Genomic DNA, 275,332 nt, shown 5'->3' with positions numbered 1-275,332 from the left:
TGAGAGAAAAGTGAAAAGATCTGTGAGTCCCTGACTGCTTCATACTTCTTGGCTCTAGCTCCTCAGGAAGTTCAAGTTCCATGAGTCTTTTAATGAACTATCTTATTTTGCGTAAACTGGTTACAAATAGAATATTCTCACTTGCATGGAGTGCTTCACTAAAATGCCAGGGGAAAGAGTTTCAAAATGAGAAAACACCTCACATTCATGTTCTCCACAAAGATGTAAATAGATGTTTTATCTGTGAAATGAAAATAAGTTAATTGAATGGACATGGAAAAATACGTTAGTTGAGAAAAGAAATGTTGCAAAAGTCACATTTAAATTACAGAAAATTGAATTAATTTAACAGGAGTTTGGAAGTTTCCTAGAAATGAAATTATAGGATCACAGAATGTGACTATTTTTAAGACTTTTGATTCTGTTTCAAAATTGCTGTAAAGATTGGAACTGATTTTCATTTCCATGAAACAATATGAGAATGTTTATTTCACCCTACTCTAACACTGAGCATGGCTTTAAACTTTTGCTAATTCTGAATTTGTTTTGTCTTTTCTATAAACTACAAGTTCTTATTTGTCTGTTCTTGCAGAAAATTTTTATGTTTATGATTTCACAAATTTTTAATAAAATGACAAAAACACATAAAGATCACAAATGATGCATGTACAGCCCAATGAATATTCACAAGATGACCTCACCCATGGAACCAGCACTAAGATCAAGAAATAGAATGTACTAAGACCCCAGGAATTCTCTCATGTGCCTGTCCAGTTACTACCGCATCCCCCAAAGGTATACGCTCTCCTAAACCTATAGGTTAATTTCACTTGTTTCTAAATCTTACTCAATGAATCATGCAGTAAGTGTCTGGCTTTTCCCACTGAACATTATGTTTCAGAGCTTCATATATATTTTCCATGCAGCTGTAATTCATGCATTCTTACTAATATACAGTGTTTGCTGATATGAAATGGCACAATTAGTTATTTATTTTCCTGCAGGTGGACATTGAGTTGTTTTTATTAGTTGACTATTATGGATGGTGATGCCTTGAAATATTTATGGTTGTAAATTTACTAACTTTTTCTTTGAAGTTTCTTTCACAGCATCTATGCTTCAAAACTTTTTTGGGAATTATAAACAAATTCACCTATATTATTCCAGTCATTCAAAATGATTTTATATTAAACATTTAGCATTAAATACATGTGGAATTAGTTTAGTGAATGATGTGTTATAAACACAAGTATTTTTTTCACCGAAATTCTTACATGATTAAACTGTTATATAATTAATGTATTTTTTTAAAGATTTTATTGGGAAAGGGGAGCAGTACTTTATTGGGGAACAGTGTGTACTTCCAGGACTTTTCTCCAAGTCAAGTTGTTGTCCTTTCAGTCTTAGTTGTGGAGGGTGCAGCTCAGCTCCAGGTCCAGTTCCCATTGCTAGTTGCAGGGGGCACAGCCCACCATCCCTTCCGGGAGTCGAACCGGCAACCTTGTGGTTGAGAGGACGCACTCCAACCAACTGAGCCATTTGGAAGCTCAGCGGCAGCTCAGCTCAAGGTGCCGTGTTCAAACTTAGTTGCAGGGAGCGCTGCGCACCATCCCTTCTGGTAGTCGATGAATTGAAATGGCAACCTTGTGGTTGAGAGCCCATTGGCCAAAGTGGGAATCAAAGTGGCAGCCTTCAGAGTTAGGAGCATGGAGCTCTAACCGCCTGAGCCACCGGGCTGGCCCAATTAATGTATTTTAGATTTTTCTATCTTTAGTGTCAATTTTGTAATCTGATACATTATTAAACAGATGTATGTTCTGACATGTGTGTTCTCTATTTATGTCGACATTTACATTGATATTAAACCAAATAATTAAAATTTAATTACAATAATAAAAGCATTTTTAATGTTTCCTTGATACTATATTTAATTCTAGATTTAAAAATTACACAGTGCAGAAAACTCAGGATATTTGCAATTCACATTACATGCTTCCTGTTTTTCACTTCTTAATACAGGCTATCAATGCAGACTACCTCGAAAATCATTTTACTTTTTGAAATTTCAGTGTTCATCAAACTCATGGCAACTAATCTAAGCATATTTTACTCATTATTTTATTGCTAAAGTTTTATAATTAATATTTGCATGAGAACAAATTAATATGTATATTAAAATATGCCCTCTAGTTAAGTAGAGTTTTATAGAATTCTTTTACATTGATTCTACTCCTTATTTACATCCCAGATGAACTTCAAGGGAAAATCTTTCATCTTCCTTTGGAATATTCTGTCAAATCTTTCACTTTGCTCCACTGTCAAGTAATTTTTCCAGTCCCCGATGACACCTGGAGGGATAAGCAAACAATCAACTCCTGGGTGAGTAAGTAACAATACCAGAGCAAAACTTCCCTTCAACCCGCTTTAATCCCTCCTTCAAGCCAATCTAAATATCTGTTAGTTTTCTGTCATGTTAGATACTTCACTTTTCCTTATATAGAAATCAGCTAAGAAACAAAACAACACTTCCAAATTCCACTTTCCTTATCCACCTACTTGCATCAACTTCTACCATTAAATTGTAACCATTATTGAGAAGGAAAAACAAAAGTAAAATATATGACTAGATTTGAATTTTTATACATAGTTTACTAAATGCCAGGCACTGTACTTGGCAAAGTATATCTAAAATGTAATATAATCCTTAACACAACCTTACAATATCAGTATTTCTTCATTTTTAAAATGGAAAAAAAATGAGACCCAAAGATTTTTTAAGTATTGAACCCAAGGTCACAGAGGGTGCTCTGAGCTGCCATCGCTTGGGTTTTACTTCATCGAAGTTTGAAACTATCATTAAGCTGGTTTTTTAATGAAGATTTGGCACTTTTGGCTATCAAATTTTCTTGTTTAAACATTATTATCAGCATGTTAACAAGCTACTATGGGCATGAGAATTGCTTTATATTTCATACAGTTGAATACTAAGAAGTCAAAGTTGATAATAAATGGGACAAAAGAAGAAACAACTTTTTAAAAATGGCAATCTGAAGAGCAATTTCAACAAGGTCTTCATAATTAAGAATAAATGTCTATCATCAAAATGCTAAGTTATGAAAAATTTAGAGAATAAATATGAATAAAATAGGAAAGTATAAATTATGTTTTATAAAAAGCATGTTTAAAGGTCAAATTTAAAAATTTTTGAACTTATGAACTATCAGGAGAACAATATATTCATTCTTAACAAATCCTGGCAAGTCATAAAAGCACAATAAAAATTTTTTTCATGTTGTTGAATAATTGAATTCATAGCACAATTGGTGAATCTTCTTTTTACAATGAAGTAATCTGACACATGAGGAAATAACTATAATCCAAATCCCCTCTCCCATAACAAAATGCATATGGAGTTTACTTACAAAATGTTCTAAGAGAAAGGAAAACAAAATTGGAGTTGTCCTAGTCACATATGCATATATCCATCACCTTCAGGTGAGACTCCATAAAAAATTATTAAGAGTAGGGTCATATATACTAGAAGGTAGGAACCTAATATTGATTAATCAGTTTCAAGTGTCAGGCTCAGTACTAAACAACTGTTCAGTTTTCAGGGCCATTTTCAGTTAGGATCTTTGGTTTTCTCTAAGGCCCAAAGCATAGTACGTGGAAAGACATGTTAGGAGCACTCCTTAATCGCTGTACAGGCCAAGGAATCAAGGGAACTCTAAACACTTTTACTCTCATAAACCACTGAGCATCACCTTTGCGCAGAAAATGTCCATCATTTCTTCTTGTCCCAATTACATTACGTAGAACGTCATCATAGTTTGCATTTGGATCAGACTTCATGTTCTTGAATGTAGCCTGCTTCACAACAGCTTCCACGTCCTCTTCACTCAGTTCTTTCTCAAGAAAATGGCTGATTTTAAGCACAGAACTTCTGAGGTCCTGAAAGAATTGCGGGCATGAGAAACTCTTCAGCTTATAAGGAACACATGAGTTAAAGCCCAACATCTTTATTACATTTTGGAAAACTGAAGGTGGTTGGACTTACTGTAAGTCTAAAGTTTGACAAGGCTATATTACTTCCCGATTCTTCCTATGAAAATGAGTGCTCTGGTTGTCAGCTTTGGTAGAGCTTCCTACTGTTTGATTTTATAACGATAGCGCATTAATTTATTTAACCAACGCTTTTAGAATATCTCATGTTTCTGAAACTGTGATAAGCTTCAGAGAAGTTTAAGAGAACAATAATAAGTTATCTATGCATGTTTAAGTTCATAACTTCATGTGGGAAAGAGTAAAACAGGTAATTAAATAAATGGAAGCAAGAAAGAAAAGCCCCGTTCTAGGTGACATCTACCAAACATTTAAAGAAGAATTAACACCAATCCTACTGAAGCTCTTCCAAAAACATCAACAAGGAGGAAATACTTCCAAACTCATTCTACAAGGCCAGCATTACCCTGATACTAATGCCAGACAAAAACACTACAGGAAAAGAAAACTAAAGACAAATATCACCTTTGAAAGGTAAGATGCAAAACTCCTTAACAAAGTAATGGCAAAACACCTAGAGTCATTTCTCCTTCCAACACCATATATTTGACCCTCTTCTACCACCCTGTCTCCTCCCTTACCTTCTGGTAACCACTAAACTGTTGTCTGTGTCTATGAGTTTCTGTTTCTTTGTTTGTTTGTCTTGTTCCTCTGTTGCTTTCAGTTTTATATTCACATATGAGAGATATATACATGATATTTTATAGAAATGTACACTTGAATCCTATGTAATTATACTCACCATTGTCACACCAATAGATTTAATTAAGATAAATAAAAAAAAATAAAAAATAGATTTCCCACCCCCGTCCCCCCAAAAAACTTACTAGCAAAAAAATTAAACAACATATTAGAAGGAGCATACCCCATGATCAAGTGGGATTTACTCCTGGAATGGAAAGATTTTCAACATGTGAAATTAATTTATATAATACAACATTTACAGAATCAAAGGGAAAGAAACCACAAGATCATCTTAAATAATGCAGAAAAAGCATTTGACAATATCCGTCACATTTTCATGACAGAAACATGCAAAAAACCAAGAACAGAAAAAAGAAAAAAAATAACTTCCTCTGCATAAATAGGCCATATAAGAAATACCTACTTGTTTATATCATAGTCAATGATGAAAGACTGTAAAACTTTGCAATACGATTGGGAGTAAGGCAAGGATTCACATTCTTGCCACTTGTATTCAACATAACACAGGAAGTGCTAGCCAGAGAAGTGAGGCAAGAAAAATAAATAAAAGGCATTCAAATTCAAAGGAAGAAGTAACATTATCTGTGTTCACATAAAACATGATGTTTTACATAGAAAACCCTAAAGATTCCACCAACAATTGGTAGAACCAATAAACAAATAATGCCAAGTTGCAGGATATAAAACGAACACTCCAAAATCACTTGTCTGTCTTCATAGTAACAATCAAGAATCCCAAAAGAAAATAAGAAAACAATTCCATTTACAAAGACATACAAAAATGAACTCGAAATGGATGAGACTTACACGTAAGAGCTAAAATGATTACATTCTTAGAAGAAAACATAGGAGAGTAAGTTTAATGACATTTGATTTGGCAAAAATTTCTTAATTATGACAACAAAAGCACACAGGCAAAAATGGAAAAAAAAGATAAAATGGACTACATCAAAATTAAATTCTTCTGTGATCGAGGTACACAGATAACAGATTATAAAACCAACTCATGGAATGCCATGAACTTTCTAATATACACTTTAAAAACCATAATTTGTAATTTCCCATTTTATTTCTATTTATCCACTAAATTTTTCATAACTTATCACTTTGATGATGGACATTTATTTTTAATTGTTGAAAATCTTACTGATATTCCTGTTTTAAATCATATATCTGATAAGGGGTCAGATCCAATGTACCTACGAAATACAACTCAAAAATAAACAAAAAAACACAAGAAATTGTCAAATCTCTTCAATAGATATTTCTGCATACAAGATATATAAAAGGTCAATAAAAACATGAATAATACTCAAACTCACCAATCATTAAGGAAATACAAATAAAAAACCACAGGGAGATACTACTTCACACCTATTAGGATGGCTATTAATAAAAAATAAGTAAGAAGTGGTCATGAGGATGTGGAGAAATTGGAATCCATGTGCACAACTAACGGGAATATAAAATTGTGGAGTATGAATGGTGCCTTACGAAGGTGGTTCCTTAAAAGAATTAAAGTAGAATTACCAAAACCCTGCCAACTATCCCTTCCCTAATTATAAACCATGCCCTCCACCCACAAATAACTTTTATCCTTATTTTTATAATAACAATATCTCTGCTTTTATTTATTTATTTTTTTAGATGTAAATATGGATCTCTAAAAGTATAGCAATTCCTGCTCTATTCCAACTACATACTGCAGGATACCTGAGACAGTAAAGTAGTAAATGATTCTTTATCGTCACTATGTACCAAGGGATATAACCTCCAAATCAGTGGGAAATGTGCAAACTCTTCTGAGATAAACTATGTGGACTTTGGGTGTTTCTGAAACAATGACCACGGGAGAACCAGACATAAACAGTATTAGGTAAAACTGCCAACATAGTTCCAAGGAAAGTAGCAGACAATGGAAGACCTCAACATCGACACCAACATTGATGAACACCTAACTGCTTGAGAAAATTGGGATCTTTTTCTACAAAGAGCTTTAAAGCAGAAAATCCCACATTGACTAAGGTCTATCTTCCCTGACAAGGGAAGTTGAAAGAATATTCTCTTCCTATTATATAGTTGAAAAAAATTGTTTTTTGAAAGTTTGGTGAAAAACCTAGATAAAAAAATACATGAACAATGGGCTACTTGGTGGAAAGCAAGAGAAAAGTGGTACCTGGTGATAGTATATTGGTGACAGAACAAATGTTCAAGAGATTTTGCATAGTTTACTCTGTGGTCTCTTTGTCCTAATTGTCACTAAATTTATTGTTTATTAATGCTTTTGTTGTGAGCACATTCTTGCGGAGGAATTAAAAAATGAAACTAGCGAAGGAATCAGGTTTGTAATTTGGGATGACTCTGGTTGAAGAATAAAGAGTAAATGGAGACTAGGTGAGGTGGGAGCTACGGAGACCAATTAGGAAGGTTGTTGTGGAAACGAAACGAAAGATGAAGATGAGCCTCACTAGGGAAGGCGTAATGTGGACTGAATTAAGTTGTCTAAATTTTCAGACAGAATTAGCATGACTTGTTGAATGAATAAGGAAATGAAGTACGGGGTGAAGCAGGGGTTAAGTATGAAGCCTGGTTTCTGATTTAGGTCACTTGAATTACAGGGCATTTCCTGGGAGAAGCAGCAGATTTTGCTGAGAGGTGATAAATTGTTTTTTGGACATGACATGATTGAAATCCAAATATTAGGAATAAAAGTTGGTATACTGAAAGATAGTTAACAACATACGTACATGTGCCTTGACTGGTGATATACATTTGTGTCACCAACTCATACCGCAACCCACCCCAACCTCATTTACTATACCTCATACTATATTTCACGTCACTAGATTTAATGGACAATTAAACTCTCTTTTTACTTGACTTCTCAGCAGACTTAAATATCTTTAAAAGATCTTAAGATCTTTCTTAACACACCCGCTTGACTTCTATGTCACCACAAATTCCTCCTTTCCTTTCTACCTCTCACTGTTCAGTTCTGTTTCTTTGGTGAGCCCATCCTCTCTACCCAAGCTTTGTACCTTAAGGTCTCCCAGTAATAGATCCTTGTTCCCCTTTACTCACCTCCTCTGCTTCTTTCCTCCTCTCATTTTCCTTCCTCCCTCTTGCTGTGCCCCTCTCTCTTCTCACTCTCAATTTTATCCATGTTCATAGTTTCAGTTATATTTTATACAGTGATGATGCCTGAGTTAATATCATTGATATTTTAGCCCAAGACTCTTTGGGCTTCAGACCTGTGTGTTCCACTTACTTCCAAATATATTTATTAGAGTACTTCTAAGTCACCTTAAATTCCATATGACAAAAACAACCTCATAACCTTCTACCGCAAGCCCTTCCTGCTTCAGTGTTCCCTAAGTACCTTCACGAATAATACAATTATCTACACAGATATATGAACAAGAAATACAGGAGGTGTCCTACACATCGGTCTTTCTCATTTTTTTTCTATATACAATCCCTTTCCTTTTTCATCTCCTAAATATCTTAAAACTCTGCATTCTTTCCAGTCTCAGTGATACTATTCTAATCGAAAGCATCATTGATTGTCAGCGGATTAGCGTACTGGTCTTTGAATAGTTTGCCTATCTTTACTATTATCACACTGCAAAACATTAATAGGAATGATATTCTAAAAATACTAATTCTATCATATTGCTGGTCTTCTGGTAACTCTTGAAAGGCTCCTTATTGCTTTTAAGATTAAAGAAATCACTGCCATTAACATCGTCTACAGACGCTGCACAGTCTGGCTCCTACACACCTCTCTAGCTTCATCTTTCCTCATTTCCACCTTGCTCTTTAACGTCTTCCTTCAGTTCTTCAAAGATGCCACACACTTTACTGCATCAGGCCATTTGCACATTGTCTTTTATTGGCTTAGCATTCCCTTTTACCTCACTTGTTTTATTTACTCATTTATTAGCTTAAAGTTATCATGTTATTTTTTCCAGTAATAATTGCCTATTACTTTTAACTATACCAGATCTCCTTATTTCATATACTGATATGTACCTGTACTTTTTAAAATAACACTTGTCATAGTTTTCAATTATATATACCTATTTTGTGAATACTTCTGTTCCCTCCTGGATTATAAATTATATAAATAGTGGTTTCAATCCTCTTTGTTTCATGATTTAGTGTCTGTCACATAGTAGGCATTTAATAATTTTGACTAAATGAATGAATAAATTATGTAGTAGTGAATCAACATATTAATCAGAGATCACAAAACACTGAACTTCACATGTGTTTTGTGCGGGTTACACAATGTATTAAGACAACTTTGATTGGATGCAAGCATGTAAATATGTGATTTCACATGAAAGCTACATTTCAAGATTCTCTTAAAATATTGGAAGAACTAGCATCACAGGGCCCACAATCACCTCTGGCTAATTAGCCTTATCTTAATGGCTTCTCACCCCAGTGTTTCCGGTGACCTTTCTCTTTTTTAAGCTCCAGATGTATGAGTTTGCCTTTATTGCTACAGATGCTACATGAAAAGGAACCACAAAAGATAACCATGCAGAGTGACAAGAGAGCCCGAGGAAGACCAGTAAGTAAGGGATGAGCAGGAAATTAGAAAGCCTTAAAGCAGCCTGAGAAGTCGTTAGGCAGCAACCTACTAGCAAAATGAGGTTCTTAAAGCTAAGATAAAAAAGGGTTTCAAAGAAATAATTTTAAAAAATAACCTTCTCTTACCAGTTTCATTTCCTCATACATCATGAACAGAATATTGAAGTCGTGTCTGTACTTGTACCAGTTTCTGATGTGATCAAACCAAAGGCTTCCTACCACTGTGGGAAAAGTTAATACGTAACAAGGTTAAAGATGTTGCACTTAGTGAACAGCAGACTATAGACTTCCTTTTCTGTTCTGGAATCCTCAGAAAAATAAATCAAACTCGTACCACTGGACATCTACGTTACCTTTTAAAAATGGTGTTTTGGGAACAATGACATGATTTTAATGGAAACCTGCCTTTCCTACGTATGTAGGAAAGTAGCAATAAAGAAATAAGAAGCCCAAAGAACTAACTTGGAAGATTTCTTTCTGGCAATCCTCTTACTTTTCTTCCTTCTTCTACTTAAAAACATGTCTTTATTTCTCCTTTTATTGTCTATTTTAAGATCTCTGGAGAGCAACTTCAGCTATCGATATTCAGATGGAAACTGAGTATAATCTTCTAAATGAGTGACAGCACCAATTCCACATTCCACAAGGTTCTTGCATCAATTTATCCCCTTCAGCATTAAAATGAAAATGCCACCATTGTCAGATAAGGCCTACCATAAGTCCATACAGAACACAAAAACTACACGCACTTTGAACATACACTGTTCTGGAACGCATGGATCTAAATAGTTTGAATTGTTAGACTATTGTAGCTCTCTTATGATATGGTCAAAATATTTCTTAAACAATATGTTTTTGCATATAATCCCCAGAGTGGTCCTGGTGAGAATAAGAAAGCCACTGGGTAGCAAATCAAACTGACAGAATAGTAACATTTATGTGCATTCCAGCTTCTAACATTACTCTGTCCGTCTCCCTAAGATATGTTCCTTAAGTTTGAGAATTTGGCTAAATGGCAGCATTGACTCATAAACATGTTGCTTATGTAAATAAATTCATGGTTACCTTTTCCATCTAGAAACTTTTCCAAAAACACTTCCATATTATCTGTAGCTTGCATTGCAACGATCAAATTTGAAAAATGAAAGTATGAGGTCAAAACATCCTTGGGGTTTCTGTAGATGTAAATAATCTGCAGGGGGAACAGTAAAACAGTTTTAATAATTCTTGGTTTTTAGAATATCTACATAATGTTTCATTATATGTAATTAGTTGTTTCATCCAGCCTACTATTTGTGAAAATTTGAATTATGCCCAATTTTTGCCATTACAAAGATGCTGAAATAAATTTCATTCACATCACATTTCACATGTACAAATATAAAGACTAACTTCTAATAGTGAAATTATTTATTTGTAAGGTTGATTAATATGGTAAATTACCTTGCACTGAAGCTGTTTCAATTTACTCTGTGCGGACATTAAATAATAATTGATACACAACCAAATAGCATTGGAGATCAGTGAAAAAGGAAATACTATAAAACAATGTTAGCAAACAATTATCCATATAGGAAAAAAAAGGAAATAGAATTCAACCTCATACATCACATCATACACAAAAAAATTTATAAATGGATTGAGGATTTCAGTATGAAGTAAAACTTTCAAATATTAATAAGTAAAGAATATATTCTCAGTCTTGGAGAAGAAAAGGATTTCCTAAACAGAAAAAAAAAACAAAAAACCTTTTTTTAATAAGAACTGATTAGAATTCAACTACATTAAAATTTTAAGAATGCTGTTCTTCAAAATATACCATAAAAGGGACGGCTGGCTGGTTCAGTTGGTTAGAGCGTGACAGCTAGAAACAAGGTTGCTGGTTCAATTCCCGAATGGGATGGTGGGCTGAGCCCCCTGCAACTAAGATAGAAAATAGCAACTGGACTTGGAGCTGAGCTGCGTCCTCCACAACTATATTGAAGGACAACTACTTGGAGCTGATGGGCCTTGAAATAACACACTGTCTCCCAATATTCCCCAATAAAATTTATTAAATTTATCTAGATAGATAGATAGATAGATAGATAGATAGATAGATAGATAGATATGGATAGATATAGATATATATATACCATAAAATTACAAAAAGTAATACACACGAGAGAAGCAACACATATCACCAATAATTGAATAGCATCCAGAATATGTATAAAACAATAAGAAGAAGCCGAACAACAAAATGAAAATTTCGCAGAACGAGAATAATTATGGGCAACAATAAACATACCAACAAGTCCTTAATCTCATTATTGATTAGGGAAATACATACTCAAATCAGTTTGAGATACCATTTTATAATTAATGGATATTAAAAAGGCTGATAAAAAACTTTCTAGGAGAAAAATAAAAACTCATATATTGTTGATTTTAGCATAAACAGATACAACTGCTGTTTTAAAAAATAACATCATTTTATAAAGTTGAACACTTCTGAACTTTTTGACTTTGCAATTCTATTTTTGGCCATACACTCTAGGGAAGCTCATATAGGTGTGCACCAGAAGACACTCTCAAGAATATTCATAGCACCATATATTATAATAATAACATATTGGCATAACCTGATTATTCAGTGAAGGGACATCATAGATCTGATAGATAGAATAACGTACACAACTTGAAAAATCATACAGCAGTGGAAAATCATATTTGAAATCTGGAACAAACAAAGGCATATGGCAAAACCCCAGGAAAAAAGAAAACAAGTGACAATATCAAGTTAAGTAAAATTTAAGGCCAAAGGATTTCATAGGACAACATAAAATTGATTTGCAATGACCAATAGAACAGAAATTTTAGTATACTGAGCAACATATTAGAATACCTTAAATGACACAAATTCTATTAAGTCTGTAAAGATTTTGATATAGCAACCATCATAGTGGAAGATTTATTCTCAGTTACCTTTTACATAAGGATAAAAGAATTAACAAAATAAATTGGCACAATCATTTAACAAAGTTTATTTTATATGTGCGTGCGTGTTACCCCACACAGAGAATACACACCATTTTCTCATGTAGTCACGGGACATATTAAAAATATTGACCATGTAATTGACCATAAAACTTCTTAATGAATTTCAAGAATTAGCACTCATATACACCATTACTTGACAATAGTACATACTAATACTTTTTTCTTTATAACAGCAGTCGCTAACTAGAAAAAACAATAGTGAAAAAAATTAAAATTCGAATAAGCCAAAAAAAGGGAAATTCAGGGAAAAATGTGTATGAAGCATACAAAGAATAACAGCATATTTGATGGACATGAAAGTAGACCTGATAAATAAAGAGCAATAGAATGATGCTGAAATGAATGTTGCAATATTGCAATTTTAATGTTTGTCCCAGGATTAATCTCAATATGTTTAATCAATTCCAATCAACAGCTGAAAATCATTGGGGGAATGAACATATCAAAAAATAAATTTGGTGGGGCTTTGTTATCAGTTACGATATTTAAAACAGTGAAGAACTCCCACATGTTAATTTTTGGAATGAAGAATCTAGAATCAGAAGAAGGGATGATAGAAACTTACTATATCAAAATATAGACTTTAAAATAATAGGGGAAGAGTAAATGCTTAAAGAAGTTATATTGGATCAACTGGCAACTACCTCACCTTTCCTCCAGCGAATATTATGCAATAGTCATATTTCAAATCACACACAGTATCAGATATAACTTATAATTAAATGTAAAAAATAAAAACACACAGTTAATTAGAAAAAACCTGGAGAGCATTTGCATAATCATTTTCATGGGGAAGCATTTTCTTAGCAACACCTAGTACTAGAATCTAGGAAGGAAAGATTGATAGATTGGTTCTATAAAATTAAAATCGATTATATAAAATTAAAATTCAAAAATCTTTAAAGGTAAACTATTGACAGGAAAAATATTTGTCCCACATAAATACTTCTACAAAACAGTAAATAAAAGACAAGCTAAAGAAAATTGGGCAAAAAATCAGGATATTTCAAGAGCTAGACATCTATAAAAAGACGCTAAAGTGACTAAAACCAAAAGGGCTGCAAATTTTTCAAGAATGAGATGTTTTTAACTTGCACACTAGCAAAGATTGATAATTCCAATCACTGGTACAGTGTGAGCAAAAAACATTCTTACATACTATTTGAACAAGTGTAAGTTAATACATTATACAAGGCAAGCAGCTAATATTTATCAACTCTTAAAATAATTGGACACTTTAACCTGAAAAGTCCACTTTTAGGGAAACATTTCACTGATAAAAAGAGTTTAAAGATCTATAAGATGTTTATTGCAATGTGATACATACATATGCTGCAACCTACCTGTCCATCAATACACGTTCAATATTGTACAACCATACAATAAAATTCTACTAAACCATTAAAAAGAACAGAATTTTATGTGCTGATATAAAGGAATTTCTATTGTACATTATAAATACACTGCATGCAATGTATGCTGTGCCTAAAGTTACGTATATACTTATAATTCCATATATATTTATGGATTATAATTCCATATATATTTATGGATTCCAATTTTCATGCGTAAAACAATATCATAAAAATTGTAATAACAACATTTAAAAGAATGTGGATAAGTCAAGCTGGAAAAAAATATTTGAAGAAAGTATTTTTGTTTGTGCCAAAGGTCCATAAGCTATTTCTATGACATACCTTAGCTTTTTTGCTCTTGAGACCTTTCGGTACTAAATAATATGGGAGGTGGGTAGCAAAGAGGCGAGGGGATGGTCTCGCAAGAAAGTCCATTTTGTTTAAGTTGTATTCGAGGAAGGGAACTCTGTGAATCGTTTTCACAATTTCAGTTCTGCTACGATGTCCCTCAAAGTATATCAAGCTTAATATCTGCTGAGCCCAGATGGTACCTGTAAAAATAAATAATTTTTTTAAATTCTGAATTAATTTTCTATAAAAAAAGATGTCAATAATGAATCCATATATCTCAACATCATTTGGAGCTTTCTTTTTTCTTTAACCATTCTAAGTATACCAAGGAAATTTGTCTAACTTTTTTGTTTGTAGTTTGCATTACAATGAGTAAAGACAAAGTCAAATGCTCTTAGTTGTTCTTTTACTTGGAAAGAGCTGTGGTTGTTCTGATTCCATGCTAGCAGCAATTGAGATTAATCCTTCACCTCTTTCTGTTTCCTGTATTCGTGTTCAGTTCCATTCCTCTGATTTTCTGTGGCTACCTTTGTTTCTCATTCCTTTCTCTCCCCTCTTAAAGCCTTATCTTGTAAAAGTACAGACAGACAAGTTAAGATCTGAAGTCCCCTTCCCATCCCCCCATACCTCAAATTTTTAAAAACTGTAGCCTAGGTTTTCTCACACACTCTTGAATGAAAGTACTGATAGCAGGCATTCTTGTCTTATACTTGATTTTAAATGTGATATTTTAAATGTTGCACTATTGCATATGATGTCTGTGTTAGTTTTGGGTAAATACTGTTCATGAAGTTAAAGAAGTTAATTTTCCCACTAGTTTGTTAATAGTTTCCACTATGAATATGTGCTGATTTTATTAAATGCTTGCTCTGCATCTATTGAGATGATAACCAGGCTTCTCTTACACTCCTGTAATGTGGGTGAACTGCACTAATATATTTTTAAACCAATCATGGCTCGAAAGAAACCCACCTTGTATTTTTTTTTAACATTGCTAGATTTCTTTTGCTTATACTTGGTTTAGGATTTTTACATCTATGTTCTTGAAAATACAATCGACGTTCTAAAAGGATGTGAGATGTCAACAATCTTGTAATTGTTATGACTCAACTGCTGAAAGACATAGTAGATTTGATAAAATTTATGGCCACTCCTGGGGACAGTTCCTAATCTCTTCTCCAAGATGAGTAAAAGCCCAGGAGCCTGGACTGAACACTGATGTTTGGTGTCCCAAACACTTGGGCTAAATTAAAGGTAAAAGAAAAACTCTCATGGGCTGCAGTGTTTCACCTTAAATGAAGCGAATAAAAAACAGATGCCACCAACATCAATGGGAGGGAAAAACAAAATACCAATATCAGATGTGCTGATAAATTTTGCATAATAGAAGAATTCAGAGAAAAAACATTTCATTACTAATTTGGGGAAAGTAAATGAGGTCCTTAATTTCAAAGTAGATGGTGAAAGGGAGGGACTGGAGTATTTTCGTGAAAATCAGAAATAAGCTTTTTTTGTATTGACTTACACTCCAGTGTATCTTTGAGAAACATTAACCAATTTGTACACGTTGCTTTAGGAGCACCAATCACCCTGTTCCAATATTTAAATATTTAACAAGTCAGCTTTTTTTTCTGAATATAAAGCTTAAAGTCAATTAGTTAAAAATTATGTCACTTTATAGGGAAATACAAAACAGTTAGAGTAATTGAAAAGCTTAATAGGAATTAATTCGAACTGAGATGTGCTATTAACAAAAATCCTACTTATAAAGATTTGAGATTTATTTAACTTTCTTTCTAATCCTAGGTGGTTGTCTAAATGTAGACTGGGCTACTGTTTCATCTGGGAAAGGGCACATTTGTACACGTGTGTTATCAAACCAGAGTGAAGACTGATGCAGGTGGCCCACTCCTCACACTTACCAGATTTGGGATATGTAGCTATGAAGACATCATCATCTCTAATTTCAAAATCTTCTAGATTTTCTAGAAAGTCAACATCAACTAAAGGTAAATCAAAATTATAGCCTTTAAAGTTTAATAAGTATTGGTCTGTGTTGTCCATAATTATTCACCTACAAGTAAAAACAGATTAAATTATTTTCAAGTTCTTAGTATTTTATAATAATGACGAACACTTACTGACTGCTCAATATGTGCCAAGCGCCTTTTATATTGTGTATATGTATTAACTCAGACCATACTGAACAGCTTACATATATGTCATTTAATCTTCACAGCAACCTAATGTTGCCAGAGGTATTATTATTTTAAAGATGAGGAAACTAAGATACTAAAAAGTTAAACAGCTTTTCCTAAAACCCCATGATGGAGACATTATCATGACTCCAAACATACAGCTGAGGAAAATGTGGCACAGGAGGTTCAGCAAATTGTTGAAGGTTGCCCAGGTAGCAGACCCGGCAGGATTTGATGCCAGATGATTTCACCTCAGTGTCTGTGCTTTCAAATATTTTACATTTACTTAATACAGTTTCTTAGCATTTCCTATTTTTAGTTTTCACTTTCTTTTTCATTGTTATACAAATAGGAACTTCTTCAATGAATTTACCTTTTATTTCTATCTCTCTATTTTTATTTTTTTCTGAAACAGAAATAATCTGTTTTCTCTGAAAGAAATTTCTAAGGCTTTCGGATGTGTACGCTATTTCATATGAATTCTGGAATGTGCTCTGCATAGTAATACCAGTGGTTTTATTTTGGAGATAATGCCCCAATATCTATTGTATGGATATTATTATATTTTCCAATTGAATTTTTATCAGAATCCTAAATAAATCTAAATAAGACAGTCAAAATAAAACTAGGAAGCAAATAGTCTAAAGATGTACCTGTTCAAAAATTGGACCTGCCAAATATTTTATTATCTCCACCTGAGAAATCTATTCTTGAACGTGAAATAGATGAGGGAATCCCAGAAGTTCTAATACCATTAAGTTTAGAACCAATATGTATTTCAGTTATTATATTTTTAAAAATTTCTTGCACACTAAGAAAATGAGTTTGTTAAAAGTTGCAGATATGGCTTTGTCTAAATTGCATGTGAAGAACGTTTAATTCCCTTACAAACAATCTAAATCACCTGACCAATAGAGGAAAATCAGAGGTTAGAATTTTGCTGAGTAAGAGTAGAAAATCACTTGCATTAGCTCATCTAGTTTTCTGGTGATTCTAATAGAATCAGCAGACAATGCTACCCATCCTACCCCCACAGACAGCACCTTTTACAGAAATTCTTGATGCAGAGAAAAGAAGAGTGTTAGCAGCCCTCAAAACCATTCTGAAATCACTCCTTTTTGCTACTTATTATCTTTAGTCTACTTTGGACAGTCTCAGCAGAGAGAGGAATTTAAGCTGTCTTGTCACAGAAACAGGGAAAGAGTGCAGTGTGAGATGAATTCATGGATCTCGGCATTGGCCAGTCATACACTGTTGGCATCTCCTTCATACATACAGGAGAAAGTGAGTGTATAAAAGCAAAAGGAAGTCATGTCTTTCCCTCTTATTCTTGCACTGAAGTCCAAAAGAAAAGGAGGAAAGACAGAAAATTGAGGAGAAAAAAACACATTGTGTGCTGAAGAGAGAGACTTGAAAGAGGATCCAAGGCTCCCCTTTAGCTACTTACTGTTCGCAGGTCAACCAATGAAGCAAAATCCACTCTGATATCATTTATAGATGACAGGGAATGACGTGTTGTTGCTGAGAAATAAATACTCCCTACAGAGTTTGTCTTGACCAATGAGTAGCATTCTAGAAAACCAGCAGATGGGTCAGTTTGGATAAATAAATTAGGTAAGAATTTGTTGATATTAGGAAATAAATATCTGATTGCTCCAGAAAAAGCAAATGATTCAAAATTTGCAGGGATACTAAAGAGAACAGCATGTTTCCAGTAGTTATATTTACTTAACTTTGGAAACTATACAACAAACAAGAAGGTATATTTGAAAGCTACTGCAACATCTTCCTTGGGCATGAAGGATGGTTAGTAAAATCTTTTATACTTACCTCAGAAGATTGGTGTTCCTTCTTCAGGTTTTTACTTGAACCATCTTATGTAAAACTGGCAATGGCTATGGGAGGTTCAAAGAACCTTATAAACTCAGAAGAGTATTTAAATTCCTTTTGCAAAATGTCCAGGGTTGTCTATGATGTCCTTCCACTCCTGTTTTCTTTTCTTTTTTAAGTAGTCATTACAGAAGATTGATCCCATCTTTTTTGCTTTCTCCAATAACTGAAATATATCTCAGACCTGATCTAACATCTCCCTTAGACATTTCTCCCATTCTTTAATCATCTGTTACCTACATCAGCTGCTCTTTGGTGATGATTCTCAGGTTTCCACTAAACACAGTTTGATCCTAGGGGAGATTTTTAATCTTTGTAATGTAAAAATGTTCACCGGTAAGTAAATACAGTTTAAGCTGGGGGTCATTTGAGCTTGTAAATGCTTAGCCCATCTCTTGTTTCATGTCCTTTTTCTAAACAAAGGAATAATACATTTTGTGAGATGTCATAGCCTGATAAGTAAAAATTAATGAAAGCAGACTACTTCTTAAAATGAATAACTCGGCCAAGAATTTCTGATTCCATAATACAAATTTTCATTGAACTAAATGCTCTAGGAGACTTTTGAGATCCTTGAGAACTTTTCCCTGTTCTCCCTGGCTAGACCACTCTGCAGGAACTGAACTGCATCTGTGACCGCAGGAATTGTTTTAGCTCCTCCTTTCCATACCAAACAATGACATGCTACATCTAGCAATTAAAAATATTGCAAACATTTTTGTTTCCCTGGAACTGTCAATGCTTAGTGAAATTTTGGTGATAATCTGAATATCCAATGGGACAAGAAGCAATCAAAAGGTGAATAAAGAAGAATAAATTTAAAACAAATGAAAATCTAAATGTAACATATATTACATGATGCAACAAAAGCAGTTCTAAAGTAAACTTTATAACATAAACACATATATTAGGAAATTGGAAAGAGCTCAAAAATACTTTACACCACAAGGAACTAGATAAAGAAGATAAACTTAAGCCAAAAGTTAAGAAATGGAAGAAAGCAAACAATAAAGAATCAGAGTGGAAATAATGACATAGTGACCAAAAAACAGTAGAATAGAACAACCAAGTTAAGAGTTGGTCCCTCAACAAGATAAACACAATTGAAAACTTTATCTGGAGTGACTGAGAATAAAAGACACAAACAAAGAAACAAACAAACAAAGAAATAGAAATGAAAATGCAGACATTACAAATGCTACTACAGAAATACACAGGATCATGATAGTCTACTATAATAAGAACCATTATATGACAATAAAAAACAAACCTAGAAGAAATTGGTACATCTAGCAACACACAACCTTATTAAGGCTGAATCAGGAAGAAACAGAAAATCAGAACACACCAATAAAGAGTAAAGAGATGAAATCAGTAATCAAAAACCTACTAACACAGATAAACCCATGACCAGATGCCATCACTGGTGAAGTATACCAAAATTTTTTTTAAAAAGCAGGATTAACAGTAATTCTCCTCAAACTCTTCCAAAAAGTTGAGGAGGGAATACTTCTAAACTCATTCTACAATGACAACATTACCCAGATTAGCAAACAAATTGAAGAACACATTGAAAGTTTTATACTCCATGACCAAGTGGAATTTGGGAAGTGAAAAAATGGTACAATGAAAACCACAAGACTTTACTGAGAGAAATCAAAGATACAAACAAATGGGAAGATGTCCTGTAGTTGTGGATCAGATGAATTAATGTCATTGAAATGCCTATACTACCCAAAGACATCTAGCAATTCCACCCAATCCACATCAAAACTCCACAGGCATTCTTCACAGAAATAGAAGAAACAATCCTAAAACTTGTGTTTCGGTAGTTTGTCTGTAATATGCCTAGGTGTAGATCTATTCATGTTTATCCTGCTGTTTGCTGAGCTTCATGGCTGTGTAAATTAATGGTTTTCAGCAAATTTAGAAAGTTTTTAGACACAATTTCTTCAAATACTTTTCCCTGCCTTTTTATCTTTCCTCTTCCTTATTATTAGAACGCTTACTGTTTTCCACATGTCTTTGAGGATCTGTTCAGTGTTTCATTCTTTTGTCTGTCTGTTCTTCAGGTTGGATGGTCTCTATTGAACTATCTTCATGTTCCCTGGTTCTTCCTCCAGATAGTGACTCAGGAAATAGAATGTATTTTTAATAGCGCTTTGGTTTTATATAAAGGCATAATGTATGCAATGAATATTGAGAATTTGGAGGAGTTACAATTCTCCCACCCATCACCTGATGGGGAGGATATGGGTATAAGACAAAGGAAGAGGTGAGAACTGTGGGCATTGGGGACAAAGTTCTCCCTGACTGTCACGTGTATGTTCAGGACTAGGGATTATGTAGTAAATAAGAACCACTTAAGCTTCATGTGAAGAGCAGCCTTGGGGCCTAATCTCAGATCAATGAATTACTAATTACATGGCGGGTTATTTAACCTTCCTATTTCTCAGTTTCCACAACTGTAAAATATTGGAAATTAAAATATACTTTAGTGCCAGGTACACAATTGTAAACACAGCTGTTCTTGGAATCTGTTCCCATTACTACTAATTCTAACCCATGTGTCCAAATTTTATTACACTAAATTAGAACAACTTTCTAATTTGATACCTTATATTGTTCACTTTCTCTTACTTGTCTAATTTATATTCATTGCAATGGTTGTAAAATAATTTTGGGTTTAAGCTTTAATTTCTTTGAGGGCAGGGACTAGTATTGTCTCCATATAAGTTCAGCATCTAGTATAGAATAAATAGTCAGTAAACACTTTGTTCAGGCCCCTTGTGTTCATAATCACAAGAAGGATGGACTCAACAAGATGCAGATATTTCTGTTGGGTTGTTTACTGTTCTCCTTTGTTAAAATAAATGTGTGGAGTATAACATATCATCACCTCTTTTTCTGAATAGCTCACCGATATCTCTGTCAATTCACTACTTCTGTCTCATAGAGAAGGCTGCCTGCATCTATTGAGATGGTCACATGTAATTTTTATCTTTCATGTTATTGATGTGATATGTTACATTTAATTATTTGTGTACATTGAACCATCTTTGCATCCCAGGGATAAATCCCACTTGGTCATGCTGTATAAACATTTTAATGTGTTCTTGAATTTGTTTTCCAAATCTGAGTAATGCTCTCATTGTAGAATGAGTTTAGAAGTATTCTCTCCTCCTTAATTTTTTGGAAGCGTTTCAGGAGAATTGCTGTTGATCTTTTTTAAAAAAAATATTGCTAGACTTCACTAGTGAAGCCAACTGGTCCTGGGTTTTTCTGCATTAGTAGGTATCTGATTGCTGATTTACTCATTATTGGTATGTCCTGATTTTCTATTTCTTCCTGATTCAGACTTGATAGGTTGCGTGTTGCTAGATGTACGGATTTCTTCTAGATTATGTACTTTGTTGTCATATGATTGTTCTTATTACAGTAGACTTTCCTGATCCTGTGTATTTCGGTAGTAGCATTGTAATGTCTCCTCTTTCATTTCTGAGTTTTTGTTCGTTTGTTTGTTTGTTTTTCTTGAGTTGTCTCTCTTATTCTCAGTCAGTCTAGCTAAAGTTTTGTCAAGTTTGTTGACATTTTGAGGAACTAACTTTTAGCTTTGTTGCTGTGTTCTACTGTTTTTTGGTCTCTATTTCATTTATTTCCACTCATCTTTATTATTTGCTTTCTTCCTTTTCTTCACTTTTGGATTAAGTTTTTCTCCTTTTCTAGTTCCTTGGGATGTAAAGTTTTTTGTGTGGTTGTTTGTTTTTACTTGAGATCTTTCTAATTTCTTAATATGTGCGCTCATTTTTATAATGTTTTCTCTAGAACTGCTTTTGCTGCATCATGTAAGATAAGACATATTTCCATTTTCATTAGTTTTGGATAATTTTTTCTTCTCTATTAACCTTTGATTTTTTTTTTTGTCCCATTGGATATTCAGAAGTTTCTACAAATTTTAAATCTTCTCACTTACTTAGTTTCACACCATTGATATCAGAAAACTGGTATGATTTCAATATTCTTAAATTTGCTAAGATTTGTTTTGTGTCTTATCACATGCTCTATCTTGGGCTATGTTTTGTGTGCTCTGGGAGAATATACTCTGCTGCTGTGGAGTGGCATTTTCTATATATGTCTCTTAAATTTCTTTGTTCTCAAATATGATTCAATCTCAATGTTTCCTTGTTGTTTTTCTGTCTGGAAGACCTATCCATTGTTAGTTATTTATTTGTTTGTTGGTTGGTTTATTTAACTAGTTTCATGTGCACAAAACACTGTAATAGTTAGACATTTATCACTTATATCCCTCACAAAGTGATAACCCACCTCCCCCAAATTACTACCCCTCTGACAGTGTTCATAGTTTGGTATTGAAGTCCCTGTTGTTATAGTGTAGTGTAGTTGACAATTAAGGTCGAGAACTTGCCACCATGCAATTACAGTGGCAGCACTGTACAAAGAGCTCGGTAAGGTTTCATAACTTTGATATATTCGTTTCTGACAGCTATGTTCCTGTCAACGTCGGTGGTGTCTTGCTGAGTGGCGTTCATTATTGTCGTTGTTTATTTTTGTTTGCTGTAGGAAAAGATCTGAACTTGAAACAGAGCAATTAAATTTCTTGTTAAACATGGCAAAAGTAGAAGTGATTCAGGGACATGTTAGTCCAAGTTTATGGGGATAAGGCAATGAAGAAAATAGCAGTGTACAAATGGATTAAACTTTTTCTGATGGGAGAAAATGCATCACTGTAGAAGAAAGTTCAGAGCGGCCAGTAGTGAGAAGAAGTGATAAAAACACTGCAAAAATTCATAGAACTCTGTGTCACAATAGAGCTACTGCCGATTTATGTTTCCCTTTTTGCATGGCACTTCTTTAAGCTCTGACAGAGAAGTTGGTGTGCCCAGCGACATTCTTTATTTCCCATCATATACTATAGTTCTGTGTGTATGTCTCTGTGTATGTGTAGACGTATATGTCTCGTACATAGTATATTATATATACATGAAATTATATACACAGAATATATACCTAGTATATACATGTATATAATATACTATGTGTAATGCATAGTACATTATATATACTATGTATGCATGTAATATACATATACGTACATAGTATAGTATGTAGTTTGTGTAAAATTCCCTAAATCTTCAGAGATTGGTGTCAAGAGAGGGGGCCCCACTTCTTCTATGTAGTCAGACTCTTTTTTTCTTCTTTTTCTTCATCATCCTCTTCTTCCTCCTCACTTTTTGTACGGGGTTGAATCAAGTACAGTGACCCTGAGTATGAATATTGCAAGATGAGGACCTTGAAATACCAGAATATTCATTTGGATTGAAGCAATTGATGCACAAGGTTCCACTGTGTGGAAATTTAATCATCTATTCATTCAACATACATTTATCAAGTGTTATTTTGATCTAGATATTTTTCAAGCAAAAGAGTGTACTGTTTATTTCAAGAATTTGCCAAGTATTTGAAACTACACAACATTGATATTTTTAAAACCAGCAGTTCATGAGTAAAACAAAAGGTAATAATGCATTTTACTAATTTTTTAATAATTTATATATAAGAGTTAAGGAACTACTATTGTTATTAATAAAAACAACATTATTAATAACATTAATAATTTCTGATCTAACTAACTTTTGTCTAGAGATCTTTAAGAATATATCATATATAGGTCAAAATGTAATGAAGGTTTTCTACCTGGAGATGACTCAGTATAGCTGAATGATTAAGGAGATGGACTCTGGATCCATTTTGACTGTTCATATCTGTCCCTGTTGCTTATTAGCCACATTCCTTTTTTCCCATTTCCTAAATGCTTTGCCTCAATTTCCTCATCTGTAAACTAAGGATATTAGTTTTCCACACAGTTATTAGGGTTAAATGAGGTAATACATATAAAGTACTCTTAAGAGCACTTGGCAGAATATGTGCTATACAACTGTTATTTAGCGCTGTTTGCTTGTTTCTGTTTTTATTATAGTCTGACTGTTCTCGGCATAAAATCTCCATGTATTATAGAAATAGAATAAAAGAACTGTTCCCCAAATTAATGCATTCATCTATATTTAGTGATAAAAAATAATTTCACAACACACATGAATCTAAATCCTTACATAATTGTCAAATAATCAATAGAAACAATTTGATTTTTGTTTGAAAATAAAAACCTGAAGATCCCAGGTCAATACTACTTGGCAATTATATAGTATTTGGCAATTAAATAGTACTTGGCAAGTATATAAAACTGTGTTTTTACTTGATTTTTTAACGGTATCTTTCTCTGTCTAGAGTCTGAAGATCTTTGTTTTGCATATATGTGTGTATTAGGACAGGTTACTTAGTTGAAATCAGGCAGTTAGAGACTCCTTTGCAGACTGAGCAAAAACAGAACTAAAACAGAACACAAGACAACCATACCAGGACAAAAATATCATCAATCATACTCTGGGAAAGATAGGTTTGTTTCAAAGGACTGCCCCAAGCTGAGCAGCAGAGCGAGTCTGGGAAACATTGTATCCATAGGCACCCACATCCCAACATCCCCCTTCCAGGTTGAAATAACCGTATATAAACATAATTTTTTGCTTAGCTTGTGGGCACCCAAGCGTAGGGTACTCCCTCCAGCACAGGAGCTGTAACTCTTTGCTCACTATAACAAACTCTCTTCCTGTGCCACTCTTTGTGTCTCCCTGGTCCGTGTATCCATTCTTGGGCTCCACAAGACTACAACCCTGACATTCACTAAGCTATATCCTTCATCATTTGGGGGCTCGTCCAGGATCTCGGAGAGGTAAATATTATCTGTGCTTGTAAGTTCCCACTTACAGGCATTCATTATTTTTGTCTCTTTCTCCTGTCACACAAATATTGGGCCTCAGTCAGCCAGTTAAAAGTAAACAGCACAGCTGTCAACCTTAAGACTCAGGGCAAGCTTTGCAGAAAGGCTCTGGTCAATCACCTCTGGCTCTGAACCAGAGGAACATTGGCCATAGTCCAATTGCCTTTCCACTTGCCTTCTCTCTTGTGAGGAGGGAAGCCCAAAGATGGTGCAAGGTTCGGGTGAATGGCTCTTGGCAGTAATTCAAGTGCTCTTTCCGTGGATACTGGAGCACAAGGGGGAGCCAAGGTTCGGCGCCCGAGATTTTTCAAGGTCTGATAGTTTAATTTTAGTTGAGGGGTGAAGGGCAAGTGGTGCTTAGTGGAGGCACAATGCATTTGTAGGTTTGTGTGTGTGTGTGTGTGTGTGTGTGTGTGTGTGTGTGGTAGAGAGGGGGAGGGAGGGTCCTTGGGAATCTTGAGGTGACAATGAGACTCCAGTGAGCAGTCAGGAGAGGCCAAGACACACACTTAAAAGACAAAGGTGTATCATCTGTACCAACAAACCTCTGGAAATTTTGGAGAATAAACAAGGAAGCTCTGATGTTTGCTCTTCCCCTCAAGGAATCTGCCAGAAGAGCAGCAGAATATTACCTTCATGGAGAAGGCAATGCAGTTTATCCTATATAAATAAGACTGTTCATGAGTTACCGGTTTTCTAATAATTGAAATTCAAATTAATCCTACCACTATATTTGCATAGCATAATCAATATTTATTTGTAATATAAATGTGAATTCATTTTGCAATATTTAAGGTCATGACTACGACGATTAATTCATGTTAAGCAATCTCCAACCTGAAGAAGGTCTAGATGATGGCACCATATCTGGCCTTGAATATAAACTAAGTGATTAGCTATTGATGTTAATTGGTTCTTTATCTCTGTTGGTTTATTTTAAAATAAACAAACTAATACCTGTTATTTGAAACTTTACAGTTGACATGACTTCCAATTAGCAGCATGCTGGTGATAAATTCTAACTTGATGAAGAACATACTTACCTCCCCCCACACCCAACTGGGTGGGAAAAGCACAGAACCCTTCAATAATTTGATAAGAGCTGTGGACCTTTACTCTTCCCAAAATACACATGGGTGCACACATGCAAACTGTTCCATGTAATTTCTGCTGATTTGGGTACCTCTTGAAGTCAGTTTCTCCAGGTTAGAACTCTTGGAATAGACTAAAATATGAAATGAAAGATAAACTAGAATTATACAGTTTTTTAAAAAGTGGTGCAAGAGTTGAAGGGATTGTATTTTTCCCCTACATGGTTCTTTTCTCTCCTCCCTTGCAGCTGGCATGATAGGATGGAGGCTATTTTCTTGGGCTGACAAGCTAGAGCAGGGTGGTAGCACCAGGAGAAAGGAAACATGAAGGAACATACCTAGCGCTTGCTTATGTCTCCACTTTAGGAGATAAGAGCAACTGAAAGGAACAACCTAAGAAAATGTCATTATTTCTGTTTCATTTTTAGCCCAAAGCACTATCTAGGCTTAGACTCTTGTAATCCTAAAGTTGCTTCTCATCGACTGTAGAATAAGGACCAAGTTCTCAGCCTACTTACCTTCCCAACTTCATCTTAAACCACTCACCCCTCTCTTTCTGCAATCTAGTCACCCTGACTTTTCTTTCATTTTCTCAAATGCTCCATGTTCCTTTCTACCTCAGAGCACTCTCATGTTTCCTCTGCCTGAAATGTTTTCCCCTGTTCTTTCTGTTAGTTCTTTTCCTTAGGAAACGCTTCCCTGATTTCATAGATGATCTCAGTTTCCCTTATTATAATACTCAGTACTTTTCATTCTTAGGGTTGATCACAATTTGTCATTGTATCCAGCTATTAGTGAGTTTTACCTCCTGGAGCTTTATTAGGCCTTGTCTGTAAAATCAGAGAAAATACCCTACCTACTTTTGGCAGGAGGAGGGAGAACAGTAAGTATTTTAAAAAAACTCCCAGAGTTCTCTCTTGTGCTTAACAAGGAAACTATTTTACAAGAGCCTAAGCAATTTGTACTAGGGTTGGTTTAGGATTTTACTAAAGCCTAACTAACCTGAGGGTAGATACTCAAATCCAGTCCCCTCTGGCCTTCCTGTAATACTAAGGTTGGAGAGGGGGAAGGAAGCAGAGAAGCTCTTGTGTCTCACTGGGGGGATACAGAACATACAAAAGACTGAGATCTAATCATAGGACTATGGAATGCTTCCCTTCTCCCCAAATAAATCACAACTCATATTATCCCTCTTCATTTACGACACTTTGATAGATCTCAAACTTGTATTTAGATATTTATAAATTTCTCTCATTAACTATGAATCTTGGTAAATAATATAGTACCTATGGGAAGACCACCAAACTGTTTTGTTGTTGTTGTTGTTTTTTGCATCTTGGTTACATTTTGTTTATACTAAGGATAACACACTTGAAAGTATTTTTCTTCTCCTGTATGAATTGCCAGTATTCTTTTTCAGAAAATACCCTCTTTATCTTTCATAAATTGAAATCTATATTCCTTATCTATAGCACTTCAGAAAGTATTTCTTTTTATAGGATGATACCATTTACTCTAGAAAACACTACAGTTTTATCAATTGTCACGTTTAATCTGGAGCCACAGCCTTAACTGCAAACATATCTCACATTCAGTCCTTTTCTCTAGATCCTTTCTTCACCTGTATCACAGCCAGATTTACTGTGAAACTAATGAGACTTAAGCTTCAGGGCCCCACCCTTGTACAGGCCCCTTGCAATGTCTTGCACTTAATTTCAAATTTATAATTATTTTTTTTTTAATGAGACCCCTCCAAATTATATAAGGTTTAGCCTCCTGGATCTGCCCTATTCCTTTATAGGACTCAAGAGGAGAAGCTCATACACATGAAGACCAACCTAGTGTGCCGATTTGAACTGAGATTATAACTTTACAGATTAGGAGAAATTTCTCCTGGGTGACCAACTCCCCATGTTAGCTTTAAGTGAAAGGATGCAATTCACTTGTGGCTTTAATGAATTTTAAGTGCAGTCTTTGCAGGACCCTATTTTACAGTGAGAAACTAACACTTTGGGGAACATCTGTGTGCCATGTTGATGATATAAAATACTTTATTTGATCCTTACTGAAACCCAAACAATAGGAATTATAGTCTCAAACTCTATCTCAGAGTACTGAGAAAATTGGTCCAAGGTTATACTGCAGGAAAGTTTGCATTTGGGATTTAAAACCAGTTCTGTCTGACTCTCAAGCTCATGGGGCCTCACACAACACAAATGTAGTGCTCGTTTTATTTTTCCGACACTGATATGTGACTTTACCAAGATCGTCCACAGAATATAAAGGTACAGATAAGTATGGGGGGTAAAATACTCAAAACTTTTTCAAATAAATCACTTAGTAATATGAAATTAGACGTACTGCATTTTTCCATATGCCTTAAGACAAAACATCAATGAGGAGTATTGAAAAGAAATGTTCAGCTAAATAGGGTGGGAGAGGCAACATTTTGTTCTACAGAATATCTTTACTTCCCCATACAATTAATATTGCTAGTCTCCACATTCACGTGGAAAAATTTGTCAGGGGTTTTGGTCAGGGCCAAGAAAATAAAAATCTAGCACGTCTTAGCTTCCTGTTTCTAATTCAGGGTCTCAGCTCACCCTCCCCACACAAGAACGCAGGATATGGTGAGGCCATAAAGGGACACCAACGGAGCCATCGTTAGGGGGTTCATACCACTATATTCTCGCTGGCGGCTGGATTGGAGATACAGGAAGCAGGATCCACACGATCCATAATCCGCCGTCATCTCTTCCTCCCACCAACCAACCAAACCCCTGTGTAGCCACGGCAGGTACATTAGTGGCTAATGCTAACCGGTAACAGCTGATAGCCACCCAGCCACAGCAGATGGCCATCTGATTACAGCTGACGGCCATCTACTAACCGAGCCAGCACCTATCCACGGGAGTCCAAAAGCTGGAAACTGCTCTGTGGGACTCTGTCCCCACACTGTTTGTCTAATTATCACCTCAATTAACATCTGGGTATGGATATTTTAAATCTTTCCATAGTTTTGCCTAGTATCTGCCAAAGTGCAGAATTCCCTAATCTTAGGCATAGATTTCCATAGCTTCTGCCAAATGCCCGCTCTGCTCAGCCCCATCTGGGGATCTTCTCCTGGCTGCGGTGGGGACCAGTCACCACAGTCCAGAAGGTCTTGGTATGAGTAGCCCTGGCAGCCTGGATGTGCTCTGCAGGCAATGAGCAGGTGGTACAACCCGGGCAGAAACACCAGGGGACAACAATCCGAATGGTGCATCCCTGGCTGGACCCGACTTTACTGGTGTAACCTGCCAGCAGGAGGCAGCCTATGACAGTGAGAAAAGCACAGATTGAAAACCACATGGTGACACAGGCAATGACATCATGAGGAATCTTAGCAGGACTTTTCTTAAACTTTAGTAAGTGAGATCTCACCGCACCAGGGCAGCCTTTCCATTTAAAGCTAGCCTTAGCACGTCAAGTTTCCTTCAGACGGTTACGGTGTCCATCTCCAGTGCTGTAAAGAATTGAGAATTTCACTTTGCTACTGGGGATTCCAGCAGCCACGTTGGTACATGTGGGCACCGGTTGTGAGAGTCGGCCTGCGGGTCCTCCTGTCCTGCTCCCCACATAAGAACGCAGGATATGGTTAGGCCAAAAAGGAACACCCACGGAGCCATAGGTAGGGGAGTCATACCACTATAATCTCACTGGAGGCCGGATCCACACAATCTGCAACCTGCTGTCCGCTCCTCTGCCTGCCAAACAACCGACTCACCAACCAACACAGCCCCGGCAGCTACATCAGTGGCCAATTGGCCAACTGGTCACAGCTGACGGCCATCCACCACCCAAGCCAGCACCCCTCCACGCGATGCTGAGAGCCTGGAAACTGCTCTCTGGGACTCTGTCCCCACAGGCCCATAACCCACAGAGTGGTTCAGGAACTCGCCAACTGCTGCACAGTGGGCAGAGGCCACAAGGCCCCCGTGCCCACACAACTGCTCTGACTCAGAGATGTGGAGGGTTGCCTCAGTATCTCTTACTCACCTGCCTCTCACTAATTAACTTTCTGGGAGACTGCCTTGCTTTTGTGGAATCCCCCTATTATCAGGCCAAGTTGAGATTACTTACGTAGTTTGATGGTATAGTGTTATTTGTTATTTCCTTAGGCCAGTTCTAATAAACCCGCAGCTTTCTTAAACATTAAAATTTTAGATTGAATAGATTAGATTACATGTATTCCATTTCATTCAATCCATTCATAGAATTCCTTTTTTTCTAAAATTTCATAGTCACCTCTCATTCTTGCCTCTCTCGTCTTCCATTGGCCTAACGAGCAGCACAATACCTAATCTGATCAGCCTCAAATGGCCGATTAAGAGGAGAGGAGAAGATTTGAGTACTGGAATCCAACCTGGGTTAAGTGCTGGCTCTGCTTCTTATTAACTGTGAGCGTGGTCAAAGTGCATATCCAGAAGCCTGGTCCTTCCACAAAATGGGCATTGTAACGTGCACTACATGAGATTACTATGAAAACTTGAGCATTGCTTTAAACTTTTGCGAAATCTGAATTTGTTTTGTCTTTTCTATAAACTACAAGTTCTTGTTTCTCTGTTCTTGCAGAAAATTTTTATGTTTATGATTTCACAAATTTTTAATAAAATGACAAAAACACATAAAGATCACAAATGATGCATGTACAGCCCAATGAATATTCACAAAGTGACCTCACCCATGGAACCAGCACTAAGATCAAGAAACAGAATGTACTAAGACCCCAGGAATTCTCTCATGTGCCTGTCCAGTTACTACAGCATCCCCCAAAGGTATACACTCTCCTAAACCTAGAGATTAATTTTACCTGTTTCTAAATCTTACTCAATGAATCATGCAGTAAGTGTCTGGCTTTTCCCACTGAACATTATGTTTCAGAGCTTCATATATATTTTCCATGCAGCTGTAATTCATGCATTCTTACTAGTATACAGTGTTTGCTTATATGAAATGGCACAATTATTTATTTTCCTGCAGGTGGACATTGAGTTGTTTTTATTAGTTGACTATTATGGATGGTGATGCCTTGAAATATTTATGGTTGTAAATTTACTAACTTTTTCTTTGAAGTTTTTTTCACTGCTTTTATGCTTCGAATCTTTTTTGGGAATTATAAACAAATTCACCTATATTATTTCAGTATTCAAAATGATTTTATATTAAACATTTAGAATCAAATACATGTGGAATTAGTTTAGTGAGTGATGTGTTATAAACACAACTATTTTTTTCACCGAAATTCTTACATGATTGAACTGTTAGATAATTAATGTATTTTTTTTAATGATTTTATTGGGGAAGGGGAGCAGTACTTTATTGGGGAACAGTGTGTACTTCCAGGACTTTTTTCCAAGTCAAGTTGTTGTGCTTTCAGTCTTAGTTGTGGAGGGTGCAGCTCAGCTCCAGGTCCAGTTCCCATTGCTAGTTGCAGGGGTCACAGCCCACCATCCCTTGCGGGAGTCGAACCGGCAACCTTGTGGTTGAGAGGACGCACTCCAACCAACTGAGCCATTTGGAAGCTCAGCGGCAGCTCAGCTCAAGGTGCCGTGTTCAAACTTAGTTGCAGGGAGCGCTGCCCACCATTCCTTCTGGTAGTCGATGAATTGAAATGGCAACCTTGTGGTTGAGAGCCCATTGGCCAAAGTGGGAATCAAAGTGGCAGCCTTCAGAGTTAGGAGCATGGAGCTCTAACCGCCTGAGCCACCGGGCTGGCCCAATTAATGTATTTTAGATTTTTCTATCTTTAGTGTCAATTTTGTAATCTGATACATTATTAAACAGATGTATGTTCTGACATATGTGTTCTCTATTTATGTCGACATTTACATTGATATTAAACCAAATAATTAAAATTTAATTACAATAATAAAAGCATTTTTAATGTTTCCTTGATACTATATTTAATTCTAGATTTAAAAATTACACAGTGCAAAAAACTCAGGACATTTGCAATTCACATTACATGCTTCCTGTTTTTCACTTCTTAATACAGGCTATCAATGCAGACTATCTCAAAAATCATTTTACTTTTTGAAATTTCATAGTGTTTATCAAACTCATAGCAACTAATCTAAGCACAGTTTACTCATTATTTTATTGCTAAAGTTTTATAATTAATATTTGCATGAGAACAAATTAATATGTATATTAAAATATGCCCTCTAGTTAAGTAGAGTTTTACAGAATTCATTTACATTGATTCTGCTCCTTATTTACATCCCAGATGAACTTCAAGGGAAAATCTTTCATCTTCCTTTGGAATATTCTGTCAAATCTTTCACTTTGCTCCACTGTCAAGTAATTTTTCCAGTCTCCGATGACACCTGGAGGGATAAGCACACAATCAGCTCCTGGGTGAGTAAGTAACAATACCAGAGCAAAACTTCCCTTCAACCCGCTTTAATCCCTCCTTCAAGCCAATCTAAATATCTGTTAGTTTTCTGTCATGTTAGATACTTCACTTTTCCTTGTATAGAAATCAGCTAAGAAACAAAACAACACTTCGAAATTCCACTTTCCTTATCCACCTACTTGCATCAACTTCTACCATTAAATTATAACCATTATTGAGAAGGAAAAACAAAAGTAAAATATATGACTAGATTTGAATTTTTATACATAGTTTACTAAATGCCAGGCACTGTACTTGGCAAAGTATATCTAAAATGTAATATAATCCTTAACACAACCTTACAATATCAGTATTTCTTCATTTTTAAAATGGAAAAAAAAAATGAGACCCAAAGATTTTTTAAGTATTGAACCCAAGGTCACAGAGGGTGCTCTGAGCTGCCATCGCTTGGGTTTTACTTCATCGAAGTTTGAAACTATCATTAAGCTGATCTTTTAATGAAGATTTGGCACTTTTAGCTATCAAATTTTCTTGTTTAAACATTATCGGCATGTTAAGAAGCTATTATGGGCATGAGAATTGCTTTGTATTTCATACAGTTGAATACGAAGAAGTCAAAGTTGATAATAAATGGGACAAAAGAAGAAACAATTTTTTAAAAATGGCAATGTGAAGAGCAATTGCAACAAGGTCTTCATAATTAAGAGTAAATGTCTATCATCAAAATGCTAAGTTATGAAAAATTTAGAGCATAAATATGAATAAAATAGGAAAGCATAAATTATGTTTTATAAAAAGCATGTTTAAAAGGTCAAATTTTAAAAATTTTGAACTTAAGGACTATCTGGAGAACAATATATTCATTCTTAACAAATCCTGGCAAGTCATAAAAGCACAATAAAATTTTCTTCATGTTGTTGAATAATTGAATTCATAGCACAATTGGTGAATCTACTTTTTACAATGAAGAAATCTGACACATGAGGAAATAACTATAATCCAAACCCCCTCATACTCCCATAACAAAATACATATGGAGTTTACTTACAGAATGTTCTAAGAGAAAGGAAAACAAAAATTGGAGTTGTCCTAGTCACATATGCATATATCCATCACCTTCAGGTGAGACTCCATAAAAAATTATTAAGAGTAGGGTCATATATACTAGAAGGTAGGAACCTAATATTGATTAATCAGTTTCAAGTGTCAGGCTCAGTACTAAACAACTGTTCAGTTTTCAGGGATACTTTTCAGGGCCATTTTCAGTTAGGATCTTTGGTTTTCTCTAAGGCCCAAAGGATAGTATTTGGAAAGACATGTTAGGAGCACTCCTTAATCGCTGTACAGGCCAAGGAATCAAGGGAACTCTAAACACTTTTACTCTCATAAACCACTGAGCATCACCTTTGCGCAGAAAATGTCCATCATTTCTTCTTGTCCCAATTACATTACGTAGAACGTCATCATAGTTTGCATTTGGATCAGACTTCATGTTCTTGAATGTAGCCTGCTTCACAACAGCTTCCACGTCCTCTTCACTCAGTTCTTTCTCAAGAAAATGGCTGATTTTAAGCACAGAACTTCTGAGGTCCTGAAAGAATTGCGGGCATGAGAAACTCTTCAGCTTATAAGGAACACATGACTTAAAGCCCAACATCTTTATTACATTTTGGAAAACTGAAGGTGGTTGGACTTACTGTAAGTCTAAAGTTTGACAAGGCTATATTACTTCCCGATTCTTCCTATGAAAATGAGTGCTCTGGTTGTCAGCTTTGGTAGAGCTTCCTACTGTTTGATGATATAAGGAACTCTCATTAATTTATTTAACCAACACTTTTATGATATCTCATATGTTTCTGAAACTGTGATAAGCTTCAGAGAAGTATAAGAGAACAATAATAAGTTATCTATGAATGTTTAAATTCATAACTTCATGTGGGAAAGAGTAAAGCAAGTAATTAAATAAATGGAAGCAAGAAAGAAAAGCCCCGTTCTAGGCGGCATCACTGGTGACTTCTACCACACATTTAAAGAAGAATTAACACCAATCCTACTGAAACTCTTCCAAAAACATCAACGAGGAGGAAATACTTCCAAACTCATTCTACAAGGCCAGCATTACCCTGATACTAAAGCCAGACAAAACCACTACAGGAAAAGAAAACTAAAGACAAATATCACCTTTGAAAGGTAAGATGCAAAACTCCTCAACAAAGTAATGGCAAAAACCTAGAGTCATTTCTCCTTCCAACACCATATATTTGACCCTCTTCTACCACCCTGTCTCCTCCCTTACCTTCTGGTAACCACTAAACTATTGTCTGTGTCTATGAGTTTTTGTTTCTTTGTTTGTTTGTCTTGTTCCTCTGTTGCTTTCAGTTTTATATTCACATATGAGAGATATATACATGATATTTTATAGAAATGTACACTTGAATCCTATGTAATTATACTCACAATTGTCACACCAATAGTTTTAATTAAAATAAATAAAAATAAAAAAATAAAAAATAGATTTCCCACCCCTGTCCCCCCAAAAAAATTACCAGCAAAAAAATTAAACAACATATTAGAAGGAGCATACTCCATGATCAAGTGGGATTTACTCCTGGGATGGAAAGATGTTTCAACATGTGAAATTAATTAATATAATACAACATTTACAGAATGAAAGGAAAGAAACCACATGATCATTTTAAATGATGCAGAAAAAGCATTTGACAATATCCATCACATTTTCATGACAGAAACACTCAAAAAACCAAGAACAGAAAAAAGAAAAAGAAAACAGCCTCTGCATAAATAGACCATATAAGAAATACCTACTTGTTTATATCATAGTCAATGATGAAAGACTGTAAATCTTTGCAATACGATTGGGAATAAGGCAAGGATTCGCATTCTTGCCTCTTGTATTCAACATAACACAGGAAGTGCTAGCCAGAGAAGTGAGGCAAGAAAAATAAATAAAAGGCATCCAAATTCAAAGGAAGAAGTAACATTATCTGTGTTCACATACAACATGATGTTTTACACAGAAAACCCTAAAGATTCCACCAACAATTGGTAGAACCAATAAACAAATAATGCCAAGTTGCAGGATAGAAAACGAACACTCCAAAATCACTTGCCTGTCTTCATAGTAACAATGAAGATTCCCAAAAGAAAATAAGAAAACAATTCCATTTACAAAGACATACAAAAATGAACTCAAAATGGATGAGACTTACACGTAAGAGCTAAAATGATTACATTCTTAGAAGAAAACATAGGAGAGTAAGTTTAATGACATTTGATTTGGCAATAATTTCTTAATTATGACAACAAAAGCACAGGCAAAAATGGAAAAAAAAGATAAAATGGGCTACATCAAAATTAAAATCTTCTGTGATCAAGTACATAAAACAGTATAAAAGCAACTCATGGAATGCCATGAACTTTCTAATATACACTTTAAAAACCATAATTTGTAATTTCCTATTTTATTTCTATTTATCCACTAAATTTTTCATAACTTATCACTTTGATGATGGACACTTATTTTTAATTATTGAAAATCTTATTGATATTCCTGTTTTAAATCATATATCTGATAAGGGGTCATATCCAATGTACCTACGAACTACAACTCAAAAATAAACAAAAAAACACAATTAAGAAATTGTCAAATCTCTTCAGTAGATATTTCTGCATACAAGATATATAAAAGGTCAATAAAACATGAATAATACTCAAACTCACCAATCATTAAGGAAATACAAATAAAAAAACCACAGGGAGATACTACTTCACACCTATTAGGATGGCGATTAATAAAAAATAAGTAAGAAGTGGTCACGAGGATGTGGAGAAATTGGAATCCATGTGCACAACTAACGGGAATATAAAATTGTGGAGTATGAATGGTTCCTTACGAAGGTGGTTCCTTAAAAAAATTAGGGTAGAATTACCAAAACCCTACCAAACATCCCTTCCCTAATTATAAACCATGCCCTCCACCCACAAATAACTTTTATCCTTATTTTTATAATAACAATATCTCTGCTTTTATTTATTTTTTTAGATGTAAATATGAATCTCTAAGCGGTATAGCAATTCCTGCTCTATTCCAACTACATACTGCAGGATACCTGAGATAGTAAAGTAGTAAATGATTCTTTATCGTCACTATGTACCAAGGGATATAACCTCCAAATCAGTGGGAAATGTGCAAACTCCTCTGATAAACTATGTGGACTTTGGGTGTTTCTGAAACAATGAGCACTGGAGAACCAGACATAAACAGTATTAGGTAAAACTGCCAACATATTTCCAAGGAAAGTAGCAGACAATGGAAGACCTCAACATCGACACCAACATTGATGAACACCTAACTGCTTGAGAAAATTGGGATCTTTTTCTACAAAGAGCTTTAAAGCAGAAAATCCCACATTGACTAAGGTCTATCTTCCCTGACAAGGGAAGTTGAAAGAATATTCTCTTCCTATTATATAGTTGAAAAAAATTGTTTTTTGAAAGTTTGGTGAAAAACCTAGATAAAAAAATACATGAACAATGGGCTACTTGGTGGAAAGCAAGAGAAAAGTGGTACCTGGTGATAGTATATTGGTGACAGAACAAATGTTCAAGAGATTTTGCATAGTTTACTCTGTGGTCTCTTTGTCCTAATTGTCACTAAATTTATTGTTTATTAATGCTTTTGTTGTGAGCACATTCTTGCGGAGGAATTAAAAAATGAAACTAGGGAAGGAATCAGGTTTGTAATTTGGGATGACTCTGGTTGAAGAATAAAGAGTAAATGGAGACTAGGTGAGGTGGGAGCTACGGAGACCAATTAGGAAGGTTGTTGTGGAAACAAAACGAAAGATGAAGATGAGCCTCACTAGGGAAGGCGTAATGTGGACTGAATTAAGTTGTCTAAATTTTCAGACAGAATTAGCATGACTTGTTGAATGAATAAGGAAATGAAGTACGGGGTGAAGCAGGGGTTAAGTATGAAGCCTGGTTTCTGATTTAGGTCACTTGAATTACAGGGCATTTCCTGGGAGAAGCAGCAGATTTTGCTGAGAGGTGATAAATTGTTTTTTGGACATGACATGATTGAAATCCAAATATTAGGAATAAAAGTTGGTATACTGAAAGATAGTTAACAACATACGTACATGTGCCTTGACTGGTGATATACATTTGTGTCACCAACTCATACCGCAACCCACCCCAACCTCATTTACTATACCTCATACTATATTTCACGTCACTAGATTTAATGGACAATTAAACTCTCTTTTTACTTGACTTCTCAGCAGACTTAAATATCTTTAAAAGATCTTAAGATCTTTCTTAACACACCCGCTTGACTTCTATGTCACCACAAATTCCTCCTTTCCTTTCTACCTCTCACTGTTCAGTTCTGTTTCTTTGGTGAGCCCATCCTCTCTACCCAAACTTTGTATCTTAAGGTCTCCCAGTAATAGATCCTTGTTCCCCTTTACTCACCTCCTCTGCTTCTTTCCTCCTCTCATTTTCCTTCCTCCCTCTTGCTGTGCCCCTCTCTCTTCTCACTCTCAATTTTATCCATGTTCATAGTTTCAGTTATATTTTATACAGTGATGATGCCTGAGTTAATATCATTGATATTTTAGCCCAAGACTCTTTGGGCTTCAGACCTGTGTGTTCCACTTACTTCCAAATATATTTATTAGAGTACTTCTAAGTCACCTTAAATTCCATATGACAAAAACAACCTCATAACCTTCTACCGCGAGCCCTTCCTGCTTCAGTGTTCCCTAAGTACCTTCACGAATAATACAATTATCTACACAGATATATGAACAAGAAATACAGGAGGTGTCCTACACATCAGTCTTTCTCATTTTTTTCTATATACAATCCCTTTCCTTTTTCATCTCCTAAATATCTTAAAACTCTGCATTCTTTCCAGTCTCAGTGATACTATTCTAATCGAAAGCATCATCGATTGTCAGCAGATTAGCATACTGGTCTTTGAATAGTTTGCCTATATTTATTATTATCACACTGCAAAACATTAATGGGAATGATATTCTAAAAATACGAATTCTATCATATTGCTGGCCTTCTTATAACTCTTGAAAGTCTCCTTATTGCTTTTAAGGTTAAAGAAATCACTGCCATTAACATTGTCTACAGACGCTGCACAGTCTGGCTCCTACACACCTCTCTAGCTTCATCTTTCCTCATTTCCACCTTGCTCTTTAACTTCTTCCTTCAGTTCTTCAAAGATGCCACACACATTACTGCATCAGGCCATTTGCACATTGTCTTTTCTTGGCTTAGCATTCCCTTTTACCTCACTTGCTTTATTTACTCATTTATTAGCTTAAAGTTATCATGTTATTTTTTCTAGTAATAATTGCCTATTACTTTTAACTATACCAGATCCCCTCATTTCATATACTGATATGTACCTGTACTTTTTAAAATAACACTTGTCATAGTTTTCAATTATATATACCTACTTTGTGAATACTTATGTTCCCTCCTGGATTATAAATTATATAAATAGTGGTTTCAATCCTCTTTGTTTCATGATTTAGTGTCTGTCACATAGTAGGCATTTAATAATTTTGACTAAATGAATGAATAAATTATGTAGTAGTGAATCAACATATTAATCAGAGATCACAAAACACTGAACTTCACATGTGTTTTGTGCGGGTTACACAATGTATTAAGACAACTTTGATTGGATGCAAGCATGTAAATATGTGATTTCACATGAAAGCTACATTTCAAGATTCTCTTAAAATATTGGAAGAACTAGCATCACAGGGCCCACAATCACCTCTGGCTAATTAGCCTTCTTTTAATGGCTTCTCACCCCAGTGTTTCCCGGTGACCTTTCTCTTTTTTAAGCTCCAGATGTATGAGTTTGCCTTTATTGCTACAGATGGTTACATGAAAAGGAACCACAAAAGATGACCATGTAGAGTGACAAGAGAGCCCAAGGAAGACCAGTAATTAAGGGATGAGCAGGAAATTAGAAAGCCTTAAAGCAGCCTGAGAAGTCGTTAGGCAGCAACCTACTAGCAAAATGAGGTTCTTTAAAGCTAAGATAAAAAAGCGCTGCAAAGAAATAATTTTAAAGAATAACCTTCTCCTCTTACCAGTTTCATTTCCTCATACATCATGAACAGAATATTGAAGTCGTGTCTGTACTTGTACCAGTTTCTGATGTGATCAAACCAAAGGCTTCCTACCACTGTGGGAAAAGTTAATACGTAACAAGGTTAAAGATGTTGCACTTAGTGAACAGCAGACTATAGACTTCCTTTTCTGTTCTGGAATCCTCAGAAAAATAAATCAAACTCGTACCACTGGACATCTACGTTACCTTTTAAAAATGGTGTTTTGGGAACAATGACATGATTAATGGAAACCTGCCTTTCCTGCGAATGTAGGAAAGTAGCAATTAAGAAATAAGAAGCCCAAAGAACTAACTTGGAAGATTTCTTTCTGGGAGGCCCTTTACTTTTCCTCCTTCTTATACTTGAAAACATGTCTTTATTTCTCCTTTCATTATCTGTTTTAAGATCTCCAGAGAGCAACTTCAGCTATTGACATTGAGATGAAACTGAGTATAATCTTCTAAATGAGTAACAGCACCAATTCCATATTCCACAAGTTTTTTGAATCAATTTATCCTCCTCAGCATTAAAATGAAAATTCCACTGTTGTCAGATAAGGCCTACCATAAGTCCACGACAGAACACAAAAACTACACGCACTTTGAACATTTGCTGTTCTGGAATGCATGGATCTAAATAGTTTGAATTGTTAGACTACTGTAGCTCTCTTATGATGTGGTCAAAATATTTCTTAAACAATATGCTTTTGCATACAATCCCCAGAGTGGTCCTGGTGAGAATAAGAAAGCCACTGGTAGCAAATTAAACTGACAGAATAGTAACATTTATGTGCATTCCAGCTCATAAAATATGTCTATCCATATTACTCTGTCCATCACCCTAAAATACGTTCCCTAAGTTTGAGAATTTGGCTAAACGGCAAAATTGACTCATAAACATGTCGCTTGTATAATAAATTCATGGTTACCTTTTCCATCCAGAAACTTTTCCAAAAACACTTCCATGTTATCTGTAGCTTGCATTGCAACGATCAAATTTGAAAAATGAAAGTATGAGGTCAAAACATCCTTGGGGTTTCTGTAGATGTAAATAATCTGCAGGTGGAGTAGTAAAACAGTTTTAATAATTCTTGGTTTTTAGAATATCTACATAATGTTTCATTATATGAATGCATAATCAGTCGTTTCATCCAGCCCACTATTTGTGAAAATTTGAATTATGCCCAATTTTTGCCATTACAAAGATGCTGAAATAAATAACTTTATTCACATCACATTTCACACGTACAAATATAAAGACTAACTTCTAATAGTGAAATTATTTATTTGTAAGGTTGATTAATATGGTAAATTACCTTGCACTGAAGCTGTTTCAATTTACTCTGTGTGGACATTAAACAATAATTGATATACAACCAAATAGCATTGGAGATCAGTGAAAAAGGAAATACTATTAAACAGACAATGTTTACGAACAATTATCCATATAGGAAAAAAAAAGGAAATAGAATTCTACCTCATACCTCACATCACACACAAAAAATTTATAAATGGATTGAGGATTTCAGTATGAAGTAAAACTTTCAAATATTAATAAATAAAGAATATATTCTCAGTCTTGGAGAAGAAAAGGATTTCCTAAACAGAAGAAAAACCAAACCTTTTTTTAATAAGAACTGATTAGAATTCAACTACATTAAAATTTTAAGAATGCTGTTCTTCAAAATATACCATAAAAGGGACGGCTGGCTGGTTCAGTTGGTTAGAGCGCGACTCTCAGAAATAAGGTTGCTGGTTCAATTCCCGAATGGGATGGTGGGCTGAGCCCCCTGCAACTAAGATAGAAAATAGCAACTGGACTTGGAGCTGAGCTGCGTCCTCCACAACTATATTGAAGGACAACTACTTGGAGCTGATGGGCCTTGGAGAAACACACTGTCTCCCAATATTCCCCAATAAAATTTATTAAATTTATATATAGATAGATAGATAGATAGATAGATAGATAGATAGATAGATACGGATAGATATAGATAGATAGATATATATACCATAAAATTACAAAAAGTAATACACACGAGAGAAGCAACACATATCACCAATAATTGAAAAGCATCCAGAATATGTATAAAACAATAAGAAAAAGCCGAACAACAAAATGAAAATTTCGCAGAACGAGAATAATTATGGGCAACAATAAACATACCAATAAGTGCTTAATCTCATTATTAATTAGGGAAATACATACTCAAATCAGTTTGAGATACCATTTTATAATTAATGGATATTAAAAAGGCTGATAAAAAACTTTCTAGGAGAAAAATAAAAACTCATACATTGCTGATTTCAGCATAAACAGATACAACTGCTGTTTTAAAAAATAACATCATTTTATAAAGTTGAACACTTCTGAACTTTTTGACTTTGCAATTCTATTTTTGGCCATACACTCTAGGGAAGCTCATATAGGTGTGCACCAGAAGACACTCTCAAGAATATTCATAGCACCATATATTATAATAATAACATATTGGCATAACCTGATTATTCAGTGAAGGGACATCATAGATCTGATAGATAGAATAACGTACACAACTTGAAAAAGCATACAGCAGTGGAAAATCATATTTGAAATCTGGAACAAACAAAGGCATATGGCAAAACCCCAGGAAAAAAGAAAACAAGTGACAATATCAAGTTAAGTAAAATTTAAGGCCAAAGGATTTCACAGGACAACATAAAATTTATTTGCAATGACCAATAGAACAGAAATTTTAGTATACTGAGCAACATATTAGAATACCTTAAATAACACAAATTCTATTAAGTCTGTAAAGATTTTGATATAGCAACCATCATAGTGGAAGATTTATTCTCAGTTACCTTTTACATAAGGATAAAAGAATTAACAAAATAAATCAATCATTTAACAAAGTTTATTTTATATGTGTGTGTGTGTTACCCCACACAGAGAATATACACCATTTTCTCATGTAGTCATGGGACATATTAAAAATATTGACCATGTAATTGACCATAAAACTTCTTAATGAATTCCAAGAATTAGCACTCATATACACCATTACTTGACGATAGTACATACTAATACTTTTTTTCTTTATAACAGCAGTCGCTAACTAGAAAAAACAATAGTGAAAAAAATTAAAATTCGAATTAGCCAAAAAAACTGGAAATTCAGGGAAAAATGTGTATGAAGCATACAAAGAATAACAGCATATTTGATGGACATGAAAGTAAACCTGATAAATAAAGAGCAATAGAATGATGCTGAAACGAATGTTGCAATATTGCAATTTTAATGTTTGTCCCAGGATTAATCTCTATATGTTTAATCAATAGCAATCAACAGCTAAAAATCATTGGGGGAATGAACGTATCAAAAAATAAATTTGGTGGGACTTTGTTATCAGTTACGATATTTAAAACAGTGAAGAACTCCCACATATTAATTTTTGGAATGAAGAGTCTAGAATCAGAAGAAGGGATGATAGAAACTTACTATATCAAAATATAGACTTTAAAATAATAGGGGAAGAGTAAATGCTGAAACAAGTTATATTGGATCATCTGGCAACTACCTCACCTTTCCTCCAACAAATATTATGCAATAGTCATATTTCAAATCACACGCAGTATCAGATATAACTTATAATTAAACGTAAAAAATAAAAACACACAGTTAATTAGAAAAAACCTGGAGAGCATTTGCATAATCTTTTTGATGGGGAAGTGTTTTCTTAGCAACATCAAGTACTAGAATCTAGGAAGGAAAGATTGATAGATTAGTTCTATAAAATTAAAATTGGTTATATAAAATTAAAATTCAACAATCTTTAAAGGTAAACTATTGACAGGAAAAATATTTGTCCCACATAATACTTCTACAAAACAGTAAATAAAAGACGAGCTAAAGAAAATTGGGCAAAGAATCAGGATATTTCAAGGGCTAGACATATATATAAAAAGACGCTAAAGTGACTAAAACCAAAAGGGCTGCAAATTTCTCAAGAATGAGATGTTTTTAACTTGCACACTAGCAAAGATTGATAATTCCAATCACTGGTACAGTGTGAGCAAAAAACATTCTTACATACTATTTGAACAAGTGTAAGTTAATACATTATAGAAGGCAAGCACCTAATATTTATCAACCCTTAAAATAATTGGACACTTTAACCCGAAAAGTCCACTTTAGGGAACATTTCACTGATCAAAAGAGTTTAAAGATCTATAAGATGTTTATCGCAATGTGATACATACATATGCTGCAACCTACCTGTCCATCAATACACGTTCAATATTGTACAACCATACAATAAAATTCTACTAAACCGTTAAAAAGAACAGAATTTTATGTGCTGATATAAAGGAATTTCTATTGACATTATAAATACACTGCATGCAATGTGTGCTGTGCCTAAAGTTACGTATATACTTATAATTCCATATATATTTATGGATTATAATTCCATATATATTTATGGATTCCAATTTTCATGCGTAAAACAATATCATAAAAATTGTAATAACAACATTTAAAAGAATGTGGATAAGTGGAGCTGGAAAAAAATATTTGAAGAAAGTATTTTTGTTTGTGCCAAAGGTCCATAAGCTATTTCTATGACATACCTTAGCTTTTTTGCTCTTGAGACCTTTCGGTACTAAATAATATGGGAGGTGGGTAGCAAAGAGGCGAGGGGATGGTCTCGCAAGAAAGTCCATTTTGTTTAAGTTGTATTCAAGGAAGGGAACTCTGCGAATCGTTTTCACAATTTCAGTTCTGCTACGATGTCCCTCAAAGAATATCAAGCTTAATATCTGCTGAGCCCAGATGGTACCTGTAAAAATAAATAATTTTTTTAAATTCTGAATTAATTTTCTATAAAAAAGGATGTCAATAATGAATCCATGTATCTCAACATCATTTGGAGCTTTCTTTTTTCTTTAACCATTCTAAGTATACCAAGGAAATTTGTCTAACTTTTTTGTTTGTAGTTTGCATTACAATGAGTAAAGACAAAATCAAATGCTCTTAGTTGTTCTTTTACTTGGAAAGAGCTGTGGTTGCTCTGATTCCATGCTAGCAGCAATTCAGATTAATCCTTCACCTCTTTCTGTTTCCTGTATTTGTGTTCAGTTCCATTCCTCTGATTTTCTGTGGCTACCGTTGTATCTCATTCCTTAGTCTCCTTTCTTAAAGCCTTATCTTGTAGAAGTACAGACAGACAAAGTAAGAGCTGAAGTTCACTTCCCATCCCCCATAACCCATTTTTTAAAAACTGTGTAGCCTCGGTTTTCTCACACACTCTTGAATGAAAGTACTGATAGTAGGCATTCTTGTCTTGTACTTGATTTTAAATGTGATATTTTAAATGTTACACTATTGCATATGATGTCTGTGTTAGTTTTGGGTAAATACTGTTCATGAAGTTAAAGAAGTTAATTTTCCTAGTTTGTTAATAGTTTCCACTATGAATATGTGCTGATTTTATTAAATGCTTGCTCTGCATCTATTGAGATGATAACTAGGCTTATCTTACACTCCTGTAATGTGGGTGAACTGCACTAACATATTTTTAAACCAATCATGGCTCGAAAGAAACCCACCTTGTATTTTTGTTTAACATTGCTAGATTTCTTTTGCTTATACTTGGTTTAGGATTTCTACATCTATGTTCATGAATATACAATCGACGTTCTAAAAGGATGTGAGATGTCAACAATCTTGTAATTGTTATGACTCGACTGCTGAAAGACATAGTAGATTTGATAAAATTTATGGCCACTCCTGGGGACAGTTCCTAGTCTCCTCTCCAAGATGAGTAAGAGCCCAGGAACCTGGACTGAGCACTGATGTTTGGTGTCCCAAACACTTGGGCTAGATTAAGGGTAAAGGAAAGACTCTCATGGGCTGCAGTGCTTCACCTTAAATGAAGCGAATAAAGAACAGATGCCACCAACATCAATGGGAGGGAAAAACAAAATACCAATATCAGATGTGCTGATAAATTTTGCAGAATAGAAGGATTCAGGGAAAAAACATTTCATTACTAATTTGGGGAAAGTAAATGAGGTCCTTAATTTCAAAGTAGATGGTGAAAGGGAGGGACTGGAGTATTTTCGTGAAAATCAGAAATAAGTTTTTTGTATTGACTTACACTCTAGTGTATCTTTGAGAAACATTAACCACTTTGTACACGTTGCTTCAGGAACACCAATCACCCTGTTACAATATTTAAAAAGTCAGCTTTTTTTTTTTTCTGAATATAAAGTTTAAGGTCAATTAGTTAAAAATTATGTCATTATTATAGGGAAATACAAAACAGTTAGAGTAACTGAAAAGCTTAATAGGAATTAATTCTAACTGAGATGTGCTATTAACAAAAATCCTACTGGGTTTTTAAATATATTTTCTTTCATTCTCAGAAAAAGTCAATAGGTCAGCATTTACTAAATATCTGCTCTTGGCTCAATATATGGATTCTTCATATGTACCATCAGAAATGACAACATTTGCATTTCAAATACATATAAAGATTTGAGATTTATTTAACTTTCTTTCTAGTCCTAGGTGGTTGTCTAAATGTAGACTGGGCTACTGTTTCGTCTGGGAAAAGTGTACATTTGTACACGTGTATTATCAAACCAGAGTGAAGACTGATGCAGGTGGCCCACTCCTCACACTTACCAGATTTGGGATATGTAACTATGAAGACATCATCATCTCTAATTTCAAAATCTTCTAGATTTTCTAGAAAGTCAACATCAACGACAGGTAAATCAAAATTATAGCCTTTAAAGTTTAATAAGTATTGGTCTGTGTTGTCCATACTTATTCACCTACAAGTAAAAACAGATTAAATTATTTTCAAGTTCTTAGTATTTTATAATAATGACAAACACTTACTGACTGCTCAATATGTGCCAAGCGCCTTTTAAATGGTGTATATGTATTAACTCAGACCATACTGAACAGCTTACATATATGTCATTTAATCTTCACAGCAACCTAATGTTGCCAGAGGTATTATTATTATTTTAAAGATGAGGAAACTAAGATACTAAAAAGTTAAACAGCGTTTCCTAAAACCCCATGATGGAGACATTATCATGACTCCAAACATACAGCTGAGGAAAATGTGGCACAGGAGGTTCAGCAAATTGTTGAAGGTTGCCCAGGTAGCAGACCCGGCAGGATTTGATGCCAGATGATTTCACCTCAGTGTCTGTGCTTTCAAATATTTTACATTTACTTAATACAGTTTCTTAGCATTTCCTATTTTTAGTTTTCACTTTCTTTTTCATTGTTATACAAATAGGAACTTCTTCAATGAATTTACCTTTTATTTCTATCTCTCTATTTTTATTTTTTTCTGAAACAGAAATAATCTGTTTTCTCTGAAAGAAATTTCTAAGGCTTTGGGATGTGTACGCTATTTCATATGAATTCTGGAATGTGCTCTGCATAGTAATACCAGTGGTTTTATTTTGGAGATACTGCCCCAATATCTATTGTATGGATATTATTATATTTTCCAATTGAATTTTTATCAGAATCCTAAATAAATCTAAATAAGACAGTCAAAATAAAACTAGGAAGCAAATAGTCTAAAGATGTACCTGTTCAAAAATTGGACCTGCCAAATATTTTATTATCTCCACCTGAGAAATCTATTCTTGAACGTGAAATAGATGAGGGAATCCCAGAAGTTCTAATACCATTAAGTTTAGAACCAATATGTATTTCAGTTATTATATTTTTAAAAATTTCTGTGCACACTAAGAAAATGAATTTGCTAAAAGTTGCAGATATGGCTTTGTCTAAATTGCATGTCAAAAACGTTTAATTCCCTTACAAACAATCTAAATCATCTGACCAATAGAGGAAAATCAGAGGTTAGAATTTTGCTCAGTAAGAGTAGAAAATCACTTGCATTAGCTCATCTAGTTTTCTGGTGATTCTAATAGAATCACCAGACAATGCTACCCATCCTACCCCCACAGACAGCACCTTTTACAGAAATTCTTGATGCAGAGAAAAGAAGAGTGTTAGCAGCCCTCAAAACCATTCTGAAATCACTCCTTTTTGCTACTTATTATCTTTAGTCTACTTTGGACAGTCTCAGCAGAGAGAGGAATTTAAGCTGTCTAGTCACAGAAACAGGGAAAGAGTGCAGTGTGAGATGAATTCATGGATCTCGGCATTGGCCAGTCATATGTTGTTTGCATCTCTTTAAGACATTTAGGAGAAATTGATTATGTAAAAGAGAAACGAACTCATGTTTTCCCCTCTTATTCTTGCACTGCAGTCCAAAAGAAAAGAAGAAAAGACAGAAAATTGAGGAGAAAAAACACATTGTGTGCTGAAGAGAGAGAGACTTACAAGAGGATCCAAGGCTCCCCTTTAGCTACTTACTGTTCGTAGGTCAACCGATGAAGCAAAATCCACTCTGATATCATTTATAGATGACAGGGAATGATGTGTTGTTGCTGAGAAATAAATACTCCCTACAGAATTTGTCTTGACCAATGAGTAGTATTCTTGAAAATCAGCAGATGGCTCAGTTTGGATAAATAAATTAGGTAAGAGTTTGTTGATATTAGGAAATAAATATCTGATTGCTCCAGGAAAAGCAAAGGATTCAAAATTTGTTGCGATATTAAAGAAAACAGCATGTTTCCAGTAGTCATATTTACTTAACTTTGGAAACTATACAACAAACAAGAAGGTATATTTGAAAGCTACTGCAACATCTTCCTTGGGCATGAAGGATGGTTAGTAAAATCTTTTATACTTACCTCAGAAGATTGGTGTTCCTTCTTCAGGTTTTTATTTGAACCATCCTATGTAAAACTGGCAATGGCTATGGGAGGTTCAAAGGGCCTTATAAACTCAGAAGAGTATTTAAATTCCTTTTCCAAAATGTCCAGGGTTGTCTATGATGTCCTTCCACTCCTGTTTTCTTTTCTTTTTTAAGTAGACATTACAGAAGATTGATCCCATCTTTTTTGCTTTCTCCAATAACTGAAATATATCTCAGACCTGATCTAACATCTCCCTTAGACATTTCTCCCATTCTTCAATCATCTGTTACCTATATCAGCTGCTCTTTGGTAATGATTCTCAGGTTTCCACTAAACCCAGTTTGACCCTAGGGGAGATTTTTAATCCTTGTACAAATGTTCACTGGTAAGTAAATACAGTTTAAGCTGAGGGTAGATTAGGCTTGTAAATGCTTAACCTATCTCTTGTTTCATGTCATTTTTCTATGCAAAGCAATAATCTCTTTTGTGAGATGTCATAGCCTGATAAGTAAAAATTAATGAAAGCAGACTACTTCTTAAAATGAATAACTCGCCAAGAGTTTCTGATTCCATAATACAAATTTTCATTGAACTAAATGATCTAGGGGACTTTTGAGATCCTTGAGAGCTTTTCCCTGTTCTCCCTGGCTAGACCACTCTGCAGTAACTGAACTGCATCTGTGACTGAAGGAATTGTTTTAGCTCCTCCTTTCCATACCAAACAATGACATGCTACATCTAGCAATTAAAAATATTGCAAAAATTTTTGTTTCCCTGGAACTGTCAATGCTTAGTGAAATTTTGGTGATAATCTGAATATCCAATGGGACAAGAAGCAATCAAAAGGTGAATAAAGAAGAATAAATTTAAACAAATGAAAATCGAAATGTATCATATATTACATGATGCAACAAAAGCAGTTCTAAAGTAAACTTTATAACATAAACACATATATTAAGAAATTGGAAAGAGCTCAAAAATACTTTACACCACAAGGAACTAGATAAAGAAGAACAACTTAAGCCAAAAATTAAGAAATGGAAAAAAGCAAACAATAAAGAATCAGAGTGGAAATAAAGGACATAGTGACCAAAAAACAGTAGAATAGAACAACCAAGTTAAGAGTTGGTCCCTCAACAAGATAAACACAATTGAAAACTTTATCTGGAGTGACTGAGAATAAAAGACACAAACAAAGAAACAAACAAACAAAGAAATAGAAATGAAAATGCAGACATTACAAATGCTACTACAGAAATACACAGGATCATGATAGTCTACTATAATAAGAACCATTATATGACAATAAAAAACAAACCTAGAAGAAATTGTTACATCTAGCAACACACAACCTTATTAAGGCTGAATCAGGAAGAAACAGAAAATCAGAACACACCAATAAAGAGTAAAGAGACGAAATCAGTAATCAAAAACCTACTACTAACACAGATAAACCCATGACCAGATGCCATCACTGGTGAAGTATACCAAAATTTTTTTTAAAGGAAGGTCAACAGCAATTCTCCTCAAACCCTTCCAAAAAGTTAAGGAGGAGGAAATACTTCTAAACTAATTGTACAATGACAACATTACCCAGATTTGCGAAACAAATTCAAGAACACATTGAAAGTTTTATACTCCATGACCAAGTGGAATTTGGGAAGTGAAAAAAACTGTACAATGAAAACCACAAGACTTTACTGAGAGAAATCAAAGATACAAACAAATGGGAAGATGTCCTGTAGTTGTGGATCAGATGAATTAATGTCATTGAAATGCCTATACTACCCAAAGACATCTAGCAATTCCACCCAATCCACATCAAAACTCCACAGGCATTCTTCACAGAAATAGAAGAAACAATCCTAAAACTTGTGTTTCGGTAGTTTGTCTGTAATATGCCTAGGTGTAGATCTATTCATGTTTATCCTGCTGTTTGCTGAGCTTCATGGCTGTGTAAATTAATGGTTTTCAGCAAATTTAGAAAGTTTTTAGACATGATTTCTTCAAATACTTTTCCCTGCCTTTTTATCTTTCCTCTTCCTTATTATTAGTACGCTTACTGTTTTCCACATGTCTTTGAGGATCTGTTCAGTGTTTCATTCTTTTGTCTGTCTGTTCATCAGATTGGATGATCTCTGTGGAACTATCTTCATGTTCCCTGGTTCTTCCTCCAGATCAAACTAGTTGAGATCTTCTAGTGACTCAGGAAATAGAATGTATTTTTAATAGGTACTGTGGTTTTATATAAAGGCATAATATGTGCAATGAATATTAATTGAGAATTTGGAGGAGTTACAATTCTCCCACCCATCACCTGATGGGGAGGATATGGGTATAAGACAAAGGAAGAGGTGAGAACTGTGGGCATTGGGGACAAAGTTCTCCCTGACTGTCACGTGTATGTTCAGGACTAGGGATTATGTAGTAAATAAGAACCACTTAAGCTTCATGTGAAGAACAGCCTTGGTGCCTAATCTCAGATCAATGAATGACTAATTACATGGCAGGTTATTTAACCTTCCTATTTCTCAGTTTCCACAACTGTAAAATATTGGAAATATTGTGTACTAGGTACACAATTGTAAAGATAGCTTTTCTTGGAATCCGTTCCCACTACTAATTTTAATTCTTATGTCCAAATTTTATTACAATAAATTAGAACAACTTTCTAATTTGATGCCTTATATTGTTCACTTTCTCTTACTTATCTAATTTACATTCATTGCAATGGTTGCAAAATAATTTTGGGTGTAGGCTTTAATTGCCTTGAGGTCATGGACTAGTATTGTTTCCATATAAGTTCAGGATCTAGTACAGAATAAATAGTAAACACTTTGCTCAGGCTCCTTGTGTTCATGATCACAAGAAGGATGGACTCAATAAATGCAAATATTCCTGTTGGGCTGTTTACTGTTCTCCTTTGTTAAAATAAATGTGTGGAGTATAACATATCATCACTTCTTTTTCTGAATAGCTCACCTATACCTCTATCAATTCACTATTTCTGTCTCATAGAGAAGGCTGCCTGCATCTATTGAGATGGTCACATGTAATTTTTATCATTCATTTTATTGGTGTTTTATATTACATTTAATTGTTTGTGTACGTTGAACCATCATTGCATCCCATGGACAAATCCCACTTGGTCATGCTGTATAAACATTTTAATGTGGTCTTGAATTTTTTTTGCAAATCTGGGTAATGCTATCATTGTAGAATGAGTTTAGAAGTATTCTCTCCTCATTAACTTTTTGGAAGAGTTTGAAAGGCATTGTTGGTTATCCTTTAAAAAAAAAAAAAAAAAATTGGCAGACTTCACCCATGAAGCCATCTGGTCCTGGGTTTTTCTGTGTTAGTACATTTTTGCTTACTGATTGAATCTCTTTACTCTTTATTGGTGAGTTCAGATTTTCTATTTCTTCCTTATTCAGTCTTGATAGGTTGTGTGTTGCTAGATGTACTGATTTCTTCCAGGTTATGTACTTTGTTGTCATATGATTGTTATTATAGTAGTCTCTCATGATCCTGTGTATTTCTGTAGTAGCATTTGTAATGTCTCCTCTTTCATTTCTATTTGTTTCTTTGTTTTCTATTTGTTTGTTTGTTTGTTTGTTTGAGTCTTCTCTCTTATTCTCAGTCAGACTAGCTAAAGCGTTGTCAATTTTGTTTATCTTTTTGAGGGACCAACTCTTAGTTTCATTGTTCTGTTCTATGGTTTTTTGGTCTCTATTTCATTTATTTCCATTTTGATCTTTATTATTTGCTTTCTTTCATTTCTTAACTTTTGGCTTAAGGTATTCTTCTTTTTCTAGTTCCTTGGAATGTGAAGTTGTTTTTTTTCTTGAGATCTTTCTAATTTCTTAATATAAGTGTTTGTTGTTAAAATGTCTCCTCTAGAACTGCCTTTGTTGTATCATGTAAGATATATTTCCATTTTCATTTGTTTTTAGATCATTTGTTCTTCTTTATTCACCTTTTTATTTTTTTGTCCCATTGAATATTCAGAAGTTTCTCCATGTTTGTAGATCTTCTCACTTTCCTCTTGATTTCTAGTTTCATACCATTGTGATCAGAAAGTTGGTATGATTTCAATATTCTTAAATTTGTTAAGACTTGTTTTGTGTTCTATCATATGCTCTATCTTGGAGAATGTGTTGTGTGCTCTGGGAGAATGTATTCTGCTGCTGTTGAATGGAATTTTCTATATATGTCTCTTAAGTTTCTTTGTTCTCAAGTATGATCCAATCTCAATGTTTCCTTGTTGTTTTTCTGTCTAGATGACCTATCTGTTGTTGATAGTTAGGTATTGATGTCCTTTAACCTTTATGCTATAATTGTTTAATACTCTATTCTAAAATAGTTTTCTAACTCTGAATATCTATGTATCACTTTTATCAGAGTTCTGTGTACTTTGTTTTTTTGTGTCACTAATTAGTATCTTTCCATTTCAGCATGAATAACTCCTTTCAGCATTTCTTTCAAGGTGGGTCAAGTGGTTGTGAACTTCCTAAGCTTCCGTTTGTCTGAAAAAGCCTTTATTTCTTCTTCATATATGAAGGATATCTTTGCTGGATTGAGTATTCTTGGGTGGCAATTTAAATCTTTCAATACTTTGAATATGTTATTCCACTCTGTCCTGGCCTATAAAGTTTCTGCTGAAAAATCCACTGATAGCCTAATGGGGATTCCTTTACAGGTTACTTAATTTTTCTCTTTAGCTGACTTTAAAATTCTTTATCATTGATTTTGACAGTGTCATTATAATGTGTCTTGGAAAAGGGCTTTTTGCATTGAGGTAATAAGGTGCTTAGTTTTGCAGACTTGTATGTCTAGCTCCTTCTCCAAGTTTGGGGCTTTCTCAGCTGTTATTTCCTTAAACAAACTCTCTTCTCCCTTCTCGTTTTCGTCTGATTCTGGAATACCCAATAGTCTTATATTGGCTTTCTTAATATAGTCTGATAAATCTCATATGGTTTCCTCACATTTTAAAAACCTTAGTTCTTCTTCCCCACCCACTGGAATCTAAGAATTTAGATTTTCTGACAAAGCTTTGATTGTAGGAGTTTGTGGAGCTTTGGGTAACCACAATGGTCTTGAAGCTCCTCTAGATTAGACTGATCTCAGACAAAATCCTGACCTCCCAGGTAGGATTCTCTTTCTCTTCTAATATGACTAATCTTTTTGTACAGAAAAACAGGCCCCTGTAATTTTTCCTTAGAAACTGGCCTTAGATTCTCTGTCTAATTTGTCCTGCATCCCTACTTTTTCCAGGATTTTCTCTGAGCTCAATCCAATCTAGAGGACCTTAAGGACGTTGTGGTTGCCCACAGCTCCATAAAATCCTACAATCAAAATTTTGTCAGTGAAGCTCTGGTTACAGTATATGGTATAATCCCCCTTCAGCCCATCTTTGAAACATCTATAAAGTCTGAATACAAAAATAAAAAAAAGAAAGAAAAAAACCAATCCCACAATTAGCTAAAGAGACAAAATTTAAAGATGTGGACAAGATGGAGGATAAGTTTTCCTGTTTTATTGTTTGTTTTTGATCTTTGCCCTAAAGCCAGGCTCAGTGGTAGAATAGTGGCAGCTAAAAATGCAATAGACTCTTTAACCACTAGATGGCACCCGTGAACACAGCATTTTCGAAACAACGTAGGCATTTTGGCTGATAGATGGCAATAGCGTCCTTTTCAAGAGGTTTGACATTTAATTCATTTACAAATTCACTAGAACAAGCAGTCTGAGGAATACACCCTGTGCTTAGCAAAAGGAACTCACTCTATAGGAACAAAAAATTTCTTATGGAATGGTAATAATGTATTTGCATCATATGGTAAATCAGAATTAAATTCACATAGATCTCATTTCTCCCATTTACAAACACAACACAAGGTTGGGCATGTGCTTATTTTTGCTCATTTTTTCATCATAAATATATGGAATAATAAAAAAGAAAGAAACTAATCTAACTTTCTCCAACACAACACTGCTATTATCCTTTTTAGTCACTTAATATTCTTGAAGTAAAACTGTAAGACCTACCTGATTTCCATATTCACAGGTGTTTGCAAGTATTCTCTATGCTTATCCATTAGCTAAAGGGTTTGTTCCCTAGAAGCTGCCTTATAGTACTGATTAAAATTTAAGCGAAGGCTTCAAATTATATTGTCTCATTTAATCCTCCTACAACCCAGTAAAAGGTTTACACTCTATGACTCAGCAGTATGTGGGGGGGAAAAAGATTATTTATTATTTTCTATAACCAATCTTATCTTATTCTCAAATCCTCCTTCCCATTATTAAAAAAAAAAAATTAAACCTACAGATTAAAGAGCACATACCTGTTTGACTGTTAAGCAGCGACTTGAATGTATTTAATGACAATTGAAACTTCCTATCAGAGCTGTTTCTCCCCTCTCAACAGATCTGCCCTCTCATTCCTCCTTCCCAAAGGGCATATGACAGGGTTTAAGAAGCTTAGTGTCCACATATTGGTGGAGGGAGGTTCTTCTAATCTGGAATATCTTCTCTCTTCTTGAGCTTTGCAAACCTCCCCTAAGATGTGTCTCGTTCCACATCCAGTTGATGTCTGTTGCATGAAACTGGCAGCTACTGGTGGTGACTGAGAGCCTTGCTTTGCCTAAGGCCTCAAGTTCTTCCCACTCAGGAGCCTCCTTAAGCCTCACCCCAGGTCTTAGCACTTCTTCATCTGTTACATGAGCTCAGTGGAACTTCTTTATATTGTGGAAAAAGTCCTAGACCTTATACCACCACCTTTCCCCCCACCCCCCACAATACTCTTTGTCTATTAAAGTAGTTATATGGGTTTTTCAGTCACAAATGTCCAGAGGAGTATTAGAAATATTCTAATTCAGGATTCAGAACAGTTTTTAATGTTGTGGGACTGTCTTCACACCAGAAAATACCCAGAATCTCTGGTTTCCACGCACCCTGATAAACTGTGACAACCAAAAATACTGCAACCCATTTCCAACCCCATTCAGAACCATTTCCCCAGCACCACTTGCAGGCTGTGGATAGCCACGGGCTCTAGTCAAGACCCGTCCCGCCAACTCTACCCTCAGCGGGTTCTGCACCATTGCTGTTCTGCCATTGGGTCAAAATGCTGCTTTAATTTAAAATTAAAATTAAATTAAAGCAGGCTGTCATTTGATGCTGCAAATGACATTATGAAATGACAAAGGTGGATATCCACTTCAATATCTGCAGGAAATGTATAAAATTTAAGAGTTTAAAAAATCATGGGTGAGGGGGAGGTGGAATCATCACTGACACTTCAAAGTCAAGTCGTCATTGACTTCATTGTTTTTCTTATCCTTACTTGAACTGCTCTTTTAGATTCTTATGCATCTGCTGATGAGCGTCAAAGATCTTTCCTTAGGAAAAGCAAAATCTCAGTGTAACACAAACATTTAGACTTCTCTCTGCATAGAAGTGCTGAACATGTTAAGTAGTCAAAATGTTCATACTACCCAAAGCAATGCATAGATTCAATGCAATCCCTATCAAAATACCAATGGCAATTTTCACAGAACTAGAATAATCCTAACATTTATATGGAACCACAAAAGACTCCGCATAGCCATGGCAATCCTGAGAAATAAGAACAGTGGGAGGTATCATCCTACCTGATATCAAATTATACTACAAATCTATACTACACAAAACAGGATGGTACTGGCATAAAAACAGACACATAGATCAATGGAACAGAATAAAGACCCCAAAAATCTATGCCTATGTGGTTATTTATCTAGACAAAGGAAACAAGAATTTACATTGGGCTAAAAATAGTCTATTTAATAAATGGTGCTGGGGAAACAGGACAGATGCATGCAAAAAATGAAACTGGACCACCTCCTTACACCATATACAATAAACTCAAAATGGATTAGTGCCTTAAATGTAAGACCTGAAACCATAAACTCCTAATAGAAAGTATAAGAAATAAACTCTCAGACATTAACCTTAGTAATATGTTTATTGATATATCCTCTTGGGCAAAGGAAACAAAAGAAAAAATAAACAAATGGGACTACATCAAACTAAAAACCTTTTCACAGCAAAGGAAACCATCAACAAAACAGAAAGACATCCTACTGAATGGGAGAAAGTATTTGCCAATGATACATCTGATAATGGGTTAATATCCAAAATTTATTTAAATAACTCATACAACTCAATACTAAAAAAACAAACAACCCAACTAAAAAATGGGCAGAGGAGATGAAGAGACATACAGATGGCCAACATATGAAAAGATGCTCAACGTCACTGATCATCAGAGTAATGCAAATAAAAACCACAGTGAGATAGATACCACCTCACTCCTGTCAGAATGGCTATCATCAATAAATCAACAAAAAACAAGTGTTGGCAAGGATGTGGAGAAAAGGGAATCCTTATGCACTGTTGGTGGGATTGCAAATTGGTGCAGCCACTATGGAAAACAGTATGGAAGCTCCTCAGAAAATTAAAAATAGAACTACCATATGACCCAGCAATTCCATTTCTGGGTATTTATCCAAAGAAATCCAAAACACCAATTCGAAAAATATATGCACAGCATGTTCACTGCAGCACTATTCACAATAGCCAATATATGGAAACAACTGAAATGCCCATCAGTAGATGATTGGATAAAGAAGATGTGGTACATTTATACAATGGAATATTACTCTGCCATAAAAAAGAATGAAATCTTACCATTTACAACATGGATGGACCTACAGGATATTACGCTGAATGAAATAAGTCAGACTGAGAAAGACAAATACCATATGATCTCACTTATATGTGGAATATAAATAACAGAACAAAATAGAAATAGACTCAGAGATATACAGAAAAAACTGATAGCTGCTAGATGGGAGCGGGTGGGGGAAGAAGGTGAAGGGATTAGGAAGTACAAATTGTTACTCACAAGGTTGTCATAGGGATGTGAAATACAGTATTGGAAATATAATCAATAATGTTGTAAATATTACATACGGTGTCAGATGGGTACTAGATTTATCGGGGGATCACTAGATTGTGTAGATGCTGACCACTGCTCTGTACACCTGAAATTGATGTAGAATAATATTGTCAACTATAATTATACATGTGTATACATACATATATATATATATATATATATATACATAGTTATGGTAGGTAAAATATAGCATAGGTAATGTAGTCAATGGTATTATAATAGCTATATATGAAGTAGACTTGTGGGGATTATTACTTTGTGAGGGTTGCATATGTTTAATCATGTTTTCAACACTTGAAACTAAAAAATAAGAAATGCTAAACATGGCTGCCATTCCCTTTCACTGGTCTGAGATGAAGTCTATGAAAAGTATTAAATTCCTCAATGATAGCTTTGTCTTCAAGTATTTGATTTTAATCATAAGGTCTGACTGCAAAAATAAATGTGCGATTAATATTGCTGTGTTTATGCGTATGGGAGACGTACTTTTAAATGGAGCCAGCTATTTGCAATAGCACAAATCATTTCTCATTGTCGTTAAGATTCCATCCTGCAAAATTGCAGTGACTGGATAACAACTTGGATGAAGCTTGGGTCCTACCTGGAATCCCCGTCAATCATTCCAAATTATTCTGAATGTCTCGTAAGTGCACAGATGTGAATGTGGTTCTCTTGTTGACAGTGTCCAACACCAAGAATTCAGACCCCTTCACGATGGGTAATTAGAAACCAGGGGAACATCACAACACATGACTCCACAACAGTAGGACCGTGGTTCTTCATCAGGAGTGGGCACTACAGTCCCGAGTCACTAGCATGAGATTTCACTGTTTTAAAATTCAGACTGAGGCTCAGTGTTTATTAACCTCAACTGAGAAGGGCCTAAAGTGCACCCCTTGTAACAATTCCACAGATGGTACTACCACAGGACTAAAGTCCACTTTCTCCTGACTATAATATGGGCTTCTGGTTTTGTTAAGACTTCAATTTATCATGCCTGAAGGCTAGAATGCACAAGGTTTAATGTTCTAATCACCTCAGTCTTGTAATACTCTAGACAAATGACAACACTTAGAATCCGAAAACCACCACAGAAGTTCTGAGTTATTCCAGTTCCTTGTATAAAAACCACACCTGAGCAACAGTAGCAGCCTATATTCATGTCTGGAGTGACAGGCAGGTCTCTCTCCAACATTATATGATTTTAATTATTTTTCCTGCTTCCTACCAATAAGAGGAATTGAACATCTTATATTTGAAACATTAAGGTCAGTTTATTAAGTTCAATGATGAAAGGCATCAGAAGAATATTCTCCTGAAAATTATTTTTTCTTAGAAAAAAAGAAAGGAACATCAACACCCTCTCAGCATAGCCACAGATGCTGTGGCAGTCGCGCCTCTCTGCAGACGGGACAGTCCATTAGTCAGTCAAGTCACTCTCTGGCTCAGCAGGACTGTAGTCTGGATCGTCCTCATCATCCTCCAGCTCCAAGTCATCCATTTCCTGGAACAAAGACTCATCCACTTCCACATTGTTTCCAGCTGCAAAAGACAAGATTTCACTTTTAGTTCTCCAGTAAGGAATCAAAGACACAACTACTGGCAGCACCAAGCAGAAACTTCTACCTGTGCGTGGGAGGTGCAAGTGATGAAACCCTAACTGCTGCAAATTATACCGACAATGGTCTGTTGGTTAGCAGAGACTCACACATTTTAAGAACAACTTCATGCTTCCAGTTCCTAGTCTAAAAAATCCAGTTATTAAAAAGCCTTGTAGAATGAATTATTTATGATGTGGCATGTGGTAAGCTGAAGACAATGATGATATGTCCTGATTGTACAAAGTTGACTACCACTGACCATGGCCCCATACCAGAACACAATAGTGGCAGACATGTACATCATTAAAGCTCAGCTGTACTTGTTATTTAAGTGATAGATTTAACTTGATCTTCACTGTCACCCAGTTCCCCTCATAACCAATCGTATGCCTTTCCAAGATGCCCAGTTATCTAAGCCCTGGCAGGCACAATACCCGGGCTTTGCGTTAAACATCTTCACTCTTCCTTCAGTTTGTCTGCAATACATAAAGGTAGGATATTACAGTACTCTTAATTTCACCCAAAATTGTTCAGCTTCCTCCCCAGACTCTAGCCCACTGACATTCAACTCAATGAAAATGAGTCTTGCTTCACACGTATGAGCAGTTCAGTAATAAAATACAATTTTCCAAGTCCAGGCCAAAAAATGATTGGCTCTGCTGAGAGAGGTAGTGAAGGCTTCACAGAGCAGATGACCTCTGAAATATCTTTAGGATAAATTTGAATCCACCGAGAAGAAAGGGGGACAGAATGAAGTAATTCTAGGTAGAACTATATGCAAAGGCCGAGAGAAAAGCTAAGATCTTGAGTACTTCTAATCGGAACACAAGATTGTTGAAGAAAAACATCTGGAGATAACACAGATAAAGACTAGACTGAAGAACTGCGTGGGTCAACCTTGTCCTCTAAGCAGTAGACAACCATCGAAGGATTTTAAGGAGAGAAAAGTCATAATTAAATCAGGGTTTGGAAACACCACCACAGAGGTGGTGGCTATAGAGTAGGTAAGGTCACTAGAAAGAGGAAGAGACTGATACAGGGAGACAATTTAAGAACCTACCACAAAAGTCCAGGTGAAAAATGACAAATCTTCAAATCAGGAGGAAAGAGTTGAGAAGATATTTCAGTGGCAGACGCAACAGACAGTCTTTGGTAAGTTATTGGATATAAGGAGATACCTGATGCACTAGCATAGAGAAGTCAAGAACGAGTGAAGATAGTAAAACTTCTAAAGTGCAAGAGAGAGTGAAACAAAGTTTTCTGGATCTAGAATTTCTCATCAAAATAGGAGGTTAAATGAGCCCTTAAAGTGAGAAGGAGATAGATGAGGACATCCTTGCTGGTTTTTGTTTGTTTTGAGACTATGAAAATCTTGGAGCCAGAACACAGTAAGACACACTTAAAAAATGTGGAATGTCGGTAAGGGCACAGCTAAGGTTAAGAAGCATGATGTAACAGCGGCCACATCAACACTGCTTCTTAGCATTCTCCAGCAGATAGTCCCGGGACAAGGCTGAAAGGCCAGATGCTAGAGGATCCCCAACTGGCAACACGGGCATGACAGAAGGCTAACAAATGACGTGCAGAATTCTACGAGTATGTAGGGCGCTACTGAAGGTGCGACAGTATGAAGCACAGTTTAAGAAACAGATGTATGCCATAAGCTCCGTGAGGGCAGGGAATTTTTCTAAGCTGTTCTCTGTTGTATCCTCAATGGCCAGGGGAGTGCTTGGCTTATAGTAGCAGAGGTACAATAAATACTTGTGGATGGATGGACGGATAATCCATACACGGAAGTCTGAAAGAGGGCACAGTTAGAATAAAAAGGAGAAGAAAGAAAACATAAGGAACTAGATGCCCCAAAGAGAGCAAGAGTGGTATGAAAAGTAAGATTTTGTGTTAGTGGGCAAGGGGAGTTCCAGATCTCAGGTTTTTATAAAGTTCTATGACACACCATGGAATATAGTTTCCATAGATGTATGATACTAGAAATCTGAAGAAAACAGATCACCTAAGTCACAATAGCTTGGTTTACTAGTTGTGAGAGGGTAATGTGACCACAATTGTTTATCTATTGCTATCTTCGATTTTGCTTCAGTTTATCAGAAAACTTTAAAGAATACATTGCTATAGTTCAATGTATAAATTGATCAAACATTACAATTTATCCTTCAAAATGTATTTCTTTACACCCTTGGGAGGAAAGATTTACATTAAATTATCACTCTGATTTTCATGGTTTAATATAAGAAACAATATGTACAGATGGAATTCTATTATCTTACCATCCTCCAAGAATTGGATATCAGATGTGTCAAGATTATGATCTGTTTCAAATAGCTGTTTCCCTAAAAAAAAGAAAAATGTTTAATTTGAACAGCATGGTTTCCCCCATCTTCTCTACAACCCTTTAAAAAGTATAAAAACCCAAGAAAAGAAGTCTGAAAATCTGTTTTACTGTGAATTTCAAGAAATTTTTGAACTCAGCTAAAAGGCATATGAAATGCATTTGCATTAAAATAGACCAAGTGACAACCCAATCTGCCTTAAGAGTCCTAGAAAAACAAATGGATTTGATTCTGTCACTTCTAAGGCTTATGATCCTGAAAGTCATGGTAGCTGTATCTTAAAATCTATCCACTGCGATATTCAGATCAAAGATAATCCATAAATATGCATTCCAATTACGTGCGAAGATACATCATCAAGTAGAAAATGCTTTCTCTTTCTGTCATACATGCCTAAGTATATTATTTTCTCATAGAAATCTGTCCAAATGATTCTCTTGCTATATAAGAAGCAACGCAGAAAAGTTTGGGGGGAACAGATAGGGGAGTCATACCACTTAATTTATTTTTTCCTGCTTGTTCTTCTTCTTTCATTCGTTTCTTTTTAATTTCCAAGAGTTCTGCATCAAACTTGGCCTTCCAACTTAAGAAATTTTCAATTGTAACAGGAGTGCCATGAAATAATTGCTTAGAAAATAAAAAAGACACGTCACCAGATAAATGAGACAACAGTTTAAAAAATAAAGCCCAATGATCTAGGTAAAACACAGAAAAGCTTTTTCAAGTTTTGAAATATTTAATGTGATTTTTGCCTGCACTGGCTACTCTCACTAGTTTTAGGCATTTTGCTCTGGACAAGTCCATTTTTTATTTTTATTACACAAATCAAAGATAATATGCAACGTATTTCCATTGCTACTCACCCTTAAGAAGAAAATTGTTGCTGTCAGTATTAATGTTTTCAACACGCATCAATTTACAACACTAGTATGTAGCTTATCTTTTCACTTCATTTCAGACTCTGAGGTTTTCTTTACCTTAGTAAATACAGCCATGTGCTACATAATAATGTCTGGTCAACGACAGACCGCCTATAAGATGGCGGTCCTATAAGATTACAATGGAATGGGAAAATTCCTCTCGCCTAGTGATGTTGTAGCTGCCCTAACAACACAGGGCAATGTGTTACTTGTGTGTTTGTGGTGATGCTGGTGTAAGCAAACACACTGTGCTACTAGTCGTATAAAAATACAGCACATACAATTATGTACAGTACACACTTGATGATGATAATAAACAACTATGTTACTGGCTTATGTGCTTACTAGATACTGTCCCATTTATCATTATTTTATAACATATTCTTTCTACTCATAAAAATAAAAAAGTTTGCTATAACACAGTGTGCCATGTTTCACTGGCAGCAACCTCATACATCTCATGTTTACTGCATCTCTTGATTACATCATTTGCTCTTATGCTTGATTTAATCTCATGTTATTTTATAAATTTAGTGTAGCCTGCGTGCGCAGTGTTTATAAAGTCTACGGTAGTGACAGTGATGTCTTAGGCCTTCACATTCACTCCCCACTCACTCACTGACTCACCCAGAGCAACTTCCAGTCCTGCATGCTCCAGTCACAGTAAGTGTCCCACACAGGTAGATTTTTTATCTTTTATACCATATTTTTATTGTACCTTCCCTATGTTTACATACACAAATACTGTACACACAAACTGCATTACGACTGCCTGCAGTATTAGTACAGTAACACGGTGTAGAGGCTTGCAGCCCAGGCGCAACAGGCCATACCGTAAGTGCCCAGGCGTGTGGCAGGCTAGACTATCTCTAGGTTTGTGTAAGTGGACTCATGATGTTCACACAATGATGAAATCACCTAATGATGCATTTCTTAGAACATTTATCGGTTAAGCTATGCCTAACTATATTTAAAAATTCTGGTGAGGGCTTTATAATTCCAAACTATATACCATAAGTGAAATAATTTATATTTCTTGATCTTACCTGCATGAACTTTACTAAACCTTATTAACTGATTATTAATCATTACTTGTGCTATGCAACCAAGTAAAAGAGGGACTTCTAAAATTTTTCTTAGTAAAAGCTTTACTAAAATTTACTTTTGTTTATTTTTATTACTTCCAAAAAAATTAATGAAATTTCAAAAAAACAAAACAACCAAAAAAACCAGGCTTAAGGAATAGCGAAATAAAACATAGCTTTTAATATACCTTTTCGGCTTCTTCTGCTTCTTTTTCTTTTTGTTTCTTTTCTTCTTCTCTTCTAGTTTTTATTTGATCTACTATTTCATTTAATTTTTCTTGCACAGCTGTCACTAAAGTAAAGATCATCACCATTCCAAGGTTTTCCTCTGCCTATGTAACAACAACAAAAACAAGGTTGTAGTGAAAAGCACACTTCTCAGAAAAAATTAAAACAACTAACCAATAAAAAAATGTTTCAGCATAATAACTGAACTCCATACATTTATAATATGATTACTAATTCAGTTACACGCTGTAAGTTCTGACATTGGATTAAGTGATCATTTAAGAATTGAGCATTATATATAAATAACAATTCTTAACTTTAAAACGTTATGTAATTTGCTATGTCCAACCTAAAACAGGTATTTCAGTAAATTCTGTTTAATAATTATAAATGTAGGTAGAATTCAGAAAACCTTTCCTACAGTTGCTAGTAACATCAGTTCTCTAGCATGTTTTCATTATTTTAGTTCCTTCTGGGTACTTTAAGAGTTGTGACAATGAACTTAACTTTGAGGCTAAAGTGATTTTCTAACATAATACAATAATAAAAAATGTAGGTACTTTTGTGATTTATCTTTATCTACCATTTTTTCTTTTGATTTGAAATGGTTTAAAACAAAATATAAAAGCATCTCTGTCTCATGAAAAGGATATAATTCAAAAGCTATTTGGAACTTATTCATTTGAAGGCAGAATAAACTAAAACAAGATTATCTTGTTTATCTACAGAAATAAGATACATTTCCAAGGAAGCAGACAAAAAAAAAAAATATATCCAAAATACGCTAGCCAGAATCTCTGTCCTAGAAGAGATTTCCAAGCATTCCTTTGACAGGGCTCTCCTCAGCAGCACTCGAGTGGGTATTTCATCCCCTGGGCCCTCCATGGGTACTAGGGTTCAAGCTAGCTCCTGTAATCCTCTTCAGTGGAGCTTCTCTGTAGTGTTTCCATGCTAACCAGCCTAAATGTGACTCTAAACAAACCTCTCTCCTGAGTGCCAAACCCATATGAAAACTGCCCACTGGACAGTGACTTGGATGTCCCACAGGAACCTCAACACGGAAACCATCATCTTCTCCACAAAACCTATACCTAAGTTCTCCATCTCAGAGAATCACACTATCATCCACCCAACTGGAACATTCCCATCCCATCCCAGGCCCGATCACTGTCTTTTATCTGATTTACCCAGAGCAACCTCCAATCCTGCAAGCTCCATTCTTGTAAGTACCCTAACAGGTATATTTTTTAACTTTTATACTGTATTTTTATTGTATGTTTCCTATGTTTAGATACACAAATACTGTATATACAAACTGTGTTACAACTGCCTGTAGTATTTAGTACAGTAACAGCCTTAGATATCTAATTCTTAGATATCATTTAAGTTCACCTACTGTTCTCCATTAACACTGTCATCAGGACACCATCATCTTCAACTTGGAATATTACAAGAACTCCCTAACTGCTCTTCTTAAAATACTCTGGTCTTGTCACCCTTGATATCAACTTTTCTGACCATTCAACACACACACACAAAACCCCTCATAGCTTCCCAAAACAATCAGGAATGAGAGCATACTTTTTAAACAGTTTAGAAGACCCTTTAGGAATGAACATCTTTAATTCCATCACATATAACCACCGACCTCAAATTCTAAGCTCAAGTAATTTAGTATGACTAGAAGTTCTTAAAGGAAATAATGATCTCTTCTCTCTCACTTTCATTCCTCTTAACAGCTTATTCATCTACCCTGAAATTCTTCTACTCCCTTTACTGCCTGGCAAACTCTTTCTTCAGGTCTCAGCTTCCTCTTGGAAGCTTCTCCCGTGCCTCACCCATCATAACATTTTTCACACAGAATAATGATATTCAATTTGCTAGTCTGTATTCCTCACCAGAGTATATAAAATCTGTGAGAGGGGGGATGGTGTCTGTCTTGGTCACTTAATGCTTGATACATTTCAAAAATAAATCCCAGTAGGATCTCTTTTTAAAAAGTGAAGTATTCCAATAGGAAAGCCAAGCAAGTCATTCATGTGGAAACTATATAACTAGAAGTCATATGAAAAGATATCCACATTACTATATAATTAAAGAATTTCAAATTATGAATATAGTATTTTCATCTTTGTCATCGTTTTCTTTCTAAATCAAACTATCTAGTGTTAGCAAATGTGGGCAGACACCTTCAAAGGCTATAGTGAGATCCTAACTTGGCACAACCATTTTGAAGGTCAATTTGAAATGTGTACGAAATTAAGTATGCATACCGTTTAAGCTACGTACTTCTAACACCGGACTAGTACACTCATCAGTAATTAATTCTTTAAATTAAAAAAAAATATATTTGATTGTCTACAGTGTGCCAGGTATTAGAGATTCAATGCAGACTCTGCGGTAAGGATTTGCAAATAGTGATACATAAGAATGTTCAAAGAATTATATAGCAAAACAGGCAAAAATGAGAAATAATTTGAAGTTGTTTCAGAAAGGATATGTGTAATTACACATACTTACAGTGACATTTTATGCAGTTACTAAAAATAATGATTCACATGTTTACTAAAATGGAAAGATGCCCACTCCTATATTGTTATGTGAAAAAAAGATGTTATAAAACATGATGTATTGATCTAACTAGGGGTGAAAGAGAGGGACTCTGAATATAAGCATAAGAAAAACAGTCTGGAACTATATCACATCAAAATGTTAATAGGCAGTTTTACCTGATTGGTGAGATTAAGAGTAATCTTTATTTTCTTCTTCATTATTTCCTGATTTCTCTGAGTATTTTGTAACATGAATTTATATTTTGATAATTAAAAATTAATACAACTATTTTGAGAGAAAAAAATACAAATATTCCCTCAATACATCTGATCTCATGTAAGAATTAGAAAGAAATTAAAACTTTCTTTTGGAAAGGAAGGAGTTTGAGTATGAATAAAATATAAAATGCATAGAAAAAAATCGCTCAGATCAAATAACATATTAAATATATGACTGACTGAATATAGCACATTGTCTCAGGTTCTCTGCAATGTTTTTAAAGGAAGCATTTTATGCCAAATGATAATAGAATTAATATAATTTCATACTGGGTAACAGAGTGAACAGGGCTCAGGATCAGCTTGATATATATCTTCTTTCACTCTCCATTCTCTAATAGGTCCAGGTATTTTTAAAATATCAGCATTCAAAAAACCAATAGACCTTAAAATATACAAGTTATATTTAAAGTAGAGACATGCTTCCTGTCAATTCTTCTTAGAACAAACAAACAAAACTAGGACTTCTGATTTTAAGGTGGTGAAGATTTTACTTGACCTCCCTACATCCTACTCTGAAGAACCCATGGAAACTCTCTACCCAAGCAAGAGACAGATTTAAATACCCAGACTGTGGGTAGCCCATCCCACCACAGAACTGGCCAAATAAAAACTTTCCAATGCCCATGTTTATTTCCACATAACCTCCCCTCTTAGAGGAGTCACACACCATCATTGCTGTTTGTAAGTTTAGGGAAGAGAGACAGGGAAAAAAACAATCACCAGTTCTCTTCCCAGATTGTAGGCCACTAGCCTGCAGCAGGTCAGAGGCTGGAAGTTTTCATTTTGTTTAGTTAGAATTTTTAACTGCACAGGGGACTGGCTAGTCTGAGAACCAAATCGAAGCTGTATTTATAGTTCAAAGTACCTACCAGACTGCTTATCATCTAAAAGTCATGGGGCTGACTGAGATTCAAACAGGGGTACAGGGACAACTTATCTTACTCAAAGTTTAAAGGTACAGTGGGAAACAAAAATAAAGATGCTTTGTGAATACATATATACGAGTATACACTATATATATATATATATATATATATATATATATATATATATATATATATATATATAATTCTGCTTGTTCATATACTACTGATATATATTTAATAGCATTTTCTGACTCTTGAAATTAATGTATAATACTTAAGGCTAATAAAATAATGCGATTACAAAAGTTATTTCCTTACCTGTAGTGCTAATAATTTTAAAATGCCTGAGACATCATTATCTTCTAGATTTTCCTGGGAGAATATTTCATAAAGGGGGGCTTCATCTGGGTATTTTTCACTGTATGTAAACTTGAGAGTAGTCTGGACAGCTAAAGACACAAGATAAGAGTTTGATATGAATTCCTTAAAATGTAAAGTATGGAGAAGTCCACATCTTGGTTGAATCAGTAATTAATTTACAATGTGTCAATGAAAAGTAGCACAGCAGGTTTTGCAGCAAACAAAAACAAGGTTACTACGAGACCAGACAGAAAATCACTAATATGAACAACACATACCACAAAGAAAAGTGAAAATCATGGGAATACCAAAAATCACTTCTAACACATGAAATACATTTACTACTTATTGGTATTCTACCATATTGCATGTCTGAGAAAGAGGATGGATACAAGCCACTCATTAAAAAACCCTCCTTAAGATGAACAAAAGGTACCAGATATAATAGAAAAAGTACTGTCTGAGGCTCATTTTCAGGCCTCTACTAGACAGAGTTCCCAGTGCAGATCTGGCTATAGTACTGGAGTCTATGTTTCTGTCTGTACAATGACAGCAGAGGACTGATAAGGGGTTGCTGAATGACACGGTTTTGAATTGGACACTTTGAGATGTTGTCTGAGAAACTTTAAACTTGACTCATCTACATATTCCCACTCACTCTTTTGGCCTGTGCCAATTGACAGATCTCACACTTGTCTCACTATTGGAGTGAGATTCTTATAGGCAGGCACATCAGTACAAGGTATCGCCCTGCAGCCCAGCCTAGTGAATTCTCAGTTCCACTAAGTAATTTGCGACTAAGCTGACATAATACACATTTTCTGTTAAAACTTATTAGCCATGATGATCCTTTGTCTAGATTTCGCCTTTCTTAAATAATTAAAATTCACATTTTAATTATTAAAACCTCCTGATTTGGATGATTTTAACTCAAATCTAGATTTCTCTTAAAATGTGCCGCTGGTTTGCTATTTTGTTTTAATTTTTGTGTAGGATGTCAACACAGTATTTTTATGAGTCAATGGATGTAAGAAAGATTAAGTGTTAGGTCAGTAAGAAATACCGTATCTTTTGGCATTTTTCTTTTTTTCTTAACATGTTTCTAATTTTATTGCTAAAAAAAGAAACTTTAAAAAAAATATTATTCATTCTACTATAGGATGTAATACATATTCATTATAGATATTCATAAAAATTTAGGAATACACCAAGATAAAAATAAAATCAATAATAATCCTATTATCAGGAAACGATCACTGTTACCATTTTAGTATATTTAAAGTATTTTTAAAAGGATACTTTAAAGTATCCTTCTATGCATATATTTACATTTTAAACAAAATGTAAAAAGTTGTTCATTTTTTTCAGATCATACATATATATATACCTATATGTAAATATTATCTATGTATAATATACTGTATGTAAATAACTGTATCCAGCATTCTTTTAATTCAGATTTCAGTATTATTTCTACGCTAACCTCATTTTCAGTTATATAAGCCAGATTTAGAGTTATCAAGTGATACCACTAAAATTGGTATCACATGGCAGAATTTTAGTTGACTAGCTTAACAGGGAAAAAAATCCTTGGGATTAACATCAACTTACATAATGGTTTTATCAAATTACAATATTAACTGAACTGGACTAAAGGTAGAGATGAACTTCAGATATTCCCCACCGAACATCTGCCAAGTTTAAATTAATTTATTAGTTTTATAGATGCTTTATTTCAATTTGCGTATGTTTTAGTTCTATAGTTGTATAATAGTGGTTTTACCTGGTTTTATACAAATATATTTATATAACAGTAGGATATCCATCTCAAAGAGAGAGAGAAAAAAACATGCAGATGTTTATCCAGCCTAATTTATAACAGCAAAAGTCTAGTAAACAACCTAAATGTCCAAAGACAAAAAATAGTCATGGAAAAATAACAATCACTCAATGGAATACCACACAATCACTGAAATGTGTGTGCATGCAAAGTCTTTTTTTGACCAAAAATCTGTTATCCTTTCTCCATCTGGGGTATTGTTGTGTTTCTGCCTCACTTTAAAAAACTAAGCTTACTGTGTCAGAATATATCTTGTTGACTTCCTCTCTATTTCTCTGTAAGTCATGTTTACATCATACTACCAACTAGAACCACACAACACTTAAACTAGATTCTTACCAGTACTTTAGCACCTGCAACGCCCAGCACAGAATGGCTGCAGAATGAGTAAAATTCCTGAGAGGTTTAGAAAAACCACAAGTATTTTTAATTAGACTTACTTTCATCATTTTCTCCAGCCTCAGATGTCACAGTAATGGTGAAGCTGTGTGGATTTTTTGATAATACTGCAAGAAAATATACACAGAGGTTAAGTTATTAAGAAGCTTCCTAAGGTAGATGCTTTTCCTTATTAGCAAAATATCACTACCCAGTCGGGGAAACTGATCCCCTAGCCTGAATTTCCATTTCCACAAATACAAACGGAACAGAACATTCAAATGATAAAGCACATACATCAATTTTCTATTTAATCTTGGGATGTCTGTAATCTGGAAAGAAATACCTATAGTAGATACCCTCCTGTAGATTTATCAAATCAATTAAAATACTTAAGTAATTTACCTTTTAATTCAAAATTTCCACCTACCGTGTTTCCCCAAAAATAAGACCTAGCCGGACCATCAGCTCTAATGCGTCTTTAGAAGCAAAAATTAGTATAAGACCCGGTCTTACTTTACTGTAAGTATTATATAATATAATACCCGGTCTTATACTAATTTTTGCTCCAAAAGACGCATTAGAGCTGATGGTCCGGCTAGGTCTTATTTTCGGCGAAACAGGGTATATAACGAAAACTACATTCTAAAAAATTCCCAAATGGAGTGACAAAAGAGTTTGATGTTTATTAGAAACTATATTAATATATAAATACTCAGTATCATCACTAATTTTTATACTTATATGTTCTGAAATATAACTCAGAATCTCCAGGACAAATAGTAAATATTAATTTGTTAGTTTGTATCTTCTAGCTCTCTCTCTCCCCCACATCATCTCTAGAACCAAACTTTATTCTTTCACAAATTATTGAGCCTCTGCCTTCTTTCATGGAATTACAAAACTGGCCATATAGCCAAACATCAAATTGCTTACAATCTGTTAAGTAAAACAAGGCACATAAATCAATAATTACATAAATAAGAAAGCTTTATATACCATTTTACACCCTGATGTCTATCTGATACTATATATCTGTTTATTATCTATTTCCCAAGAATACTATAAAAACTCTATGAGTGCGCCTAGATCAGTGCCTGGCAGTATCTAGAAACTCAGTAAATTTTGGCTCAATGAAAGAGATAAACTAATGGAATAAAAGAAGAAAAACAAAAACAAATCTTGCATTCAGAACCATTAGAAGAAGAAACAAGGAAAATTCAAGACACCCATGATAGCTGCTGTGCCTCACTCTGGGCCTGGAAAGCATCAGCCCCTATCAAGGTTTGTAGCAGCTCAGTAGCCTCTTCTCGAAATGAAAGAGCCAGGGGATCTCTGAAGAAGTCACTGTGGAAAGTACTCAGATTCTCCTACTCTGGAACTTCTGAGGCCTTCATAAATATTCATTATCAATAAAATTTTCAAGACAGATGACTTCATTTTAATTGACGTTTAAAAGTACTTGAAGCAATAATGAACACCTATGATTACTAGGAAAGTGTTTGTCGAAAAGATAAAAGACTCACTGGACTCATTTTAATAGGCCTCAGGCAAGCCAGCCCATGCTGAAAAAGTCCTTGAAAGGAAATTATAATAAAGTTTTTACAATATGATTGGCTCTACCTATGAAAATAAAGTTGAAAGCTTAGTTGTGGACAGTGACAGGTTTTTAGTGGGTTTTGTTTTTTTAGCAGCAGCAATATGGTCAGCATTGTATTTCCAAACACAGGAAGGTAAATCTAGCAACAGGGCATAAAACGGAAGGAGAGAAATGACACTGAGGGCAGGATAAAACTAGACAGCTATTGAAATCATCCCAGCAAAGTAAATGAGGTTCTGAACTAGGTTGGCAGTGATGGAAATAGCAGGGAACACGGTGATGAATGACATTCTGAATTTATAGGCAGAGGATGGCGGTGTCACTAACAAAAACAAGAAATACAAAATAAAAATTAAATATGACTTATTTGAAGGACACAGGACAGTTTCAGTTAGAAGTACTGAGTATGCAATCAGAAATGAGCAAATGGAGCTAAAGAGAGCTAGGCTTGAATTTAATCTGGGATCATCCACAGAGAGCTGATAGCTGAAGCCATTAGACTAAATGAGATCACTAGAGAGAAAGCAGAGAGAAATAAGGACCAACACCAGTTTTGTAAGGAATCTTAAATTTGGGGAAAAGTAAGAGGAGGAAAAAGTGCCAGAGATTAAAAGCTTTTTTTTGCAGCAGCCATGCCTAAAATGCTAAAAACACTCAAGAAAAACCTATTTTATTTGTAAAGCCACCCACCCAACTATTGAGATCCAAGTCTGCCTGGCAGCGTCTACAATGTGCACCTACAATGTGTGCGTGTCTATGTACCTATGTGGGGAGAAAATGGGTGCTGAACCCTTGGCCTGTAGGAACATATGGTAAATTCCTAACAACTTACGTGAATGCCTAACAAGGCCCTCTGTGATCTGGCCCCTGCTTACTTGTCAGGTCTCATTTTCCATGACTCACTTCTCACTTCGTTCTAGCAATACCAAGCCACTTGTCCTGTGAACACGTTTTGCTCTCTCAGAGTCATGCTCCGCACATGCTGTGCCCCTTCCCCACGTCTCATGCGTAACTCATCACTCCTCAATTCTCCAAAACAACTCAGACCCTCCCCTCTCCTTATGCTCCAACTGCATCCTATACACACTTCCATGAAAGAGTCATCACACTGTTATAAATTACTTATGTGATGTCTTTTGCCAATAGACTGAGCTTCTAACAATCATACATGGCAAATATTTGGTAAATGAGGACATGGGGATGCTAGCAAGAACATCACTGAACTGCCTGACCTTGGGGGCCAGACAGAATAAGGAGGCAAGATAAACAAGAAAGAAGCTGATAAACTATCAAACCATGAGAGGCATGTTAAGTAAAAGCATGGGAATGAAACAACTGTAGGGCTACAGAGTTTATGGACAGAAAGAGGAAGTTTAGAGATCAAAATTTTGACGATGGCATGTCCAAGGTGTGGCTATGGCCCCATGCAATTGAAGAAAAGGGAAATCAAAACCGTTTGTTGATAAAGACAAGGAATTATGAAGTCATATTAGAAGAATCAGCAATGAATACGGCAAATTTCTAGTCAAGAGTATCTACATTGTTTAACAGTTACAAAGTATTTACATTACATATTCCTCATTAAACAGACATGGAAAATAAGGAAGAGAGAAGTAATGTGATTTGTCTAAGGACATAGAGCTAATAATACTCATTATACCAAGCAGCCATTAGGGAAAAAATTGTGCACCAGGAACAACAAAGGATGCTGAAAAACGATGTCAATATCCCTCAAGATCCACTTTCCCCTTCTTCCAGTTATACGATTTTTAACTGAGCATATTGACCACCCAGAATACAGACTACATTTCCCAGACTCTTCCCCAGTTAGGTCTCACCAAATGATTGAGTTCCAGCAAATGAGATGGAAGCAAATAAAGTCCTTTAACAGTTTCCCGGGAATTTCCTTAAGAAATGCTGTCTTTTACTTTTTTTTTTCCCCATCATTCCTTAAGCTATCCTACTGTATGGAAAAGGAATGTTGCCAGCATGACCAAGAGAGAGAGCCTACATCTTAGAGGTGACAGAAAACTAAGAAGTCTGGGTCTCTCAGGAGTTCTGGGACTAAAAACTACACAACTACCTTTTATGCACAAGAGCAATAAACTTTCACATTTTTAAAACCACTGTTATTTGAGGTTTTCTGCCACAGCTGAATCTAATTAAAAAATAAATGTGTTTATACACATACACACACACATACACACACACACCATGGAAAGGGATTATATCACAAAGCTTGGAGGTGACTAAAATAGGGATGGAAGTGTATTCATTGCACTTGTAAAGATGAATGATTCCTGACTTTTGATGAAGGACTAATCCAATTCCAATGCATTACTACTGATTTGGGGTAAGCAGAGGAAACATCGGCCTTCGCTAAAAACATTAGATTTCCATCATTGTAAGTGGATCAAATACTTTTCAGAACAAAACTAAGGTTGTTGGGCTTAGTGGAAAGAACCAGTGGAGGGGCAGAAGTGTTAGGTGCTATAGGGGCAGATGAGGGTGAACTGGACAGAATTAAGGATTTTGTCAAGAACACAGACAACGGAGGTAGAAGCTGAAAGGTATACTAAGGGGACACACAAATGACATTAAGGTTTTTACAAAGAACCAGACAGCTCATATTAAAATAAGTCCCTCTGATTTTTAGGAAGTGTCTATCTTAGAAAAACGGCTTTTGCAAGATGATTTCTGCCCCATCGCTAAGATGCAATTATAAATGTTAAATGCTCATGGCTCTACTTAGAGGTGATACAGGATTATGTACTGCTCTTTGTAAGACCAAGCAGAATTAAGGGAACTTGACTTTTGGTTAGCCAGAAGCCAACCAATTTGTTCCAATAAAACTCCCCATAAGCAGAGATTTTGATACAGAAGAGGAAGTAACCAAATTCTACTACCTCAGTAGGACCCTGTCAAGAGAAGCACTACTAAAGGAGAATGTGTTATCAGGAGAGTCCATTATATTTTGGAAGACTAGTTGTTAGGAGGATTGAATCAATGTGCAATCAAGCTACAGAATAGGCAAAAAAAAGAAACTGTATTATGATTTCTTAAATTCACAACAAGTGCAATACTGGATCAACAGTTCCTTGCAAATATCAACCAATCAATTCTGAGGTTAGGCTAGGTCTACGTGGCTAGGACCACGGGCTGGCTGGACGGTGCCCCTCCAGCATGCACAAAGGAGTCACGACGTGCTAACAAAGGCTTCTCTGTCAAGCACTCAGTCATCTACTTAAAAAATAGTCATCTACTTCCTTCATCAACAGCACTGAGCATTTACCAAATCTAATATGAAAAAATCTAATATTACACGTGATTTAAAATGTAGTCAGAAAATGACCAATTCGTGTTCCTTTGCAAACTGAAACACGCAAGCTCTCTTTCTTAAACCTGGTACGAAAAAAAGTATGAAATCATCAACACAAAGGAAGGCTATAAAAACCTTGCAAATCCTTAAGATTTCAAAAGATCAAACATGGAAACATTTTATTCCAAAGTCCAATGCCTTTTCCCTGAGATGTTTCATAAAGAACATGGTAAGGAGGAGTAAGGCAAAGTTCTTGAAGAACTATAAATCACGACATCTCAATTTATTTATTGCAAAGCTGGTAGGAATGCTGATAGGAATTAGAGACAGATGGGCTCAGCTAATCCTGCAGAATACTTGCATGCATCACAGACTCATAAATTATCTTTTATTACCCTGGCTCAGAATCTTCAAGCACTTTTGCATCTGACAAGAATTGTACATACTAAACTGCCGTGTTTCCCCGAAAATAAGACCGGGTCTTACATTAATTTTTGCTCCAAAAGACGCATTAGGGCTTATGTTCAGGGGATGTCATCCTGAAAAATCATGCTGGGGCTTACTTTCCAGTTAGGTCTTATTTTTGGGGAAACACGCTATATCAGAGCCTAGTAATTTGAAAGAATCGTAAGATTGTTTTAAGGTCAAAAATGTACCACTTTTACAAAAGCTTATATGCACACTAATTAATGAGGGATACCTTATGTTCCAAGACAAGAAAAGCACATCTTATGCTTTCTTATCTCTGCCTACGCAGTATTCATGCCTATTACATTTCCAATGTACTAGAAATGACCATACGTCACAATTAAGAATATATCCAACAAATGACCGACCCTCTATTCTATTTTATTTAGACATTGATATATAAGGATAGAGAAGGGAGCTAGACTCCATACACACTCACCCAGTTAATGACACTCTCAAACCCCTCTTCACTCATCCCCTTAATATCCTCACAGCACAGCTGTACTGCTGGTGAAAGAGAACATGAACAGGACTGGAGCTATACAGGGATAGCTGAGAGGCATCTGCCTGTTGGCAAAGCAGAACAAAATATGCTACCATTGCAAGCAGTGGTCAAAAGTTGGAGCTAAGAAAACTACACTAAACAATGAATGGGAGAGGAGTTAAGAGTTAATGAGTTAACATACCTGACACTCTGAATTCTGACAATGATGGACAACACTCAAAGAAAGGGATAGGGAACATAAATCACACAAATCTAGGTTATACTAGTTCTTATTGGCTTTTTTTTAAATCACTTTTCAAAAACGGAGTGTAATGTGGGAGAAGCCACATTGATATGGTTATCTCGCTGCATTTTCAGAATCACCTGAAGCACTGCTTAATACATACAGGATGCTCTTCCTTTAAAATACAGCTAACGAACTTCTCAACAATATTTTTCATTAGCCTAACCCGCAAACCAATCCTCTGCTGCCCCTCATCCCAGCTGGAACTAGATCCCAAGTCCCACGTCTGAAGGTTAATGAACAGGAAAGGAGTTTCAGACCTAACTGACTCTTAGTAGTCCTGCCACTAACTTGCTGGCCCACCCAAAGCAAGCCCCTTCCCTTTCCTGAGCCTCCATTACCTTGCTTGCAGCAAGAGTAGAGGCTAGATGATGTCTAATATCCCTTCAAGTCTAACAACCTGTGAATTTATAGTGGAACTGAATTTTGGGCCACATCATTCATTGGGCATTCAGCAAAATGCCAAAATATAAGAGAAAAGAAAAGAAAAACGACAAACTTCAGGGACAAAGCTACTCTCAAACTGATTCTGGGTAACGCTGAGAACAGCACTCTGAGTCCCATAAGCTTAGAAACAACATCGTAAGAAAAACAGCTCCTACCCGAATAAAACGTGAAAACCGACACCTTTGTAGCTGTGGAAAGATTACTTCCACTTGGGATATCTGTTTTCGTGTTACTTCATTAAACCTCAGGTTGCTGTAAGTTATACAGAAACCACAGTTCCCCCGACTACTCAATTCGAGGCCTGACTCTCCAGGGACCTCGCCAGCCTCGCCCGGACTTTTAAGATTTCAGGGACGAGCGGAGAACGGGAAACCGCCGTGGAGTTACTCGTAAGTGCCTGAATGCTTCGGGAGAACTTGACAGAGTGGTGGGCGAGGTGGCCTTGCTGTCCCCTGCTCCATCCTGGCCTGGGAGACCGAGGGCCGCGGCGGCTCCGACCCATCCCACTCCACCCCAGGGCGGCTGCCGGGCCGCGGCCGCGGAAGTACCACCTGTGAAGGAGTCGGGGTAGATGGACTCCAGAGCCTCCAGCTCGTTGCGCTGCTCCTCGCCGTAATCTGTCATCGTGGCCCTCGCTGCTGCCCATGGATCGCCCAGACACCCAGGCGGCGCGCTGTAGCTGGGACCGCGGCCGCGCCGGGAGAGCTGGCAGCGGCCGGGCGGGCGCAGGCGCAGAGTCCCCGGCGGCGAGGCCCGGGCCCAAAGCCAGGCCCGGCCTGCTGAGCAACAGGCTCGCGCCGGCCTCCGCTGGCTCCCTAATTCCGCGTTTGACTGGTTGTGCCTGGCCAGCGGAACACTGAGTAGCCGCCTATCCCGCGCCCGCTCGGGATTTGTGGGGATGGTGAAGGCGCTCGGTCTGGCGTTCGTCACGGACACCTAGAGCGGGATCCTGGGCTTTGCAGAGCCTGAGCCGGAGAAGCCCCACAGCGCGGCTTCCTCGATCGATAGGTCGGGGCTGAAAGACGGCCTCGCGTGCCGGCGCGGGACGGTGCCGCTGGGGGAGACACTCCGGGCGCTTCCGCGAACTTCGTCGTTTCCGGTTTCCGGTTTGCGACCCTGTGGCCTGGTGGGGCGGACAGGCGCACAGCCTAGTGTCGGCTAATGGTGGAGGCGGGTGACTTCTACGCTTCTGCAACCTGCGAGGTGCTTGGCGTCCCCCGGGAATTGGGCGAGCAGGCGAGAGCAGTGTAGAGTCCAGTGAGCAGAAGCTCTGCTAGTGCGTCCCACGCGTCCCGAAATGTGGGCCCAACTGCTGAATGGCCAGCCCAAGTGAATCCGGGGAGAAATCGACTGGAAATCCGCAGATCTGGGTTCTAGATTCAGATCTCACGGCTTCTGAATTTATAAAATGAACGTGGCTGGACATAGATTTAAAGATGTATGCTATTGCGTGTCTCTGAATTGATGTAGAGGGGTGTAGATTTCGGTAACAGTTTTGATAAGCAATGTAAAAGTAACAATACTTAAAACTGCTCAGAACCTTTGATTTGGGAGAATGAAACTGAGGAATATGCTTAAAATGCATATATACATCTGTCATCTCCCAGTTCATCGCATCAGTTACAAAGAAAAATTTCAAAGAACCACAATGGCAAAAGCTAAGCAAATGGCTAAATAAGCGTGTTACGCTTACGAGAATAATCTTAAAGAACTATTTATGTTTATAATAAAGGAACATTTGTACGTTAAGTCAAAAGAAGTGGGAAAATGTAAGAAAATAATCCAACATTAAAAGATTTTTCACACATTTTTGTATTTTCCTTTGTTTTGTTATCGTATTAAAGCTGGTTTCACTTGTGTAGTGGGGGAAACAGTTTTTAAATAACAAGCTCCCTAATGATGAGGCTCTGAAGTTTTCTCTTTAATCATCCTAAAATGATGATGTTCCCATGGAACAGAGGCATCTTGATATTTTATTGAGAAGTATTGCTTACTTATAGCAGAGAAATACATTAAAATATTCAGGTACACTTGGGTACTGATCCCATGTATTACATACTAAGGGGTTGATTTGGGGCATTCTTTTAACTTTCAGAAGAAAAGCAGGAACTCTCCTGAACATGGTGAGAATCAAATAAAATACAGGAAGTAACTTTGCAAATGTAAGGTGCTTATTTTTCTGGATATCTTCAGTTCAGAGAAATTAATGGTTTGTAATTGGGGAAAGAGCTCCTGGGCAAAGGGAACAGTCAGTGCAAAGGTCCTAAGCTGAGATTCCACTTGCTGGTGCACAGTGAACTGGTTGGGAGTGAGGGTGGGTTGCAGATCACTTAGGATCTTTGGAGGATTTAAATGGAAGAGTGACAATCTGATTCCACTAATGTAGGAAGACCACTCTTGCTACTGAGTGCAAATATACTTAAGGGGCACAAAGTCTGAAAGGATGGAGACCAATTAGGAGGCTATGGCGGTAATCTAAGCAAAAGACAATGAAGACGACCAGAACTGTCCTGATGAAAGTGGTGAGGTAGTGATCAAATTCTGGGTATATTTGGAAGGCAGAGCTGTCAGGATTTGATGTAGGTTGTGAGAGAGGTGTCAAAGATGATTTTTTGGCTAGAAGAACTGGAAAGATGGAGTTCTTTTTACCTAAATGACAGGTGAGGAATATAGAATAAGTTTGGCAAGGAAGTTGCTAACACCTTTAAATAAGCTTTGGATCAAAGAAAAAAATCAAGTAAAAAAGTTTTTTAAAAAAATTTCCTAAGTGGTAATAACAGCCTATCAAGATAGATGCAACAAACCAACCAATTTAAGGTTTATATTAGAAAAAGGCTAATACTGATAAGTTTTAATCTACTAAATGTAGTGCCCCTTTACCTTCTTATTAACAGATTTTGGGTGAAATATCCTTTTTAAAACCTGTTGTATATTCACTGTAAAGCATATTTCAGAATATATGAGAGTGTTTTGTTGTTTTCTTGTTTTTTAATACTGGAGCAGACTCCCTAAGAGTCCAGCGCTAATGCAATCAAGAGAACACACCGAAAATCTTTGTCACACCTACATGGGCATCATTAAACAATTTTTAGTTGATCTCTAATTTCATTTTGACAGCGACAGAGACACTTTACAGAACACGGGGCATTCCAGCCAGAAGTGCCAACATCCCCTAACCCACGGGGTGTTGCAGTGCTTTGCTCAGTGCGCAGCACGGGTGGTAACCCCCGCGCAGAGTGAACACCCGCTCAGGCTGCACGCCTCTGACCCGGCAGTCCGCTGGGTTGGTGTGTCAGCTATGTGCTCCGAGGCTTACAACGCTCCCTCATATCGCTGTCCTTCCTCTCTGGCCTCTGATCGAGTGAAAACGTTGTGCTCTCCCAAGATGGTCAAGCACATCCCCTGCAAGTGAATGGGACCACTGGTCTGGCTCCTCCCACAGGCGCCTGGCCTGGCCGCCCAGCTGGTGGCGATGTGTGGAAGTCTGGGTGCAGCCAGAAAGGAAAGGTTCGGAGAGCGTCGGGAAGGGAGGAAACTGGCCCACGCGGCGGGTCCCAGAAAATTCCGAGAATGAGCTCAAAATGCAGAACAGCAGGCACCGGCTGCTGACATTACTGAATTGCATAGTAAATTTTATTCTAGCTCTGCCAGTAGTTACTGGATGTTTTTTGCTTTGGATCTATTAAATCATTATCAAAGATGCTTATTTTGCAGGCAGTTTTCTCAAATTCAAATTATCTCAAAGTGAAAGAATGGCAGACAGGCATAAATTTATTAAGAAAAGGCCAATTACTCTTGATTTATGAATTTATATAATCAATAAAGCACATAGATCCAGATTAGTCTTTCCATTTGGCATTTGTTTTCCCACATATCCAATGGAATATGTCTACATTATAAAGTAGTTTATAATACATAGAGTTCTGTTGATATCACTAACTGGCAACTACAGAAGAAAAATAAGTTAAAATATTTTTGATTTGTAGTTTAGGCTGAAACATCTATAAAAACATGTAAAGTACATATCCAGTTGTTCTTTCTGCACTTTAGAACACATTGTGACAGTGTGTTTTATACATATTTATGAAATATTATATTACAGATATATTTATTTATTTAAATATAAGAGCAACAGTCTTGCTTAGGGCGGAGAATCAGTGCATATAGAATCACAATACTTGCCCTAGAAATTACCTTGAAGAGGTCTTAATCCAGAGGGTGTCAGTCACGACAGGTTTGTGGGTTCATAAGCTCCTAAAATGTATTGGCATGTGTATTAATTTACTATTGCCACTCTAACAAATTACCACAAATGTAGTGGCTTAAAACAATTTTATTATTGTAGAGTTCGGTAAGAACAGTATACATTTCTTACTGTATCTGACAAGTCTCAGTGGGTTATAGTCAAGGTGTCAGCAGGGCTGTGTTCCTTCTGGAGGCTCTAGTGGAGAATCCATTTCCTTGATTTTTCCAGTGTTTAGAGGCTGCCTGTATTGACTCCACCTTCAGAGCCAACAATTGCTAATTTCTCTGGCATCACTCTGACACTCCTCTTCTGTTGCCACTTTGCCTTCTCTCTGACTCGGATTCCTCCTGTGACCCTCTTATAAGGACCCTTATATCAGGCCCACCAGGATAATATCTCCATCTCAAGATCTTCAACTTGATTACATTTGCAATGTCTCTTTCGCATATAAATTATAAAGCAACATTCACAAATTCTGGAGATCAGAACAAGAACATCTTTGGGGAGGCCATAATTTAGCCTACCACAGTATGCGAACTCTGAGGTATGTGAGCCTGTGTCTGAGTGTGTGCGTGCACAGTTTTTCTGGATATTTTCTCAAAATAGCTTTCCTTAGAATGGTTCTTCAAAGGGGTCCATGATTCAAAACAGTCAATCAGTCCCACAATTTTATCACCTTCCCCCATCTCTTGTAAAGGAAAATTAAAGTCCCAGAGAGATTGACTTCTATAAGACCATATGAATGATGAGAGAGTGTGATTTCCTGACTCTCATTTTGACCGTTCATAACTATGGCCTATTGAAAATAAATCAACAGATTATAGTGGCAGTCTGCCACAACCTGAGTAAGAAAGAGACTCTCTAAGCTTCCTTGGCAATCTTACAGTAAGTCTGTGACTAATAGAATCAGTGCTTCTGGATGTTGGGTCGCTCATGTCCAAAGTTACGCCTTAGTGAGAGTGAACATGTGACTTTACTAAGAAGCACAGTGCCTTGAAGTTGAGCCTTTATATATGCATGGACAGTGGAAGTGGAGAAAGAGGGACTCGGATGTGATATGACATCTTATTGTTGGAACTCAGGATGTTTTAGTTATTCATTGACAGGAGTAGGGGGAGAGTCCTCCTAACACCTGCAAGGACTACAGTCTGCCTCCTGTTGCTGTATTGCCTCTAGTGCTGTAGAGTGCAGGGTCAGACACCAGACTACCAGGGCTGGATTCCAGTATCAACACTTATACATATGGGACCTTTTGCGAATTGCTTGACTACTATGTATCTCAGTTACCTCCTCAGTAAAATGGGGAAACTTATTTTATTGGGGTCAGATAGACCTGTATTTCAATTGTGAACCAATATTCACCAGTTAACTAATAAAATAATTATATCAATGAGAAAGCATTTTACTTGTATAGGACTTTACACAAAATTCCTTCACATTCTGTATGTTATTTTAATGTCATTTCAGAAATCTATTTTATAATATGTGAATCTGCTTACCAGTTTGTCATAAGGAGGAAGTGGGATCACTTGTTTAAAGTAGCTGGCATACAGTAAACACCATACATATTACTTTTATACTATTATCACTACAGGTGGGTGCAGCCACCTGTCTGAACCACTGAGGGGCAGCAGAGGAAACAATACCATTTCTTACTGAAGTTCTGGTGTACTGAGATTAGAATTTAATCGTACTTGGTGGTTAGTACAGAAAAATAATTCAGATCAAGGGTAATGTAATTTGTTCCTCTGGAAATACCATCCATTGCTCTTTGGTCCAGAGGTCACAGTCACAGATTTGTGCTGCATAGCTCAAGGAGCCAGCTGTATAGCTGTCCATTCCGATGACAGCCTGCCAGTATCTGTTCTTTCGTGACCAGTGCTAAATTTTGGTAGACTTATTTAGAAGCTAACATCGTATTTTTATACCGTATATTCTGAGGTACCAAATAGGTACCTAGTCTTGCAGCTGGAAGGCCTTTGATTGGCCATGATATTTCAAAGTTTTAAGGTTAATGTGATTTCCTTTTGTGCTAAAAATAGAATGCAAGAAAACATTTGTAAAATCAGATTGCTGTTTTGTATTACAACAATGCATTATAATTTTTTAAAAACGGAATTGGAGATTGAGAACAGAGAAAGGAGACAAAGAAGATGAAGAGTATAAGTATGACTCTGCAATTCAAAAACATAAAGAAAGCTCAGTAAAACATCTCTAAACATTGGGGTTGTATTTGTCTTCTGGAAAGGCAGTAACTTAGATTGTGGTGGGGGAAGGGAACTGACAAACTTCAAGTTAAGAAATGAATAAGTCTGTATGTATGCCAAGCCACAGCATTTGATGTAATAGTCAAAAGCTTTTGGTAGCAAAATATAGAGTAGTATTAGAACATAATTGATTTTAATTATATGTTTTAAAATCACATAAATCCATTAAGCATGAATAGGAGGAAATACAATGTTTTCAATGGAAAAATTTTGTCTAACTGGCTACGGAACAAAAGAATGCTCTGGACAAAAAAATAAATTAAAAAAGACTGGGAATTTAACTTATTTAATTTGAAATGGATATATAAACTTAAATCTCAAAGATGTGTACCATCCTTTAAATGTTCACATACGCGGTACTAAACCCTTTAAAGCCATGTGGAGGAACCAAAGAATACTTTCAATCTTTCTACCACAAAGCTACAGTGGAAGATCATGATTAAGTGGTTCAAAATATAAATTGTAGATTTCATATTCTGAAAGAATTGGATGTAGAAAGGGCTTCCGAATCTAGTGGAAAGAAAGTTTCCTGATGTTAGCATATAAACAACTCTTATCTTCTTTCCAATGATGTATTACTTTAACTTCATACACTCTTTGATTTTGCTGTTAACTGAAAATCTTACTGATTTATTGTGGTATATTCCCTGAAAACTAATGGAACAATTCTGAGTGTGCTGTAAAGTGTTTGTTTAGCTCATGTGTCCCAATACAGAGGAATTTCAAAAATTCTCAGATAAATAGAGCTATAGAATTTTAGAGCTGGAGGAGACCATAGAGAACAAAGTGGATGTGACCTTCTATATTTATATGGTTCTTTTATACCAGCGCCAAACAGGGACCTAGTTACCTTCCATACTTATTTCAATTTTTCAAAGATCCCTCTTATAATATCATATCAATACTGTATGTATAGTTAGGTGACAAAGTGTAATAACTTTCCTTGGCCACTTATAAGTGTTTTATAAAACATCAGTACATTAACATTCTTTTAAAGGTGGAATGCCTGAAAATGTCTTCAGAGAATGCTCTGAATCAAATTCAAGGATATTTTTCTTCCAGTAGGAATAATCTTGGCTTATTACCATTCTAGAAGATTGTATACATATTGACATGTGTACATATAAATGTAAAAATCTTATTAGATTTAGAAGGGACATGAAGAATTTATTTGTTCATTTTCCTGCCTTCTAGCAGGTAAGATCTCATTATCCCTATTTTATAGATGAAAACATTGAGTCCCAGATAGACTAATTGACTTGCCCAATAAGTAAGGGGTGGGGGACAGTTCTCCTGCCCTAGCAAAGTATGACACTATATGACTCTTATTGGTTAAAAAAAATAAAATTAAATTAATTTTTTATGTGTTTCTATTAAGTTTGAGAGACCATAATTTCACACAAAATACACTCTTTATGCCATGATTGTGTAAAAGTAGATTACCAAGTAATGATTACATTTTAGATACTCAAGTTCTCAGGTCTCCTTGAAAGTGAATCTTGAAAGTCAGCTTGACTATTGGCAGTTGGTCCATTGCTCAGTAAGCAACCATTCTTTTTGTTTAAAAGTAAATAAAGCCCTCATTTTGTTTATTTTGCCCAATGAACCAGTTGCTTATGTGAATGTGTCAAAAATCAGGCCCAAGACATTACATGTATATCAGAAATAATCAAGATAACTTAGAAAATTGTCAAATATTAGATGAGCAAAGTCACGCAGAAAAAAATTCAGGCAGCTCTCACCTTTCGGAGTTCTAGATAATGGATATGCAAATACAGGTTGTAGTCTTACTTCCCCAAGTGGATTTTGAGTTAAAGGTGCAATTTGATATTAAAAAGTTACAGATGGTATCTCTGCAGTGGAGCACAGTGGGGAAGCATTCTAGAATAAACTTTATATGCCGTAGCTATAAAAATGCCCCTAGTGCGGAGGTGCTACAAATAACATTTATGATACTAATGATGATACAATAATGCATCATCTTTCTCTGGTTATGGCAGGATGGCTCAAGAATTTCTTCCATGGGCTTCTCCCTTACATGTTACCAGGCTTTTTATTCTGGTTTCTAAGAGGTCAGAGAGGTAAGATTGGAGAAAGAGGAGGAAGCAGTGAAAAGTTCTTGGATATTATACATCGGTGGAAAAAAAAAGAAAGAAAGAAAACCAGAAATTAGAGACAGGGAAAATGTGATATAAGACATGGAATGCGAAGACGAAGGGAGAAAGTAACATTTATTAGCACTTATTTTATGAAAGGCATTATGCTGAGCACTTTGCTTATATCATCACATTTAATCCTCACAACAGTTCTACAAGGTACTTACTATGTGCAGATAACAACAAGGCACTTATAGTATTAATTTTTGCACAGCTACTAAGTAATAGAACCAAGATTCAAATTTTGATATGACTCCAAAGTCCATTGTTTTGATTAGACCAATATAGGCATTACCAGAGCATCAATGAAACTTCAAAAAGAGAGATTGGCACAATTATCAGACAAATTGATTTGGGAAATAGCATTTTGGATGGACTTGCATAAACAACTATTAGGAAAAGGTGAAGAGGTTACATTGAAACTTCATCATAAACATAAACTGTTAAACAACCTGAACCGTGAAAGGTGCTACAATCAAGGTTTTAATTCAATGCCTTCTGATTTGCTTTCCTCTTTCTCCTCCTCCACCCTATCTCCAAGGAAGCTATAGTGACCTTGCAAGTCATCACCCATGCAGAGAAGACAGGGTGCTGAAATGTCTTTCCAGTCCTGACACGAAGGAATATGAATGTGTTTGACATCTTCATTTCCAGGAATGAAGCCAAATAGTTTCTTTATGCGCTCCATGATAAGAAAGCGTGAGTGTTGTTCTGCAGCTTGTTCAAAGAGCTCTCTCTCATTGTGAAGGTAGTTGGTCCAGTAGCAATGTTGCAGAGTGGTGAGGGGAGAGCAGCACCTGGCCAAACAGCAGGAGACTAGAGCAATGATGGTTGCCAAGGTGATCAAAATCCAGCCCAGCATCTTCACATAATTATTTAAAAGAAAAACAGAAAACATCAATACATTGAGAAACAGCCATCGTAGGAGGGATTCCTACAAAACTGAGAACTAAACTGTGGATAAGATACTCGTTTTTCTAGTTTTTAACGTATTAATAAGGTGCTGATCATTTAGCATGGATATAAGTGTGAGGGAGGGTGTAGACCCAGCCATTAAACTTGGTTTTTGAATTACAAAGAATTTTTACCAGTCAACTTGCAATGGATTCTAAGTGCTGTCCTTGCAGTGGCAGACGCTATAACCCACCAATTACCCTTGCATAAGGTACACAAACTATGTCCTTTGCTTTTAGCTCAACCTTTTCAACCATCAGGTAGAGGCCCATGCATTCTCTGGGGGCTTAATAAATATTTGATAATGATGGTGATGAAAATGATGATATGATAGATAATAATGGTAGCCTTCTAAGGCATCTTCAATGATGTGCCAACAAGTATTCATTGATGTATCTTCCTGAGTTGCTCTTTTATTTTTGGTAACCAAAGAAGAAAGTCAGTGAGCAGATTCTTATGTCCCTAAATGTAAAGAACCTTACTATTTTCCTTTTCATTTCCCTCCTCCTTCAAATAGTCATTTGCTGACTGGTTTTATGACTTGTTTTGAAATACACTTTGAAAGAAAAATGAACTAGATTTTATTTACAACTATTTAGTTTCCACCATTAAAGACTGATATGAATGGCTGTTTTCTACTCTCACAATCCTTTTTTCCTTTTAATTATTCTTTTTACCAATATTTAGCTGTTGTTATGGAAAGTGAGAGACACAAATTCCATACATTTAGGGAAGCCAGCAGTAGGTAGCCATAGTCTGGGAGGGGAAGGTCTCTTCCACAGTTTGTGATTTACGAACAGGCCTGGAATTACCCATGTGTGTACAGCTGGATAGTGCACTTTATGGAAGCTAAAACCTACAAAATGATACTCATCACAAACTTAATAGAAGCCAGCATGGTGGAGGAAAGGCCATCTCAGATGCCCATTAATTCAACTTAATCAACTGTCATTTATTGAGCCCTAGGTTGACTTCCCACCATGCATGGTGCTTGGTTATGGTGATTCAGATGTGAATAATTTAAGATATATTCAATCTTTTCAGAGTCTTTAATCCTAAAGAGGAAGACAAAATAGCAAGCCAAGAAATAAAATAAAATATGGTAGTTTTTATATGAATTAACACAGGTTGGGAGGAAGCACAATGGAAGAGAAATGAACTTGTTTAAAAGAGAGGGGTATCAAGGAATCCATCCCTGAGGAGGTGATGCCCAGACTTAAATTATTAAAGAGAAGTTCACCAGATCTGAGAAGTTGAGGAGAGTTCTAGTAAGAGAAGAAGACAGAAAAATAAGAGTGTGAAGAGTTGGGAAGACCTCCAGAAGTTTGGATTCACAGGGTCATAGGAGTCATGTGGAAAATTAGTCAAGGGCCAGATACTGAAGGATCTAGTATGTCATGGCAATAATTTGAATTTGTACTTAGGCTGGTAGGAAATCATTGAGGGATGTAATATGGGGCATGTGGGGAAGGCTCATCACAATTTGTATTTAAGACAGATAATTTTGGTCTGAGTTTAGAAGGCAAATTGAAATGGAGTGCAACTATAGTCAGGAAGATATTTTAGAATGAAGAAGGGATTCGAAGAAGGGTAGAGAAGGGATTCGAACTTAATATGTTCCGTGGTCACCCCTGAATAATTCAACTGAAAGAGAGCATGTATTCCTCAAATGAGATTGACATTCAAGACAGTTGCAGAAGTGGCCTGGTGAAATGGAAACAGCATGATCTTTGAATATCTTTATCAGCTATTAGCTATTAGCTCTATGAACTTATGAAAGTTCAATAAACTCTTTGAGCTTTTGTTTCTTCATCTGTAAAATTGGGTTGATTATACTTGTTCTTAAGGTCATGAGGATTAGAGTTAAGATATAAAATGTTTATGCACTATATGATGAGCATCTCAATAAATATTAGTTTTGTTGTTACTAAATCAAAAAATCCACTGGCTGAGGGCACTCAGAGCTGTAAAACCATCTTTTCACAGAAGCCTGTATACCATTAAATAAGACATTTTATTTTGACCACAAGAAAATCTTATCATTGTGTATTACCTCTTAGCTTTCCTTAAGCAAGAACATTTTTGAAAGTAAAAATTGCCCCATTGATTGTTTGACATTTCAATTATATTCATATAGCTCCTCTACCTGAGCTTTAGGGCCAGTATAAAAAGGTTGAGACAAAGCCTATCTTAATGGCATTTCCAATTTTGCCTAAACTAGGCTATATGCAACACTTCAGCATTCTGTTCATTGATAGCAATTGTTTTCAACTAAGTATCATTGGCACTTCTAAATTTTAGTAACTAAAAAGTAATAGGGCAAAAAAAAATGTCTTTGCAATAAGTAGTATAAAAATAATATTTTACTGTATTACAGTGGTTTGAAAATGTGTTTTTTCCCCAAATCCCTTGGAAAAATGGATGAAAGTAAATGACTCTTCCTTTACTAACAAAAATGTACTTTTACATTTTTTATATTTAACCTATAAGTGCATTAGGTTCAGGCCTTCCTGCCACTTCACCCCACCCCTCACATAAACCTGTCTAAGGACACTTAGACAGGTTTAAAATCATCATTGAAATTTATTTTTAATTACCATTAAGCTTCCTGTAATTTTAGATGATATTATAATATATAAGAATGCATATTTTTAAAAATGCATACTTAGAATATATATGTAGCATGATGAAATGTAGTAATATAGTAATAATTTTAATAACAATACCTAAAATGCATTGGTTTTATAGATTCAGATTCTGGACACAGTACTGAGCACTTTAGATATATTTGCTCATTTACTCCTCATACCAACCCTATGTGGTAGATCCTATAAATGTCCCCATTTTACAGCTGAGAAAAGTAAAGCATGCATAAGTTATATAACTCACTTAAAATTTTGCAGGTTAATAAATGGCAAAGTTAGCCTCAAACCCAGGTCTGCTGGCTCCAAAGCCCAGCATCTTAACTGTATTTATATAGTCACTCAGTAGACATCAGTTTGATAAATGGCATCTAGTTTGTGTTCTATAATCGGACAATCTGAGAAGCAGTAGGAATGTGAGTGGTTTCCAGTGACTGTAGTTAATAAGGGATAGGATAACAGAACAAAATCAAGAACTTACTTGTGACTGGTATCTGTGCCGAAGAGTTACTTCATCTCTTACGAGGGTCACATCAGATGGAGTTGATTTGCGACATGGAAATCCAGCTATGATCTCTTCCCGTTTGCTGGCAGTGACATTGTCAAATACTGGGTAATGGTCCACAGATGCAAATTCACTTGCTGCACATTCGTAGTAGGTGCCTGTTAGCAGGGTTGTCGCCAGCCATGTCAATGGAGCAACGAGTGCCCTCCCTGTGATGCTGAAGAACCTAAGGCAAGCCAGCTTGCGCTCCAGGGGGCTGATTCTCCGCTGTGGACGGGCACAGCTGCAGCAGTATTCACTGGTAATTGTCCACATGTGGCTTCTCAGAGCATAGCCAGCAACCAGAAGGATCAAGGCAGGAAGGACTAGAAAAGCAGAGCCGTAATAGACGTTTTTCCCAACCTGACAGGGACATCTGAATGCAAAAGAGGAGAACAGTTGTTGCCCACCAATAGTCAAAGCACCAATTAAAGAATTGATAAATGTTCCACTTCTCTGCAGAGAAGATACCATACTGTTGCGGGTTGGGCCCATCGTTGGGAAGCTCCTTCACAAATCAGCTTGTAACCCTTTCTGATCATTAGACTCCTTCAGGTATAACCATTTTATGAGCTCTTACTGGTTTAACTGGTTGTGTCAGTTGACCCAACATCCTTACATGTTTAAAGGATTCTAGCATCTTTCCTTGTGTACCTTGGGAATCCCGAGCTAATAAATGCGCTTCAGATTACAGCTGGAAGAAATTGAAGGAGAGATTCATGTGGTATGAGTGATGGGGAAAACTTGTTCAGTGCATCTCCCCACTCAAAAGAGGATGGCTTGCTTGCAAAGCAGATAGCTGCCATCGTCCCATGTGCTGCTTTGGGTGACACAAAATGCTCAGCACCAGCAAACGAAACATTGGAAGCAAAACAGAGACCATTCTTACCTTTGTACTAGTCCAGGATTTGGTTACTATGAAATTATGGCATAAAGAATAATGGAAATTATCAGAAACTGGAGTGTATCTGGAGTGTCTATGACCCAAGAGCTCTGCCAGAAGATCCCAAAAGCTTTCCCAAAAGAGATGAACAAGTCTTGGATACCCCTAAAGCCCAATCACAACAAAAGCGTTCTAACTTTGCATAAAAAAATCTTTGTATTGACAGAATCTAATATAATAATGTGTTGCTTTATAAGTTAAGTTGCAAATTTGTTTATAAGATATGTTTTTGTTATATGAACATATGATGTTTAGATATTAAAGTTATATATCTATAAAGAAGAAATAAAATGATCAAATATATTTTGTGTAACTTCTATATAAAAGGCATTGGATTAGGCTTGGCTGGGCTTATAAAAAGTGAATAAAATATAAATTTTTGTTCTCAAATAAACTCTCAACCGGACATGTTTAAATACATAATTAGTGAATTGACACATAATGCTGAGGAAGTCATCCAAAGTGCGCACAAAAAGACAAAGAAACAAAGTATTTTAAAAACCAATTAAAGAAAATAGAAGACAAAATTAAGCAACTCCATGATAATCTAATAGGAGTTCCAGAAGAAAAAAAATGAAGGAATAGGCAGAGAAACAATATTTGAAGAGAAGTAACTGAGAATTTTGCAGAATCAAAGATCGTTCTCACATCAGAAGAGCGTTAGATGTTATGAGCAACGCAGATAAAGATAAATCCACATATAGACACATCATAATAAAACTGCAGAGCCTGAAAAATAAAGAGATATTCTTAAAAGCTACCAGAAAGAAGAGATACAAAACCTGCAAAAGAATGACAATAGACTGACAAGAGATTTCTTATCAGTAACAATAGAGACTTGAAGATAGTATCTTCAGAGTGCTTAGTACCAGTTAAACTATCATTCAAGACAGAACAAAATAAAGATGTATTAGACTAAGGGAATTTACTACTCACAAAACCTCATTAAAAGGAGTATTAAAGAGTGTATTTCAATAAGGAGAAAAATGAACTCTGAGGAAAGACATGGGAGTTAAAAACAATGATAAATACAAATATGATTTTTAAAAGATATTCTTTTATTTATTAGAAATACTACTTTTTAATTTAAAAGATCCAACTAAGGCAGTACATGGTTATAATAAGATATCACTACTAAAATGCCTAAAATTAAAGACTGACTGACTATACCATATGTTGGTGAGGATTGTGGCGTAACTGGAACTCGCACACCCTGATGGTGGGAATGTATAATGGAACAACCACTTTGGAAAATTGTCAGTTTCTTTAAAAGTTAACTATACATCCACCATACAATACATTCATTTATCTCCTAAGTATTTACTCGAGAGAAATGGAAGCATATGTCCAAATGAAAACTTGTACATGAATGTCCATTGCAGTTTTATTTATAATACCTGCAAAATGGAAACAACATAAATATCCAGCAACAGGTGAGTAGATCAACAAATTGATATATCTCCATATAATGGAATACTAACCAGCAAGACAAAAGGAATAAACTATTGATACACACAATAAAAAGAATGAATTCAAAATAATTTCTTGATTCAAAGAATTTCAGCAAAGGAGTACACATATGTGTGACTATACAAAATTCTTTAAAAATGTAAATTAATATACACTAACAGAAAATAGAACCGTGTTTGTCTATGGAATGGAGGCAGAGAAATGAGAAGAGAGAGATAGCAAGGGGCATCAAAAAACTTTTGGGCATTGAATCAATTTGTACCAGAGGATTTTAATTTATGGAGGTGACTGAGAGGCTAATGCCATTGAAAGAAGAATTTATTGCTTACATTTACCAAGAGAAAGGGGCATGCCAAGACCACACAGCGCCACACGCAGATGCACCAGGTTTGGTCAGGAGGCAGAAAGGCAGAGAGGAAAGCGTAGGCCAGAGCTTTTACTGGGATTTCTGTGGAAAAGGCAAGACAGGGCAGGGAACCAGCTTTTTGACTGGCTAGTTTAAACAATTCTGGCAGGCTTTGGAGCATAGGGGCTGATGCTACATGTCTGGTAACTGCGTCTGGATTGAACTAGAGCAGGGGAAATACTGGTTTGGTGTGTGAGAGCTGAGCAGGTAGTTCAGAGTATGGGCTCTGTATTGCAAGGGAGATGTAAACTACTTTGGCTGTTAGTGTGAAATGCCTGTTACTAATGGATGCCATGTAGGCAAAGAATCCAAGATAACACAGTTAAAATAGATGGAAATGTTAATTATATTGATTGATTTGATGGTTTCAGGGGTATGTAAATATGTCAAAACTCATCAAATTATAAATCAATTATCTCAATAAAACAGTAAAAATTTTAGGTATAATTATTAAATAATAGAAATACAGTGCATAAATTATTCAAAAAGCAGAGAAAATAAAAGGAAAGATCGACAGGAAAAGAGATAATAAACAAAGGGGAAAGGATGGCAAAAACACAAAAGAATGGTAGAAATAAGACCAAACACGTCAATAACCACAAAAAAATTTTTGAATAGCTGACAATTACTAGGTGCTTACTACATGTCAGGCACTGTTTTAAGAGCTTTGTCTTATTTAATTCCCACAATAACCCTATGATGAGCTACTAATGTTATCCTCAGCTTGTTTAATGATGAGAACACTGAGGTATGGAGAGATTAAGGGAGTTTCACGTGATCACACAGAGATGAGTGGAAGAGCCAGGATTAAGACCCAAGTGGTCTGGAACATGCTCTTACCCCCACACCAGAGCTGGAGTAAACTCATCTACAAAGTGATTAAAAAACAGACTCATGCTACTTACAAATGACACGCCTAAAACTAGACTACACAAAGCTTGAAAAATAAAGGTATTGAAATATAGATCACTGGGAATAATATTAATACAAGCAAAACTGAACTGAAGGCAAAAAGCATCAAAAAAGCTAATTTTGAACACTGTCATAAGGAACAATGCATTATGAAATACGACAATCATCAACTTGTATATCTGTGACTGCATAACTTTAAAATATAGAAAGCAAGAACTGATAAAATTACAAGGAGAAATTCTTATAATCATAGAGCAAAGTTTTTAACATATCTTTATCAGAAATGATTGGTCAATAAACATTAGAAAGGGTATAAAAGATGGGGAGAACAAAATTATTAGGCTGGTGCAAAAGTAATTGCAGTTTTTGTAATTGTTTTTAACCTTTTAAACCGCAATAACTTTTGCACCAACCTAGAAAGCTTTGTCTAAGATACATATAGTATCCCATACCCTAAAAATAGAGAATGAACATTTATATAAGTTCCCAATAAATCATTTGACAACACATACTGATCATGTACAAGATCACAAGAGAAATTTCAGCATTAATGTCCAATAACAAGGAAACAGATTTAAAAACCATGGTAATAAAATAGGGGTTGGTAATCTGTGGTTCAGGGACCAAACTGACTTACTGCCTGTTTTATATGACTTTTGACCTAAAAATAGGTTTTACATATTATTAAAATGATTTAAAATAAAAAAACATATTTGTGACATGAAAATTACATGAAATTTAAATCTCAGTGTTTATAAATATTTATTGGTGTGATATATAGATGATGTATTGAAGAATTATACATTTGAAACCTATGTAATTTTACTAACCATTGTCACCCCAATAAATTTAATAAATAAATACATATGTATTTATTTACTTATTGGTAAATATCCATGCCTATTGCTGAGATGTCTACAGTTGCTTGCTTTCCCACCATAGCAGCAGAGTTGAGTAGTTGTAACAGTCTGTACGGCCATAAATCCTAAAATATTAACTATTCAGCCCTCTACAGAAAAAGTTTTCTGACGTCAGCTAGAGCTGTGAAAATAACTACAGTGAAAGCTATGGATATGTATAAATCTTAAAAATAACTTTGAAGGGAAAATACAAGTTGTAGGATACATGCAATATGATACATTATGTAAAGTTTTAAAACAAAATATTACGTATTCTTTATGTTTGCTAACATGCACTATTTTAAAACATGCATAGGAATGATAAATATCAAATTCTGGGTAGTAGGCCACTGAGGAGGAAAGCATGGGATTAAGGAGGGCACAGGATATTCCAGCTGTTATCAGGACTATGTTATTCCTTAAAACAAAGCCTGAAGTATATAGGCAACTGTTGAAAGATGTAATGACTTCATGTGTGGTACTAGTGTGTAACTTATCAAATGATTGTGAATGATTACATCTATGAGCAATCAGTTTTCTTTTGAATTTGTAGCCAAATGGTCTCCTTGTAAAACATAGCTCGCTGTTGCCTATCTAGCCAACATATAAAATGTCTGCTGCTTCAAGAGGGACCCACCAGCTCATTCACTTAGTGCACGCGGGCACAGGGGTAAGGGAGATCAGGTCTGACAGCTACAGCTGTCCTCAGGGGGTGCCAAGCAAATCAACAAGTTTTATGTAAAATCTGGTTAAATTAAACACCAAAAGCAGCCTTAAATAGAAAAAGAAGTTGCAAAAATTTAACAAGCTCCTGGACAGATGTTATGGTAGCTCAGAGTGGCTTTGCCTTGTCTAGAGTTTGCGGATGATCTCAGATGGTAATCATTTGGCTGACAGGACAGTAGATATCCTTCTCTTTTAGTATCTCCCCAAGTCTCCACTCAGCTGCCCAGGTACTTCCCAAAGGAACAGTATAGGGGAGTGGCCCAGCTCACCATTTACTTGGGTTGGTTTGACACTGCAGATGCAATGAGAGTAAAGAAAGGATATTTCCAATCCCAGCTCCGAATTCAGTCCTAGGCCACCGAAAGAACTCTTAATAAAAGAGGAAAAACTTTTCTTCTGCATTATTTTTAAATGACTCTTCTCTCTAATTTGCTACCAAGGCAGACATCATAGGTCATCTACATGTTTGAAACAACCTCTGTGCTTTCTTCTATTTAAGTGAAGTGTGGTTTTACATAAAAAGAAGGAGCCTGTGGACCACAAGAGTCGCGTGGATCCTAAGAGCTGCTGAGGGCAACTGAATTTCACAGTGTGCAAACCGGCAAACCAGTGTCCCAGAGCCAGTGCCTACAGCTGTGCTTGTGCACACTGCTCTTACACAGCAGCGCCAGACAGGGACTCCTTCCTTAAGCCTTACGGTCCTGGCTTCAGGGCCAAGGAGAAGGGGAGACCTATCAGACTGGAGGAAGAGCTGGCTTTTCCCAATGTACCCATGATGTCCTGGATTCTCACAATGGCTCTGACGTTACCACACCACAGTCATTAGAGTTTAGTAAAACTGATTGCTGTACCATCTCTCCCCTCCCATTAAGTCCACAGGCCTTTTCCATGTTTTTCTCAGGGACCTCGCATCCAGAGTCCAGAATTGTCTCAAACTGGGCCTAGCAATGATGTAGGTAGGATCTGCCGGCAGTTTCTGGGTGTGGGCCAGGATCGTGTCTCGTGTAGCCAAGGAATGGACACACGGATAGAGAGAGGCAAAAAGTTGTAAAGGAAGATAGTTTATTAGAGGCAGGAAAAGAGATTGCAGCTCCTGAGCAGGAGGGGGTACCCCAAACTGGGAAGCCCAGGGACCTTCCCTTGCCTGCTTATGGAGGGGGGCTGGAGCCTTTTAATGGAATTCATCTATTAGGTTTGTCCTGTTTGACTAGGCTGAAGGGATTAACAAACCCATTCCTATCTATCAGATCTGCTCCTTTGTCTGGCCAAAAGGGATTGAGATAATTCATTAACCTCAAGGCACATTCTCATATCTCTGTCCTGGAGTGAAGGAGACATTCCAGAATCTGGAGTTTCAAGATATGGCTGCTTTTCTGTTTATTCCACCAGGGACCTTCCTGTCTACCTAGCAACACACTAATTAACCTGTCTCAGCAGCCTTAGCAGCTTTTGTGAATCTACCTGTAAAATATCTTGCTGTAACATTACAGTGTGTGCAGAAAAATAATTTTTTTTTTTTGGAGGCAGCAAATTTAGCCCAAATGCCTTTGTTGCCTCCTTTCCAGCTAAATTGGAACAAATTTCTTAACCTTTCTGACTTTTAGTTTCCTAGTTTACAACACGGTAATGATGACAGTACTGACTACTTCACAGATCGTAGTTGAATTAAAATGACATAAAGAAAGTGGAAACCATGTCGTAAACTGTAAAGTTTATATAAATATAAAGTGCTATTAATTTGCTACAGAAAAGCCCCCCATCTTCTACAATACAGCAAAACTAATTTTCCTGAGAATGGTGTCATAGAACATAGGCATTAATGGAAATAACTTAAATATTGTAGAATTCCATTCAGCTGCAAAAATAATCTATAATAATTAGTATTTATATCGTGCATTATAATGTAGTTTATAGCACACATTATCTCTTTGATACTCACAATTATTCAGTGAGGTGGGTATTATTATTGCCGTTTCACAGATGTGGAAACTGAGCCAGAGAGCAATAAAATGGCTTGCCTAAGTCACACAGCCAGAACTGCAGCTTAGCCTGAGCCTCCCAGATCCTCCTAGGCTCTTTCAACTACACCACACTCTTCTTCAAAGTCGTCAGTAGTCTGTCACTTTATAGCAAGAATTTTCCAGAACACATAGGCCTAATTGACTCAAGCTGTAAGAAGTAAGAAATTACTTTCTTAAATTGAGTTTTATGCTTCTATTTCTGGAAACATTTTGATCTTCCACACCCTGCAGTTGTCAAGATGAGAGGGTTTCTTGTTTTAACTTTAAACATCTATACTTCTGCATAAATAATAGAGCTTTCAATAGCTAACATCTCAGGTATGTACTATCAAAAGAAAGCTAAGGGCTCGCTTTCTCTGCCAGCCAGAATCATTATATATTATTAAACTGTAGAACACCCATTTTGAGCAACAGTTTTATAAGCAAATATCAGCACCTGATTCTATTACTCCTTCAAGTTGCTGTTTATGAAAAATAAGTTACCAAGTAAATTTGAGTTTTGTAATCACACAAGATTGGGGGGGGGGGGTCTGCGATGCCCCAGTATTTGGGGGATAATGTAATGTCCATTAGAGTTGTTGATTAGGTCTGAACCCAGGATTTAGTGCCTATGGATTGCTGATCCTGCCTTGAATTCACACAACAATCAATACAAAGACTGAATAATGCCAACATTTAGATCCATCTTGGATTGTGAAGGTTTCTGTATGTGATTTTAAAACAATGCCTTGGCATGAGAACAAAACACCACTCTCATACTCCCTTGGGCTAAAGAATTTTCCATAGCTGGTGCTTCTGGTCTGATTTCCCACTCTCGGCTTTTAAGCCTGTAGATTACAACTCATCCTCGCAGGCAGTATTTATTTGATGTGTGGCTGGTACGTGGCTACAGCACAGTCCTGTTTATGATTGTACTCTCCAGTCCGCAAAGAGCAAAAGCAGGAGAGTGAAAAAGTAGCACTTGTGTCTCAAAGCAAGAAGGGACTTGCACAAACAAAACAAAGCCAAAGAAAAGAAATCGAAGATCACAGTCTTCATTTCAAGCACTATGTCTCGCCCTGCACACAGAAGACCAGAATACCAAAAAATAGTAAGATCTTTTTATAAATATATTTTCAAAGACATTTGTTTCTAGGTCAGAAAAAATGTTTTCTTAAGTGATTTCTGATTTATTTTGAAAGGTGACGTTTTAAGTAGAGTTTTTCAGTAGAACAAGGGAGCATTTAGTGGATTATAAATGACACCTCTGGGAATAATTACAATGATCTCTTACATACTGTAACAGAGTAATCAATTCTTTTTTTTTTTAGAATAATGAATTCTTAATACATATTTCAGCGTCTTCTTTTCTGACTAATTATATTTACAAAAGTGTCAAAATTTTTCTTGTCTTGACAGAAAATATGAAAAGCTTAAGCAATTCTTTGTATTTCATACTTGTGTTATAATTTGTTGTATTTCATACTTCATGAAATAGGAAATAAAATGTATAGAAAATAGTGGATTATATAGTAAATTAAATAGGAATAGGTCATCAAAAACTCGGTATTAAAAGATTGCCTTTAAAACTATATTTCCTAGTCTTAAATGTAAGTGGTTATTATTGTAATTTGGTATGTGCTGCTATCTTTTCTACATATTCCAAGTTTAGAGTTATTTTTAAAACTTAATTATTTGCAGATTAAATGTGGATATTCTTCTTTAATCTTAATCCTTTTATTATAGTTTTAGGCATTCAGAAGTTGCAGATGTAAAAACTCATCATTAAGTTTAAAGCTTTGTTAATTATTTCAGGAAACTGATGGGCATTGCATAAAATTAAGTAATTTCAGTCATGGATACTTAAAATTGTATGACTAACCCATGCACATCCCCGTTGGAAATGCCTGCAGATACCGTTTCTGGCATTCCGGGATCTTGATTTATTTTTATGTGGGGCTCTCAAATGCTAATAAAATATTGTACACAGTTCATATTATACCTAGATCAGTTGATAAAAACACCTAATATATCCCAAAAGCCCTGAAATAATGGTGTTTTATTTTTCATATATGGAAATTATTGTTTTAAAAACTGATAAAGTTATGTTGACTTTTTTGTGATCAGAAAATGTCATTATTTCAGCTTGGCCTTAATTATAAATAGGCACAATGCTGAGACTCGAGCATAGAGGGATGGTATAATTTTCTGTCCTTTTCAAATTCTTTTGTTTTACTGCTAGTGATAAAACCATGTTATCATTCCCTGTCTCTTTCTTTCTTTTTCACCTTTGTTTATGTTTATGCTGCAGCATTGAAACATAGCAGTAATTTATCTTTGGCAATGGTTCCTTATATGTTAGGCAGATATTTCATGTCTAAATTACAGTCATTTCTTGTGACTTATGATTAGGTTCTTAAAATAAGAACAGAATTAAAATTGAATACATCATGACCCTTTCGTGATTTAACAACATTTTGTTCAAATCACTTATTTTACGTTCCTTATTTTCTAGTAGAAATATTAACGTACTTATTATTTTTTTATACCTGAATTGTATATGTTAGTGCCCTCAATGTGATATCAATTAACATACATAAAGTATATTCTACATACATTTATGACATTTTGATTTATATTTTTCAACATAAACTATGTCTACATGTGCTGTATAATATTTAGATTCCAACCAGTTAAAACTTATTTAGTGATAACAAATATTCTACTTCACAAAAAAATAATTGGTCATGATATAAACCCATACAAAAGGGAGTGCACACAGGTGGTTATGGGCCAATTTTGGAAGTATTTGGATCAAAATTACATAACATTTTATAGAAGCCACTTCATTGAATAAACAATTTTATTGGTTTCTTGAGCCATTTCTGCCCATGATTAAAAAAAAGAAATGGAATACATATTATCAGGCCTTATCTTCTCCTCCATGGTTTTCTATCTAAGCTATCTGGGCCTAGAAGTAAGGATACCTCCTCTAGTGTGGAATCTACATTTGACCTTTCATGAAAATACAAGATTATGCACAAAATAAGATTATTTTCAACAGTGGTACTCCTTCCCACCTCCCTCTCTCACCCACTTTTACTCCAAACAGTGGCTTCTTTTGTGCACCTCAGAGATAATTGCTATGTGAGAGTGGGGCCTACAATCTCAGACTCCATCTTGGCTCTGCCAATTGCTAGCTAGTTAGACAAGTCACTCAGTTCTCCTGAGGCCTCATTCCCTCCTCTGTAGAAGTGAGAGCATTGGAATACATTATCTCTAACATCCCCTTTCCGTTTTTAGATAGTGTTCAGTAGTAGACATAAAACAGAGAGACTTTTAGAAATGGATTGATTGAGCTTTGTGTTTTCTGTTTCCCATATTTTCAACCTATCTATGCTAAACCAAACCTAAATTATCCTCAGTTTTGACTTTAATTCACCCTGAAAATAAGATATATTTTTGGAGATCTATAAGGAAAGTGAAAAATATCCTTTTTTCTCTAAGTATAAAGAAAAAAATCATAAATTTGTTGCTATAGTTGGGTTTATCCTGATGGTCTTCTTGGCAGATCTGGAACCCATTTAGGATTGTGCAGACTCATAAGAAGTCTCACCCAGTTATTCTTCCAACCAAACACATGGGCAGTTATACCAAAGGACATTCTAGAACAACAGGAATTTATATTAGCAATTAGTTTTTTTTTTTTTAATTTTCTCCGTGAAAATATGTTGCCAGTTATATAATATATAAGCAAATGCATAGAAATATGTTCTCATGTTAAGAAATTAATTTTATTTCACGGCTTGTTTTCCCCCCAGGAATGTATCCAAATATGGGTGTAATTTGTTGTCAATAGTGAAAATTGTTGCAATAATTAGTAGGAGGTTGGAAAAAAATGAACAGATGACCTGGAAGGCTGTTTTTAACTAGAAAGTTTTGTAAATAAAGATAGAGTAGTATATTGTTTATAACTTTGCCTGTAATGTAAAACCATCTATTTTTCTCCAGAACAAAGACCTCTTTGTCCTCACCTATGGAGCTCTTGTTGCCCAACTGTGTAAGGATTATGAAAAAGATGAAGATGTGAATAAATATTTAGATAAAATGTAAGTAGAAGCCTTTCATTCTTGTAGAGTGTGTACATTGTTTCTTAAACTCCTCTGCATTTTGTCTACCTCTAACGACTTCTTCTATTTCAATAAATAACATAAAGCTAAATATACTTTCTTACAGCTGCCATTTGGGTAGTCATAAAGCATAAAGTAGTAGGAAGAAACTTTTTCCATGAATATCAAGCATGGAATGTTTTCTTTTGAGTTAGAAATCATTTCTTTGTTAGGATGTGGTAGAACTGAAATCTTTTTTTTTTTTAAATATGATGTATTATCAAATTTGCTTCTATTCAAGTCTTTTGTTTTAACATTATTCCTTGCAGTATAAATACATGCTTACATAAGCATAGACCATCTATGGAAGGATATGCAAAAATTACTAATGGCAGTTGCCTGAGAGAACTGGGAGATGAGGGATTATGGGTAGAAGGGAAATTTACTTTTTCTTATGTAGTGTTTTTATTGTTTGGACACTTTTACCATTACTATGCTTTACTTAAAATACATACTAAATAGAGGAACCCACTTCTTCCTTTTAAAATAAAGTGTATCTTCATTAATGGAAATTCCTTCTGTACAAATTCAGCCTTTAATCAGAATAATTATATGATCATCAGATTATTGCCCAATAATAAAATATCTGCCAATATTTTTTGAACCTTTTAACTATGGATCCTGAAAAGGATTCTAACAGGGCAATGACTACTTAGAAGATTTAGTTAGACAGGTTGAATGGGAAATTAAGCCTCATTGAACATTTTAGAGCTTTTTAAAAGGGTTCGTTATATTTTCAGTTGGCATACAGGAAAAACAAAACAAAACATAAAGAAAGCTTGAAAGAATTTTTTTCTCCCAAACCCTTGGTTTTCTCCCTTTCTATATGCTTATCCTTTTTCAATTGAAAAATTCTTTTTCATTGTCTTGTATTTATTTATTTCGATCCACGTACTTTAAAAAAGTTTTTTTTATTTCCTCTTAATTAGTCAGGAGCACTTCCTCAGTTAAACTGTCTGTAAAAGTGGGAGCTGTTTAAGATATTTTACACTTAAGTCATACTTAAACATGTGATATATAGAGGATGCCAAAAAATGTATATACATTTTAAGAAAGGAAAAAACTATTAAAACTGTACTACTCGATATGTACCGATAACAAAAGATGAATACAAGTCACATTTGACTTGTGCAATTACAAGAGGTGCTCAAAGTGGTTACCATCAGCTTACAGACACTTCTGATTACGGTGAACTACTGCTTGAGCAACACTGACCAAAGTGTCCACTTGTATACATTTTTGTGGCACCCCCAGTATAGCATTTCCAGAAGTTACATCATTTTATTTAGCTTATGTTAAATGTGCATTGTTTTGTGGAACATTGGTAGAAAATGAGGATATTTATTTATTTGACTAAAAATATACCTCTGGTTAGATACTACTTGAATGCCCATTTTAACAAATACAAGTGAAATATTAGTTAAAGAATAATTTTGAGAGGCTTCAGAAAGGACTTGCCTTAAGAAAAACCATAATTCACATTTAGGTTTCTTTAATAGCTTCTGCTAAGAGCGTCTTACATTTTTAATTTGATATATAAATATACAAAATATCTTTTTGCAGAAACCTACCCTTTGACCAAAGCAAGATATATATGCTGACTGACCATAACATTTTGGCTTACCATCACTGTTCCCGGTGGCCCAGCTTGTGCATGTGTATAAAAATGAGAAAACACTGGAAACATTTTTAAAATCCTGATAACAACTTTATTTCTGTAAAGTATACGTTGTGCTTTTTAAAAGTCTTTTCAGTGTGAACTTCCTAACTAGAATCACAAAACATTTTTTCTTGAAAGACAAGTTAGCTAAACTGAATGTTGCTATCCACTCAGAATTATACATAGGATATCTCATAGATTTAGTGAATTCATGAGCACTCTGCCATCAAATCAGTCTTCCTCAATCTCCAAGTCACCAAATATCTCCCCCCACTTTTTAGACCCTATGCAGTAAATATTGCCTCTACAAACTCTGGTATTTTGATCTTGTTGGGCCTTCTGTTGCTCCATTCAAATCATTTCACTTGTTTGTGTACATGTGGCTGTGGAATTAAAAGATCAATTTTGAGTCAGTGGTTTGGCAAAAGCAGCCTTACTCTTTTTATTTCCACTGTTAGGTCATTTATCCTCAACTAGATTGAAAATTCTTAGGTTTACCTTGTTGAGGGTGTCTGCTCAGCCATTTTAGCTGCATACTCAGTTGCATGATCACATCTCAACAAAATGCTTTCCGAATTGTACTTCAGGTACTATGTACTCAAGCTATTCACTATGCGGTGGAGCTAATCCAAATATCTTTTCTCAAGTCCCAGAGATTCAGTTTCCCTGGAATGAAAAATGAATTTTCTGAACTTGGCTTTTTCTCTGTTCACTGACATTCAGAGTTCTGGCTGCTGAAATCTGCACTGGCAACAAAAATTGATTTCTCTATTCCCTTCTTCCTCTCCTTCCAGATCCTATCCCAGACATGCCTACACTCCTACCATGATAACTATGCTAAGAGAGGAATGAGCATCCGGTACCACACCTATAGCAGGCAACAAGTTAGCTAGATTCTCATTCTGTTTCTGTCAACAGCTAAAGATGAGAAAGATAGCTGCTAATGAGAAACATTAGGCTACAAACACCAACCAACTTTCTTTACCTTTAGCTTACACTGTCAAGTTTGGGCCAGCCCTGACTCCTCAAATTCCTTTGCTTGTAAACTGGTTAATATTTCCTGAATGTGTTGCTCTCTTTTTCTGTGGTCTGTGGGACAAAGAAGGAGCCCACTGCCAAATAGCCATTTGACTTGTCACATTTGGTTTAGTTTGTTATCCACTTGTGCAAGTGCTAAATAGATGAATCCGTTCTTCAGCATTGATAAACTTCACTAATTACTCAAATATAATTTTCAGACCACAATCTTTCATCCACAGGGGATATGGTATTGGAACACGGCTGGTGGAAGACTTTTTGGCTCGAGCTTGTGTGAGAAGATGCCATAGTTACTCAGAAATTATAGACATAATTGCTCAGGTAAATGCATTTTCTTTTTCTTTTCTTTCTTTCTTCCTTTTTTTTCTCTCTCTCTCTTTTTTTTTTAGCTCTGTCAATATGTTTTGAAAATCTTTGATTCATCCTGAGTTTGGTGGTTTTCTGCTCTGCCTGAACAGGTTCCATCCATCCATTATTAGGTGCTAACAGAGGGGATTCTGATTTAAAAAGCACTTTATTTTAGCACAGAGATAAAGCTATTGTGAACAGAAATAAATGCTTCTAGGCATTTAAGCATCTATCGATTTTCCTGACCAAATGGTATGTGTGGAGTATATGTCCCACACTGGGAAAAATGTTTTCAGTAGGTAAACAAAGGGGAGTGTAATAAGGCAGGCTTATAACATGCATGCCCCAAACCAACTTCTGTATGTAAAATCATTTTCAGCAGGTGGAAGGAGGTTACTTTTGGCTGCCTCAGAGAATATTGTTGTAGCCATTTCATTTCCGGAGCAATGTTTTCCCAAGAGAAAAACATTTCCCATCAATGTACACGTATGTCCTCTAAGAACTTTCACAGCCCTGATATATGAGAGACAACTTGGAATCATCTGGGACTAGCTCAGATTCCTTAGATATAAAATGAGATTGGGAAATGCATCCTTAGCCAGAATTCTTTTAATCTGCAGGCCTATGGTTACTAACCTAGTGTTGTTCATTTGTGGGAGACGTTGAACGTATGCATGCATATGAGATATTTATAAGGTCCAGATATGCTGCCTCCAGGTTCTCATAACTGACTAATTAAATCAGTCTCGTTCTTCTTTTCTCTCGTGATCCTTAATATTGTTATACATTGCCGTACTGATTCTTCACATTAATGGCAATAATCATTCTACACAGTGCTTTGTGGTTCTAAACACAGTTTTACGTAGTTTTTGCCTTTCATCTTTTCAGTATCCCCGGGAATTACGCAAGGTAGGAGTTGTTATCTCCAATTTCCAAATAAGAAAACTGAGTCCCAGAAAGAATATGATAAAAATTACATTCCAGTGTATGAGAAAGAAAATTTATACATTAAAAAACACCTAAATGAAAGATTTTTCCACTTACTGTTATTATTACTTTCATTATTTCATGACTTATGAATCATGCAGTTGAAGTTGAAATCTAAGTCTTCAAGTCCTAGTGCAGTTTACCACACTAATTAACTGGTTAAAATATTTTTTCTTTCCATATTTGCAGAATATAACTGAGATCTAGAAGCATCAGTTTGAAAAATGAAATATTTTTTCACTAAACCAGTTCTATGTGCAATACTACAAGAATACTAGCTCTTTTAATGGAAAGTAAATATTCAAAATATATACATATAGATTGTTGTGTCTATTTCTGTAAAAAGTGCCCTTGGGATTTTGATGGGGATTATATTGAATCTATAGATTGCTTTGGGTAGTATAGACATTTTAATAATATTAAGTCTCCCAATCCATGACCGTGGGATGTCATTCCATTTGTTGTTGTCTTATTTAATTTATTTCATCAATGTTTGATAGTTTTTAGTACACAAATCTTTCACCTCCCTAGTTAAATTAATTCCTAGGTATTTTATCCTTTTTTAGTGCTATTGTAAGTAAGATTGTTTTCTTAATTTCTTTTTTGGATAGGTCGTTGTTAGTATGCAGAAATACAACTGATTTTTGTTTGCTGATTTTGTATCCTGCAACTTTTCTGAAATCATTTCTTAGTTACAACACCTTTGTGTGTGTGTGTGTGTGTGTGTGTGTGTGTAGAGTCTTTAGGGTTTTCCACCTATAAGATCATATGATCTTCAAAAAGATAGAATTTTACATCTTTCTTTCCAATATTGATTCCTTTTTTTTTTTCTTGGCTAATTGCTCCGGCTAGACTTCCAGTATTATGTTCAGTAGAAGTGGTAAAAGTCGGCATCCTTACATTGTTCTTGATCTTAGAGGAAAAGCTTTCAATTTTTCATCATTGAGTATGGCTTGGGAAAACTGGATATCCACATACAAAAGAATGGAATTGAATCTTACACTATACACAAAAATAATCTCAAGATGGATGCAACATTCCTTTTTATCAATGAAGAGAATATTTTGTCACCCTCACCCTTATTTTGTGCAGAAGGGATATCTCCTGGTCTTTATATTTTCCTTCAAAGGCCTGATTTCCTCTCTCTTAATCATTTTTACTTCTCCAGCAAAATGTTCTTTTACGTGTGGGAATGATGTCACCCAATTGAGGAGCATTTTAACAGAGACGAAGGGTCAGACTTTAGTTATGTACTCACCCACTGATGCTTTGCTTATAATTAGTACCTTTTATTAAAAGGTTTGGCCTTTGCCAGCATTATCTCATTAATCTTTGTAAACTCTCCTCAGAGGAAGCAGGTGTCAAATATTACAGTCAGTTTTATAGAGAAGTGGGCAAGGTCAGAGGAAGTTTACCATGGTTACATGCTGCCCACAGAGCATAGCAGGGTCAAGAATAGAACCAATGGTTGTGACTTTTGTTTGGCTGCCCTCTCAGACCATGTACTTATACCAAACACCACCATCATCCTTCTCCATACTTAGCACCTATTTACCATGGCTTCCAGAACTCATTGTCTCTGTCCTGATTCCAAGAAGGAAAGAGAGGGAAGAATGCATTTGAAGAGACTTGACTAGATGAAGAAACCTATGTGCAGATGAGTGAAGTGAGTACTCTTAAGAAATAGTTAATGAAAGACTACACATAGGAACAAGTCTCCTGACCTCGTGCTCTACTCTATACTCCTCTGCCTCTGAGAAAGGACCATTATGTAACTCCAGATACTAATAACATCCCCCTCTCTCTTGTTTTCCTCACTTGGACTTTTCCAAAGGGAAGGTGACTGTGTCACTAAGCTTCTGACAATTTTGACAGGCTTTCGATCTCAAATTACGCCATCTAGTGGTATGAAAAGAAATCCCATGACAGGCCAAATCATTTATCAAAAAAATCTTCAGTCAGTCTTATGTTTTGTATAAAAAGGAGATGACAGGTCTCAAAGTACAACAAATTTTAAATAAGACATATAATTTATAAAAATTCTGTTATAATGTGGTATTGAAAAATTTTAGTAACATAGAGTTTTTCTGAAGAAAAGGTAAAAGTAATTCCCACCTATTATCTATTTTTCCCTTACAATAGGCTTGTGAAGTAAAGAGAACATCTATTATTAGTCCCATTTTACCAATGATGTAATTAAGACTTAGACGACATCACCATGGACAAATAGTAAGAAAAGCCATCTTAGAATTTATTTCTTCTGACCTGATTCCAGTGCTTTTTCAAAAAAAATAATTGTTTCCTTAAAAATACACCTTTGAAGATTTCCTATTGTGATCACTGTTTTGAGAAAAATGGAAATGTGGAATTTGCAGTAGAGTTACCTTAGCTAACTTTAGTTGTAATAATGAAAAGTTAGAGAGTTTAACTGTAACTTAACAGGCATAAATCTCAGTTTATTATAAGAGCAAGTAGAATATACAATCATACCTCTCTCTGGTCTAAGGTCTAAAAAACACATTTTTAGTTACACAAAAAATGTATTTCATGGTTTCCAAACATATTTATGATAAATTTTTATTATTAGGAGAAGCTAATTAAAGATAAACTTGATCATTTAAATTAAGATGATCATAAAGGTCAGGCTTGACAAGAAATATAATGTTGCCTTTTAAAAGTAATTTAAACACAAGGAGCTCTGATCATCATCAGATTCTGAGCAATAGTCTAACCAAATCCAATATAGTAGAGATTAAAAGATAGGAGTCGTCATCCTGCTGAACCACCTTCCCACTGTGTGACCCCGAGCAAGTCATTTAGCCTGGCTGAACCTCAGTTTCCATATTTGTCAGATGAGACCTTGCAGTTACAGTCCTTCTGATTTTCAGGTATTGCTTTCTCTGGCTAAAATCTGGACACAGAATTATAATTATAAATAGCTGAGTGGCCTGGGTGTAGCTTCCAAAGCCTCCCTCAGAGCATCCATACCTTCTAGTTACTTGCAGAGTTAATGAGTGCTTGGCCTAGCACAAACTCTGTTCATCAAAGCTGGGAAAGCTTCTTATTGTCAGGACAATGTTACTATGATAGTTGTTCTGAGAGGTATAGAGGGAATTTAACATTTTTTCAGTATAAACATCACATCATTGGTATTGTCACAGTAGGATGAAATTTTGCAATAGAGAAAAACATGATATAAAACATACTAAAAACATAAAAATACTTTTGATGAGAGACAACCAAGATGGCACAGTAGGTAAATGCTGTGTTTACCTTCTCTTCACAACCATATCAAAATTATGACTAATCTACAAAAATAACCATTATCAAGAATCACCTAAAATCAAGTTGAACTGAAGCCTTTCAACTAAGAACGCACAATAGTCACCTCCAGGTGGGTAGGAAGGGCAGAGACATGGACCGGGCCGGTCCCACACCCATGCGTGACCATTAAAGGTCGGGAGTGATATTCCATCTGTGGGGTTGCACCCCACCCCTCAGAGGAGCGAGAGGTCCCAGCCGCACCCCAGCCCAGGGTTCCAGTGCTGGGGAGAGAAGTCTCCATAATTACTGGTTGTGAAAACCAGTGGAGGTTGGGACTGAGTGAGACTGAGTACAGCTGCCCTCACAGGCGCTCCTCTTAAAGGGACTGCATGTGGACTTATTCACCAATGGAATCACTCGCTCTGAGCTCCAGCGCTGAGACAGCAGCTGGAGAAGCGGCTGGGACATATGGTGGGGAACTGAGTTGTCTGGCTGGGGATGGGGGCTGGAGAGGAGGCTTTCTCCTGGACAGGAGAGCTGGTGGAAGCCATTATTTCTTTGCTGAGCCCTCCCCATGCCTCACTTGCTGACACAGGTGGCCACCATATCTGAGTCTCAGCTGTACGTTCGCCACACCCTGGTAATTTAAGACACTGCCCCGCCCAACTTTTGGGCACATCCAGTGGCTTTCTTGGGCAGACCACTTGCCTTGGCTCAAGCTGCAGACTTTCCTAGGGTCTCTCAAAGGTTTACCGAACCCAGACAAGCAGCATCTGGCTTGAGCATGTCCTGTAGCTCTGGCTGAGCAGCCCTAAGCTGTCACTAGTGGCAGCTGGCCTTGGTTCATGGCTTGGCCTCTTAAGATGCTTCCAAGCACAGCACAGGTGGCAGACATCTGCGGATTTCTTTGTGGCTTGTGCTGGCTGGCCCAGTTGGGGCACACACTGGTTGTGGCTGAACTTGACCTACAGTGGTTCCCCTCCAAGGTAGTCCTGCGGCTGGTGCTCCCAGTGGCCAGCTTCAAAACTAGCCAGAGCATTACCCAGCTGCCTCCAAGTACAACACACCCAAGGGGCAGAATAGGCAGGCACCAGAGTCCTGCTGAGGCAGATCCTGTTCTGTAAGATCAGCCCCTGCACAACACTTCCACTGTAGTCAAGGCCAGTCTTCACAACCAGTGAGCCCAAGGGTCAGTCCCTCCCACTGATGTGCTATTATCAACCAAGGCTCAAATACTAGAGGAGGGCACACACAACCCACACAAGGGAGACACCTGAAGTGCACGGTTCAGGTGAACAGAAAGACTGCTCCACTTAACCCCATAGCACACATACTACATAAGGCCACTCTACTAAGACTGGAAGACATAGCAGCCCTACGTAATACATAGAAACAAACACAGGGAGACAGCCAAAATAGGGAGACAAAGAAACATGTCCCAAATAAAAGAATAGAACAAAGCTTCAGAAGAAGAGCTAAGTGAGATGAAGATAAGCAATCTATCACATGCAGAGTTCCAAACACTGTTTATAAGGATGCTCACTGATCTCCGGGAGAACTTCAAGAGAGAGATAGGAAGCATAAAGATGGAGATGGAAACCATGAAAAAGAACCAGTCAGAAATAAAGGATACAGTAACAGAAATGAAGGCTATGTTACAGGGAATCAACAGTGGATTATTTGAAGCAGAGAATCCAACCAGCGATGTAGAACATAAGGTAACAGAAAACACCCAACTGGAACAGCAAAAAGAAAAAAGAATCCAAAAAATTGAGGCGAGTTTAAGGGGCCCTGGCACAATATCAAGTGTACCAACATTCACATTATAGGGGTACCAGAAGGAGAAGAGAGAGAGCAAGGAATTGAAAACCTATTTGAAGAAATAATGAAAAAAAACTTCCCTAACCTGGTAAAGGAAATAGGCATACAAGCCCAGGAAACAAAGAGTCCCAAATAAGATAAACCCAAAGAAGCCAACACTAAGATACATCATAATTAAAATGCCAATGATTAAAGACAAAGAGAGAATCTTAACAGCATCAAGAGATAAGCAGTTACCTACAAGGGAGTGCCCAAAGGTCTGGCAACTGATTTCTCAACAGAAACTTCGCAGGCAAGGAGTGGCAGGAAATATCCCAAGTGATGAAAAGCAGTGACATATTAATACACCCAAGATTATTCTGCCCAGCAAAGCTGTCATTTAGAATTGAAGGACAGACAAGGAGCTTCTCAGATAAGAAAAAGCTGAAGGAGTTCATCACCACCAAACCAGTATTACAGAGAATCCTAGAGGGACTTCTTTAAGACGGGAGGCGGGTTAATGATGGGGGAAAGGGGAAGGGATTAAGAAGTACAAATTGACTGTTACACAATAGTCATGGGGATGTAGGGTACAGCATAAGGAATATAGGCAATAATATTGTAATAACTAGGTATGGTGCCAGATAGGTACTAGATCTATCAGTGTGATAGAGGGGAATGGGGTTGGGGGCAGGGTGGAAAAAGTGAAGGTATTAAGAAATACAAATTGGTAGTGAATACAGTTTGGGGAATATAACCAACAATGTAATAGACTGTGTCACATGTGCTATAAACCTGAAGCTGAAGTAGAATAATACTGAATGTCAACTATAACTAAATATATAGGTATATATAGTCACGTGATGTGAAGTAAACATAGGGAAGATAGTCAATGGTATTGTAGTAGCTATGTAAGTTGTCAAAAGGGTAGTAGCTTGGGGGGGTGGGTTATCACTTTATGAGGGGCTTAAATGTCTAACTATTATGTTGCTTTGTATACCTGAAACTAATAATAAATAAATACATAACTAACTAACTAAATAAATACTTTTAAAACTTGAAATTCTGATCTTTAGTTCAAAAAATTGGAACCCAATATACTGTACTTGTTGGAAATTCTGGAAAGCAAAAATGAGATCTTTTCCTTTTAATAGTATAAATTAAAATTTTACTTTAAATAATGTGAGCAATGATGTTTTGGTGAGTGATATAAAATCAATGAAATAACTGAAAGGAAATGTTCATAAGAGGCAATATAAATAAAGATGAATAAAGCAGGGAAGGGAATCTAAATTGTGGGTGTTGTAAACATAAATTCTAGGGCAAAATATTTAGAAATATAATCCAGAGAGGAGTCTAAATGGAAGAGAATTTTTTTTTTTACTCGATGCATCATTTTTATTTCAATAAAGGGGTCCATTTAAGATTAGAGCTTAATCTCCACAGAAGAATTCCACCAAATCATACTGGTTATATATATATATATAACCAGTTTTTATTCTGTTTCTGATCTGAATACACAAAATTGCCATGGCTGAATCTATACAAGTTATTCAAATACCTTGAAGCCTAAAACTCCTGAGTCACTTTAGAGTGGTGGCAGGTCCATGGCCATGGAATTGCAATCTCCATACAGATTTGTACTCAGAAGCACTGACTACATTCAAATCCGACTTTGTTAGACATTTTCAGAAGGATGTGCCTGCCTTGGAGTTTTTCCAAGTGAGGGCCCAGTCAAGAGACAGAAACCACGTTATCATTTCAACAAGGTAGGTTTAATATAAAAAATTATTAACTATTTATAGGCGAATAACTACTAGGAAAGAAAAAACATGCTAAAGAATCCCCTAGTGCTGAGAGAGACTTCCCAAAGAAGGAACACATTTTGAAGGGGGCCCTCTTCCCAAGGCTAGGGTTCAAATGTCTTTGGAGAAGGTGTGCTTTTAGACCGTGGAAGGTAGACAAAGCCTTTGGGTTCCCAGACTAAGACTAGTGAGCAGGAAATTATGGATCAGAACTAATAAGCAAGAACCCACCCCCCTCACTGGAATATAAGTGGGCTGAGGCGGCCCCCTTTGAGGGAACCATTGTCTAGAACTAGCAAGCTGGAAAATGAGTGCCACTGGTTATCCCATGCACTGCCAGTCATTTCCAGCATGAGCAAATCAAGAAAACATACACCACAGCTAGGAAAAGAAGTCCCTTCCTCTTGCTCTACTTCTACGGAACCTCTTGCTGGCAAAGGAGAAGTGTTTGCAAGATCTAGCTCCAGCTTTACAAGCAAGATAATGAAGAGTGCGTTTGGAGATGAGAAGCAATAATCTAACAACCAGCACTAAAGGCCTGAGCCATTGTGATTGTTGCTAACATTTTTATGGCCTTTTTTCCTTTTTTTTTTTTTTTTTAACTTTGGTGGCCTCATGTTTGACTCTACCCAAACTGCTTGCCCACACTGGAACAAATCTCACCTCTACTTGTATCTCTAGCTGACTGTCATAAGGAAGATGTGACAAAGGAAGCCAAATTCTTTTCTTACCAGGGTGGTGTCAACTTCCTGCAACTGAAGATGCAAAATAGACTGAAGAGCACAATTTTCAATGTGCAAACTTTTCTTCTGGAATAGGCTTTCTGTTAAACACTGAAATTCTTTAAAATACAGTCACTGCCTCTTTTTCTACTAATGTCTTTATAGCCAAATTTATGTTCTCTCTCTCCCATGACTATTAAATCGATTATCTCTATTTTTATTACTGTTGGAAGTGCTACTAAATGACATTATGGCCAAGAACTCCAGAATATAGCCGGCTGGCCAATATCTTGTGCTTTCTTCCTTGGAATTCCAAGGAAGTGAGGTGCAAGGCACAATAGCAGATTGGCACTTAAACTACCACCAGTAAAAGATGTATTGAGAACTTGGGGCTTAGTCTTATAGTCTGTGTAATGGTGTTATAGGCTGTAAATTGACCAGGTTCACTTTCTGAAAAGTTCATAGATCTTAATGTGAAACTTAGTTTGTGTTGTAGGAGATAGGAATTACAGTGTCAAGATGAATAAAAGAACATGACAGAACAAGCTTGGAAAGGTGAGGGAATTCTTGATTAACCTTACTCAGAATATCTCTATTATGAAATAGAACAATATAAGTCTGAATTTTAGTTTGATGTTTTAATCAGTCTGTGAAATACAATTTTATTGTGTTTTGTGCCTGTTGATCTTCCAAGAATTTACTGGTGACCAGCTTCTTTTGTATATATTTCTATTCTCCATCTAAATAGAGCAAACATGTTTTACGAAGAATGAAAATAACAGTTTTCTCAGGTTATGGTAATACACATACACTTTGTTTCATTTGATACTTGATTGTATTATCCAGTGAAGTTATCTTTTATTTCGGGGAAATTTCACTTCCCATCATGTCTGTAAGCTTTTCAAAGGGAGGGAAAATTCTAGGTATTCTTAGGGTTTGACCCACTGTGCCATGGCAAACCAGAACATTGTAGACATTCGTTAAATATTGTTGTAGTGAATTCAGAAAATAATAGATCTTATCACACACATCAACATACTGTTGCTCTTCCTATTCTTTCCAGAAGAGGGCAGTAGTCCACGTTCATTTCCAAATGAAAGACTCCTACCTCTTCCCCTCCCAATACTTGCACAAGTTCCCTTATTTCAAGCAACATTTACTATATCGAAAATCCAAAAGTGTCTGGTTACTCACAATAATACATCCTCAATAACAAGATTTGAACTGCAATAGAATCCTGGACAGGAAGACAGCTGATTCTTATTAAATAATAGTGAACTAACTCATCTTTATAATTTTATTGAAATCTTTTGTTTTTCCATTATTTATATGATTGTAGAAAGTGCTACACTGAGGTCAATTGTGATTACAAAATGCAAGCATTAAATAGGTAATCAAATCATTAGATATTACATTTCCCTAAACTTGAATATATTTCTCCCAGTTTATTATAAGGGTAAATAGAAAATACAATTATGCGTCTCTCTTATGTAAGATCTAAAAAAAAATCTCCTTAGTTACACAAACATATATTTCATGGTTTCCAGTTACGATAAAAGTTTTATTAAGATTAGCTAATTAGAGATATAGTAATCATTTAAATAAATCACTTCCATTATTATGGAAAATATTTGAAATGCATCCTAAAATTCATCATGGAGGCAAATTGTGTTAGGTAGACTCCTTTAGGTTGCTAGCCTTTGGGTTATGCCAGGTTGTAGAGGTTGATCATAAGGATATTCTGGGACACAAGCGCTAAGGCCTCATGGAAGAACAGAAATTGGAAAAAATCCTTCAGTCCATCTTGTCATCTCAGGAGCAGACATATGTGATTCCCTACTTCAGTCCTCCACCATTTTGGTGACTCAACTATTCTCTGCTTATTTTGCTCTTGCAGCTACTTACTAACGGCTTTCTATTCTTTTTCTTGTCTCTACCTCAGTGCTTCTGCTGCCTCTCAGTTCTTGCCTTATGGCTTGTGCTTATTCTCTTTTTTTGGGGGGGTGGTAGCTTTTATTTTCTGCCTAATCACCCAAAACTTTGGCTTTTTCTGTGTGTCTCATATTTAAAGTTCCAAAAAGAGAGTCTCTATCTAAAACCTGTCCAGTCAATCAGTAGCCCTCTATTGGGTAGAGTTTTCATGCTAGGCCAGTAGCCAAACTATGGACGGACTGTGCTCTCAAATCCCCATCTTAGTCCATTAACTGTGGCCACAACAGCAGGACAATGAGACACAGAACTTGACCATCATAGGACACCATGAAGGAGGGGGGTTTGGGTATGAAAAACATTCTGAGATTTTCCAAAACAGGGCAAATTGTCACAGAATTTGTTTTTTCTGTCTGGAAAATTAGTAACAGTAATTTATGAATGTTACTTGACCTGAGTCCCCTCCTCGCGTTATTCATCTTACTGACTGATGCTGGTGTTTGTTTTCCTTTGTTTCAGAGGCTAGAACTCCTGGATAGAATAGTGTAGCAGGCTCCATTTCACATGCTAACTATAAATCATTGAAGTAGAAAGAATTGTCTTTGCTATGCATTTTGCAGATAATAATCAAGTAAGCAAATCTTTCAAAAGATAAAATGAAATGTTTTCCTCAGGAAGCATTTCAAGGGAAACCACACTGTTAGTTGAAAGTAAATATTCTGAACTGTTAGCAGGAGTAGGACAGACATTTCTCAGAACAGTAAACTCAGAGAGACGCTTTGGTAGAAGGGAGAGAGCCAAATTCTCCTAGGAGAAATGATGTTGCAGTACAATAGACAGTATTAGGTTTTCTTTTGATTTTCTCAGAAAAGTTTGCTCTGGTTCTCTAATCCTATGGGGCTTATGCTTTTGATTCTCTTTTTCTAAATCTTTTTTAGTCCTTTCTCTTGGCATTCTGTGTTTTTTCAAAGAATGCTACCTGATTTTTTATGTGAGTAGGAAACCTGCCCAGGTGAAATGAACTTGAACCAGCCATTCAAGTCAGAGACATCAGCATATCTTAAGTTATTTTTCTTTCTTTAAAAACAAAACAAACAGCTTTGTTCCTTATGTTTCAATAGTTTGTTTTCCTTCCTTTTTTTTTCCTGATTATATTTGGCTTCTTTCATTTTCCAAACAACATACATTTTAGAAAGAAATACTTTCTCTGAAAAAAAAATCACCATATTTCACGGTTCTGGGTATAAGCCTAAATGTAATGCACCCAGTACAATGCAACACTTGAATTATGTTGACAGCATAAGTCTATGCACAAAACAGGAGGCTCTCTCCCCCACCCCCTCCGCCCCGTTCTTTAAATGAATCTTCCTTCCAAGCAAACTCCCCCACACATCCCACCCTCTTACACCCAACTCATTTTAAGGGGTAGACTAAGAAATGAAGCCTCAATGAAAAAAAAAAAGGGGGGGGGGAGACCTGAAACCTTTTGATTACTAGGCAATCCTTGCCCTGTGTTAAAATCTCTCACTGACGTGGAGGACTGGTTTGGGCTGATGATCCTCTCAAAAGGTGATGCGTTCATGCTGCTTTCACATCATTAGGGCTGGGAGCATGTCACTGCCATGCCCAGCTGACAGCATCACCAGATGATAATGTGCCCTGGTTCCACCTTCTGCCTTCTGGGACATAGAGAGGAGGCTCTGTGCTGCCCCCACAGATACTAAAGAACGGCAACGTCCATTTGGCTCAAATCTACTCCATCTCAGACAACTCAATGCTTTGTCCAAGATAATCTGCCAGGAAATCCCTACAGGGCAGGGTGAGCAGTGGGGAGAGGGTCCAAGGTGGCTACCACTTATTTCATATACATCAAACAGCCCCCAGTTGTGACTGTGCTAGTTACAGAGATCCCCCAATCCTAAAATATTTAGGTATTTTGCCACTGTTGTATACGAGAATAATTTGTAAATAAATGCTTGAGAATTTAGCCATTATTATATGTGCCTCCCACTCCGACCAAAAAAATTGAAGTGGGAAACTGAGGTACTAAAAGGGTGGGGTCCTCAGAGTTTAGGTTGCATTTGGGAGCCAGACATTCCTTACCATGTGAGTCCTGCAAGGAACTGAAAAGGTGCAAGTGAAAGACTCAGCAGGGTCTCAGAAGACCTTTAAATGCAGGTTGACAACCAACAGAGTGGCAACTGGTGACCAGGTCACAGAGAGCAGTTCTCAGCGCAGAGGAGGCAGGAGTGGACACAAGGGTTAAAGCACCATACTTGAGTGATTCTCAACATCTTCCTGGAATGACTGCTTCCGTTAATCCCTCAACTGAACAATGGAAGCCAATCAGATTAAGCCTAAAATAGAACACGCTTCTTTGCTATTAATCACTATTTTCAAAGATTAACCCTCAAGTTAGTGGTAGGAGCTCACTGATTATTTTTCCACTTCTTCCAACACATGATATTAAAATAAATGGGAGCCCTTGATAAGCAGAGATTGAATTCCGTGGAAGTCACAGCACACCACACAGCATTCCAGAGAAGGCTGGCATCACAGCTGAATGTCAGGCCAGTTTCCTACTTAGTAGCACTTTTTTTTTTTTTAAGGAGGGAATAAGAGAGTGGAAAAATTAAAAAGAAAGAAAAATCTTTTATAGTTACAAAATTCTCAATATTTAAAAAATGATGACTATTCACAGCAAAAGCAATTCATAAAATATTCTGAAAACTCACCATTTAGGCCAGAAATATGGCAGACGAATTATTAAAAATAAGAAACTTGTTTAAACAAACATAACCATTTAGTCTTAATTCTCCCCTCTGAGTGGGCAAGAACTGCCTTACATAAACACCCACACTCTTGAACTATTCCCCTTTGTACCTCTGGGTGGGGTGAAAGAAGAAAAGCGTAGGAAGTTTTCTTTTGTGGAAAAGTGTATATGCATAGCACAAGGTCTATGGATTTTGCAGACTGATTGGGTCTAACCCAACAGATCACATCAATTACTTACGGCAGAGTTCCACTATGAAGGCAAGTCACCTGCAGGAAAATTACCCTCAAACTTTTATTGTGACTACATTTGCGTAACATTATTTTTCCCCTCGCCCCAGACAAGTATCTCTTAAGGTTCAAGTCTCAGTTAATTCTACAAGTCATCTCCCCTTACTCTTGAATGTTCACCTTTCACTTCCGTTTGTGATCAGGACTTATAGGATATCTGGCATTACATTAGGCATCTTATCTTCTTGATGCTATTACCAAAGATGTTCCAGGGGAAAGTTTTCAATCCTCCAGATATCGCAGCACATGAAAATCTGGTGTAAAATTTATATAATTGCTCTTAACCAATGTTATCTCAATAAATCTAATTTTTAAAAAAAGAAGTGGATAGAGAAAATTTTTACAAAATCTAGTCTACCCTAATTTTCCATTGGAGATTCTTGGTTTTGTTTCTATTTCTTAACTTATTTGGATGAAACTTATGAGAGACTGACTTACAAAACAAATCTAAGTGTCTAGATTTGTTGAAAAAAGAACATCCAGCCTATAAAAAAGTTTTAAAAGAGTTTATTTACGCCAAATTTTGAGGACATGCCCAGAAACAAAATCCCAATAGATTGAGAACATGCTCCAGAAAATGGCAGTTTTGCAGCTTATTTTATACATTAGAATCAAAGGAGAAAACTTTTGGAAGGTGCATGGAATCCACTGGTGATAGATTAAGGAGGTGGGAGAAAGCAAAGTGGGACTATCTCTAAGACAGGATAAAAAGGAAAATGGAGAAATACATACTTCTTTTACATTGGTGGGGAGAGGATAATTAATTAAGATTTACAGTACATAGAGATGGTATCCAGGGGACAAGATAACAGGGAAGGGTTCTGTGGCCTCATGCTCTGGTCTTGTGCTCTGGTGCCTGCAGTTGGGCCTTCAAGGGGCAGGAAAAGAAAATTACTCTGACATGTCAAAGGTATGTTGTCCTAGATGCATGAGAATGGTGTAGAGCCCACTGAAGGTCAAGGTTGACCTTTGCTAAGGAAGCTGTAGGCCTGGGATGTGACTACCCGCCATGGTCTGCCCAGTTAGGAATTTATAATTAAACCATCCTATGGTCACTGAGCTTGTGAGCCCTGCCATGTGGCCCCCTGAGCTTGTCAGGCTTACTATATAGCCCCCTTTTAACTCACAGATTGAAAATATCAATAGCTTTGGGAGTATTTCATTAATATAATTTTTTAAAACAAAATTCCTTACCAGGAGATGAAAACTATTGAGGGAATACTTTGGTAAACAAAATCCCAAAGGCTAAAGCAAGAACTATCTGGGCCTAAGGATTCAGAGAAACACCAGGAAAGGCCATCCAAACTCTGGGTCATCCTTGCTTGGTGTCATTCTTAGTTCATGTCAGAAGTGTAGTTTTGTCCAGACTTGGCCTGACTTCTCTGTGATTTCTCCAGGGTAACGGTTATTAATTCTTATTGTTCCATTGAGTCACCTAGAGCCTTCCTAAAATAAAAATCGTGATGCCCAGATCTTACTTTTAACCAATTAAATACTGTTCTCTGAAAATAGGGCTCAATACAAGAACTTTTAAAATACTCTCCAAGTGATCTTAGTGGGCATCCACTGTTTTAGAGCAAGGGTTTTGAAAACTGTGTCCTTGGCACTCTAGGTTGATTGATGTAGAGGCAAGGTGACATGTGAAGATATAAAAATGTAAGTTTGGGGACTGCTCTAAATCTTTTATGAACTTTCTATTGCTGAAAATTCCTTATCAATAGTCATTTTGATCAAAGGAAATAAAGTAAGAAGTTGACCTAATTGATATAGTGAACTAGAAGCATAGTTTGAGCATAACTACCCCAAATGTCTAGAAACCCAAGGTGGAAAAGCTATGCAGGATGGGAAAGAAGCCAGGGGGTCCAGACAAAGGCCAGGCCAGGAAATTTGGAGATCGACATCCATTCCCAGAAGAACACCAAGAAGCCAGTTGACTGGTAACTCATGTGCTACTGACTGTCAGATTCAGGACAACAGAGTTGAAAGAAACTCGGAGATATACCAATCTAACACTCTGACTTAAAACAATGAGGAAAAATGCTTTTGATGGCTAGGTGAGTATCTGACGATACACCAACATGATGAAACATTTTATGTGGTGAAAGTTAAGACTCATATAAATTCAAGTCCAAATTTTTTTTTAGGTTCCATCTCTCACCTGTGGCTTAACCTTAATGTTTTTGAACTTTAGTGCTATTCATAAAAATAAAAACAGTAATGTCTCCTTCTCAGTATACTTGTGAATTTTAAATATAAACCATATGTAAAGTATCCAGCACATAGTAGGTTGTCATAAACATCAATTCTGCCTCTCCTCCTTAGTGGAAGAGCAAAATTTAGAATATGATCTGTCTTATAGCTAGACAACTGTTCTTCCTGTATAACTCAATTTTAAAAAACAACTGAACATTGAAAATATTATTTGAAGCTGCCTAAAAGCAGGTTTCCTTCCAGACTCAAATATAACATTTTATATTTGTAATAAGTATGTTCTAACTCCCCAGAGGGATTAAACTAACCTAATTCTCTTTGATCAAAATCCTACTCAAAAAAAAATAAATCCAAAGCCACTGGCATTTGCCTTGCCTACCAGTAATGTAGGCTCCTGCTGGGGTTACCCTTCGTGCTCCGGCTCCAGCCTCAGCAGCTCAGCTTGCTCTTTGGCCTCTCCTGACATCTCACTGGGTCTCAGTACACATTCTGGGCTTCACTAAGCCTTAGTCAGAAGCCACTGCTAGAAATGATTAGAGCTGGAGTCAGAACCTTCCTTGTGTCAGCTCCTCAGGGCAGTCTAGGCTCCCTTGGGAACTTTGAGCAATGACGGGATTGGGTTGAATATGTGATGACAATCAAGGCAGCAACCACATAAAGAGGAACAATTTTCATCCTTGAAGCTGCCACATAAGAGGTGCATATACAGATCCACTGCTCCTTGCTATTTACCTCACAGGTGAGAAGCTGCAAATGTCAAAAAGTCAAGTATGGATTCTGTTCTGGTTGCATGGAGGGCAAAAGGAAAAGAAAGGGTAGGAAGAGGTGAAACAAGTTACTACATAATTAACGAAGTGTTTTAAAATTATTATTAAATTAGTGAAATTCCAATAGGAACATAGTAGTGGTTTAGTTCTAAACCCCAAACCGTAAGGTTTCTTGATAATCATATAGAAGAAAAAAAAAAAGGTGTGTATGGGGGGGGTGGGTGGAGGGATGGGAATGATTCCCTATTTCATGTTCTTGAAACAAAATAAAATGTTTTCAATTTAAAGATAAAGATAAAGAATGCTGTGAGAATATAGACAAAAACATCATGTTAGTAATAAATCATGATGTCATTGGATTTTCCCCTAGCAACATTCAATGACAAAAGACAATGGAGTAACCCTTAAAATATACTCAAGTAGAGAAAGTGTGAAACAGCTAAGCTGCCCTTCGAGTATAGAACAGGCCAACAATTTGAATATGTAAGAATTAAGGGACTACTATTCCAGAGAACCTTTACTGAGAATGATACTAGAGGATAATCTCCAGGCATGTGGGAGTTGACTGACAAACTTCAGCAAAATAACCGAGGCAAGTATATAATTTGTTTTATTCCATAACTATTATGAAATTTTTCAAACATATGCAAATGTAAAGAGAATATGTAACAAATCCCATGTACCTACTATTCAGCTTTAGTAAGTACCAATATTTGCCACTCTCATTTCATCTTTTAGCTCTCCTTTTTTGTGCTGAAATTATTTTAAAGATAATTCTAGACATGGTTAATTCACATATAAATATTTCAATATGCATCTGTAACCAATCAATACTTTTTCAAAAACATACACCATCATGCTATTATCATATGTAACAAAAGGAATAATTCCCTAAAATCGTCTCATACCCATTTAATAGTCATTCATATTTTCTTAAATACTTCGAAGTTGTCTTGTTACATACAGCTCATTGTTTGAAACAGGATGCCAATAAGGTACACAGGCTGCTTCTGGTTGTTATGTCTCTTCTGTCTCTTTTATTCTCCTTTTTTTTATGCCATTGTGGAAAACTGGATCATATGTGAAATAGAATGTAGTATACGAAGCATGACAATTAAATTCGTGAAATTATTACAACGATGTTGCTAAGCATTTTTTGATTTCAGAGGGATCATTCATTTTTAATTTGTACCAACTGGACAAAACAGTTAATCAAGTTTACTACTTGGAAGTGATGAAAAGGCTGCATGAAAATTTAGACAACCTGAAATTTCGCCAACAATTCATGGCTCTTGCATCACAACAATGCACTAGCTCACACAGCATTGTCTGTGAGGGAGTTTTTAGCCAGTAAACAAATAACTGTATTGGAACACCCTCCCTACTTATCTGATCTGGACCCCAATGACTTCTTTCTTTACCCAAAGACAAAGGAAATATTGAAAGGAAGACATTTTGATGACATTCAGGATATCAAGGGTAATATGACAACAACTTTGATGGCCATTCCAGGAAGAGTTCCAAAATTATTTTGAAGGGTGGACTAGGTGCTTGCGTCGGGGCATAGCTTCCCAAGGGGAGTACTTTGAAGGTGACCATAGTGATATTCAGCAGTGAGGTATGTAGCACTTTTTCTAGGATAAGTTCACGAACTTAATTGTTCTACGTCGTATTCTACATTTACTTGGTTCCTTTCTCATATTGTTAATTCACTTATTTTCTTTTGCCCATATTTCCTGTAAACTAGTAAAATCTAAATACTAGATTAGATTCAGGTTTAATTTTTTTGAAAAGACTATTTCACAGATGGTACTGTGTATTTACTCTTGCTTTGCATCACATTGGCAGGCACATAATATCCAGTTGTCCCATTTTTAGGGATGTTTAGATGAATGGTTTCAAGTTGTATGGTCCTTACCCCATCATGGTTTCACCTAGTTTAGAATTCATTATTTACTGTCTGGATCCATTATGTCATTAGGGGTTGCAAAATGGTTGTTTTCTAACTCTGAAAAGCTTTACAAAGAATAAAAGAAGAATCAGTAAAGCAGAGAGGTATAAAATTGATATGTGTAATGCAATAATAGCATTCTTATGTACTCCAATAACATCACTAGAAGACAGAGATTCAAGGGGAATTAAATATATATGTATATATATGTATGCATATGCACATATATTATATATCATATATGTATTTCAACTAATGCGGATATACTACATAGTAGAACACAAAATTTGCATTTTTTCTGATAAACATAGAACTGCAAAACGACTGTACACCAGCACTGCTTTGGACAGTTTCCCAGACCTCTAGTCAGAGCCAACTCACCCATCAGCACAATAGGGACTGTCCCTAAGGCCCATCGTGTTTTTAATTTCTTTTAAAATCAGAAGAAAATAAATTAACTTGGGATTGAAAACAATGGTTTAATACATAATTTTAATACATTTGTCTTTATATTATACAGTGTGTGTGTGTGTATGTGTGTATTTCTTCATGTAGAAAGGGGTCCAAGAAGGCAAAAGTGCCTAGAGCCCACAAAAGTCATAATACAGTCCTGCCTGCAGGGACATACGTTCATTGAACATTAAAAACATGTGAAAAGTTCTGAATTTTAGGCATTATATCCTTCCAATGTATTATTTTTGAGAACTGATGTCTTCAGAGTCTAAGGAAATGAATTTCAGATGGTAGAATTTCATATATCCTTGAAAGGCAGGAGGATAGGTTTACAGGACAAGGTTTTCTGCTGACTACACTGCAGATCCCACTGTGTATAGAGCCGACTGTGAACTATCTGGCTCACTCCCAAGTCACCACGTCAGCCCCCAGATGCCATGACCAGTATGTACATAGAGTGGCAGACCTTCTTGCACGAGTCTTGCTGTGGAATCATAAAATGTTAGAATTTGAAGACACTGAGCCCAACCCCCAACCAATGCAAGAGCACCTTTGTTGCCATCCTTGACCAGTCACACGGCATCAGTATGAGCACATCTTGACACTGTCTGCACCTGAATGCAGCAAAGCTGCTTCCCTTTGTGTTATTGTCTTATAAAGGAACACTAAATGCAAGAAAAAAGAGATACCCAGGTTGCTGTGGATTCAGTAGGAAGATGTCAGAATGAGTGTATCCCTGGACACCGTGAGTCAGTGATGGCAGATGAGCTACCCATTGTGGGCAGTATCCATGAGAACCATTGTGGTCTCTTCGTCCTCAGGGCTAAGTTCCAGACCATCTTCTACCACCCTATGAAGGCTGCTGTAGTGTTGCTGGCTTTGGTTGAAAGAATGTAGCTCCGAAGCAGCCTCCCAAGCAGCAAAAGTAGGCATGGGGAAGACATCTGGCCTCTTGTTTTCAAAAAAGCATTTCAGATTTCTCTCACTCAGCTTGTTTGCATAGTCCAGAAATGTATTTTCCAACTGCTTCTTCTCCTTTTGTGTATACGTCTTCCAAAAACTCAGCTGAAGGTAGCTAACTTTAGATTGACAGCGAGCATAACAAAGGGTGAGCAGAGAGAAAAAAGATGCTGAACAAATCAGGAACCATCCTAAAATCTTAGAAAGAAAGAAATATTGAGGACATGTCAAAGCAAAGCCACTTCTCAGGGAGCTGAGGTGATATTATTGGGAAGTGTACGGCTAAATTACTACAACAGTCATTGCCATATTTTACTTGAAATTCTCCATCTTAATTTTTTGACAACACTTTCCTAACAGTCAAAATAAAGTGTGAGTTTACTTAATTATTCTCTATCTGATCCATCATTGCTTGTATGCAAAGAAATAACCAGAAGGCAAGCAAATTAGAAAAAATCAAAAAGTACAGATTATCCAAGAATCAGATAAATCAAAACCTCAAGTAGTATTAACGATTAGAGGAAAGACTTCTGTGCATGGGTAAATGTGATCATTTGAGCAAACGAGCAATTCCTTAGCCAGGTGTTTTCAGGCATTGATAAATGCATAGATGTGGCTAGTGACTGATTTTTCCCATGTTCTATTGTTTGCAGGGACAGCAGCCCTCTCTAAGAGAAATACTACTCATTATCTATGATAAAGCGAGACAGACATAACACAATAAGGAAACTGAAACTATAAGAATTGAAAGGCTGCATCAAAGCTAAGAAAAAAATTGCAGTCATTCCAAACCTTCAGGATTATTGGTTCTGAATCTTGATAATCAGAAAAAACAAATTTTTCTGTGAATATGAACTGGTTCAGTTGGCTGTTTTTTTCCTGAATATTAAAAACAGAAGTCTGTATAACTTATCTTAGAAATTTTTTGTTGTTGTTCTAATTATATGTTTCACAATTGGAATTAATTTCATATTTGGGCAACTAGCAGAATTCTTTTCAAAGTTTCTCTTGACATTTCAGTGAAATGACCCTTAGTATTTCTCAGCAAATGGGCCTATTTGAAAATAGAAACCAAAAAAATCTGCAAACAGACCCGTTCAGACAGCAACAGAACCACAAATTAGCTCCAATGCTTTAAACCAGTGGTTCCCACACTCTGGCTCAGACCAGAGAGTCAGTGTAAAGGTCTCAGACTCCACACGAATGCCAACTCTGGATTGGCACTAGTTGGGTTTACATCTGAACTTTTCCCTTACTATGGGTATGCTCTGTGCCTCAGTTTCCTCAATTGTAAAATGGGGTTACCTAGTTCAGAGGGTGATTTGGGGCATTAAAATGAAATGATGTAGACATACACGTGCATTCAGTAAGTTATTATCACATGCAGCTATTTTTTTTTTTGAAGCTATTTTTCAAATGTACACGTGTGTACATGAAAGCATTACTGAACTCATGGTATCTTTCTGTCAATGAATGAGGCACAGCTTCCATCCCGTGAAAGTCCTTACATTTGCCTGAAATCATTTGTGGTTGGCTGCCTCAGGACTGCCTTTGTGCTTCATCCTCTCCCGTCCTCCTTCCCCAGCCGGGCCTCCTGTGTGAGTCAATTCTGCTTGAGTTCTAAGCTATTTGATCAGCTTCAGACTCCCCCTCCTCCCATTGCATGACCTGAGTACCACCTCGCTCTCACCTGCGTGCTGAGCACTGAGCCCTCTTTTGTTCTTCCCCAATTCACAGTACCCAGAGTGTAACTAGGCACGGGGGATGCTCCCACCCCAACCCTCAATAGTGTCCCATTCTGCCTGAGTCTCTTCCCTTAAACCCTGGCAGTTTCCTCATGAATTTAGAACACTTACTGTACCAGCAGCTTTATGCCCGTTTATGTCCATTATCTCTATACCTTTCAGCAACCCTCTGAGGTAGGTGTTATTACCCCCAACTAGAGAAAATCGGGGCTCAGAGAGGTCAAACCATTAGTTCTTGGTCACATAGCTACTAAGTGATCGAGTCAGGACTCAAACCCAAGACTAGTCAACTCCAAGGCCAAGTTCTTTCCACTGCTATTCTCTACCTTCCTTAAAAATAGAGTGCCACCCAGCTGGATGTCTTGTTATGTGCCCCACCCATGGGACACTTTTTCCACCCCCACCCACATACCCAACTATTAGTCTGGACTGTTTGTTGCTCCGGCCTGTGTGAACCACTGCGGTGAGCACCTGCTGTTGATACAGCTCTTCTTGTTCACATCCCTCATGCATCCTCCCCCAGGAATCAGCCCCAGGTCCTTCTCATTCTGCTGAAAAGTAAACAGGTCAGTGTGCCCAGGCTACGCTATGACAGTGTGTGCGTGATTTCCTTATGTTTGTGTTTAGAGAAGAAAAGCTAACACAGTGATGAGTGTTTGGATCTGGCACTAATTTAATGGAGCCTGGTGCCTGGGGACATAAATCAAAAATCACTCATTGTGTCGTAACATTGGTAATTAATACCTTCCTTCAACAAAAGAAGGAAGACATCTGGGAGCCTGGCATGTTTTTATCTAGGGTGCGCTTTATGCATTAAAGAAAAAACTTTGGGGTATTTTTAGGCCTATCGGTTTATGAAAAGTATATGACTATACTGCCAACCAGCTTTGGAATATATGATTTTAAAAACAGACTTTTCTTAACGTGCTGCTGTAAAGACAAGTCCTTGTTGAAAAAGTAAAATTATACTATTTTCAGTGCATTTATTCAGAAACAAATAGCATTCCTGATCAATTGTGGATCTGCTTATCTACTCTAATTCCTTGTTTTGGTTTGGGGAATGCAATTCCTACTACTCACAAGAAGGAATTCGGTCTTTTCCTGAGGCCAGGGCAAGGCTTCACATCTGGATTTGTGCTCATGCACCTGGAAGGCTGACAGGCTACTTCCTTACGTCAGTTAGGTAAAGCTATGATTTCCTTCTGTTAAATAAAGCAATGCCCCAAATCCTGAGCTTCTAAAGTAATGTAACAACTTCTTTACCTGTACAGCACAAAGAGCATAGGACGTAACCTCCCTAGAGAATATGATCACTTTTCACTGAAGCCTACTTAAAGATTGCCAAATCCTACTTTATATGGGAAACTCTTCTGAATCCTGACAATATTTATATAGAGAGATAGCAGTTGCCAAAAATCATTTAAGGGAATTTCTATATTAATTATATTACATGCAACTTTGCAAAGTATTAGCTCGTTTGAGTCAGCTATATTTTAAAAGATGAATGCTATGTGTGTGTGTTTTTCTTTTTCTGAGAAATCAGTTTGAAAATAAATCATTGATACAAGACAGTAATTTTTAATTACAGCTCTGCCCTTAACACTCAATTATGAGTTAGTGTTATGCATTATTTATAAAGTCAACCCCGACAGATTGTTTTAAAGTACTTAAATATTTACCTACACATAACCCAGAGGACATTTTCTTTTCAGAAATGGAAAAGACACTTCAATCAGAAATTTCACTGAGCCACCCAACCTCTAAAAAGCTTTTGCTGAGATTGTCTTAAGACTGCATCATGTTCCAATTTCCATTTCGTATCAAAATGTCCTAGCAGGATTCAGACTCAGCCCTGGATGAAAGGAGAACAGAGAGAATATTGCAAACTGGGAGAAAAAGGAGAGTTTGTCCTTTTTTACCTGAGACTGGGCTTGCAGGGACAGTTTCAGTTCTTCATTGTCTGTGGGTGTCATGCTGGTTTTGCCACATGATATTTTGTAAAGTTCTTCCCAGCATTCTTTGGGCTTGCCCTTGCAAATCCATTTCAGGAGGTTTGAACTGTTTGTCCCACTCATGGCACATTCATAAAAAGTCCCATTGAGCAAAGCCACAGACAGCCACATCACTGGAGCCACCAATGAACTCAGAATGATCTGGACAAACACATAACAGAAGCGGCCTCTGGGCAAGGTTTTCCTGGGATTCCTGCAGCAGCCTGTGAAGAGTCTCCATGTCCTGTTGTTCACAAAGAATCCCAGGATCAGTAACACCCAGGCAGGAGCAAAAAGGAAAACCAGCCCGTAGACCACATTCTCAGTGCTGCAGGGGCACTTAAACGCCACGAGTGAAAAGAGACGCTCACTTCCCATGGTCAGCAGAGCCATGAAGCTGTAGCCAATAACAGTTTTCTGGTTAATGACGAATTTTAAAATCCCCTGAAAAGCATCCATGTTGGAGATAAAGAGGGAAAATGCTTTGCCCTTATTGATCGGCAGAGAAGCTGTGGCCGTGGCGGACGGTGGAAACAGGCTCTTCCTCAGGCAGTTCCGACAGATGAGGAAACAATGTCATTCCCTAGGAATGACTCTTTCCCAATCATGTTTAGATAATGCCTCCTACTGGTGGGTGTTGGGCCGTGAGACTAGAGCCCAAATACTGAGAATTAGAGTTAACTCCAAGTGCATAGCCTCCATTTTAATGTTATTTCCGTGCTGCTTGGTTTGAGAATTTGAAAGAAGTTCTCACTCAAACAAAGAATAGTCTAGGAATTTTCCAACCAGAGGAATCAACATTAGCAGAAATGGATTTCAGCCAATTGGTTGGTAGCCAAATCAGTCTCCAAGCCTGGAGTTTTATGATTTTTTTCTTTTCTCTTGCTCCTTGACTTAAGATCTGGGAGATTCATTTTACATCCTTTTAAGCTGGCTTGTGTCAGAGACTTCAACCAAGTTTTAGGATTTGGGCTATTTGAAATTCATATGGAAAAGTTTAGGGAGTATTTGCATGTTGAATAAAAGACAAAATGAGACGAGTCCTCATCATTTCTTTCCTAGGCTGTCATAGTAACCTCTCGATTGGTGTCTCTGTCTTTCACTTCATGACCACCCTGCTCACAATCCTAAATCCATCCTCCATGCTGACATGAAGGAGATTCCTCTAAACCTTAAAATTTCCTCAGAAATTTAATTCTGCCTGAGCTTATTCATGGTTTGGGCCTCCCCACTGCCACAAGTTTATAAATGTTAACCTCATGAAGTTTATCATGGTGTTTCATGCCCATGACAGGTTCCCTCTACCCAGAATATCACCACCAGTGCCCCTCCCCACTTTGTTCACCCGAAAAAATCTCATTCAATATTCATGAACAGGGTAGAAGTTTCTTCCTCCGCAATTATTTCCAGGATTGCTTCCTAATGCATAACATTGTACCTGTAGGACTTATTATACCATTGCACTTATTTGTTTAATATCTGTAGCACTTTTTTGAATACCAGCTATTATAAAACAGGAACTACATTTTATCAACTTTTGTATTCTGGGTCTAAACATGGTGTCAAACACAGAATGCATGCTCATTCAACAATTTTTTTTCAAATAGTTATTGAACTCCCACTGTGTGCCAGGTATTGTGCTAGAGTACTCACTGAGGAATGAATGAATGAATGAATGAATGAACGTTTCAGTACTTCTAATTAGAAATAATTTAAGGAAATTGTTTCCATTTCTCTCCTACACTGGTGTTAATTTTAAAATTAAATGAATTACGGCACTTAAAAGTGACAACATATCATGCTGACAAATTTCCATTAATAAATGTCAAATTCCAGGACTGTGCATTTTGTGAAAAGAAAGTTCCTTGAACTAGGAGTCAAGCAACTGCTATAGTATAGCCTTGGCTATGTCATTTTGCTTCTCTGCTTCCCAGTTTACTTTCCTCCATTTCTACATTGTAAAATCTTTGAAGTCCTGTAAAGCAGGAGACTTTTTTGAGAAGTTACTTTATGACTCATTTATGTGTCTCCCACCACTACTGCTTGCTCCTTCTCAGAGACTTGTCATCCTCTGTGATATGACTCTCTCCACTTCCCAAAACACACCCTTGGGTCTAATCTTCCCATAATATCGTCTGTTCTATCACATTTGGATTGTGTCCTGGGTACCTTCTAATTCAAGATCTTATCTTTTACTAGGGCTTAATGTGACAAATATACTAATGTGTTGTTGATATTTTAATTTCCCACCCTCCTAAAAGATATTTATTTTTGGGGAAAAAAATTTTGGAAATAATGCTTAAACTGTTTCATAAGCCATACTGTTTCCATAGAAAACTAGCCCCTTAAGATGTTCCATAAAAATAGAAGTGTTTTCAGACTTGCACAAGTCCTAGGGTCAGACATTTCCAAGCTAAGCGTGAACCCAGACTTCATAAGAACGGATTCCATGTACTTAACCATTGTGCTGTACTGCCTGAGAGAGGGCATTTGGGGGCCCTATTCGTAGATATTTGTTCTAGACAGTTTTAGTAATTTTTCCCCCTCTTTGTTAGGTTGCTTTCAAGATGTATTTGGGAATTACACCCACTGTGACCTGTAACAATTCAAGCAGAAATGAATTTTCCCTGATTCTAGACAAGAACCCTCTGGTGGAGTTCGTGGAAGAGCTCCCTCCTGGGCGATCTGCTCTGTGCTACTGCAATTTACTCTGTGGGATTATCAGAGGTGCCCTGGAAATGGTAAAGCACAAACTTCATTTTGCTGGGATTATTCGTTATCTAGTGCTGGGTAACAAATTACCCCAGAATATAGCAGTTTAAAACAAACAAACAAAAAATGTTTATTATCTCACCGTTTCTAAGGATCAGAAGTCTGATCCTTGGCTGGGTGGTTGTGGCTCTGGCTGAGAGCTTTTCACAGCTTAATACACATGCAGTCAAGCTCCTGGTCAGGGCTGCAAGTCTCTGAAGACTCAGCTGAGGCTAGAGAATCCCCCTCCAAGTTCACTCACATAGCCTCAGTGCCTAGCTGCAGTTGGCTAAAGGCTTCATGAAGTTCATGGCCACATAGGCTTATCTGTAGATCTAATCACAACAGGTGTTGCCAGCCCTGGGACAAAGTGGGCAGGGACTACCCGAGGGTGAGAATAACAGGAGGCAGGGATCATTGCATGCCATTTTGGAGATTGGCTTCCACACCTGAATTATTTATTGATTTAACTAAGGTGATTATTAGCATCTGCTGAGAGTTAGGCACTAGACTTACAAAGATGAACAAGACACAGTTGCTGCCCTTCCGGAATCTTCTGTTCTGTAGAGAAATCAGATGTGTAAAGAAGTGTGACTAAGGGTTATGGTAATACCTGGGTTGGTTTGGGTGAGGGGGCACGGAAGACTTCCTAGAGAAACTCTGATCTGGCATTGAAGGATTAGATAGGCGTTAGGTGAAGGCCATGGGGTAAAGGGAGCAGGGGAAATAATATTCCAAGTAAAATAATATTCCAGCATGTCCAAAGGCACAAAAAGAATATGTCACTCTTTTTTTCAGTATGATTGACATGTACATTGAAAAAGGCATTGTCATGAGAAAGATTTAAATTCTTTACAGAGCCCTGATTAAAAAGGGGGCAGGGATTCATATGATAAGTTGGGAATTTAGATTTTTATATTGAAAACCGCAGCAATACATTACGGGTTTATAAACGGGCAATGATATTTTGAAATTTGTGTCTTAGGAATTTCACTCCTTTGTCAACAAAATGAAAGTATCCTGGAGGGGGCAGTGCTGGAGGGGGGGGAGAGAGCAGTTAGGAAGTTGATGATGGTAACCTCAAGAAAAAAAGAAAAAACAGAAAATCCCTGACATAAGAAGTGGATAGGAAAAGATCAATCTGAGCAACATTAAGAAGGCAGAACAGATTTACAACTCGGTTATCAGTTGACTGAAAGGAGCAAGACTGGGAAAAAAGATTCAGGAATTATTTTCAGGTTCCTGAGCAATCTATAGGGATGGTTGTACTATTAATCAAGAAAGCAAAACCAGGAGAAGTACATTTGGGTTTGGGAAAGACAACATAGAGTTCAGTTTGGAAGCTGCTGGTATTGCGGTGTCTAATACACACACGATGGTATCTGCTAAGCAGTTGTTACACATGTCTGGAAGTACAGGGAAATGTGAACTGAAGAGGCACTGGAACTCTGAAAGAATGTTTAGAGAGAGTGTAAAGAGAAAAAGAAGTCACAGGTGGAACCCTAGTAAGCAACAAAACGCAATGAGGAAGTTAAACAGAGAATATAAAGGCACTAAAGGATACCTAGAAGGAGCAACCGAGAAGAAGACAATCAATCCATCAAAGACTAATGAGCCAACAGCAGCTTAGGCAGAGGTAATAATCAACAGTCTCATTTTCCCAAAAGCTCAGCTATTTAGAATAGTGGGACCAGACAGTAGCCAAAGGCTAGACATGTGTTGACCAACCAATAATGAGGCATGCATATAATTTTTAATTATTTGTGCAAGTTAGGGGAACGGTATAGTAACAGGTAATCCAAATGAGTAAAACAATAGAAATAATGTTTATTCACACAGATTGTCCATGCTTCTACCCTACCACTTTTTTAATGCTTGCTCTGCAATCAATGGCCATGAAATCAAGAAAGGAGAAGGATGGAGTTCTGGGAATTTATAGGATGAACCATAAAACAAAGTCAAAAATAGGATAACGAAGTCTCCATCTTGCACGGATAACAATTGATTGTATATGCTGAATGACAAATCGGTATCAGGCTTCATGTGGCCCCAAATATCCAAATAGTTTCAATGTAGTCTCCTTGTTATTTTAGTTGATATTATGTTAAATTTTGACAAAGACAAAAAGGATCTTATAGGAAAAAATGAGGATGAGTCTATCTTCAATATTTCAAAGTTGGGTGGTGGGCATCACAAAGGCATGGTTTTTGCACCCTGTATGAGCCAGATAACTTAGCACACTAAGGTCTATGGTTTAATAAATCCAGGCTGGGTGGTCAAGGAATTCTTAATGTGAGAGGGGAGTGAGTCAGATAAAATTCAATAAATATTAATTAATTGCCTACTAGACCCGGGATTTTCCACTGATTATTTGCTTTTATTAGGTACATTCCTTTTTTATCTTATTCACCCTGATGACTTAAAATAGCTGAACAGTATTCTATTGTGGGTAGGTCAGCAATAACCAGTTGTTCTTACACGAATACATTTCAATGAATAGAGAAGTAAACCCTAAGGACTGACTTCAATGTCTGGGAAATGGGATATGCTTTACAGAGGAAAAGAAGGCCTGGGTATCAAATATTCATATTTATAATTTCAATCTTTAATTTTATATTCATAATTTATTTAGTTGATGTTTTTTTCAAAACTCTCAAAGCCATAAGTGATTGCTAAATGTTGTTAGGACAAATGATGATGCTATTTAGCGAATGACAGAATGACTTACGGCAAGTGAGTTGGAGAGGAATTGTTTATGAATTCATTTATCCTTGGAGGTTCTGCTTGCAAGGTACATTGGGTCAAAGCTATCTTTGAGTGGGAATTTGTGTTCTTCTTGAGATGGATCCAGAGTTCAGCCTTGTGAGCAAAACTTGGCATGGGCCCACATCTCTGGGCTGGCCATAGAGCCATCCAAGTTGGGCCTGGTCTGGACCACCCTTTCCTTTTCAGACTCACATCACAGAGCTGACACATAGCCAGGCCATCTGGAGGACACACAGTAAAGGGCCCTTCACCCATAGAGCAAGCTCTTTTTTATCATTCCACAAGGAAAGTCAGCTTCTTATGGGGTAAATAAAGCTGAAAAAAGAGGCAGAAAAATGTAGCCAGTTTTTTACCCTGAATGATGCAGACCTGTTTTTTTTTTCTCTTCTTTCCTAGGTTCATTTGGCTGCTGATGTTACATTCTTGCAAGACAGACTAAAAGGCGACAGTGTGACAGAAATAGGAATAACATTTCTGAAAAAGCTAGATGAGAAAAAATACAGACGGAAAAAATGAAGAATAGCATGCAGAATGCCCCAGGCTGGCTAATTGAGCTAAACATATGTAGCCATTGAAATTTTGAATGCTTAATAGCATGGGCTTTAAAAGGCTTATAAATCTGCCAGAAATGTAAAGTGCAGGGCACTAGTATACAAAGCTATTTTTTTTTCCTTTTGCTTATAAATCACACATTTGCAATTTCATGTCAAGATTTCTATTACAAATAACTCCTTATAAGATAGCAAGCATGAATTCCACCTATTACGTAGTCTAGCCTAAGAGGTCTAGTCATTTCATTTATTTATGGTAACAGAAAAAAAGTGTCACCTATGTAAGTGATGTATTTATCTCTTCTCAATGGAAAAGTGGATGAAATAATACAACATAGAGTTCACTATATTTAGTTTCTAGATACTGTACATTGCATTCTCTATAGAAACAGTTCTATTTGTAGCAATCTTCCATATATTTGAAAAACTATAGATGTGATTTTTCTCATATATTGGCTTGGCATACTGCTTCATCCTCCTGAAGCTATTCTTGATTTGTAATCATCAAGGCAAGATATTTATTTGGATGCCAGTTCTGAAACATTTAAAAACAAGATTTGATTTTAATTCATTTAATTTATTTAATTTTTAGGTAGCTGGCATTCACCAACTTTTTTTTCCTTTGCTCATGAAATATTGGTGATGGTGAGGCCAGAAAATCTCTAAAATGAGAGGTGAATAATGTTCTTTGAGAATACTGTCTTACCTCAAAGCTTATTCAGTTAGAATTTTTACTGCCATTTTATCCCCTAAAAACTTCACAAAGTATATTTTGTCCGTGACCAGAACATATTTAAAATTCAGAATGTCCTGGATGAAATAAACAATATTCTTCGCCAGACCATCAGCATACAAGGGCAACCTATATGGCAGTCCAGAATCTACTGGATTCTGCAGGGAACTCAAATTAAAAGTTACAGTTAGTAACACCACCGGTTAAAATGGGTGTAAGTGACATGGTAGAGATAGACCTCAACTAGGACTCAGGAGCCTCAAGATACAGTCCTGTTTCTAGTGGCTTCAGCCGATGCTGACTAGTGACTGATCCTGGGTAAGACATAATACCTATCTAAGGTGTATAATCGCTCTCTCTCTCTTTGTAAAATGAGTGGATAGGATATGATAACTATCTATAATTATAAATGCGTTTAAATGACATCAATAACAGCTGAAATTCCACATTTTTAGACTTTAAGAGACTACAGGAAATTGTTTGTTCCCCACCTACTCTACTGTCTCTTTAAAAGGACGTTGACGTAGGTATTAAGGACAAAATAGGACCACTGGGACAGGTGTAGCATCAATGGAAGGAACTTTAAACCAGTTCCACACAAGACCAGTAATAGAATCTGGAAACTTGATCAATGCAGAGATTTTTATTATCTTGGAAAAGCTAAAGGGGAAGAAAGGTTTGGAACAGAGAGATAGTTTAGAGCTTTCCATTGACCTCACCAAATTGTTACTTAAGCTGTTTCCTGAGGAGGCTTGCCTATTGCCTATTTAAAGTTGCCAGGAATCAGAAATACGTCCCTCAGCAGCCCATACACTTATTTATTGTCTTCTCAAATCTCTCCAGTTCATCTATTAGTTATTACAAGCCTGGATCTCTTTAGCAGTTGAAATGGGCTATGTGAATAAGTGGAAAGTTCCTTCTTATCCCTGTTTATGAAGGACCAAGTATCTTCTTGCAACTCCTTTACTTCCTCTTTTATTCCCTCTTCCATATCCTTTATTTTAATTATGCTTCATGTAATGAACATTTGTTGGTTACTTATACCTTTCTGCCTCCTGACAGAATGGCAATTTTCCGTTCAGGAGCCCACCATTTCTTTATTAGGCAACCTACCCACTTCAGGGGAAGTCATCCCCTGCTCCATGCTATCACCTGGACACAGAGTCTCATTCTCTGTTTAAAACCAGCCTCTTGCCAGCTGGCTCTAAGCCAGTCAGGACATGGCATGCCCCAGACCACCATCATCGCTGCTAACATAGGGAGGGGGACAAAGATGACTGGATTGAAGAGAAGAAATCCTGCGTTTTACATGAACCAATAAATGCACTGTATTCTTTAAGAGAGTAGATTGGGTTTCTGTTATGGTAATGCAATAAAGTTCATTGCATGATAAATATGTAATAGATAATTTGCAATGTATCGGAGAATACCAAAGAGAATAAACTGTTTATTATTATATTTTTCACATGGTTGAATACTCAATGAAATAGAATTTGGATTCGCAGTAGCTCTCATACTCACAGAGAGGAAAGGGTTATAGGAAGGAGAAAATAGAAAAACTGCATTATAGTTTGCAGCACGCAAACTATACCAGCACACAAGTCCCAGAAAAGATTCTCTAGGGAGAAGGCATTTTATATGAGGGCAGTGGAAGCTCTTTTAAAACAAAACAAAACCTTATAGATTTCCCATCTTTGCTTCAACTATTTCCACTGGAAACTTAAATCACATCAGGAGTCACTTGAGAAGTCCAAAGTCAGAACAATCCTCTAATGTTTGGAGCCTCCCAGTGGCCTAAATCTTTCAAGCCAGCAGGCTGTATTTAGTGACTCGCTATGTCAGTGTAGTATGTGAATCACATAGATTTCAATGACTTAAAAGAGGAATTGATTATTCCCAATGACCTGTACACGCCAAATAATATAAACACCTGGAAATGCTGCTTTCTTGGTTTTAGATTCTATTAAGATTTTTATCAGGTGCTAGGCACATTAATTTTGTGGTATGTCACTTAATTTTCACAACAATCTGAGATACTAAGTTGGTAATAGTCCGGGGCTACATATGAATCTACGAAGGAGCTAAATTTGCCAGCACTTCAAGTGCATTAAGATGCGGAGCTGGTGAGTAAAGGCAGCTGTCAACCGCTCCTGGGTGTCTAGTTTGGGAGGCTGAGTGAGGGACCACAGGAAGTGGAGCCAGATTAGGAAATAAGCTAATACATTTTGAATATTTTGAGTTTAAGGAAACTTTGAAACATCTAAACAACAGTAGGAGCTCAGAAGAGAGATCTGAACTGAAGATGGACTTTGGAGTCATTAGTATATGGGTAATAGTGCAGGTAGTGGGTGTCATGGCAAAATCTGGGGTAAGCACAGACTTGAGAAAAATATAGGAGCAAAGGTAGAATCTCAAGAAAAATCACATTCAAAAGCCATTCAGGAAAGAAGAGCACAAGTGAGGCCAAATTTTCAGTCAGCATTGTAGATGGGAGAAACTGGTTACACTGAAACCAAGAGTGTTTCAAGGAGAACACAGTGGTTAAAAGTACTGGATGCCGCAGAAAAGCCAAGAAAGTTAGGCCAGAAAGGGATGTTGGGTTTGATAAGGAGAAGGTCTTTGCCTCAGGAGTTACAGAACAAGATGGAGGCCGCAGCCTCATTGTGTTGGATTGAAGAGGCAACAGGAGGTGAGATATGGTGTATAGATGATTCTTGGAAATTAACTGTAAATGGAAAGAGACATAGGATAGTCAGCACAAAGTTAAACTGTTTACTCTTTTATTTTTACTTTTTAAGAACACAAGCATTTGAAAATATAGGAGAGATGGAATGATTAATGAAGCTACGTTGTAAGGAGATGTAAGAGGGTGGGATCCAGCTTTTAAGAGAAAGATTTGATTCTGAACTATGTAAAGATTTCCTTTTCCCCTGAGAAAAGAGTGATGAAGGTGAGAGTGGGCATAGACGGGAATGGGATTGAAGGTTTAGGAAGGACCTTGCTAGAACTCATGACTCTTGGCTCAGTCTTCCCTCAAAGCAAGATTCAATGTCTGTGTGGAGATGGAGGTGGGCAGAGACTGGGTAAGGCTATCTTCTGCTGTAGGCCACCTCTCATACTCTCTGCTATCACACCCAGATGTATAAAACACCCCAGCCTTCGGGTTGAACAATCATACACATGCCTAGAGAGAAAATACACATGAACTTTGCTTTCCCTGTGCTCCAACACAACATGGCAGAGCAGGGGGTAATATTCTGACTGGATGCACTTCCTTGAGACCACAGGAATCACAAGCAGGACTTCCTCTGTCTCTGAAGGAGATAGGGAGATTTGGCTGTTGGTTCTTTTAGGGAGCTTTCCCATGCAGTGAATCGATTGTGGCTACGAAGCTGCCCCAGGTACTCCTGCATCCTGAAACTGCTCATGGTTCACAAATAGAAATGACTACTGAAGAAAACCACAGACAGCCACATACCTGGACTGCGAAAACTTGTAGGGAGATTTTCCCAAGGTTGTAAAAGAAGTAGCATTGCTCCCCTTTGGGAAAGACTTTCCAAGTGTTTGCACAGAATCCTGTGGAAAGCTGACAAATGCCACTGTTGAGAAAAACATTCCCAGGAAAGGCAGCACAAAAGCTGGAGCCAATAAATAAAAGTGTCCACAGACATAATTTTCACTTCTCCAGAGATAACTAAAAATCGACAGATGGAGGAAAATCCCCACCCCACTGTCAATAGTCCCTAAATATTGTCTGGAAGAGACCCATGTCTAAATAATGTATCCTTCAACCTTCCTGAGGTGAAAAATTGCCCTATTAAACTTTTCTGAGTCCCTGCTGGGTAAAGTCCCTCATGAGGGTATCAAACCAAAATGAATGAATAGGGGGAAAGGAGCCCTGAAACTAGTTGCTCTAGTTTAGACAGCTCAAAGGGCAATTTTTTGCCAAGAATTTAACTTCTCCAGGTCCAACAGTTGATTAAGATGGTATTTCTATGCATGGAACGAGCCAGCTATCTCTTGGCAAAGACTTGTACTCTATAAAGTTAAATGTAGTTGAACATAATTGAACTAATTCTGAACAATATACCTTGTAGCTACCTTTTAGAGGTAGAAATATTTGTGGCAAATTTGGCTTGGAGGCAGAGAGACAAACTACTCAGAAAGTTTTTTCTAGTTCTATGATGGTAGGCTTTAAGCAAAAGCTATAAAGATAAAATCTTACATGTAAGACCAAACTTGGTCTTGCAGTTTATCTGAAGTATTCTACTTTTCTAAATTAATGAAGGTCCTGAGACAGGGAAGCTGGACAATGATGTCATGAGGACGAACCCAGGGAAGAGCAAATAGAATAAATAAGTGTTAATACCTGGGATTGTTTATTCTTATAGAGACACAGGCATGTTCTAGTACTCACTACCTCTTTAAGGACATTATCACTTACCCCTCTCTCCTTCTTCTTGGCTCCTTCTCATAAGCCTAAAAGTATGATTAAGTCCCTGTCATCCTAGAAAAAAAAAGCCATTCTCCTGACACTGCTTCCCTGACTGGCCACCAATGCATCCCTCATCCTTCACTGACAAACTGTAAGAAAACATGACATAGCAGATAGAATGTTCTATAGACTGAATGTCTCCCCCTAAATTTCATATGTTGAAGCCCTGATCCTCAGTATGATAGTATTTGAAGGTGGAACCTTTGGTAGGTGATTAGGGTTAGATTAGGTCACGAGGGTGGGGCCCTAATGATGGCATTAATGTTCTTAGAAGGAGAGAAAGAGATACAAGAGCTTTCTCCCTTTGCCCTGTGGGGGTACAACAGGGCGGCCATCTACAAACCAGACAATGAAGCGGCTATCACCTTGATCTTGGCCTTCCCAGACTCCAGAACTGTGAGAAATAAATGATTTAAGCCATCAAGACCATGGAATTTTGTTACAGCAGCCCAAACTGACGAAGACAGCGTGCCAGGTTTGAAACTGGACAATCCTATGTAAAAATGCTCACCTTAAATTTTTCCATAGTGATTCTTCTCCTGTACTTCAGTCGTCTTATTAATTCTAAATCTCCTTCATTCCCCTCCACTTCCTCTACCTTCCAAATATTTTGATACACGCAGGCTCCATGGTTGGCTCTTTTCTTAAGGCAGACATTCCACCTGGATAGTGAGTGTAACCCTCACACAGAAAACCTCTCCTCTCCACCCTCTTCACCCATCTGCTCCTATTACGTACTTGTCACTCAATCTACATGTCCCAGAAGCACATATTTGGGTATAAACTCAACTCTATTTTCTCTCATCCCCTGCTAAATCTCTTTTCATCCAATATTTCATTACCTAGTTAATGACCCCATTGTCAAAACTAAAAACCTATTACCTTTTCACTTCTTCCTCTTTCTTACTATTTACATCTAGTCTGTCACCAAGTTCTTCTAATTCTACATCCTAAACTCCTCTTGATCTTTCTGTTCCCCTTAGTTCAGCGGCTCATCTGTACTGCTTCCTGACTGGTTTCCCACCTCTAGTTTCCACTTCCATTTCACTCTCCACTTCCATTTCACTCGAATTAAATGATTTCTAGAAAATGCAAAGTAGAGAGTGGTACAACTGCACTGCAAACCTCTCAGAGGTTTTTCCACCTACAGGATGTAATGTTAGAACATTATACTCCTTATCCACCAAGTGAAATCCAACTCATCAACCTCCTGCATATGTCACTTACTCAATGAAGACCATCCTAACTGAACCATCTCTGCACCCCACCTCTGGACTAAGTGAGTTGCCCCCTAATCTCTGGTTTCTTTAGTACCTTTTATTAGGTTGGTGCAAAAGTAATTGCGGTTTAAAAGGTTAAAAATAATTGCAAAAACCGCAATTACTTTTGCACTAACCTAATACCAATTCCTACCTTATATGCTGAGTATTTTCCTACATATCTTTCCTCCCAGTTTATCTATGAATTACTCTTTGGCAAAGAGCACATCGTATTTACAAGTATCTTTGTATTTGCAGAACCTGGCACAGTCCTTGACACTCAATCAATACCAGATAGTATTTTCTGAGTGGCATATATACAAAATGAATGAATGAATGAGATGATAACCTACAGGTCTAATTGGCCAATCTCGGAAGATTATTTGCCATTTTATGTTATTCATTTGGCCTTCTATTGTTAATGTCAAGCTTTTAAAACAATATTCTCTAAAATGCCAATATAAAGCACATGGAATGTGCCCTTAATATAGACTCCTTTGGTCATGAGGATATCTAGGATGTCTCAACTGATTGTGCACAGCACCATGAACTTTGCTTTGCTCAAGGTGGGGATTAAGCTGGAGATCATAACTTTACTGAATATTTGGTCTGCCCCTTAATTTTCTGGAGTGGCCAGAGTTTTCATGACAAATAAGGTAAAAGATCATTATTTTACATGTCCTTTGGTTTCTTCAGTGGATCATTTTCTTCAATGCATATTGTTTAAAATTAAAAACCATGTGGACTATAGCAAAGATATGGAAACAACCGAAATGCCCATCGGTAGATGACTGGATTAAGAAACTGCGGTACATTTATACAATGGAGTATTACTCGGCCATAAAGAAGAAAGAAATCTTACCATTTGCAACAATATGGACGGACCTAGAGAACATTATGTTAAGTGAAATAAGTCAGACAGAGAAAGACAAATACCATATGATCTCACTTATATAGGGAATCTAAAGAAAAGAATAAATGAATGAACTAATCAGAAACAGTCTCAGAGACATAGAGGAAAAACTGAGGGCTGCTAGATGGGAGGTAGGTAGGGATAAGGGGGAAGGTGAGGGGATTAGAAAGCACAAGATTGCCACCGCAATATGAAAGTCAATTTGGGGAATGTAATCAATAATGTTGTAAAGATTTTGTAGGGTATCCGATGGACACTTGTCTCATTAGGGAGACCACCTCAGGGATGATGTAGATGCCTGATCGCTGCACTGTACACCTGAAGCTGAAGCTGAACAATAATGAAAGTCATCTACAATTATATATATATATGCAAGAAGTGGAGTACAGCATTAGGAATAGAGACAGTGGAAATATAATGGCTGTTTGTGATGTCAGAGGGGTAGTAGATGGGGGAGGGGGCTTATCACTATGAGGGATATAAACGATAAATGTCTAACTATTACATTGTTTTGTACACCTGAAACTGAAAAAAAGAAAGAAAAAAGAAAAAAAAAACATGTGGACTGTAATACTACAAGTAGGTACATGATCAAAGATAATTTATTTACCCTCATAGGTAGATTGAATGTATCTTAAAAGAACCACAGTAGGGCTGGCCCGGTGGCTCAGGCGGTTGGAGCTCTGTACTCCTAACTCCGAAGGCTGCTGGTTCAATTCCCACATGAGCCAGTGGGCTCTCAACCACAAGGTTGCCAGTTTGATTCCTCGAGTCCTGCAAGGGATGGTGGGCAGTGCCCCCTGCAACTAAGATTGAGCATGGCACCTTGAACTGTGCTGCCGCTGAGCTCCCGGATGGCTTAGTTGTTTGGAGCACATCCTCTCAACCACAAGGTTGCCGGTTCAACTCCCGCAAGGGATGGTGGACTGCACCCCCTGCAACTAGCAACGGCAACTGGACCTGGAGCTGAGCTGCGCCCTCCACAACTAAGACTGAAAGGACAACAACTTGAAGCTGAATGGTACCATCCACAACTAAGACTGAAAGGACAACAACTTGACTTGGAAAAAAGTTCTGGAAGTACACACTGTTCCCCAATAAAGTCCTGTTCCCCTTCCCCTATAAAAAAAAAAAAGAACCACAGTAGAAGTGCTTATTATATCCCCAAGTCTCACTGAATAACAACCCAGTTTCCTAAATGTCCCTTGAATCAATATCCTGTTTTCCCTACACACTGCAACGGCCTTAGTTTTCATCCTTACCACCACCAACAATGGCTTTTTCTTCTTGCTCTCCCTGAAAATCAACTACCATTTTGTTAGTTATGCAATGTGTGATAATGGTATTGTGGTTATTTAGGATGTTATCATTTTTTAAAGATATATATTAAAAATTTTGGAAAAAGATAACATATTTATATTTCTGTTTAAATTAATTCACAAAAAAGAATAATCAAATATGGCAAAATATTAAATGTACATATGCACAAGACTATTCAGTTGTACTAACTAAAGAATAAAAACCAAATGTCTGTCAATTGAGGACTGATTGAATAAACTATAGCATATCCACAAAATGGAGTACTATACTGCTATAAAAAATAAATAAGTAATAGCTATTGTATAGCATGGTGACCTCTAGGATATATTGCTAAGTAAAAAAAGGAAGGTAGAGAAAAGTGTGCATAGTAAACTAAAATTTATCTAAGAAATATGGGTTACAAACATATTTTTAAATGGAAGACTTAATTGAGAACATTTTTTAAAAGGTTACCTACCTAATATATGTACATTCATGGGTACATGTGCATGTGTGCATAAAATGTATGTATCATGTGTGATATATTACATAATATATATTAATATATAGTACATATTATATATACTATTATATTCATGTCTATTTGGAATTACTGTTTATCTTATTGATATTTGCCCATTTGCCCATATATATATGTATGTATATATGTATATACATACATATAGCATTCTTTAACTTAACCAGACAAATCTGCCTAACCATAGACAACTATTTGGACTCAGACAGCTATGTCTTTCCTTTGGAACAGTAAAATCACTTACCTACCTTTTAAAAAAAATGTGTGAGGGAGAAAACAGTATGGAAGCAACAAGGATAAAACCTAGGCTTCTCAAAATAGTTCTTGTTTGAATGATATAACTTTGTAGCCATGCAATCACTTTACAGAATAATTAAACATTTTAAATTAAAAGCAATTCTTCACAGATTAAAGCAAAATTAAATAAATAAACCTAACTGCATATTGAGTTAGTGGTATAAAATATAGAGGAGAACCAATTCAAGTGATTTTAAACACAGTAATTTGATTCTACAACTTTAGGGGGATATACCCTAAGGACAAAAAGGAACAGCGGAGAATACAAAATAAAAAATCTGAAACTTCTTTCAGTAATCAAATTGTTTATGGTACTGTTGGTATTATTATTTTGGATGTGTATTGTGGTATAAAGAAAAACAGTAATCAAGTTGGTGTTGTTAAGACCTGGGATTTTTGGCATAAGAAAAAGAAGATTAAAAAGGCCTGTTCAATAAAGTTAAAATTAACTTTAAAGAACCTTGTTGTCCAGATTTGGACTGGAAATTATATGAATCTATGATTCACATCTTCTTAAAAATCCAAATATGACACCAAAAGCACCGGCAATGAAAGAAAAAAATAGATAAATTATACTACATCAAAATTAAAATCTTATATGCATCAAAGGACAAAATTAGCAGAGTGAAAAGGCAATCCATGGGATAGGAGAAAATATTTGTGAATCATATATCTGATAGGAGATTAATGTCCAGAATACATAAAAAATATACAAATGTCCAATAAGTACATGAAAAGATGCTTGACATCACAATCATTAGGGAGATGCAAATAGAAACCATAATGAGATACCACCTCACACCCATTAGGATGGCTATTATTAAAAAACAAAAACAAAAACAAAAAAAAAAACAGAAAATAACGAGTATTGGCAAGGATGCAGAGAAATTAGAACCCTTGTGCCCTGCTGGTGGGAAGGTAAAATGGTGCAGTGACATTTACACTATGGTATAAATAGTATGGTGATTCCTCAAAAAATTAAAAATAGAACTACCATATGATCCAGCAATTCCACTTCTGGGTATCTATCGAAAAGAATCATAAGTAGGATCTCAGAGGCATATTTGTATACCGATGACCATAGCAGCATTATTCACAATAGAAATAACCTAACTATCATACCATCAGAAGATGAATGGATAAACAAAATGTGGTATATACTTATAATGGAATATTATTCAGCCTTAAAAAAGGAAGGAAATTCTGTCATATGCTACAACATAGATGCACCTTGAAGACATTATGCTAAGCTTAATAAGCCAATCACAAGACAAATATTGTATCATTCCACTTATATGAGGTACCTAGACTAGTCAAGTGCACAGAGACAGAAAATAGAATGGTGGTCATGAGGGTCTGAGGGGAGAGGAGAATGGGAGTCATTCTTTAATGGGTACAGTTTCAGTTTTGCAAGATGAAGAGAGTTCTGGAGATGGATGGTGGTGATGGTTACACAACAATGTGAAGTACTTAATACTACTGAATTGTACACTTAAAAATGGTAAGCTGGTAAATTTTATATTATGTGTACTTTACCACATTTAAAATTTTTTTAAATAATGAATCAAATGACTATAATAGAGAATTGATTTAAATGACATTTAAGAGACTGAAATCTTACAGTATATGGACTTTATTTGAATCCCAATTCAAAAATGTAATACCTTTATGAGAGATATGGGAATTTAAGTACTGACTGTATATTTGATATTGAGAAATTGTTATTTCTTAGATGTGATGATTATGTTAGGTTTTTTGGTTAGTTTTTGTTTTATTATTTTAATTAAGACTTTATTGAAAGGTACAGAGCTTTCCCATATACCCCTGCCTTCATAAATTCATAGCCTCCCCCCATAGTCAATATTCCCACCAGACAGGTACATTTGTTACAATTGATAAACCTACACTGAAACATGAGAATCACCAGAGCCCATAGTTTACATTATGGTTCACTCTTGGTGTTGTACATTCTATTTTGTTTGTTTGTTTTTCGTATTTTCCAACTTAATCTTTGACGTATGTATATTCTGTAATAAAAACAACACATTTTAACATCACTTTAAAAGATCGAGGACATTTATAAAACAGGTAGCTTCTAGATAAGAGTTTTTAAAATATTTTTATTTTTCAATTACAGATGAATTCAATATTATATTAATTTCAGGTGTATAGCATAGTGGTTAGACATTTATATAACTTACAAAGTGATCCCCCTGATAAGTCTAGTACCCATCTGACACCATACATAATTATTACAATATTATTCACTATATTCCCTATGCTGTATTTTACATCCCCGTGACTACTATTTTGTAACTGCCAATGTACTCATTCTATTTCTTTTCAAACTATCCTTTCCTTTTGAGATATACGAGTCATACACTTATATATTAGTATTAGATGAAATTATATGATATTCAGATATGTCACAAAATAATCTAGGAATGATGGAAGTGTTTTGAAGCATAGATAGAATTGGTAAATAGTTAATAATTGTTGAAACTGACTTATGGGTACATGAGACTTCATTATATTATTTTCTCTACTTCTGTTTATTCTTGAAACTTTTCATAATAAACACTTTTCAAAAAATGTTAAGAAGTTTTAAATTTATGTCTATAGCACTTCATCATAGTATTTTATTTTTCTATAAGTATATATAATTTTCATAATATCAAGTAAAAATAGTCCTTCACCAGGATGATCCATCTATATCTGATGATATTACTGATTTCTGTACTGCCTCTCCATTGTCTACAGGGTGAAGTGTAAGTGAAGTGCTCTTCCCCTGCTTGTGTAGCTGGTAAACAATTCTTCCAAAAACCTCTTCAGGGCTCATGTTCTCTAAAACCTTCTCACATCACCTCTCTTCCACTCCTTCATCAATTTATACCTTGCCTCATTCCATAAATATTTGAGGCAGCTCCCAGGCAAATTATCACTAGACTATTTCTCTGACATGTACACACACTAATCTTCATACAAATCCAAGTGCATTATAATTATTTGATTACAGGTCTGCTCCCCACCACACACTAGACTATGATATGTAACGAATGCTTGATAAAAATTTATGAAATAAAGCTGGCACCTGTTTAAAATTTTTTGAGTGACATTGCAAAGAGAAGGGAAAGCCAAAATGAAGAAAATCTATTAAATAACTGGAATAGTGTTTTTCATCCTTTAAATCAATAGAGAAAACAAAATAGTCACCAGAACTGATTAAAGTGATCACTAGAGATTTTGTCCCATCTCAGGACACAAAAAGATTCTTCTCAAAGAGCAGATTATTACGGCTCCAGTCATAGGATCATTTTTTTTTTAATTAGTTTCAGGTGCACAAGACAAAGCAAAACTTAGACGTTTCTCATTTATATCCCTCACACTGTGTGAACCCCCCTCCCCCCATCCACTATCCCTGGGGGTTTGAAAATTAATTTGGGGAACATACAGAGGGATCATTTTGAATAAGATCAGAAAACACTGGAAGATATTTAGTAGAAATTAATGTCATGTAGATATGCCTCTCTATAGGTGTAAGGACCATATTTTGGGTACCCCTGGAAGAGAATTTGGCATTGCAAAAGATGTAAAGTACCAATTAGTAATGGTAACATTTACAGATTATCTCTGTACATTTTAGTAATTATTTCTCTTTTCTTTTTAATTTACTTTTTAAAAATGTGTTCATGCAAATAGTTTAGAGTCAAATGAGAGTGTAAATAATCTCCCTAGCTTTCCTCCTTGACCTCTACCACCTCTGCCTTCTATCACTTCCTGTTTCACACGAGCATCTCCTTTCTACTCTTATAACCATTTTTTTTTTTTACATTTCCTGAAATACCATACATAATATGCTTATATAGCTCTTTTTTGATTTTTCACTTTGAGGCATGATTTTTAAATTCCCACACAAGAAACATGAGACTCTCTCACACAGCTGCCATCCTAACCACAGACATAGGCAAACTTCTTGATTCTCATTCTTCCTAGTATAGTGTAATTGGGGTTAGATCAATAGTCAGGGTTACACTACAATGACTGTGTAAACATTATTGACCACTCGACCATATATGATAATAAGAGTAGATTTCCTTTCCTCCACAACTTTTGGCTTTCCCTAAAGTTAATAATAGAATAGATTTTTACATTTTCATAACTTTATTCTTTTTTTTTTACTTTTCTTTTTATTTTAAGTGTGTTTATCCAGGGCCCATCACCTCTAAGTCAAGCAGTTGTTTCAATCTAGTTGTGGAGGGTACAGCTCACAATGGCCCATGTGGGGATCGAACCAGCACCACACTCTAACCAACTGGGCTAACCTGCCGCCCTTAGCTTTCTGTATTCTTAGATCACTAATCCCCAAACTCTTTCCCCACTTGCATAAATCTCTCAATATTTTCAAACAAATTAAGTTTTCTATTAATTTATCTTCTTAAAGAAGTCTTTCCCAAGCCTTTTGATGTTGATTTACTGCTTAGCTATTGCAGTGGGAAAAAGAAAAACTGACTCAAATTTATAAGATTTGGATGTTGCTGAGAACTTTGATGCAGGAAGAAGAGGATGCTCACCAACCAGTAGTTGGGCAAATACAAATCCCAGTTCCTTAACCTATCAAAATTAGTTCATTTTACCCAAGAGTGCAGTGTAAAAGTCTCACCAAAATGTCTCTTGGCCAGCAGGAGAAGAGGAGCCTGGGACACTCAAGTAGAGAAAATAAGATGCCATGTCATTCAGCATCACAGGGGAGGATGGACCTTATAGTTATAAATTAGCAAATTTCAAAAGGCTATGTATCAGTTACCTTTTGCTATGTAACAAAGCACCTCTTAACTTAGTGGCTTATAACAACAATTTATTATCTCACAGTTTCTGTAGGTAAAGAATTTAGGAAGAGCTTAGCTGGCTGCTTGTGGTTCAGGATATCTCTCAAGGCTGTAATCAGAATGTCAGTCGAGTCAGATGCAGTCATGTGAAGGCTTGACTAAAGCTGGAAGATTTAACTCCAAGACAGGCCACTCATGTGACTATCAGCGGGAAGTTTTAGTTTCTCACCACATGGGCCTCTCCAGTGGCTGCTTGATTGACTTCACAACCTGACAGTTGAATTCCATCAGAGAGAGTAATGGGGGGATGGGGGGTGAAGAGAGAGAGAGAGAGAGAGAGAGAGAGAGAGAGAGAGAGAGAAAGGATGCAGCAATACCTTTTATGACCTAGGGTCTGAAGATGCATTATCATCACTTCCACTTTTTTTCTGTTCATTAGAAATGAGTCAATAAGTCCAGCATACAATCAAGAGAGGGAATTTATCTTTTGAAGGGAGGAATTTCAAAGAATCTGTAGACGTGTTTTAAAACCACCACACACTATTTGAAAGAGGTCACAGTGATTTTTCCAGTAAAATATTAAGAACTCATAATTTTGTTAAAATTTTAACTTTCTTCTTTCCTAAACTTTGATCAACCTGTATCAGGCTAATCTTATGGAGAGCTGAACTATCATTTTTCTCTTTTCCTTTCATCATCATCTTACAGAGTCCCTTCTCCCCGATAGTCTATGGGATCCTTTGTTTCCTTGATCCTATGACTTTGTTGGTGTACTCCCTCTTCTGGAAGAGTTCCTACTTTAGTAGCTTTCTGACAGTGAAAAGGAGATAAAGTTTGTGAAGACATGATTATCCAGCTTCCATTTGTTTTCAGAAGTTCAATGACATTTGATTTTTGCTTCTCTCTGGAAAACTTGGTCTGTTCTTTCTCTGAAAAATCTCCTTTTCCCCAGTGTTCCCACATCGCACCCTGATGCATCTCACTGCGGACCTGCATTCTTCTACTGAGCCGATCACCCGATGGAGCTCGTCAGATAGAAGTCTGTGCTGTTCATTTTAGGGAAAACATATTGAATGTTTTTTTATGATTTCTTATTCTAGTCTACCCATTTTCTCTTTCTTCTGGGTCTCATTTGTAGGATGTCATATCTCCTAGACTAGCCACCTAATTTTCTTTACTTTTCTCTCTTTTCTATCTTTATCTTCTCTCTTTATCTTAATACTTCACTTCCTGGGAAATTTCCCCAAGTTTATTATCTAATCCTTCTGTTGCATTTTTAATTTCTGCTATCATGTTACTAATTTCCAAGAATTCTTTTGTCCTCTAAACGTCTTTAACCTCATCCTAGTTATTCCATACATGTAAGGTCTCCTATTTTATCTCTAAAATCATGAAAAGTAATGTTTTTTTTTTCCTTAAAAGCACACTGCTTCTGTTTCCTCCAAGTAATTTTGTTTGTTTGGCTTTTGTCTTTCATACATTTCTCAAATCTCTGGAGCTCCTTAGTTATCCACTTATGTTATAAAATATGAACTTTGGTGGAGCTTGTAGATTATGCGCTTCAACATAGGATGATTAGTTGGGGAATTTAAACATGACTCTCAAAATGTATCATTTTATTGAAGTCTCCTTTCTTAGATAGTCAGATTTGTTAGATATGGCTCTTCTGACCTAGTGCCTGGAGAACACAGGCCTGAAGTCCAGCATTCTGGGAACCAGGTTGGGGAGCAAGACTGAGGAAATAAAAATTCTTCGTATACATTTTAACTTAATTCCCATTTGTTTAATATACCACGTTTCCCCGAAAATAAGACCTAGCCAGACTATCAGCTCTACTGCATCTTTTGGAGCAAAAATTAATATAAGACCCGGTATTATATTATATTATATTATATTATATTATATTATATTATATTATATTATATTATATTACATTAAAGACATGGTCTTCTATTATAGTAAAATAAAACCGGGTCTTATATTAATTTTTGCTCCAAAAGACACATTAGAGCTGATGATCTGGCTAGGTCTTATTTTTGGGAAAACACGGTAGTATCCCTGCCTTCAAGTAGCCTAGTGTCCCTCAGTTAAGAAATCTTTTGGAAAACTGCATCTAGAGATTACAACTCCCATCTTTTGTTAGGGGACGGAGAAGTAGTTGTCCAGATACTTGGAATGGAGACACAAATCTAAGGGACCAATTCTTAAAGAAACTATCAACCAATCCAGATTTTAGCCTCACCTCCAGCCCCACTTCCAGAGGTGGCTGGTGCTGCTAATTCCTGAGAACCCATCCTTTTTTTCCCCTACAAATTCCATGGTACAATTTATATTGCTTCTTATCTTTCTCCAGTTCTGGCCTAGAATTCAGATTTCTCAGGTCTGTTAGGCCAATTACCACTTACAATCTGCTTTTCAGCTTCTAAAGATTGTGTTGCTTTTTCCAATCCTGTTATTTGCTCTATGACATTCAAAAGACTTCTTTGCTTTTGTTTTATTGTGGTTGAATATGTACTTTCAAACCAACAATTTAAACCAGAAGTACTTCTTTCGGTTGTCCTTCACTGCCAGTAGCCCTATTTACCAAGCATTATTTTTAATAAGTGTAAATTGTTGAATCTCAAAATGTAGTAGGAATATAAAAGATCTGAAATAAAGATTCAGATTTTATGAAAATAAAATATATTATAGAGAGAGCTTCACTAGACATCTGCAGGGAGATTTAAGCAGCTTCTAGCTAGGATAATTGTGCTTATGAGGCTGGAAAGATTGAGGAATTCTGTTGGTATGAACAGTGTCAAGCAGTTTTAAAGTTAAAAAATGTGGAATCATTAAAGTTAGTCTTCTTAGATTGCATATGAATTGGATAGGAACAGTTGTCTCATCGAGAAAGCTTGAACAGAGCTGGGAGCTAAGAAAGGGGTTAGGAGTGTTTTGATTTTTAAGAGGAAAAACATCTGTTTTTTATTTTGATGCTCTACCCTTTCTCCAAGTGCTTTTAAGTGTCTTTAAAGATGCCTACACTTATGATTAGCTGGTCTCCATGAAATAAATTATGATTTAATGAATCCTCTATGTATCTATCTATTTGCTTGGCCATTGAAATAAGTCGCCCCATAGTTAGACCATGTCTCAGCCTTGAGTTTATTCAAGTTGCTATTTTTGGATAGACTATGTGATTTAAGAATATTGTGAAGTAAGCCAAACAACCATTAATTTTCCATCTGCCTCTAATTATCTGAATTACTGTTTCCCAAATTGTGTTTTTTGGAACATTAATAACCCAAGTTGATAGTGGGTACTCCATGAAAAAAAAAGTGTTGTCTTTTAAATTTTATTTCTTTTCTATCATAATAAAAATATTAAATATGGTTATATAATTGTTTTTCTTATGCTATAATCTACCTTTAAGAAATGGAGTGTCACAAACCAAAGACCAACATATATGAACACATGGTTTTCAAGTCTGAGAATGATAATGTAATTACCAAAATGCAGCCTCTGGTTGTTGATATTTTTTTTCCCTATGGTTATGTGCCTTGTTTCTTAAAATTTCAAGAAATATTTGCAATACTGAAAATTTTTTCTTAATAAAATAATAAAATGTTTAATTTTTCTCATTTGTTTTTATCAACTTGTCTTATCTCACTTGTTGTTTTGTGGCATTTGAATAATAATCCTTTCTTTTTAAGTCTTCAAAAGCCTGAAGTCATGCTGGAAAGAGAAAACATATAGTTTTAATATGATACAGAGAGGTATGTGACCAAGTGCTACATGAGTTTGAGAGGTGAAGTCATAAGAACTGAGCGGAGAAAGACATTACTGTGGACTGATGTAGTTGGGGAAGGCATTGAGGAGAAAGTACGATTGAGATGGGGCTTAAAAGATAGAAAATATGTGTTGGGAGGCAGTCCTCCATGAGTCTCTTATGCTCTTATATGTCTTACTAGTATGCCAGAATGCAAAGCTCTGACTGCTTTCTACCCAGGCCATTTTTCAGGGTTGGTTTTGCAGCAAACAACATTGAGAGATGAAGTAAGCTCCCTTTTGTGTAACGATCAGGCTTGATTACTACTTCCTATAAAATGGTGGTGCCCCAAGCTCAGTGTTCTTTCTAGGAATGCAATCTGCTGTGGGTGCAGGTCTCCATCTTAGCCTTCTGTGTTTTACCCTTGGCGGCAAGGGGAACCAATGCAAAAATGATGCTCACGTTCTTTAATCTGCTGTGATTAATATAGTTTTTTGTCTTTGACCCAGAAATTTCATCTTTTCTGTCAGCTTCCGTGATACAGTAATACGTTATCTGTTACCATGTTTCCCCGAAAATAAGACCTAGCTGGACCATCAGCTCTAATGCACCTTTTGGAGCAAAAATTAATATAAGACCCAGTCTTATTTTACTATAATATAAGACCGGGTCTTTAATATAATATAATATAGTATAATATAATATAATATAGTATAGTATAGTATAGTATAGTATAGTATAGTACAGTACAGTACAGTACAGTACAATATAATATAATATAATATAATATAACATAATATAATATATAAAATACCGGGTCTTATATTAATTTTTGCTCCAAAAGATGTATTATAGCTGTTGGTCTGGCTAGGTCTTATTTTCGGGGAAACACGGTAGCTTATAAGTAGGGTAAAATCAAATTCCAGACAAGACATTAGGGTAATGGCAGAAAACAGAATCAACTGAGTGGTGAGGTGCAACTGAGCCTGCTTGTTTCATGCTGGTCAATGGGCATGGCATAACGGTCAGAAGGCCTGATTAAGTCAGAGGTAATATATTAGGGAATATTGAAAAATAAGAGTAGCCATTTGGGATGGAGGTGGGCGGCAGGTAGATTTTAAAGGCTTTGAACAGCAGTGCTATGAACTGAATATTTGTGTCCCCTCAAAATTCATGTTGAAACCTAATTCCGAGTGGGACAGTGTTTGGAGGTGGGGCCTTTATAAGGTGATTAGGTCATGAGGATGTAGCCCTCATGAATGGCATAAGTGCCCTTTTAAAAGACTCTTCACAGAGGTCTCTCATTCCTTCTGCTGTGTGAAGTTACAGTAAATAGACAGCTGTCTATGAACCATAAAACAGGTTCTCCCCAGACAGTGAATCTGCCAGTGCCTTGATCTTGGACTTCCCATTCTCAAGAACAGTGAGAAATAAATTTTTGTTGTTTATAAGCCACCCAGTCTATGGCATTTTGCTATAGCAGCCCAAACAGACTAAGACAGACAGGTAAAGAAATGTATAATAGATCTGTTTACTAAGCAACAATATTAAGCACTGGGCATACAGTGGGGAACAAAATCAGACAGTCTGTTTCTAATCATGTGAAAATAAAATTTCCCTATCTCCTAAATTCAAGAAAGGAATTGGGACATAGAAAGAGCCACAGACTCAAGCCTTGAATAAGAAACTACTAGAACCAAATTGAAACCTGTCCCAGTTGACCATTAACAACTTTGCTTCAGTAACCATGATGCTAAAAGTCAACCAATCAGTGATAATCTCACACTTCTGAAAGTCAGCCAATCAGTTACTCCAATAACTGTACTTCCATGCTTAAAATTCTGCCAATTCTCCCTTCAAAAAGTCCACAAATTCTTGAAATCTACCACTTTCTCAAACCCTCTGTAAGATCAGCAAATTTCTTTGTTTAAGGAGCCTGTGCCCTACAAGCACAGTTCTGTTTTGCTTAGCAAACAATACACTTAGCTCCTTTTTTCAGAAATTGAGTGGTAACCTCTTTCTTACATGGAGCTTAGAGTCTAGATTTGATAGGACAAATAGTAGGGATCTCTCAATCAGGGTGACAGAATCAGTGTTAGGTAAAATTAATTATGCAATTACAGGAATGAGAGATTGGAAGAAGGAGGAACTACAGACAGGTAAACCAAGTAAAAGACTATTGCAATAATCTAGAATCAGGGGAGACAGACTCTGGGAAACTAGAAACTCATCTCAGCACCTTACACCTGACCCCCGAGACAAAGTGATTCAGTGCGTTAAACCAGCGCTAAATGTAAGTGACTGACTCTAGGAAAAAGCAAATTGTTGAGGAAAGGAGACAAAGGAGAAGGAAGCACCTAAGAGCTTTAAATATAGGAAGGAGTTGATTTGTTTTGATCCACAATGTCAAAGCAAAATATTTATGTCCACAAATGCCATTCAGTACCTGAAAAAGGATCACCAGACACTGCAAATATGCTGGGAAGACTTTTGAAAGAGTTAGTTTTCCATAGAAATATTGGTTTGAATTAGATAGATTCTTAAACTGCCACCATGTTTTAAAAAGTCCTACACATACTGAATGAATCATCACATTGAAAAATACAATCACCATGCTCCCCAAAAGAGGATGAATTCAAGAAAAGAGCACTCTAGAGGGATGAGCTATTGTGGAAAAACCCTGAAATGGCATCCCAGAGAGAATCCTTTAGGACTTGTTGCTAATTACCATGTTCCAAAGCAACATTGTTTAGTAGGAAAGTACTAGGACAGGCCTTTATTGGGTGGCTTTGGGTAGCCTGTGAGTTTATGAGATTATACTTTCAGTAAACTTGACTTTTCAATCTCTCCCTGATGAGTGGAATCTAACTTATTCTCAAGGCTTAGCTAAAACATTTCTTTTTATAATGAAAATTTCTCCAAAAATCCTAGGGAGAATTTGTTTTCTCTTTTCTCAAAACATTTTGCTTACATTTCTATTACAGTATATTTTATTCTTATTTCTATTGTGGTTAACTGTTTAGTTATTTGCCTACAAACTTCTTAAGAGAACAGATTACATGTTATTTCTCTACTTTTTCTTCAATCCATTCAAACTACTGCCTTACAACAATAACAACAAATTTTGTTTATTGAGCATTTTCTAGGCACTATCTCATTTAATCTTTCCAAAAATCATCTGGGTAAGTAATATGATTGTTCTACATTTTGTAGATGCTGAAATTTAGATTTGGAGAGATGTTTAAGGTCACATCCTTAGTAGAGGCTCAGCTAGGACATGAATATTTGTGTCCGCTGCCCCCCATTCATATATTGAAACCTAATCTCTAATTGATGGAATCTGGAGGTGGGGCCTTTGGGAGGCTTTGCTCTCATGAATGGGATTAATATCCTGATAAAAGAGACTCCAGAGAGCTCTCTTGCCCCTTCCATCATGTGAAGACACCGCAAGAAAATGGCCATTTATGAAAAGGAAATGGGCCCTCACCAGACACCGAATCTGCTGGTACCTTAATATTGGACTTCTAGCCTCCAGAACTGTGAGAAATAAGTTTCTGTAGTTCATAAGCCACACAGTAAATAGTACTTTGTCTCCAGTGACTGAGTTCTTAATCATGGTATTATAAAACTCCCACATATAGTAGGTATTCTCAATATATGTTTGGATGTTTCTTCTTGAATGACTGAAAGTGAATGTATTAAGAAGTTCATGGTGAACATGAGGGAATTACTTAAATGGAGCCCAAAATTTGACATGGAGAATCTCTGAAAAGTGAGCTATAGAGTTTTAAAAGCAATCTGTAACTATTGGATATATAAGTTCATTTCTGACCATTATCAATAATCTTATCAAATCAAGTTTTCTAGAGTAATATTCTCCTAGCAAAACTGACTATAAAAATGTATGCAAGGCACCAAAAGAGAACTCATGTACACACACACACACACACACACACACACACACACACACACTTCCCATCTGATTTTAATTCCACAGTAACAAAGTCCATTAGGTCTTAGGCGTCATTTCCCTAATTGCAGGGCTATGGACATCTATAGTCTAAAAGGGAGCATTACTTCCTTTTTTTTATCAGCAAATTCTTGCCTTCTGTTGATTATCCCAGGGTATCCAATGGGCTGATTCAGTCATCAGATAATTTAGGTGTTTTAGGGAATGTGTGAGGTGGTTATTCAGTGCATTCAGAGCAAAAACCAAACTCCTTACAATGGCCCAAATGCTTTATATGATCTGTCTTCCACCCCCTTACCTCTCTGACCTCATGGCCTACCTTTGTCCCCTAGCTCACATCTCAGGCCACCCTTTCAAGTCTCTCTGCTCAAAGGTTACATCTCAATGAGGGTAATAGTTCTTTAACTTCCAGCATTTCTAATGCCTCTTAGAGTATTCTCATTTTTTTTACAGTATTCTTTTTCTCCTTACATACCCAATTATTTACTTCTTTATATATAACGCTTACTGTCTATTATCTCTCTCTCTCTCTCCTTAGAATGTAAACTCTACAAGGTCAGGGTCTTTGCTGTTGGTTCACTGATGTACCTAAACACCTAAAATATGCCCAGAACATAGCAGGCACTCAATAAAGATTTGTTGGTTTAACTGAATTAAATAATGAAATCTTATGAATCAACAGGGAAAAGACCAACAATCTCCATATAAAAAATGGCAAAATGCTTGACTAGGTATTTCATAAAAGAGGACATCCAAGTGGCTAGTAAACATATAAAAAGCTGTGGAAAAGCCTTTACCAGTCAGGGAAATGCCAATTAAAACCTCAGTGAAAAACACCACTACATATTCACCAGAGTGACAAAAAGTAAGTAATTGGAAATAACAAGTGTTACACAGATAAGAAGCATTGGGAAGTCTCACAGTAGTGTAAAGCAGCACGACCATTATGGCAATTATTCAACATTATCTAACAAACTAGAATTTGTACATGTCCTTGTGTTACCATCTATTCCAAAGAACACACCCTGAACAAACACTCATCCATATCTACCAGATACAAATACGTGAATGTTCACTCCAGCACTGCTCATAAGAATCAGAAACTGAGAACAACCCAAGTGTCCATCAGCAGATAAATGGATAACTAGATTATTATAGATGGCATATTCATGCAGTGGAATATTACACAGCAATTAAAATAAGTAAGTTGTTCTAGACATAATCTTCCAAACAAAAACAAACATAAAAGCAGATAATAAGAGGAAATCTAAGATGGTGGAGTAGATAAACACCATGTCTGCTTCCATCCATGAACACATGAAAATTGCAACTAAATTACAGAAAAATCAACCTGGAGAACCATCTGAAGTCTGGGTGAACAGGAGTTTTATAACTAAGGATATAAAGAAGAAGCCACGTCAAGACTCGTAGGAGGGGCAGAGAGGCGAACCAGGCTGGTCCCACACCTTTGGCGGTTGAAAACAGGGAGGAATACGTCAGCCGCGCAGGTTACCCCCGGGAGAGTGAAGAACTTCAGGCCCACTCCAGGTTCCCCAGCCGAGAGTACTAGTGCCAGGAAGAAGAGTCCCCCACAACTTCTGGCTGTGAAAAACAGTGGGGATTCCAACCATCCAGGTGGTACAGAAGGCTGTGGGAAACCCAGGTGTCCTTTTAAACAGCCCGCACACAGACTCACTCGTTCATAGTCACTCACCTTGGGCTCCAGTGGAGGGTCCGTGACTTGGGTGGCATCAGAGGCATATGGGGAGCAGACTGAGGTGTGTTGCCTTGAGGCCAGGGCTAGAAGATAGTCGCTATTTTCCCTCTGTGGGGTCATTCTCCCAACAGCTGAGCAGGCGGCCGCCATCTTTAATGCGCTGACTCCGCCTCCCACGTTTATGGCCAAATCTGAATCTGATTGGTCTGGTGAGTTCTGGGGCTCCACCCTGCTGACTACAAAAGTAAGGAAATGATCGCTTCCCACTTCTAGGTAAAAAGAGTTGAGATTGTGAAGAGGCACCGTGGGCATGGGGTTTTGGGGATACTGGAAATATACTATCTCTTTTCCCTCTGTGGTGATCCTATAGATGTTTGCTTTGTCACTATTTTTTAAATTGTACATAAGTGTTTCATATACTCTTTTCTATGTTTGATATCTCACAATTTTAAAAATGATAATAAATTACCTAATCTTGTAGAATTTTTCTTTCATTTGGAAATTTTTAATGCTCTGCTCTTTGTGGCAAAGGATCTTGACAGACCATGTCCTTTCTTTGATACAGGTATCTTTCCTTAGATAAGAATGCAATATAATAAATTTCATAGCCCTTACATTGCAATTCACAACAGGTGTTTCATAAGTTGGTAATGAAGAAGAGAGAAAATAAGATCAACTAATGGTTTAGTGCTCAGGGCAGGCCCAGTGATTGACACATGGTAGGCACTCAGTGGGAGTTTCTTGCTGACAAAATAGACAGTGGTTGCTGCTGCTGGGACTGACTCAGACAGGGAGTATTTCTCCATCTCTTGTCTTTGGAAGGGTTATTTACAATAGGCCACCTGGTAGATAAGATGCAAGATGTTGTGAGACTTAGGCGTTCCAAGATGTTTTTCAGCCAAAGAAATTTGTGTACATGGCTAACTCTATTTTTGAATGCTTCCCTCAGGACTTGCTTCTTTAATCAGTTCATAGACTATATTTCTGTCCATGGCTTTGGATGGAGCAAAGAAACCATGCATAAACTTATGCTCTGTAAATTGTATCATCTTACCAGTACTCAATACATTGTAGAATCATCTCTTAGAACAATATGATTGTTTATCAACAAATATTAATATTAGATGCTCTGTCTGAGTCTTTTCCAAGCTTACGGCTTTAGGGCAGTGTAAAGCCAGGGTGTTTATGAAGACTCATTTGGCGAGCCAGCAAATACTACATGGAGTGTAGAAATAAATGCTCCTTGAGTCCAAGATGTGGCATGTTTGCGGCCAGGTTAAGATGAGTAGTGTGTACTATCAAACAGCAGTGACATATTCCCATCATGACATAATTGTGCTGTGTCTTGATCTCACTGTGGTTGTTCAAAATGGTTTTAGCTATCAATAGTTGCCAAGTTTCTGAATGAGATGAAAAATATTGGGGCCACTAGGACATCTTTATCGTCTCTGCTTACAAGGGCACATGGGCTAAAAAGGGAAAAAAACTGTAATAAAAGCAGCCAAATAGCCACTTTGAACCTCATGATCCAGAGAGGTCAGCTTCCCAGCTTCAGTTCTGCTTTTGTTGACATGTAACCTTGGACTAGTAGTGTAAGCTCTCTAATCTTCAGTTCCTCACTTGTGTGAGTGATGTGCTTCATGGGTATCCTACATGGGTATACACATGAAAATGAAAGGAAGTGAAAGATGCAAAACTGTTTTGTTGAATATAAAATCCTACACCAGTGTAAGGGTCCTTTTTAATCTTTGCTAATGACACAGTTAATATTTATTACTCATTACCAAAAAATCCAAAGATCAGATGTGTGTGAGGTTTAAAAACAAATCCCCTCCCCCATTTATTAGTCTCCAGAATTGACCACGTTTGACAATTTGGTGTTTATCTTTATATACTTTATGAATATATGTGTATAGTTGTGTGTGTAATTTTTTAACAAAAAAGGGATCATATCTATACTGATCGGTAGAATACTATGCAGTAATTTTTTTGTGAGGTAAATTGTCATATACGTGCATGGAACAATTATATTTTATGTGAAAAAGTTGCAGAACTACATTTATAATATTTGTGTAGACACAGAGTATATGACTTCCTCTGGAAAGACTATATTACAAAGGAATGACATCAACAATGTCAGAATAAAAGGTAGACCAGAGCAAAAAAGTATTGGAAGGGAAAAATATGCAAAAGAAATTGGGAAATAAAATAAAGGAAGCAAAAATGAAAGCAGTCACGATATGATTTTCAAAAGTATTCATTAGGGAATAGAAAAACACTGACAATGAAGTTTCTGCTATGAGCTTTCTTGTTATATATGACTCTCAATAACAGGACATTCAGCCCTGCTGACTAGTTCTTTTTAATGACCCTGTGATAGAAGCTGGCACAAGAGTCTGCCAAGAGAGGAAAGAGGGCTAATCAGTGCTCAATTGTTTTACAGTTTAAAGTTTTCATATCTCATTTTTTAAATGCACAAAATAGCCATAAATTTGTAGGATGGGCAGGAATGACAATCTAATGTCCCCTGAAAATTCAATCCTCGCGTCATCAAGCAACAGAATTTATCGGTAGATATCGTTGTTCCCAACAAATCCTTGCATCATCTCCATCAACAAATTCTATCTCTGTCTATAATCAAAATCAACCTTGAAGCTATCTCCGTTTTTCTATCTTCATCACCACCAACCCAGTTCAAGTTCACTCCTGCCTATTTCCACTGCTGTGGCCTCCTGATTATAGTCTCTCCATTTCCACCTTGGCTCTCCCTCTTCCCCCTTCCATTCCTTTTTCTACAAGAAAAGCAGATCAATCTTTCTAAAGTGCTCCGAGGATGAAAACCGAAATCTTTTGCATGACTTCAAGGGGCTCCACCATCTGTCCCTTGCTCATTTTTTCCCACTTACCTTTAAGGCTTCCAGTTCTGCTAAGATATTTCTCATCTCAGTCTTTGCACATACTGTTCCTGCAAACTGAAATGCTCTTCTCCTACTTTACAGACTTCAGTTTCTCACAGACTTTCCCAGTTCCCTCTTCCCCTAATCTAAATCAACTCACAATTTATAGGTCGATATTTATTTGTATGGTATTGGTTTTATCTGACTTCTCCATTTGTTGAGTCTGTGTAATGACTATATAGAGGTTTGTAATACTATCCTCTGTACTTCTGTGCATACTTGAAATTTACCATAATAAACAGCTTTTAAAATTTCCCTCTGATCTGACAAACTGAGAACAACAATTATTGCCTGAAATTACCATAAACTCAGTTTTCAATTTTGCATTTTAAAAAGTTTACTTTCCTTTTCATGATGAATTTTTGTATTTTTGTTTAGTAATTACATTAGAGACATAAAATATCAGTATTTTAAAACTCCAAACAAGGAAGGTATTGCCTGCAAGAAAGTCAACCTGAAATTAACAACAGATAATCTAAAAGAAAGGTCTGAAATTCAATTGTTCTTTCACTGTCTTTGCCACTGAAGTCTTTTAATTTGAAAATCAGCATTATTATTCAGTGAAAAGGACCCTAGAATAGAGATATAAAACTGCTGATCTAGTTACAGTTTGTCACTTTGAGTGAATCATTTAACCTCACTTCTTTTTTTAAATAATTAATATAATAAAGAGGTAAAGTTCTAAATTTTTATTTCAGATCTAAAATTCCATGTCTCCACACTTGGGAAGACCAAAAGATGAAAGCCATCATAAACAATCCTAATGCTTATTTTTTTTAATGAAGCAAAAACTCAAAAGAAATTTTTTTCTATTCATTCATAAGGGCACGTCACTAGTCATACCAGATGCATCTACAAAGTCAAGAGCAGGAATCACTGTATCTCCTGAAGCAGATCTGATACTATCATTCTTATCTTTTCTGTTAACATATTTGTGCAACATGCTGTAGTACGGTTCCTTCGGATTGAAAGTATATACTGAGGAAATCTGCTGCCACTCTTTCATGCTTGGGGTTTTGGATTCCTTTGGATTCGAGGACTCAAAGAAACATTTAACATTCTCTTTTGCCAATTTGTTTGCATGCTCTGTGGCTTCTCTTTTGAAGATCTGTTGCTCCTGTTCCAAATAGATTTTCCAAAATTTCAGCTGCAGAAAACTAACTGGAGACAGGCATCGGGCGACAGATGTAAAAATCAGAAGGAAGATGATAACAGCTGCTATCAGGACCCAGCCCAGTACCTAAGAAAACACAACAAAATACTAATCTAGTCACCTGTTTCACAAAAAATGTTAAGATCCTCAGATCAAGTTTGAACTACTCAGCAGTCATGATGATGAACAAGCAACAGTTTTAGGTCTTAATCACTTAAGAAAAAGGAGTAGCAGTAACTTCCCAAGCCCCTCAGTAAGTCTGCTGGCTTAGCAAGTCAGTTATATTCCAAGTCACGTCAAGGGGCCAGGGAGATACTTATATATCACTCCACTAGAACTCAAGACGTGGAATTTTGGCAAATCTAATGAACAAGCATTCATTTTCAAGAACCTCTGAGTTTTATATGCCCGGAAGCAGTGTAGGGTGTTGGCTTTAGAGCCAGGAAGACTCATTTTATTGTAACAATTCTTCTGCCTTGCTCTGGCTGGGCAAACAACTTGACGTAGGAGGTAAAGGGTCTAGCGCCGTGTCTGGCCCAGAGTAGGTGCCTGCGACTATATGAGTGCCTTCCCTCTTTCTCATTCAGTTTATTTAAATATTTGCTGCCGGCTCATTAGAAGGAAGAAGCCATTCTAATTTGTCTTCGGTGTCACTTATCTGGTACACGGGCACCAATTTCTACTTCACCCGGTCCGCCCCGCAGAAGCCCGCCTCTCACCGCTCCTCCCCCAGCGTCCTACGCCAGCACCTCACCTGCGACTGGGCCCTGAGCTCCTTCCGGAGGTCCGGCCCTTCGGGAGCGCTGCCCTTGCATGGCACCAGGGGCAGCTGGGCGGCACAGGCGGAGTCACCCCCGGGGCACAAACACCGCACCAGGATGTCGCTTCCACTAGCAGCGCACTCATAGAAGTTGCCCCCGAGTAGCGCCACGGCCAGCCAGGTGAGGGGCGCGACCGCGGCCATCCCGCTGAGCTGTGCACACACCAGGACTCCGCGCCGGCAGGAGCCGCAGCTCGAGCGGGTGCCTGGGGCGCAGCAGCCGGTCAGCAGTCGCCACGTGCGGGCGTTTAGCGCGTAGCCCAGGAGAAAGAGTCCCATCGCGGGTACCAGCAGGAATACCAGGCCATAGGACAGGTTCCAGGTGGCGCTGCAGGGACACTGGAACACTGCGGTGGAGAAGATGCGCTCCCCGCTCGCGGTCAGCAAGGTCACCAGGCCATAGCCCAGAGCGTTGCGATGCTTGAGGTGCAGGTCCAGCACCGCTTGAAACTTCTCCATGGGCCTCCTTCCCCAAGGCGCTGCGGACGCTTCTGCCTCGCCCATGCCCTGCGCCTCGAATGGTTTGGGTGGGCTGGGGTCTGAAGCTTTCAACCGTCTGTCAGGAAACCGCTTTCAAAAAGAGAAGTTTTCTCTGGCCTTACGACCTTTCGCTTTCTTATTTCAACCAAACAAGCCCTGGTTGACAAACCCAAGCACACATGCCATTAACCACCCCTTTCCACAGGCTGCTCCGCAGGTGACCTTTCTCCACCATTTCAGGAAGGCTGACTGAGGACACACTCCGTTCTATTGTAACCTCGGATTCCACCCAGCTGACAACCAACTAGGGGACTTTCTTTACCCTTCCTGCCCCAATGCAGTTGCAACAATACTTTTTACTTGGGCTAACTGGGGAAAATACCAGATTTTCCTCTATTGCAGCCACTCCAAGCTCCTAAGCCGACTCCCAGTCAGACCAAACAGTTAAAAAGAAATTGATCATTTACAGGAAACATTATTCAAGGACAAATTTCTGGTTTCTCTTTAATAAGCTAATTCACAAGAAAGCCCAGTTCAAGTTCTAGTACCTCCATGATGTCCTGTCCCCTTCCTGTCCCCCTTTGGACAGAACCTCTGGTGTCATTCACCCTGACTGTTTTCTTCTCTGCCTGCTCTCCCACAGACTAAGGACATTAGACTAAATATATCATATTGAGTTCTACCTCTTTGTTCTTCCTCCCAGATATGTCCTGACAGTGTCAGTACCTGGAGGAGTGTCAAATTCTTTCTCAGTGATCGTCAGGTTGATCACTGTGGGGGAGGGGGTACATGGTTCTTCATAAATACTATTGGAACCAAAAACCTTTCAAACTGCAGCTACATCTAACAAGCATGTTGTTTCTTCCTCCCAACTTTAGTTTTCTCAAAGCACATTGCTTTGACACAAACTGTAACCGCTTCTGTGAAACTGAGCCTTACTCTGTGTGGTTCCAGAGGTGAGATGTACTTGAAAGAAGAGGGCCTTTGAAGTTAGGTGCAGTGTGTGTGTGATAAGTTAGCCCCATAAGACTCAGCATTCTCATTAGTAAAAGCAGGATAATAGTTAATAGTGCTCACAATTCAAGACTGTTGAGACGAGTAAATTGAGTCGCGTATGTCAAGCAACTTTACATACAGGGTGTGCCCATTAAATGAATACTCAATGTGAGGGATTACCTCTTACATTGCAACTCTGGGAATCGATAACAAACAACTGTTGCACATAATTTAAGAATCCAAATGAATGCTCAGCTGTAGACCAAAGGTTTTATTCAGTGACTCAGTGATTCTCTACTACCTTAAAAGAATTGGTGTGCCCTTAGCTGTCCACCTTACAGCACAAAGGGTGTCAGGATATGGAGTCTGGGTGGGCAGGTCACAGTGAACCAGTTGCTGTTGGCACCCATCCACTAGGTTTGCTTTATTTATTTGGGGGGAAAAGTAGCTTATGGAACCGAGTGAATTGTGAGAGCAGGGGCAAGAAATGTACTATTCTTTTCTTAGTTCAACTTAACCTCTTTGCTGCTTCCCACCACCAGTGCCTGACATAAGACTACCATTCCATAGCATTTGGGTGAATAGCTATGCTCACTGTGTGAGTCTTCAGAAGCGTGCCCAGATCAGGTCCTTACTGTCATACAGGACAGTTGGGCCCTGTTCTCTGAGATTAGACCAGGTCCTGCCAGACTCCCTAAAAACTTGCAGCAAAGTTGCGTGTTTGAGGCGGATCGCTTGTGCTCTATCATCTCTGTAAATTCTACATCTCCAAAATAGAAAAATCTTTCTTCCCTTGTCCCTCATGGGACTCTGCTCTTCTTACTACTAGAGTCTTCTTCACCCCCGTCTCATACTCTTCTAAGATGTTTCCTCCCCCTCCACACTTTCCATATACCATCATGAATAAATCCCACTATATCCACAACATTTCTGCAGATGGCTTTATCCAAATGTCCCTTAACTGTAACCTAATGTTATCTTTCCATTCTATCCTCTTGAGTGAGGTTTATTTATTCTCCCACATTTCTCAAAGCAAGAGGAAGGGCTGGCATTCTCCCATTGCTATGTCCAAACCTGGGCTTTCCCACTATTTTCTAATGGTTTGTTCTCCCCTGAGGAGGCTCAAGCTATTCAGCACGACCTCCGCCTCCACCTCACTCCTGCCATCTCTTAATTCTCTCTGCATTTATTAAGACTTTTGTATTTGGCGACAGCCTTCCTTTTCTCCCTAAACCCTGTTATTTAGTCAAGGATTTGGTTTTAAATATTTTTAGTTATAGAAACTTTTATCTTATCAGTCCCCTGTCCTGAATGGAGTAATTCCTTTTTAGCCAATTTATTAATTTGTTCATTCAATCATGCATTTCAATGTTTATACGCTAGGTACCTATTAAAGTACCTGGGATAATTAGATGATACAACAGGAACAAGAAAAACAGACACCTTGCTTTCATTGAGTTTACATTATAGTGGAGAAGATATAGATAATTGGGGGGAGGGGTCCTCAAGGTCGTGCAGATAATTATAATGGAATCATGTGGAGTGTCCTGAGAAAGTCTCTATGAGAAGACATTTAAGCAGAAATTTGAATGACCAAGGCTCTGGGGTGCCAAGGAGCTTGGTATTCTGTGGTTGGAAAGAAAGCCAGGGTGATGGGGGTATTGAGGTTTAGGAGGAAGGTGGCACATCATGAGGGCAGCACTACAGGTAGGAGGTCAGGTTGAGGGGCTTTATAGACCAGAGTATGTAGTTTACAATCCTGCCCCTGAAACTCATTACAGACTGACCTGCATCCTGACCTATTTATTATCCTGTTATATTGTGTCTCCAATCAGTACATCCTGGGGTTGCCACCACTGTGTTCCCCCCGTCATGGATCTGCCAGACACCAGTGATCATTCTGTCCTTATTACAGGTTCCTATAGCCATGAAAGTCTGGGTTCTGCCTGCCAGCCTGAATTTTCTCCCAGAACATGCAGCTGAGTCTAGGACCCTGCCATCTACCCCCACCACCTCTGGAACAGTGGCTGGTTCTATTTCTGGGTCTATTGAAGATCACCCAGCCCTTTATACCCAGCCTTGCTCTGAGAGGACGTGGCTCAGAAGTTCAACCCTTACTGGAAATATAGTAACTTAGTGGAAATATACTAATGGTGAGGAGAGGATTCAAGAATTTTCTCCTAGTGTAGACTAGATAATATTTGAAAGACCTTTACACTTTTTGAAAATCTATAACTGAACACCAATTTACTTCAGCTTTTAGGAAATGAGTGAGAGATTCTCATGTTAAGCACATTAGAAAACCAGTGGTTACGGGTTTTTTTTTGTTTTAACTGCAGTCCTTTGTTTCTCCACACTATCATTGTCAGGAATCACAAAACATTTCTTAGATAAGAAAGAAATGAAACTCTTGAAAGGAAGTTCACGTTCATACTGTGAATCTGAAAGTTCTGTGCAGTCATGTTCAAGGAAGCTAGCTCTCAAGCATTGTTCTCTGGAGCTCTCATGAGAACTCAGAATAATGGGATGGCCTGGTTGGAATATGACCGCTAGATCTTAGCACGGTGTCAATCCTGCCCTCAAGAGCCACCCATGAGAGTAAAATCAAATTAAGGCTCATGTATCTTTTAAGTATCCACCGTGTGCAAGACACAACTGTAGATGTCAAAATTAACAAGTACATTTAGAAAGTCTGACACTCTTAATCTTAAAAAATACCTTTCTGCATGTTACAATTTGTAGATACATTGTTTATATTAGGTAATATATTTGAAAATCTGGAACCTATTGTTATCTTAAGATTTTTGAATGACTAGACAGTTCTTCCTATGGAAGTATAAACAAAAAGAAAAAAGATCAAACCTTTTTTTGCTTGGCACAGGAGTGTCATTTGTTAAATGGAAACCCTACCATATTTCAAATGCCAACCTTGTGACAAACTGTAGCTAGGTCTATCCAGAGAGAAACAGAGCGACACCAGGGACAAGATAGGGCTGTGGACAGGTTTCAGGTACAGCTGAAGGCCACCTGGCCACCCACTGCAACCCACTTTCATCAGAGTCACCAAGCCACAGTGGGGGATCGGGGGCTGCCGGCCTTGGCAGAGCAGGGACTCTCCCACAACTTCCTTCCTGCCCCGCTCAGATCGTTTACTCAGTAGAGTCGTCTGGTATGTAGCACTCATCTTCCCCACTACCTAGCGTGTTTCCCCACTATCTTCCCATACCCACACATACCTGAGTTCCTTAAGGGAGGGGTTTTCTTTTTACTTTAACTGTAGACAGCAACCAAAGGGAAATAACTATTTTTCTATAATTTTTATTAGATTCTTTAAAGAGGTTTCACTTTCTTTCTTGGAAGCAAGCAATGGACTAAGCCTGAATAGGTTTCGTGGACACCAGACTGAGAGCTTGACTGTCTGTGACTCTACTTTGGCCTTTGACCTCCTCCAGGAGTGTCAGGCACCTGCAGTACTTACCTCATTAAGTTCATTTAAGTGTGGCTATTAATCACTCTTCTGGCTCTTCTCCTAACTCAGTGACTATTCACCTCAGTCTCCCTGCCAGGCTCCTCCTCCTCCTAACCATTAACACTGGTAGTCATTAACATTCAATCCTTACCCCACACACTTCCTAAGTAATCTCATTTTGGAGGCACCACTGACTAGATGTGTGACATTGGGCAAACTAATTGACCTCTCTGTGCCTCAGTTCTCTCATCTATAAAAAGAAAATAATAATGTTTTCTGCCTCATTTGGGTGGTTGTGAAAATTAAATGAGTCGATACATATAACATTCTTAGAATAGTGCCTGGCACATAGTAAATGCTCAAAAAGTGTCGGTTTTCATTATTCTCCTTTCCCATAGCTTTGACAACCAACTGTATGTTACCATTTCCACATCTTCATTTCCTAAGTTCTAGATAGACACTTCTGATTGCAGAGCCAGTATTTCCATTTGTGCGTCCAGCAGTCACCTCAAACCCAAAATAGAACTCATTTTACCCTAAAACTTATTTCTCCCACAGAAATTTTAAGTCAGTTAAGGATATTAGTCTTTCAAGCTGAAAAACTCAGTGTCAGCTGTGGGTGCCACTCCATTTTCTGTGCAGCTTGGTCTGTCTCAGGACTGTCCCTCATATCGGACCTCTCCACTTTGCTATCACTGACCAGACCCTTCATGCTTCACCCCACTCTAGTTTACACCACACAATCCTATCAGAGTTAATTTCCTGAAAAAGGAATCTGAATATGCGCTAGAAACTGTTATTCACAGGTGAACAGGATACAGGGTACAAAAGCTCATAGCATTATAGTTTGTATTAGGCAACAGCTGGTTTAAAAAAAATCAAAAAACAAATATCCAATAATAGCAGACAAGATAAACTGAAATATGCAAACGAGAATACTATACAGCAATGAAAATAAATAAATGCTGCTACAGTAACAAGTGATAACAAAGATGAGTTAAAAACACAATGTTGCGTAATAGAAATCAAACACAAATGATTCCATTCAGAACGAGTCTAGAAAGAGCCAAAACTAAACTTTATTTTCTGAGGATGTAACAAAACTATAAAGAAAACCACAGTAGTGATTAAGAAACACTAAGACAGTGGGCTTGAATGGGATTATGCTTGGAGTAGGGAGAAGTGGGGTGTTCACAATATTCTATTTCTATGCCAGGGTGAGGGTTACAGAAGTCTCTGCTTTATGATTTTGCTTCGTTCAGTATATTTGTTTTAGTTTTCTGGCTGTGGGTTACATTTCTCAGCTCATAAGCAGGAAAAAAAAAGAAATCCAATTACATTATTTTCCAGTTGAAAACCTCCAGTGCTCCCAATTGTCAAAAACACAAGTTTTATACTCCTTATGTTGTCACAGAAGCTCTTCCTAGTCTAGCTCCACCCATCTCAGCCTCACTCCCACGCACCCCAGTTTCCAACAGCACTGAACCCCCCACACACACACAGTACCTGAACTCATATCATGGTCTTCTTCCTCAATTCTATGTCTTCTCACTTGCTCTTAACGCTGCCTTGAATGACATATCTCTGCTCTTCACCTGACAAACTGCTCTCTTCCTTTTATACTCAGCCCGATATCATTTTTTCACTGAAGTTATCTTAAAATCTCCAAGCAGAGTTAGTGTTTCTGTTTCATTGCTCCCACACCATTAAAAAAAAATAAATAATGCTGCAGTAGTTCTTAAAGTATCTATTGCAACATTCCTTCCCAGAGTTCTGTCTTCCCTGCCAATCCGGGAGCTCCCAGAGAGCCAGGACTTCTTGTTCATCACGGCACCCCTCAGTAAAGTCAGCCGTTCCCTTTCCTCAACTCTCTTCTCAAACTGAGGTAGGCCTCACTAGATTGCATATTAGCGTTATCTCCTTTCAAAGCTGTTTCAACTGAGGTCATTCAATTTTTGTGAAAATTAAAGTGAGATAGTTTAAAGAACCCAGCACAGTATTTAGAATATTTTAGTTTCACAACTACATTTTATAAAAGATTTTTTTAACAGTGGTGACTAGGAAATGTACTAGAGGGCGCTAATTCACCGCCATAATAGGCTATTGTGCTCTATGGGGCGTTAACACTTAACTTGCTCACCTAACTGGTATCCAAAGAAAAGAATCAGATATTTACCGTAGTAAACATAATATCAGCCATCTTTGTTCAATGAAATGAATTAATATAGTTCAAACATTTAAGTCTATAACTCACTTGAAAATATTTTGGGGAAGAACAATCCAACAGCCAGATTGATGGCATTATAAACTTGTTTTCATCCCTGTTTATTCCCCAACCGAGTGTTGGCCCAACTAGCAGTGGAAAAGTCAAAGCAGGCAATGTTTATTTAGATGATACCCTTACCTGCCCTAGCAAGGTGTTTCCCTAACTGTAAAATGGGAGGGGTAGACTATATTATCTTCAGGGTCCCTTTCAACTCTAACATTCTAAAATACACAATTCTAGTTCTAGAAAAGAACAGGCATGATCTCCAAAAATACAAACAAGTAAGAACAAAATTTAGTCAAAAGTGAAAACAAAGATTTTAAAATATCTGCCAAAACAGGGGGAAATAAATCCAAAACTGCAGTTCCATTTTTTTTCCTTTCATATAATGCTGGTGCTTCAAAAGCAATGTGAGTGACAAGTGATTGACTACCTGAAAGATGCATTAACTGTGAAATATTTTCTAGCCTCTTCGATATCTCCATGCCTGTTAATAATTATTTCAGCCAAATGTTTGTCTTCTTTAGGAGGAGGTAATAAAGTAGGCTTATTTTATATAAAGTATTAGCCAGCCAGTTGAAAGCATTATAGTTTTACAATGACTTCATTCATTTCAATCATCTGAAAAACCACAAACATTTTATGAGTAAAGAGCAAAGTCTGGAGAACAACACTAAATTCAGAGGTGGATATGAAGAAATTAGTAAATAATTTGTTTTTATGTTTATGAAGTTCTACTATGAAAGAATCAAAGCGACTCAAAGTTTGGGTACAAGATGAGACTGCAAACAGAAAGTAGAAGTCTGGTATTTGTACTGATGATGTATCTTGTGCTCTCTGTAAGCCATGCTGCAGGATTCTAAACTATGACAAATACTTGTAGTAATTTCTAAAATATGAGATGTCCTTCAATCTATCTTATTTTAAAAATCTTTGACAAAAAACATTTTTGCTTACTCTTTTTGGTTTTACAGGATTAACGGTAAAACATTGTAGTGAGACTTTAATAGTTTCAATAATTTTATGGTCATCACTCAATAATTTAAGTGATTATAATGTGGCATTTTGAACACTCCAAATAATTAAAAACAAATATCAAAACATTGTTTTATTTTGAGCTTCATGCAATAGCCCATAATAATTACTGGCTGTGTGTTTTATGGTCACATTTCTTAACTTCTCTGAACCTAGCTTCCTAATTTATAAGATGGGGCTGTAGCTAGTATCTTCCTTATGGAATTGGTATGCAAATGTGTGCAATGCTCTCGAACTCTATTTGGCCTCAGTAATATGGGTATTATTATCATTGCTATCCAGTATGCTGTAACATAAAAATGGTGTAAACATGGACTGAGCCATGTTTTCATGAATTTTAGCACATTTTATAAAATAAGCCTAGCATGTGGGCTCTTTACATCCTATTTTAACAACAAAACTTGTTTTACAGAATTATCAAATAGTCTTTCATTCCCTACTTCTTCCTCTGGCATCCAAATTACTTTTTTACACTAAAAAAAATGACCACTCCTTAGCAGTGAATTCACAAAGGTGAATCATCTGTAAGGCTCTTAAATATCCACTAGGCAACACAGAAATTCTCGTTAGAAATAGAGAAAAAAGTGTATAACTTATATGAGATACTCCCTTTGCCAGTCTTTTTCAGGAAACCCCGTGTACTCTGAGGTGCCACGGTGTGACTCGGCGTGTGTAGAGGTGTGGCTGCCAGGCCAGCTCAATAACCAACCCCCTCAGCCACACTGTCCGCCCACATCGCTTGCACCCAGACCGTATTGTCCTAGTATGTTCTCTAGGAAGTCAGCTGTGCTGGTGAGGCCTTGCTTGCTGGATTGCACAATGTTAGGAACTCAGAAGGCATTCTCACGGGCAACTGCTGAAGCTTAGCAACCGTCTGTTGATGCCTGTGGTTTACAACATCCCACACAAACGGGGTGTTATTGTAAGTGGTGCTTTGGCATCTGGGCTTTCCATCCCACTTGGGACCATCACGTGTATTAGCAATAACAGCTATATAGCAGCTGCACGTGTATCTTGTGAACGTCTATCTTTCTGATGTACCCTGTGGTGGAGCTTGAATTTTAGGGCCACCACAGCCCAGGGTGGCAATGTTGAAACAGCTCCAGGGTCCAGCAGGAGCATCACAGCTATGTGGGAGGTTAGTGATGTTATTAGTTCGGTGTAAGAGCTGGAGGTCTGTATGTGATGGTCTTTGAGGACCACCATCTTCTGTGCTCTGTTCATTTATTGTCAATCATCAAGTCTGTTTTGAATAAGACATTTGTGCCAGTCACTGTGTAAGAACCAAGTATACATAAGGAGTGAGAGATAAAATCCCTGCCCTCAAGGAGTGTAGTCTAGTGGGGGAGACAGATGGAGCAGCGGTTTTTAGGATCTTTTTAAGTGTGAGCTACCTGAGGGAAGTATTCAGTAATAGTGATGTTTTAATATGTTACTGCAGTTTATATGTCAACTTTGACTTTGAAAAAAGTTCTGTGGATTCATCTTTCAAAATAATCACATTTACCTCTTTTCAGTTCTTTTTGTATCAAGAACAGAGCTTTAATATATACAGTGCTCTAAGAATTCTCCTCAAAACTCTAATAAATGACATGGACCCATCCTGTCAGTAAAACAAATTCCTTAGAGAGTGGGGTGAAGGAGCTAAGAAATCGAGATTATCTGCACAAGAAGTAAATAAATAGGATTTTCTTATATTTTAGGAGCCGTCTCTTGTCCAGGACAAAATTAAAAAGTGGTAAACAACAAATGCTGAAAAGTAGAAATAGGGAAAACTGACAAGATGTTCTCCTCACACAGAAAGCTATCCTGTATTACTATTTCTTTGAAAGAAAAAGAAGGTGCCTAAACCAGTGAAAACTTATTCAGAAAACAATTCCTAATACATACTAAAGTCATTTTTCATTGTTTAATTTGGAAAGTGCTGGGCTGACTGAAATGCTTTTAGAAGCTGTTGCTTGAAGAAATTCTACTTTAAACCAAAGCCTCAAAATCCCATCCCAAATCATGAGTGTTTCCTTTGGGATTCACCACTAAAATCATATGATCCTCCCATGACAAAGACTTCCCAATAACTAATTTCTGGAGACATGCAGAAAAAGCAGCACTTTTACTTTTTCCATTTAAAAGGGAATCCAAATGCCTGGGATAATCAGAAGAATGCTCATACAATTGGCACTATTCTCAAAAATTAAATGGAGGGTGAAAAGGGAGACATCCTCTCCACCCCCTTCTAACTTTCCAGTCTTGTTTTCTACCACCATCCATTACACACCTTGCACTCTCGGCCACACCAGTCTAGGTGAAGCCCCTGAAACAGGCAGGCTGAAAAGAGAAATGGCAGGAAGATTTGAATAATTTCCTAAATGTATTCAGGGAAAGTCAGGTAATTGGGACAGAGCCATGGCAGGCAACCATGTTCTTTTACAGCTAGTGGGACTCAGAGACACAGACATTCTGAGGGCCCATTGGTTTATCATCTTTTGACCAAAATTCCTTCAAAATATACATTCCTTTGGTTATTGGTTTTACCTGTGAGCTGAGTCTTAAATATTCCCTCTCTAGACTTAGTTAAGGAGCTGATTATCTCCTACTTAGACTATGGAAATAGCCTCCTAATCTCCTTCCCATTGGGTCCATCCTGTATGTTGAAGTTAAAGTTGTCTTTCTAAAATGCAAATCTGATTATTTAAGAAGAAAAATCTTGGGCTGGTCCGGTGGCTCAGGCGGTTAGAGCTCCAGGCTCCTGACTCCGAAGGCTGCCAGTTTGATTCCCACATGGGCCAGTGGGCTCTCAACCACAAGGTTGCCAGTTTGATTCCTCGAGTCCCACAAGAGACGGTGGGCTCTGCCCCCTGCAACTAAGATTGAACATGGCACCTTGAGCTGAGCTGCCTCCCAGATGGCTCAGTTGGTTGGAGCGCGGGCTCTCAACTGGTGGGTTGCGCCCCCCGCAACTAGCAACGGCAACTGGACCTGGAGCTGAGCTGCGCCCTCCACAACTAAGACTGAAAGGACAACAACTTGAAGCTGAACGGCACCCTCCACAACTAAGATTGAAAGGATAACAACTTGACTTGGAAAAGAGTCCTGGAAGTACACACTGTTCCCCAATAAAGTCCTGTTCCCCTTCCCCAATAAAATCTTTAAAAAAATAAAAATGAAAAATAAAGAAGAAAAATCTTTCAATAGCTCTCCATTGTTGGCAGTGACTTCCAATTAGAGGGAAATCCTCCTTTAGAATGTATGGAAAATGGAGGCATATCAGCACCACCTCAAGGATTTTTCAAAACCACACCACACACACACACACACACACACACACACACACACACACACAGAGATACACAACATCACCATATCATCTCCCCTCACTCAAATCCCTTTTGCTTCCTCCACATAGATCACCCGATAAAAATCACTGCTGTGCTGGCTCAGTAATGGGTATTTTTTGTACCCCTCAGTTATGCTGAGGCATGAAAAATGTGAGGAGCCCTCACTCCAGAATACAGTCCCAATTCCTTAGCATGCCATACAAACTCCTGCACAATATACTCCCTGTTTTCCTTTCCAGTCTCACCTTCAGCCATTCCTCATTACATGCCCTGGGAGCCAACCACACCAATCTGGGTGAGTTTTTGGACGAGACTTGGTTTTTCATACTGGTTTCTTTATGCGATTCCATTACTCAGAATGCATTTCTCCTCTTACACAGCTAGAGTGTTTCCATTTAACCTAAGAAGGCACTAACAATTGTATCTTCTGATGGAATCCACTTATGTGTCTCCTCTTGGATGTTTAGAAAGTATACAAGCTCCTGGACTCAACCTCCCCATACTTGTTCCTCCTGCAGCCTGCCACATCTCAGTTAATCGCAATTCCATTCTTTCAGCTGACTTCCCACCTCAGAACCCAAGTCTGCTGCAACCTGTGAGGGCATGTATGATCAGATCTTGCTTGCACCATTCTCTTCTCTCCTACTCTGCACTGGCCTCCTAGTCCTGAAACACACCAAACATATACTGCCCTCTAGGCTTTGTAACTGCTGTTCTGCCTGGAATTCTCTTCTCATAGGTGTCTCCATAGTTCATACCTTCATTTCTTTCAAGTCCCTGTTCATATAGCATCACGTTTGAAAGCACTTTTTATACAATAGCATTTTATAAATACTGAATACTGACTTAACCAAAAATGATGCTAGTTCTGTTAGAAGGTTGGGGATGAATAAAATCAGTATGAAGACAGAATAAGACAGCTAAATCCTCTCCTTCAGAGGGAGGAAGTTTTAGACCTTATCATAAACAAGGATATAATGGATACAACAGCTAAGATTATCAGAAATTGGTTACTTCTGGGAAGCACGAATCAAAACTGAGAAGGGATTGGGCAGATTTTTTAAAATACAAGCCTTCTAGCACTATTTTATTTTTTCAATTATGTGTGTTTGCAATTTATACAAAAAAAAAAATAAAAAAAATGCACAACCCAAACCAAAAAATAAACCCCCAAAAGAAAGAGGGAAACTATACAGCCAAGGAAAAGAAAAGTCATTATGCAACTTTGACTTTTATTTTTCACATGCTGACTACATGTCTTGTTTAACAGTTTGAACCTGTCTATTAAAATAGATGACCAAGAATTAAACATTTAGACCATGTAATAGAATGTATGATGTCTCTATCATTTCCTCAAAACTGTCAGTACTTCACTGACATTACATAGGATAAAGCAAATATCTAGCTGAATGAAACATTGCTGGAACAATATCACCTTTGCCAGTAAGGTAAATAAGTCGCACAAACTGACCTCTTCTCAACATGAACATAAAGAGGCGAGAATCAAGCCAATGGACTTTGCCAATGGAAATAAGCAGAGCTAAGCACAGGGCAGGGAGTGGGAGAGAGGAGAGCTCCCTCTGCTGAAGTCTGTTTCCTCCTCTGCAGATTTTGGAGGCTCCATCAGATTATCATCTCAAGTTTCTTTTTTTAGCATGAAACTTCAAGTTAGACCCTCACACACCTCCTAACCCCTTTTATTTCCTGTAATCGATGACACAGATGACCATATGTCCTAGTTTTCCTAGAAGAGTCTTGGTTTATATCTGTTATTTGCTCCTCCTTTAACTCTCAAAAGCGCCCAGCTTGAAAGATAAAATTACATGGCCCTCCTACCCAGGACCATATCCACTTTAATCTTGTTTCATATTTCTAAGGAAAAAGAGGAATTTATTTTTAACTTACAAATGTAACATTTTATAACTCGCTTTCTCTTAATAATTTGGAGAAATTTCTGAGCTCTTTGTGGGTGGTTTGTGAACTATCAAGACTTTTAAAAAAACAGAGTAAATGATAATGTAAATTTTTCTTTTTACAAACATACTGAGTGTGCATAATATTGTTAAAACTATTTTCTAGTTACCTTAGAACACTGGATACTTCTTAAAAATTATGACTAAAATACTGTGGAAGAATTCAATATTCTAAGCAATGCAATAAATTTTAATTATTAAAACAGTCCCAGAATAAGGTCTTATATGTGACTTTATTATCAATTATGGCTATGATCTCAAAAGAATGTTTTCTCAGCAGATAATAGGTCACATACATCATCACGGCTGTTCATTAGCTAATCAGTTACTGTAAATAGGGGCATATGTCCCTTCCACTGCTCAGACAAGCTCTGTATGCCAATGATTCCCAAATTTTCGTTAAGGCTGGGACTGAAAGTCCTGCCAATCCCCTGAACAACAGCTCACATATAATTCCATGAACTTGAAGCACTCCTTTCATAGTGAGTAGTGCTGAGATTCCATAGTTGATTACTCAGTTACAAGGGAGATTAAACATTGCTTCATTTTCTGGAAGATACAAAGAATCCCTTAGTTTTAACCAAATATGCACTACCCTTGATATAAAACATGTCTCTGTATGAAGAGCAGTGATTTGTTTCAGGTTTTTTTTTTTTTTTTTTTTGCTTAACCACTTAAATCACTGTCTGTGGAAACTTCTTTTTAAGTGAAATATATACGAGGTCATTGAAAGGGAAAAAATCCATTTAATTAATTTTCTTTTAAAGATACACGATTGCCATATTTTTAGAAATTACTTTGAAACTGAGCTAACGTATTAGAGTGGTCATGCTATGGTGACTAATTTACTGTCTGCTCTAACCTAACGCAAACAAAAGGAAAGCTGGACTTGGCACTTATTTGTACTTTTCATCTCTATTAGAAAGTACGCCTGAATGTTTGGATCTGAGATCAAGTTTGCTTGGTAGCCTCAAAGGGCAATTTTCCTTTTTTTTCAAAATTTGCTTTTGATCATTTCAGACAATTCATCCTTTTGAATGAGAAAGAGTAGAAGAGAGGAATGTCGAATGAGGTTAAGTAAACGGAGAATCTGTCACATAAAGCAAGTTTAAATCCCAGTAACAGCATCCATGCAGGACAAACGGAAGCATTATTCTTTTGAAAACATTATTCTTTTAAACAGTGTGTAATGACATCCTCCCTAGAGACTTTTTCCATGAAAGAAAAAAAATACTTCCTCAGAAGTCATTTTCTAGATTCCAAGTATAATGAGTGAAGCACAGTTAAAAGTCAAACTTATGTTTTCTTTATGTAAGAAGGTTCAAAATTAGAACGGCAAAATGTGCTCCTAAGAGTTTCTCCATGTTCTTGTTTTCTGTAACATACTGGTATTTCCATGAACAAAAAGATGTAAAAAGAGAAGATTGCCCTTATGACTTTAGACCTATAAGTCAGCAAATGTATCCTTACGGTAAAATTGGAGCCAAAGATATTTTGTTTTTAAGAGAGAAATACAGAAGACTCAAATATGCTGAATGTAAGATAATTTACTCTTCAGTTCCTTTGACCACTTTCTTATGCTGAAGTATGAACTGTGGAATATGTTGCCAGCACTCTGTGCTGCTCTTAACTCCTGTGGACTTGATTGCAGATAAGTAAGAAAATTTTACGTTTTCACAAGTTTAGTATTCCTCCCAGACACTGCCAAATCTCTCCAGAAGTGACATACTCCCTTACCCATTATGGTGACAAGGATGAGATAACATTGGTTGTAACACCCTACTCACTTTGGAGGCTACAGGTGAGATTTGGGGACATCTGAAAAGCCAGCAAAAGAATATAAATTAAGTGAGGGAGATCCAAGATAGTGAAGTAGAGAAACACGGTGCCTGAGCCCTTCTGTGAACACATTAAAATTACAACTAGATTACAGAATAATCAACCTGCAGAATCATCTGAAGTCTAGCAGAATGGAAGTCCTATAACTGAAAATATAAAGCCACATTGAGACTGGTAGTAGGTGCAGAGACGCGGAATGAGCCCCAAACCTGTGTGGTGGTTGAAAATCAGGAGGGATAGCTTGGCTGTGGAGGTTCCCCCAAAGGAGGGAGGGACCTGAGCTCCACACCAGACTCCCCACCCCAGAGTACTAGTGCCAGGAAGAGGAGCCCCTACAGCAACTGGCTGTGAAAAACCATTGGGTGGGATGAAAAACTGCAGGAAACCCAGACAGCCTCTTAAATGGCCCACACACAGGCTCACTTGCTCACAGGCACTCACCTTAGGATCTGGTGGAGGGACAGCGACTTGGAGGTGTTGGAGGCATAGGAGGAGCAGACTGAGGTGTGTGGCTGCAGGTCAAGGGCTGGATGTCAGTTGCCATTTTTCCTGTGTGGGGTCCTCTTATGCTGCAGGGCAGGCAGCTACCATCTTTAATGTGCTGAGCCCGCCCCTGACAATTACAGCCAAATCTGAATCTGATTGGTCTGGTGCGCTCCACTGCTCCACCCTGCTGACTCACTGGGTTCCCACCCTACTCATTTGCCCCAACACCCAATGCACTTTCTCCAGGAGCAGCCAGTCCCACCCATATTGCACTCTTTCTTGGAAAACTATCAGAGTCTGACAGGCCCCAGGCTCATGGCGACTGGCCTTGGTATGCTCTGAGACTTTTGCTGAATAGCGCCAGGCACTGCCATCAAACCAGAATTTACATTAACCTGGTGACCACAACTGTCACCCACTCTAATGACTCCGAGACCCTGCCTCACCCAACTTGCAGACCACACAAGGCTCTATCAGCAGCTAAACCTTAAGGGAGCCAGTAGGTGGCAGCAGGCCTCAGGGTGTCCTGGGTTTCTGCAGAACTACCTCAGGCCTGGTACTGGTGGCAGATGTCCTTGGTTTGTAGTGTGGCCTCGCCCATGCGCCTCCAGGTTTAGCACAGGCAGTGAACAACCGTGTATCACTTTGTAGCTCCTACCAGGTAGTGCCCAAACAGTCACAGGCAGTGGGTAGTGACCTGGGCCTGCACCAGAGCCCTTCTCAAAAGTCCCGAGAACCAACATACTTGGAGGTTGGCTTCAGACCACAGCAGAACACTGCCAAACTAGCCCCATAAGTGGCACTCCCAAAGGGCGGCCTCGACAGGCACCAGAGCCTACTGGGGTGAATCCCACTCACTGGGGTAAGCCATTCACAAAGCAGCCCATAAGCAGTGGATGTTGCTAAATCCCACAGCCAATCAGCCTGAGGACCAATGCCACCCACTGATATGCCAATAGTAATCAAGGCTCAACTATAACAGGAGGGCACACACAATCCACATAAATGACACACCTGGAGCACGGGGAGAAGGTGACCAGGGGGACTCCGTAACTGGGCTCCACAGGGCACCTACTACATAAGGATACTAGGTGAAGACCTGGAGACATAGCAGGGGTAGCAATACTTATAACAGACAAAAAAGACTTTAAAACAAAGGATGTATGAAGAGACAGTGAAGGACCCAGCAATCCCACTTCTGGGTATTTATCTGAAGAAACCCAAAATGCTACTTGGAGATGTGTGCATCCATATGTTCATTGCAGCATTGTTTACAATGGCCAAGATGTGGAGTGAACCTGGATGTCTGTCAAGGAAAGAATGGATAATGAGGGTATATATATATACAATGAAATATTGCTCAGCCATGGAAGGGAATGGGTTCTTGCCATCTCCAGTGGCATGGATGGACCTGGAGAATATTGTGCTGAGTGGAATATCAGACAGAGTAAGACAGATGCAACATGATTTTGCTTATATGTGGAATCTTAAGAACAAAATTAACAAACAAAACAAACTCATAGATACAGAAAACATTGTGATGGTTGCTAGATGGGAGAAGGTTTGGGGGTATGGGTGAAAAAAGGGGAAGGGATTAAGCAGTATAAATTGTTGTTACAAAGTAGTTATGGCAATGTAGGGTACAGCATAAGGAACAGAGTCAATAATACTGTGATAACTATGTATAGTGTCAGATGGGTACTAAATTTGTTGGGGTGATAGGAGGGATTTAAGGGGTGAAAAAGGTGAAGGGATTAATAAATACAAATTGGTACTTACAAAATAGTCATTGGGAGGTAAAGTACAGCATAGGGAATATAGTCAACAATATGGCAACAACTACATATAATGCCAGATGGGTACTAGACTAGTCAGGGGGATCATTTCTTTAATTATATAAATGTCTGACCACTATGCTGCACACCTGAAATTACTATAAAATAATACTGAATGTGAACTGTAATTGAAAAATTTAAAAAGGGAAGCAAAAGGGGAATAAGAGGTTCATATTTCCAGGTAAAAAACAAATAATGGGGTATAATGTAAAGCATGGGGAATATAGTCAATAATATTGTGATAGCATAGTACAGTGTCAGATGGTTGCTGGACTTATTGTGATTGCTTCTTTAGGTATATAAATGTTGAATAACTACGGTGTACCCCTGAAACTAATATACTGTGTTTTCCCAAAAATAAGACCTAGCCGGACAATCAGCTCTGTGTCTTTTGGAGCAAAAATTAATATAAGATGCGGTATTATACTAATTATATTACATTATATTATATTACATTACGTTATATTATATTATAAAGACCTGGTCTTATATTATAGTAAAATGAGACAGCATCTTATATTAATTTTTGCTCCAAAAGACACATTAGAGCTGATTGTCCGGCTAGGTCTTATTTTCAGGGAAACATGGTAATATTGTGCATGAGTTATATTTTTAATAAAAATCTTTAAAAAAATAAAGTTTAGTATTACTCAAATATCAGAAGTTGGCTTTTGTTTTAAATATTTAAAATTGATTAAACAGGTAAATAAACAGAGAAATTACTTCTTTCAATTCAAATACTATATAAGTTTAATTAATGTATGTCCAAATAAACATCTCTTCAAAGTTTTCAAAATTGTTGCATACATGTTGAATGTAATGAGACAAAGAAGACAGACACTATAGAAAAATCACAATTAGATGTTTATTTAGCAAAATAAATTTAAAGAAACTTTTCTATTAAAAAACATAATCATATCCAAATTTTAACTCCCCCATTCTTCTTTGGTATTGAAATCAATGTTCAAGATATAAAATACGTTATTTTGAAGTTTAGTCATTGGGTCTATAACAGTTTACAATAGAAAGAAAACAGAAAATTAAGTTACCTGTAATGGTTTTATTTGTTGAACAACCAATGGATGCATAAAAGCAATCAGTTATGTGTGTGCAGAGTTCAACATCAAGGAAATATTCATTCATAGATACATATTTTCTAATGGAAATATATTTTAAGCTTTTAATGCTTTTCTGCCATCATTTTACTATGTTATCTGAACAGTAATCCAATATGCAGGTGCTGTTATTCACTTAACTAATGAACTACTCTCCAAGGAGGCTGATACCACCATACCAGGACTTAGCAACATTTATTTTCAACAGGACTACACCATTAAAAAAAAAAAAAAAGTCTGTATTTCTCAGAATTGTGTGCTTCAGTCTTCTCATAAAACAGTATCTGGAGATTGCTAATAGCATTAAATTAACATGAATATTTTCAAATTCTATCTAAGTCTTTTTTGTTTCTCGTAAGAAAAAATATTATAAAACCAGACATTTTGTTTCTTGTAGGAGTAGCATTATGTGGACCGCTAAATTAGCCATCCCAAACACTTCCAGAAACACCATGTGACAACCGAGCTACTCTTACTCCTTTGATAAATTCTTTGTGTGTGCCAATGCTGATTCCTCCATGTCCTTGCCTTCTTGTGTGAAGATATCTTCCCCTTAATTTGTTAAAATGAATCTGAGAAAAAAATCCAATAACAAACTAGGGCAGTAATATATATATATATTTTTTGGCATAGATTTATGACCACAAACTATCAAGCAATTGATAGGTTCAGTGCTAACACTGTGATTGGGAACAAGAAGAGTACAACCATAATAAAACACAGCTATCTATTAGGAGGACTGCATAAAGACATCTTTGGCCATGTAGGCTCTGGGCCCTCTGGAAATAAGTCAGTTGCATTGCCAACATGACAAAGAAAATAGCGATGTTCAGAATCAGGAACAGTCTGGTATACGAAGCAGATAATGATGGGGCTTTGCTGCCAGTAGTTGTCACCATCCGTGCTTGTCCAAACCGGCCTTTCATCAAGCCATTATTTTTGTGTTTCTCATATGTTATATCTGCAAAATCTAAAAGGTCTTTCATTTCTTCATCTTCATCGATGGGCAGTTCTTTCTGTGCCAAAATCTGAGCTTTCTGTCGAATCTTTTTTTCATTGACTTCAATTTGTGCAAAAATATCAGGGACGGCATCCACAAATTTATAGCGTTTGCCTACCCTTCGGTTTTTCTTTGACTTGCTTTGCTGCTGTTGTTGCTGTGATATGGCGAAGATCCTGTCGATGGCCTCCTCAGTCTGTCTCTTATCTGAAAATCTCAGCAGCCGCTCAGCAGTCTTCCTGAAGCTAGCTGTGTTCCGGACTCGGGACAGGATCTGCTTCTCCAGCAGCTGGAACACTGGCTTAAAATGCTGCAGGTTCTTCTCCACAGCAGCTGCGTAGTCCTTCACCTCAGGGACAGTGGTGCTCCTGATGGCTGAACTCCGGTCAAACAGAATTTTCTGACGATCTGCAATGACCTGTGCAAAGGCGGACTGTCCTGTGGTCTCCCCTGTCCAGAGGTAAATGGCGTAGGCGTGCCGGCTGGTGGCTATGAACACATCCAGTTGTTGAGAGTCCCCATGGATGCTAAAGCTCTGAACATCTACGGATGGCCCTATGAAGAGGTAAGCTGCCCTGGTGATGGGACTTCGGAGGTGCATGGTGACATTCACATAGTTTGTCCCATTGTAGGGATAGCCACGAGGGTATGTCACTGAAGCAAAGGTGGCTTTCTCACTGTAGCCAGTATCATCCATCCAGTACATTTTATAGAGGCCATCTCGCTGCCTGATGAAAGCCCCATGGACCCCATCAACCACGGTCTCCTCAAAAGGGAAATCCACATTGTGGAAGAAGCTTGCTGCTGTCTCCAAAGGGCTCTCCTCTCCCAGATGTATTTCATCCACCAGGAGGAGAAGCTGTGGATGCAGGAGGATCAGATTCCTCTGAACATTCTTCAGATTGAGATGGGGGTTATAAGCTCCCACACCTTCTCCTCGGATGAAAACCACCCCATTTTTCTCCCCTGCTGCAACCACTCTCCCTTGACAGCTCGCTGCTACATCGTGCTTGTATTTAGACCATTTTGATGAGCAATCTTCTGTGACCTGACCCTCCCACGGAGAAAAGCAGCTCTTTGACACAGCTGGGGAAAACATCAAAACATTGTTGAAGAACGTGTATTTTGGCCCGTAGAGAGCCTCAGTAATGAAAGGCACACCATTGGGAGCAAAAGTAAATGAGTTTTGATCAGGATGCTCATGGCCTGCATTAAAATTTCTCCATCCTTTGATCCAATCTTTGTATTTGTTTCTGTGGACAATGTCATATATTGCACGTCCCCCAAGTTTTCCTGACTTGAAGGAAAGAAAAGACCTATTGATTTCTGCAGGCAATGCACTTCCGTAAGTCACGACACCCCAGTCTTCAAAATAATGCAATGTAGGGGTGCCAAAATCTGGAGGAGGAACCGATTTCAAGCTGGCATCATACCTGAAAGAATTAAAAATTAATTCGTTTTCTGGTGGGAGTGAAAATACCACATCAGAACTGCGATGCCACACTTGGTAATGCAGCTGGAAGAAAATAACACCAAAGCTACCCAGGGCACTGGCAGTGTAGACTGTATTAGGGACATTTCTGGGACGTTTCTGAGAACACCCACGGACGTTCAGCATGCGCAGGGGGACACCCTTGGTGAAAGCGAGACGAAGTATCTTTACATGTGATTCTTGGGTCTGAATCTGAAATGATTGCTGCTGCTAACCACTAGAAGAACCTTCTTCACGCAATGATGTCGGAGCTGCCATCCCAATGACTGGGGCTCACAGAATTAAGCACTTCATCTAAACTTCTGGATAAGGGGCTTCGAGTCTAGACTCTAGCAAGCCTTGAGTTAGAATGAAATATGTTCTGCAACACACGGTATTATTAAAATTTGGTAGAGTACTTTTTGCCCTCCAACAACATTAATTTAAATAGACTTGAACTTCACGTATTAGATTAAATTTATGCCAATATATCACATCTAAGAATATGAACAGATGAAATTCAGGAAACTTATTAATACTGAAGGATTTCTAATTGAAGGCTACCACTGCCTAGCCCATATCCAAAGGTTTTGTTTTAATCTGCAGACGATGTCATGCATTTTGGACAATAAATTACCTCTTTTTATTTATGATAATTTTATCAAAGTCATATAGAAATTAACGTTAAACTTCCACAGTGATTAAGAACACAGGTTTTTGATTCAGAAAGGCCACAAAAATAATAATAAACATGATCGCTGGCTTTGAGGATTTGAGGTAACAGCCTTGACAGGCTCCTATGATCTCCTGTTCAGAGGAAGAAAGGCAGACATGTATTATTAGCTCTTAGATACTTTTTCCTGAAGTTAATCAATCACCTATGGTGGAGTTAATCTTACTGGTGTTTGATTTTGGCTGTTTTGTCTGTTGTTCTAGAGTCTCAGTTTCAGGACATCAGAAATTATGTCTCTACCTAGGTCTAGCACAACAATGTTGGCTTAATTTTGTGATTTAACAAATCCAGATACAAACTGAATTTGCCATCCTTCTCTCAGTTTTTGGTCAGTTTGCACATTCCTATAAGGCAGATTTTAAACCAAGTTAGACTTAGCATTAATCTGACTCCTATAGTCAGCTTTATAGACCTCTCTATGCTACTTATATATTGTTAAAGATTATTAAATAATGACTATTAAATAATGATTTCATACCCCTAAAAGGAGTCGAGAATGGTTGCATTTTCATTTATATTTAGTTCATCTGTGCATATAGTTTATAAAAATGCTGGCTAAACTATACACAGTTATTCTTTTCTAATGTTATTTTCCTCGTGTTTAAATTTTTAAAAGATAATGAAGAGAAATAATCAAACCACAGAAGCTTATTTTGGAGTTGAATGCAAATTTCAAAAGGCTAAAAAGACATCAGAGATTAATGATTAACTAGCTCCCTGTAATTTTTATTTTAATTTATTGAATGCCAACAGTATATTTGGCAGTACTTTAAAAAGGAGACCCTGGCTTCTCTTTCTGGGCTTAAAAGATTAAGGCAAAAAAAATTACATAGTTCTTTCATTATCAAAGTGAAACTGTCAAATACTGTCAAATACTTTTGAATAGTTTTGAAAATTTAGTAACAGTTTTGCAATTAGAAGATTATAATGTTCCATTTACCAAAACAAGATAAAATATTTTACTACCTTAATTTTTTTTTTGGTGCGATTATCAGAATAACCCAGTCTAAATTTTGTGGTTTTCTCTTTGTATGATTTCAAAAATGATATAAATCAAAACATATATATCTATGAAATAGTGTGAACCTAGGACATCTCTAATATAAGAAAACCAAAAACTGCAAACAGTAATTAGGTCTTGAATGCAAGCAAATGTTTCTAACAGCGTTTCAAACACTGTGACATGAATTAAAGTTGCAAGTACTTAGGTGACATAAAGAAAAAGTTTTTAAAAGTGCTTTAGATTAGTTTTTTTTTTAATGCAAATAACTAGCGTACTGTATCCCTCTGTACAATTTCTTTTTAAAACCAGTCCAACGTGTCATACCAGAGAAATTCAGTGTGAAGAGTACACCAGCGCTGCCCTTTGGATGGTGTCCCTGGACCTTCCACCACACGGTTCTTTCTGATTTGGTCAGCCAGCCAGTTACCACTGCCATTACGCATGACAAATTTATCCAGGAACACTAACTGGCTTTCTGGACCATAAAACCAGTTGTAATTTGAGTCTGCAATAGCCACCGTTCTTTGAAACCCTGGGGGAAGAAGTTTGACAGTATTAAGATAAGTTTAAAACTGCACGCTCCCAATAAAGGTCTAAACAATGATTTTTAATCATGTCTGCAAATTAGAATCAATTGTGCATCCTGGATAAAAACTAACAAATAAAACCACAATGCTCATGCTCCTGGGACCAATTAATCAGAATCCCTCCGAATGTCTTCCACAAATCTTGTGTGCAACTTTGTATTTGCTGTGTGTCAACTTGTCAATGGTGATGGAAATGCCACTACCATTAACACTTAGACACACTGCCCACCTTTCTCCTTTCCCAACGTCCATCTATGTGAATTATATTCGCATAGGTACATACACTATCGTCTTGTATATGGTGAGTTCCTGAACCAAAAATGAGCGCCAGCTTCCTACCAACCCATCCACATCCCACGCCAAGACAATAACATAAGATGTTTCAATTTGGCCTCCAATAATATGGAAGTTATAAGGTTTGGGGGACAAACTGAGTTTCTATAGGAAGAAAACAATTCCCACAGAAGATCCTGCCAGTATGTATTGCTGGAAGTCAAAGAAAAGAGAGAAAATGCAAAGCTAATACTGGAACAGGTTAGAAACATAAAAGCAGGTAAGACTGAATGGGCTCCAAGCATTCTTGAAAAAGAATGGGAGAAAACTCTGGGACAGACAGGAATAATCACTACTAGAACAGCCACTGTAGAGCAAAAAAGAGACATGTTGAAAAGAGACTGACTTAACACAGAATCCCTTCTAAATGTTAGCATGACTGTACTTCCGTGATTTACACGTAATGTTTTTGCTTCTACCAGTTTAGTGAAGGCTCTTCCAAGTAAATCTTATTATAAAATGTGATTTTCTGAATCTTCTACTAGTCTGTGAGTTCCCTGAAAACAGGTATGTTTTATTCCCCTTTGAATCCCCTGCCTAGAACAGTGACTGGCACACAGATGTTCAATAAAAGCCTGTTGAATTAACTGACACAAATATTTGAATCCTTCTCCTACAGGTGTTCATACTGTGTTTTCCACCAGCTTAGGAAGTAGCCACATACACAGCTCACAGCAGACCCAAGCCCTGCTGTTGTGGGCTGTTAGATCTCAGCTCAAATTACAAAGCATGGAGACCACTTAAAGGTCCCTTCTCTAGATGGCCTTTGTTTATCACGATGAACTATAATACAGGTCTCTCCTGCATGTCTAAGAACGAGGAATAAAACAATGGGGTCTGAATGTAAGTGTCTAAACTAAATCTTAGTATGGTTCTTTGGCTCCGCAGTATTTTTTTGAAAACTAATCCAATAATCCAATGGATTGGAGATTCTATCCAATCCATGTGTATACAACCAGAGCAAAAAGATTTAAATAACAAATTCTTAACTGTAGATCTAGAATGATCATCTAAAAATTGAACTTCACTGGGGGAAATCCTGATGAAAATCTATCTCCTAAACTCCTTGTAACACATTAGTCCTGCTTAGAAATAAGGAGAATTACAAGGTGCTCCTAGAAATAAATAAATTCTTAAATCATATATATCTTTTTTTGAGAGCTAGTTCTCTTAGACTAAGGTACACAGCAACAAGATATTAGCTTTACAGCAATTCATTTCTTGGTTAGTTTTCCATATTTTTACACTATTTATTTCAATAAAATATTTAAAGAAAATACTAAATCTCCAACTTAAAACATGTAGGTGCGAGCTTTCATTTTGAATCATGCCTATACAGTTTAGATGAAAAAATTATAAACTAAAATCCAAACATCAGGGATCACACAAAAAGGAAAATTAACATGTAATCATAAATGCTGATATTCTGTTCAGAATCATGAAAATTAATTTGTAGATGTGCCTAAGTTTTACATATACAAAAATAAAAGTCCTCTGGAGGCTACAAATTACATTTGATCCATTATGCTCCAAATTTTACAGTACCTAAATCACAAATCCTCACGTTAACTTCCATGATGTTCTGGCTATATAACTCTTAAAGTGAATTTGACTGATTTTTTTTTTTTTTAAATCCCGTTAACCACAACATGGCTAAAACCCCACATGTCTCTAGCCCATTGTCATAACCAAGAAAAATTACAACAGTTAATGTTGTCCCACTTGTGATACCTCACTATACCTGGCAGGATGGTTCTGTACATAAATGCAAAATGTTGTTTCAGCCATGGATGGCCAAAGTGGTTGATGTCAAAATGCCTCTGCACCAGGAACATATACTGGAAGAGTGATCTGGTGGTGTAGCTGCCATACGCAACCCCTTCATAGAGGGAGCCATCCGTCACCTCTCGGAGCAAGACCAGAGACTTCTCCATGATGGTCAGAACTTGTTTGGTCCACAAGTAGGCTTCTTGAAGATATCCTGAAGGATGAAAACATGTAGAAACAATGACTCAGGTTGTAATAAAACATAAACAAAATATGTGGCCAAATAAAACCCTCGGACTTATCTGAGCAGTTTATATTACAAAGCTGCATTTTGTACAACTCTCCCTTATCAACATTATAAATAACATCCTGCATTTAATCCAGGTTTGCGATGGGTCCATGATGTAAGTTAAGACGTTCTTGAATATAGGTCATTTATTAAATGAAGATAAACTTTTAAATGAATATCAGACATTTTCCAATCTTTAATATACTGAAACCACATCACATCTAAGATTATGAATTGCACATAAGTTTATGTCTGCAGGAAAAGATCTGTATATTGGTACTTTTAATTCAATTTTCCTAAAAACTGCTATTTGAAAATAGGTTTTGAAGTTTATTACTTTACAAAACTTTCACCACTATTTAATAGGATTTGTAATACGCTGCAAATATTATAAAGTCTAAATGAGCAGTCTTCAATTTGTGCTGTCATTAGGAGACAGTTTCTCATCCTTCTTGTGCTTTTCCGTTCCTTAGGATCTGAAAAAGCAGCACAGTGGGGGAAAGAGACCATTGGAGGGCAATCTAAGGGCGAAAAAAATCAACTGGGAGTCCAGAATCTGCCAGAAATGAGCTACATAATTTTGTTCAAGCACGTCTTCAACCTGTCACATCCTTCAATTTCCCCAACTGAAAATTAAAGGTCTAAAATCTTACAAAAAAAAAAAAAAAAAAAAAATCAACTCAGAAATGCTGGCTTTCTATAATTCTTGCAAGACTAGCATTTAGGTAACAATAACAACTCCTCATATTTCTTTAACATTTGTAATTTACACAGCACTGAACATAATCTTACTTAATCCTTTAACAACCCAATTATGCATTATAACTCCAAAATTACAGAAAGGTTGACTTGTTCAAGACCTCTGGCACAGAACTAAAAATGAACAGGACTTTTGATCTGAACCCAGGTCTTAAGATTTAACGTTTGTTTTGTCTGCCTGTATTTAACACACAACCTGGGAATAAAATTAAGTTCACTGCTCCAAATGTGGGTGGAGTCTTATCGCTTCATTCCCACAGATGTGTGTGATCATCAGTGCTGAACACTCTACCAGGACCTACTAGGTGTGGGGGCTTCCAGAGGCCCAGGTACCACCGTTCCCAGCCTAAATTCAAGGTCCTAGGATAAGGAAATCCTGGGTCCCATCTCCTGAGGCCAACACCGTTCTCAGGCTTGGCTGTGCAGAGGTGACTGTTCATTGTTCCCTGGATCCACTTCCAATGTAGCTCCGCACCTGACATGGCAGTCTTCTGGATAGTTTGCAATTTCCATTCCCTAACTGTTAGGGCTTAAAATTCCAACCATTTTCATCTTTCTCCTCTCTGTATCGTCCATCCGTAACCAGACACCAATGTGACTGATGCTTAAAATCAAGCCTGTTACTCACTGCTCCCTGGATATGTTACCTCATTTTTCTTATTTTTCCTTACAACAACCCTGGTCAAGAGATATGAGACAATCTCTGCCAACATACTTTGTAAACTTCAAATCTGTCAATATGCTGTACTGATGTTAATGATGTTATTTTCCCACAATCCATCACCTTACCTGGAATGGCCTTCATTATTTTCACTTACCATACCCTATCCATCCTTGAACGTCCCATGAACATCCTCAAACTCACTTAAAGAACACTGTTCTTTTGAATTCAAAGTCAATGCACTCGCATGGTATAGAACTGTAACTTCATGATACCTCATGTCATTCCCTAGTGCTATTATAACTATTAGGCAATCATTTAAACATTTCACATTTGTCTTCTTTCCAACTGATTTGTAAACTGCTTATATGTGATCCTGTGGCCCGTGCACCAAGCCTTAGATGGGATTAGCAGAACAGACAGAAAATTCTAATTCTCCCACTTTTGAGATTTTATGTGAGTCCAGTGGGAACTACAGGTGTGCTCTAAGCCACCTCAGTCAGTATCTATAATGCTGGTCTGGAGGACATAAAATTACGGAAACAGCCTGGCCAAAGCAGCTCCTAAAGTTAGTGAGTATGCCAAGAAAGCGGGAACTGTAAGCCTAATTATTAATTAAGGTGTCTAGGACCAGAGATTTCACCCCCTTTCCTATAAATGTGTGCCTTGCTTATGTAGGGGCTCCAGGACTGTATCTCAGAGCAACCTATAACTTTCATCAGAAAATAAATGCATATGAAAACTCCAGTCAGAGGAGAAGTAAAATTTTGATCCAATCTGAACCTTGGGATTAAATTTTGTTTTTGTGAGCGTAGGAGGCAAAGGGACCCAGGATGAAAATTCACCCTCTTAATTAAGCTTTCCTTAAATTATGTACTATGAAGTGAATTTCTATTCCAAGAGAGGCAACCACATATAGTGAAAAGAGATTGAACTTTTGAGTTTGGCCAGAAGTAGATCCAAACCCCAGCTACCTTACGTGGTTGATATGAGACTTAAATATGGATAAGAATAATCACATGTCATATGCTCAATTAATGTTAGTTTCTTTTCCTCTAAGATCTAATAAAAAATGATAGTTGCTTGATGTGACAAGGGAGGAAACTAATCTTGAGGGAAAATCTGATGTTGGATAATCTGTAAAATGCTTATTTATCCTAGAGGGGATATAATCAAAAGTTAAATTCTTTTAGATTTGCCAGCTCCAAGTATCTATTTAATATCCTAATAATTCACTATGATCTTAGAGCTGCTTTTCTTAAATACAATCATATGTAGTCATTTACAGACTTTCACAGGAGTTGTAATTAAGTCAAAATTGCAAGAACAAAGAAAATGTAATATTGGCAATTATGTTATCTATTCAGGCAAAGTCGCTATATGATCCACAAAAGTCACTCCCAAATTTGACCTAAATGATCTCTAATTCTTTAGAGAGCAGTGGTGTACTGATACACATTTGTGTACAATGACAATTCATTTCAAATAATAAATCACTGTTTAGCTTTTAAAAACTCCATTTATCCAGGCTGACTGTCTTCATTGTCAAAATTCTCTGGAAAAATGAACACTGACCAATTCTCCTGTGCTGTAAGAATATGGCTTGGGACAATCAGAAGCCATAATTAAATAACCTGCAAGCTAATATAACTATCAGAAATGAGAAGAGAGATGTCTCGAAATTCTCTACGAGATGCCGTAGGTATTGCCTCATCTCATAGGCTTAGTTGGGATCCAAGTATGAACATGACTAAGACTGGTTAGGAAAATGCCTGGGTCACAGCATGGCAGCTATGACTCATGTCAGCTTGGGCATCCCTTAGCTGTGTCCACACGCACCTTGGTTCATCAGAACTAGGCTTCCTGTGAGCAAAGCCATGCAGTTGGTGGGCTGATGATTGTGCAGGTATTGAAACCCCCATCCTCTCCTGTATGACGTTTCATACATATATCCCGAGGCATTGGCAATCACTTCAAGAAACTTCTCCTGTTGTGTCTTGCTCAGGTAGTTGTACAAGAAGTCATAGGCAGTGGCAAAGCCAACCAGGGAGTGAGCGAGCGGAACTTCATCCCAGGGAGCATCTTTCACCAACCTGCAAAGGAAAACACGCCATGCCAATGAGTACAGCAAGGCTCACGGCTTTCATCACACCGGTTAAATGTCTATCACTCAGACTAAAGGACACAATTGAAGATATAATCCAAGAGGTTCAAGAACACGGAATCAACTTCCCTCCACATTAGCCATATACATCAAGTGTGGCTAATGTGAAAATTACAGAGGTAACACTTTTCTCTCTCAGGCTTCTGGCAACATCGAGGTGGTGAGAATTTTTACTTTTAGTTTTTCACTCTTGATGAGAGGTAGTGGGATATGTTCAAAGAGACCTAAAGCACCTAACACGCAGTAGCAAGGCAAAATTCTCTGGTGCACCATCTATCTAGCACTCTCTGTCCCCTTCTTACCTGAGTAAGAGGTTCTCAGTTCTGTTCTCATGGCCGCCTTACTAAAACAGTCGAACATGTATATCCCATCTTATTTCCCAAAGGCTGGCCCAGGTGAAGGTAGCATGATCTATAGTTTGTGACCTCTCAATCTGGACAGGCCCACGTGGTCAACGGCTTAAACGCTGTACAAGTGAGTGAAATGAACTGATTCTATTTCTACATCTCATTCTTCTCAGAAAATGAACTGCAATGCTTTTAAGGTCCTTTGAGTATCTTCCAGAAAGTCTGACTACTGATCTGTGAAGCATTACACTGTCAGTTTCCAGGAAGCCAAATTTCTGCTTGACTTGCTATATTATTGAGCAAGCATTTTAATAGGGTGTGGCCTGCATTAAACAGGAAGCTAACAAGGATCTTTCACAATCACCATTCTATGGAATTATCCAGAAAACCCTCCCCATCTGTTCAGGATGTATTTGAATAATATCTAAGAGGGAAACAAATGAAGAGTGTGCAGTTCTTGTGGGAGGTGGAAGAAAGCTCTCAGGGATTAGACTAAAGCTTAACATTTCTATGCCCATAAGCCTCTTTTGGCAATCTAGTGAAGCCTGAGCCTCTTTCTCAGTATGTTTTAAAATTCCTAAGATAAAATATGTAGGGATACAAAAAAAATCTATTACTTTGAAATACAACTGTCAATACAGATATTTTTAAAAATTGTGATGCATGTGCTTCTTTATTAAGGCATTAAATAAGATTTAACAGCACGGATAGTAACTAACATAATTTATAAGTAGTGACGAGCACAAGCAATAATTTGAGATATCTACAATAACTCTAATGTGATATGAAAATACCTGTGATGTCTATCTGCGACAGAGTTAAGGCTCTCACAATGTCACTGTAGTTGGTTACCTATATTCAGCATTTGGAGGAAATGCTCATTTCGGTTAGAGTTAGTAAAAATTAAGATGCAACATTTCCCCCAAACCCCAGGTTAAGAATACTTAAAAATGGTCGAGAGACTACTTCTTTTATACTATGTCCTTCCATTAAGAATTTATATTAAATAAGTGATCTTGGTGAGGCCTTCTCTGGTCGCCCTGTCAGAATTTCAGCATCACTCCCCAACCCGCAATCTCTCACTTCCCTTCCGTTTTGTCTTCTTAGCGTGTGTGCGTGTGTGTGTGTGTGTGTGTGTGTGTGTGTGTGCCGGTGTGTGCACTAGATGTATATGTATCCCCTACTGGAATTTAAGTTCTGTAAGGGCACGATTTCTTTTTTTCCCTCTGTTGTATTCACTTTTGAATCCCCAATCCTATAATGGTTTCTGGAATACAGCAGATTCTCGATAAGCACTTTTGGAAAGAAAGGAAAAAAGGAACAAGCTTATAGAACTAGGCCACACAATGAATATGCAATCATTATGAAATTGGTAATTTGGATGAATCTCTTGGTATTTCATAATGATGTCAGTGTTTGGTTAGCTGTGCTAGTGACACAGCCTGGTGCTAAAGTGGCAAAGGTAGATGAGTTTCTTAACCATTTGGTCACCCACAAAGCTGCCTTGCCAGTCCGCTTGCCAGTGTGTGTACTGTTTGTAAACAGAGTGTGAAGAGTATGAATTACTTCCCTACCTCCAGGAAAAACAACAACTCATACTGTAAGTTGACTGTGAGGGAGTTAGGAACACAGTCTTCACTGATTTATGGTGACTGGTGAGCCAGGATGAGAACCAAGTCATTTGTTTCCCAGCTCTGTGACTTCGCACCATATCACATTGCATCTATACATGAAAGCATATACACCTAGCCATGAGAGAGGTGACATCAACACACTGCTACCATCTACTGAACCCTGTCGTCTGATTAACCAATGAACTTATTTTTAGAGATAAAAGAACATTTAATATAATTCGCATCCTTCAGGTAATATTACTAGGCAATTTCTGTGAAAATTTCCAAGCTTCCACATAGTTGCTTATTCCAAACAGTTTTAAATTCAACAAAATACTAGCATACTGATTTAAAAAAACACACAAAACTTTATGGTACTATCAAGTTCATCACTATATTGTTATGAAACATGACCTGTAATAGCTTTATTTCTAAAAGGTTACTTAAATGCTTTACCAATACTATTACCCACCCTCAAATACAAAGTGCATGGAAGAGAGCATATTTTACTCTCATGGAAACCAAAGGAAATTTGCTTTCAGCCCATGGATGACAACAAAAAAACTATCTTATATAACGTGATCCTGATCAGTGGTTAATCAATTTACTGGAAAGGCTGGTTAAGTGGGGAATCAGTAAAAAAAGACACAAGTATTAATTTTTGAATTTTATTTCAGTTTAAAATACCTGTATGTACATACATCCACCAATCATTTGAAGGTGAGCTAAACAGCTTTTCTTTGAAGATGGGTCTACAGATTGGAGTTTCATTGCTCCGTCCTGCAGATAACATATCATCACAATTTCTAGCTTTATTCTCTTTATAATATAGAAGAAATTAAAGATAACTTGAAAGATTGTAGAATCCTTCCAGATTTTTTAGGAGTCTTCCCCTGAACTTTTACAAATTTCACCCAGCGATAATTTACATCAACATTATGACAGCAATATTTTACAGTAAGTCGTTCCAAAGCATTTAAGTTGGTTTTAGAAACATTCTTTTACTTTTGAACTCACACTTATTCTATTTATATAATAGTATTAAAATTGTATAATTATAGGTATTAGTAAAACTGGCACATAACTCTACTAGTGGGAAGAGAAATGAATGGACATAGAGACGGGCGGACCGGCCCTGACATGCCCCCCAGCTTTCTGAGAGCTGCTGCCAGGTTACACAAGGATCGGAGGTTAATTTCACTGGCAAGTCAGTAAAGAGGAGGTTAATTAGGAAAACTTTTACTGTATTTCATTTTTTTTTATAAACTATACTTTCTCCCCTTGGAGAGATGTTCTTAAAGTAAGGTCCATGGACCCCTGGGATCTCCAAGACTCTTTTAGGGGATTCCAAGTAAAAATTATTTTCAGAATAATATAAAGATGGTATATGTTGATAGTTGCACTTGTCATCCAAAAGCAATAATGGCTAAATGCTGGCACCTTAGCAAGAATCCAGGCAGGGGCACCAAACTGCTCTAGTAATCCTTGTATGATTCTGTACTGCTGCCATTTACTCTAAGCTAAAAAACAAAGGCCATGTTCATTGAAGTATATCCTTCATAAAGTGGTAACAATTATTAATTTTATAAAATTCCAGCCCCTTGAGCGCATGTCTCTTCAATATTCTGTGTGATGAAATGGGAAATATGTAAAAAGCACAATGGCTACCAAAGTGCAGTAACAGTCACTAAGAAAAGAAATTGTGTAGAGTTAAGAGTTAAAACTAGCTGCTTTTTTTCAAGAAACATCATTTTTACATGGAAAAAAATGACTAATTGACAAACTATGGTCATTTAGACTTGGGTATTTAAGTGGAAGTTTTCTTGAAAATGAACAGGAAGCCTTCTAGTTCAAGGAAAACTGAGTCTTAGTTGTCAATGACAAAATTTGAACTTTCAAGCGAAAATAAGAATTTTGGAAAGTGTGTATCTGCTACCCTAAGCTTTAGAGCTTACAAATATATAGTTATATAAAAGCAACACACTCCTAAATAACTCATGGGTCAAATAAAAAAATCATAAGCAAAATTATAAATGACTACAAATGATAATAAAAATACAACATGTCTGAATTTGTGAGATGCAGCCTACACAGTCCTTAGAGGAAATGTTATGGCACTGCAAGTTTTACATCAGAAAAGAAAAAGGTATAAAATAAATGTTCTAAGTTTCCACCTTAAGAAGCTATAAAAAGAAGAAAAACTTAAATCCAATGTTAACAGTAGAAAACAAATAATACAGACAAGACAAAAACATATGAAACACAAAACAGTCAATAAGAGAAAATCAACAAAGGCAAAATTGGTTCTCTGAAAATACAAATAATAGTTGAATCCAGGAATTGAGTATGTAAGTAGATATTAACTATATATAATCCTAAACTTCTATGTATGTTTGAAATTTTTCAAATTAAAAAGTTCAGGAAAAAAATGACAATTTATAAATGTTGGCTCAGAAACAGATATAATAATTGTATGTAATTTTATACATTTATTTATCTTCTAAAATTCAATATAAATTTTATAACATGTAACATTAAAAACATGCCATCTATTTCGAACATAACATGATACATAAAGGGTAAGTAAGTACTCTAGGACCAAGAGTACAAATCTAAAGATTCTGCCATCAAGGTTTGTCCAAAGAAAAGGATTAGCTAAATTGTTACCAACCGTATAGTATACTGACGCCATGGCACACCCTCCTCCCGCCAGAGTGGACAATTAGTTAATTAGAACTTGTGGTAGGCAGAATAACAGTCCCCTCCAAGATGTCCACATCCTAATTCCTAGAATCTATGAATATATTACCTTCCATGGCAAAAGGGACTTTGTAGACGTGATTAAATTTAGGACCTTGTGGGATGGCATATCCTAGATTATCTTGGTGAACCCAATCTAATTACATGGGTCCTGAAAAGCAGAGTTTTTCCTGGCTGTGGTCAGAGGAAAAGGTAACTACAGTGGAAAAATCAGAGAGATGCAACGTTGCTGGCTTTGAATATGGAGCAAGACAAAAACAAAGGAATGTATGTGGCCTCTAAAAGCTGGAAAAAGTCCAGGAAAGTCTAGAGCTCCCAGAAAGGAATGCAGTCCTAACACCTTAATTTTAGTCCAATGAAACCCATATTAGACTTCTAATCTACAGAAATGTAAGGTAAGACTGTGTGTGCTGTTTAAGTCACTAAGTTCGTAGTAATTTGTTACAGCAACAATAGGAAACTAATATAAAACCCCACTGTCACAAATGACTACCAGAGATTTAAGGCAATTCCATAATAGAAAAGAACAAAATGATAAATGCACCAAATTAGCAAAATGATAAAAACAAACCATGCAGGTAGAAAAAAATTCAAAACAAAAAGAAGCTCTTGAAAATGAAAAACAAAATAGCAGGAAGACAAGCTCAATAGAAAGGCTGAAGGAAAGTTGAAGAAATATCAAGAAAGCAGGGAAACGAGACAAAGAAAACAGGAAAGAAAAGAAAATTAGAGGGTTGGCCCAACAGGTTGAACATCAGAATAAGAGAATCAAAACAGAAAACAAAGAAAAACAAAGGGGAAGAAATCAAATATATCAAGAAAATTTCTAGAACTACAGGGCATGAATTTCCAGTCTCCCTCCAACAAGTGCACAAGATATGAATGAAAACAGACCCATCTCAAATCAAACCAAGGCACATGATCCCACAATTTCCTAACAGTGGTGATAGAAAAGACTTTAAAATCTATAGAGAAAAATCAGATTTCACTCAAAGCATCAAGAATCAAAGTGGGATCAGACATCGCAACAGAACATTAGCAGCAAGAAGACAACAAAACAATGCCTCTTAAACTCAAAGAGAGAATTTTCAGACTATAATTCCAAACCCAGACAAAGCGATCGTTTAGGCACGGGGCTGACGAATAAATACGTGTAGACATCCAAGGCTGCAAAATTTACTTCTCTTGAATACTTTCTCAGGAAACCAGTGGAGAATTTCTCCACCCAAATTAGGCTACATGTCAAAAAAGAAGACAACATGAGATTCATGGCAGGGCATCTGAGAGAGAAAAGGAGAACAAGTCAACAGCTGTACAGCAGATCTAGATGACAGTAAGTCACATGGCTCCGGCAGTTATTTCTTCAAGATGAATTGTTAGGAATAAGGTCTTATTAAGAATGTCTTGTGTGAATGAACTGAGAGAAGATTTACATAACTGAGTAAGTCTGTCTGGTAATTAGTGATAAATCTATAGGAAACTACGCAAATAAAACAAGAAAGCTGTTATTAATCCTAGAGAAAGCAAAAAGTTGTATGCAAATTGAAAGGGATCATTAAACATATGATATGGTTTAGTTGTCAATAGCTTTTGCCTTGTTAAAATATGCCAAGACAGTATCCATCTAACTAAAACTACGACATATCTATATTGGAAGGATGGAGGGATAAGAGAAGGTACTTGTTGGTGGTAGATGGTATATGTGAGAGAGAGATGAGTGATCCATCCACATGCCATGGAACGCCAATGGTTGCCTACAACCACCCAAAGCTAGGACAGTGGCATGGGACAGCTTCTCCTCGGAGCCCCCAGAGAGAACCAACCCCACTAACACCTTGATTTCAGACTTCTAGCCTCCAGAACTGTAGTGAATTGATTTCTGTTTGTTTTCACCTGCCATCACTGCCGTCTTCCTGCTGCTGCCTGAACACTCCCATTTATTATCAAGAGCAATCCCCTAACATTCTGACAACACAAAATGAAAAAGGGCAAATAATTACCTGTGATATAAAGTTTAAAAAGTGAGAGACACTTTAACAATGGCAAAAACTGTACTCAAATTGCTAACTCTTGCCACCCTAATGGTAGGAATATATCAAAACCCAAACGAAGTGGGTCTTCAGGTGCTAGGATACACATGAAATAGTATTTTACTTTTTCTCATGGCTCGATAAGGTTAGCATTTACCCAAGATGCCCACTTTCTAACACTTGATCAAAATTTTTCTCTTTTATAATTTGCTTTTTAAAGGTTTTGCTAAAGTTTCCTTTTTAAAACAGTGAATGAACTGCGTGGCTGATTTTATTCTAGGCTCCAATAGGAAATAATGTACTGAAGAATTTATTCCACTCAGCCCTGGAAACCTGAAATGTAGTCATTAATCCCTGGCGTGCTCTTTTTCCTAATGAAAAAAAGATGCTTCATAATATATTTTAGGAACAAATACTCTAAACACTCACTAGAAATATGGAATAAAGAGGCCACCTCAAAGAGTGCAGTAGTTCTTTCCCTGGAGAGCTTCAAGAGCGGGGATACTGAGAAGGGATTCTCTGAAAAGGAATCACGTGTTTATCAGAATGCTAGGCAGAATTTTCCAATTATAAATCACAAGCTAGTGATAGATTGTGGAATGAATAGAATGGGTTACATCATATTTTTAGTGGAATTTAGTGGGATGGAAGAGAACAGAGAATAGTAGACTACAAAGCATGACTCAAATGCAAAAGCTGATTTGTGCAACTTTTACTTACATATCTACATATGTAGAGTTCAAGTTATGTGAACATTGGGTTGTAATGTCAACTGTTTCTTACTGTGGGTCACAGTCAAAAAAGGCTTAAAAACCACTGTCTAAGAGAAGGAAAAGGTGACACCAAACAAGCAGCCCCTCAGACGCATCCTGCAGGCAGTGGCCATGGGGGTCCAGGTTCCGTGCGTGCAGCTGAGTTCAGTCCTGGCCCTCCCAAAGCACTTTCCAGCAGAGAGGGGGTCTGGAGCCAGCACTGAGGGAAATCCCCTTGTGAGATCATCAGGACAGAACCCAGAACACCAGAGAAGTTCAGAATGTTCGAAGTAGAGGGCAGTGTGACAGAGGCAGATGTGAAACACTAAATGAGCCCAGGCAGTCAAGGCAGGAAGAAAAAAATCATTTATCACTGTGTGGAAAAACAACAATAAAACATCTCTTGTCGCCAGAAACAATTCTGTTTGGCTTTGAAGCCATTTACATTCCAGAGAAAGAATGAAAAAATGCCTATGAACAGCACCCTATACCAATAATGTTTATTTTATTTCATGTCCTGGGGACACAGTTTCAAAGAATACTTCTTAAAAAGTAATTTGGCGATGAAGTGGAAAAAGCCAGTATAGGATTTTTCTTTGAATCATAAAAAATGTGCAGATGTACTATCTCATATGTTACCACAAAACAATGAATGAAAACACTAAATTTAAGTTATGAGTCAAACTTGAGAGCTATATTCAACATGCCAGGACATTAAACACTTTCCAAAATTTTCGAACTAGAGTGATCTATGTCATATTGAAAATAAAAGTAGACCACACTCCAAAGGCTGAATGTAATCATGTTCTCTCCATCTTCTCTGACCAAGTGACAGGCCATGACAGAAAAGCAAAGGCCAAAGATTCACACTGGCTTCCGTAATACTTTAAAATCCTTCCCTAGTCAACAGGTTCTCTAAAGAGGGGAAAATAGTAAACTCCATGTGGTTTTTCAAAATTATGGTCAATAGTTTTAAGGCGGGAAGAATACTGAAGTTTTTGCAGGATGTGTGGATTTATTCTTATCTCTTCCTTCCCCAGATTTTTTTCTTGTCATAGTGAATACACTGTAAATAAATCACAGAAATGAACTAAAATGTACTCACAAAATTGTTAAAAGCCCAAGTTGCTATCCACACTTCATCAATAATTTTGTTTTTCTTTTTATAACTTCAGGAGAAATAGTATAATTCACTTAAAGTTGATGCCTTTTTTTTTTGGAGCACTGTCTGCACAATGTTTCATTTTGGCTCCAGAAAATGATTTGAGGACACCCACGTGGCTGGAATGCTCTGCTACCACCTTGCCTTTCATTCTTCTGGTTGTTATTCATTTATTTATTATGGCAGGCCCACTTTAATTAAATCTAACCTTTGAACTTTCCTTCTACATTTTTTTTATCAACAGAAACTATGTTGTACTTGAAAGCCTATTTTGTATTGAATAAACTCTTTTTTCTTTGGGTGACAACATTTTTTTTAAATCACAATACACTATCGGCAAACAGGAAGTAGGTAAAAATAATGCTTGAGAGAGATGAACTTGACGTCTCCTCTTAGATCCACAGGCACTTCAAACTCAGTAAACCCAAAACCAAAAGCTTTATTAGCATTTCCCAACAGCTCCAAGCTTTACAATTTCACTGAAAGGTCCCACCACCCTGTCAGCATTCTATAGAGATATTTCTCATCCTCTTTGTCCTCAAATACAATTGTCAAGTTTTACACATGCTAATTCTTAAAACTTTCTGGAAACCATCATTTCTTTCCATTCTCAGAACCCCAGATCCAGACTGGGAGAAGTTGCACAGGTCGGAAGGGCCCAGTTCTGCTAGGAAGGACCCAATTCTGCTATAGATAAATTGTAACAAAAATAAAGGGATGGAGAGGAAACTGCACATAAAAAAGGACTTTTAAAAGACATTCTTTTAAATGAGCAAGAAAAAAACTTGTGTCTAGGGACGCACGCTTGAATGAACTATAAAGAAATCCAGGGATGTGATGACTAGAATTTAGGGTAATGTTTTTGGGGACAGAGAGGACTGTCAATGGGATGGGGCCCATGGAGGGGCTTCTCTGGGGGGGTGGGGGGGGCTGGAAATTTCTATTTTTTGATTTGTGCTGTAGTTACCAGGGCACTTGCTTTAGTTGCTTTATTAAGCTACACATTCGTCCGGATGGTGTTCTATTTCACTTCGCAATGAAAAGTTAAAAAGAAAACTCCCTCACACAAATCTGATCACATTACTGATCTGATCAAGCCCTTCAATGGTCTCATCATGCTTGTAAGGAAAAGTTCAAGCTCCTTCACGTGGTGGACAAGGCCTTGTAGCATCTGGGTCTCTATTCAAGCCTCAAAGTTTGCTAATTTCCTTCCTACCTTCAATTTTCAGTTCCTCAAAAGCACTCTGCTTTCTTATGTCACAGTCTCTGAACATCAGTCAGTCCTGCTTGGAACAATCAAACACGTTCTCTTCCCCTGTCACTGATTCCTTTCTATTTGTCCTTCAGGTCCCAGCAGGAAAGCCTTCCCCGATGCCCCAGCGTTGGGTGAAGTCTTCCCATCACACCCCGTACTTTCCCTATCATAACATGTCTCATCTGCATTAATACTGTCTATTAGTTTATATCTTCCAGACAACAACAACTTAAGGCAAGGGGTATAACTTGTCCTTAAATTCCTGTATCTCCCAATACCTACCACAATGCACAGAACAGAACAAAGACACAATAAACTTACAGAAAAACATCTGCATATATTTATTATAAGTGAAAATTGCCTTCATCAGCATCAATTTACAAGAACACAAAACATAAACGAATAGTTAAAGCTAACTCATTATGCCAAGTACTTCTTTCATTAACTCATTTAATCCTCTAACCAATACTATGAGGTATTATATTTATTACCAATTTACAGGAGACTGAGCCGTCACAGGCACTAAGCCACACCGTTCATAAACGGGACGAGTACACAGGCAGCCTGGCTCCACAGTCCTTGCCTTTAATTCCAATAAAGTATCACCTCCCACCACCTAATATTACTACCATTCCTTTCAAAGATTGAAGTAGGTAGCTTTAAAGTCAAAAATCCCAAGCTTTTATTGAGGTTATCTGATAGGGAGCTTTCATGAACATGACAGACATGTTTAGATGCTGGATGCCTCGGGAGGAGAGAATACCAGGTGTAGGAGGGGCGCTTCCACGAGCAGGTAACCTGAGACTCTGGTAAACCAGACCAAGACGTCAAATCCTGACATACCTCCTCCGGGCCTCCAACTGGGCCAAAGGTACAATATCTCTGTGATTACACACTGACAACAGGTAGGTGTTCAGAGCGAAAGAGAGGCCAGACAAATATGAGCACACAGAGCACAAGGCATCAAATCAGATTCGAAGCTGTATTCAGATGCAGGGCTTCTGCTCGTGGTAAGCTAAGACTCTCAATCAAAATAAGGTCATGTATTCATTCAGTGTAAGTTATTAGTGTCTTTGGGGTAACTTGAACATATCTGGCTCTCAGGACTCAATGGTAAGACATGAGGACGGTGCTACCCTCAATAAGCTTATGTGGAGTTGGGGGACAAACAAATAAACTAAATAAGCCAGTGAGGAAGGCAAACAAATAAACCAAGAATTACAGTACAGGTGAAACAGCCTGTAAGAGTTCTGCATGGGTTCCTCGGCATATTTGAATCGCACTGGCCAAGGCGCACTGGCCAAGAAGTTAGACCCCAGGAGGTTTCTAGAAAGAAAGGTTTCTTTGGGGTTGCATCTTGACGACATACACTCTTGATCAGAGAACCAGATAAGTAATCCAGTTACTACTGCAAACCAATGAGTCACATGAAAAATATAAATTATGGGAACTGAGAGGCGTAAGAGGCTAGAGAAAATGTTATGGAGGAAGAAGTTAAATTGGATGCTGAAGTCTGGATAAGGTTGAAGGGAAAAGAGGAAGAAAAGGGATGGATAAGTCTGGGATCCCTGGAAGCAGAAAGGCCAGCTCAGGGCTGGTCTGTAAACGTATTGCCATCAGACTCAGGGCAGAGTTGAAAATGCCTTGGCCATAAAAAAGAATGAAATCTTAGTACCATTTGCAATGACATGGCTGGACCTAGAGAGTATTATGCTAAGTGAAATAAGTCAGACTAAGAAAGACACATACCGTATGATTTCACTTATATGTGCAATCTGAAAAACAAAATAAATGAACAAACAAAACAGAAACAGACTCATAAGTACAAAGAATAAACTGATGGTTGCCAGGTGGGAGGGGCGTTGGGAGCAGGGTGAAAAAGGTGAAGGGATTAAGAAGTACAAATTGGCAGTTACAAAACAGTCAGTGAGATGTAAAATATAGCACAGGGAATATAGTCAATAATATTGTACTAACTGTATGGTGTCAGGTGGGTACCAGACTTATCAAGGGCATCACTTCGTAAGTTATATAAATGTCTAACCACTATGCCGTACACCTGAAATTAATTATAATATTGAATGTTAACTGTAATTGAAAAAAATAAATGCCAATACATGTGGTTCAAATGGACACTGGGGAGATGTACATCAATGCCTGTCAGTGAAAAGCCTAAAACATTAAAATCACAAAATTCTAGGGGAAAAAAATGACTCCAAAAATCTGTAAGCTCTTTATGGGGACATGTTTTACAGAGATGATGACAACAGGCTAATCTTTTTTTTATCACCTAATGATACTTTTCCTGAAGAGCTCACCCACATTCAAAAGTGCAACAACCAACAATAGCAAAATGCATTCATAGAGCAGCAAGAGTGAAGAACAGAAAAAAGGGCAGGGAGGAGAAAAAGGGGAGAATAAAGAGGAGGGAGGGTGACACCAAAAGATGTAAAAAAGTGAACTATATTTTCTCTCCCACAAACCTACTGTGTCCTATATTCCCTATCTCATCTGTGGCATCACTGTGCAGCCATACACCCACGACAAAAACTACCATTTTTTACATTTCCCTTTCCTTTACTATCTGCATCTCAGAATCACACAGGAGGCTTGTTACAAGGGCAGGTTCTTTGGCTTACTCTAAGAGATGGTGATTCATTGAGTCTGGGTAGGACCTAGGAATCTGTCTTTTTAAGATTACGTATATGATTCCGATGAAAGAATCATACTTTGAGAAACAGTGTCTCATATCCAACCAATTTCGGTGTAGATTTTCTGTCCTAAAAGTCTCTTAAATTCATTCCATCTTCTCGCCACCCTCACTATCTTCATTGTGGTTTCCATCTCCTTCCTAGACTAATACCATAAGCTTCTACCTAGTTCCCTTCCTCCTGATTCCTCCCCTCCAAGCCATTCCATACACAAAGCTTCCAAACCACAGGCTTATGTGGGATAAGTCACGATCTGGTCCCTGTGTCTCCTCCTGCTGTCCTGTGCCAGTATGTTGACTGGAAAGGAAAAGGGAAGATGGATGACAGTCTGTCTTAAGCATGGCTAAAACATGTTCCCTTAACGGACATGGCAGAAGGAGATGATGAAGTCATCTGAAGCCATTCTGAAGACAGATAAGGTAAGATGAACCACCTAGCTTTATGAGACTCCATGGTCATGCTCATGCCATTATCACTCTCTAGTAGTTATCTATATGGTTTTAGTAAGAACTTAATGTCTGCAAAACCCTGTTCTTAAGTGGTGTTAAAACTAAACAGTCATTTCACTTCATAGATAAAGCCAACTTTAAAGAAATGATTATGAAGCATTATTGAAATAGAATACAGATATATACATAGCACCTTGCCAACTAACATTTTCCCCCAAGACATGGGACAAAGGAAGCATAAAATTTAAACATCATGCTTGGCAAGATTTTAATATTAGAAAAATGTAAGAGCCAAACTGTACACACTTTGTGGAACTTAATACATTCACGCATATGAGGTGAAGGGCACTGACTTAGAACCCCACCCAAAGAGGGAGGACGCCTCTGGCCTAAGTACAGCTTCCTCACACAACTCTGACAGCGCGCGCTGCGTTTAAAAGGCAACAAATGACACCAGAAGGGTAGGAGGTAGGAGACAGTGAGTCACTCATGGAGATGAGTTACAGCCCTACCCATACTGAATCTTAGAGTCAAACAACAAACAGATCCCACAAAGAAAATTAACTTTGGATTTCTTTTCAATTGTGTATTATTATAGCTTTCGTAGAATACCTTCAATTTGTTGTTAGAAAGAAGCATTATTGGAGAATATAATCAATAATGTTGTAAAGATTTTGTAGGGTATCTGATGGACACTTGTCTTATTAGGGAGACCACCTCAGGGATGATGTAGATGCCTGATCACTGCACTGTACACCTGAAGCTGAAGCTGAAAAATAATGAATGTCAACTATAATTTAATATGTATATAGTCACAGGATGTGGAGTATAGCATAAGGAATAGAGTCAGTGGAATTTTAACAGCTATATACGATGTCAGAGGGGTAGTAGATTGGGGGAGGGGGTTATCACTTTGTGAGGGGTATAAATGCCTAACTATTACATTGTTTTGTACACCTGAAACTAAAAAAAAATTTTAAATGTGACAAAAAATTAAAAATTAAAGAAGCATTATTAAAATCACTTTATCCTCACTTGCATTTGAAATGAAGCAGTCTGCTTGTTATATATTGAACAATCACACTGAGATACTCAGCTAAACTACACCGCTGACTTCACCTCTCCCTTAGCAACTTTTCACGTTTCCTCCTACCACAGGTCACCTGACCTCCATCTTTGGCCCATGTCTTTATTTGGAATGATGCTGGCAACAACCTGCTTATTAAGTGGCATTCAAGAAGGGAATTCCCAAAGGCAGGGTTCCTAAAACGTGTGTTTCTGTAAACTTTAAAGAATCTGGTCATCAGAAAAAGCCTTGTAGTCACCAGTAATAATAGCCTTTCATAGAATATGAAGCAAGATAAAGGGAGATAACTTTCTTTAGATCACAGAATGAATGAAACAAAGAAAGAGCGGCAGAAAGAAGGAGCAGAAGAACAAATGGAAAGAAAAATAAGAACGAGAATAAGCCAGGGAAGTTGGGAGCCAGGTTTTCTGAGAGCCCAGCATTTGTTTCCCTGAATCCAATGGATTCCAGGTGCATTCTGGGAAAAGCCTCCTAGTCTTTGCCACAATAGGGTCCTAAGAGGAAACCCTGATCTTTTCACTCGATGCTGTAGCTCCACATGTTAGCGCCCAGCTACATTCTCCCCACTTCTGATTCCCAGCCTTAGCGTGCAATTTAGAAGAGTGAAAAGCCTGCAAAACAGCTGTAGGGAACTGCATTTGGAGGCCAGCAGGCCATGCTGAGAAAGACAGGCACACTCTTCCTTTTGGAATGTGCGGGAATGAAACTAACTGATGGGTTCATTTCAACATGCCAGAGGTTTTTCTTTTTTTTCTCTCTCTCTATTTTATTTTATTTTGCAAATATATCTTCAGATGTCACTCTCCAGAAGTTTGCAATTCACAGGTAAGAATTTAATACGCAGTCTGCTGTGAATAAAAATATAATTACTTCTCTGTCCGAAAGTTCAACTTTCTTTGTTTCCCTCCCTAGTCCTGATTTCCTGTAGCTCACTGGCTCCAATGCAAGAGTGAAGTAATTTCTTTCCTCTGTGATTTATTTTCTGACGACAAGTAAGCAAAAATACCATAAAGAAAAGGGGAAAGAATGATTCACAATGACTACTTCTCAAAAATACAATTCTATAGTGACAGAGTAGGTAAAACGAAGTACTGTGCATCAAGAAACTTAAGAATAAAGCTGCATGTTCCTACATATTTCTGTGTCATAGTAAACTTTTTAGTAAAACTATGTGCCAGGAACATAATGCTAAGAGCTTTACACGCATTATCTCATTTAATCCTTGGAACAACCTTACATGGAAAGAACCATCCTCATTTAACAGATGCAGAAACTGAGGTTTACAGAAGTTAAGGACTTGCCAAAGGACGCCTGGCTAATAAAATGGCCGAGTCAAGATGCAAGTACACACCGTGCCTTCAAAAACCACTATGCTAGGTCTGTTCCCCGGGTTTCCGATGCTTACACTGAAGTCCCCAAAAGCGTGCTGCTTGGAAATGCACACGGGATAACTACACGCTCTAAACTAGAGCTCGAACAACAAATCCTTTCTGCTACAATCCTATCTTAAATCTCTTTTAAATGCATTCACCTCTTCATATTATTAACTAAAATATGGTCAACCTAATTGCCTCTTTCTTAAGTGATTCAGGATCTGTAGTGTTTTCCAATAATCATTTGAGTGAGTTTTGTTGGTTTGGTTTTAGTTATAGAAGATCACTGTAAGAACTTGCCGAGGGGTGTAATGCCAAGCTCATCACAACTCATCTACCAAGACCTACGCTGAGATACACAGCGTATAGGGAGGCTGCCTGACAGATATGCAGCTATTTCATTTTTCTGCATATGCAAAATTCTACTGAAGGATTAAGCTAGACTAAGACAAAAAGTGGTCTCAGGCTAAACCATATGTTCATCCCCTCCACCTCCAATCTGGCTTTAGGGAACTTTATTTTGGAGGTGCTCTATCCAAGGATGTTATAGTATTCATTCATTCATTCATTCATTCATTCATTCATTCATTCAACAGAAATCTCCTTGATGTGGGGAGATACACACAAGCATAACAGACATGGTCCTGCCCTCAGTCTTGTCTGGTGTAGAAAGAACAGCACTGTGCAACTCATATATGCACTGTAAGGATGTTCCTGAGACTATTGCGAAGGTTCTTCACAAAAACCCTACGAGAAATTTCTGATCCTTGGGTCAAAAATAGTAGCTGTTGATCCAAGATCTATTTTTAATCCCATGGACACTGTATACTTGAAAACTATCTGAGCCTACTTTCTTTGCTGCTAAAAAATTCAGGGCCCACTTGTGGCCTCCTCGCGGTATGTAAGATGCATTTCAGCAACTGTCTCGTTCCCAGTCTGGTTGATGTCCCTAATCTTTTTCTCCCCTCTTTTCTTTCTCAGCTACTTCAAATTTGAATCTTGTATTTCATGCTTCCTTAGTCTTTTGAGGTAAAGGCACAGTAGAAATAAGTATAAAAAAGTAAGTAAAAATATACTTACATGTTAAAATTTTAGGAAAGTGGAGTAATAATATGTGCTGACTTCAAAAACTCAGCCTAGAAATTGACTTTATGGAAACGCCTCTTAAATCTCTACTAAGAACCATTTTTACTATTTTTGTACCTTAAGGTTTAAGTTCTTCGGGGGGGGGGGGGGGACTGGTGAAAGATGTTTAGTTATCTAGAGTCCAATTGTGCTCTTTTTCTTAACTATATAAGAATTGAATACACAAAGCAACCATTTATAAATGAGAATACCCCCATGTGCCAATTGGCATTCAGAGAACTTGTTCCAGTGACTAGGTGATATTGTATAAAAAATGAATTCACTTTAACTGCAATAAAATGCATTTTCTATTCTTACCAGCCCTAGATTTATGATCTTAGCTCATTAAACATTCTTAAAGTGGTTGCATACTAAATTCTAATCAAGCTTTTACATAACACAGAGCCAACTGCAAACCAAAACCTAGCTCTCATTTGGAAGATGAGATCTATAGGGAAAAAAAAAGGCTTAATTAAAAATCAAAGACTTTGTTTTATTTGTTGTGCTAAAAATAATTTCCCATTTTATACGTATAGGTTAAAATAATATCATTTTAAATTTATTTTTTAGAACTAAAGTTAAGAACAAGCTTAAATTACTCTGTTATTTTTATGGTTATGAAGAACATATGAGCATTAGCAGAAGGCAGAAAAAAGGAGAGATAGTTTCTAAGATGGGATGTGGGCATCTCTGCAAAAGCAGATAGATAAGAACATAGATAAGTCTCATCTTCGCCAAAAACCATCATCATTATCAATCTATCTGGTTTCCTTTCAACTTCGTAGTGCATTATATCAGATGGAGAAGATCAGTACAATCAGAGATATTTTCCATTTACCTTCTCTCTTACAATGGCCAAAGAAGAGTCTTAAATAAGTAAATCTATAGATGAGATCTTTCAGCTCTTTATTTACAAAACAATCACACGAACTGAACCACACCAATCAATCTGTATTCACGTATATCTCAGATGTACATGTTTCTAATACCTGACAAAAGACATGTCATTGTTACTTGCCCCTAAGCCTTCTTCAGTGCTGTTAACATCAGATTGTTAGATGCATAAAAGAGGGGGCCCAAGGAAGCATCACTGAAAGTTTTAATGGAACAAAGCCAAAAGGAAAATTTTACGAGTTTTAAACAGATGTTCTAGTTTTGAGAGCAATTTGAACAAAAATGAGTAAAATCTCCATATAAATTCCAAACAAATATTATTTCCTTAGAGCCTACATACACCAAATTATAAACCAAACAGAGTCTAAGTGCTCAGTAACTAACAGTAATAATTATCATTATTGCCATTATTCTTATTTATTGAAGGCTTATATGGGACAGGAACTGTGCTTAGCACTTTACATTGTCTCCTTTAATCCTCCTAACAACTCTATGAGGTGGATACTGCTGTGACTGTCACTTTATAAATCAGGACACTAAGGCTCAAATTAAGTATTAATAAATTAGTCTGAAGTAACACAGCTGAAGAGTGGGGAGCTGGGATTCAAACCCAGGCAGTGTGACTGCAGAGCCAGCACTTTCCTACTGCACGAGAGTGTAGCATGATACGAGCCTCTAAGTCACGAATGAAAACTTAACTTAGGTGCAAATTTTAAAATTATCGGGCTATTTCTTCATCTTTGAATCTCCAGCACCCAGGACAGTGTATGACATACAACAGATGCTCAATAAATGTTTTTGATTGAATAAGTCAACGAACACAATTTAGTCATTGGTTTTCAAAAGAGTAGAAATGTTTTTCAAGGAAAATGGCAAATGTATTCAGCCTGATGATGCCATTATACAAAGCTTTTATTAAATTTCAAAATACTAATTATTGATTAATAACTGATCTTTTATAAGTAAGTGCTAGTCTTTTTTTCTCTGAAACCAAATATAGGTGAACTCTCTATCCTAAGACAATGACAACACCTACAATATACTTCTTTGTATATAGTGGGGACATGATTTAGTTGATTTAAACAAAGATAGGTGAACTATATAAACATTTAACAGTATTATAAGTTGTCAAAAAGTGATTATGTTCAACTACAAATTTAAATGAAAATTTAAGTCTAGGGATTAGGTGTGATAGCTTTTAGAAAGTTAAAATATCCATAAAATCATTAAAAAAGCATACCCTCGTTAGTAACAGTACTTGCCAAGAGAAAATGTTCCAGTAACTCAAATTTTTATGCTAGGATCACTTCTGGAACTATAAACTAGATGTAAAGATAAATTCTCAACTCCGGACCTTCAGTTTCTAGAAGGTCAAGTGAAGAAAGTTAACTGTTTAGCTCTAGTAAGTCACAGGTTGGCTTTTAGGTTACTGGATAACAGCATAGAGTTATACCTATTTTTATCGGTACTACTATGAATAAAGAACTAGTCCTCTAGTAAATTTCTACACATATCCAATAACCTGAAGAAATGATGTGAAAATTATCACTTTTACTTGAAGTTATTTATTCTCCTTTCATCACGAGTCTAGTCCTCTCTAATAATAGCATTCATTCAAGTTGATATTTATATGCCTGAATGTTTTATACCATAATAATAAAATTGCACTAGTCTTGTGCAATTCTCTTAATGTTATTGTACTTGTATTTAAAAAAAGCTCCATTAATAAATGGTATTTCCCGAGTAATCTATTCTTTTATGAGGTCAAATAGATGGCTTTTTCAGTAACTATCTCTCTGGAATATTTTCATCAGCATCTTAATCTGTCAAATTTCACTAGGTATTTTAAAAAAGGGGGGGGCAGGGGTTAAAAGAAGAAATATCCTTATAAGACAACCAAGGTTTTTTTCTAAATAAATATGGTTGCCATTTTTAACTAATTGCACATGCCAAGTATTATAACATCTGATATTATAATCTGGTAGTTGCAATATTAAATAAATTTTCAGACATCTCTTGTTTTCTTTCTCATGTCAAGACTAGAATAAGATCAATTAATTACTACTGAAACTACAGCATACATGGCTCAGCTGTATGAAACAAAATAAAAACGGTTCTTTTCAACCTAAAATATTGCAAGCTTCAAAATGACGATACATACCTAATCAGCATTAAAAACCAGCTCTGATATGGATTTACTGTTAACTCTTCCATAATCCTTTTTTATTAAGAAATTCTAGAAAATCCTTCAAAGATTTTGGCAGAAATTTAGGGATAAATTTACATATTGGCAGAAATTTAGGGATAAATTTCTTTATCATATTGGCAGAATTCAGGAAGCTTGGAAACTATCATTCTTCACCTCAATGAAATCTAAGATGTAATTCCTGCAAAATGTAATTCATCACAGCATTAAATGCATTCACTGATTTTTCTAAACATTTAAAAATGAACTCTCTCCAGCCCTACGACAAGTAGCAGCTTATGTAATTTTAAAAGAATATTTCATATAGTTAATAATGTTTTAGTGCAACTGAACCATGAATATGTATTAAAACACAGTTTAAATAAGAATACCCAGAGTCTCTAATTTAATCAATTCATCCATCCATCCATCCATCCATCCATCCGTCCATCCATCCATATCTTTTTGGAAGCAGGTAGATGCATTAATTATAAACAAATAATATAAAGTTAAGCTAATAAAAAAGAGACAGGAAGTATGTTCTCTTCTTGAGCTTTTGAAAGTAACTTATTACATGAAAAGAATTCCTCACATAAACTACAACACTGATTTTCCTACACGTTTCGGCAATTTGCTGGTAATTTGATAAACTCTTGTTCATAAAATGCAAGTTAATCTCATCACGTTTACTTTTAGCTCCTAATTGTCATAAAATGCAAATAAATCTTAATTTCCTGCTGACAAAAAGTTTTAACCACTTGGGGGAGGCGGGCATCAATCACAACCTAAGGCTAGATGATGGTCATATATGCTTGTTAAACAAGGCGGAAAGAATTCTCACCAATCAAAATGGTACTATTTACTCAATTCAACAAATTATTTTTTCTTCGGTTAGATTGCATCTAAATATTTTCCTTCTAACTTTAAACATGGAAGTTACTAGGTCTTTTCAAACTATGGACCATTCATAAGCCACTGGCAAGAGAAATAGCAAGTAACCCCTCCCCTTCACACACACACACACACACACACACACACACACACACACACCAAGTATGTAAAAAATCTGGCTTCTATGAGTTCATCAGAATATGAGTACGTTTCTTTAAATTGCAGAGTTAATACAGTAAGAAGAAAAAGACAAAAATCTACCAACTAGGCTGCGCTGCCATCCTCTCCATGTAGTCTTTGGCCAGGTCTCGGGCTTCAATGTTCTCCGGGTACAGCACACAGAACATTGCCAAGGCACCCAAATTGTTGCCGTAAATTTCGTTCCAGCGGGCACTGTACTCCTTGGGATCCCAGGGCGGGAGGTACTCCAAGGGGCTGGACAGCATGGTGTGCACGGCCTCGGTCAGCCGGGCGGCAATGTGCTCATGTGAGCTGGCGGCCCTGAGCTGGAGCTCTGCCACCTCGACCCGGGAGAAGTACAGCATTGGGTGGCTGTCATAGTTGGCATTGGTGAAGGGAATCATGACTTCTGGGTTCTCGTCGGTGATATAGGCTGACACAAAGCAAAATAAATATATGAAAAACACACTGGGAGCCCCCCGTGTGTGAGTCCTCATCGTGACATCAGATCTCCAAATCTCCAAGGCAGCCAAACCATCTTTGAAAGATCCTACAGGAGGAAAAAACAAAAGAGAAAGATGTGTGAACCAAGGGAATATGGCAAAGTTGAAACATATGGTAGGTAGTGACCTCACTTACTAGGAAAAGGTCTAAATATTGAAAAAATGAAGCATCTGAATTTAGTTGTTTTTTTTTAATACAACAAAATCTGAACTAGGAAGAAACGCAGTGAAACCTAGTAATTTAAAATTAATTAGTCAATTAAGCATGATACGTGAGACATGTATTCACTGTGGAAAACAGAACTTTGGACTTGGGAAAACGGTATACAATATTTGTGTTAAGTAGGGAAGAAAACTCTCCTCGACATTCTTCTCACATTTTCTCACACAAAAAATGTTAGGTTTTATGGTATTTTTTAATGTGAAAACCACAATAACCAAAAGCTGGTGGTTAGATGTCATCTGGGAATGTGAATAAATGTTAGGAAAAAACAGAAAATCCTGTTTTTCTTTTCTTTCTTTTTTTTTTTTTTTTTTATGGAGGGCGCAGCTCAGTGGCCCATGCGGAGATCGAACCAGCAACCTTGGTGTTGTCAGCACCTAGCTTTAACCAACTGAATTAACGGGCCACCCCCAGTCTTATCTTTCTTAACACAGCCTTCCTTCACTCTAACTTCTCCCCACTTCTACATTCTGAACCAGGGGTTAGGATCAATCCACCTATAAGCATGTAAGCAGACAACATATTGTGAGTTAACTATCCTCTTTTTGTCAACAGAAGAAGGTGGGGACAGAGAAGACAAAGCAGGGAACACAGCTGCCAGGCCTGTGCATTGCCTGGGCTAACAGAAGCAAGCATGCAGTGAAAGACCAGACACAAAGCTGCTGGCACTAGAAACTGACGTGCCTTCATTCAGAAAATAAAATCCCAGAATCAAAAGGCTAAAATAACATGTGTGCATTTTCCCCTTCTTATTTCAAACTACTGTCTACTTTTTCATTTTGCAAATGGGATTTTGGTGTCATTCAGTAAGTCAGACAGTTAAACCAAGCTCACATATTTTCTTAACTACTTAACTTTCTTAGAAGTCCTTTTTTTTAGTGGCAGCTTTGCTCACAGGTTAAAAGAACGTCTTTCAAATGTAGAAACATTAAAAAAAAACACCCTCAGCTTAGTCCTAGTCTACATCTCACATCTGGGATAAAGCAGGCATAAAAATCCCCTAGAGGGAAAGTTAGGGAATTCTTAAAATTCTTCAGAGGGGAAAGGTTATAGAAAGCAGACCAGAAAAAGACAGTTTTATGTAAATAATGAACAGTAGTTTTCAATTATTAAAGGGAGAAACTGGTGAAGAAAAATCAACCTCCACAGCTGAACACAAATTATTTTTCCAAGGAAAAACTGCCGCATCACATTCAGAAGAAAGAAAACTAAGGATTTAACACACATTGAGGCTCAATCCAGATTTTCAACTTGCTGTATCTCTGAGAGAGGCAATATGGCATGATTTGTGAATGCTGCCATAAATTGTAGTATTCTTTATATTTCTGAATGTGCTTTAGATTATATATAAGATATATGGAATCAATGGCAGAAGTTTTGTAAAGCATTTTAGGTTTACTTCAGGAGTAGAACTTACAGTGAATAAAAAAAGTTAGTATAGCCATGCTAAATTATATAAAATAGAAATAAATCTTGGACTCTGCCCATATTATGTCTAGCACCCAAAGCTTCAAGGAGGCGGGCTGGATCCTTCAAGGTCAGAGACCTGGCCAAAAGAAACAACATTTTGTGGTTATGTCTGAGCAGGGGTGTGGTCTCTGGCAACACAGAGAGATGGCTGGGTCTGAAGTAATGCTCAGTTCCTACTGCCTCTCCCCACAGGGCTGTATTTCTTGCTCTTTCAGAGAACAATCACGCTAATAAAATTTTTTTAAAAGCTTGTATGTATTAAATCCCCAAAAGTCTAAGATTGGATGTAGCCATCAGTACAATTGACATTGTGGGGGTTCTAGGTATCTAGGGTGAGGATGGGTTGGAAGTTCCTCCTTTAACTGACCCCTACATGCATAGAAATGAAGATTTCTCCACGATTGGTTTTTGACTGTGTAGCTCAAGTCCTGGGTAGTATGGGGTAGCTTGGGTTGTGGGGGGATAGGTAAGAAGCTATGTAGAGACCAGAGAGTCTCCATCTCAGATTCTGTACAAAGGTGGTTAAGGCTGACTTGTTTACATTCTCTTTCTCCTCCCTTATGCATACCATCCCCCTATCCAGGCCCAGAGTCACTGAGACAGTCAGGGCTGTTTCAGAGGGTCCCTCACAATTCAGGACTCGCACTGTGAGCCCACCCACTTCTGCCATACTGCTTCCCGTTATGTAGGACGTGCCTGAGTATATTTAAACATGAAGAGTTGCTCCGGAAGCACAGAACCTCATTAAGATGTTGTTTTGGGAATGATGCCATCTCAATATGCCAACTGTTATTGAAGGTTCCCTAGTTATTACTTCAAATTCATATGAGGGTGTCAGGGCAGCAAGGCTGTTGAGTTAACGCACATGCAAAACATTAATTCTTGTTAGAAAACCATGTGGGCCCATGCAGAACCCACAGAAATTCTGCAGAATGATCATCTACGAAGACTGCCTAGGGAGAGAAAAGCCACAGCATTTACAGTGGCACAAATTTATGTGTTGCCTCCCTTGTATCACACTCAATATAACCAGCTCCGACTGCTTTCCCAGCTATGAAGCCTTTGTTGATCTACCCAAAGACCTCATTTCTCCTGTATCTGGTGCATAGCTGTACTGCATTAGACTGCGTCGGCCGTTTACATGCCCTGCCTCACAGAAGGTAGGACCATAGCTTCCTCTTCCCTTCATGAGGCTTCACATTGTACCTGACATATAAATGGCAGCTCATGAATGCCGGCTGAACTGAACTAACTCTTGAACTCAGGAGCCGGTAGGTATCATCACTAAAATGAGCAAGGAGAAACCTTATTCCCCCTTATTTGAAATCAAAGCAAGTTTAGAATTTTTCAGAACAAAATTCTGCTAGAAAACTAATGGAGAAAAATATAAGGCCTAGAAACTCCCATAGCCTATAAACTATTCAGTAGTTTTCAAAAAGAAAAAGGAAAAATATTAAACTTAAAGTCTAATCCAAACATGCTTTAGGTTGATATCAGGAAACCTAATTCCCTTTTATCATCTTAAGTTTTTCTAGAAAATTCTACCAAAAAGCCCCTATTTCCAGTCTAGGTTTTCCCCCTTTAACCTCTAACCTCAGAATTCTGTGGACCATTCTGTAAAGAGAACAGCTAAAATCAGACAAAAGGAGCATTTCTCAAGATAATTTTAGGTGGACTGCAAACGGACAGATTTTATGCTAATTTTATGTACTTATTTCAATGTTCATTAGGAAAAACTTTAACACATCAACAGATATATAAAGTACCTGTTTAAAATACATTTAAGTTTAAAAGTTTAACAATAACAAAAGTAAGTGGATAAGGCAAAATTTGTTGAAGAAGGTGGTGCCTGAATGGCTCAACTTTGAAAATGTTGAGTGAAACAATGGCCATTAAAGGCTAGTGAGTTTACCAGAATGACCAACTCGGACGCCTAGTGAGTTTACCAGAATGGCCAACTTGACTCCGGCTACAGAGAGAGAGAGAGAGAGAGAGAGAGAGAGAGACACACACACTTTGGACAAATTATTCTGTACTGTTCGATGTCCGTGGATGACCTCTCAAGGCATTCCCCTCTAGTTCACTGTTGCAAACACAGCACAGCACTGTGAACTCACTTAAATCTTTAAGTTGCAGTGCAACTTCAAGAGCATGGCATTTTCAACATGGCAAAATCACCGCTACCCTCAGCAGTTGCCTCTAATAATACGGTTTACCCGATATAATTCAATTCTCAGGATGTTTCTGAAAGACTCTACTGGGCCTCATTTCCCCTAAAAGTCTTTCCTCTTCTCCACTCCGAGTATAATACACTAGCTTTCCTAATCCGGTTTTCTTTCCCCTTCTTTTGTATTATTCTACACAGCTCAAAGAGCAAAATATTCCCAAATTTTGACCTAATCAATGAATACAATATAGTTCTTTAAGAATTAACCTGTCACTACAAGATAATACAGATAGCAATTTGACCATCTTTCTGCCTGTATGCCCTACATATATCTGCAGCACTCCTAGTTTGGCATTTTGCTTGGGCCAAGCCAAAGGATATAAAAAGTATTTAACAAGATGCTTGAATTCTAATTATCCTAAGTAGGTCCTCACACAGCAACAATAAGCAAACAATTATTTTGCTTTAATTCTGATTCCAACAATCCACTGCAGCTATTATGATTGCTGACACACAGAGAAATTTTGTGTGAAATGCTTTTCAAATATTTGATCTTTGACTTTACAGAGGCAAAACAGTATTAAAATTTACTGTACACTGTTATTCTAATAGTATCTTAGAGTAAAGACACAAAACAGTATTAAAGTATTTACTGTACATTGTTATTCTAATAGTATCTTAGAGTAAACTTCAGAGGCTGAACTAGAACTCAAATCTCCTAAATCCTAAACCAATGTTCTTTCTTTTGAGCACACTTTTAACAACACTCAGCATTAAAGGTTCCACTTCTGCCATCATTACACAAAGAAAGCACAGAAAGAGTACGCTGAAAACGAAGAGTTGAAAACTAGATTAGTACACATCAAGTTTCCAAAATGAAGTGAGTTTCCAAATAGTCTGGGACTGTTTATAAATGAAACACATGGTAGTACAGAAATTATTCCAATTCGTCTGGCGTTAGAAAATATTTTTTAAAAAATAATTTTAAAAACATAGACAGTATAAGGATGGAAGAGAGAAATCACCCTGCAGAAAGTAAAACATATCCCAAATTAAGCTGGATTAAAGACCCTCTTCTGTGCCACATCTAAAGCGCTGGCATTGTAATTAACATCGTGTGTGTGTGTGTGTGTGTGTGTGTGTGGCGTGGGGCAGACATGAGGGTAATCCCAGCTCTGCTGTCTACTAGGTTTGATCAACTGACTTCTGTCCTCAAAATCTCCATCCTCTCATCCATAAAATGGTCCCAACTTCCTGGGGCGATTAAATATGTGATGCACTTAGCATAGAACCTGACATGAAGAGCTCCATGAATAGTTGTTATTTTTAATAAAAGGGAAGATGTTTCAGACACGCAAGATTACATTAACTTATCCATAAAATATTTTATTTGAAGAAACTAAATATCATAAGCAAAAGAATGAGAACCAGAGATATTGTCTAGGGCAAGGTCATGCCACTTCTTAGAAACAGTTGAAATTAGAAAACAATACTCCTGACTCTTTAACATACCGTGTTTCCCCGAAAATAAGACCTAGCCGGACAATCATCTCTAATACGTCTTTTGGAGCAAAAAGTAATATAAGACCAGGTATAACATAATATATAATATAATATAATACCTGGTCTTATATTAATTTTTGCTCCAAAAGACGCATTAGAGATGATTGCCCGACTAGTTCTCATTTTCAAGGAAACATGATATCAATCATAGTAAGCTCAACATTCACTAGAAAGGAAAGCACATGACCCTTGAAAGTTTTCAAGTATTTGTTGAAGGTTTTGCCCCCAAAGAAAAGAATAACAACTGAATAAACTATTATCTGAGTTTGATTGCTTCCCAAGCCATTGATTCTTGGTGTAAAAAGGGTGACTGCTTCTTATGTACATCTTCCATATTCTTTCAAAAGAAAGGCCAAGTGATATATGGGCTTGGAAATACAATCTCTGGCTGGGGAGCTGTTTCCTAGTAACAAATTTATATTATGGAAGGGATACATGATTACTCAGGGAACATCTGCTGCCATTAACAGAGTTGATGTGTTAACCTCAGTCCCCAGTGTGGCCTTGGCTCAGTGTCATCAGTATCTCAGTTAAACACCCCAGGAGATGCTCTCCGATATTAATAAAAAAAGACTAAAACTCTCCTCCCCCAACACACATAAAACCAAACTGTTTGCTTTCATTTATAAGAAATACAATGATCAAGCCAATTGGGAAACATTTCTGGCTTTATTGGAAAACTACTATTGATCTAGTAAAATTACTAGATAATTGCCTGATGAACAAGGAATCAAAACAAAGGCGCTGGGAAGGGCTCTGAGCTTGGAATACCTCAACCAGTCAAGGTCACTGCCATAACTGCACTTGAAAGGATTGTCAGCATATGAGATATCATTAAAAATAAAAAATTTAAAACTGAATTGTAACGATATTTAGTAAAGAGCAAAATGTACATCCTCCATAGCTCCTGCCACTACCCCACCAAGCTCAGCCCAAGGGTAGGTGTTCCAGGCTTCCCAACCCAATGGATGGGCACAGTAGTTAGTTATATTATTAGGACAGTCAAATACCTCCACACTAGGACTACGTATACCATATACATAAAACGCTAAAACAATCCCGCAGACCAGACAACTGAATGGGCCTGATATCATACCTTTCCCCTGGAAAATGCGTAGACCCGCAGACATTAGCATCTATGGCTTCCTTGTTCATGCTTCCATTAGTTCCCTCTGTCTTTAGGCCTCCAGTCTCATTTTAGGCAAACTCTGATGGCCTAAGAGCACTAATACATCCTAAACAAGCTGCCCATTTCCTTCTCTGATCTATTTTAGAATTTAACTCTCAAAGAAACCCATTTCCAAGTATTTGGGAAACATCTTGCCGTGGTCTCATACATGCTACCCTTACTGTTTCCACATATTTTAACTAATGGAATGTATACATTTTTAAAGTTCTCCTTACCTTTCTATTTCAATTTTATTACATGTACACTTAGGATAATTTCTGAAAAATAATTTTTCTTCACTAGCAAAATAAACCTTACATGTTGCTGGTAAATTTTTGTAGTGAAATAAATCTGACATTATTCTTAACTATGTCAAATCCTAAGAAAACATATGGTTTGGGTACTATACAATCATTCCCTAAAATTATACTCCCTGATGTGTAAACTCTGCGGACTCAGCCAAAAAAGCAAATTTTAAAAACCAAGGGCTCTTAATCAAAATGAAAGTTGCTTTTACTGAAGGCTTATTGTTTCTTTATTTAAGGGTGAAATGAAATATATCTCCCTAAAAAGTCATTTCCAAACAAAAATCCACAATATGAAATTATACCATATGGAACCCCCAGGAATTTACACACACTACTGAGAGAGTAATTATAACCCTGAACCCACACAGCAAAACCACACTATGTATAATAATGGTGTTCACCAACTCCACACTCAACACTGGAGAAACTTTAGGTTAGATCTGTGCTTTGTGAAGCTCTGAGCAAAGAACAGTTCTATACTGTCCCCAAGAAAGTTTCTGTGAAGATACCACATTTTCTCATAATCTGAAGCTCACGTTTTTCTTACACCAACAATAATAATTGTAAAATTCCTTACATGAGAAGAATCCTTAATCTAAGTTATGTTTAAAATGGCCACACATATTTTCTGGTGTTAAGTCTGAAGGCTCCATCTCCCATTCATCAGAGACTACGTGAATGAGTAATTTAGTGGCTAGCAAACTGAGGCATAATTTACTAGTAGAGTTTTGCTTGGTGCACATTACTACAAAACTAAGAAACATTACAATCCAGCTTTTGAGAGAGTGGTTGTCTTACAGAATGTAGAAAGGAAATGAAACCTGCATCATTTTCATGGAGGCAAAGAAAAGGCAGAGTAGAAATTGGGGGGGAGGGGTCTATAAAGTCACTGATGCAACCACCAGAGTACTTCATTTTGCTTACAGAAAGGCTAAAAGAAAATGAAATGGTTAGACTTTCTAAGATAAGCTGTAAGTATATTCTCGTTTATCTAGCAGTCTAACAATTGGAAATCTTCTGATTGGTGCTTCTTTATTATAATTTGAGTTGATTTTCTTAATGATGGTGTTAGACTACAACATCCTACAGTATTTTCAGAATTTTTTATTCTGATATTATATTCAGAATAATTTAATGTCGAGTATAATTAGTATATTTCTTTTTGGTATTCTGAATCTTTTAAAAAGTAGCAATTTATGCATATGTATTAAGTTTTCCAATGCACTGTTTTCCAGAATTGGAATAGCAATTCCCTATCCATGTTGGAAGTAAGAAATTCTTGTAAATATTAATTAACTAATTCAGTTATGTATTGAGCAGCTATTAAATCCACGAACTCTGCTAGGCATGAGGATACAAAGTAAATAAACAAACAGAAAAACTGTGCTCTCCTCTTAATATAGGATTAAAAAAATCTAAGAAACTGCTGTTTTTGAGGTTTTCAGTGTGTTTTTTTAAACTGCAGTAACTTGTATTACTCTATTAAATAGGAATTTCTCCCTTAGTTCAAAGCAATTTATTTAACCCACTATAACTGGCCCCAAAACAAAATAATAATTTTTTTTTTTCCAAAATTTTTCTAAATAGTAAGTAACCAGAGATGTTCTGGAAGGTTCTGAAAAACCACCTTTAACTTTCTCAGCAATAGCTTTAAGCATGAAAACGCTCTTTTCTGGCATTACTGGCTAAAAAAAATAATAAAGCATAGAAAAGAAGATGAACAGAGATAATGACACCAATAGCTAAATATAACATCATACAGTTTCAAATAACAGTTACACGAAACTATGAAATGCTAATGAAAACTAAAGTAAAATTTTTCTTCCTGCCATAGATTCATGAGGGCAGACTGGTGAGGGGGTTAAAAGGGCTACAAGCTCACCACTGCATGCTAACTATCTATACCTAGTCCCTCATTTAAAATGAAGATTAAAATGGTATTTGTCTCATAGACTGGTTGGAAGATTAAATGAGATAACACCTACAAAAGCACTTACCACTTTCCTGTAAGTGTTACCCCCAAACGCAAACTATGGTCATTCACCTCAGAACATGATTAGTGGTTGAGGGCACAACTAGATACCGACTTCTAAGGTTTGGATACCCAGAGCCACCAAATCCTTAGCCATGTCCCTGTTTTCTTCTCTGTAAAATGGATGAAATAATTACACCTTCCTCGCAGGATTTCTGGGATATTAAATTAGCTGATACGCTTAAAGCAATAAAAGGGTGCCTAGGATTTACAAGGTGTTCAGTAAATGCTAGCAGTCATCATCTCAATGAGAACGCCAAGGTCATTTCCACTGAAGGGAAGTGTGCCATGACACCAGGAGGAAGCGCTCAAAAAAAACAGGTACAATGCATTGTGTATTCATAACCTTGCAGACTCTTCAAGAGCCTAAAAATATCAAATATTTTGACAAATATAAAGTATTTGATGCCAAGAGGTTTCTACTTCTTCCTGCTCAACTGCATATTTATAACTCTCAGGGTACATGTTCCAAGTAACTGAACACATCTGAGGATGAAAGAAGCCTTCAGATCTAATACTACTTCTCCATCACCCAAATTTATATAGACAGATAAAGCTTACTGATACATCATACTAATGTTTGTGTTCGTGTGTGCGCTTACACAGAAAAACCTCTCTCTCTCTCTCTCTCTCTCTCTCTCTCCCCCCCTCCACCCCTTCTCTCCTTCCCTTCCCCTGCCATCCCCTCTCCATCCCTCCCTCCCTGAGCTGGGATATCAGTCTTCTGCCTGGGATTGGAATTTACACCATGGGCTTTCCTAGGCTCCACCTTGCAGACAGCAGATCGTGGGACTTTTCAGCCTCCGTAATCACATGAGCCAATTCGTCTGCCTTACCAGCAACGTCCAGGCCACATTTCCTCTTTTACGCTGCTTCCTGATTTCAATCAATCCCCCATTTCCACTGTTCTTCTAGCCCAGTATCTACAGACTTCTGTGGGATGAGTCATGGCATCCACGACAGATTTTTAGGTGAAGCACCACAAAACACGTTTAACTTTTTATATGTAATCTACTCTGGTTCACTCATTCATGAATTTAGCTAAAACTACGTATCTTTGGGGATTGTCCTTATATAATCTCCTCCAGGATAGGGTCCTATAAGTTTATCCCTAATGATAATGACTCTTAGAAGCACGAATACCATGTGGAAGGTAACACCATGCTTCGCAGGAAAGGGTTAACTCAGCAGGCCTACTGCTCATACACTACCCATCTCCAAGAAAGGCCTGCCTTCAGGACTGGCCCTTGTTTAGCTCCGGGGAGATGAGCTGGGAACCCTTGTAATTTTCTGCTGGATGGGAATTTTTTGCATGCATGCCTGAGGCCTTGGGTCATGTGGCACCAGTGTGATCTGATAGTTTATACTATCAGTGTGATTTATGATAAATTCCTATCTTTGTTCTGGGGGGAGGGGGAGCTAGAGTCTGAATAGCTGAAGTAAGTCATGCAAGTGTTGCATGATTACATGACTGAACCCCAATAAAAGCTCTGGACACCAAGGCTGGGGGAGCTTTCCCAGCTGGCAACAGTGTGCATGGCTGTTGCACACTGTGGCTGGGAGTGCATCTCCACTAGGAAAGCACACCTAGAAGCCTACGCTTGGTTTCTCCTGGACTTTGCTCCAAGCACCTTATCCCTTTGCTGATTTTAATCTGTATCCTTTGGCTGTATTAAACCACAACCCTGATTATAACAACTTCCAGTGACTCACTGAGCCCAAAGGTGGTCTTGGAGACCCCAACTTTGATTGTTAGTCCAATCATCTAAATTCCTGTTAGGATTATGAGAGTCTTGCAATAACTCTTTTTTCCCATTAGAACAGAAAATGTTGTGATACTTTTCACCAAATCTTTCTCTTTACTCAACTTTTGTTATTGTTCTCTTGACTCATATCCAGGAAAAGGATTCTGGATATTACTATTGAAGCAAACGACACAGCAAAACATACTGGACTTACAGACTGCTTAAAAGCTTTAGATATTGTCTAACAGATAGATGCTAGGCAAAAAGCTTAAAAGAATTTCTGGGAAAGTAATTTGCTGGCGTTAAAGCTACACTTCCAGTTCATTCCATTTAAAATAAAAATTTCATATATGGAGCGATGCTTTTAGCACTATACATAAAGAGCTTTTTTATTCCTTACTTATATTTAAGCTTTCTTCCACTTTTTGAAACTTCAAATACGCACCGATGATACATTTACTCTTTTGCTGCCTTTCACATCCTCAAACAATTTTTTGTATGTACTTTTTTTGGTCAAAAATTTTTGTCTCACAGATCAGTTCTTTGGCCTCAGAATCCCTGAGTACTTGCTGAATGTTCTCTTATGACTCTTAACCAGAACTCAGGATACCACGTATCTGCTTTGTAAAACAGTGATAAACAGATGTAATTAACCCAAAGATATAGGCTTTATCTTCTCAGACTTCCCCATTTCAGTTGCTGGCAACCAATCCTACCAGCAATTCAGGCCCAAACTCCTCCACTTCCCCTTCCCTTCCCTCTCTGTCTCCATATCCAAACAATCAGCAAATTCTATTGAGTCCATCAAAGAATACATCCAGAATCCAGCCCCTTTCGCCAACCCCGTACCAGCCCACGTTACACCATGTCTTGCCTGAATTGCTGCTACAGCCTCCAAACTCGCCTCCATGCCTTCACCCTTACCTCCCGACAGTCACTCTCAACACTGGAGCCAGAGCTGTTCAATCATAAGTCAGATTATGTCCCCACTGCATTAAAAACCCTCCGCTGGCTTCCCACCTCATTCAGAGTTAAGAACCAAAGTGCTAACAATAGTTCTCAAGGCACCGCATGGTCTGGCCTGTCTGCCTTCATATCCTACAACTCTCCTGCCTCTTTCCCCCTTCTTGAGTTGTGGCCTCCTGTCTATTCATTTTTTTTTTTTTTTGGTAACATTTTTTTTATTAGTTTCAGGTGCACAAAACAATGTAATAGTTAGACATTTATCATTTATATCCCTCACAGTAACAATCCCCTCTCCCATCCACTATCCCTCTGACATCGCACTCAGCCATTACATTTCCACTGTCTCTATTCCTAATGCTGTACTCCGCTTCTTGTAAATATATATATATATATATATATATATATATATATATATATATATATATATAAAATTGTAGTTGACATTCATTATTGTTCGGCTTCAGCTTCAGGTGTACAGTGCAGTGATCAGGCATCTACATCATACCTGAGGTGGTCTCCCTAACGAGACAAGTGTCCATCGGATACCCTACAAACACACGGGGAGTCCTCCTTCCTCAGCACCTGTGTGCTTCTTCTTGCTGCCTAGAATGCTTCCCACAGACATCTATGTGGCTTGCTCCCCTACCCCCTTTAGGTGTTTGCTCAAACGTCATTTTCTCAGTCAGGCTGGCTGTGATCATCCCCATCTTATTTAAATTACATCCTTACCATGTACAACCACCACCATTCGCTAACTCCCTTCAAAGTTTTATTTTCTTTATAGCACTTATTCTCATAGCACCCTTCTCATCGACTGTATAATTTACTCATTTCTTCTGTGTGCCTGGCTCCCCGGTTCAGAATGTAAGCTCCATGAGGGCACTTTCTTTCTGCTCCCTCCCTAACACCTAGAAGAGTGTCTAGCACTTAATAAACACTTAGAGATTTATTGAATAGATGAACATGGCAAGACGTAAACCTTTAAAAACTCAGAGATAACTACACATATAATTATAGAGCTGTATAAATATTACTACATAAAAAGCAACAAAAATCTTTGTGCACCAAGACAAACCATCTGGAGATAAAATGCACTACAATGCTGGACACCTTCAAGGTTCATCCAGGTGATGATCACAGAATTTCCTGAGAGCTGCTGTCACACCTAGCACGCTCCCTCACCACCCTTAGGCACAGCGCTCTCACCACGTCGCCCCAGGCTGCGGCTGGCTCACGTGTCTCCCCAAGTCTTGCCACACCCCTGTTAACGTGCAGGGGCCACCTCCCATCACCGGACGCAGTCCACTTCCTCCGAGTCCTATGTTTTGCACCATTGCATGGATGGTTTTCAATGGTTTCTCAGAGTCTTTCCTAATGTCGTCTAAAACTCTTAGCCCATTTTGCATGGGACTAGACCTCCTGCTCCCTCAGGCGGCACTAGCCAGGCCTCTCTCTCCACTGGATGACTGTTTCAGTGCAAGGACTTGTTGTTGAGGTTGTTCTGTTTTGAAATTTAAAGTAGTTCCCTTTATTACATAATTGTTTGGCATAAGGGCTTTATTAGTGCTATTATTTGCAAATTTAAGAAAAAATCAGTCTGAACTGATAACATTTCTCTAGGGAATTCAAAAGAATGAGGATGGTTTCTAATAAAATATTATTTACTTTATACCTTTATCATTTCTATTATTTTGTGCTAAAAAACTTATCCCGCTGAGTTTTTATAGCTCTGTAAAAAGAAACAATAGTCAGAAAACAATTTCCGAGGAAAAGAAAAGTTTTGCGGGACTGCTGGAGACTACACACACACACACACTATGCAGAACAAAAGAATAATCTCCGAATTGCTTGCCTTAGGTCCACAGGCCAAAACACATACTCCTGCCAGAAATACCCCAACTCAGAGCCTGAAACATGGCCAGATATTTAATGTCGGTGTCTTTGTGTATGTTTAAGGTCATGGATGTTTACCTCAGTGTCTATATATCTTTGTCTTGGTCAATCTATTGTCTATATTTCATTCTGTCTTTCGCATCCTATGCTGGGAGTGTTAGCGCCATTCTTTGCATTTCTTAATCCAAGCATTTACCTACCATATCCATCCACCCTGCCTATTTTACTCCATCTCTGCTGACAGCCAGATTCCACTTAGCTACTTCTTTTGGTCAAACCTAATGAAATTCTCTTCATCTATGCTGGAGTAAACTCCTTCCGCACTAATTTAAATTTTTTTACATTTTGTTCTCATGTCTTGTCCTAAGTCAATGCAGAGACTAGATGGCCATCTGTCAGGTGATTCCTGAGTTAAATGGGGCAGGGGAAGGGACCGGATGCCACTTAAGGTCCTTCCAAATTAAAGATTTTATGAAGTATCTTTGACTCTTTCAGGGACACCTTATCCTCTGTTGTGCTCTCCTGTGATGACCGAATCTCATTTGCCTTAACACACATGCAAGATGGAACCAGCCTCTTCATCCCTGGGGCCACCTTAGTTCTTTTAGTGTCTTTCTCGGAGTGACTCTCCTGGCACGTTATTCACTTAAAATCACCATTTCTCTATGTACTCTTTTTAGTCTTCACAGGTAATTTCTATCATTTGGGGATATTTCTAACTTCCTCAGTGATTTAGGAACCTCAAACATATCTGCCCATTCTACTTCAATCCCTACTGTATACCCGAGAAGCATCAACTTCTATCTTACCTCACAGCTACATATCCACCCACTTATTCATTTCCAATCAACTCCTTAATAAAATCCTTATCATTGATACTTTAGATGTTTGCCTCTTTCCAAAAACATTCAATTCTTCCTTTATCACCTGTACTCTTGAGATAGCGATATATCATCCAAATTTATTGAAAAGACTGAAGTTACTCAGTGCAAGCATAATGCTCCTAAACTTATCTTAATATTTGTATTACTCAATCCCAAAAGGAAAGAAGTTACAAAGAATGCCATACTGGAAAGAAGAAAGTCAAAAGATCCTTTCAGGAGACACCAATATCCCAAGGCCCTCTGTGACATGTCCACTGCTGTGGCTGTTCAGGAAATGGTTCAGGTCCAGGCAAACAGGATAGAAGAGCCAAGGACAGCTCATTAATTGTTTCTCATAGAAACCTACAGTCTTCCTCTTTCCTACAATCCTTTCCCCACAGTGTGGTACGCTCAAGAGAGCTGACATGGAATCTGTTATGGGTTGAATGGTGTCCTGCAAACATTCACATGCTGGAGTCCTAATCCCTTAGACCTCACAACGTGACCTTATTTGGAAACCGGGTCATTGTAGATATAATTAGTGAAGAAGAGGTCACACATTGGAGGAGGATGGGCCCCTGATCCAATAAGACTGGAGATTTTATAAAAAGGGGAAATTTGGAGATAGACAGACATACACACATAGGAAGAAAGCCATGTGAAATGAAGGTAAAGAATGGGGTGAAACTTCAAGAAACAACTAGGAACTTCATGAAAGACTGACAGAAACCACCAGAAACTAGGAGAGAGGCATGGAAAAGATTCTCTCATGGCCTGAAAAGGGACCAACCCTGCTGACACTTTAATTTCAGACTTCTAGCCTCCAGAACTGTGAGACAATACATTTCTGGTATTTAAACCACCCAGTCTGAGGTACTTTGTTCCCTCTTTCTGCCCCACACGCAACCTCTTTCCTTTCTCAAAGAATACAGTGTTCCCTGAAGCCATCCCTGGCAATTCCATCCATAAGTGCTCTCCCCTGGGGCCCCATATATGCATTGCTCAATATTCTTTGGGAATTGAGGTATGAGGCCAGCCGAAAAGGTGCTTGTATCAGCTTATAAGATGGCAGAAGAAATAATATAGTTATACAAACCACCAAAACAAAAGGAAGTACATATCAGAATGACCAAGTACTACTGAAATTTACAAACGTTAACATTTCTGGCCGGTGTAAAGAAGGAAGGATGCACTGAGAATGTGGGATTTGAACTGGGCTTGAAAAGGGGGGTTAGTAAGAATATTAATAGCTTTAACTGTCTCTACTAATTTGCATTTAGTACTAGTTACAGGCATATCAAATTATTTGCAGGCATATGTTATCTTCCTTTCTCTCATTTATTGTTTCAGTCCTCGCTGGACCCAAAAGAGATTTGAGGTCGAGCTCACCTACTCAGGTACAAGCTGCTAGGAGGTAGGGGTGAGTCTTGTCTTTCCTAAAGTGTCAAGCACCACTGATTACATGCAATACAGACCTTCAAAAAATATTTGTGGGAAACAATGAAAGAATATACGAGGAAGACAAGGAAGAAAGGAAAGAGGATGTCGTAAAAGGAGATAAGTGAATTTCCATGATTTTTCTAAGAGGTTCTCCTCAGCCTGGCAGCCACTCCACTTTGCTGCTCACTCCTCTTCCTGTGCCTTCACCCTCCCTGCAATGCTTCTTTCCCTCCTCTTTTTGGCACAAAATCCTCCAAGACTCAGTTCATTCTCCCCTCCTAGTTGGGTATTCTCTGCCCATGAAATCCTTACAGATCTCCTCCTTCCTGCAACCCTGCTACGTGCATTTGTCTCTGTTCAGCACTTAGTTGTTCTCACAAAGTTTCATAGTCAGTTATTCTTCTCCAACCAGATTTTATAGTTCCTCCAGGCTGGAAACGATGTCCTATTTATTTTGCATGCCTCCCCTCTTTGCCTCTATCTAGATGTCCCCTCAAACACAGAAGCACCTGGCACATACTTGCTGAATGACTAAATCCTTTCAGGATGTCTATCGCTCAAGTATAGCCTTCTTTCATCTGACTCTCCAGGTTCAAAAGTACACTGGAAAAAGATATATATCAAAGCATTCATTGCCAAGTAACACGGCCTTATCTTTTCTAAAACTTGCAATCACTGCACCAAACTACAGTGGCTTCACCACCAAGAAAAAATGGTGTAAGCACACAAAGAGGGATCTGTTGTTATGTAACCACCCTAACACTGCGAGCTCAATTCAAGTTCTTTAGCACAGGGTTTATCATTTTAAGGCAATTTAGTAGTATAAATACTGCTACACGTTTCTTCCCCAAGAAAGACACTGGAAGTGGTCCAACTTACCCTAAAACTTGCAAGATGAAATTTAACAAGTAGAGGTGAAATTGAATTTTTAAAGTTCCTACAGTGGGTACTCAAATACCATTTAATTTGAGTTTTATATAGAATTCTATGCAAGTCTAAAAATTTTAATGGTGAAAATCTCATCAACCCTATCATAGCACATGGTTAACAGGATGAATTCAATCTGAACAATACTGGTTTTCTTAGGAAAAAAGGTGAATCCTAGAATTTCACCAGTGTTTAGGAAAGGATAAATTGAACTACTGCACAAAAGCAACAGATTGATTCTTACTTCACTCTCCACTTCTTCTGGGTTCCCGTTAGAACCAGTAGGGTCTAACTTACAGATTTATAGTAAAGATAGAGGAAGAAAAGAAGAAATGTACCTCACATCTCAAGGGGCCAGCAAAAGAAACTCTCACCTAAGGTAACTCTGCAAGCTTTTCAATGCTTCCAGGAATCAATTTCTTTTGAGAAAGATAACTGTGAAAAGCATTTCAAAATTGCTGTAAAACTAAGTTGAAACACTTAATTGCAGCTGCCTAAGATATTGACATTGCTGGGCTTACTTTTTGGCATCCCCCAAGCCCATTGACCCAATATTGGCTGACAGTGCATTTTCCAACACCTTTCACTGCATCAAAATGAACCTGCTTTTAAGATAATTACATCTTAAGTACTGCCTAATTTTAAAATTGAGAAAAAAACAGAACCACTGTCCTGAAACTACAGAATTAATTCTACTACAGATTCAATCTCCTAAACAAAAAGGAAACAAAGTTCACACTGTTTCTTTCTATAAATACCATTAAATCTTTTAACTGGAATTACTGCTACAAAAAGTTTGGTATGAGAGAAGCTTCCAGACTCTTTCTGACATGGGCAACCTCTATATTTTGCCCAGATGATGGATGAATGCTCTGGATGTTCATGTGGCCACTGTTGCCAGTCTAGTTCTACTATGAAAAATGGAGCAGAAAAACAGAAAAGATTGTTACTGAGAGTCCAAATGAAACATGACAGTCTGGTCGCAAGACCTTTTTTTTTTTTTTTTAAGACTTTCTAGAAATGTGGAGAAAAGTGACCTGTTTGAGGTAAAAACAGATTAAGCATAGAGGAGTTTTCAGACACTGTGATGTGTGCCTGAATGAAAAGTTAAAGGAAACAGGTATGATCAGTATTTAACCAGTTAGTAAATACTTTGTATTAACAAATAAAAATGCTAAATAGAAACTATAAAGGCAACTTGTATTTCAGGCCCTAAAACTGACCACTTCCACACTCACATACAGTTGATACTTTAACAACCCGGCAGTTAGGGGTGCCCATGCCCCGTGCAGTTAAAATATTTGCATAGAATTTCTCACTTCCCAAAACTTAAAGACTGATAGCTACTACTAACTGGAGGCCTTACCAACAACATAAATAGTCGATTAACACATATTTTGTATATGTATTACATAATGTATTCTTACAATAAAGTAAGCTGGAGAAAGAAAAAATGTTAAGAAAATCATAAGGAAAAAGCATTTTCAGTACTGTACATATTTATTCAGGAAAAAAGCTACATATAAGTGGACCTGTGCAACTCAAACCCATGTTGTTCACAGGTCAATGTAATTAAATCATTTTTAATTTCTAAGATTTTCAAATCCAGATGAGTGGAAGTCATAACATTAGAACCCCAGAAGACAAACACTAACATCCCCTCAGGACAAGCTCACTTCAACCTTTCTAACCAAAGAAGAATTCAAAGGCCTGCTTTAGGAATCTATTCTGAAGGTTAAAACATTCAGAAAAACTTCGCTGTATTTAGCATAAATCCCTCCTGATGCTTGCTGTAAGTCCATTTCCTCCTCTTTTTCTTCAGGAAAGATGGAAAACAGCTGTTCAACACCCCCTTTCAGGCTACTTTTTCTTTCTTGCCAGGCCCATTCCCCCCACGGGAGAAGTGTACACACTGCAGGTGATTCCAAAACCCAGCGGGTCCATGCCAGATTATCTACAGGGCCGGTTAGCCAGGCCGCATTCACGCCTCCTGGAATGACATCACTCAACTGCAAAGGCCCCTAGAAACATTCTTTACTAGAATTAGTGGAATTCTAGAAATCCAGTGCTTAGAGTCTGTCCTCAGATATACTCAAACAACAAAAACGGCGTAGTTTCAAGGAGACGAGTTTACAGTCAGCCTGCAGAGAAGATAAGGACTGTCCTGCAGCCAGGCCACCTGGGTCTTCACTACTGCTCTAGCTCACAGGTCAGGATGGTGAGCTCACCTTGGCAGCAAACAGGTTTAAACTACTTAGTGCGTTTTATCATGCAGTTGGACTTTCTTATCGCTGACACAACTTTCTGGAAGTAAACTCACTTGAGAAATGCAGTAAGTCTTTCAATACTTCTACCAATCTAAAAGACTGCACGAAATGAAAGCGTCAATTTGTAGTCTCTTATTTCTCTGAGTAATCTCTACTGGAGTCAGAACATCATCTGCAGAGCACTACACTTCGTACCAAAATTTACATAACCAATCTAATGTTGTTGCCCCCCACTGAAGGAACTGTTAACAAATATCCTCATGTTTTCTTGCAACAGCCATTAGACTCCAACAGTAAAGTCAGTATATTGCCTACTTCATCAATAAAAATATTATAGACCCACAAGCTTGGTGAGCCCATTTCCTTTACAAATCCCTTTTAAGTGTTATGAAATGCTGATTCAGCTTTGTTGTGGTACAACATCTGCATGCATTAAAGGCCTATTGCTTAGTAGCTAAGTTTGTTACACAAGAGAAAAATACAAAAGCCTTGATTTAATCAATACACATTCACAACTCTATGGCATCTGTGTATGCAACAAATATTTCAAATAGAAAGATTTAAATGGAAGCTTTTTGACTATGAACTTATTCAAATTATACTTTAAAAAGCATGTAAAACTAGACACATGGGATTTTACTATCAGTCCTGCTATTTTTTGCATTAATTGGGGACAACAGAGGCATTATTAATTCTATAAATAATACCAAAAACATTTTTTTAGCATGCAGACACATACGCTCAGTTGCAAACTCACTCTGATCCTGTCTAGGAAAAGCAGATGGACACAACCTACAATGGAGATGTCACGTATGTGTAATTGAGAGCTAACTTCCTATTTGTCTTCTGTTATATTTTTAAAAACAAGACTACACTTACCTAATAGTTATAACTATTCCCAAATCTACAATGCCAAAATAAGCCACGCTTATTATCAGTATGTTTACAGCTTCTAGATATTACTGAAGAGACAAATTCTGTTCTTTCAGGTATTGCTTACTAACATTTGATGACAACACTTACCAAGATCTTGTTTATGGAATATCCCAAGAGAGTTGAAAAAAACAGAAAGAATTCAGTGGTAATTTTTATGCTCATTAAAATTCACAGTGTTATTCTGAATTAAGAACTAAACAAACTACTGCATTCAAGAAATAAACACATGGCCTCAGCAATCTTTTCTTCTCTTTCCAAATTAAAAGCATTCCCTTTTCCTCTTTGTGATCTTCAACCATCTCTCTGAACACTCTGCCTCCTGCAGGTTTATACTCTCCTGGGCATTTGAAAGAGGACCTGGAATTCACACCCTCAACAGGCTGGAGCTTGCCTAGATAAGCAGAAATAAGCAATACTTGGTAAAGCACCCAAAGACGTGAGGCCAGCTAATGAGATCTGATCCACGAGCCTAGGGCTCCGCAGAAATTAGAAGAGGCCCCACAATGGAATCCTTCCAAGACATGAGAAGAGATATAGAGGAATGGAAGAGGAGGGAGCTGTTGGAAGTGGGTCTGTAAATAGCCAGTTTACAGAAACCTGGAAAGCACATAAGCATTCATTCTAGAGCTGGCAGTTCATGGACAGCAGTGAGTAGTAAAAGGGATAATAAACTAGATCTGTAGGAAAATAAAATTTAAGAGTCTTTAACAACATGAATTTGGAGTCATAAAGGAGAAAAGGAGAATTAAATGTGTCATGTAGGTTAGTCTCATATTTAAGGTAGGCCACTTATATACTTGTAAGATGATAAATAAATTGTTTAACTTTACAGTATTTCCATTTCCCTACCCCTAAGAAGAGAAGATACCTGCTCTACATCACTCTCCATTTCCACTAGGCTAAAATGTGAAAATATTCAAATGATTTGAAAAAAATTAAAAAGTACTAGGGATTTGAAAATGTAAGTATTCGTGTAGCTGTATTATCAGGGACTTTCCCTTTCCTTCACTTGTCTAAAGTAATATGAACTTGTGAGGAAGCATTAATTAATCCTAATGCCCCCTCTTTAAACCCATCCACAATACTTTTCTTTTTTAATTAGTTTCCGGTGCACAAAACAATGCAATAGTTAGACATTTCACCCTCACAAAGTGGTGAATAGATTTCACCTTCAATCTATTGCCTCTCTGACATAGCATATATCTATTAAATTCCATTGAGTATTACCTATGCTATACTCCATATCCCGTGACTATATATATATTAAATTATAGTTGACATACAATATTATTCAACTTCAGCTTCAGGTGTACAGCGCAGTGGTCAGGCATCTACACTGTCCATGAAGGGGGGTCTCCCTCATAAGACATGTTGCCCATCTGACACCCTACAAAATCTTTACAACATTATTGATTATGTTCCCCAAACTTGTCTTTCATACCCCGTGGCAATATTGTAGTTACCAATTTATGCTGTCTAATCCCTTCCCCTTCTCTTTCATCCCACCTGCCTCCTGCATTTCTCTTTTTAATTTGATTCTTTTCTGCAACACTTCACCATCAGCTAACCAGACCACTCTAGTAGTAAAACGCTAAATTTAGATGGGTCAGAAATTGGGACTCTATTATGTATTTACTCAAATATATGAAGATTTTCTTTGAAAAATAATTATTTCAATTAAAATAGTATCCACTTAAAATGCGAAGTTTAATTTTTAAAAAGGAATTCCCTAGTAGAATTGCTCATTAGGGCTGGCAAAGAGTTTTTGAAACTCATCCATTTCTAATTACTGCTATCAGTAAATAGAAGCATGGATCAGTGCCTTGGGAATCTGCAGTTTTAATCTCTACTTCCCATTCCACCACTAATTCTCCATATGAACTTCATGGGAAAATAATTTCTTTTCGTTTCTCTGGGTTTATATGAGCACTTGGCTAATTCCCATGTTGGGCACTGACTCTAGGTTTAGAGAATTTTATTGTGTTATCCAAACATCTGCTGGTAATTTGGTGACCCCTCCCCCGAAAGTTTTATTCTACAGATCACTATAGGGGAAGATAATACAATTCCAAGATGAGAAAAACCCTAAGGCATTAGTAGTAAAAACTGCTCTGTCCTCTGCTTGGACACATTCTTTCAGGAGGCTGTTGGTCACGGAATCTCATCAGGTACCTTACCCTCTCTTTCAGAAAAGTAAAGATCTAGCTGCTCTCAGTAAATGGAACAATTCCACTATGATGACGTTCCCTCCACCACACGTTCTAGATCTCCTCAAAGGCCTGCCAGAGCCACATCACAGGATGACAATATTTCTGTTTTTACTGGGGTGGTGAAAAAGGATAAGAGTATTTACTATATTTAGGACTCAAACAAGCTAATGGTTAAGAAATAGTCAATATATGTTGCAACCACAAAATGCTAGCCTTTTATTACTAATTTCTTTACGCTTTTGGAAACAAAGATTACTGATACATTAGAACCCCATTTAAATATTTTATCTTCCTTTATACTTCTCCAGTCATTTGTTGAAATCATAATTCTGAATGGGAATCATGTAATTTCTTTCATGCAACACAGTGTGATCCAAGACCATAGAAATAGATACCAAAATAACTAACACAAATAACATTAAGAAATGTATATTTTATTGTTTAATTGCAGAATGTATGTTCACCTATGATTTTAAAACATTTTTTCAGAAATTAAAAAATCTTTATAAGGCATTGGGAAAAGCAGGACAGCATTTGTGAAGTTAAGGACTTCACCTCATGAATAATGACCAGGTCCTCTCAAGGCACCACTGTTCATACCAAAAGGGAAAGACCACAAATCTCATTGAAAACCTTACTAACTTGTGGACTCATTTTATAAGTACTAAAGTAGATGCACACACAAATGTTAGTAGTCCCTATGATGGTCCTGACCTCATGTGGCCAACCTAGCTGACTTCTTATAGGGTGTTTTCCCACAACTAGGCTCCTGACCTCAGAGGGAGGAACTTTACACAACCCCTACCTGGGAAGGTCTGGGAAGGTAGGGGAAGGTCCTAATAATACCCTCAATGGCAAAGGTCTACACTGTGTTCTGTTGCAAATTTCTCTTTGTCCAAGGTTTTTTTAGTTGTTTTTTTTTTTTGTTTTGTTTTGTTTTGTGAGAATCCCTTTTTACTTGGTGACTGTACTATCAATATTTTTTTTAACTTGAATGTAAAAATGTACTTTGTAGGCCACTGTTTTTATTTAACTAAAACTTGAAACTTATACTGACATATACTAATCAATGAAAAATGATGCTTTCCAAGCTCAAACTCTCAGATGTTTATTTAGGTTTTCTCCCTGTCTGTATTAGCAGCTCCAGAAGAGCTAGGGCAGTTTCTCATATACCTCTGTATGACTCCCAAGTGACCAGCACTGTCTTGTGCTTTTTGCTGAACTCACACTGATGGGTGACTAGATGATGGAGGTATCAAATTCAATCTTTCCTCCATTTTAACTATAACACATCTTACCTATACCCTTCATAAAAGGACTTATATCCATTTGGGGGCCTTATAATAGCACAGAATAGGCAAACAGACAGGTAATCCTGTATTTTATTTCTTCCATGCATATTATATTTTCGCGATCCGATTTTAGTAGTACTGTGTGAGTATTCTACAAAATATTATATATGACATTTCATTTCAGAGGTTATCATTTATTGAGAAACTCATAAAACTGAGGAAAAGGTAATTCCTGGAAGACTAAATTCTATACTGGGGAAAAAAACTGTTTTGAAACTATTTCTAAGTGAGAACGTCCGTTCTGAAATTGAATGTAACTTTAACTAAACCTTGACTTTCTAATCTGTGACTAACGAAAAAAAATTTAAAGAACTTTATTACACGAAGATCCACAGAAACTAAAAGTGTCATTTCCTGACCTAAGGAATTCTAGGTAAATGAGGTTCACCCCTCCTTTTAGAAGCAATGGATTCGGTTTCCACCTTTCATGCCAGCCGGCCTAAGCAGAGGCTGTTACCTCAATCAAATGAGCGATGAAACAGAAAGTTCTCGGGTCACAAACTTAGCTCAGATTCCAGCCGCGACAGATCTTAAGCCCATGTGGCATTGCTTACAGAGCTTCCCAGTCAGTGAGTCAAGCGTCCCACCACCGCCACCGCCACCACCACCACCACCACGAGGGGCTGCCTCCGAGTGAGGTTTACCAATTGCTCCGAGAGTTGGCCGAGCCTAGCGGCGCTGGAATCCAGCGCCTGGGGGAGGCTCAGGACCAGCTTAGTCAGTCGGCTCCCGCAGCCCTAGAGGCAGGCTGCCAGCGCCAGGATCGGCACACACGACCAACACCACCAGCCCAATTAGCAGGGGGACGCAGGCAAAGGAGGGCGCGAGGCTGTACCACCCACCCCGACAGAGGAAAGCCAGAGAGCCCCGCGGGCCGTCCGGGAAATCGCAGCTGTGCGGGCCAGACGCGACGCACCAAAAGCGGTCTCCAGGTTCTTACGGTGCGCCTGGCTCTGCGCCGGGCGTTCAAGGGGTGGGAAAAGGCGAAAGGCTGTCTCCGAGCCTGCCCCGCCGCCGTGGGAGCACCCGGCTCCGGCTTCACGCCTCCAGCGCCCTCCAGAAACCCCGCCGCGCCGGGACCGGGCGCGCAGCCTGCGGCGCTCGGCACCCGGCGGAGGACGTGGCTCTCAGCCTCCCTCCCGCGACGCGCCCGAGACTCCGGAAGAAAGTTGCGCCTCACGGGGCCCAGAGTGGCGCTCGCCGCGCGCCCCTGCCCACCCTCGCGTGCCCCTCCGCTCACCGCTCACCGCCGCGGCTTCGTCCTCTCGGGCTTCGCCTCCCCAGCCTCGGCCCAGGCTCCAGAGCCCCTTCTCGGCCGCCTCACCCCAGGGCGCCCGGCGCCCTCGGAGCCAAGTTCTCAAGGCGCCCGCCGCGCCATCGGTGCCGGTGGGCGCCGCGCCGCGAGATGCGCCGCTGCAGCCTCGGGCGGCGCTACTGCGAGGCGGGCCAGCGCGGGCGGGCGGGGTGTGGGCGAACTGGAAGGAGGGCGGGACGCGGCGGGCGCCGAGGCTCAGCCGGAGGGAGGAGGAAACCGCAACGTCACCAGAGCTCGCGGAGGCGAGAATGGGGAGCGGGAAAAGGGGACCCCCTCCCTCTGCCCGACCCCGACCTCCGGCCCGCCGGGCTTTCTCCCCCTCTTCTTCTCCTGGGACCCGCAGCTCGCGAGTTGCGCTCGGCCTTCCCCTCCGCTCGGGCCCTGACTCCACGATTCCCTGCCCTACCAGGCCTCTTTGATTTTAACGTGCTGTAGTAGTTTCTAGTGACCCATACTTTTCGGGTTCGACTCCGGAATCGCCCCCAACCGAAAGATACTTTTGAACACCCAGGGGGAGGAGCTGATGCTTCCGTCCAGCCTGGGTTAAGAAAGAAATCGAGGAAAACGTGGAGAATCTTATCACAGGGGCTGTTGCCCAATCCACTCGCCTTCAACAAAACGGTTACTCTTTCTCCAGCATTCGGTTTTACTCTTCTCAGAAGGGAGAAAAATCACCTATTTAGAAGCCGTTCTCGCCTTAATTGTACTAACAAAATAGAATAAATCCAAAACTACTGAACTCTGAAAACTGAATGGATTTTAATCATCAAAGGTAAAGGGTCAGGAACAGAGCATTTGATGTATGCAGCTCACAAAAGGAAATTCCATTTACCTTATCTCCTACGCCTGTGTGGGTGGATGGAGGAGAGAGAGAGGGAAACCCTTCATCCATCTGGATTCTTCAAGAGGAGGATTTGTAACCTTAGTAGTCACAGCCCCCTTGGAGAAGTTTCTTCTGTTCTCTTAAAGCGGCCACTGCACCAACCTGGTTCCAGGGACGTTTCTGATGTGAACAGGACCATCGCCTCAGGGCTAACTTCGTCTCCCTCAGTGTTAGCATGTAATTAACCTACCAGAGCTAGAGAGTACAGAAGTGACAGATGTTTATCCAATCCTTAGAACCAGAGATGTTTTACCTGAGAGCAGTGCTTTTCCCCCCATTTGCTTCAAAGTGCTTTGTTTGGGTTCTAAAGGGCCACCTCTATCCATTCCCCCTGTTCTCAGAGGTTAGCAAGACCTACAAAGGAGTTTCCATTAGGCTACATTAGAAAAAAAGTGAATGTCTACTTTTAGGCTTCTCTTTATCAGAAATTGCATTGGAAGAGAGATTCTTTACAAACAGGTCAAGCAGAAGTGGTTTTGTTAAATTTTTGTCATGTTCACTCAGGTAAACCACTGATTTGCATAAACTTCCAGATGTTTTATTTAAAGGTGGCCTGTGGAGAGAAACGGGCTCTTTAATTTAGAGCTAGCTTAATCTGATTTAAATCCTTATTTTGCAATTTACTACTAAAGTCCCTGGAAAACGAACTTCAGAGCCTCAGTTTCCTCACCTGTAATATAGAGATAATACTTTCATTGAATAGTTATAGAGAGGATACAATAAAAATAGCTAATATTTGAGAATTACTTCATGCCAGACACCATGTTAAGGGATTTATATGTATTAATTCAATTATTAGAGATGATTAATTGTAAAAGTACCTAGCTGTAATACGTATGTAACCCATAATAAGTATTAATTTCCATTTAGCTTCTCAAATTTGGAAGAGACCTTAGAAAAAGCATCTGCTTTGATGTCTTGAAGCTCTCCACAAGTAATCATCTAGCTCAGTAATTCTCTCAACCTAGAACATTGTATCAACAGAGGTAGATGTAACTGAGTAATTCTACCTCCCAATTTCACGTCTTCTGTAAATTTGGTCTGTAGGCCATGTCATCATTCAAGTTCTCATTCTCAGATGCTTCCTTGCCAACTGACACTGAATTAGCATGCTGTTGAATTAGAATAATCTCATCAATTGAAGAAACATGTGTTATTGAGTCATATTTTTATTCCTTGTCCCAGAGCATCATCAAATGTGCATGGGTGTGTGGCATCTTTGTAGAAATGAGAAGCGAATACACAACCCTTACCCAGGCTGAGGGATTACTAGGAAAAAGCAACCTCTTCCTCCCAGATAGAGCCCTAAACAGCTGTGCTTTGTCCAGTGATGTGTTTACTGGTGTAGCAACATTGTGAAAAAAGGAAATGACTACTTAGTGAATTCTCATTAACTTCTGAATTTCTTCTTCCTTTTCTAAGTACCCAGATACGACTTTAATAACAGGTTTATTAATTTTGCTCAGGATCTGTGAAAAGCACTTTGTCTTGGTTTCAGGTATCAGCTGTTCTTTTTAAAAAACATTTGTCCATCTCCAGTCGTTTAGTATTCATCTTCCTCTTTGCTGGTTCTAGATGTAAGTTCTTATTTGTGAACTTCTTGCTTAGATATAATTTTTCTGGGCAAAAGAAGTTAAGCTTTAGAGAGCTAAGACATTTTCTGCATTTATCTTAGTTTTCAATCAACTCTTGCAAAGTTCATTTTATTCTTTCAGTTGGATGGTTATTTTTCATGATAGAGAAGAGAAGAATTAAAAGGGGAATTGGTTCTGGTTTGTTATCCATTTATCTCAAGAAGGGGCATCCTTTTTATGTTTATTCTTGTCTGAACAAAACAAAACAAAAAAGTATATATTGTTGTGCTTGGTTTACTCTTGGCTCTATCTAGCCTAACAGACCCCAATCTTACAGGAGTATTAACAAGTACATGCTTTAGTTTATAATCCATTAAATTACACTCCAATTTGCCCTTTACGTTTTACTAACCAGCCAGCTGGTCCATGACTATACAACTGTGTGGATCCTTGAAATGTTTTTTTTTCCCCCTGAGGCCAAATTAGTCTCTTTGTAAAAAAACCGCCTTACCCCTACACCTAAAAGATCCACCCTGAGTCACTGAAGAGGAATGATCATTTTGGTTTGCTCAAGCCCTATTGCCCTAGACTTGTACTTACTTACTCAGTGATAATCTCTCTCAGCTTTCCCTTCCATTTTTGGGCATTCAGCCCTGGACAGACATCCACCAAGACTTCTCCAACCTCCGTTACTCAGGCCTATGGCCTCCGTCACTTTCCCAGTGCTGACCTGCTTCTCTTCGTGAGCTAGACTGTTCTGCTGCTACTGCTTCATCTCCTGATGACTCAAACTTCCTGAACTTAGGTTTCATCATTAAAACAAAAGGAGATAACGTGGTTGGAACTTGAAGGTATTATGCTAAGTGAAATACGTCAGATGGAGAAAGACAAGTACCGTGTGATTTCACTCGTATGTGGAATATAAAAAGAAAAACAAATAAACATAACAAAAATAAACTCATACATTCAGACCAGAGAGTTACCAGAGGGGAAGGGGTTGGGGGTAGGGTGAAATGGGTAAAGGGGTCAAATGTATGGTGACAGATGGAAATTGGACCTTTGGTGGTGAGCACACTATAGTGTTTACAGATGTCAAATTATATTGTTGTACACCTGAGACTAACATAATGTTATAAACCAATGTTATCTCAATTAAAAACAAGCAAAAGGAAACATTTACCTACATTCTTAATATAACTGAGTTGTACCCCCTCCAACCTAGTCATAATTTGAGGCTTTTATACATAATTCTTCGTCAGGTACAGATTTCCTGGCCTCACAATCTTCTGATGGATCATTAATTATTCCAAAAATTTCCACATGTGTTTCATTTTATCCTCACAGGCTCTGATGTCGGCATTACTATACTCATTTGACTCATGAGGAAACAGGTTCAGAAAGTTGAAGCAAATTTCCCAAGATATACATCGCTCAGACCACACATGATTGAGTTTTCTGATCTCAAATCCAGGCTTCTACCACTAAAGCAACTCAGCCTATACTAACTTTTTGCATCTAAAGCCCCACTTACAGTTTGAGTGTCCCGGCCTCAGGTGAAAGTTTTTCTCCATTGTTGATTGACTCTTGAAATGGATAATTTTTATGTCACCTCTTTATTTATTTTAAACTACTGTGGGGACAGAGCCCCAAAGAGCAGTTTCCAGGCTCTCGGCCTCACATAGAAAGGTGCTGGCTCAGGTAGTAAATGGCCATCAACTGTGGCTAGTTGGCCATCAGCTGTAAGCAGCGAGCCGTTGGCCACTAATATAACTGCTGTGGCTACGCTAGCAGCAAATGGGAGCTAGCAAGAAGATGGTGGCTGAGCTAGCAAGCGGCGGAGTGTGGAGGAGTGTGGATTGTGGATTCTGTGGCTCCTGCTTCCTGTGTCTCCAACCCAGCCGCCGGGGAGACTATAGTGGTGTGGCTCCCCTACCTATGGCTCCGTGGGTGTTCCTTTTTGGTCTTGCCATATCCTGCGTTCTTATGCGGGGAGCGGGACCAGAGACCCTGCGTGCCACCCCTCGTGACTCCATGCATGACAACTACCCAAGATGTTCCATACACCTACCAAGTCACAGCACTATTCTCTGGCATTACAGAAATGATTATTGATGTTTGCTACACGAATGAATGAAATTAGAAGTTTGTTCTTTTCCTTACTGAATGGACCAAAAGGAGTTTAAGCATTATTTTTCTTAAAAATATTAAACATTTAATATTTTCCTAACGTGGTTTTTGAGAACTGTGGACATCAACTGAGGAGTTTAGAAAATGAATGTTTACTGAGGGTTAATTTAATTTGGTGATTCTTTATAATAGGCGGTTGGATAGTATTTAATCCTCCACTTTTTATCAAACTCTGGCTTTTTCCAGAAGACTGCAATTAAGGAAGAACTGTGTGAAGAAGTTACTACTCTTCATGGCCAAAAGGAAAACACTGGTGTTTTTAAAAATGCTAATATAACAAAATGTAAAAATTTGAGTACAGTCTAACAGAAAAACAGCATTCCTTAGAAGCACTTATCATCTGTGTAAAAAAAGTAAAAGGAAACTTGGACTAATTATATGCCAATCCTTTCATTTTACAAAAAAACAGAAGTTAACATAGGTGGTGGTTGTTACCAGTTCCTGATGGTAACAGGTAGAGGTAGGAAGAGAAAGCAAGCCTCCTGGTTGCTAGCCAAACTTTCTTTTTCCCACTTCTCCACGCTGCATCATTGACCATGAAACTCTAACTTCTTCTTCTGAGATTCCCATATTTTACATGTACTGTGGCCATTTATAGAAAAATGTAAAGATGCATTCTTTTCACTAACAAAATATCAATGCATAAGGAGAAAAAAGTTTTGTTTTTGGAGGAAATCAAAGGCCTACTCAAAATGTAAATGAGATGGTGTCTTTCTTTTACCATTGTTAAACTTGATGGTGTATACGTTACTTATAATTGTCCACTGACATGTAGGCAAAGTAAGCTCATCACCGCATACTTACCAGTTGCTACCTAACCAAGCTCCTATCCTTATGGTGGAATCTTTAATAGACTTTACCTATCTTGAGTCATTTATCCTCATTATGCCTAGGAATTTCTTAAGGCATTCAAAAGTCTTAACAAATTGTCTTTTTATTGCAGGAATCAATTTTCTAAGTTTCCTGCTATTACATAAGAAGGATAATGCTAGATAGTAGAGTTTCTGTTCATAATGGGCATATTAATATTACCATGTGAAGACCACCCACATATATATATTAAGTTGGTGCAAAAGAAATTGCAGTTTAAAAGGTCAAAAATATTGCAAAAACCGCAATTACTTTTGCACCAACCTAATACATACATACATACATACAATATCACTTTCAGATGAGTCATTAAGCATGTTGCAACAAATAACTATTATGAAGCAGACATTGGACATAGAATCAACATTCTTGGATTGTACTATAATGGAAAGTCATTTAAAGTGAATCTGCCTAAATTAAACAAACTTTAATGTTGTTTGGGGGAAATGAATGGTTTAATACTGGAAATTGAGAGTGCTGGGTTCTAGGACTAAGTCTTTCACATATCAAGCAGTGTGACCCCAGAAAAATTATTTCTTTTTTGTCTCCTGTAAACTTGGAAAATTCATCAATAGCATACATGATAACTTGAGCAAATCACTTAACCTCTTTGAGTCTCAGTGTCCTCAGCCATAAGTTGGAAAACCTGGCCTTGAATCCTGGTTATAGAGTCACCCAGGAAACATAAAAAAGAATGATACTATGCACTACCCCAGACAAATTAAAACAGAAATTCTGGGTGATGTGGCCTGGGCCAGTGGTATTCAAAGTGTGGTCCATGGACCACCAGCATCAGCATTACTTGGTATATTAGTCAGCTCCGGCTGCCACAACAAAATACCACGGTCTGGGTGGCTTAAACAACAGAAATTTATTTCTCAGTTCTGGAGGCTGGGAAGTTTAAGATCAAGGTGTGGGCTGATTTGGTTTTGGTGAGAGCTTTCTTCCTGTCTCTTTGCTGTGTCCTCACATGGCCTTTCCCTAGTGCCTTCACATGTAGAGAGAGACAGATTTTTCTCTTTCTTTCTCTTCTTATAAGTTCATCAGTCCTTTCAGATTATGATCCCACCCTTATGACCTCATGTGACTTTACCTCCTAAAAGCCCTGTCTCCAAATACAGTCACTTTGGGGATTAGGGCTTCAACATATGAACTGGGGGCAGGGGGAAAGGTGTGGATAATTCGGTCCATGGCACTTGGAATTTTGAAAAATCCCAGACCCAAGCCAGAGCTATTGAATTAGATTCTCTGGGAGTAAGCAGCAGGAATCCATGTTTTAACAAACTCTGCTGGCGGTTCCTATGCACAGCCAAGTTTGAGGATCACTGGCCGAGGCCACTTGTTCTTACATTGAGCTGCACATTGAATCACCTGAGGAATTTTTAAACCTTTGATGCCTACGGCCCAATTCCAGAGATTTTGATTTATTGCAGGTGTTCACTCTAAGCAAATTTTAAAGCTCTTTATGTGAATCCAATCTGAGAACCACTGGCATGGAAAATCTCTAAAGGTCTTTTCCGTCCTAAAATAGTATAAATTTTAATGTAATCATATATATATATATATATATATATATATATATATATATATATATATAATAAAATATAATATATATAATCTAGATATTGTACATCAAAAGAAGGTGATAAGATAACTCTTTCTATTTTGTAGTTTCAAAAACATTTGTTAGTCCCTTTTCATTAATCACATGACATAATGCATTAAATAGGAATTTTGGGGGGAATTGCTATTTTGGTTGGCATTTGCTAGATAAATGGTCCTTTACTTTTTATAAAAATCAAAAATTGATTTCATGGTCAGTGTCTTTCAACTGTATAAGACTAAATGAGGGTTTCAATAGCCAGATGCTTACCAGATATTTTAAAAGAATCTTACAAAGTTAGAGTCCAGGAATATTCTAAAAAGCAAATAAACATAATGTAATTATTTTATAAATCTCAGAAAAGCTCATTCAACTATATAAGTAAAGGAGCTAGGAGTATTTCTTAGTAATAAAATTTATATTCAGAGTTATGTAATTTTAAAATCTCTTTTGATACCAGGATGTAAATGTCTCTAGGATTTTTAGATGCCATTCCCCCAAAACTCACAATAATCATTATAGAAAAATGACATTTAAAATATCTCAAGGGGGTGGCCAGATGGCTCAGTTGGTTAGAGTGAGAGCTCTGAACAACAGGTTTGCCAGTTCAATTCCTACATGGGCCAGTAAGCTGCACCCTCCACAACTAGATTGAAGGACAATAACTTGGAGCTGATGGCCCTGGAGAAACACACTGTTCCCCAATATTCCCCAATTAAAAACAAAAAAAATAATTTTTAATAAAAATAAATCACCAGAGCTCTGACCACTGCATTTAATTGTAAATACTGTTGTCACTAAAGTTACCACATAAAAGTAGAAAACACAACCCCTACTCCCCCTCCGCCCATAGTTTTTCTTTTCTCTCCCAGGCAAAGGAACCATTTAAAAACTTCAATCTCATCAGAGAAGAACAAATAACTAATGAATCAAAGCTAACAACTTTCCTGATAGTCCTGGGGTTTAACAGAAGAGTTTTAAAGAATGGTTTGTGAGCACTTGACTTAATTAGAATTCTATTCTGATGAGGCAAAGGTAACATTTTCAAACATATAGACACATTAAATCTCCATTCTAATGGTCACAAAGCAACTGGGGCATTAACATGAAACTTATACAGCTACTCCAAAACCTCTGCTCTACTGAAAGGAGGATAATGGTGTCACCTTTTCTACAAGTCCTTCAAAAGCTGGCTTTCAAATATTTTTCCGCATCTTTCAACAGTAAACTTTACCAGGAAATTACAAGTGAAATATTAGAATACATCTCAAAATATGACTTTCTTTCCATATGTAGGTAACAGGATAATACTCCTTATCTGTAAACAAGTTTATAATTAAAAACTAATTTGGTGAGGGACTGTTTGAAAATAGTGCTACATATGAATTTTGCTTTTATTGGATACCACTAAGAATAACCATGGCCTAGAAATTAAACCTGAGATTTTGCCTCACAAGTCAATGGATAGGATTTTTTGAGAAAAGCAAGCTACATCAACCACAGATGAGCTGAGATTAACAGATGCTTGAAGAAAAAGGGAAGTATTAAAGAAGTCTGAGTTGTAATAATGCTGCAAAACTCCTAGCTGTTTCCATTTAACCACGTCACCTGGTATATATGCTGTATTGAAATTAAAGTTCTATATTACAGAGTATCTATTTTGAGTGTGAAAGAATAGTATTAACCTTGGTATGTCCCTGATCTGTCAAATGTCAATCTCTGAAAGCTAAGAAGCTTCTGAACTTCATGAACATTAAAATAGTATTTTCTGTACATAGGAAATGAGATATCTGATTATAGTATCTGAGCTAGAAGGATAAATAGGAAGATATATTTAAATTTGATCATGATGGTTGATAATGACTACTGAAATCCATACAATTTTGATAACAATGGTTATTGTTAAGTCGTATTTTATTACTAAGACACTGAGTAAAATATAATGTTCACTTTCAGTGGGGAAATTGCTACAGTACCATCTAAACATATATTTTTTAAGTTTTACTGAAAGAAGCATTTTCCAAACTTATGTCCTTAGTTCAGAAATATATAAGAAAATTTTATTTACCAGCTTTACCAGGAAATGACAGCAGAATATGTCTGTGTCTTCCCTTCCTCAATAAGCAGAATATTTCTAATGAAGGATAAATCAGAAAATATAAATTATTTTTGGCCTCCACCTTTGTAGGTGACTTTTATTACTTCAACATTAAAATGACAAATGACAGCCCAATTATTCTGGATCAACAATTAAAAGAACTGCTAGATTCTATATTCTGAGTGGGTGACTGAAGTGTCAGAATTGCCCTTGGAAACAATAGTTCTCATGGTACCTTCTCCCTTAGAAATTACACTCTGCTTGACTAGTATATATCATTATAAAGTTTTCATTTTAAATTTCTGTTACTGGCTTGGTGTTCCTGCTGCTCAGAAGTAAAATCAAGTATTATTGGCTGTTGACTTCCAAGTACATTCTTGAGGTATGATACATGAAAGACAATGTTTGAACAGGTGCCCCAATTCTTCTACCACCTCTTTCATTTAATGCACTGTTGACTGTCAGTGCCCACCAAGGGAAGGCCTTTGAAGAGCTGACATTCTACCTGCCTCTTCTGCTTGATGGCACCAGTGAGGAAGAGCATGAGCCAGGTCTGGCCCAGAGAGATTGGGTCCATCCAGGCAAAGGTCTCTGATAGTTTATCTAGATGTCTTTAAGACTCGATATTACCCCCCTTTTAATGTCTCTGCAGAGTTTTAAAAGGAAAAATTATACGGAAGTTGTGGGAGAAGGAAGTTGTGAAAGAAGGATGTCATCACATACGCAAACTTATAGGAAGTGTTCCTTATTTAATCTAACAAGAAATCATAAGAATTGTTACAAAGTCTAATAATCTATTTCTGACAGTTCCCCTAAGGCAGCTTTTCTTCTAACCTTTTTTTTGTAACTAAAAATTAATATGGATAGATAGATGATAGACAATAAATGATAGGTAGGTAGATAGATCAGATAGATAGATAGATACATAGATACATAGATACATAGATAATAAAGATATAGAAATACATATGGAAATAACAAAGTCTCAGAAACCATTGTTTATATTTTTATTTTAGTCTATTTAATTAAAAAAGAAAGACAGATTTTGATCAACTAAATAGATTTCAAGACCCACCAGTGGATTACAACTTGCAGCTTAAAAACATTGCTCTGAGGTTATCATGCATGTGTAGAGAGATATTGTTCATGTTTACTTCAAAGTTTAAGAGTATAGACCTCTCAGAAATATGTAACTGAAACAGTGGCTGCTGAACTCTTTTGAGCCCCACAAACCTGATGGTTAAAAACATAAGAATATGCCTTGATGCTTTAGCCAAGCAGAGACAACTTTGCTTAAAAAATAAACACCTTGTGGCATTTAGAAGCTTGATCATACTGGCAGAAGAAGGAAACAGTAGTAAATAGATCTAAGATTTAGAGCAATACATTACGTTTAATATTTTCCCAATGGCCTCATAGATCTTCTAACAGGAAGATTGTGTATTTATGGGGCACACTAAGAAACGAATTGTCAGGGCTGTAAGGCGCCAAACGTTTCCACAGCCTGGAAGTCATACTCCCACCAACGAGAAGGTCCACCATCAGTTTCTGCCACTGCGAAGGATACATCCAAGGACTGCACATTCCCGAACCACGCCCATCATATGCCCTTATTACCTCATCTCATGTTTTTAATACCTAAAGAGTAGTTCTGCCCTTCAACAAAGATAGAGACTTTTAAAAACTCTTCCCACCTCCTCCATTTATAAATAATTGTATGGTAGTGTATATACTAGCATAGGCTGCGATCTGTCATTACAGATGGATGGATACTGTGATTTCTAAACATGTCATCTATTGATTATCACTTTTATTTCTTTTCACAGAGTGGTCACAGAGAATTATCAGTAGTAACAGACACTTATAAGTAATGAGAGAAAGAGGGCCATGATCAAAAACCTTTGCTGCATTGGATACAGGGCTTTGGAGCCAGGCAAAGAGAATTTGCCTTCCTTTTTCCGGCAGCAAGGATTCAACTAGACAGTAATGGACTAAAATTAGAAAGCATTTTGTGACCTAGTCCTAAGAATCCCTAAAACCAGATTTATTTACATATTCTTATTAGCCTAGGGTATGTTAATTTATCGGTGACTTGGGTTACTCTATAAATTCTACACTTGACAACTCAGCTTAAACATAAAGAATCCAGAAGCATATACATCAAAATGCAAAGCCATTAGTCAGATATTTCTCTGTGTCTTCACTGACTTTCACACACAAACACACACACACACACACACACACACACACACACACACACACACACACGGTTTTTCATACATTTGGGGACATGTACGTACATGGATCTCAACAGGCCTGGAATCACTCAGAACAGTAGATTCCTGGAATGTGCCACTCAGAGCAGCAAATATTCGTGTTGGTGGGGGAAGGGAATCTAGAAATATTTTGGATGTTACCAATAACACTGTTTTCTTAATATTCTCAAATAGTTTATTAAAGGATAAGAGAGAAGGAAAAATATTTTTCAGCTTTAAAAAAAGTCTTATATAAGCAAGGCTCTGCTGATGCCATGTGAAAAATAACTTGTTTTTATGGCTAAAGGACAGGACCCAGGGAGTGGCTTACCCATCAGAACTTGATCCTTCTGAAGAGCGAACTTGTACTGGAGAAGAGAGAAGAAAGAATATTGTTTTGTGGATGCCAGAGAAAACCAAGATGTAGTAAACATTGGGGGGAGAAAAACATTAATAAATTTGAAAGGTTCACATGTCTCAATAAACTCAAAGGGGTTATTTTGGGGGCCAATCTTTGAAAAAATACTAAGACCTCAGTAAAACCACAGTTCTGTGTGGAGTCAAAACTCATAATTAGAGTGAGATGGTGAAAAGGGGAGACATTGACTTAAGGCCCAAATAGTGATGAATTTTGGAAGCACTAACTATGCAGACAGGATCTGATGAGCAGAGACTGCAGCAAGGGCTGTGCGTGGTGAGACTTTCTATGCCCCAGAATAGTAGGAACTCTTAAACACTCAGTGTGGCTACTGCAGCCAAAAACAGGCAGCACAGGAGGAAGAATCTCACACTGGAGCGGGATCCATGAATGTGGGATCAGGGACATCTTGGCTCTGTCACCAATTCAGGTGACCTGAATAAGTCATTTCATCCACCTGGGTGCTAGTATCTTCATTTACGAAATGAAAGGGTTAAATCATCTACAAGATTCCTTGAACTTTGGAATTTTATGATTCAAAGTTTCTAAGCTATGGGACAGATGCCTTCTAGATCCGAACTGTCCAGCAGAAATATAATGCAAGCCACATATGTAATTTTAAATGTTAAATAGCTACATTAAATATGTAAAAAGAAACAGGTAAAACAAGGTTTTATAATACTTTTATTTAATCCAATATGTCTAAAATATTGTCACTTCAACATGTCTGAAATCTCGCGTAGCTACACACACTTCAAATGTTCAAGCCACTTTTAGCTAATGGCGACCAACTAGCATGTTGGACAGTACAGCTCTGTAGAGTAGTGTACAGTGCTCGGGATGGCACAGGAGCTACACTTCTCTTTAATGCTCTGAGCCATAGTTCCAAAGCCTGACTTACTGGATGAACTTAAAAAAATATTTCGGAGCCTACCCCATTCCTTGGGTATGGGCCACATCTTGGAAAATTTCACTAGCTAAGTCTGATATACAGGCAGTTCCTACCAGTCTGCAGGGCAGTGTTTGAAAACCTCTTCATTGGCCCAACTGAGCCTTCGTGCTGTTCAGAGGTGAGTGGAATAAGGGAAGCATGGTCATGTGGTTAGCATCCCTTCCAGAGACTCTCCAGAAAGTTATCAAGAGGACCATCTTCTGTCTGCTATGTGGACTGGGAGATTTCAACTCTAATCCTGACAGCATAAGGTGTTTTCAGTTATTGAAGGCGATTTAACTTTTTCAAGTTAAAATGTTTTAAAGAACAATGAGCTGATGTTGCAAAACAAAGGAGACTAGATTTCACTCTGCCAGGATGTGCCCAGATGGTATTTTGATGGAACTGTAGCTGTAGTTACAGATCGATTTTGGGGCCTGTTTAACATTTGTGTGTAGACTGGTTGCCCTCAATCTAGGACTGATTCTCACTTTCAGATGTCTTCAACTGAATGGTGAGAGTAACTGAGAAAACTTATCAAAGTGAAGGGTCTTATAATACTTCGTATTTCTGACATGAAACAAATGGGTATATGTATTAGAAGTGTGCCTTCTGGACTTCCAAGATTTAAGCAAGGGCAAAGGAAGCTACCAGGGAATTTTCAGAAAAGAGGTAAGTTGAAATTAGGATGAGGAACTCTAGCCAATGTTATGCCAAAGGGCAAGAAAAGGTGTCACAAATGTAGTTGATGTCTGTGGCCTAACTGGAGAAAAGGTTTAAAAGTATCACGTGAAAAATAATAGGTGAGACCCATATAGACGTTGGAGTACCCAGCCTTTGTCCCCCCACAAAGATGAACAAATAGACAGCTATGCACAAACAAAAACAGCTCTGGAGAGCTCTGGAATCCACTTAAGAAACTTTAGCAACACAGTGGAACAAAAAACCTGAGAATATCCACACAAGAAGAGAATGAAGATAGCTTCATTTTATCTGCATCAGCCTATCCCTCAGCTGGCATTGCCCAGTGACAAGAGGGAACTTCTCAGCTAATAATATTTCCTTTTGCCTAGAAAGGAAAATCTTATCCAGCCTTTTTGAACACTACACGAAAGTTCCACTTTGGTTTCACCCCACCTAGACCAGCAAAGCTGAGACATACAGACACTGCTAGGAATAAGGAGAAAAGCAGGGGTTACCAATAGCAGGAAGCAATGAAGCAGGAACAATTGCAGTTCACAGTGACCTGATCTGCAGACAAACGCAGGAGTCTTTGCCACAGAGGAAACTAATGACCAACATAGGTAGCTGCTACACCCCTGCGGATTTCACCAGCTTTTACCACACAGGTATTCTCATTCATTGACACCAGCCACCTACCTAATCCTTCCCCACTCTCGCCCCTGCCCTGGTTTCTAGCCACTGGATGTGGGAGCACTGCTGAGGACCCTAACAGCCCTTGAAGCCACTGTGTACCCCTGCAATGCTCACCAAGTACCACACTGTTACTGATGCGTGGACCCCAGCAGCATGAGCCAAAGATGTATCATGCCCTCCCAAGCCTGGTGCTGCCTCATGCCTTCACACTTGATGCTTTGCACCAGTAGATCTGGGGGCAGAGCATGCGCCAGTGTGCCCCCACCCACAGGTGAAAGTTTTCCCTTAACAAAGTCAATCCATAAAATCTGGAAGAGGTAACTGCTTCTTCAAATGCAGAGACACCTATGCAAGGCTACAGGGATCACAAAGAATCAGGGAAATATGGACTCCACCAAAGAAATAGAGTAAACCTCCAGTAACTGGCTCCAAAGAAATGGAGATGCAGGGATTGCTGGACAAACAATTCAAAATAATTGTTCTAAAGATGCTCAGAGAGCTATAAGAGAATACATACAAGCAATTTAACAATATCAGAAAAACAATACAAGAACAAAATGAGAAGCTCCACAAAGAGAGAGAAAACATTAAAAAGAACCAAACAGAAATTTTGGAGCTGAAGAACACAATGAACAAACTCGGGAACTGAATAGAGAGCGTCAACATCAAACGTGACCAAGAAGAAGACAGAATTAGTGGTCTAGAAGATGAATCAATCAAAATCATTCAATCATAGGAGAAAAAAAAAAAGGAATGAAGAAAGCCTATGGGATACGATTGCAAGAAACAGTGTTCTCATCATTAGAGTCCCAGAAGGAGAAAAGAGGGAGTAAGGGGTAGAAACTTTATTTAAAGAATTATTGGCTGAGAACTTCCTAAACCTGGGGAGAGATTTGGACATCCAAGTTCATGAAGCTAATAGATCACCCCAAAATTTCAATCCAAAATGATTTTGTCCAAGACACATCATAGTAAAACTGTCTAAAATCAAAGACAAAGAGAAAATTTAAAAGCTGAAAGAGAAAAAATTTTTTTTCTCATATAATGGAATCCCCATAAGGCTATCAGCAGATTTCTCAGCAGAGATCTTGCAGGTCAGGAGAGGAAGAGGTAATATTCAATATGCTGAAAGAAACTTCCAACCAAGAATATTTACCCTGTAAAGTTATCTCTCATAAATAAAAGCAAGATAAAAACTTTCCCTAACAAACAAAAGCTGAGGGAGTTCATCACCATTTACAAGAAATGTTGAATGGAGTTGATATACAATATAAAAAGAGGCAAATTGTAATATCAAAAAAATAAAAGGGTTAGAATTGTTGTATGCAATCGAAGTTAAACAGTTATCAATGTAAAATAGATTGTTATATCTATGAGATGTTTTACTTAAGCCTTATGGTAACCATAAAGCAAAAACTTGTGGTAGATTCACAAAAGATACAGAGAAGAGAATCAAAGTACACTACTATGAAAGTCATTTCATTCACAAAGGAAGGTAGCAAGAGAGGAAGAAAGAAACAGGGAATTACAAAACAGTTAATAAGATCGTATTAGTAAATCCTTACCTAACAGTAAATATTCTAAATGTAAATGGATAGAATTCTCCAATAAAAAGACATAAAGGCTGTGGGATTAAAAACAAAACACCTATCTACTGCCTATAAGAGACTCACTTCAGCTTTAAAAACATACATAAACTCAAAGTTAAGGCATGTAAAAAGTTATTCCAATGTAAAACAAGAGAGCAGTTGTAGTTATACTTACATTAGACAAAATAAACTTTAAGCCAAAAATGGTAACAAGAGATAAAGAAGGCCATTATATAATGATAAAAGGGTCAATTCATCAAGAAGATATAATAATCATAATATATATACACCAGAAAAATGTTATCCTTCCTTGAGGTACAAAGAGAGAGTCTCTTGAGCTTCTTCCTATTCTGACAGAGTTCTTACCGAAATTTGTGTAAGGCTTTATTGTACATCAAGTCCATGAGCCTCTTGTTTCTCTTATTGTACAAATCTTTCATCCACTCTCTTTTAAAATAACTCACCTCTTTTGAGATATCATGAGAAGGGAAATTCTGTTTCTTACAACAAAAAGAGCCTGACTTGAGAACAATGGCTGATCCCCAGAGCAGTTATAAGGTCTATACTAGGTTATGCTGTCTAAGACCCAAACAGCACACAACAGGCTTTCAATAAATATTACTTACTATTTTCCAACCTCCTTACATTTTTTAAAAAAGGATTTTGATCATTGAATTTATGTAGTCTAGGTCAACATTTACTTAATAATCCCCAATCCTTGCCTCACATCTCAAGGACAAGTATGAGGAAAGAAACTCTGTTCCTGTATAGCATGCACTAAATAGTATCTTCATTCTCTTTAAGAGAAGAAACTATATTTAAGGAAATATTACCTCTAAATACTGCTGCATATTTAGTGTATATTTGGAAACTATCTGAAGTCTAGATTCTAGAAAGTGATTATTACTCTTTAAAAGCAGAATCCTTATGATTCAGTATCTGAAGACTGCTTACATCTACTCTAAAACCTTTTCTACGAATCTCGGTACATGGCATATGATTATCTTTATATTGACACTATGATTTTCCTAAACTTAAAATAATTATCAAATTATTTTACATTAGCCATTAAAGATCACAAAAAACAAACACCTTTACAGACAAGCTCTTATCAAAGGAGAAAAGCTACTAAACCCCGTATTTATCTAAGTCCCTTTATGTCACAATGGCAAGTGTCCAATGGCTAGAGATAGTCCGATCTATGTTCAAGTAATATCTATACCATTTATTTGCTCTATAACCTCAGCCAAATTGCTTTTCTGGGAGATGTTAATGCCCATCTTGTGAAGTTATGAGCATGAAACACAAAGAATGTAAAACGTTGAATACAATGCCACACGGACTAAATGCTCAAAGGTGGCTGTTATTATTATTATTGAAACAAAGTCTATTTAAAGACCTTACTGGTGAACACTTATTAGATTTTCTGGAAATTAAGAAGGGCCTCATGAAGAAACATATTCATTCCCTGTAACTATCCATGACATAAATATATTTATTTGGAATACTATGAAGAAAAATAAAATCCCTGAATTTTCCATTCAATATTACCTAAGACTCACACACACATGCATGGTGCTGCCCTACCACCACCCTTAGTACTTTCTTCATTTCTCCAGAGGAAAAGTAGAACACTAAGTTCCTTCTCTAAACAACAAATTAGAGGTCATCATCATTTCATTTGGAAAAATATCCATCAATGTTTATACACACACACCCACACACATATACACTTCCATGTACATACATAGACATAAACACATTTGCTCCTCTGTATATTTGAAGTATAAATCAGTAGAAACCTTGATTTTAGTACTTAGCTAACATAAGTGAATGAGTTCATAGGGAAGCTCAAGCACTGACGATGACCACAGGACTTCTCGTATGCCTCTGTCATACTTTTAACCATTCCTAAAGGACTTGTCTGACAAGCACATTCCATATTCCCACAAACCATTCTGGTGAAGAAAGGAAGAGGGGGAAGGGAGGAAGGACAGAGGGCAGGGAGAAATAAAAGAGGAAAAGGAAGGAGGGAAGAAAGAAAGATTCCATGTGTGGGGCGTGTGTGTAAGGTGGGTTGGCAAGCCAGGCCAATTTTGGGAAGCCAATTTTTTTGCCACACAGAGTTTGCCCAGACTTGCCCTAAGGCTATGTTACTAGTGATTTCTTTGCCAGGCATATTATTGGAATGAGTGGAATCCCAGACCTGACTGACGTTTTCTTCTTGGCCCTCTTACTTCTTTAGCACAAACATCTGAAGCTGTGGTGGTTTGAAGTGTGCTCCTAAAGGAGCCCAAAGTTCCTGCTTTTTATTTATTTCCTTGATGCTTACTACCTAGTTCAAGAGCTGCTGACCTCTGCCCCACCCAGCACTAACCCTGGAGATTTTAAGACCTTTAGGTTTTCAGAACCACCATTTCAAGTACAGCTATCTCCACGGAGAGCCTAGAAATGATGATTAATGACCCATGCAAATTCAGCACTATATTGATTCCTCTAAGGCAAGTATTCATCATTCGAGGCAGCCCTATGTCTGGGGAACACTTGTAATTGAGAGAAGAAATGGTTCTGACTGGCCATTTTAGTTAAACTGATCCTTAGACATAGTAACAGGACAAGCTAAGGTCTGAAAGAATTGGTTGTGCCAAGGAAGTTACATGTAGATAGATAACAATCCTAATGACAATTTTTTCCTTCCTATTCATTTCTCCTGCTACTTCCCCAGTTCAGGATTTCATTATCTTCTCACCCAGATTGATCCTACAGTAATAACTGGTTTTCATAACCCTGTCCTCTTCTCTCTTTAATCTATCCAAAACATAGTAGTCAGGTTAATATTCCTAAAGCATAACTCTGATGATTTCACTTCTTGTTAAAACAACAAAATGATAGTTTCTCATGACTCAAAAAAATAAAATGTGAGTTTCTTAGCAAAACATTCCTTTCTAAAATGTATTTACCACTTCCCTAAACCAACCCCAAAGTCGTTATTAAAAAAATTTGTAGACTTTTTTCAATTCAACTGAAATAAAGCATGAAGTTTTAAAAAGAGAAACAAAAAAATGGGGAAAAGGGTTATTACTTGTGGGTGGGTACATGTTTCCTGACAACTTGTAAATGTTCTAAGATTTAACATTATGTAAGTTCTTGGAAGCGTCAAGTGGCCACATCAGCTACAGGAGATGAAAAGTTCAGGACACGTGGTCATGAAATATGGTGAGCAGATGGACAGCGCTGGGGTGAAGGACATCCCACCCTGGACTTTTCAACCAGTTACAGACAAGAAGACAAAGTAATTCATCTACTGAACAGGAGCACGTTACTAGTAAATGGATACAGATGAACAGAGCTTCTAGCACAGGGCGCATGAGGTAAATAAAACAAAGGTTAGAGCAAACATTTCTGGAATACTCAGTTTTGCTATTTGGAGCCATAGAGGAACTCGTAGTTCCAGATGGACCTGGGCAAGGATGTCTAGGCAAGCTTTCAGAGGTCCAGAGACCCTTGACAATAAGAAGCTGAAGAGCTGATGAACTGGCATGAAGCTGCTTTTATAAACATGCAGCTGCCTGCACAGTGCTTTGCTGGAAAATGGAAAAAGCTTTCTATCACTCTACGGCTTTGTGAATGGAATAAGCTACATGGATTTGGCAAATTAGGTAACAAAAACTCAGCAAATGCTGGTTGGGTGTGGGTCAAATGGTTTAGCTAAGCCTTCTACTCTCTGTACTTATGCCAAAGGTAATCTTTGGTTTAGTCTATGATTATAGTAAATTCTGAATTCACAGGATCCAAATTTAAAATGTTTCACTATGGAAAGATGCACGTTAATTAAAGGTAAACAGAGCCCCAAAAGGAAGGTTAATAAGGACACCAAACAGAGATGTGAGGAATAACAAAACTTTTGTCACATGAAAGAACTGATGAAGTTTATTCTCTGTGGTTACTGTCGTTTCTCTTATCTGACAGAGTCAAGGTACAGGTACCCCCTGCTTTCTGAAAGTTTGCATTATGCCACTTTGCTTTTACAAAATATCTATATTTGTATAGTAATGGGTTTTTCTGTAAAAGCAAAAATCTTCAGATCTCTTTCAGTTAGCAAGAATGGATACTAACATATGTCTTTCTAAAAGTGAAGTAGCATAATGCAAACTTTTGGAAAGTAGGGGATACTCTGTGCTTTATTGCCATTTTGTCTTGAGAAGTGTTTTATAGGAAGGCTTTACTTGTGGATAGTGGGGAAAACCAGCAGTTGCAAAATTTCTGTTGCAAGTTGCTGAAGGTGTGATCTTCATAGTTATAGCAAATTTCATAATATCCTCCAAAACTGCCACGGATGTTATTGAATGCAGGAGTAAAAAGTCTAAATAAATCAGAACAGACTTAACTTAAATTTAATGACCTCAGAGCCATTTCTGAAAAAAAAACAACACACACACACACACACAAAAACAATTCAGACAGGACATTTTGGCCTACTAATAGTCATTAAGAAGTATGTAAAACCATTTTACTATGATATATCTGAAATCTCAGACTTCATCAAAACATAATTTTTCTAAATCTTCAGCCTTTATTTGATCTCAAGACTCTCTGTAATCATGTGTAATACCAATGCTTTTCAATTTATCCAGATTAATTCTGCAATTAGGGCATTTCTAATTTTAAATGATGAATAATAATACTATTGCAAAATTTAGCTAAAGTAAACCCTGCACAAAGCAACTTATACTCTATGTTTTCCTCATATCTATGAGGCACTATAGCATGGCAGTGTTTCTGGAGTAGGATTATTTAGATTTATATACCAACTGTACCACTAATCAGCTGTGTGATATTGAGCAAATATTTATCATTTGTGCCTGTTTCTCTAATTTGTGAAATAGGGGTAATGATAGTATTTACACCTCATAGGGTAAAAGGAAATATGGGCACTATCAGTAAATCACTATCATGAGCTATTCTCATCATAGTCGTAAATATTAATATATACATATCATATAGTCATTAATTTTTTTGCAACAGAGACTATAAACTTAGCCTAAAATGCATAGTCCAATATTTTGAGCACAATATAATTACGCTAATATAATCTGATGCTATTTTTTTCTTTAAAACATGCAAGCAAATAGAGCAACGCACATGTCACTCAATATAGGTGGCAATATAGTATTAGTTTAAAAATAATGCTTCGTTATTTTTAACACAACTTTTAGAAATTATAACTAACCATCACATTCAGCTAAACAAGATCTTGGCCAAAATGAACTCAATCACTTTATTTAGCATCATGCAAGCTTATATATCATTCTCTCATTCAACAGTTTAGATTCTGTCTAGGTAATCACGAACCTTTTCAACAGGAATGTATCTTCTATTAATATACTGCAAGCTACATATTTTTAGATTTTCTTCTATAAGACAGAGATTTATTTATTATTAAGTATAGCCAAAATAAAATTTTTGCTGGATTCCAAAGGAGTTGACATCTGAATACAAATGTATAGTAGGGACATCCATATGCCGAACATAATTCTGAAAGAAATATTTATTATTGATTAAGTACATAGAGAAAAGAAGAAAACAATACCATCAGCAAAGAGAGTCTTACTCTCTGAATAGAGTTGTGGGAATTGATAGAGCAACAGAAAGTGGAATTGTTTGTGAATCAGTTCAAATGGAAAACTGAAGCAGAGTCCTTTATCTTTCAGAATATAATCTGGCTTTAATTCTGCTGGAATATAGCAAAGTCATAGTAGCAGGCTGACTAGAAGTGGTGATTGTTCTCATACTTGTTTTATTACTGATCTCAGAGGAAAAGCTTTCAATATTTCTATGGTGTCTGCTATTGATGTTTTATAGATATCTTCTATTAAATTAAAGAAATTCTCTTCTATTCTTAGTTTGCCAAAAGATGTATTTTAGTCACCAACAAATGCTGACTTTAATCAATTGCTTTTCTTGTAAGATGATCATTTAACTTTTTTCCTTTATTCTGTTAATGTGGTAAATTCTACGAATTGGTTTTCTAATATTAAACTAACATTACATAATTACAACAAACTCAACTTATTTGTGACGTATTATCATTTGTATGTTATTTGGTGACCTGACATTAAGAATTTTGGTATATGTGTTCATGATTGAGGTTGCCCAGAAACTTTTTTCCTCATAATTTCCTATTTATGTTTTGATATCAAGGTTATGTTGGCCTCATAAGTAAGCTGGAGAGTGCGCCCTGTTTTCTGTCTTCTGAGAAGGCATAAAGATATTTATTTGTTAAACATTTGCTAGAGTTAAATAGTGAAACTATCTGGACCTGTAGTGGAAGATTTTAAATTAGAGATTCAAATATTTTTAGTTGTTATGAGATATTCAGAATTTCTATTTTTTCACATTCGAATTTCAGCAGTCTGGATTTTTTGTATTATATTCATCTTAAGCGTATATAAAATAGTTAAGACATGAAGCATACATTTATTAGAAATATCATTATTATCAACATCTATGGTGAATGAGAACTATATTTCAGGATAGTTCTTTCTATTTCTTGGTTATTAAGAGTTTGCCTTATTAAAATGAACTGCCTTTTCAGATAAATTTCAAAAACATAATTGTGGTACTAAAAAGACTGAGAATGCATCTTATTTGTCTTGAGTTAATATGAAAAGGTGGATGTAAGAGCATAGCTAGTATACTTGACACCTGAAAGGGACAATTTTTAACACCTCTTCCTCTATATGACAAAAGCATTTTCGGTAATAATCATGAAATGAAACAAATAACAATTATTATGTCCAGAAAAGAAATGCAAAAAGTGACAATTTTCATTTACTGAATTTTGCATATACAATGCAAGTAAAATGCAAACAAAGTAAAGTTTTAATACTTTTTAAGTACATTAATGTGTTTTTAGGAAAAAGGAGGAAAACATTTATACTTACATATTGGTTTGCCACAATGATGAATAATTTCATTGCAGGTTTTGGCTTTGAGCCTTTACTTCTGCAAATTTGTCAATGGCTTTGTCAAATTGACCTTCACATGTTCATGGTCAATAGAATCAGGATAGCCAGATTTGTCAGTCTATCTTCACTCATAGTTGATTGAAGGACACTTGATATTTATTTTAATTTCAAGTATTTCTTTCATATGAAGAAACAGATATATAAATAGCTAGGAAAGCTATCAGAGATTCATAAAAATCTCAGTTAACTGTAAATTCCAGAAATTTCAATATCTTTGCTCTTTGCAATCAGTTCTAGCAGCTTTCAAAAGTTTCTGCAATTGAAACTTTTTCACTAAAATACCTTCACCAGAAAATTCATCATACATTTCCATTATAGTTGGCAAAATTTTCCAAAGCTTATAATGGTTGTGAATTAGTTGAGCTTGCTTCAGGCAGAGTTCATATCTATCTCTAACCCTTGTGGTACTATGTAATCCTGTGTTTCAACATAGATTCAAAATAAACAATTATAGCACAGTGATTATGAAAATGAAGAAAGAGAACTTGGCTGCTTATTTTTGAAATAAACATGTGTAGCTGAGTCCACGTGCAGGGGAGTTAGAATTACTCCCATGTAGAATACAATGTTTATTAAATAAGTAATAAAAACACGGTAATTTTTAGCTTACACATAGTATATTATTAAATTTCAGTAACTGCAGCAGTTATTTAGAACTTAGACCAGCAAGTGTTTGTTTGTTTTTTCAGAGAGAAGTAGTATCATTGGAATTGCTAAGAATTGTCAGTGCATAATGATAATAAAAATCAGACTAGCATTTATTATTTTTTATTTTATTCCTTTAAAATTTTCTACACATAGAGCACTCCTTTATTGCCGATCCTAGGGGTGGACCACTCCCACCACTGGTACACCACTGGCTGGATGAGAAAAATAGTGAAGGAAGCTGAAAAGAAGCATTCATTTCCTTGTAACAGCAGGCCAAATAATCTTCTGGAATTAACAGATTCCAAATAATTACAAGAATAATGTGTCTCATTGATTTATTTTTGGAAATATTCACAAAAAATACAAAGTACATTCCCTTTTGCTCCTTCACTAGGCTTGTTTAAATCATTACAATGTGCCTCATTTTTGCTTATCTGCTGCTACTGGCAGTGGAGTAATAGCACTTACTCTGATGTAATGGAATGGATAACTAACTGATACAGCAAAATTAAAAATTTGGGTAAGGCAAACAAACCTCTGAAGTACCATCTGACGTATTTCCTGGCCTTATCTGACACCCTGTCATCAACTGAAGGGAAGTGAAAGTATTCTGCTCAATATACTATGCACATCCTCCTGGATCTGGAAAGGAAATGTCTAAAAAAAATTTAATTAAAGTCTAAGTGAATCATAATGTGCATCTCCGTAGACTGCAGCAAATGTTAAGTTTCTGGTTCACAGCTTAAAAAATAACAAGATATGGTAAAGTTTCAACATCCTAAGAGTGTAGTATTGCATAAATTGTAGTAAGTAAAATAACTGGAAAAACAGCATTAAATCTTTTTGCAGAGTTTAAACTAACCAAAATGACTACACCCTATGAGGTGTTTATAAGGTGTTTTCTATGCTTCATTGACAAATTTGGTTGAAAGAACTAAACTACCTCTGTCTTAATAGTCACAAAATAAATAGAAGAAATGTCCATTTGGTGCTTCCTGTTTGGTTCTGTTGATGGACTAATGTTCCCTCCTGCTGTAGCAATTGAGGATGTTTGTATTCTTGACCCCTCCACAGGGAAGCAGGAAAGAATCTGAACTCTGATGACTTGCTGTACTTCTGGCTTTGATGTGCTGTTCTGGCCTCCGTGGTGGAAGTGGGCTGGGCAGAGGAACAGACCTGAACTTGTACTAAAAGCAGTGAAAATGCCAATCAAGAGTCTGACGTTTAGCAGTTGTGCTTCTCAGTTTACTTGTGTAAGGACACAATTTCTATAATAACACACATAATGGTTTCAATTGCACTCAAAATTAAGGAAATAAAATATATAATAGAAACAAGGGATTTTCTTTAAAAAAAAATACTAAATGGCCAATGAAGTAGAAAGCATACACCAATAATGGGCCCACTGAAAACAAACAGAAATATTGACCAGGAGCATTCTGGAGTCAAGTATTATTAGAATGCTGTAAAGTTTTGAACTCCAAATTCCCTGTAATGCCAGTGATTTCTATCCCCAGTGAACACCAGCTATGGTTCTCCCAGCAAATCATTTGCCCAAGATCCTGACAAGAAAATCCATTTTCCTCCAACTCTATCTTTTCTGGAACCCAAACTTCATGAGACAGTTCACAGTCAGTTATGACCTCCCAGGTCACATTTGGGAGCTCAAACATTTATTCCAACTCTCTCCCTTACTTATTTGTTCACCTTGTGATAGAAGAGAAAGAGAAATCCATGAAACATTTATTTTAATCTTGTACTACAGTGTTTCCCCGAAAATAAGACCTAGCTGGACCATCAGCTCTAATGCGTCTTTTGGAGCAAAAATTAATACAAGACCCGGTATTATATTACATTATATTATTATATTATATTATATTATATTATATTATATTATATGACCTGGTCTTATATTATAGTAAAATAAGACCGGGTCTTATATTAATTTTTGCTCCAAAAGATGCATTAGAGCTGATGGTCCGGCTAGGTCTTATTTTCGGGGAAACACGGTATACACATTTTAAGAAAGGAAAAAACTGTATTAAAATTGTAATACTTGATATATACCAATAACAAAAGATGAATACAAGTCGTGTATACATTTTTTTGGTACCCCCGTATTAGAGTCAGGACAGCTGGGTTCAAGGCTCTGCTTCCTATTCCGGAAATAAAGTCTGAGTCACCTCTCTCCATACCTAAGGGCCAATTGCTTACTCTTTGTGATGTGCTGTGTAACTAAGTAACTGAGAAAAACAGGTCTGTTCTGGAGAAGGATGGGGCTATACCAACTGGATATACCTTTCTCTGACTTTTCCCTGTTCTTTCCTTCCCTTACTATCTGCACTGTAAACCCCTTCAGAATTTGTCACTTTCCCTTTAGGGGAAACCCATCCACTTTCCCTGGAGTTAGAAGGCCTATGTAGGAGGCCTGCATATTTGAAGATCACACAAATGACCCCAAGATCAAAGCTAAAGTTTAGTAAATGTGAAACATCATGAAAATCTAACTGCCTGACTAATCATTTTCAAGAGTCTACTTAGGGTTATATTTCAATCTGTGCTTTCCTCTCTTTACAGACTATTCCACTGGAATGAATTTAGGAAAATATATTTATTTTCACATGTCTCTAGAAATTTTTCTGCTTCATTTTGCTCTTACCCACTCTTTGCCCCATTTAGATTTTGAAACATTGTTTCTTTCCATTAAGTATTCACCCCGATTCATGCTCTGTAGTTTGGCAGTAAGTTTCAGGGAGCACCTGATATCTTCACATGTGACAAATGAAAAGAGAACCTAACAGTTTCCTTGGCCAAGCAAAAGAGAGATGGGGTATGACTGTAGTGAGTCAAGATTTGGCCGTCTCAGTACCAGCCGAAAGACACCCACGGAGCCACAGCACTGGGTGACAGTACGTGGCAATGAAGGCAGATGCATGGTCAAACAGTGTTGTGGTGGCATCATTTAAATATTATCAGCAAGATCTAAACGACGAACTGGCATGATGATCGCAGTACCTGCCAAAGATTTTATCAGTCTTGGTACAAGCAGCCCCTAAGATATTTCACACATAAAGATGTTTCTTTTAAAGAAAGATCTAAAGGGAACCCTTACCTCAGATTTTCCTTTCTTCTCTAGAGAGGCTCTCACTCCTCAGGCTTTCCGCCTTCATCTCTTCTTAGCTGTTCCAGGATGAAGGCTCTCTCCCGGTTACAATGGTGATGAGCCAGGAAACTACCTGCATTGTACTTTAAGTCAGACAGCAAATTATACATGGGTTGTACATTTGAGACAGCAAAATTGTAAAACAGACAGTAGTGATCTTTATGTGGAAGGCAGAAGAAAATCACATGACATGCATCAGAGCATTACAGTGTGACAAACAGAAATTGTATAAATACAGTTGTATAATTGCAGGAGACCATTTACCTACCCCAGTTGCAACACAGGGTGTTAGGTTTTATGAAAAATGATCAAAAGTACAAAGAATTTGGGGATGAAGGCAAGGTAGAAAGTACAAAAAATTATTTTATACAATTTCTCCAATAAAACAAGGGAAAGTATCCATATGTATACAATTAAGCCTGCCCCTAGAACTGAAGAGCTGATGGGACTTGGAGAGGATGGATTACATCACTCATCATTCAGGAGGATACATCACAACTTATGATGGACATTTCAAAAACATGTCTGGCCTCACCCCAGACCTGCTAAAACAATGTCAGAGAGTGAGGCCTTGGAAATTTGCAAAATTCAGGCAACTAGCAATCTCATGCTTCTGGGATTTCCTTTTGCAGAAAATCCACCTCTTTCCAGTGACTTGTGGGCTTGAGAGCTCTGATGTCTGAAGGATTCCTCTGATGCCACCAAACATGATCGTAGGCTAGCAAACACTGGCCCTAAGCTTTCAGGTGACTGGTCACCTTAGGAGGGTTTTTTCTCCCCTTTGGTGGACCACTAAAACTCTGCTGCTTCTAAAACATGTAACACTGGATTGCTTGGTGTGTGTCCCTACTTGGTCTCCAATTGTCATGCAAAGGGGTCACAAACATCTAATATTAGTACCTCATGGTACAAATACGAAATGGGATAAATTGAGAGAAAATTGACAAGGAGACAAGTAGGAGAGTACAATCACCTGAATCTTCATTACCTACAATTTAGGCCAGGAAGACATAAATCGCATGCACCCTCAGGAGAATGAGACCCTACCTCTGTAACGCTCCACCCATTGATAGAAATGGGTTGGGGAAGGGAGTGAACATCTATAAAATGGAAGGATGTAGTCAAACTATCAGCCTACTCTTTTCGTGAGCTAACTCAGGCTGACTGAGTTACAAATTGGGTAGTGGCGTGGGGTGGGGGGGTGTGTGTATAGGGAAAGATAATGGGCCTCTGGGGTTACTTGGATTTATCTACCATTGATGTCCAACAAAACTAGGCTGTGTCTGTACACACACACACACACACACACACACACACACACACAGCGGGGGTGGCAAAAAATGTATACACATTTTAAGAAAGGAAAATTCTGTATTAAAATTGTAATACTCAATATATACCAATAACAAAAGAACAAAAGATGAATACAAGTCATGTGTATACATTTTTTGGCACCCTCGATATGTGTGTGTGTTTGTATGTGTGTATACATATATATACATAAATATACATATATGTATATGTATATACATACATATATATACATAAATATATATATATGTAATACTGCACATAATTCTCAATCCTCAGAACAATTTCATGAAGATTCCAAAGTTACATAACCTACAATTACCTGTTCTTCCAAGTCAACCATGGTCAACCATGATTTCCCTGCCCTTTTAGCTGATGAAGACCTGAGACTCACAGAGTCAATTCAAACAGCTGTTAGGAAGTGGAGTTGGGATTACAAACTGACCTTGACTCCCAAACTCATGTTCTTGACACTAACCCAAACCATCAACTCCCATCAAGTTGCTCATTTCCAGCTATTAAAGCAGATTAGGGAAAATAGACAAAATATCTTTACTGCCTTGATCATACTGCTGTTGTATGTACCTTGGAGCCAGGCAATAAACTAAGGAAAATTGGGCAAAATGATTAAATAAGATATAAATAAAATCACATGAAAATGATGGTGGAATTAGCAGGAAAGACCAATAGCAGACATGGCTCTGGGACCTCTGTTTCCTGTGTATAAGAATAAAGAAAATCCCAGGTTGGAGGTGAGGAATGGAAGGGGTATCTATTAACTACTGAGTTCATATAATAGGGGAATTTTCAACTGGGCTGCCAGAAAGACAAATGAGTGGATCCTAGATCAAATTAAGCATGAAACATCACTGAAGGCAAAAATGATGAAAATGAATTTGTCCTATTTTGGGTAAGTACATCATGGGAAAGCAGGGTTCTTTGGAAAAGACAATAATGCTGGTCAAAATAGAAAGCAGCAGGAAAAGAGGAAGACCAAATATAAGATGGTTGACTCCATAAAAGAAGCCATAGGCATGAGTCTACAGAAGTTGAGCAGGGCTGTTGAGGACAGTTGAGGACAGGACATTGTGGACATCTCTCATTCATGGAGTTGCCAGGAGTCAGAGCTGATTCAATGTTAACACAGACACAGGGACAGTTACCCAGAATATGTCAGGATTAAACTGAGATGTAAAGGTGGAGTAGGATTTATCTATATGGAACGGTGGGGAGTGAACTTCAACTGCAAAGGCCTGGGAACAGAAAAGAAGAGATATTCAAGAAGCTAAGAGTTTGCCAACATATCTGGATTGAAGAAGATGAAAGGGAACGAATCAAAAAAATTGAAGCTGTGAAGGTAAGTAAACCCCAGATCAGGCAGTGTCTTAAAAATGCTGTATGTACTCTAAGAGCCATAAAAAGGCATTGTAGGATTTTAAATAAAACCTGGATATGATCATATTCACGTTTCACATTTCCCATTTTCTCTCACGGGTATTTACCCTAATAAATTTCTTGCACACTTAATCCTGACTTGGCATCTGCTTCTTGGAGAATCCATACTAACATAAACTTACAGAAGTTTTAAGAAAAGTAAATGAGTTAAGGTATCTCGATAATGTATTAAAAAAGAAAGGATGCTCAATCAATTTCACAGAGATCTGTTAAATACCTTCTTTTCAGTCGTCAGTTTTAGGATCAGGAAGTCACCTATAGCACAACCAAATACCAACCTTCCTGGGCGAGCTGTAGGCACCATGTTCCATTGCATTGCTGTGGCAATGATTGTCACATGACTTAAAGGGATAATGCTTTGCCAAAAAGTACTTTTTAAAAATCCTACTTATCTAGTAGACTGGGGTGCATTAACTAAAAGCGATGAAAGGAACAATTTCCTAAGGTCCAGTTCCAGGGGAGAGTTAGACTGTGAGACACAGATTATCTGAAAGTATAATCTTAAAATTATTAATTACTATTTTAATAAAAACAATATTTTCTATCAGAACATTATTACTGTTACTTTCATTACTGGGATATTAGATTGGTAATTCCATTTCTTTGCTGGTGCATATTATTGCATTCCTTGTAGATAAGACATATATTCTAGATAATAGAGCATTTAAGCAGATGGTCAAATCACTTAAATGGTTAAACCACTAATTTTAAATCACATAGATTATTGGATCGTTATCAGCTTATAGTAAAGTCTCTAGTTATGAGTCACAGGCCAATCTTATGTAATTAGAACTAGTTGGAAAGTCTTTATAGAAAGATCCAGGAACTCAACCAAGAACCCAATCATAAGCCAAATCATGAACCTAATGCAGCTTTGGTCTTACGGTCTTCTATTTGTCCTGCTTTCCAGCCTCAATTTGAACTTCTTTCAGGATAAATTTCAAAGATTTCTAAAGTTAAGGGATTTACTGAAATAAACTTTAAGCACTGATTTTCCACCTTAGGTATAAATTAAATGCACTTGGGAATTTTAGTACCAAACGTAGTGACTCCAGGCCCACAAAGAGGGAATCAAAATATTTAATAAGAGATAGTCAGAAGCAGCAGTCATCTGTATTTTTTAAAGCACCAGATATAATTCTGATGTGAAACCAGTATTACCAGTCATGGCTTCGGAAGCCACCGGTTGCCTAACTTAATGCAGTACAACATCATGCTTTAGAGAGTCTGGGTTCTGGAGATAAACCATCCGGGATCAGTTCCCAACTCTGCCCCTTTACTAGCTTCACAAGCATCAGTAAATTAAGTTAATCTCTCTGTACTTCATTTATTCAACATCCAATGTATATTTGTTGAGCGCCAGACTGAGTTCTAGACACATACCAGTGCACAAAACAAATGGAAATTCCTGCCCTTGTGACATCTATATTCTAGTGCAAGGACACTGACAAAATGACAACATAATAAAATAATAAAAATATATATGTATACATGTAATATATACACACACGAAGGTGATATGATAATAAGGGAAAAAAGTAGGGTGAGGGGGATTGAGAGAGTATGTGCATATTGTATCTTCCCCACTCACAGAATGGTGAAGGTTAAACAGAGTTTATATGTAAGGTGTTTAGAACAGTGCCTGGCACATGGTGTTCACCAAGTGCTATCTGCCATTCTCTCATCTTACCAATGAGGAAACAGATATCCAGAGAGGTGGAGGAACCCAGCCAAGTAACTCTAAGAAAGGAGGCAAATCAGGATCAGGGCTACCCCTACCTGAGCCTCCTAAATTCACTCCTAGGAGAAGTTCAATCTGGGGCTGGAAGACAAATGCTAAAACAATTGGACCAGCATCTGACTCTTAACACAGATTCCTGTGCCTGAATGTAGCTCTTACTGGTGCCTACATCAGAAGCAAATATTGCTAAATGCAGCTTTTATCTGGCATCCCTGAGGACATGGAAAGATAAAGGCTAAAGTAAATCACCTTGCCTGTAGCGCCAACCAACTCTTTAAGTATCTTTATATTAAAATAGTCATATGAAGGCCTATTTACTGGTCTCCATTTACACCATGAATAGGTAAACAATGGCTAAGGAAAATGTAAAAGGGCACTAAAAATGCATTTTGACACAATTTAATATAATAATATTTTAATATAATAATAATTATTATTACTATTAAAATTTCCTTGATATAAAATAGCACTATCTTCTGACTAAGCAAATATGATAATTTCCCAAAATATGCTTAGGCCAGAGCAGCATTTTAAAGCATTTTTAGTCAGATAGAACTTAGAAAACTTACAGAAGACCAGAAACCAGGAAAGCAGTAATTGAAGACATTTTCTTGAGAAAATGTATTGTGATAATAACTTATCTGGTCAAAGTCCTATGAGATGTCCAAACAACTCTTCTAACCCTTTTTTAGTATGACTAATATTTGTTTGTGTTACAAGATAACTATGAAGGTTAAGACCCATATGATGTGACAAAACTCAAACTTTTCCCATGACCCTCAAGACTAAAAAAAAAAAATTAAATTTGAGGTTGAGTAAAGGAAAGAGGAGCAATCAATTTAAAGATGTTACAAAACATTCCATAACGTATGTGAAAAACATAATTTGCTTCGTTAGAATCGTGCCTATGATAACACAGCAAAATTTTCTCTTATCTTTATGGACCAGAAAAGAAAAAGGCAAAACAGTAACTCTTGATTTAATATGAAAGATTAAATTGACAGAAAAAAAATGGGGAAAATGAAATCATCAAGGTAGTGGCTGAGAGTCTTGAAAACAAAGTTAAACAAAGTGAAACTTGATGTAAACAATGAGAAAATTGCTCTGTGCCCAGGCGGGCTTAAGTTTATGTATAATTCATTTCTCTGGAATTTTCTCTGATTCAGAATATGAGTTAGTATAATTTATTCCAACTCTGTTGGCAATTAATTTATTAAAAAAAAAAGCCTTATGTGCAAAGCTTTTAAATATGCTCACATTAACAAGTGTGGGCGAGGATGTGGAGAAAAGAGCATCTTCATGCACTGTTGGTGGAATTGTAAATTGGTGCAGCCACTATGGAAAACAGTATGGAGAGTCCTCATAAATTAAAAGTGGAACTACTATATGACCCAGCAATCCCTCTTCTGGGTATGTATCTGAAGAAATGCAAAACACTAATTTGAAAATATATGTGCACCTCTATGTTCAATGTAGCATTATTTACAATAGCCAAGATATGGAAGCAGCCTAAGTGTCCCTTGATAGACGAAAGGATAAAGAAGATGTGACACATATATACAGTAGAGTATTACTTGGTCATAAAAAAGAATGAAATCTTGCCATTTGCGACAATATGGGTGGACCTAGAGGATCTTATGCTAAGCAAAGTAACTCAGAAAAATACAAATACCATATGATTTCACTTATATGTGGAATCTAAAAAACAAAATAAATGAACAAACAAAAAAGAAACATACTCATAGATGCAGAAAATAAAATGATGGTTGCCCGATGGGAGGGAGGCTTGGGGCTAGATGAAAAAGGTGAAAAGGATTAGGAAGTACAAATTGCCAGTTATAAAAATAGTCACAGGGGTGTAAAGTTCAGCATAGAGTATAGAGTCAATAATGTAATAACTATGTATGGTGTCAGGTGGGTATCAGACTTAGCAGGGTGATCACTTCATAAGGTTTATAAATGTCTAATAACTATGTTATATACCTGAAACTAATATAATATTGTTTGTCAACTGTTATTGGAAAATAAATTAAAATTTTAAAATCCTAAAAAATAACATGCTCACATTTACGAGTGTTAGCCAATTTTCTTTATATGGGCAGTGGGAAAGTGATAAAATTGTGTGTGTGTGTGTTATAATAAAGTTTGTTGTTTGGATAACAGTAATACAATTTTAATATTTAAAAATTAAATTTTAAAAAGTTTTAATGTGAAAATCATTTCAAACTTACAGAAAGGTTGCAAGAATAATACAGAGAACTCTTGTATATTCTTTACCCAGATTTACCAATTATTACTATTTTTCCCCATTTGCTTTATTTTTCTCTCTATATTACATATATATATCATTTATATAGACATATAGAAATAAACATATATAGATGTGTATGTATATATATATATACGTGGATACCTATATGTATATATACATATATGTATGTGTGTATACACACACACACACACACACACACATATATACACATATAATTTTTCCTGGTTAATTTCTTTACTCCTTAATAGTTCAGTATGTATTTTCCAAGAATAAAGACATTCCCTTTTACAGTTACCAAATACAGAAACTTGTAATGCTGATATAGTACTTTTATGTATTCCAATTTTGTCAATTATCCTAATAATGACCTTCACTATGGCAATTTTTATCTTGTACAGGACTAAATCCAGGATCATGTGTTGCTTTTCATTTTCTTGTCTCTTTAGTGTCCTTTAATCTGGAAAGTTCTTCAACCTTTATTTATTTTTCATGACATCGACATTTAAAAAAACACACCAAAAAACAATGAGGATTTTTAAAGCAAATGGTATATTAAAAAATACTTTATTATTGAAAAATGACTAAGGTCAGTGACAGACATGGATGAATAAGAGAGAGCATAGAATTAGGGGCAGAGAGGAGACTCGGAAGACAGAAATAGCTGAGGTGATGAAGGCCTAACAGCTTGGGAGAGAAAGTTACTCATGTAAGTGATTTAAGAGCATTTAGTGACGGTTATGTGTGAAAAGTAAAGAAAATGAAAGTTTGATTCTAGCTTGGGCCATTTAATGGATGATGAAAGGATAATTAGGTAAGAAATAGATTTTGCTTTTTGTTTGATTCTAGGTTGAAGGTGGATCACCAGGTTTGCTTTTGAATGCTAAGTGGACCTGTGTATTACATAGTTGGAAATAAGACAGGGAGCTCAGGTGAGGTGTCTAGGATAGAGGATTATCTAAAAAAGGATAAACCCATCTTTTTATACTTCTGTCTCCTGGCTGAGCCCTGAACACAGCAGATGCTTAATAAAGATTGTAGACTGACAATCATACCATAGCAGCCTAAGGAAAAGGCTGGGGCAGGCATCTTCTGGGAAGATGAGTGTTGGGACGATTCTGGGGATTTCCCAGCAGAATTGAGGAACCCCTGAGTCAGATCACCAGGGCAACTCCTCCTCTGCTGCTGAGAATCAGTCAAACAGGAATTAACAGGGTGCCAGAAGCACATAACGCTTTGTACCAGGTCCACAATCTCTCATCCAGAATTTCCTAATACAAATAATTTTAAAAGTATTTTAACATCTCATTTGGCAGCAAAACTGACCTAAAATGATCCTGAGACTTTTGATCGTGTTTATTTATCCCACTCATTCTGAATATTCATATATTTCACTGCATAACTATTAATGAGTTTGATAACAAGGGCTGCCCCAGAACTCACTGGGGATGGTAATTAATTCATAGTATATCTACCCTATCTATTTCCTTTCTAAAATTCAAAAAATTCTGAATTTCAAATTCATGGGACTGTGAAGATTTCCGATAAGGAAATATGGAAATGTATTCAAAAAGTGGGGGAAAATACTTTGCAACCTAGACTGTGGATTTTAGGTGAACATTTCACCCATGAAAATGTGAGTGGAGTTCACAGAAGGCTCCCCACGCATTGGCATCTTATGTCTGGAACTACTGACAGGGCCTGTTTTGACTCACTGTTCCTCATTTCCATATCTTTGGCTCTTTGCTTGATTCTGTCCCTCAGCAACCGTTACAGGCCTGGCTCACCAGTCAGTTCAAAGCCCTCACTCTTCTTTAGGTGATGGTTTTTGCTATCTGATATCTGACCCTCCTGAACCATAACTTCCTCTAAGAAAAGGTTATCAGCCCCTTCCCCCCACCATCCCTGTTTCATTCTCACTATGCTGCGCCCCATGGGACTTATAACCTGCACCTGTCTCCTACTGTCCTGCCTCGAACTCTGGGAGGTGGGGGTGTTTGTGCAAAAAGAAATCAGATCAGCCAGCCATTGAACCATCCAGTTGGTCATTTTTGGATCATTCATTCATTCATTCATTCATTCATTCAAGAAATACATACTGAATATCTACAATGTGCCAGGTGATGTTTTATCTAAAGGACAACAATTAACAGACATATTTGATGTCATCATTGAGTTTACAATCTATCAAGGGAAACAGATACTAAATAATTAAGTACAATTGTAGTAAGTGCTGCAAATGGGGATGCAGAATATGATGAAAGTGTGTAAGGATGGGAAGGGGCCTAACTTGGCATAGTGGCTCAAGGAAATCTTCCCAAAGGAAATGGCTTTTGAGTTCAGATGAGAAAAATGAGTAGAAGATAGCCTGATAGCCCAGTGGAAAGGGAGAGGAAGGCGGGGAGAATGAAGGTGGGCAGAATCTCAGGCAAAGCAAACTACATAAAAAGGACCTGACCTAGGCTAGGAAGGAACTTGGCCAAAATGTGGAAGTGAAAGCCACAAATGTGGCTAGAGGACAGAAAGAGAGAGAACTTGGGGTGAGGTAAAAGAAGTTTGGTCTTTATCCGAAGAGATAATCAGCCATTGAGGGGTTTTCAGTAAAGATGTGACCTAACCAGATACTACTTATCAGATCACTCCAGTTGTGAGGTGAAGGAATTGGAAGATCAAGAGTAAATGTATGAAGAATTAAATAAACCAGTTCTTCCCTTTCAGGACACACAGACCTCCAATAGAAGAGGTAACACAGAAACACGCCCAATGAGCATGACTCCGAGCAGGACTGGACCTCCCTGCTGCTGAAACAGTAGATTACACAGCGTGGCTCCACAGGGTAAGGCCAGGACTTCCATGAGGGACTTGCCATCTCCAGAAAGGAAAACAATCAAGACTCCTTCCAGGTGGGTCCTCAGAACCGCCATTCACCTCTGAGGGAGAAGCCTACCCCCAAAAATGTTGCCTGCTCTCTCTCTATGCTCACACATACACTTACTCCGTAACCTTTCAGTTTGACTACCCCTGTAGTCCAACCACCATTCTGCAAAGAATGCTCTCTCTCTCTTAGGACTTCCCTCCACATTTTTTGTGCTTGAATAGTATCTAAATGAAAATCACAGTTGGGATGATTTCACCTTCAAGTTTGTTGTTCATAAATGCTCATCATTTAAATTCTTAAGATGGCCATGAACTTTGCATTAAGAATCATAATCATATGTTATATATAAATGACTTCACTCAAATAGAGCAGAATTTACTCTGGCGTACTTCCATACTCCAATACTTTTATGCTGCCTGCTGGCATTAAGAACACTGCTGGAATTCATTCTTGAACAGAACTTTTCCTGAACTGAAACTCTATACTAAAAAGCAGTGAAGAAAACTTGTTACCATTCATTTATTTTGGACTTAGATTCAAAGAGTGGGAGGACTGGGGAAGGACAATAGTTCTTTGACACCAGCAATAGTAAGTTAGTATAAAGCCAAAATCCCTTCATTAGACTTAATAGCCTGAGGCGGAATCATCAGGGAAACAATTATAAAAAGTAGATCTTTAGCAGGAGGGGAAAGATAAGATAAATATATGTCATGAGGCATATTAAGCCATTGCCAAATATTATACATGATCCTTCTGAATTCTAACAATTCCCAGCTCTTCCCTACTGTAAAAGTGTATCAATAAGAGTGATACAATTATATATTCAGAAGTTAAAGGAACTTGCACATTTGAAGTTGGGCTTTTTTTCTTTCATTTTTGCATATGTATGAA

The 275,332-nt window shown here is 37.3% G+C and overlaps 7 protein-coding genes across 14 annotated transcripts; 1 reads left to right on the top strand and 6 right to left on the bottom strand.

Annotated features, from left to right (window-relative positions):
* Positions 1 to 1,901: 1,901 nt before the first annotated feature.
* On the bottom strand, positions 1,902 to 17,878 carry LOC109439750 (amine sulfotransferase). Its single transcript, XM_074333475.1, has 7 exons — positions 17,760 to 17,878; positions 16,037 to 16,188; positions 14,106 to 14,314; positions 10,432 to 10,558; positions 9,493 to 9,587; positions 3,765 to 3,951; positions 1,902 to 2,348 (listed from the first exon to the last, which is right to left on the bottom strand). Exons 2-7 carry the CDS (start codon positions 16,176 to 16,178, stop codon positions 2,227 to 2,229), a joined length of 882 nt encoding a protein of 293 aa, XP_074189576.1. The 5' UTR covers positions 16,179 to 16,188; positions 17,760 to 17,878; the 3' UTR covers positions 1,902 to 2,226.
* A 13,586-nt stretch (positions 17,879 to 31,464) lies between these two features.
* LOC109452424 (amine sulfotransferase) lies at positions 31,465 to 48,232 on the bottom strand. The gene is made up of 7 exons (XM_074333473.1): positions 48,110 to 48,232; positions 46,382 to 46,533; positions 44,323 to 44,531; positions 40,641 to 40,767; positions 39,692 to 39,786; positions 33,951 to 34,137; positions 31,465 to 32,517 (listed from the first exon to the last, which is right to left on the bottom strand). Exons 2-7 carry the CDS (start codon positions 46,521 to 46,523, stop codon positions 32,381 to 32,383), a joined length of 897 nt encoding a protein of 298 aa, XP_074189574.1. The 5' UTR covers positions 46,524 to 46,533; positions 48,110 to 48,232; the 3' UTR covers positions 31,465 to 32,380.
* Positions 48,233 to 56,487: 8,255 nt separating this feature from the next.
* RWDD1 (RWD domain containing 1) lies at positions 56,488 to 77,665 on the bottom strand. 2 transcript variants are annotated; one of them, XM_019741374.2, is made up of 8 exons: positions 77,136 to 77,571; positions 75,789 to 75,916; positions 70,025 to 70,090; positions 67,703 to 67,833; positions 63,645 to 63,788; positions 61,946 to 62,078; positions 61,389 to 61,451; positions 56,488 to 59,044 (listed from the first exon to the last, which is right to left on the bottom strand). In XM_019741374.2, exons 5-8 carry the CDS (start codon positions 63,768 to 63,770, stop codon positions 58,923 to 58,925), a joined length of 444 nt encoding a protein of 147 aa, XP_019596933.1. In that variant the 5' UTR covers positions 63,771 to 63,788; positions 67,703 to 67,833; positions 70,025 to 70,090; positions 75,789 to 75,916; positions 77,136 to 77,571; the 3' UTR covers positions 56,488 to 58,922. The 2 variants fall into 2 exon arrangements, with proteins under 2 accessions (XP_019596933.1, XP_019596932.1); XM_019741373.2 differs by lacking the exon at positions 75,789 to 75,916 and having other exon boundaries at positions 77,136 to 77,665.
* Positions 77,666 to 85,311: 7,646 nt separating this feature from the next.
* On the bottom strand, positions 85,312 to 160,508 carry CALHM5 (calcium homeostasis modulator family member 5). Of its 5 annotated transcripts, none has more exons than XM_074333470.1 (4): positions 160,382 to 160,508; positions 157,473 to 157,711; positions 89,331 to 89,769; positions 85,312 to 86,115 (listed from the first exon to the last, which is right to left on the bottom strand). In XM_074333470.1, the coding sequence occupies exons 2-4, from the start codon at positions 157,517 to 157,519 to the stop codon at positions 85,729 to 85,731; spliced, it is 873 nt and encodes a 290-aa protein (XP_074189571.1). In that variant the 5' UTR covers positions 157,520 to 157,711; positions 160,382 to 160,508; the 3' UTR covers positions 85,312 to 85,728. The 5 variants fall into 5 exon arrangements, with proteins under 5 accessions (XP_074189571.1, XP_074189573.1, XP_019596900.1 ...); XM_074333472.1 differs by having other exon boundaries at positions 89,331 to 89,719; XM_074333471.1 differs by lacking the exons at positions 85,312 to 86,115; positions 89,331 to 89,769 and adding exons at positions 121,097 to 124,074; positions 127,541 to 127,856.
* Positions 97,378 to 141,396, top strand: TRAPPC3L (trafficking protein particle complex subunit 3L). The gene is made up of 5 exons (XM_019741330.2): positions 97,378 to 97,860; positions 100,761 to 100,858; positions 103,838 to 103,937; positions 130,168 to 130,353; positions 133,526 to 141,396. The coding sequence occupies exons 1-5, from the start codon at positions 97,819 to 97,821 to the stop codon at positions 133,643 to 133,645; spliced, it is 546 nt and encodes a 181-aa protein (XP_019596889.1). The 5' UTR covers positions 97,378 to 97,818; the 3' UTR covers positions 133,646 to 141,396.
* CALHM6 (calcium homeostasis modulator family member 6) lies at positions 159,717 to 163,159 on the bottom strand. The gene is made up of 2 exons (XM_019741334.2): positions 162,340 to 163,159; positions 159,717 to 161,672 (listed from the first exon to the last, which is right to left on the bottom strand). Exons 1-2 carry the CDS (start codon positions 162,907 to 162,909, stop codon positions 161,250 to 161,252), a joined length of 993 nt encoding a protein of 330 aa, XP_019596893.2. The 5' UTR covers positions 162,910 to 163,159; the 3' UTR covers positions 159,717 to 161,249.
* A 17,805-nt stretch (positions 163,160 to 180,964) lies between these two features.
* DSE (dermatan sulfate epimerase) lies at positions 180,965 to 239,016 on the bottom strand. 3 transcript variants are annotated; one of them, XM_074333467.1, is made up of 6 exons: positions 238,996 to 239,016; positions 212,897 to 213,365; positions 191,677 to 191,930; positions 188,103 to 188,342; positions 185,766 to 185,973; positions 180,965 to 183,667 (listed from the first exon to the last, which is right to left on the bottom strand). In XM_074333467.1, exons 2-6 carry the CDS (start codon positions 213,310 to 213,312, stop codon positions 181,909 to 181,911), a joined length of 2,877 nt encoding a protein of 958 aa, XP_074189568.1. In that variant the 5' UTR covers positions 213,313 to 213,365; positions 238,996 to 239,016; the 3' UTR covers positions 180,965 to 181,908. The 3 variants fall into 3 exon arrangements, with proteins under 3 accessions (XP_074189568.1, XP_074189569.1, XP_019596923.2); XM_074333468.1 differs by lacking the exon at positions 238,996 to 239,016 and adding an exon at positions 238,089 to 238,330; XM_019741364.2 differs by lacking the exon at positions 238,996 to 239,016 and adding an exon at positions 238,096 to 238,231.
* Positions 239,017 to 275,332: the final 36,316 nt, after the last annotated feature.

Source organism: Rhinolophus sinicus, linkage group LG05, assembly GCF_036562045.2.
Source record: "Rhinolophus sinicus isolate RSC01 linkage group LG05, ASM3656204v1, whole genome shotgun sequence".
NCBI lineage: Eukaryota > Metazoa > Chordata > Mammalia > Chiroptera > Rhinolophidae > Rhinolophus > Rhinolophus sinicus.
Note: the sequence above shows the minus strand (reverse complement) of the source record. Positions and strands in the feature narration are given on the sequence as shown.

What these genes read in the sequence shown, in the direction of transcription:
- LOC109439750 (XM_074333475.1), bottom strand. Translation starts at nt 16,178, where the DNA reads ATGGACAACACAGACCAATACTTATTAAACTTTAAAGGCTATAATTTT. An exon ending in TCAAGAGCAAAAAAGCTAAG is followed by an intron (nt 10,559 to 14,105) that starts GTATGTCATAGA and finishes TTCCCCCTGCAG; the next exon opens with ATTATTTACATCTACAGAAA. An exon ending in TGTATGAGGAAATGAAACTG is followed by an intron (nt 3,952 to 9,492) that starts GTAAGAGAAGGT and finishes CAATTCTTTCAG; the next exon opens with GACCTCAGAAGTTCTGTGCT.
- LOC109452424 (XM_074333473.1), bottom strand. Translation starts at nt 46,523, where the DNA reads ATGGACAACACAGACCAATACTTATTAAACTTTAAAGGCTATAATTTT. An exon ending in AGTTACATATCCCAAATCTG is followed by an intron (nt 44,532 to 46,381) that starts GTAAGTGTGAGG and finishes TTATTTTTACAG; the next exon opens with GTACCATCTGGGCTCAGCAG. An exon ending in TGGACATTTTCTGCGCAAAG is followed by an intron (nt 32,518 to 33,950) that starts GTGATGCTCAGT and finishes TTATCCCTCCAG; the next exon opens with GTGTCATCGGAGACTGGAAA.
- RWDD1 (XM_019741373.2), bottom strand. Translation starts at nt 77,208, where the DNA reads ATGACAGATTACGGCGAGGAGCAGCGCAACGAGCTGGAGGCTCTGGAG. An exon ending in GGCTGGAGAAAATGATGAAA is followed by an intron (nt 67,834 to 70,024) that starts GTAAGTCTAATT and finishes TTGTGTCTTTAG; the next exon opens with CTGTCCAGACTACTCTCAAG. An exon ending in TATCCAATTCTTGGAGGATG is followed by an intron (nt 59,045 to 61,388) that starts GTAAGATAATAG and finishes TGTCTTTTGCAG; the next exon opens with CTGGAAACAATGTGGAAGTG.
- CALHM5 (XM_019741341.2), bottom strand. Translation starts at nt 89,888, where the DNA reads ATGGGCCCAACCCGCAACAGTATGGTATCTTCTCTGCAGAGAAGTGGA. An exon ending in GGCACAGATACCAGTCACAA is followed by an intron (nt 86,116 to 89,330) that starts GTAAGTTCTTGA and finishes AATTATGTGAAG; the next exon opens with ATGCTGGGCTGGATTTTGAT.
- TRAPPC3L (XM_019741330.2), top strand. Translation starts at nt 97,819, where the DNA reads ATGTCTCGCCCTGCACACAGAAGACCAGAATACCAAAAAATA. An exon ending in TTATAGACATAATTGCTCAG is followed by an intron (nt 103,938 to 130,167) that starts GTAAATGCATTT and finishes CCTCTTTGTTAG; the next exon opens with GTTGCTTTCAAGATGTATTT. An exon ending in TCAGAGGTGCCCTGGAAATG is followed by an intron (nt 130,354 to 133,525) that starts GTAAAGCACAAA and finishes CTTCTTTCCTAG; the next exon opens with GTTCATTTGGCTGCTGATGT.
- CALHM6 (XM_019741334.2), bottom strand. Translation starts at nt 162,909, where the DNA reads ATGGGCGAGGCAGAAGCGTCCGCAGCGCCTTGGGGAAGGAGGCCCATG. An exon ending in AGCTCAGGGCCCAGTCGCAG is followed by an intron (nt 161,673 to 162,339) that starts GTGAGGTGCTGG and finishes GTGTTTTCTTAG; the next exon opens with GTACTGGGCTGGGTCCTGAT.
- DSE (XM_074333467.1), bottom strand. Translation starts at nt 213,312, where the DNA reads ATGAGGACTCACACACGGGGGGCTCCCAGTGTGTTTTTCATATATTTA. An exon ending in CCTAGTTCTGATGAACCAAG is followed by an intron (nt 188,343 to 191,676) that starts GTGCGTGTGGAC and finishes TTCATCCTTCAG; the next exon opens with GATATCTTCAAGAAGCCTAC. An exon ending in CTTCACACTGAATTTCTCTG is followed by an intron (nt 183,668 to 185,765) that starts GTATGACACGTT and finishes TAATTCTTTCAG; the next exon opens with GTATGATGCCAGCTTGAAAT.